Source organism: Serinus canaria, chromosome 9, assembly GCF_022539315.1.
Source record: "Serinus canaria isolate serCan28SL12 chromosome 9, serCan2020, whole genome shotgun sequence".
NCBI classification, from domain to species: Eukaryota; Metazoa; Chordata; class Aves; order Passeriformes; family Fringillidae; genus Serinus; species Serinus canaria.
This window is the reverse complement of record NC_066323.1, coordinates 21503786-21792143: the sequence shown is the minus strand read 5'-3', so window position 1 is coordinate 21792143 and position 288358 is coordinate 21503786. Positions and strand designations below refer to the sequence as shown.

Below are 288358 nucleotides of genomic sequence, written 5' to 3'. Positions count from 1 at the left end.
TTTAAATTCAGGTCAGATCCACTGGTAAACATTATGTAAATGGAAAAGTTTAGATAGCCATAAGTTGGGAACATGCAACAAGGAAGGGTTACAAGAGGTTCCATGTAGCAATTTTAAAAATTTAAAAATCCCTTTTCACTAAAGGGATTTTCTGAAAAAGGAAAAACTCGATCACATTTAAGATACAAAATAGGAAACTGATTAAAATTTGACATTTGCTTCCTTAGCCCAAGGTCACCAATTAGATTAAACAACAATGAAGAAAAGAACAAAGGGAAATTAAACCAAGCTGCGAAAGAGCAAAAAGTTATAAAATGTAGAAATATGCAAATGGGCCACTGAAAAAATGTGTTTGGATAAGATTAAATCTATGCTGCAGTACTAGAACTTCAACCAAGAACTCAGAAGTCTGAAAATAGTCACACTGAGTTACAATCACAAATTTTAGTTTGTTTTTACTCAAAATTTAGTTTGTTTGTACTCAAATTAATTTAATTAAATAATTTAATAAAGTTTAGGGGTTTTCCCCTAACTAAGAGCAGATATGAGTCCCATGTGTCCCACCCTAGTTCTCCAGCAATAACTGCACTCAGCTCCAAACCTTTCAAAACACTAGTTCTCCCTCCCTTAGCACTTCCCTAATCAGGGAGGGATGTCCTGGTTTTTTTGGTATCATTGGGCAATATTTTGCTGTACAGAGAACACAAACTGCAACCCAAATGATGCAAAAGGCAGCCAAAAATACCCCACAACTTCTGTGCTCATGATCAGCAGAAACTGAGCTCAGGATTTTCTGCTGCTGTGCTGAACAGGGAATTAAACTCCAGGCAGTGCAGGGGGGTTTCTCATTCCTTTCCAGTTAGGAATACTTTGAAGGAGGGAACATTTACCCAGTGTGTCAGGGAAGCATGAACCTTGAGGTCCATTTCAACCATCCTCCACCATTAGAAATTAGATATTCAGCATCTTCCAGAAGGAAGACTTCTGATATTAGAGAACAGAAGAGATGAACTTATTTCTGTCCATACATTGAGAGTAGAGCATTTATCAACCTAAAAGGAATAATACTGCTCTGTTTTGCTGCAAACCACCTTAAATTTCCATCTGCACTTTTAGGAAAGATTAGAACTTATGAGAAGGCTGGGGAGAGGTACAGCTGGAAATGTGATTGAGCATGGGTGGGAAGGTGCAGTTTTCACCCTGACACTGTAAGGCCTCCCAGATTTCTGCACAGTGACAATTGTCCTCTACTTAAAGAAGTTCTGCACCTAAACAAAGAGCACTCCTCCCAATTTATTTACCTTGTCCTGACAGACCTGGTTTAAACACAGCTCTTCAAAGCCAAGGCTGCAATGCTTTCCTGCAGCACTGAAATTTGAGCTGCTATTCAGCTGGAAGTCAAGGTGTTCTAGGCTAACAAGTCAATGTCTCCTGCCCTGCACAGATGGGACACCACAGTAAATCTCACTCTTATTTGCACGAGAAAGAAGGGAAACTAGAGAAATGGCAAAATTCTGGCTCATTGAAAAGATGTTGAGCAGGGAACTAATAAAACCTTGTCAGGACATTCCACAATATGGAAGTAAGAATAGTTTTAATGGCTAACAGACAGAGTGTTCAGGAAAACTGCCAGCACAGGCATTTAATCTCTTCTATAACAGTTTTACTAAATTACTGAGTGATCATGGAAGCCTTACCTCACAAATTAGGGCCATTTGTAGAAAAGGAAGAAAAAATGAAATAAAATCAGATCTGTTCTGATTCCTGCTCTATTGATTCTCCACCTCCTCGTGCCTGACAGCATCAGCAAAGCCTGGATCATGAGGCCATGGATCAGCCTCAGAGCAATGAGGGATTTACATTTCAATCCATCAGACCCCACACAGAATTTTCAGCACGGTAGGAATTTGATATGGGCTCTTTACCAGCAGCTGATTTAATCTGTATGAACCAGGGGGACCCAAAGATAAAATCCCTGATCAGCATTCTTCAGGAGGGTTAAAAGAGCTCTTAGCCAAAGTAAATTTCTTGGCAGCTGAGTCACAATCCTTCTTCCAAACAGATTGTCCAGAAAGCTTAGGGCAACACGTTCCCCAGATGAACATGTGTCACCTTGTAAGTAAATGAAAAGGAGCCACCTTCCTTCAATAAGACAGACATTTCAGTTCTCTAAGAAATGTTCATTGTATTTGATACCAAAATAATTCTGTATTTTTGCTCCTGCCACCAAAAGAACATTCCTTTTCTTCCATGCAAAGTACAGCACACACCAATAAATTGACTTTTAAGAAGCCTGCACACAGAAATAACTCCTGAAGTGCTTTCCATCTCAGCTAGGAGGCTGGAGAATTTTGGTTTGAGCTGGCAATTGTGAGGCACAGGTGTGTTCAAGAGCTGGAGTAGAAATGAGACATCTAACCCTGGTTTATATTCCAAACAGGCAGTGCTCAAGTGCCACATTTATCTCCAAGGCACTTTCTGAGCCTTGACTTGCACAGCATCAAGTGTTTTATACTCACAGGTACAGCTCCAGCCTTGATTTATAACTCAGTATCTGAGGCTCCCTGGTGCACTCCTCAAGCCTTGATTTATGGCTGGGCTGAGGGAATCAATTCAAACAAAACACTGTTCAGCCAAACCTTCACCCTTTTGGGTGAGCCAGTAGAGATTCTAACCTTTCCTATTTCACCCCAGGGAGCTGTGCCCAACTTTTTGCTCCACTTTTGTGGAAGCTATTTTGTTCACCAAAATCCCAGTTTTCCTCTAGTCTCCCCTCAAGAACCTACACAAAAGAGTTGACCCAGCTCCTCAAAGTTTCAGCAAGTTCATTGAACACAGGTGGTTTGCTTTCTTCTTCTCACAGAAAGGAGATCAGCAAATAAAGTGTCACCTCTGCAATTCCCTGTTTCTTGAGGCTGTCTTAAGAATCATAATTAATGACAATGTCTTCCAACACCAACAGTTACACCTATCTCATGGTAAGACCATCTGGGTTTGCAAGAAAAGCTCAAAGCTTTGGAACATTATGGAATTTAAATTTAAAAAAAAAATACTGAATGAAAAGGTTAATTATGCTTGCCATTATGCCTCTGAATCAGAAATTTTAATCTTAGCCAAAAGCAGAGAATCAGGTGAAAACACAAAGAGTTGTGACCCAGATTTATTGCATTTTTAACCATATAACCATTAGACCCAGAAGGAATTAATTTTGCCGACCAGGAGAGCATTGGCACAGATGCCAAACCCTCCCAGCCCCATGGCCACACACACACATTCTATATTTACTCCCAGCACAGATTCTCCCTCCCAAACTCAGGTAAGGCAGGATTCCAAGGCTGTGCTGCAGGTACCTGACAATCTAAACCTGCCAAGAATTGAGTTTCACCAGACACTGGCTCCTACTTATAGAAACTGCTCATCTGAACCCCCAAAATGTTTATTTTAAATTAGGGGGGTGGTGTTAACCAACAAGTCCAATTGCTTTGTCATTTTTTAAAGCCATTCTTCTCCAGATGGAGAACCTTATCTTAAGAGATTCTCTCTGCAGTAAGATGATCACAACATCCTGAAACCTTGACACTACATTTGCCCTTTCTTGTGGCTTTAGGTAAAAAGCAGTTCCATATCCTGAGCACAGCCTCACGTAAAGAAATGAGGACAAAGAAAACAAACTCCTGGAAAAATAAAGAGGGGCTTGGGTCTGGAAAGAGGGAGGTCTAGCACAAACTTCCCTAGCTGTAAAACACAGCATAAAGCCACCTCAGAAATCCTGAAGCAGGATTGCAGAAATGCCTCTTTGACATTTCCATTTTTCAGGAGCACTTGTCTCACACAACCATGGCATGCCAGCTCCTCTTCTTCATGCTGGCTTCAATCCCCATGGGGCAACTTCAGTTTGACAAAAGAGGAAAGGTCACCCAGAGATGATGCTCCTGCAAGCCTCAGCAGCAGCAACAGGGCAGGCATCCCTGCAGAAGGGAAACCTGCAGCCCCAGCCAGCTCTCCACTCTGCACCAAATGCCTGCTTCAGGACAAAAAACCAAGCAGGTTTTTCATTCAGCAGGATACAGTCATGAGAACAAAGGCACAGGAAAGATTTCACCAGAGCTGCTCTTCAGAGAAGTGCTGGAAACAAAAAGAAAGCAGGATTCACATGAGCTCCACAGGGCTGGGCAGTGAGGAGCAAAGGGGGGGTGCCCAGGAGGAAGCCAGGGGAATTTTCTTCCAAGTACTGCTTCCACACAAAGCGCTGAGATGACTCAACCTTGGTCCAAATGAGAGGCTAGAATCTAGAAAACACACTGAAATCCCACAATGAAATCTCTCACTAATCTACACTGAAATCTCACACTGAAATCTCACACTGATTACACAAAAATCTCACACAAAAATCTCATACTAAAATTTCACACTGAAATCTCACACTGAAATGTCACACTAATTTACACTAAAATCTCACACTGAAATCTCACATTATTTACACTGAAATCTCACACTGAAATCTCACATTATTTACACTAAAATCTCACACTAAAATCTCACACTATTTACACTAAAATCTCACACTGAAATCTCACACTGAAATCTCACACTAATCTACACTGACATTTCACACTAAAATCTCACACTAATTTACACTGAAATCTCACACTGAAATCTCACACTATTTACACTGAAATCTCACACTGAAATCTCACACTAATCTACACTGAAATTTCACACTAAAATCTCACCCTAATTTACACTGAAATCTCACATTATTTACACTAAAATCTCACACTAAATCACACTAAACCACACTGAAATCTCACACTACTTTACACTTAAATCTCACACTAACTGGCCCCTGTGCTAAAACAGACATTCTATCTCAGAGCCTTCCATCCCTGCTCTTTCCCGTGCATTAAGTATCAAAACAGAATTGCACTCTGTACCAGAAAGGGAAGAATGCCAGCAGAGCCACTGGCTGTGCTGCCTGAGTCACAAGAGATTGATAGCCTGGGACATGAGCAATGCCCTGATAAATCCCAAAATTCTACCTGTAAGGCCAGTTTATTGCTGCTCTGATTCCTCTCTGGCAGCTGAGTTCCCCAATTATAAAAGCACCTTTTGTGTTACAGCCTCCTCATCACTTTCTCCTCCAAGTGCTTCTGAATTTATTTAAGTCTATATTCCATAAAAAACCTCGGAATGAAATCCAGGTTATCACCATAGAAGAGTGCTGTTTCCTCCAAGGTAATTTTCAGACTTTAATTATCTCATTGCTTGAATCATCTTCCATAAGAAGCCCAGCTCAAAGTGGTGCCCTCAAATAAAATAGAGAATTACACAAACTGTGTTTGCAGGAGCATCCTTCACAAAATCTCACTTACACAGACCCAGAGGAAGAAAAAACCCAAAATTTTCCCCTTGTCCTTCCTGTTAGAGTCATGTTAGCTCCTTTTAGACACAAACTATTCGTAATAACACATTTGCAAGATCCCTGCAGGCCATTTTGTCTCAGTTTAAACATCTTAAAATACTTTCACTCACCAAACTTCTCAAAGTTGCACTTTGTTGGGCACAATTATTGCACAATGTGTGGCCTGTTGTGCTTGCAGATTCTTCTTCTTCTTGGAGCCTACATCAGCAGGGCCAGAGAAGGACACCACAGACTAAGAACACAAGCCAGCAGTTAGACAGTCTGCACAGAAAAATAAAAATTAAAATACTTGAAAATCTGTTTTTAAGTAGCTGACTGTCACTGGCTGAAGGCAACTTGCAGGTTGTGGGTGCAGGGCTGCAGCAGCAGATGGAAAGGAAACAATTGCATCAATTCTGATTTCCAGTCTGTTTTAACTGCCAGGTAATTAATAAGGAAAAGAAAATATAAACCTAATCCCCACTTGTCATGGGGATGGTTTATGTCCCATACACACTTTTGGTTTGTGTCCAGAATTACCAGGACAGGTGACATGGTGGTGTCACAGTCACATTCCCTAAAAAATCCCTTCACCCAGGATTTTTCTCCTGGGAAGCTGAGGAGCCTCAGAGAAAAGGAAAACAATTCTGATCTCATTTGCTTCTCCTGTGCTGTGCTGATGTGGAATGTGTTTGGAGATTGTTCACCCCCAGGTGATTGTTCCATTGCATTCTGCTGGGAGTTGTTTTCACTCTTTGGCCAGTCAGGGCCAGGCTGTGTCAGGGCTCTGGAGAGAGTCAGGAGTTTTCATTGTTATCTTTTAGCCTTCTGTAAGTGTCCTGTCTGTATTCTTTAGTATAGTATAGCATTCTTTAATATAATATAGTATCATAAAATAATAGATTTGCCTTCTGAGAGCATGGAGTCAGATCCATCATTCCTGCCTTTGTCAGGGGACCCAGCAAATCCAATAGGGTGGCTCCCAGGCCAGTACTGGGGGAGTGGAAGTGACAATCTGGGAATTCAGGAGCCTGATTTACTGCAGCATTTGCAAACACCTCACTGAGCACCACGGTGTAAAGTGGAGCTGCCAAGGTGCTCAGTGCCTGGGCTGCAGAGGGGCTTTCTGCAACCCCAACATGCCAGGTGGGGAAGTGTTACCTGCAGAGAGCTGCAAAATATTTCTAAACATTTGCTCAGCCCAGTGCTCCTCTTCCCTAGAGGCAGATGTGCAGCTGCTGGAAATGCCCAGCTGTCACTGCCACTGCCTCCAGCAGGGCTAGGACACCACAGCAGCTGCTGCACATCTGTCCCAGGGAGCAGCAGGGGACAAAGGACCAAGGTGACATCCACAGGGAGCCTGGGTGCTTCTCCCACTCACAAATCTCAAATCTCCTTGGCCATAGGGCTGTCTCCAGGAGCTTATTGAACTGCTCCAAGTAAAGGTGTCACAGTGGATCTCAGTGTTTGACAGGTAACTATGGGAATAAATCACTCAAGACTCCCTTTTCTTCATGGTGGAAAAAAGCCAATCTTTATTCACATGACTCCTTTTTACACCGTGTTACAGACCTTGTGTGGGACTCCACTTGGTCAGGAGCTTTCTTGCCAATTACTTTATGGGTTATTAACAAGTTGTTGTTCTGTATTGATTGGTTACTCAAACTCTCAGTGTGTACCTGCAGGGAAAGCTGCTTGTGAGAGACAGTTTTCATTTCTCTATTGGTGTAAAAACACTTTATCCATGTGGGTGCAAGTTGTTTTTTTACCCAAGAACAGATTATGTTCAGGAACTGCTCACACCAGGGCTGCTTTCACAGGGGAACTTGCAAAGTGCCAGCTTCCCTTGGAAGAAATGACAGGCCAGCTGCTGATCTAACAGAGCAGGCCTGATTTTATGAGGCTTTTCTTTATCATTTTTCTCCCTTTCTGCAACAGGTAACTGCAACACATTTCCCTCTGATGCTGCAGTTTGCCACCAGGCAGGACAGCCTTTACCACCAAGGGCTTCTGGCCAGCCCCTCTGACCATGGAATGCACCCAAGGGCTGGAACCTGGCAGCTTTTCATACAGAAGTATGAGCAGCAGTCGTGGTTTTATTCAGAATTGCACAGAACTCCTGGATTTTCTAAATTCTAGGTGTTTTGAGACTTTTTTTGCTACAGGCCATTTCAAAATTCCAGAGATCAGGCAGTCAGCAAGTCATAAAATGAACAGAAAGGACTGGACCTTGCTGACACCAATTTTAATGCTGGGAAATTGTCTTCAATTTCCCTGCCATAAAAGTAGAAAAAATTACCATATAGTATTCTATACAATATTTTGGGTGGAACAACTCGTTTTCTAAGCCCTCAACAGAAGAAGAGGCATGAAAGAACACACAGAAATTTATTAGGAAAATTATTAGCCTTTTTTATTTTTTTTTTTACTTTGATGTTGGCAAACAGACCATTTACACTTTGCTTTGCACACAGATCTCTGAGAACAATGATTTTCATGACAATGGATAAACACATCTGCAGAACAAACTGAAAACTGAAGATAAAACACAAAACACAGCATCAGAGAAACAAAATGCTGCAATGCATTATTTAATAGCAGGAAGCTATTCCACCCTGTGGCTTATCTTTAGGTTTTTTTCTGTATAAATTGACCAAATACTAAAAGATCAGAAAGCAAGCCCCAGGGCCAAAAACTTCCAGATCAAAGATGCAATGGAATAGTCCAGGGATCCCATCTTGCTAAGAACAATGGAATTTGAAAGGGCAGCTAATAGCATGGGTTTAGGGAGGCTGATAGCTGAATTTTTATCTATAGGAAAGCATGAAGAGAGGCAACTTTGGCTGCAACTTGTCTGTACCATGCCAGAACTGCATGGCAATAGTGAAAAATAGTGAAAACCTCTTTACAAAGCTGAGCCCCAGAAGAAGTTTAGCCTGCTTGGCATATTTAGGTTATTTACTGGACATCTGATTAAGCATGGTGCAAGTGGCAGAAGCCAAACTTGTGTGCATGGGGAAAAAACATTGTACAACCTGAAAAAACTGTGTGCATTCACATCCCTGCATTCTCCCCACCTGCACCAAACCTCACCCTGAAACTTTCTGCTCCCCTTCAAGTCTAGGGGAGAAGCCAGTGACAGCACACAGGTGCCACCACGAGGAACTCCCAGGTTTCCATTTCAATTTTCGTGTCCCTCTGCTCCCTCAGACCCGCCCCACATTTCAACAGCAGCTGTTTCTTCTCAAATATTCATTAGAGGCAAAACAATCCCCATGAACACTGTTCAAGCTATTGTTCAGTAGAACTATAATTAATTCTCAATTACAGTTGTTCATACATAAGTATATAGTTAACAAGTATATAGTTGTTAATAGCAATTATAGCAATTAATTAATTACCAATAATTAATTCTAATTAACCCTCAACCTTTATCAAGCTAAGGAGGCATTTTGTCTGGAGCAGAGCCCAGCCTCCCTGGTGTTTCTCTGCAGTTCCAAATGCCCACCTGGCTCATCTCTCTCAGCTCTCTCTAACAGCTAAAGCCACCCAACATTTCCTGTGTTTAAGGCCCCATTTAATCACTTTTGCCTGTCCCAAGTCGTTTTGGATGATGTTTCCCACAAAGACTGTCTCAGGAAGAGTTTATTTGCTCAATGCACAAACACTGTTTTGTCAACATTTTTAAACAACTGTTAAGTCTAAAAGCTTTTATATCCATCTGCTTTTGAGCACAGACTGAAAATTACCAAGCTGTCAGGAATGTTTCTTATTTAGCCCTATAAAATCTTTCAAATTTGGCAGTGTTAAGCCTCCACAAAGCTGCAGCTTGCCCATGCTCTGAGCTGACAGGTTAGAATCTGGCAGCTCAGCCTCCTGAAGTTGCCATCTGCCCTGATCATTCCACAATCCAAGACTGAGTAGCACTTCCTTCACAAAGTTGCTGCTTTCAGTGCCTATCAAGCTGGACAAAGGAAAGCAGACAGGATTCGTGTATTTTTATACTCATCTCAAAGTTCTGGCTGCTTCTGCACAGGAGAAAAAGTGCAAGTCCTTTCAAAGACTTCATGAACCATAAATCAGAGTGCAAAGCTGAATTTCTCAACTGCATCTTCCTATCCCTTTGTACCTTCAAATTGCTTGAAACTCCTCCAAGGACCAGCTGTTACTTGCAACTTTACTGTTCCTTGTTCTCCTGCCCTTGTGGAATGGACACTGACTCACAAGGCTGTAAGTCAGCAAGTAAATTCCAAAATATCTGTTTAAAGTGTCCTTGATGCACAGGCACCAGAGCTTTGAAAGCAGGAGAGAGTTCTGCATCAAAAAGAGCAATAGTCAGTCTTTTTATTTCAATGCATGCAGTAAAACCCAGTGACATGCACAGATATTTTCATGCACAGAATTACTGATGGAAACAACATACATTCCTAATTATACATTTATTTTAATTGACTTTTTCAGCTCGTGTTTGTATTGTTCAGCAAGTTTGATGGCTTAGTACCACTTTAGAATAACATTTTGTATCATTTGTAACTACCTTTACTGAGGAGAAAAGGAAGGTATAGGGCAGAAATTCAAATTCCTGTACTTAACAGGAGTTAGGAAAGTTTTACTTGCTAGTTATTCACCTGACATCCTTCCTCCCAGAGCTGTTTAGTGTCCAAGACTTATTAAACTCTGATGTGACCAGATAACTTCACTTCTAGGTTCTGTAAACTCAGTAACAGCCTGGAGATTTTTTTTTCCCCTCCAAACTTTCAACAGGGCGTTTAGGATGAATAATTTGCAAGTTCCTTCTTGTTTGATTGCACATACTGACAAAATTAGCAAGGTCTCATTGTGTAAAATGGAACACAGCACTTCAGCATTCTGCAGCAAGCCTTCAGGAAATGCAGTATTTAAAAAGAGTTCTGTTATTTTATCTTAGCTCAAGTCTCAAATGTGTCTTCTTCACACCCTCAACATGGCTAGTTACACCCTGTCCTCAGACACCTCTGAGAACATGGGTTGCAGTTTCAGAAGGAAAAAGACAGCAGAAATGAATAATAAAAATTACATCCTAATCTACTAGAAAGAAATGGCAAAACCCAAACTGAAAGCCTGGGTTTCAGGTGTAGAATATACTGATTTTTAGTGGGGATTATAAGTGAGTGCCCTCATTCCTCCTTACTGCTATAGCATCCCTCTGTAGTCAATAGTGAATCCAGGTAGAATACACAAAAAACCCCAACAAAAGTCACTTTTCCAGTCAGCTGCTCTTGTGAGTGTCCTGCTAGAACCCATGCCTTCAACTCCTTAAAAAGGGGAGCTCAGTGGTCCCACATCAGCCCCCTCCAGGCAGCAGTTATCTGCCACCATGAAAACATAATTGAGCAGAGTTTGAGGAACATCTGCTCATGAAAGAAACATCTGTCTCAGCTAATCCAAATGCTTCAATAAAACGTTTCAAGGTTATCATCCTTTGGCTCTGAATAAATTGGGTTTTCTGTCAAACATCTTCCCTCTCCCACAAGGATTCAGGAACACAAAATGCACATGAAATCCATCCAAGCTACATCAGCATCCAGAACTGAAAGGTTCTCTTTGCATCATTCCATGTCTACTATTAAATATGTATTTTTGCCTTGAAAAAAGAGCTAGAGCTTGTAACAACACTTACCCAGATCTGCTGAGAACAGGGAGGAACCCAGGGAATGTGTGAGGTTGAGCAGTCAGCATGAAACACTTTTTGCCTTTTGCTCATGACCAGACCAGGGAACAGTTTGAATTCAGTGCTGTCCACTGAAGAGAAATTCCCTGTTGTTCTTTTGAACTCAGAAGATAAACCCATGGTCCCATATCCATAATATTTAAAGTTAATCCAAGACCTCTTCTTTCCTTCCCCATGATAGTTTATCCAAAGGGGAATCAGCAAGTGCAGATTAAATGCTCCTCCATCACTAAGAGCCATGGTAAATTATTGATGTTTGTTTTGCATTGGGCCCCTCTGGGGGCTCCCCAAATGGGGGAAACCCTCCTGTAGCAGTTCTGTGCCAAGGAAAAGGAGACACAAGGGACATTTTTGGTCTCCAGCTTCTTGTTTATTGTTATCTTATCTAAAGTTTTGCACACTGTCCACACCAGGCCCAGCACACTGGAAAAGCACCACAAAACGGCCACAGATGTACAGTCTCAAGGTCTTTTAAAGTTATCCCATCCAATTAACTCTTAAAATGTACTTTTTTTCTACTTATCTGCCAATGACTCATCCCTTGACTGTCCACATAACCCCTGCACTGTGCTCCCCTCACCCACCCTGGGCCACCAACACTGCAGGAAATGGAGGAGATGAAGGAGAAGAAGAAGAAAAAAAAGAAGAAGAAGAACAAGAAGAAGACAGGAACTACACCCAAATTCCTCCATCTTGTTTCCTATCTACACCATACTAAAAATCCCAAAACCTATATTTCTCACCCAAGTGACATCCTACACTACTCTCTGTGGCATTCACATTCTCTGATAAAATCCCTTCACCCAGGATTTCTCTCCTGGGAAGCTGAGAAGCCTCAGAGAAAAGGAAAACAATTCTGATCTCATTTGCTTCTCCTGTGCTGTGCTGATGTGGAATGTGTTTGGGGATTGTTCACCCCCAGGTGATTGTTCCATTGCATTCTGCTGGGAGTTGTTTTCACTCTTTGGCCACTCAGGGCCAGGCTGTGTCAGACTCTGGAGAGAGTCAGGAGTTTTCATTGTTATCTTTTTAGCATTCTGTCTGTATCCTTGCTGCATTCTTTAGTATAGTTTAGTATTCTTTAATATAATATAGTACCATAAGGTAATAAATGAGCCTTCTGAGAACATGGAGTCAGATCCATCATTCCTGCCTTCATCAGGGCACCCCACAAAAGCAATAACTCTCTATTATCTATTTCACACTTTGATAGATTCTAGTCTATCCTAAAGTCTTGGAAGCCTTGTCCACGGGCAGAGGTTAAGGGCAGTGTTTCTCTGGGGGTCAGAACCCCCCAGAGCAGACAGAGAAATATTCCCTCTGCCCTGGGTTCCCACAGTAAATCTCCTTAGAAGCATAAACACAAATGCAAGCACAGAATCCTGCAGCATGTACTGGCACTGATGGAAGGAGCAGTTTGGTGACCCATACATATGGAGAAGCTTCACACTTCTGATTTGTCTTTTCTGAAAATAATAATTAAACAAAAAAAAAAGTGATAAAAGGCCAAACCCCTGAAATTTTCTGAAGATATCTCAGCTTGATCATTTCTGGATTGGAGCTCAAGGAATGCCAAGTTTGGCGTGGCAACTGACAAGTTCTGTGACCTCTGACAAGTCAATCCACTTTTACAGCTCTGTCTCACTCACAGCCCTTTTTTTAACTGCTGTGTTCTTCAGACAGAACTTGTCTTTCAATATGCCTGCATCCAATGTCCCAATAAAGCAAAGTCAGGCCATCATCAAGCTCTGACACAAGCTGGAGCCTTGAGGCATTCTGACACTATTTTTATTGAGACAAATTCATTTTTACTTTGAGAGTACTGGAAGACTGCTGAGACTCATTGAACTGCCAGAAAATGCAAACTTGCTTCAGTGAGAAACACCTGAAGTTTTATGAGCTGAGTACAGAGTGGTAAGAAATCCCCCAGCTACAGAGAGTTGTAAAATTAAATGTTTCTTTCATTTGTACATATGCTTAAGCGTGTTGTCTGTTGGTTGTTGCAGTTTAAATTGTTCCATAAAATAACAAATTATCTTTATCATCCCTTTGGAATGCTCCATAATTATTCCATAAAGGCAAAAGCATTTATCAATCATATGTAATTACTTTTAGTGCAAAGATGTATTGGTGAAAATCAAGACACACTTATAACTATTCAGACAACATATTTCTTTTATTCCCTTGCACTTACAGAAAAAAGCATACATAAAATAAACAAATACACTTCAAGAATGGGTACTCAGATAGGTTATCACAGGCAATTCATGTTTTCATGTCAAATATCTTTAAGCTTTTATTGAATTTCTGTCCTAAATCTTCTTGAAGAGAAAATCCTGTTTTAAAGGTCAGATTTGAGGCAAATAAACTAAATTAGCACATCCTACCCTGGCCATCCCAGCCTGGTGCCCTGGACAGTATGGGAAATCCCTTTCTTTGGCTTTTTAGCCAGTACATTTGCACAGAACACTAAGTCTGCTTGCCAAATTCCATTTGCAAATTGGTGCCTTCAGCTGACATAATGAAAAAACTACACCTATTTACAATATTTGTAAACTTATATATGTATACACACTCTTCCCTACAGTGGTAACTTCTACTCCTGGTTTGATTGAACACCCAAAGATCAAAGAATTCCATCACAGCCTTCCTCTGGGTTCTCTAATATTATTTTATTACTTCATAAGTCCAGGGTGAACCTTGAGAGCCCCCGAGACAAAGGAAGCACACAGCAAGAATATTGGGGAGAGACACCACACAAATTCCTGCTGGCATCTCTTCACCAAAAAATCTGCAGCAAGCATGGCTTTCACCAAGACACCTACTGCTGACACCACAGTGTGTCCCCAAGAGCTCCTTATGGAATTTCAAAGAGCTCCATGCCCATTAAATTCACTATTTGCAGCATAAGGGAACACATGGAGGACTGGCCCTAAGATTCCTACTCGAGGTCAAACAGGATTTCTAAGGAGTCAGCTCAGATCTCCTCTGATCCCAGGATCCCAGGTCTTGGTCTAAAGATGGCACTTCTGGAAAATTTGACTGTCAGGGAATATCTTCTCACCAGTTAGGAAGGCATCCAATGAAAACTCCTGAAGTATTTTAGAAACCCCATGGGCAAGGAGCCTTTGCCCCACCCAGACCTCGCTCAGTCAGGAGAAAACACAGACTGCAGAGAACTAACCAAGGTGTGGAAAACCATTCTCTCCCTGAGGTTCCCAGACACCCCAGGGCAGCAGTCTCATTCCAGCCATCCCTCCTGCAGCTAGGAGAATGAGGGCACAGAGAAAACCTGCCTGCAGTCTGCAGCAAATACAGGGGGAGCAAGCAGCATAATCAGTCCCACCATTGCAGGAATATTCAAGTTCATTTTGCTTACCTGGCAAAAATCAGCACTGACACAAAAGAGTAGGATTCGAGCATTAGGTTTGATTTCCACTGGAAGGGGTAAGGTGACAGAGAATGAAAAAGCTGAGATGGAAAATCAGATGGAAAACACAAATAGAGAAGTATTTTGCTCCTGTGTCTACCCACTACCTTCAAATAGCCCAGTGCAGAGCACCTCAAAGTGTCAGTCATGGTCACACAAGTGAGGAAATTCCATCAGGCACTGTTGATCTTCTTTTCCCCTGAGGCTTAGAACTCATGGACATCCTCACCATTTGCCCTGCTCCTTCCTTCTCTTCCTTTTGGGGGTATGAGCTGCAGAATTCCTGTGCCTCTCTGCCAGTGCAATGCTGTTCTTCTTGCTTTTTAGGAAAAATTAGCCAATAAATGTCAGCATAAGAGAGCAAGTCCTCAGTGAATTGGTGACTTTTAGCAAATGCTTGTGTTGCATAGATTCATGTATCTAATTTATTGGGAGAGTATTACCTGTAGAAGACAAAGCAGAAGTGTCTCACTCCCCACCTACTGATACCTTAAGTTTTAGCTTTTGGATTTTCCAGATTCTGTCCTGCACTGGTGTGTACCTCTGAACCTCATTTAAAGTGTTGGCAGTTCTCCTCACAGCTCAGTCTCACAAAGCCATCCTTCCCCAGCCCCAGAACCAGGGACACCACTGCAGCTTCAGGCCCAAAAGGTGCAAACAACAGGGAATTGTGGAGAGCAGACTGGAGGATGGGACTGCATCACCTGGAGCTGGAATTGAGCAATTAACCCCAACATGGAAATGCACCAAAACTGATAAAAGTGTGAGAACTCGTGAGCCATTAAAGTGTGATCCATCATCTGCCTTGGGTTGGCCAGGCTCTTGTTCTGCCCAAGGTGTATCTTTGAAGGCCTTGTAATAAATCCCTGCTTTATTCCTTCAGTCCTGCCCAGCCTCTGCTCTCAAGGCATCAACACTCCAACTGAGATTCCAAATAGAAAGGCAAGCTACAGCTCCTGCAGGAAGCAGAGAGCAGCACCTTGGCACCTGCACTCCAGACACCAGCCCCTGTCTGCTGGCTGGCAAACCTTCCCTGGCAAGGTCAGCACATGGCTTTGCTCACCATTTCTGTACCACTCTCCTCTGAAAAACCCTCTTTGCCCAGGATTTTCTCCTGGGAAGCTGAGAAGCCTCAGAGAGAAAGGAAAGTAATAATTATGTGATTGCTGCTCCTGTGTTTGCTGCTTTGGAATGTGGCTTGGGCATTGTTCACCGCCAGGTGAATGTTGGATTGGTTCCATGTGAATTGTTATTAATTAATGACCAATCACAGCCAGCTGGGTCAGACTCTGAGTCAATCACAAGTTTTTCATTCTCATTCTTTGTAGCCTTCTCTCTGTATCCTTTCTCTAGTCTTTAGTATAGCTTTAGTATTTAGTATTCTTTAATATAATACAATATCATCAAATAATAAAGTAGCCTTCTCAGATGATGGAGTCAGGTTCTCTAATCCTCCTTTGTCCTGGCATCCCTGAAAATGCCACAGCAGCTCAGTGGTTTTGAGCTTTTCTTTGGTCAGTTATAACAAAAGCAAAACCCCTCAGCTGCAGCAGGAGTTCCCAGACCACCTTAGAGAACAAGCCTGAGGACTTTCACTGGTTATTTTTTGATCAGCCTAGGCTATATAATTTGAAGTGTGAGAGCCTGAAGCTGTTTCAGAGCTTGACTTAGAGTTCACTAGTAAAGGTAATTCAACAAGATATCACAATCTGGTTATCATTTTGACCAGAATAGTTTCATACCTCAATTCTTTTCTCTCTATTTATTATTTCTTCTCCTCCTAGCAATAGCAGCAAGGATGATTTTTTTTTTTTTGATAAGCAATAGGCATATTTCAGTGCCTTTTATTTTCTCTTCTATTTTAGTGAATAAATGCTTTAGCACTTCGCAAATTCAAGTACTATTAGAAGCACAATTTAGTATTTAGACCAAAATCTTAAAATTTAAAAAAAAAGGCAGCTAGAATCAGTAGGCTTATAGCAAAAGTAAAGTCCCTTTCCCATGCATTTGAAAAGACTGTTCAGAAGGCACATTAAATACTTTCATTTTTCTGTAGAGTTAAAAATTGGAGGACCATTGCTACAAATTGAAAGACATTCAACCACTTTGTCCTTCATTTCCTTGTGCTTTAAGTGATGCCTTTTTTTGCCTCTGAATCTCCATGCCAACAATCACAGATCCCTTGGAGGTAGGAGGGGGTGTGAATTGTTGGGAGCAGAGCAAAGTGAGGACTAAACCTACTTGTCTCAGTAGCTCCAGCAGCTTCTGTTTTCCTGCTGAGCCAGAATCTCCAGCCCTGACTTGTCTCTCCTCAGGGTGATGTTTTATAAACAGCCTGCCCCTTACAGTGCTAGCAGCTTCCCATGTGCTGATTTTGTCTTTACCATTCTTTTCTTCAAATTTCTCCTAAATTTTAGGGTGGCAGGGGGTTCACACATCAGACATCATCCTCTTTTAAATCTTTCCTCCCCTGGTACTGTGGGATAACCTGGATGCCAGGGCTGTTGACTTGTTCTGGTGTCAAAATAAGGGGAAACTGAACAATTTAGATAATATAAATAAATCAGTGAAGACAATTTGTCTTTGGTGTTCCAAAAAGGGTTTACACCAGAATTTACCACTGCTCCCCACCGTTTTTTGTCAGAAGAAAAAAAAAAGGTGTGTGCCTGCATCACAGGCACAGTTCTGTCCTCTCAGGAAGGCTGACAACAGCTTGCCAACATTACCCTGAAATAATGCCACAGAGAGTTAAGCATTAGGGCAGGGAGCTCCCAAAGGTAAATTCCAGAACAAAGCTGTGGATCAATGGTCACATATTGCACTGGGTAGTTTTCCTTCACAGTGAAACTTTCCAGCTTATCCTTCCTTCTCAAGCTCTGCCAGATGTGATGCACCTTATCTCTGACAGCTGGAGCAGCCCTTTGTGGCCCTCGACTGAAAACACTTGTCAGGTGTTGCCCAGCCATCACTAACAAAACACTTTTCTACAGAAAGGAAACAAAGATAAGGGTAGTTTATACCCACCCACAGGAGCCATCCTGGGCCTTGCAAACCACTCACCAAAATTATTTCAAAAAACCATTTATTTCACAGGGATTTGGGATCCTGGAGCTGTTCCTGTACAATCACAACGCTGTAGAAACTGTCCCATCCAAACCTCCCCACCCCCAGACCCTCAGCATTTTGCTGCTGAGCTCTACAAGCCACAGCACCAGGCACAAACAGGAGGCTCAGATCCCTCCCTTGCTGCTCCTTCCACAGGACTGGCCACTCCAACTAGCCCTGAACCCACAAAGAGCATCCCCAGCACCAGGCTGCTGCCTGCCAAGGGCTGCCCAAGTATTGCAAACACTCCTTTTCATTCCAGGACAAAACCCTACACTTTTTGATCTCTATTCAAAAAGTCTCCTATTTGTTTCCCTTGGAACTGTCCACAAAATAAAGCAACAGGTACTGAAATCTAGCAAGAGATCAAACTCCACTTTTTAGCCCTTTGCCACCACTTTCCTAGAAAATCAGAGGGAAATCTTAAACTCCACACTAATCAAATTAGTGGAAAAGCATGGAAAAACAATTCTTTGCCTGCAAAGATCAGTTTTTAACAAGTTTTGACCCTAAATCTCATAGGAGCAGAAGGCTAAAGCCAGGATTAAGTTCAAGAATGTGTGTCACATTCCTTTGTCCCCAAAACTCTGCAATCCTACAGGTTACCCTCACAACAATTTTGTTTCCTTGGAGGAGTCAAGACCAACAGATTGAGCAGCAGCCAAATTCCACATTTAAACAACTGCTCCTCCCAGCTCCTGCCTAGCTACAGAAATAACTACTGCCTCCAGAAGATTTTTCTGTGAAGGAATAACCTGGTTTAACGCACAGGTAAATTATCCCAAAATTGGGATTACAGTGGCAGAACCATGTCAGGTTTCTGGTTTCTATTGCTGCCAGTGTAAATCAAGTTCCAGCCTCACCTGCTCAGCATGGGAGACTGGGCTCCACTCAAAATTACACCCTGATGCACAAAGATGACCTGAGAATCTGTGAGACTCTCTAGTTGCTGGGAGGGAGCTGATAAAGGTTTAATATCACAAGGATATTCTGAAGTGGTGAACTGCACTGCCTGTCACCCAGCAAATGGAAGGGGTGACTTTTCAGGGCTGTGTAAGCCCAGGGCTCCCTCCCCTTCTGAGCTGAAACAGTCTGGCAGCACACACATGAAAATGAGCAAACTTCCTCTGCAAGCACACACCAGCTGGACCAGCAATAATCACAGTTTTAATGGTAGGCACAGCAGAAAGTGGAGCTGTAAACCCCTGACTTTGGCAGCAGCAGTGGGAACCTTCAGCAGAGCTCCAAAAAGCTCCACAGGACTCTGCAAGAGCTTCCTTTAACTACCCGGGCATGGTGGCTCAGGTCAGGCCTGACAGCTGCAAAAGCCAAAAATCCCTAAGGGCTGCTATCCCAAACCATACCTGACTTCACAGAATCATCATGAAATAAAAACCTGTCAATTCCAAGAGCATATAAATTATCTTGTCAAAATACCCTATGCTTGAAATATTATATATTTTAATATTTATTATATTAATATTATATTATTATCACAGTATATTATGAATATATATATTATATATACTATTAATAGGTATAAATGGTATAAAATAATAAGTTATTATATTATAATTATAATATATATAATTATAATATTTTCTATTACATATTATATAATATATATTTTCTCTAACATATTATATGTTATATTTTCTGTTAGACAGTAGATATTTTCTATTAGGTAGTAGCTATATTAGATATTATATATTAGATAAAATATTATTATAATTAGATAATTATAAAAATTAATATAATGTATATAAATAAAATATAAATTTTAATATATATATATGTGTGTGTAATATATAATATATATTACATATATATCCTCTCTTCACTCTGTACAGCAAGACCTAACCCTACTTTCTGTAGCAGAGAATTCCTAACTCAGCACAATCACATCTCACACACATAAAGAATAACACTCTTGATGCAAGTAGGTTTCTACAAAAAAAGATTCCTCATTTTTTCAAGGCTGATTAGGTCCACTGCATCCAAAGTAGATTACCATACATAATTAGCACAGCATGCTTCTCAAATCATCACTCAAGCCACAAATACTTTCTGAAACACAAAGTTTGGCCCCAGTCCTGTGAAGCCAGCCTGATTCAGCTCATCAGGAGCAGCACTGTAAATCTGCTTTCTGATTTACCCCAGAACTGTTTCTAGTAATTTGACAGCTAATAACAGAATCATGCACATGCTTGAACACAATTTCAGCTTTGCTCCAACTGCTGCCAAAAACAAAGCTGACATATCTGAATCCAGCTGATGTAGCTGTGTTGGGGTTTTTCACAAACAGGACAAGACTGGAGGGATTCATTCCTTGAGCTTTTATTGCAGCATCAGCCTCTTTACAGGGTTGAGACAACTGGAAGATGGCACACACCTGCTGCACACAATTGTTGCTTGTTTGCCTTCTATTCACAATATACAATACAACTTTTTTAAGCTTAAAACCTCCTACTATCTTGCTAAGCATATTTTTCTGCAGTCTTAAGGTCTGTCTCAGCCAAGCCTAAAACTCAAGCTGTTGTGTGATGTCCTTGCTGTGCTATTGTAACTTTTTCTACTCTCACACTTTGCTGCAACCAGCTCTGAGTTTTCTTTCTGTTCCCAAGCCCTGCTTTTGCAGATTTCTGGAAATCCTCTTACCTTTACTATTTCCCCCAGCAGCAGCAGCACAGAGGGAGCTGGGAAGATTCACTAGCCCCTGTGCACAGCCCAGGATGCTGTGAATAACACCCTCCCTGGAAATCTGCTGCAGGTTTGATCTCAGGTCTAGGAGAGCACTAAGGGCTGGCAGCAGCAAGCATTGTACTCAGGAATCACAGCCTATTGCAAGGGGTCAGATTTTGCACAGGCTTTCACATAACCTGTGTGCAAACTGGGAAGCACACCTGGTGGCTGTGCTACAGCTCAGCTTTTCAAGAGGAAGGGTAGAAAGGGCCTGGACCTTGAAATATTTCCTGAAGTTACATAACAGTACAAAGTCTGGTGTAAAAGTGTAAATTACATCCCATTCACTTGGGGTGTAATCCTCATTCCTGGATCATTTTTTGCTGTAGTTCATGTACCATCTACTGACTGTGCCCTTCCCATCTCATCTCATTGCAGCAAAGCCACAGCAGGTTAATCAGCCTCAGAGCTCTGCAGTTTGACCCAGAACACAGGCATCATGTGCACATCATAGGAGCAGGGGCTGATTTCTGCATGTGCTACCTGCTGACTCAGAGCTAGCCCTTTAGATTTCTCCTTGCAGATGAGCTTTGCAGTCAGTGAAAGCATCTCCAGCTTTCAGCTAGAGCCATCCTGTTGTCCCCTTTCTGAAAGGGAAGAATGCAGAAATACTTGTAGGAAAAACAAAACAAAACAAAAACAAAAAAAATCAACAAACGACCAAAAAAGCCCAAAAAACAAACAAACAAAAAAAAAAACCCCTAAAAATGACAAAGAACAGAAGAACAAGCTCTTCAAAACAATAGGATGGTCTGATCAGCTTGTTGGTGAAATGAGGGGGCAGTATGAAACACAGGACAGTTCTCACCTATGCAGATTCCTAAGCACTTCTCCACATGGTCAAAATGCATAATTTTGGGGACAGACTTAAACTGTAATACACAAAAAAAAAAATGCTGACTAAAACAAAGGCTAATATTTTAATCAAGTTATTTGCATTTATATAGTAGAGATCAAAGTAGATGAGTTAATGCTTTCCCTGGCTTTGATCCAGGTAAGATCTTAATTAAGATGCTCCACTCCTTCAGTCCAATAAATCAGTGACAGACCAGTTTATCTAGAAAGCAGGTGGCAAGGCTAATAAGAGATATCATAGGATCACAATTACTAAAACCAATTGAGATCTTATTTCAATGGGCATGAAATTCTACATCTGTAGCCACCTAAACAGTCTGTGACTGAGGGCACAGGAAGGCAGAGTTATTGAAGGCTCAGTAATCATGACAGTTTAAGAATGGTGTCAGGGTATAAGCAGAGGATGTTGATGTAATCCTGAAGACAGTTTGACCTGGATGCTGGAAGAAAGCTTGTGGTGATGTGGAAATCTCAGTTCAAATGCTGAAATGTTGACCTCCTCCACAGGTGTTAGCTGCTCTGCAGCCAGCTTTGTCACAGCTATCTATCAGAGTGTACAGACTAAAAAGTTGCTTCAGAGAAATATCCTTGTTTATAGTGTAGCTGTGTTTGAAATAGCAAGGCAAATACAGTTTAACTACAGAAGTTAATGAAGGAAGAGAATCCATCAGTAAAAGGAAAAAACAAATCTGCAGGGTGTTTACAACAAATCAGTGAAATATTTCAACATGATCTGTGCAGGGGAAAAGTGGCAAAACCCCAGGAAATTCCACACAGCCTGAGTGACAAGGGAGCCCAAACCCACTAAATCATGCCCAGAGTGGGCACAGAGTGCTGTGACTCCTGGAGGGTGAGCAGTCCAACCCAGGAGGGGGTCACAGGCAAGGCTTAGCCCAGCACATCTTCCATTGCTGGGCTTCCAGCTCCTCCTGCTCACACAGGCAGATCAACACAACACCAGGAAAGTGCCCAATATTCATATCAGACCACCCTTCTCTAGTCCCTATTTCCTATACTTGTTTCTGCAGGTGGCAAGATGAATTAGACATGCTGGAGCCAGAAAAGGCCACCCACATGTTTATCTGTTATTGGGAAAGGACACTTTGAGCCCATCAGAAGGCAGTTTTAAACTTTCTAGTTAGAGTTCCAACAAATTGAGGAGGAGGAGGCAGAACACTGACTAGCATTAGCATTTGAAATACAATTTCCTAAGGAAACACAAGTTATTTACTACCTTGTGTAAGCAGCTCCTACTGGATCCAGCCTGGTTGGTAGCAAGTGTGTAGCACTTGCTAAACAGTGACAAGGGAGCCTATTCCACTTTCTGCAAGAGCATGAGAAGCAGCTACCAGCTGTTTTGTCAGTCTGGATACCAGGATTTTGATAGCCCAAAACATCCATGCATTGAATTCAAGTTAATTTTGACAGCCCACAACATCCATACATTCAGCTCAAGTTAATGCTGGAAGTAAAGGCAACTATTGAATGCAAATAAAGTAGCACCCACTTCACACAGGGAAGAATCAAAGCATGATATCTTAGAAATTAAGTAACTATCTTAGAAATTATCAGCCACTTCAGAATGTGCTTTCCCAAAAACAAGCTCCAGACAGTTTTACATGGTCATGGTCCAATCTGGGTTGGTAGGACTTCCAGGTCAAACTGGTTTAAAATCCAGGGTAATGAATTTACAGAAACGTTAAAGGTCTGTTCATATTTCACGTGCATAGGTGTAATGTCTGTAAAGAGAAAATTGCTTCATCCCTCTGAAGTTTTTATACAAGCAGCTTAGAGTAAAATATTTCTGCACAGATGTCTGTTAATCATTTGGTGAAGATCCCAGCTGGTGCAAAGCAGAGGGACACCAAACAAGCAAGCTGCAGACGCTGCTCATTTGCCACTTGGTGTGTCAAGTGAAACTCTAAAATCCCAGAATTTTACTAAACAGTTCTAAACTCTAACAGGAGGCGTGTTTCTCCTCTAAATTTGCAAGAACACTCTTTCAACAAAGCAGCAGCAAATACAGTTTAGGAGATAGAGTGAATAACTGACTTCTCACAGATTGACTAGCTGTTCACTCCTGCAAGTACAGACTCTGCTTTGGTACTGATCCAGACAGGAAGAGACCAGGATGGATTGACTTTGACAAATGTAAACTATTCAACATATGCTGGCAGGAAATATTTACTTCAGTCAACCACAATTCTGCCAGGACCACTAAACATCTTGTCAGTCTACACCACGAATGTAGTGAATGCAAGGCAAAACAGAATACTGAGGAACAAATTTGAATAGATGGCTCTAATTGGAAGAGTATTTTCAAAACCTGAGCAACAAATGCTCAGGGAGCTGACATTCCCTCAGTGCTCACACCTTCCTGTCTGTACCACCACCCTCTCCCACAGTGAGTCAGCAGTGTGGATGTCAGCCTCTAAGCAAATCTTTCTAAATACAAGTGACCTAAGCTCTGCTACCTTAAAAAACTATCCAACCACTTACATTAGCCTATGAGCCTCACACAGCAGGACATCAGGCCTCAAGGAAGACCCTGCCTGTGATGTCTTGTGAAGGCTGACCTAGAGCAGAGGCAGGACAGAGATAAAGTTGGGATTGATTAAAAAGCCTCCATGGATGCAGCTTGGGCAGCACCAGAGCCCAGCCAGGGCTGCACCCAAGATGAACCAAAATGTCACAAAATCCCCAACCACTCACAGGGTCTCTCCCTGGGATCAGCTCTGCTCCATTCCCACCTTGCAGTTCATTGTCCCAGCCCAGCTTTAGCCCAGGCAGTCCCACCCTGCTTGTTTTTCTCTCTCCAGCCCACGGGGTTTGTGCTCCTGGGCTGAGATTTGGATCATTTGTCCTTGGTGCCCAGCTGGAGCAGGAATTGTTTTGTCTCCCTGCTCTGTGCACAGAGCACACCATCCCTGATGTGAAACCAGACCCACACACTAAAGCAGCAGAGAGTCTGAAAAATAGAAAATCCAAAACCTGAGGCATCACCTAGCCTGCAGAGATGATTATGCTGTGAGAGTGGTTCCATTGCCCAGTGGCAAATCCACCACATTAGTCAGGAGCACTGTGGCCTCACTGCCAAGGGCACTCTGCCTGAGGGGTGCAAATCCACTCCCACCACCCCTTGATCCACTGCTGTCTGTACAAATCCCTTCTTCCAGGCCTTGTTCCTCAAAAAGGCAATACTGGAAACACTGACCACAGCACTGGGAACAGGAAGATCCTGTTTCACTGCAGCTGTCCTGGTCTCACTGCAGTTGCCAAGGGGGAGTAGCCTAGAGCCAGGTGAGGGTGGCTGGGTCACTATCCCACATCCCCACTGGAGGTATGGCTCCAGGGAAGGGAAAAATTGAACACACACCAGAAGTGGCACCATTCACTCCTGTGTTTCTTCAGGGATGTCGGCAGTGGCCAGTGCCATGGCCTCTGCCTCTCTCACACCACGTGGGAGTTTGTCCATCATTGTTCTTCTCTGGCTCAGGAAAGAGGAGCACCAGCTGTGGGAACATGCACATCTTGTCTTCATCCCGGGAATAACTGTGTGTCACCACCAGGCTGAGGGAACCATCTTGTCTTTATCCCAGGAATAACTGTGTGTCACCTCCAGGCTGAGGCAGCATCCATGTCTTGTATTTATCCCTGGAATTACTGCGTGTCATGGTCAGTGTGAAGGAACTATCTTGTCTTTATCCCGGGAATTATTGCGTGTTGCAGCCAGATTGTGGGAAGAGCCATGTCTTGTCTTTATCCCTGGAATTACCACGTGTCACCTCCAGGCTGAGGGAACCATCTTGTCTTTATCCCAGGAATAACTGTGTGTCACCGCCAGGCTGAGGGAGCATCCTCATCTTGTCTTTATCCTGGGAATTGCCATGTGTCACCACCAGGCTGAGGGAACCATCTTGTGTTTAACCCTGGAATATCCCTGCATGCCATTGCCAGGCTGAGGCAGCATCCATGTCTTGTCTTTATCCCTGGAATTGCTGCGTGTCATGGTCCAGTGTGAAGGAACCATCTTGTCTTTATCCTGGGAATTACTGTGTGTCACCTCCAGACTGTGGGAACATCCACGTCTTGTCTTTATCCTGGGAATTGCCGTGTGTCACCACCAGGCTGAAGGAACCATCTTGTCTTAATCCCGGAATTATTGTGTGTCACATCCAGGCTCTGGGAACAGCCATGTCTTGTCTTTATCCCAGGAATAACTGTGTGTCACCGATCCAGGGCTGAAGGAACCATCTTGTCTTTATCCTGGGAATTACTGTGTGTCACCTCCAGACTGTGGGAACATCCACGTCTTGTCTTTATCCTGGGAATTGCCATGTGTCACCACCAGGCTGAAGGAACCATCTTGTCTTAATCCCGGGAATTATTGTGTGTCACATCCAGGCTCTGGGAACAGCCATGTCTTGTCTTTATCCCAGGAATAACTGTGTGTCACCTCCAGGCTGAAGGAACCATCTTGTCTTTATCCTGGAAATTACTGTGTGTCACCTCCAGACTGTGGGAACATCCAAGTCTTGTCTTTATCCTGGGAATTGCCATGTGTCACCACCAGGCTGAGGGAACCATCTTGTCTTTATCCCGGGAATTACTGTGTGTCAGTGCCTGGCTGAGGGAATATCCACACCTTGTCTTCATCCCAGGAATAACCGCGTGTCACCTCCAGGCTGAAGGAACAGCCACATTTTGTCTTTATCCCTGGAATATCCCTGCATGCCACCACCAGGCTGAGGGAACATCCACACCTTGTCTTTATCCCAGGAATTACCCTGTGTCACCCTCAGGCTGAGGGAACCACCTTGCCTTTGTCTCATCAGCCGCGCTGAACGGGGTTGAGGTGCTGAGCCCCTCCTCTGTAAATCACCCTGTCTTCTCTACACTTCCATTTTTAACATTGTTTCTGTTGTTTTTTTAAATTTTTTCACCCGTAGTCCCTGTCCCCCTCCCATCAGAGCGGGTGGGGACAAAGGGGAGCAGTTTTTGGAGAGTTTAATTCCCTGCTGATTTTACACCAGCACCAGAGTGACCAAAGCAGATTCCAGAGTTATGGAGCTGTAATCTCCCAAACAGGACAGGATGCAAAATGCTGATGGTGCCGTTTCAGGGTCAGGTCTCTGCCATCATCAGCAAGTGACCTAAGGCCTCTGTCCCACAGAATTCAATGAACTGGCTACAGGTGCTATCTTTAAATGGGAAGCACTCGAGGTTAATGGCTGGCTGCATCTGCTGACAGCATTTTTTATAAAAAACATACATAATGCATGATAAGCAGTGTTCAGAGGAAGACAAAAATAGCTCTGTATCAAAGAGGCTGGTTCCTTATTTGCCTCCAAGGGCAAAGGAACATGCTGGTCTTGCATGTAAGCAAGTCACTTTTTCTTCTGAAAAGACGTTTCATCGGGTCTCCTAGAGATAAAACATCTGCCAACATCAATATTCACTGCAAAACAAGAAAACCTCCTTAACCAGAGGGTATAACACAACTTACTTCTGATTAAAGGTAAGTATTTCCTGGGCAGATGTGACTGTTTGCTGAGACTCCAAAAAACCCTTAAGATTGACATCCAGCTGCTCTGCATTTGATGAAGGGTACGTGACAAGGAGATGCCACAGTGTGATGTGTCCTCATGAGATAGATGGGTAAGGGAAGCCACCAGAGCTCTGGCCAGCCATAGGACTGAAAATACAGAAATACAGCAAGCAGGTAAGCTCAGCCCTCTGGCTGCTGTCTCTTAGGGAGCAATGATCAGACTCAGGATCTGAAGGTGGTGTGGAAATTAAGATAAACACCAGTAAGAATCTGACCAGAACACAAGACTTGTCCAACCCAAAGCAGACAAGGACAGAGTCAACTTTTGGAGCCTCCAGGGAAATGGTGCATTATGCCAAAATTAAAAAGACATGACCTGTGTGGCCAGTCTGATAAGGAACTTGACATACTGCTAGGCCAGTACCACCAGGAAGTGATGAACTAAGGGATAAAAATCCACAGAGCAATAAACCTGAGTTACAACCACTAGAAAAGGAGCCTCAACCACCTTGCTTTCTGCATCCAGCTGTCTTACCCAGACATTTAGACTGCGTTTAAACTTCCAGCTGAAGGCTGATGCTGCTGAGGGTCAGATCCAGTTTTAAATGACAAGCTGCAATGGTTTAGGTGCACAGCTCGGTGCTGCTTCCAGGGGGGACAAGTTTTCAGCTCTTGGGATTCTGCTGGTATAACAAACTGAGTATGTCACTCAATAAAGGGAGTGGTTTTTGTTAAGGGTTACCACTGCCCATGGCTTCTCATCCTGGTGACAGCACCCAAGACAAGACTTTCTCTGATACCCCTGGATTGACCCAGGTTATTTATTCAGTTTGCACAGCACACAGCACCATGAGAGCTGCTGTTTCTTTAGCAGTACAGTGCTCCTCAAAAGCTCCTTGGGGGCTCCCATTACAGCAAGGCAGCTGGTAGAAGACAAGAACTTGGGTAACTCTAGAGAAGCCCACCAAAAAACACCTTCCTTGAACAGCTCAGCTGCCTCACAGATGGGGGGAAAAGGCTCATGATTAGCAAGATGTCCCAAGTAAAGGGGCCAGCAGAACCAAAGCTGCAAAACATGGTGATAAGGGGTAAAAGGAAAGTGGATCAGTTGTGTTCTGGTTGCTTTTGTACTGGTTTTTAGCAGATATGTAGTTCTGAGGGTGACACTCCCCACCCTGTCCCCTGTGCCAAACGATGACAGAACACTATGAACCTTTATGTAGTAATTCTGCATGATGTCAGATATCTTGGCTAAAACAACAGTGAGAAAAAAAGGCATAACTCTGCCAAAGGGAGAAAACAAAGTTTATTGGGATGTTTTTTAGGGAGTAGGACAGCTGTGGACAGGGGTGAAAGGAAACTCAACTTTTCAAAGAGCTTTGTCAAGATATCCCAAAGGCTCTTAAAGAAGTTTAGCTGTTAGAAATAAAAGGCAGCAGCCTTCAAGCATTAATAACCCACCAAAAGATAAACAACAAAGTAGGAAGGAAAGCATCTTTCCATGATAAAAGAAGTTCACTGCTGTGGTCCCAGATGGACCAGTGTTGGAACATGCATTATTCAAAGTATTCAGAAGTGATCTGAAAAATGCTGCCAGGAATAAAGAGCTACTAAGAAGGGAGTGTTTTATTTTCTGCATAAATTCATGGAGCAAATCTTATCTTGAGCCTCTCCAGGTCTCCTTGTTACAAAAGGAGTGTAATGGAACTAAGCCAGCACAGGAAAGGCAGCAAGAATGAGAGATATGGATCAATTCCTGTATGAGGCTAGATTATAGACTAGGAACATGTCATCCAGAGAGAAAAGGATATGAGAATTTTACACCATCAACAGCTTCGACACGGCACAACTAGTTTTTTCTAATTTTACTCTATGCATTTTATCTATCATCACAGAAGGCTTAGAAATTCAGAAAGTGCTTTTTGATACTATTTATAACTTCACTCAAATGTGTTGTCAGAAAAGGTTGTGAATATCAAAGACTTACACTTTTTTTTCCCTCTTCCATGACTGCCTAAGTACCATCTCTGCACATTCAGTCCTGACAAGCAGATTAAAGAAATCAGTCTTTTACCATGGTCCTAAATAGCTTGGTCTAAATCACCAGAGTTAACATCCATGAATTGATGTTGCTGGAAGAATTCTGCATTCAACTGAGCAGGGAAAACTGAGGTTCACAAAGATCCCCCCTAAGATGACAGCTACACCAGAGCCTTCCCTTTGTGTGTTTCTGTGGGAGGTGGATGTGGATGGCTGCTGGCAAAGTCCCCTGGGCTCTGACTTGGACACTACACACAATTTCCAAAGGCTCACTGAACAACAGAGAGGCCTACATCCAACAGCTATTTCTCATTTTTCCCCTTAATCTTTAGCAAGTACTTCAGCATCTAGCTGCGAGATTATCTGGGGAGGAATTGTGGGTGATTACTACAGAAAATAAATATTAATAAACTAGGAATCAAATGTATTGTCTCTCCTTCATTCATGGAGAATGGTGGAGGTGTGATAAATGGACAGGAGGAATGGTGCTTTTATCTTTTCCAGCTGAGCAGGGTACAGTATTTCTATTCAGCCTAACAGGAAACCCATGGGATTGATGCAGATGAGGCTCTTATCTCAAGAGCTTTTCTCCAGAAGTGAGATAGTCCAAGCAGAAAAGACTCTGTTCTGTTCTCAAAGACAGAAGGAAAGAGGTAAAAAAGTCACACTGTTCCCAGGTCAACAACAAGATACTTGACTATCACCACTTGCCACTTGGATGAGGAACATGAACCATCATGATTTTTTAACTTCTTTCACTGCCCAAGTGGTTTGACAAAAATATCTAGAGATATTTCAGTCCACCTGGGGACCACCTCTGCCCTTGGCTCTTTATTGTTCAGTTTATGTCAACATTTCCTCTTTCCTCAGCAATAAATCCACTTGCTTGGTGCAATGTAGAACAAGGTAAAGGCTTGGTAAAACACTGCAGTCCAACATCTTTTTCAGCACAAAGTGTGCTGAGAAGGCTTCTCAAATTGGACATGCTGCCTTCAGAGCACTGCCAGCCAGCCTTTAGTGTATCTAGTTCCTTATCAGACTGGCCACACAGATCATATCTTCATATTTTTGGCATAAGGCACCATTTCCCTGGAGACTCCAAAAGTTGACTCTGTCCTTGTCAGCTTTGGGTTGGACAAGTCTTGGGTTCTGGTCAGATTCTTACTGGTGTTTATCTTAATTTCCACACCACCTTCAGATCCTGAGTCTGATCATTCTTCCCTAAGAGCTACCCACTATCACAACTAAATTCTGTTCATTTCTTTGGCCACCTTTCTGTGGCCTCTGAAGGGACAAAAGGAGCCCTGCAGAAAGGTGTCACAAAGGGCTGGTTCCTAATTCCTGCCACCAGCTCAGCCCAGTGAGCTCCTGGCACCTGATGGGATTCACTGCCTTGCTCTTTAAAACACCACAGTTTCAGGTTGATGCCACAAAATCAAATTTTCAAATTACAGCAGCAGTCACTCATGCTATGGAAACTATAACATTTCCACTCCATGCATGGATTATTATTTTAAAGTCATGCTCACTGTGCCCAGATTAATAACAAATGAGCTCCCTCTAATTATTATTAGAATAACTCACATGCAAATTAATGATTAGGCCATTAACACCGTGCAGCTGAATTGGCATTAATTCTCACATTTGAGCAAACCAGCTAATAAAGAGACAATAAAAAAAGGGAAAATCCTTTATGCATTACTGAATTCCTTCACTCACACCAAAGGCTTACAACAAAGGACTCTTAAACACTTTTTCCATTTATGAAATGTTAAACTGAAATTATTCATCATTATCTGGTAAAAAATTACTACAAAGAGCTGCATTTGTAAGAATTGTGTGTTTCTAGGCAGTGCTAAAGTGCAATATTTTAACCACTGCTCATAGGGTACAGAGTGACACAGGCAGTGCCCAGACATAACACAGTCAGAAAAACCCAACATTTTAGAAATTGCTGTTCTACAAGCCCCAGCACCAAACAAGAGCTGTCACCTGATAACCACTGCAGGACTTTTGACATGTGTAGGACTTCTAAATCAACACAAACTATGCTTTTCAGAGGGGTTTAAGATAACCACTCTGTATAAAAATCGAGACTGTACTACTGCACATTTATGAGCAGAGGAATTGAATTTCTAAAATTGCAGGAATACATACAATTCATACATAAAATTGTATGAATACAGACATACAAAAGTAGAGAACCTCTTCCTAGATGGCCCCCCACACCTTTCTGACACATTTCCCAATCATTTACCCGTTCTGTGGTCACCAGCCATAGCTCACAGCCACCTTATAAAGCTTTGAGCTTCTCAAACTTGCTTTGGGCTGAGCTTTCCCACCTCCCAAACCACAGGCATTCAAAAATGCACTCTTAGATAAGGGAGACCTTTCCCTCCACCCTCACCTTCAGCCCATTTTTTTTCCAATCTCATGTTTAGATCATAATTTTTGTATTCTGACTACAGTTGCTCTCACTACAGAACACACACTGTTATCTTTATATTCCTCCATTATGAAAATTGCAATTTGCTGGAAAATGCAAGTGGCACTGCAGAAACCAATATCCATTAGTTTCCCAGGCAGAATACCCATGAACAAGAACATAGAAAAGATGCATAGCTCTGGGTATGATTATGATGCTCTCTGGTGCAGAAGGAATAAAAGATCTCCCTGACTAACTTAAATGATCCTATTGCTCACAGTGGCAAAACTGCATCATTTGATATTAATACCCTTGATGCTGATATTAAAACCACCCAGCTGATGGGGCTGAAAATGTTCAGCACCTCCCTCAGGCGTGATGAGGAGCAGGGGTCAACATTTTCTACTGGTTTGCTGAGAGCTGTGTTTCTGTGTGGGTTACCCAGCACTGCAATTTCAGCTCAGCACACTCTGCAAATGCACACAGAGCTGGGGCCAGATGGGCAAATCAGGGAATTCTGTTGATGCTTTATTAGATTCAGCATTCTCAGCAGTTTGCAGGAGCAGGAATAAAACATGAACACCAGCTCCCCAACTATTCACCACACCAGCACAGTAATAGACTTGCTCTCCATCTGGGTACAAAGAAAATAGCACGAAAACTACCCCCACAACATTATAAATGTCTTATTTGTGTGACAGACTGGAATAGATTCAAACCATACAGTGGCAGCTGTGGTTAATCCATTTATCCCAGGTTTGATAAAGGCACTTCAGAAGACTGTCCAGCTTCCCTTCAGCCCTTGAGGAGTTTAGAGTGGTGCTAAATAAAAACATCCTTGTTATCTGCTTTATTTGTAATTGCCCATCTGAGGTTTTACTTCTTCCCTTTCCAGAGGGCACTGCCTGAAATACACTGCAAGAGCTACACCCTTTTAGTCACCCAGCTGCAACAGTGTCTTCTTCATCTTCTTCTTCATCTGAGACAAACTTAGGAACTCTGGCCCAAGCACAGCTTGAATGCTCAAACCTGCAAATAAATCAGAACAACAGCAGCTCTTCATCATCTTAACCTCATTTTTCCACTTGGGAAGAAGTAAGAGTCACTGACATTGTCTCCTGGGAAGAAGATGTTGTGGGGCAAAGAATTGTTCAAAGCCACTCTGAGGAAAACCTTTTGGTTTTCCATTCATTAAAAAGGAAACAGAGGAAGGTTATCTTGTCTTCTTAAACCTGAACTCTAATTTAGCACCAAGAGCTTGAGATCACTCTTTCAGAATCCCTTCTTCAACACAGGCTTGTATTTGGTATACTTGTTATATATTTGTGGTAAATTGTTCATTTCCTTCTCAGCCCTCCTAATCAAACTCAGCATCCAGTGAGAACACAGCTGAGGAAATAATCAAAACTTGTCTAAGTCAGGAAGAGTTGGGCCCCTTCTACTAAAACCTGAAACAAGAACTTTTGCAGTATTTCTTGTGGGTGTCTTGATAGAGAATTCCATAATCTGGTGGCATTTTTTCCTATCTCTTGTTGTATCACCGTGCCTCAGGTGCCCCTAAAAGAAGGAAAAATGAAAAACCCATCAGTGAGAAAGAAGACCTCAAGAAGTAAAGAAGACAGAAAGCTCCAAGAAGTAAATAGTTCTACACAAAACAGTAAATACACTTTATTTTTGGATTTATTTTGGAAATGTCAGAAATCCAGCATGGTGGGGCCATAGCAAGGAGAACTAGAGGTTTATGCCCCACCCAGAATGTTTCCCCAAAGCTTTGGAAGTCAGAGTAGAAATGCAGTGGTCCCACTGAAAGACAGGAAATTTGATGTACTCTACCCCAATGCTACTTTATCCAAAGTTTAAATTTCCACCCCTTTTGCTGATCAATGAAGTGATTCATAGGTCTGTAGGAAAAATAAAATTAATAAAACAGGAAACAACAGCAAAAAAAAAAAAACTGCTTTCATCTCTAGATAGGCAGATCCAGCTTGAAAATTCATTGCTATTGAAACATTAATTCAGGTGAAATTACAGCATTTTAGAATGAGCCAGTCTTAAGTAAAGGCTTTGCTTTGTTAAGGTATTTTTCAAAAGGAATTCTCTGGGAGTTTTTAAAAGGCTAAAAATGGGTTTGGTGAATCTATACTTAGCTGCATCTCATCTTTTTTAAAACGGTTGTCTCAGTCAAAGAACGTGTCTTTTACTGTGCTAACGTGTGCTATGATTCTTTTAAACTCAGACAAAAACTATTAGGAACAGGAGCCTGACTTCTTATCCCTAATGGGATCTGAATTTCTGAATCACTTCTCTGCAGACTGCACTTCCCCTGGTGTACAACCTCAGTGAGCATTTCACCTTCCTTGTAAAACCTCCAGGTAATGTAAAACACACCTCTTGTTTAACTTTGCTGAGTAAGAACCTTTCATGCTTGAAAAGTCATGTGTGAGGCCTTGGTTTTAACCATTTACATGGGAAAGTTCAAGGAAAAAATCCCAAATTTTACAATTTTTTCCTTTTTTTTCAAGGAAAAAATCCCAAATTTTAATGGTGATTTTTTTGGGATCAAAAAATCACCATTAAAATTGGTGATTTTTTGATCCCAAAAATCACCAATTTTAATGGTGATTTTTCCATAATAGATTCATGGGAGGAGGTATCAGTACAGCATTCTAATATGAAAAACCTGAATTAAGGACAAAAAAAAATAAAATTGTTGGTACTTGACAATTATCAATAATCAAGGCACTTTTTTACTTGATCTCCTGTGCAAATCCAATCAGCTTCACAGCCAAATGGTAGAAAAATCAAACTGATGCTGAAGCAGCCTTGTGGGTGGATGCTGCCTTCTCTGGCCATTGGCTTATAGAAACCTTGGCCAAATTTTCAGCCTTTTAATAGGGATTGTTTGGAGGTTGGGGTGTGGCAGAGCTAGGTTCAGTGCTCCCAAACTGAATGCAATAAAACCCCTTTTAAATACATTTCTTAACTGCTCATTAAATATTGGGCAAGGGTGTTTGTAGTCAGTATAAATAAGATGTAACTTGACTGGCACCTTTATTTGCAAGTATCCTATAAGTATTACCAAAAAAAACCCATTTCCTCTCAAACCACGACAAGTTCTGAATGCCAGGAATGGGATATTGATTTTCTTTTTTTTTCTATGTAAAATCATTCCTAATGTGTTCCTTCCAACCACTGACAAGGCTTGTTCTAATCACTGTCTGAAGAAAATGAATGTGAGGCTACCAAAAATCTGTAATATGGGAAAAAAAATTCTTCCTTCAGGGAAGAAAAGGTTTTGATTGTGGTTAAAAGGGCTTTTACTGACTCACTATTCAAGTAGGTGTAATTTCTAATTACTTTAATTATCTCATCAGTGTTATAAAGCTGTAGCTATTTTAATCATGTGTATAACTGATAAAATTATTTTTAAGCGTCTATCCAGAAATACAAACCTATAGTTCTTCTATAGAACCATGTATTTAGTGATCTTTTTGGCATTAAACTTCACTGACTCTGTAAGGAACACTGAAAACACAAGATCATCAGGTGAAGAAGCCTTTGGGGTTTTTCATTTTTTACTTTACATGTGTGATTTATGGTCCTTTAAGGTGATAATGAACCATTCTCATTTTGAGATCACAGTGCTGCCATTGCCCCAGTGCCTCCTGACCCAAACAAGCCCCATTTGATCTTGCAGCTATTTGGGTTATTTATTTCAAAAAGCTGCAGCCAGGATCGAGCCTTTATGGAACTGAGAATATTTCATTGATGCTGGATGTTCTCTAGGAGAGCACAGAGCATTTATGTGCCTAATTAAAGGACTGATGATGATTAATGGCACTTCCATGAAGAGCAGCCAGTTCCATGGGTTAGGCCAAGCCACTCTTGGGCTGCAAGAGTAATTATTGGGGTTTTGCCAAATCTGAGTAGGTCTGGAGTGCCCTGACAAAGAAAAACAGGAATCCCCATTCTCCTGGAAGCTGCCAGAACCCTGATGAATTCTGTTTGCAAGGAGAGGAAGCGAGTGAAATTCACTGAGCATGTTCTATTGATTCCAGGGCTGGCATATAGAATCCATACAGCTTCTCAGGAGGCAGGGAAATGCACATTGCAAATGAAGATTTAATAATTGTTATGGAGCTGTCCAAGTGAATTAAGCTGCTCCTAAAAAGCTTTTAATTCTCAATTGATTTCTGCTTTCTCCAGAGCAGGCTCAATGCTGTCTGGTACTCCAAATACCAATTTCTGTCCTCCCTTTATTACAGATGGTTCATATCCATTAGAAATTTGCCAAATATTTCTTTAATTTATTTTTCATTAATCCCTGCAGCTTTGGGAAGGAAAGAAATCTGAAATGACTAGATAAGGCAAAGGCAAATAGTTAAATATCCACTGTGAAAGGATGTTTTGAAATTACCACAAAACTTGAGCAGTCAATGCTTCTCTACATTTCTGCAGCCACACTGTGGCTTCTTGAAACCACCAGACATAGTCTTAAAAACAGAAATGGAGAAAGCATGCTCAGAAAAATGTGGAAGTGGCTGATGGAGCATAAATAGATATTGGAAGCCATCCCTTGTATGACCTTAGAGACAATGGGATTTCTCTACACCATTCTTTCTTACAAACTAAACAGAGGTAGGACCTTTCGTTGGCTTCTTGCATTCCATCTTTAGAGGTGAAATATCCTTAAATGCTGATTTTTTTTCTGCTGACAGGGTCATGGGGTTGGAACCTGAGTCACCTTGGTTCTGTAAGGTGAATGATATTAAAGGTTTAGGTGAACCAGCTTGAAGATGCCAATAAGACCCAAAAACCATTTCTTTCTAAGGGTAGCAGAGTAGAACCTTCGTAAATATGCATTTTTCTGTATCTTATTTTGGTACTAGATAAGATTTATTCCAGTAAATAGAAATACTGTGCTCAATAGTGTGCATTCTACTAACTATAATATCAGAGAATTACTAATTTGTCCCAAATCTGTTCATTTCCTCTTTCTACTTCGTCACTCTTCCACAACAGAAGCCCTCTAACTGTGCATGTTTATAGACTGCATATTTTAGTCAATAAATGTTTTTATTGAGCTGCAGGGAGTTCAATATTTGGTTAAGACTGAAAGGAATGGCTTGTGGGAGAGCTCTGAGGAGTGGCTGAACCCCATAAAATGGGCAGATGAATGTTTGCAAAGCCAGAAATGTTGAGAGAGCAGCACAGTGAGGAGTTCAGTCTGCCATGTCCTGACTCTCCTTGGGTGAGACATCTCTCTACCCTGCTCTTTTATCAAGTGGAGAAGGATTTCCAGTTCGGTCTTTTCCTGTCATTGACCCTCCTGGAGTGGCTTTAGGTGTGACAGTTTGTGTGGTTTGAGCATTGAGGTGTTAATCTGGGTCACTTTGGGAACCTGCAACACCAGCTCTCTCAAATAAGACTTCTCTAGGAACAGCAATGACCTTGGATTTAAACTCAGGGCAAACTACTGAAGCAACTGTTCAGGAGACAGCAGTGAAAATATTGTTGAGTCCTTTCTGCAGATTATGGTGTTTTCAGAAAGCACAAGAAACTAAACAAGAATTTCTAGTGCCATGGTAATACATTTTCCAGCTTAAATTTCTCAAAATAACTGACTGGTTTAAAAAAAACAGTTCAGGAAAATGTAGAGCAGATTTGGAAAATAAAATTTAAATATTTTTTTTCCTATCTTGCTTTTGTTCAGTACGGTGGCATGGCCAAAAATACCCTGTTAAATATTTGGATTTGGAGCCCATGAAGAACAAATGGTACTTCAGGGAATTCATGCCCTGGAATGCTTGAGCTGGCTTGCAACTTACAAATTCTCCTTGAACCTAACAGGTCAGGTACAGTCTCTGACTTTCTGTAAAATCCCCAAAGCATCCTGAGCCTAGGCCTCTGCCATTTGGTGCAGTATTAATAGACCAAATTCAGCATTTACCACTTTATTAAAGTACAACTAATCTGAAAACCCCTCTGCATCATTCTGAATGTTCTTAATAGGATATTTTTCCCCATGGGATTTGCAGTACTTATAAAATAGTTTCATTTGTGAGTCATGAGTTGTTGTTTGGAATTCTCTGCCAGGGTTCCTTTTTTGCTGAATCTTCAGAACAAAATAGCTGAAGAAAATTGCTTCACTTCTAGACCTCATTTTTTAAAAATGTTGAAAGTGAATCAGCAGTAGAAATGAACCCCACACGAATAATTTGAGAGAACATCTCCCATTGTGCTTAAGCCTCTGTGAACACAACAGGGCTAAAGGCCTTCAATTTTAATATTTTCTATCCATTATTCTAATTAATTGTTCCATGGGGGGTTCTTTTTTTCATGGAATGCACCACGAAGAGTGGAAGGTTTCCTACCTGACTGCTTTAGGGTTTTTGCAAAGGTTTTTCTGGATTTGGTTTTTTTGGGTTTTTTGGGTGGGTTTTTTTTGGTTTTGGTTTTTTTTTTTTTTTTTGGTTTGGTTTTTTTGCCTTTTTTTTTGTTGTTTTTTTTTTTTTAACATGGAGTGGAAGGTTTCCTACCTGGCTGCTTTAGATTTGCACTCCTCAGCTGATAAAAATGGGGATTTGCCAGCTGGAAGGACACACCTGAGATCTGCTCTCAGCAAATCCTCTTCCTGAAAGCTGGCTTGCTAGGGGAAGAAATGTCTTTAGATGTTGTAGGTTAAAGCAGCTGTTGATGGTTCTTTCTTGTTGATGTTGGGTTTTTTTGTGAGGTTTTTTTGGGGTTTTTTTGTGGGCCCCAAAGGTATAAAATTGTCATGACAGTCTGGTTGGTACTGGTGAACAAACCTTTTATTTCCATGGTTTGTAAAAGCAACATCCTTAACTTAAGATGGATTTTTCCTTGCAAAATTAAATTTGATAAAATAGGTCAAATTTGTACATAGAGCCAAGGATCTCTAACTCTTGAGGTTCAGGGGATGCCTTGGGAAGGTGAGGAACAAGTCTTCCTCCTGAGAGGTGGCTCATTGGGGAAGGAATGTCTTTAGATGCTGTAGGTTAAAGAAGTTGATGGTTATTGCAGAATCAATACTCAAACAAGGACATGGAATCATGGAATTCTCCCAGTTCCCAAAGGATAAACCTAAAGAATCTTATCTGCATGAGGGCTTCTCTTACCAAAACCCAACTTCTCTTGGGTTAAGATTGAAACGAATGGCAAAACTTTTACCAAACTCTTTCCAACTCTTTCTTTTACCAAAACCCATCTTCTCTTACCAAAACCCATCTTCTGTTCCATTACCCAGCAAACCAGCTGCCTGAGTCAGAGCAGAGAATTTTGATTTACAGGGAGCTGGGGGGGTGTCACAGACAAGGAAAGGAAAATTGCCATGCAAGAAGCCACTGTACCAAGAGTGGTCACACCGTGCTCGAAATAAGGATTTAATTTAAACTTAATGAGTTTTCTGCATGCTGGTTACAACTGAACTGATTAGAAATATGTGTTTTGGTTTTACAACTCTGCTGCAGGAGAAGCATTTATTACATAGCTGTTGAAGGGGCTGTTTTCTTGATCATTTGATATTTCATGTCCAATAATAAAAATGGATGTAATCTAAATGCAGGATCCATCCTATTTAGGGCTCATAATTAAATGCTTTCCAAAAATGTTTATCATAACTTCCCAGTGTGGCTCGTGGCTAATTTAATCAAATGGTAAGATCCTTCTCCTCTCACCTGTGTCTGCAGCAGATGAAATTGTGAGAGGGATATGTTGCTTAATTAACCCTGTAATTCTTACATTTGGGTTAATTAGCATCTAAATTAAGGTTTCTTGTGTATCATATGCTTGGTGCTGTAGCCTATTCTACACAATTTATTCCTCTGCAGCTGAGATATTTCTGCTTGCTTACGTGGTTTGATTGCTTTCATGTGAAAGTTTGGAATTTTTCTGCTGCCTCGTGTGCACCCCCTGGGATGCCAGTTACCAAACACATCACCCGCTAACTAAAATAACTGACTCTTCAAAGAATGGACAAGATCCTGGCTGGGAAAAATTTTGGAATCCTGATTTGGTTACCCCCTATGTTTGGGTGAATGTGACCACATTCAAGTGCAGTTGGTAGGATTTAAATGTGTCCAAATGTTGTAATAATTTGGATGCCTTTGCTGAGTACATTCAGCTGTTCAAACCTGCTATCTCTACATAGCCATGGGGTATCAGTTTATTTAGGATTTGCTGACTGGAGAATGGCTGAATTATTCAGGAACATCTGTAGTCATAAGAGAGATGACAAGAAACGAAGACAATCAAAAAATAAAGTTGTAGCTTTCCCATCACATTAGAGTAGGAAAGATACAGAGTGCAGTTTCTTACTCTGAGACCTTCACAAGGAGGTGTAACCTCTGTCCTCCTCCATCTGAGCTCCTGTCACCCCTCTGAGGGGCAGTCTGGGGATGTCTGAGCTCAAATGGTTGAACATACATCAGAGTGAGGTATGGAACATTGTTGTATTCTGTGGTTTGAATTTCCAAGGAAGGAATTCTTCTCTGAAGGAAAACAACTCTTTGCAAGGCTCTGCCTTGTGAATGTGGGGCCCAAGCACCTCAGGCTCTGTTGCTTGTGGGATGGCTGCAGAGAATTCAGTTGTTCATGGAAACACAGAAACTCTCTGGCTGGTCCAGAGCCAGTCTGGATAAATTGCTTTATTGAAAGAATTTATAAATCAAATGCTCATTACGACTCCAAGGAGTGCCTTTAAAAATGGCCTGCCCACACACCTTGCAATCTCTAGCTCTCCATAAGTAGATACAAAAAAAAGTAGGAATTAAAATAATTTTAATATTAAAATATTAAGCATAAGCTGAGAAATGTGAGGTTTAATCTTTTCTCATTCTGAACAATGCCTCACTTTCAGGTCAGACCTAACAGTGACGAACAGCTTGCCTGTAAAGGAAAAACCCTTATCAGAAAGGCTCCTTAAAACAGCTTATGAATTATTTCTTAGGGAAAATAGCTCTTTTCAGAGCCTGTTTCAGAACCAGGAAGGCCAAATACGTGCCCTGGGTTTGCAGCAGTAACAAGGCACAGCCGTGCTTTGCATGAGCACAAGGATTTTATCAGCTACAGGATTTCATGCACTGAGTCCATGACTTGAACCCTCCACAGCCAATTCTTAGGAGCTTCCTAGGAGTTTTCAATTCACAAACTTTTAGGCTGATTAAATTGAGCTCAGTGTATTGTCATCTTGCAACACAGATTTTTTTTATTTTGGCTTGTTCAGGCTGTAACAGCACAAAAGGAAAAAAAATCCCAGACAACCAACAATATAAAAACTTTACTCTGAAATTATATTGAAAAGTCTGAAACAGTGCTGATATGGAGTTAAAATTACTTCCTTACTTTATCTGTGAAAAATACCCTTTTTTAATGCATTATTCATTGTGGACACAAATACTCTGAATGACATCAGACCAATTGAGAAGCAATTTGAAGAAAATGTTTTCTAGGAAACTGTGTGCTATTCCCCTTAACCACTGAAATGAAATAAGCTAGCAAATAAATATTCAACACTGGTATTTTATCCACTTTTTCTTAACTTATCAAAACCAAGCTGTGAAGCATGGGAAAATTGATATTAGTCTATTGTGCAGGAAATCTGTGCACAGTATGAAAACAGAGGAGAATGTGTGCATATGCACAGCACTAATGTTGCCCTTGCTGTTACTGAGCTTGACAGAATTGCTTATTACTGCTGAAACCTCCTGTTGTGAACAATTAAAGAGAAGGTCTTTGCCAAATGTAACTGGAGTGGATTTTCCACACCTGAGAATCTGCTGGAGTCTGTGGGTTTCGTTTGGTTGGGGCTTTGTGGTGGTGTTGTTGTTTCTGAGGCTGAACTTGGTAACCTCACTGTTCTTGTGGCACTGAGGAGGGAGGAGAGATGCAGGTGAAAAAGGGACAGAAGAGGAAGGGAGAGTTAATTGAGCAGTGTCTAGATGAAGTCACTGATTGTCACATATTTTCTGAAAAATCCCTTCACCCAGGGTTTTCCTCCTGGGAAGCAGGGAAGCCTCAGAGAAAAGGAAAACAATTCTGATCTCATCTGCTTCTCCTGTGCTGTGCTGATGTGGAATGTGTTTGGAGATTGTTCACCCCCAGGTGATTGTTCCATTGCATTCTGCTGGGAGTTGTTTTCACTCTTTGGCCACTCAGGGCCAGGCTGTGTCAGGGCTCTGGAGAGAGTCAGGAGTTTTCATTGTTATCTTTTTAGCATTCTGTAAGTGTCCTTTTTCTATTCTTTAGTATGGTATAGCATTCTTTAACATAATAGAGTCTCATAAGGTAATAAATTGGCCTTCTGAGAACATGGAGTCAGATCCATCATTCCTCCCTGCCATGAGGGACCCAGCAAATCCAATAACTGATCTCCTCACCCAGACTTGGAGGAGCAAGCTGTGGATCCAAAATGTGACGGATCTGCCCTGACTTGTGCCACTCAGTTCTGTCTCAGCTCGTGTGAGTCTGCTCAGAGGGTTCAAAGCACCTGAAACACAGAGCTAAGAGCTCCTGCCAGCCAGAGGGGAGTCCCAGATGTTGAACAGCTGGCTGGGATGGTGCCCCAGGTTCCACTTCCTTTTCTGAGAGGAAAAGAGCTACACGGTTGTTCCCAGATGTTGTTACTGGGAGCAGCTGACAAAGTGTTTTTTTCAGTGCATATTTTTAGTTTTGCCTTGATTCTAGCTTGGATGCAAGGATCAGGCTGAGCACCTCTCTCAGCATTTTCCTTGTGAATGTGAATCACAAGACATTGCATTTATTACAGAGCAAGAGAGCACACACGGTTGGTTCCTGGTACAGGAGTGGCAGTGTCAGAGCCTTAGCAGGGATAAATTCCTGTGGCACCAGTGAGCCAGGCTGCATCAGCACATGCACATCACTGCTGGAGCCAGATGAGCTATCCCAAGGGAAGGACAGTGGGATGCAGGGAGCATATTGAGTGTTTCTGCACAAAGCCAGCTTTTGCACACTGTGGTCCACCACATTTTGGTGTAGCCCCAGTGCAAGGAGCCAAGATTGTTGTAAGGTACCAGCATAATTAGCTCATCTGTCTTATGCACCTGGAAATCAGAGTGTGGTGATAAATTATTCCCTTAAGCAGATTGAACCTACAGTCAATAACGATGAGCCAAAAAAAAATTATCTTGTGCCTGAAGCTTGAATTAGAAAAGCAGGTTTTTCTGCAGGGGAGCTCCTGTAAGGCTGAGCCACAGGCACTGTGTGACAATGTTTGGAAAGATAAGAATTATAATGCTTTTTAAGGTTAACTCTGGGCACTGTGGTTTCTAGGAACACAGGATTTCCTGAAGAGTCAAGGGCAATAAGGAAAAGAAGCTGAAAAAATGGTTTTAAAATGTTTAACAAACACTTGCATCCTGCAGTATTTGGTAGCCTTTATGTTTGTAATGTTATTGCAAAGTCGAATTAAATATGAAAATTCCACTGAGTGTTATAAAAAGCAAGGATCCATACAGGGGTGAAGCACAGAATAACAGAGCACAGCTGGAATGAAAATGGTCACAAAAACCTGACACTGTGCAAAGCTTGCCCAGGAGGTAATGAGAAAACTGAAATCACTCTTACCATGCAGAGTGGTGCCTTATCACATAAAGCAGCAGGTAAAACTGACTGTCAGGCTTTACAGATCTTGTTTCCAGTATGGGATTGGTCACTCAGAGCAGGCAGCATTAAATGGCAACTTAGTTTTCTCCTGAGGGAGGACATTCCCCTCAGAGCATGAGTTTAGACCTAGGACTTTCACAGGGTGCATAATCAAAGGTGGCATGCCAGGAACTGACATTTTTTGTTTTGTTTAGAGTGTCTGGGTATTGTCACAGATCATCACATGGACACAGACTTGCTCCCCACATATTCCTTATTATTACTTCTATAGAGTCCTTGGCACCCTGGGAGGATTCCCACCTGAAAATGGTTAAACCTTGTTAAAAATCTGGCTCCCACACTAAGTAGGATACATTCCCACTGTAAGTGGACACGGGGAATTTCTCCATTCCCAACTGTGTGGTACAAAAGCCACAGGTTTGGCACTGGAGTTCTCATTTTGAAATATTTGTGTGAATCCTCATCCAGTGAACAAACTGTAAAGTTCATGTTCATTCAGATTTCTAAATCCAGCTGTCAGTGGTTACAGTAACTCAGTGAGAGTGATCAACAGTGGTATTTTCTTTCTTGCAAAAACAGAACTTTCTGAATGCATTTAGTCCAATTCTTGTCCAAGAGCCATATCTGCCCTTAGTGCAAAAGCAAATTAATTCTTTTCATTCTTAGGGTTTGATTATTTGGGGGTTTTCTGGTTTTGCAGATTTGTGTGTGTGTGGTTTTGGGGATCTCTTGTCTGTGTGTCTCAGTTTACCAGACTATGGAACTGATTCTTTTATCTTTGGTCTGCTAGACTGTTCCAGACCATGCTGTGAGCAGCACTTAAATCCTCTTTCCTCTACATCCAGAGTAAAACCTGAAGAAGACTGAAGAGGATTTAAATGTTTTTACACTTGGAAGGAAGAGAACAGAGCTGCCTGGTTTATTTGAAACCCTGTCTGTTTGGAAAACACAAGTACTAGCAGGTTACAAATACTCCTGCTGTAAAATGAAAATATTTTCTGAATTAGGTGAGTCTATAAACTGAGTCACCTGGGAGTTATTCAACTGTGTATATGCCATCAGAGTGTGTACCAGAAATCCTCTGAGCAGTTTCTCCTGTAGCTCCAAGTCCTCTAAAAATAAAAATAAAAATCACTTTTACAGGTGCCCCACAACAGAGCTTCCTCCATGTACTGCAAACCAAGGCTGAATTGTGAACCTGTTTGGCATTTAATTGATTGATGGTCTTAGGATTCCTTAAATAATAATTAAACCTAAAATGCTCACATCTTTATTTGTTCTGCTGAATACAGATATCTGGAACTTGCTATTTTATTAATAACTTCAGCTTTCATTTGCTCCTGCACTATAAAGCAGAATACTAAAAATAAATATTCTTCATTTAAACTCCCATTGAGTAATTACTGTTTGAAATTGACAGAGATCTGCCCTGTAACTCCAAAATCTGTATTTTTTTCCCCCTAATTGTTAGCCTAAAATCTCTGACAGAGAAAATGTGCACCCCCAAATTGATGGGCCAGCACTCTCCAGCTGTGCATGAAGCACATTCTGAGCTGCTGCTGCCCCGTGGGAGCTGTGACAATATTCTCCTTGTGCTGGGCCCAGAGATGGAATTGCTCTGCATTCCCAGGCTCTGGGCTGCAGGGCTGAGCAGCAGAGGTGCTGCAGCTGTGGCAGGGACAGCAGCCAGCCTTCCTTCCCTCCGTGCTCACACCCAGCTCTGGGAGCTGTGGGTTCAAGTGGCTGCTCCTGAGACCTTCCAAGGACCTTCCATGGAGAAGGAGCATTCAGGAATTGATGTGTCAGAAGAGCTGGAAGCTAACCAGCTGTTGGATGAGCCTCCTTTGGTCCTGGCACTTCTCCTCCACAAGCAAAGCAAGAGGCTGCTCCTTGGTAGTCCCCAGGGAGGGCCAACACTGAGGGTTTCACAGAGGGAGGGGTAGTCTGGCAAATAACCTGGAGAAGCAGCAGCAGGTCCCACAACTATCCTAATGTTTTCTTCCATGATATTCAGCTGTGCTGGAAAACCTCCCTCTGTACAAAAAAGCTGAGCTGTCATAAAGATGCTGGTTATGTTTTTAAAAATTAAAAATTTAGGCTGTATGAGGCAGAGAGAATGAACATCTCTGTGCTGTGTGATTGCTGTTTGGCTCCAAAACATATGTCACATTTCTCTAAAGATGGTTGCAGTGGTTCCTTCTCCACATCAAGCACACAGATATTGACCTGCTAAAATAGATTGCTGTCCAGGTGGGAGGTGAAGCTGTGCAGTAAAAGCTCCTGATGAAGGGAGGAGTGATGCATCTGATCCTTTGATATCAGAAGGCTAATTAATTACTTTATTATTCTATATTATTCTATACTCTATTACATTACATCTAAACTGAATCTGCCCAAGCACTCAAGTGCCCAGAGTCTGGTGACTGTCAGCCCCCAGTCCCCACACACACACCTGGATCCAACTGGTCAGGGAATCAAAGCACTCACACCAGAATCCAATCACCAATTCCCTTCAGGTGAACAATCTTCCACAGTGCATCCCACTTGTGAGCAACACAGGAGCAGCAATTGAGATAAGGAATGGTTTTTTCTTTTCTCTGAGGCTCAGAGAATGTGAATCCCAGAAAATCCTTGGGAAGCTGTGCCTTGCTCTTTGTGCAGAGAGATGAGGCCACAAAGCTGTGTGTAAATGCAGTGAGAACTCATTGCTGAGCATTTTTCCCTACTGAGAACAGCCTGAAAAGAGGGGAAGAAGAAGCTGGTGTTGTGCCCTCCAGGTGACCTGGAGCAGACACCCAGTGATGCACCCAGATCCCACCACCACTGGGATCAAACCAAGCTGCAGCAGCTCTGTGTAGGGTCTTCTCAAAGATGCTGAATTTCTGCATGGGGGCAGTTTTAAACCTTGTCAACCCTCTGCTGATTGGAGACCTGGACTGCCAGAGCAGCTGTGGGCTGATTTGGCCCATGTGAACAAAAGTTGTGCATGCACTCTGCAATCAAGTGAGCACATGTGCACAGCTGTGTTTATCTGACACTTTGCAAATCAGGATTTTATTTCTAAATAGCATGCTGACAAGAGCAAGGTCATGGAAATCTTCCTATCAGCATTCAGAAATAAATACATATTTTTAGAATGTTACCTTAAGAGCTTAGAAATTATTTCTCACAAAAGACTATGAGGATTTTTAAGTGTTTTAACCTTCACTTAAATATACCCAGCTACAGGACCTCTAAAATATAGCTGGGAAAAAGCCTGATTTAGTTAATGAACTGGCTTTTGGTGAATAAAAACTTGCCTAACACACAGACTTTCAAAGCAAAATATTACCAGGAAAATGTATGGGATTGACTATGACATGTCCAGTTTGTTGAGGTGCACTTCCATTTCCCACTGGCTTGGCTGGAATTGAAAAGCTGCAGTTGAGAACCTCAAACCCAGGATTCCCCTCATGGCAAGGGAGGGTGTGCAAGGGTGTCTTGAGGCTTCTGTTGTGAGGGCAGCCCTTAATTGGCTTTTCTGAGTGTCCTTTGGAATGAAAGAGTGACCCTGAGGTTCCAGAAGCTGGTTTTAAAAAATGCAGCTCCTCTTGCTGACAGCACATCAGCAGTGCAGCTGCTGGGTGACAGACACCAGGACTTGGGAAAAACTGGGATATTCCTGACTGCAGAGCTGCCTCCATGGCTGTGACACACAGGACACACCCATCAATAATCAGGAAACTTTGGAAAAGCAGTGCACCATGTGCTGAATGCCACCCTTCAATGCTTTCTCACAGGATATTTAGGGATATTGGAAGGGATCTCTGCACATCTCCCAGTCCAACCACCTGCCAAGGCAGGGTCACCCAGAGCCCAGGAAGTGTCCAGGTGCTCTGGAATGTCTCCAAAGAGGGAGACTCCATTAAATCCCTGGGCAGCCTGTAGGGATTATTATGGGATTATACTAACTGAAGAAGTTGTTTGTGAAGCATTTAGGAAATGCCTGCCTAAATATTTATTATAAACTTGTGGTTTTGGGGAACTTGGCTGGGGAGACCACCCAGAAGAATGAGAACCAGGCAGGCTGATCTGAGCAGCCCAAAACCAAGGCACTGGATAATCATAACTGCTTTATATAGATCTAAAAAAGCAAAAAAGAAAAGTACTCTTAAAATGAAAACAAATTATCTGTATGGCTCTTAAATTCTTCTCCCTCCCTCACACATATTAGTCATGTTGTAGCATCATATCTGTGCTATAAAAAGTTCCATTTCTGCTCTTTTAGATGGTCACATACAGGACAGAGGAGGGGATGAAAACCATATGGAATGGCTGGTTGCCACTTCCACCACATAGCACAATCCCCAGAAGAATGAAAGATTAGCCAAGCTCATGGAGTTGCAGAGAAATGAGTTACCAAGCAGGGAAAAAAGGAGGTGATGTTCTTGAGAAAACACAGCCCATGAACACTCAGTTCTTAAAACAGCATTCTGTGAGCCTGGAGGTGCTGAAAATTATGCATTATGTAAAGATTCCAGCGTAATAAACAAATGTTTGCATCTGTCTCTCCAGGGCAACTAACTGTGAAAAAAAAATGGTTTTTATTCTGTCAAGCAGAGAATCTTTCATAGAGAACTATCCCAGGTAACTGCATTTATCTCCTGCCTATACTTGAGAAAAGGTGAACATTTGTTTCCTATTTCAATATACTGTTGTGCTACAGAATGATCTTTCCAGCCTCTCCCTTTCTGCTTCTAACTGAACTAGAATTTGAGAAAAGTGCTAAGAAAAGGTATTTTTCTGCTTTTAATCACAACTGTGAGTCCCCAGCTCGATCCTAGCTGGGTATTTGGTACATTCCCTGCATGTTAGGGATCACATCATTCAGGTCTGAGCTGAAATTGAGGTTCTGTTCTTCCTCCCAATCCCTGCCCCAGCCAGGTGAACCCAATGTCATTTCAAAGGGTGAAGCACTGAGCCAAGTCTGTCTGGGGAGGGTTTGATGGAAGTCACAGCTGCTTTGTGCTGGGAATGTTTTAACCACCCTCTTACATTTCAAGGATGTAAATATTTCAAGAAAACACTTCAAGGCCCCATACTTTAAAAGCAGGACCTTCAGTATTTGTGTTCAGTGTAAGGACTTGGCTAATTAACTGAGATAAGTTAGAGGATTTCAGAAGAAGCTTAAAAATATCCTGAATTAAAGTTGTGTTAGATTCCCCACATGAAAAGGGTTTACAGACATTTTAGAGCACTTCTTCAGCTCCTTTCTGTGTCTGCAGTGCTGCAGCTGGTGGAGGTTGGAGCCTGAGATGGTGCAATGCACCCTGCCTCAGTAGGATGGTCTGAGATCATAGAAAATGAACATTTACCTCCATCTGTCCTAGGCTTACAGGAAGAAAAGTATATTAACATAAGGACTAGAAATATGAATGATTGCACTTGCCCTTGTGAGGGGAACTGTTTGAGATTACTTTTAAAATCTCAGTTTCTCATTATTTGCAGGTTGAGTGGCCTTTTTGGCCCCTCTTTTGATGGGGAGCTGTGAGTCTTCCCACTTTTTGATAGTGAGGAGTGCAGCTCCACAGGTTGCAAACTACTGACAATTAAATTGGAATTTTAAATATCTGTCCCACACGCACATTTTCAGCTTGATTAAGTATTTCAACTTAAAATAGTAATTCTCTCAGCAACTGCATGAGAGGGCTACTCACTGTGTCAGTCTGGATTCCTGCAAGTGAAGCTGGCCCTGAAATGTCAGAGCAGTGCCAGATGGAGAGCTGAAACTCCTGGCTTTGGAGCTATTTCTGTGAAGCACAGTGATATCCTTTCACACTGAATAAAAACTTTCTGCAGGACAGGAGTGCACTGTGGCACCTCCAGCTCTGAGCCTGAGAATGATCTCTGTACCTCTTATTTCCATGTCCTTTGCCAAAATCTCATTATTTGGACCCAGCTTCTCTGCCATTTCTCCCTCCCACCCCTTTTGCAGTCCTGGTGGAGGCCAGCCACACCAAAAACTGCTCAAAGGAGCTGCAGTCAGCCTTTATCCAGCTGATTTACAGAAAATAGGGGAGGAAGATCCCCTTTGGTTCAGAGCCCCTGCCCTAAGACAAAGAAGCTCTATTGCCTTCTTGGGGAAGGATAGTTAAGTATTTAAAGCTATAAATGCTGTTATTAAATAGAATACTAGATAATATTAAATGTTACGGTTTGAAGCTAGATTTCAAGCACCAGCTTGGTCTTGAAAACAGCACAACCCCATTTTTTAAATAATTCAGCAACAATAATTGGGGGACTAGGGGGAAAAAACAGCAAGAGAACTTCCATTGTGCTGTTTGAAGTCCAGTTAAATTTTATAAGTGAGCTGATAGCTTGTCAGTGCAAACCTCAGAGCAAAATCATTTTAAGTGTCTTTTACAGAGCACAGAAATCCCTGCTGGAAAATTTAAAATCTCTTAAGTTAAAAAGGTTTTCCCACCTGGAAATTTAAAATGCTGTGGTTTGTGTCTTCTGTGCTTTACAGCTGTGCTCTAGACCTGTCAGGACTCTAATTGCAGCTACATAATTAATGCTTGAGCTAATTGCTGCTGCTTTTGGGGGTGACTGCACTAAAGCAGGAGGCAAAGAAATGTTTGGATCAGGTTGGGCAGGAGGTTCATGCCCACACAGGCAGGGGGAATCAGGCTGTTCTTGAGTGAATTTCAGCTGTAGAAACACAGGAGAATGGTTTTGTGTAGGCACCTGTATGTCAGAACCCAGGATATTCCTCTGGCTGCCCTGGAAGGCTCCAGACCCTGGCAGGGGCTCAGAGACCTTGGCACAGAGTCACAAACACCTGTGGCTGTGATTTTAGCCCATGGAAACAATTCCCAACTTTGTGTGAAGAGTTACAGACCACAAGAGGTTTGAGTAGAATGGCAGTGAATTTGTCACAGGGTGGAAAAGTAGAATTTGGGGGTTTAGAATGGGGGTTCAAGAGGCAAGGTGGAGGAATCTGGGTGTGTCCTGTCCTTCTCCTTGCCCTCCATCTCCTGCTGGGATGGTGACACTTCTGGGTTGGTTTAGAGCAGAGACAGACTGTCTGTAGAGAGCATTTTGGGCAGACAGTGGAGAGAAGCAAGCTGCACACCCCTGCATGTGTGCCTGATGGCAAAAACGAGCTGCCCTTGGGCCAACAACCCACAGAAGCTTGCCAAGGTGTGCCCAAGGGAAGGGGATGGGAAGCAGGATGCTCTGAGGATGGGAAGAAATGGGGCAAGATGTGCCCAGCTATGCCAGGTGACCAAAGATATGTGAGCTCTCTGCCTTAAACACAGGGATTTGTGACCAACCATGAGTGTTCTCACAGGGCTGAGCCCTGCTTTAGGATATAAAATGTGCCCTCAGATTTGCAATAAACTGATCCTTACCTCCATGAGGATGGATCTCTGCTGTGGTGCTGCTCACAGGGGTCCCAGGGCAAGGGGAGAGATGAGGATCTGACTCCATGCTTCAGAAGGCTTGATTTATTATTTTATGATATATGTTATATTAAAACTAAAAGAATAGAAGGAAGGACTGCATCAGAAGGCTCGAAAGGAAAGGAAAAAGAAAGGAATGATAATAAAATCTTGTGACTGACCAGACAGTCTGGACAGCTGGACTGGGATTGGCCATTAATTAAAAACAACCACACGAGACCAATCCCAGATCCCCCTGTTGCATCCCACAGCAGCAGAGAATCATTGTTCACATTTTGTTCCTGAGGCCTCTCAGCCTCTCAGGAGGAAAAAACCCTAAGGAAAGGATTTTTCACAAAATGTGTCTGTGACACTCTGACTGCAGGGGCTCCTCTCTATCCTTCTCTTTCTCCCCCCCCCCCCCCTCATATTCTCTGTCTGACACAGGTGATGAGAATTGGAAAATTATTGTCAATAAAGCACAGGGAGTTCTTGGTATAAAAAGCCAACAGCAGCCCAAGGGCAGGGACTGAGCCATAGCCCAACCTGCTGGGCAGACCTCAGCAGGGCAGAGAAATGGAACAGAGAAGAGAAAATAACCTTGAAAAGCAGAGCTGAGGAATCCTGACTTCTTCTTCAGTCTCAGGGCTGGAAAAAAAGAGACTTTCTGACACCTCAGGAGCCATTTCAGCACAGAAACCCCAGACCTGTATTCCTTTAAGCTGGCTGTGCCACACTGGGTGAGTGCTCCAGGGACTGAAAATCTGCAGCCCTGCTTTGGGTGAGACCCAGGCATTTCCATACCTCTCCCAGGAACTCTGTGCCTCCTTCCCTGACCCTACATTGCCAAGTGTAGGAGAAATGCCAGGGTGAACTTTGAAGGGACATAGTTAATAGAAAAAAGGATTACTGGAGTCCACAAAGGCCTCTCTAACATATACTGTAAAAACACTGAAAATATCACAAGTTGCCCTTATTCAATATTTAAAAAAAAAAAAAAAAATTCAAAGCTTAAATGCTTTGAGTAGCCTGCTGTGTTCCCTTGTAGCTAATTAACCAGACTGAATTTTAGTAACTCAAGTTTTTTTTGGCAAACATGTAGAAACACAGGTCAAATATAGACTAAAATATCAGCCACAAGAAAAAAAAATATTTTAAAATCCCACTTTCCCCTTTTATTTATTCTGCAGCTGTGCCTGTATTTAGCAGTAATCCAGTGCATCTTGCACGTGGTGAATGATATTTTGACCCAGGATATTTCTGATTTAGACACCACTGAGCCATTCCTGTGTACCCCATTGTGATGCTTCCAGCACCTGAAATACAGATTTTGTTTTCTGGTAATTAACCTTTGAATTTAGAACTATTTGCATTTCTGTATTTCTTAAGAGGAGCAGCAAGTATAGCAGCCTGACAGTTGAATAAGAACTTCATTTTTGTGCCTTTCCAAATATGTTTGGAGCAACAAAGTCAGGAAACTCAATGGAACTGAATCACAGATAATCCACATTTACCAAACCTATTTTGCTTCTTCAGAGCCCCACAAATTCATACTGCAAAAACTCAACCCAAAGTATTACTAAAAAAAAAAACCCCAAAAAATCATTTAAAAAATCACCCAAAAAAGCCAAAAAACAACAACAACAACAACAACAACAAAAAAAAAAAAAAAAAAAAAACCAACAAAGATATATCAAAGTCTGTATCTTTGAAGCAGGTGATTTTTAAACAATGCCCAAGAAATCAGGCATGACTGCCAAGTGAAAGTAACTTCATTTTATGGTCCACGGTCTCTTGTACTGCTTTAGAGGCTGAAGTACTCATGAGGAGCTAATTTGGGGACAATTCAGGGGAGCTCAAAGGAGGAGCCTGGAAGTTTGGGCAGATAACCGTGTGTTCTGTAATTTCTGTATATCAGCACATCATTGGTGGCTAAAAGGTCGGAAACAATTGGAGCCATGAGCTCAGCAAGAGGAGCAGGAGTTTGAGTAACCAGAGATTTAGGATGAGCTGAGAATCTTCTAGAGAAAGAACTTTGGCATTGTTTTCAGCTTTTCCTCCTACTTTCAGGAAAATAGAGTCACTTTTTGTACAAAATTAGAATAAAACTTTGGCTGACCTACACAACAAATGTGGCACAGGTCAGTGGAAGTGAGTGAATGTTGTCGTTGAGATGGAGACAATGCAAAGCAACACTCTCCATTTTCAGAAGGCTTCACACTGGTTTTATTCCAGCATGCATGCTTTTATCCATTCTTACAGAGCCCATCAGTTCACACTTCACTCATTGGGCAGGAGAGACAAACCAAGTGCTCACTGGAACAGGCAGCTCCAGGTTTCTCTTGTTTATCCTCCTTTCTTTCTTGGTTTCTGTGTCAGTGACCTTGGTAGAGAATTCTTTCAGGGTAAACATGGATCCTCTTCTCAAACTTCTCTCTGGCTCCCAGAAGTCCCTGTAAAACCTCTTCCACAAGTGAATCCTCACTGACAATTCCTGCACTGGTGAAGAGCTTTCAAAAGTGTTTCAATTCAGTTTTCCCTCCCTTTCAGTTCAGCTCCCCTGGGGCTCCCTATGCTCTGAAGAACACAACTCTCCATTTGCACAGCCACTCTGCTGGGAAGGAGAAGGATCCTGATCCTGGGGGTGCTGGGGCTCCTGTGGGATATCAGCCAGATTGGGTGGGATAAGGAACCTCAGGCACACCTATAGAGGAAACTTCAGGAATCTGCCAAATTCTGGGTTCAGGTTTTGAGCAGAGGATTTCTGTTTTGCCCTTGTTTTGGCATTAGAAGGAGCTGACTGAGGTCCAGCAGCAGCAGAACAGCTTTCAGTGAGCTTTATTCTTCACAAGGACCACAGTGGTGATAAAAACCCTGCAGTGCTTCCCTTCTCCTGCCAAAATATCCTGTGCAGTATGGGAAATTCCTGAGAGAATGGCTGTTTACATGGAGGTTCTGCATGCTAGGGATGGGATTAAGGAGAATATTTTAGATGGGTGGGATTTGCTAACAAGGCCCAACATGTCCAACTTGAAATCCATTAATAGCATTCACATCATCTTGGTATTTCTACCAAATGGCAGAGAGAATCCAATTCAGCCACTTTTATCTTGGTTTGTTGGGGTTTTTTTTAATTCATAAAAACTGGAGTCCTGCCATAAACAAGGCTGGAAAAATCAGAGTAAACTGCTGAATACCATCAAATACTTGGCTCAAATTCATTTTGGGGAGCAAACAGCTCCAACTCAACTGCCAGACTAACTAAAATTCTGCTTTGCCCTTTGCTGAAAACATGAAGTTGATCCCTCTGAACTAGTAGTCAAATTTTCCTGGTTTTCCAGTGGAAAGTTGAAAATGTGAAGGGGATTTGACTGCACCTGTGCTGAATGGGTCAAACTTCAGTACAAATAAAGTGGTAAAGATTAAATAGTTTAATGAATTACATCTTGCCAGAGTGTAATTACTATCTCAGACTAATCAATAAAGTTCTGATATTACTAAATGTTTTATTGAATAATAATAATAATTCAATAATTAATTTTATGTATTATTATTTGATATATTTATATGAATAATTAATTGGTATATTAATCGATCATATATTATATGTTATATAATATGTTTATATATTTATATTTTACTTATTATATTTATACTACATTATTACTCTATTATGTATTATTATATTATATTATTACATTATATTATACATATTAATTATTACATATTATATTGTTTTCATTATATATTATATTTACTATATTACATTACATTATATTACATTACATTACATTATATTTATTACATTATATTACATTTATTATATTACATTACATTGACATTAAATACTATTTTATAATTTCGATTGAGACAGTAATAATTTTATTTTATATATTATTAAAAAATTATTCAATAATCATTTTTGAATATAATAATAGTTTTCTATTGATATATGAATATTAATTGATATATTAATATATCAAACATTGGCATGACATATATAAATATATAATTAAATTGGTATATTGGTAATTTTCTTTTTATATATTATTATAATTATGATTATTCAATAATTATTTCAATATTATTGAAATAATTATAATCGTAATAATAGTATAATAGTCAATAAAGGATATATTAATATAATAATAGTAAATAATGGTCAATAAAGGATATATTAGTATAATTACAATTGTATCATAATAATAGTATAATAATAGTCAATAAAGGATATATTAGTATAATAATAGTAAAAAATGAAGCTGACAGGATGAGCAAATATTAATATAATATAATATAATATAATAACATATTATATTACAATATTAACACAATATAACAATATAACAATAATATTATATTATATCACAATATAACATAACAATATAACAATATATTAATATTATTATAAAAATATAATAGAATATAATGATATATTATGTTATATTATATTATATTATATTATTATTTGTAATATCGTATTTATGTTATAACTACAATTTATGAATATATTAATCTGTATACTTATTGTGAATTATTAATAATTTTATATAATTATTGTATAGCATAATATAATATAATATAATATAATATGATATGATATGATATGATATGATATGATATGATATGATATGATATAATATAATATACTATAATATAACTATAATATAATATATATATCTATTATATTATATTATATTATATTACTATTTATACTTATATTACTATTATATTATATTATATTATTATATTATCTTATATTATTCTATTATATTATAATTTGTAATATTGTATTTATGTTATAACTACAATTTATTAATATATTAATCTGTATACTTATTGTGAATTATTAATAATTTTATATAATTATTGTATAGCACTATATGATATGACATTTGTTAGGCATGGAAATGAAATGATATCACGTCTGCAATGCCACTTTCTGAACTGGGTGTGAAGGAGAGTATTGGAAAGATCAGATGAATGTTATGATGAGGCAGACTTAATTCCTTGTCCTTTATGAAGATCTCTATATTTAAATCAGGAAAATCTAAAGGCTTCTACTGCTTTAAGCACTGCAGTATTTCTTGGTGCACATTAGGTGCTGCAGGTTTGCAGCTGTGGGGGCCTGGAAGAGCCACAGGTAAATAAATGTGCTCCTCTGAGCCCTCCTCCCCTGTTTGTGCTGCCCTCAGAGTCACCGGGAGCCTTTCTGCTTTTCACCATGCTCCTGTGTGAAACTGCAAAATTTTTCTTGTAGGAAATCACCTGCCTAAGGTAAAAGTGACAGCTTAAGGGACTGATGCAAAAGAGCAGCTTTAAAAGGGAAAAACCTGCTGCAGTGATATCCCAGGCTCAGTTACTGCAGAACTGCATTTTAGGGCACTCTCCACTTTGTCAGACTCAGCCTTTCTAAAGGTGCCCTAATCCAGGAGCTGGGTTTTATCACAGGTTTTATCTGCTCTGGAGTATAAAAATGAAATAGCACTATAAAATAGCATCAAGAACATCTTCCTGAAATTGTTTTGTAAGGCAAACATCCCCTGGCCACTCTTTATCTTCAGCCACTGCTCAGTTCCTGAAGAGTTTGTGGAGGTTTTTACCACAGAGGATGCTGTTCCCAGCCCTGGAGCAGAAATCTCTCTCTTATCCAGATACTCTCTGATTCAGGCACGGCACCAGCCTGAGACTGCCAGGGAATGCCACTCACTGCCCTCTTGTCCTTCTCCTGGCCCTCTGCTCACTGCTTCCTCCTCTCCCTTCCAGCCCAATCCTAAAGGATGTTTGGATAGTTGGGAGGTGAAGTTCCCCTGCCATTCCCTTGGTTGGTGTTGTATTTTCTGAGTCCCCCAAGGAAGACAGGAATGATGGATCTGACTCCATGCTCTCAGAAGGCTCATTTATTATTTTAAGGTACTATATTATATTAAAGAATGCTATACTATACTGAAGAATAGAGAAAGGATACTTACAGAAGGCTAAAAAGATAATAATGAAAACTCCTGACTCTCTCCAGAGCCCTGACCCAGCCTGGCCCTGGTTGGCCAAAGAGTGAAAACAACTCCCAGCAGAATGCAATGGAACAATCACCTGGGGGTGAACAATCCCCAAACACATTCCACATCAGCACAGCACAGGAGAAGCAAATGAGATCAGAATTGTTTTCCTTTTCTCTGAGGCTTCTCAGCTTCCCAGGAGAAGAATCCTGGGCAAGACCATTTTTCCAAAAGATATGACAGTGACATTGGGGTGATAACTCTCCAGAAGTTCCAAAAAACCATTTGTGGCACAGCAGTAACAAAAGAGAACAGCACACAATGGAATTGAGTGCAAGTCCACAAGCAGGGGGGGAAAAAAGGAATTTGGAAGGGCATGGGCCAGTTTTCCTGCCCCAGTCTGCCAGGAGCAAGTGCAGCAGCATCAGACCTGTCAGTTCTGAAATTCTGGGCAAACAAGGGGATCACTCATCAGTGTCAGTGGTGAGAATCTGGATTGGACAGCAAAGCAGCAAGAAGAGTGAGGATGGGTTGGTAATGGAAGCACGTAAGCAGCACTTGTGGTGATGGGAAAAGCACTTGGGAATGGGAATGAGCTGCTGCCAGCCCCTCTCCTCTGTGGGGATGAGAGGGAGTTTGATAATGACAGGTCAGGAAATGTTCCAGGCTGTGAGCTGCAGAGAGGCCAACCCCCTGGAAACACAGACACCATTAAATCACCTTCGTGGCACTTGCATAGCCAAAAAAGGTTTGGAACAGCCCCCCCCATAAACAAGGACTTTCATGTGCACCAATCTTTTAAATTCCAGCAGCAAACTCACCAGCTTTTACAGGTCCTACCTTTAATATTGATCTTACCTGGCCAACGAATACATAAATGTAATAAACTCATTTTAACATCAGAGAATTTTATTAAAGCCAAGAGAAATCAATTCAAAGGTCTGCAGTTCAGTGCAATGCATTCAACTAAAAAATTCAGCAGTGCTGGTGCTGTCCCATCTAAATGAAAACCTCCTCCACACAATGTTTTTAAAAGAAATTGTGGTAGTATTTTTATGATTTGAAGAGCCTGTATTAAACCCCCAGATTTAAGAACTGCTTCAACCACAACCTAATAGACAGCAAACTCCAGTCTTGAGCAGGGACTCAAATATTTTTTCTTTTTTTTTTCCTAGGATATGGATAAAGATAACTCCCACAAAACCATACTTCCCTCTAGGTAAACCACACCACAACAACAACAAAACTCATGTTTCAAGATCAGAGCACTCAGAATGAACAAGTTCATTACAACACGGGAATCCATAGGGAAAAATTGATTTACTGATGGATTACAAATAGTTGCTGCCAACATGTTTTTCATCAGTTTGTGGAAAACCCATTTTGGAGCACAAGGCCACACCCTGTGTATAAATTTTTCTATAGGCTCAAGACTCCTGTAAATTCTTTATTTTGTAGCTGCAGACTGGAAGAAGCATGGCTTAATGTTAACTTGTTAGAGATCTTTTTATTTCTTGCCATGACAATATCCTTATACCATTTAATTGTGAGTTGTATAACATGATATTCAGTGACAGTTTTTGACAATGTGTCTGTCCAGTGTCCTGGATGTAAGAGCCAGGATTTATTACTTTATCTTTAAAGAAATAATTCAGTTATAGAAAAAAAGTGTAGATTAACAACCAGATATCCCTGAAAGCTGAGGGACAGGAGGAGCTGATGCTGCTGGGAAATGCTCAATGCAGAGGGACAAAACCCAACACTAATTCTGGCATTTAATTCAGAGGTCAAGTGAATTTGTGTGACTTCTGAGCAGCTGTGGCTTGTGGCCTTGAATGTTGAGTTTTACATGGGACAGTGCAGATGGGATAGTATAGTATATATATATATGTATATATACAGCATTCTTTGATATCATTTAGTATTATAAAGTAATAAATTGGCCTTCTGAGAACATGGAGTCAGATGCATCACTCCTGCCTTTGCAAATACAACAAACAGGCTGACAGTGACATCTTAAAAGGTGAAAATGAAGAAGGGACTGAGAGTTCACACAGGCTGTTGGAAGGGAAGGAGGAATTGCCATGAACCTTTCCAAGGTGCCATCAAACCCCATCCTTGTGGTGTGTTTGTACTAGGAATGAGCCTGAGCTCAGCTTAAGGACAAAGCTGCCACTTGTGGGATCTGTAGGGAGGAAGCAAATGTCAGGGAATTGTAATTAATGTGTGGCCAATGCCATGCAAGAGGAAGGTGAGTGAACTCAAAACAACATTTGTGCCGTGGTTTCTTGCCATTCCCTTTCCTCCCAGTGTAGGTATGGAACACCTGCTGTGGTTTCAGTGCCTGAAATGGAAAGGTTGTTTTGTGTGCATTATTTGTGTGTCTTGTTTCTGCCTTGGACACCACTGAAAAATCTGTGCTCGGATTTTGTGTGATTTCTTACAAATCAGTGCTGTTCCAAATATGACACAAACAAAAATCTTTTGCCACAAAAAGTGTTTCCCAGCAAGTGAAAGCAGCCTATAAGGGGAGCTTTGCTGGTGACAGCTCTGTGATCCAGTGGAGCTGCACAGAACAGGAGCTCTCCTGCACACACCTGAGGCACCTCTGCCTACCTCACCTCCCAAATCTTGGCTGGAGTGGGTGCTGCTTTGGCAAGGAGATCATTTTCTGTGTTTCTCAACTTCTGGTGCCTTGCTGGTTCCTCAGTTCAACTCTCTTTCAGCAGTTCATGCTTGTGCTGTTTTCAGAGCTTTGTTTCATTTCCTGGTCTTCTGTTTCCTGCTTTCCAAAGTGGAAACGAGCATTTCTTTATTTAAAGTAACTCATTAAACTCTTCTGAAGGAGATGGTAGTCGGGGTATAAAGTTAAAAAACGGTGCAAAGGGAAGTATAAAGATTAATCATCTTATTCTAAGATTCTTTCATGACTAGACTAGAAGTGTGAGCAGCAGCTGTCCCAGGTAGGATGGAGTGTCCCTCAGGAGAAGCAGGCAGCATCCAGCCCCAGATGACCAGGTGGTGCTGTCACTGCAGGCAGCACAGCCACCTTGGCAAGAGGGCTCTTTTTGGGCACAGTTCCTTCCTGTGGGACACACCTGGAGTTTTGTTCAACGCTGCAGTTCCAGCTAGAGGGGTAATTTTCATGTTTTACCGCCCAGTTAGGCTGGCCAGGCACTGCAGCCCTGCCCTGTGGCAGAGCAGGGCTGTGTCTGACCTGGTTAACCACCACTGCCTTATTGGTGATTTCCAAAAGCAGAACATTTGGTAACTCAGGGGATCTGGAAACCCTCTGGCCACTTCTACCCTTCTGTCCTGGATAAATGCTTGAGGTACAGTTACCATGAAGCACCATGGCTCACCTCTGCTGGGAAAGAAAGTTCCTGGGAGTAAGTAAATGAGCAACACACAAATTTAAATATAACCCATTTTTCCAGCACAGCTTTGTTTCAGAAAGCACATTAAGTTACTGTCAAGGGAATAACACAGGGAGAACCAGTTTTATTTAGTTAGATTAATTCCATTTTAGTATTTCCATTAGCCATTTTAAACTTGGCACTGCGAAGTAATAAAATCCTCCAAATATTGACAGATAGAAAAGTAAATGCCACCCAACCATGACAAGCCATTTTTCACCCAAACTCCTGGAGACAGAAAGGCTGCTATCATCATTTATTTATATATTAATAAGGCACATGATTTTTATCACTGGTTATTCCCTTCTAGCAATTAAGGCAAAGCTGATAAAAATCTTTGCTAAGTCAACATTTTTGACAACTCTAAAGAATTTGTAGTTAAGAATCTTTCTGGGAAGAAAAGGATGGGGCTTCTCTGGTGGAGTGTGCCACTGACTCAGCCATGAAGGAAAGTGAAGAATCTCAGGGCTTTATAGGCACGAGGACTGACACTGCAGCCCCCTGAATCTGGATCAATATTTAAATTATTTGTTATTTAACTGTTAAAATGTTTAAATAATCAATACTCAGGGGGTTTGTACCCTAAGGAAATATTTTATACCCTAAGGAAATACACATTTATCCACTAAGGAAATATTTTCTGATTTGTAAATATTGGAAAAGTAGAACACACCTGGTTTTTTTGTAGAGCACTTCCTGTTTTTCCACATCTGTCTCTCTCTTGATTCAACTTCAGCTGACAACATCACAGCTCCAAAGTGTCCACATCAGCTAAAGAGAGAATTTACTCTCTTTAGTTCTGGTGCTTGCCTCTGAAGCATGATAATTAGCATTTATTGTAAAGTCTAAGTGATTCTTAACCTATGATTACAAGGAGAAAATTAATCCTTGGAGAAATCACCCTTGGAAAAAGGATTTAAACAGCCCAAATGGGGAGAAGGAGCTCCTGGCCTTTGGACAGTGACAATCACTTCTGCAGCAATATTAGGGCAGTAGCTTCTAATGCCAGTTTTGTGAATTGTGTGCCAAGTGTGCACAGTGCCACATGTCAGTGGGCCATGTCTCTGGAAACTTCTCCTTCTGCTTAATAAGATCACCCAGGCACAAAATAAAAAACACCTGTGAATTAACAACATATTTTAGAAAATAGATTTCCTACTTTCTCACCACCCAAAGAATATAAACCTATAGATTGGAGTGTCTGTGAAGTTATGCCTTTGTCCCTTGACAACAGAACTGGTGACTCAAATAAGGTGAGGTGTTTAAAAAGAAATTAAAATTTTGGGGTAAACCTCGGGGTAAACCTAGCTGACCAAAGGCCTTTTTAAACCACTTTAACAATTGTGAAGCCTGGTCTATCAAGTTGTAACAGTGAGAGTTCTCAGCCATAATTACAGCACTGTTACCAAGATGCTTGCAATGGCATCTTCTAATTGAGCAGCAAGGCTCAACCAGGCAAAGCACGTGAAAGCTCTGATCCCATGGTGGCTGCAATCCCAAAAGGAATCCTCCTCTTGGACACTGCTTGGGTGCTGTTGGTGAAGCACATAACCCTGAGAAATCTGGCAGGAGGGGTTTAGCTGATGTTGCTAAGCAATGAAGGCAACCTTCAGGGGATGGTTTAGACTCTTGGATGAGTTTTTCCCTCTCAGTATTTCGTGGAGGCTACTGGTGTCTTTTGTAAGGCAGGTAACTCATCCTGAGGCTCCCCTCAGTCACAGAACTGCTCCAAAATCCAGAGTGAGAGCTCATTTTCTGAGCTAGAGTCTGATTTTGCAGCTGAATCTGATTTGACACTAATGGATCCAAACTGCTCCTGAAACTGCATTGACTCCTAACATTTCTTTTGCTGCAATATCTGGACTCACCCCTGTGGACAAGCCCACTGTGTCAGACACTTTGCAGACAGAATAAAAGGATTGTTTGGGCTCCCAATGGTTCACTTTGCCTCTTACTCACAAAACCCTTTGGGAAGATGCACAGACCCAACTCTGTGGCCATTTTAAACACTGAAGTGGTTTAATGCTTCATTGCTGCTGAAAGGGCCTTTCTTGGCTGGGAAACAGTGAGGAAGACCCAGGCAGAATAATGTGTTTGAACTGGAAAAATTTGGTTTTGCATACCCAACAGCAGGCAGTGGAAACACAAACACTCTGTGTGGTTTCCAGCATTTATAGGATATAAATACACCTACACAGGAAATTATTTCCTTAGTGATGAGGCCCTTGCAAGCCAAATGCCACCTACCTGCTGTTGTATTAGAGTGACTGGCATGAAACTGTATTTGCAGAGCAGGGAATTGATTTGCTTGTCACACATCCATCTCTTCACCTAGAGGTTTCCTGGTGCACTGAATTGCCCCCAGGACTGAAACTGTCACCAGGAATTCTAGCTGCAAGTAATTTTGGAAACAAGTGTTTAAGCTTTAAAAACCCAACAAAATGTGTGGTTTAGTCATTAGGGCTTCTACCAGTCACTGAAGCACCCAAACCATCTGTGGTGGGATATGCAGCACAATATCCATCAGCAATGTCTGTAACAAATTTTGTGTCAAAGCCAGCCTGGGGCACTGACCAGACTGAGGGCAATGGGGGCAGGAAAACAGAAAGCACCAGTTTGGTTTTAAAAGGAAAGAACCTGGTTCCTGAAGATGCTGGACAAAGAGCAGAGACCTAAATGAACTGGAAATTATTTCCAGCTCAAGATGACCAAGCTCTTTCTGCTCCCACTGCTCACCCCTCTGAAGTGGGATTGGTTTCCAGGGATGCTTTTGGGACCCTGGTGGTGCCTGGAGAAGGCCAACCTAGAGCAGAGGCTGGACAGAGTTAAAGAATGACAGGGATTGATTCCAAGGATCTCCTCCATGGATGCACCTTGGGTAGCACCAGAGCCCAGCCAGGGCTGCACCCAAGATGAACCAAAATGGTCACAAATGAACCCAAGATGAACCAAAATGGTCCCAAAATGCACGGCTGGGCACGGGGTCTGTCCCTGGGATCAGCTCTGCTCCATTCCCACCTTGCAGTTCATTGTCCCAGCCCAGCTTTAGCCCAGGCAGTCCCACCCTGCTTGTTTTTCTCTCTCCAGCCCACGGGGTTTGTGCTCCTGGGCTGAGATTTGGATCATTTGTCCTTGGTGCCCAGCTGGAGCAGGAATTGTTTTGTCTCCCTGCTCTGTGCACAGAGCTCACCATCCCATAATATGGAGCTCAGACCCACACACTAAAGCAGCACAGAGCCTGAAAAATAGAAAATCTAAAACCTGAGGCAGGGATGGCAGCCACAGGACACCACGTGTGCAAAGCTGCTGTGTCTGAATCTGTGCCTCTTCTGGGTAGGTGTGAGCTGAACCCTGACCTTATTTATTAGTGCTGGAATATTTTTTCCTGATATTTTCTTGCTGGTTGGCACACATCTGTGTCAGGTGTGGTTTGGAAATATCTCTGAGCAGTGTTTTGGAATATGGGCGTAGGATTTGTGTTTAAAGATTGTGAGGGTTAGGGGTTTTTATTATTTTTTTTGTTGATAATTGGATTATGTGATAGGGATTTTTTTAGTATTGTTTAGTATTGTAGTTTTGTTTGTAGTATTTTAAAGATGGATTAATTAATTAATTAATTATACATTTACTGGGTTGTTGAGTGTAACTTTTTTTGGGTTATTAAGATTTTTTAGGGAATAGGGTTTAATAGTGGTTTTTTGATTTTGGTGTTGGTTGTTTTAATTTTGATTTTTCTGCTAGTAATTGATGTTGAGGGTGTTTTTTTATTGTTAATATTGGTTATTGGTTGGTTGGTTTTGTTTGTGTGAGGTTTTTTGTGGTGATTGTTGTTTAGGGTCATTGGTTTAGTTGTAGGTTTAGGTTCATTCTTTGGTTTAGTTATAATTTGAGTAGTTGGGGTGTTGATTGTAGTTTGGGTGATTAGAGTAGTTCTTGAGTTTTTGGTGGGTTTTTTGTTGTTTTTATTTGTTATTTTACAGTATTTAGTAGCGTGTGATAAGTACAGGTTTAGTTTATTGTAATGAGAGTTGAGTTTTGTCCTTTGTTTTTAAGTTAGGGCAGGAAAGAGTATTCTAGATAAGTGCAGATTTAGTTTATTGTAATGAGAGTTGAGTTTTGTCATTTGTTTTTAAGTTAGGGGAGAAAAAAAGTATTCTAAAAGTTTTGTGTGTGGACACATTGTCCAACAGAGCCTTTCCAGAAGGGGAGGAAGCTGCACTTGAATTGTTCCCCAAACACCAGGAAAGCAGGAGGAATGAGCTGGATGTTGGCCAATCCATTCCCCATTACCAACACCCATATCCAGCCCTTTGCAAGAAGTGGGGCAGAGGCATGAAAAGCTCCTACTTCTGTTCTGCCAGGCAATTCTTCTCAGCAAACAAGGTCACTTTGCTCAGGCTGCAACCTCTTTAACATTTTGAATTCAATTGAAACTTTTTTTGAATTAAATTTTTCAGCAGATAAAATAATTTCTAACAGAACTCCTCAAATGATGAAGTCTATTTCCTTTTTTTCCAATGTCTATTCCAATGTGAAGTGTGTGGATTTGGTGCTGGGAACTCAATGGGATTTTTGTTTTTCTTTTAAAGCATGGCTTTAGAGCTGCTTGAAACAAACAGGGACCCAGGGCACTGATCTTTTAAATCAGCTAAAAATTACTTGACATTTAACTTTAAAAACAGAGCAAAACCATGATTTCTCTGATTGCTTTCTTGACATGATATGTTTGATGTAAAGCTCATTGACATGAATATGACTTTCTGCTCAAAAATGAGTTTCTGATTGGGAGTTACAAGCGTTTAAGCAGAACTAAAATGGAACTAAATGACAAAAGAAATTCAGGAAAGACGTAGATTCTGGTGTTTTATCACTTATAATGTGGGATTTTTTTAAAAAAGGAATTCAGAATCAGCCAAAACAGAATTATGAAAGCAGTCCTTTTTGTCATTTCCTTTTTATATTTTGATAGCAAAAATGTTCTGTGTAAAAAGATTCTGAGCATAAGGAACAAAAAGGATGCTACAGAGCTAGGGTAGTACTACAAGCATTGCAAACTTGCAACAAGTTTTACAAAAATCTTGTGAAAATGATTTTTGAATGTGAATTTGAAGGCAAGTCAGCAGAATCATTTGTTGTGGCACATAAATTGTTGACCAATCTCTGTGGGAAATGGGAATTACAGTGGCTGAAAAGTAATCCACACCTTTGGACACTTACCTCTCCTTTTCCAAACCAGGCTGAGGTGTAATTGTTGTGAGGAGGATCATTAGTTTTATAAAGCCTTTCAGAATTAATAGATTCTTTCATTAGAAAAGCTGAGTAGTGCTTGCTTGCAATTTGCCTTTTTTCCCCCCCCCACAAATCTATTACAATATTCAATAATCTTAACTGAGACAGAAACCCAGGAAAGAAATTTTTGCAAAGCTGCAATAAATTGTTTCCCACTTTGCTTGGCTGCAACTTCAGCTGTCACAGAGTGTGCCAGTGACAAGTCCCACTGCAGAGAGCTCAGTTCCTGCTGTGAAGTGCCATCAACCTTCCAAAACCTCCTCAGAAACCCTTTTTGGAGGAGACCAAAGCAGGCACAGCTTGGATTCTCTCTGTAGCTGCACTGTGAATATCTGCTCTGAGGTCTCAGGAGTCACTGCAGGTGTCGTGGTGGTGCTGATGCACACACATTTTTCTGTCTCTATACCTGCACTGTTTCTGGCCCTTCCCATGTTGAAATGGGAATTATTCATCCTAATTCCTACACAATTCAAGGGTAAAATGGTGAAAACCAACAATCCTCTTCAATCACAAGCTGTTTGTTCACTGGAGCATTGATGTCTGTGGCCTTAGGCTGGTCTGAGGTGCTAGTTTATAATTAAATATTCTATTTTCTTTGTCAAAAGGGCTGCTAGTAATGAATAGCATGTAGAGGCAAACCTTTAACAACCTAGATTATTTGTAACAGCACTAGTTTACAAACAGCTTTACACTGATATTCTGGTATTTTTCCAAAGGAGCACCTGCTCTGCACTGCAAAATTTGAGATGGAGCATGCAATGGCACAACCTGAAAATGCATCCATATTTTGAGCATTTGTAGAGTGCTGGTTTTGGGTTTTAACATAAAACTCCATCAGAAGAGCACACCTGTGAAGGTGTTCACAGGGGTCCCAGGGTGAGGGAAGAGATGAGAAAGTTGACTCCATGTTCAGAAGGCTGATTTATTATTTTATGATATATAACATATTAAAAATTATACTGAAAGAATAGAGGAAAGGATTTCTGCAGAAGGCTGGCTGAGAATAGAAAAGGAATGAATAACAAAGGTTTGTCTGTGACCAAGACAGCTGGACTGGGATTGGCCATTAATGAGAAACAACCACAGAGACCAATCACAGACCCACCTGGTGCATCCCACAGCAGCAGATGAGAATCGTTTGCAGTTTATTCCTGAGGCCTCTCAGCTTCTCAGGAGGGAAAAACCCTAAGGAAAGGATTTTTCATGGAACATGTGGGTGACACAGCCCTGTGGGACACCAACAGGATTTTTCCCTGTGTTCCTTCCCTGCTCACCCTGTCTGAGAGCCATGGCTCCAGCTGTGGTGCTTTAGAGTTTGGATGAAATAACTGGATCAAAGAGGGCAAATGGCATTTCCTTAGCAAAGGAGAGAAGGTGGAGATGGAATTCCCTTCCAACACTGACATAGACTGAGACATTCTGGGAAAGCATTTCCTGGGGTTTTTTTGTGCTTCTTGTGTCATCTGCCCTCACCTGAGAGAAGAATCTGGCTGCTCCAGCTTGTAGAACCATCTCAGCATGCCAGGGAAGAGACCTCAGCTCTCTGCTTCAAGGGGAGCATCACAATTTCCTCAGCACACCCTGAGGCCTCTGGAAAACTGCACCCAGCACTAGAAGAACCAAACTCCTCTCACTCCTCACCTATGCTGTATTTTCTGTCAGAATCAGGGAATGATGGATATTTTGTGATGAACCTAGATGAAATCAAACAGCTTTTCCTCATGTCATCCCTTTCTTTAAACATTATTCCAGTCAGAACTGGATGAGTGAATTGCTCTCAGTATTTCCATTGACAATTAGATATTTCATTATTCAAATTATGAGAATAATCTTTACAGCCTGCAGCATGGAATCTCATGATGGGCTTTCAAGAAAAAAAGTTTAAAAACAGAACACAGGCAGACAAGACTTAATTCATGCAGAAGGGTGAGTTACTGCCATATCAAAAAATAAATGCAAGTGTTGTGAGATGTGAAAAATTAATTTTAATTAGCATCACAAGCTGCTGATATAGCAACAATTAGAATAGATGGTCAGGTGAGTGACAGGTTCACAAAGCAGTGCTGTGGTGAGAGATGAGCTTCAAGGTGGGCAGCACAGCCCACCTAGAAAGATTTGAAAGAGGCCTTTTTTGCAGCAGCAAGAGATGAAACAAGTGCAATTTCAATTTTTGGGTAGCATGTGTTGACTGGGGAATCATTTTGGCATTTTTCCAAAAGCCATCTTTCACCTAAAGCCTTGTTGTACTTCTTGGAAAAATCTTGAGATGGCTTTAGAAGTCCAGGATTTCAACTAAGTAATTTATTTGCCTGGCTTTTAAATTATTCTGCATGTAAGGTTCAACCTCTTTTCCAAAACTACAAATACTGGGAACGTACACAAAATAAAATCAATGTGATTATGCCCTAGCTCTTGGTCTCAAGGAATATCCCCCAAATAATTCAAGAATCGTTCCAGAACTGGGGATTTCCCATTAATCTGATTAATTTTCTATCTCTATAATAACAGAAAGTTTAGGTGAAGAGGTCTGGAAGTGTGTAGTGTGGGCACAGGAAGAGCTGTGTGAGGATTCCTGCTTTTTTTGGGCCACACCTCTGATTTTGTCAGGCACAGATGAGTGAGATCACCTCTATGGACAGCTCAGGTGTGCTGTTGAATAACATGGTTTTCCTCTGTGGTGGTGAAAGACTAAAAAGATCCAGATCCAACTGGAATAATTTTGAAATAGCTGTTCACTAAATCAGTGTAATTTCTTGCTCAGGTTCTGGCTGAGCACCAATCCTTTGTTCTGGGTCACTCAATAGGAAGAAGACATCTATTATAGACAATAATTACATTATTTATAGAGTCTGCAGGCTGTGCAGGAGGAACTGGGAATGCCTACACAAAATAGGTGGGACAGGCTGGTAGGAAAAAATTGAAATTAAAGCACATACATGGTTTTGTATGTATTGTGGTTTTTGTCCTAATGGTTGCACATTATCCTGTGAATCCCAAGATATTTTATCCCGGGAAAATAATAATAATTCCAAGCAAGCCTGGAAAGAGCTTCTAGAAACCAAAGCTCGAGCTCTCTGAAGAAACACAAGAATTAAAGTGAATTTTGTGACCTGGTGCTAGGAGCACTTAAGATAGTTCAGCTCTTCATGTAATCCCTTGGAAAGTCACTCTGGAGTCACTGAGCTGGAACACAGCTCCTTAAATCCCTCTTTTCAAGGGGATCAGAACATGCAGACTGGAACTGGTGCTCCAGGCTGGTAACTGGGGATTGTCCAAGTTCACTTTCATGGCTCCTGAATGTGCTAGAGAATTTTCAGTTCTAAATCTGGTGCTGCCCTTATTACCATTAAAACTCTCTTGCAGGTATTTTTTAGCTTTCCTATCAATGCTTTTCAGAATAAATCAATTAGGGGTTTTCAGGAGGAAAGAGAGCAAGCAAAGTCCTCTTGGACAATCCTTTGGATAAGGTAGCTTGGAATGGAAACCAGATTAAAAAATTATATTTAACACCTTGACAGTTTGTGGAAGCAATTAGGACTGACAAACCCCACCCAGAAGAAACAACAAGCTAGATCAGGTGAACTACAGCACATTAAAACAGGATGTGGGAAGCTGTGAGCTGCTTCTCCAGGAGGTTTTGCTGCTCTGCTCCTTGTGCCTCTCTCAGAGATGCTCTCCTGGGTAGGAAGCATTGATTGGGTTGTGTACAAACACCCCTCAGTGGGTGTTTCCCTGCAAAATCAGGTTTGGGGGGGTTTTATAGCAATAATTTTGTGTTCCTGGCTATCTCTAAGCTTCCAGCTGTTGCTGTGTTTTGTTTTCTCAGCTTTTCCCTGTGCAGTTAGCAGGACCCCAAGGCTGCAGGGGCACTCAGTCCCTGTTGGGGCTGTGCTGGCTGCCTGGCAGAGCCACAGGAAGGAACAAATCCTATTTTGTGTCAGCAGAGCTGGGAGCACCCCCTGCCCAGCCCCAGGGTGGGACTGCTCCCCACCAGGCTGCAGTTACTGACAGAAAAATCTTTATCTCCTCTTTCACAAGAGCCTTTAAACCTCCCTTTCAATAAGAGCTTATCTGCTAATTGGTCTGACCCCCAGTTCACCTGTTCAGTGAAGGAATTCATCACTTCAGCCCAATCTGATGGTTAAAGGTATTGGTAACTCTCACCTGGGAGTGGGGATGAGGTTTGTGGTTTTTTTATTCCAGGCACCAGGAACATTTATTGGGAAACCCCTACAAAGCCATTAATAAAGACTTTTTTAAACCTCATAAATCAAAGAGTGACTTCTGTGACACTTAATGACAAGTCAAGGATATTAAAGTGTCACTGAAGAGAGTAATTAAAAAAAAAAAAAAAGGACAAAACCAGCTGTACTTGCTGAAAGAGTTGCAGAAAGGATTGATAATTATCCTGGCATTATAACAGGTTGATTTCTACAGGGTTTGCATCTCTTCACTTTATATTACTCTGCCCAGATGACTTTGAGGTATTAATTTCAGGCTAATTTTTTTACTAGACTTCAGAATCTCATCCTTGATGACAAGACTGTGCAAGCCTAAATAGGGTTGCAGTTCCCAATGGGAGACTTGTTAAAAAAGAATATATGAGGCACTATCCTAACTGGAATATTCACCTCATCTGCATCTTACAGAAACCTCTGGAGCTGTCACCACAAGCTGCACTCTGATCAACTCACAGGGATGATGCTTGACAGAATTAACCCTCTGCTGCTGGATCTTCTCAAAAGAAGAGACAATTTGTGTTGGCTGGGCCACCCTGTCAATAAATTCAGTAAACGTGGAAGGGCAGTGCCTTGCAACAGTGGGTGGTGACAGCTGGATAAAAAGAGAGAGATGGTGCCCATGCACGTGGGTGAGAGTGTGTAGGTCACAAAATGGAACCAAAATGAAAAATCACTGAAGTGGCCTGGAAACAAAATCCCAATTTTCCTTTCAGTTTTCCATTCTCCTGCAGAAGTTCAGCTCTGCAGGGGAAAGTGGCAGCTGCCTCAGTGCTTCCACTGGAGCTGTCCCTGCAGGGCTGGCAGTGGCACTGGGGTCACAAACCTGCAGGGTGGCTCCTGCCAAGCTAAGGGAGCTCCTTTCTGCCCAACAGATTTCAAGGAGTTTCTTTCTGTCCAATGGATTCCAAGGAGTTTCCTTCTGTCCAGTAGGTTTCAAGGAGCTCTTTTCTACCCAACATATTTCAAGGAGCTCCTTTCTGTCCAATAGATTGAAAGGAATTTCTTTCTGCCCAACAGATTTCTAGGAGCTCCTTTCTGTCCAAAAGATTTCAAGGAATTTCTTTCTGTCCAACAGATTTCAAGGATCTCCTTTCTGCCCAACAGATTTCTAGGAGCTCCTTTTCTGCCCAACATATTTCAAGGAGTTTCTTTCTGTCCAATGGATTCCAAGGAGTTTCTTTCTGTCCAGCAGATTTCTAGGAGCTCCTTTCTGTCCAACAGATTTCAAGGAATTTCTTTCTGTCCAACAGATTTCAAGGAATTTCTTTCTGTCCAATGGATTCCAAGGAGTTTCTTTCTGTCCAGTAGGTTTCAAGGAGCTCCCTTCTGTCCAGTAGGTTTTAAGGAATTTCTTTCTGTCCAAGAGATTTCAAGGAGTTTCTTTCTGTCCAGTGGATTCCAAGGAGTTTCTTTCTGTCCAACAAATTCCTAGGAGTTCCTTTCTGCCCAACAGATTTCAAGGAGCTCCTTTCTATCCAATAGATTGAAAGGAATTTCTTTCTGCCCAATAGATTTCAAGGAGCTCCTTTTTGTCCAGCAGATTTCTAGGAGTTTCTTTCTGTCCAGTAGATTTCTAAGAGCTCCTTTTTGCCCAACAGATTGAAAGGAATTTCTTTCTGTCCAATAGATTTCAAGGAGCTCCTTTTTGTCCAGCAGATTTCTAGGATCTCCTTTCTGCCCAACAGATTTCCAAGGAGTTTCTTTCTGCCCAGCTCCCTCTGCAGGGCCAGCTCCAGCTCTGCCAAGTGCTGGGGGCACCTGCTGGACTTGATCATCTTAGAGGTGCTCATCAACCTAAATAAACAATTCTGGGATTCCTTTCTAAGGCAACTGAACAGTTTTAAGCATGTCAAGTCCCTCTGAAATGGGCAGAATGAGGCAGGATGGCAAATGCTGTGCCTGGGAGAAGCCCAGCTTGGTGCCAGGATTCTCACTCGCTGGGGATCGACTCCTGCCACCTCCTGCCATCCCCTGCCATCCCCTGCCACCCCCTGCCATCCCCTGCCACCCCCTGTAATTTAAATTATATTTAATTTAAAATATTTTAAATGTAATTTGAATGATTTTTAATTTAAATTTTTAAATACGAATTATTTTAAAATAATAATTATTTAAATAATTAGTTAATTTTAAATAATAAATTATTTTTAATTTAAATTCTTTTAAATTGAAATGATTTAAAATTTAAATTATTCTAATTCAAATTGTTCAAAATGTAATTTAATTTATTGTCAATTTAATTTAGATTATTGTTAATTTCATTGTTATTAAATTAATATTTTTTTATTTCAAATTCCGTTTCAATATTTTAAGAATTTTTTAAGTTTAAATTCTTTTACATTATTAAATTTAAATTTTTAGATTTATTTATAAATAAATTATTTTAAATGCAATTTAATTTTTTATTTAAATTTTTAAATTTTATTGAAATCCTTTTAAATTTCATTTCCTTTAAATTTATTCTTAATTCTTCAAAATTTAGTTTATTTTTATATTTAAATTATTTTAAATATATTTTTTCTATTTAAAATTCTATTCAAACCATTAAATTTATTAATTTATTATATTGAATAATTTAAAACATTTTTTCCAGTAGCTCTTAAGTCACCCTGCTGGAAGGGTAATTTCCAGCTGTACTCGGAGCTCTGTGTAAGAGCACAGGGAGGTGATGCAGTGGCAGACAGGGGAGGAGCTGCTCTATTTCCCCAGCCTGGAGTGGCACCTTGTTCCTGATGTCCTGGGCTCAGTAACCCCCAAGAAAATGCTCAATTTAAGCTAAAACCAGAAAAAAAAAGTCAAAGATTAAATAAGAAAACTAAAATTATGAATATAGAATTTAAATAGAAGTGTATGTTATCACATAGGAGAAATCCTAAAATTTAAATTTTGAAAATATAATAATATAACACAAAATAAAAGTTTTAAGACAGAAACTATTTCTTCTTCATCTTCTTCTTAAGTAATATTTTATAATTCAATTTAAAAATCCATATTACAAACCACAAGTATTTAGTTATTAAGTTCAAAGTAAAAACAATTTAAGTGCCATTTCTTAATTAAACAGTGTATCCTTTAAAAGCCTTAAAAAAAAATACATCTCCACTTTTAATTTCTAAAAGTTCTGTAAAACTCCCAATTTGTGACAATTCAATATAAATAAAAATTGATAAACTTCTGCATCCAAACAAAAAAATCCCATCTCAGGTCTTTAATCTCAAAAAATAAATATATAAAATATCCCAAAATAAATATATAAAATATCCCCCAAAATAAATATATATATTATAAATATTAAAAATATATTTATAAATAGGCTATTTAGTGGTGTTTGTGTGGGGAGGTGCTGGAGCTGCAGGTGGGTACAGCACACCTGGGAAGGGTGGCACTGCCAGGCAGGCACAAAACAGGCAGAGGATTTTGCCAAGGACCTTGCAGGGTTCCACCAAGAGAGCACAGAAATGTTTTGTTCTCCCATTTACCCAGCTGACCCAGCACCCCCCGTGCTGTAACTCTGTAAATTCTGTTCATTTGCACCTGCAGGCTGACCCAGCAGCAGAGGCTGGCAGCGTGGCTGTGGTTACTGAACGAGGAGTTTCCTACATTATTGGGGGAAAAACCCAAAATCTTTCCCTTCTCCCTCCAGACTTTTGAGGGACTTGATCCCCTTGTTGTTTACATTGAGCACTTTTGTTGTGTTCAGGAAAAAAAGAAGTTGTGTTCCAGCTTTAGGAGGAAAATTCTTAAAAACCAAAAACCAACTCAGCAAAGCAGAGTTAAGCAGCTGGAAAACTGAGCAGCAGCAGCAAAGGAGTGCTGTGAGAAAGAGGAGAACAGCAAGGAGTGAGGAGTGTCCAGCAGCAGGAGAAAAAAGAGAGTGGGTGTGGAGTGAGAAGCAGAGAGAGGAGATGGGAGAAAAGATCAGGCAGCAAAACATAGCCTGCATATGGAGAAGGCAACAACTTTACCCTTGTCTGGTGCAGTTTTCTCTCTTTTTTCACTTTCTCTATCCTTCCTATTTCTTCTCTCTGCCTTTCCTTTCTTGCTGGCACATCAAATGCCTCCAGTGAGTCAATGGAGGGGTGTCACCCACATGTTGTATGGAAAATCCTTTCCTTAGGATTTTTCCCTCCTGAGAGGCTGAGAGGCCTCAGGAACAAACTGCAAACAAGTCTTATCTGCTGCTGTGGGATGCACCAGGTGGAGCTGGGATTGGTCTCTGTGGTTGTTTCTCATTCATGGCCAATCCCAGCCCAGCTGTCCAGACTGTCTCAGTCAGAGACAAACCTTTGTTATTCATTCCTTTTCTATTCTCAGCCAGCCTTCTGCAGAAATCCTTTCTTTTAGTATAGTTTTTAATATATTATATATCATAAAATGATAAATCAGCCTTCTGAACATGGAGTCAACTTTCTCATCTCTTCCCTCACCCTGGGACCCCTGTGAACAATACCACAAAGGGGTTCCAGGGCTACCAAACCCCTCTGCCAGGACACCAATCACTGCCATCCTCTGGGTCTGGGCACACGTTTTCAGCATCAAGTGGGAACTTGCTTCCACAAACAAGACACAGTATTGTTAGAAAGGCAGCACTAGGTACCCTTCAGTGGCTGCAGTAATGGACTTAAAATGAAAATGAGATTTGTGATGATTTATTGACTGAAGAAGTGGTGAAATAAAAGAAAAGCTGGCAAGAGCCTCAGGAAATACTCTAATGTGAAGTCTAAGGTGGGCACAGTTAGAAGGATATTTACATTTTCTTGGTAGAAAAGCCTACTCCAGCAGATGTTCAGCCACTTTGGACTGGGAGAGTGCAGAAGTTTTTTCCAAGGACATTGCACCATTGCTGTGATTTCAGCAAAGCTTCTCAAACCAAATAAGATGCAGGAAACTGCATTCCATTACTGAGGCTAGGGTTGTGTACAGAAAGATCTGAAGGAAACAACCCAACCTGTTCCCCACCCTGTTGGTGCCAGGGTGATGTTCTCACCTCTACATCCACCACCCAGCACCTCTGATGTTTTGGAAGGCTGTGGGGAAGGTGGTGTTTGTTTGCCACTGCTTCCCCAGGGTTCCCAGGGCCCCAGAGCAGACACAGAACTGTGCTCAGCTCTCCACACCTGCAGGGAAATCCCTCCCTTCTGAGCTCTCTGAGGTTGTTCCTCTGAGTTCTCTGCAGTCTTCAGTGCTTCCAGACTTCTTCTCCAAACTCCTAAAAACTCAGTTTGAAATGTGTTTTCCCCACATTCATCACCCCCCTGTGATGCCAGGAGAGCCCTGCCTGTTCTCTGCTGAGCACAGTGCTGGACAGAGCTCACACCAGCAGCAGAGAGCATGGCAAGGGGTCAGAAACAGCAGCACCTGAGGAGATGTGCTCAAACCAAACCTTCACACGACCCCTGTGCTGTCTGCAACCCCTGGCCACAGCCACAACCTCTCTTTTCCTTTTTGAAGGCATTTGGTTGGAGTAACAGTCCCCAGCTCTGGTCAGCTGGCAAGTTGGCATTTGTGCCTGTAGTGCAGAACTGTGCAGGAGGAGACAACAAAATCTACAAGTCAGAATGGAGAATCCATTCATCATCAATCCATTCATCATCAATCCATTTATCATCAATCCATTCATCATCAATCCCTTTATCATCAATCCCTTTATCATCAATCTATTCATCATCAATACAGCATCACAGTAAAAATGTCCTTCTGCCTCTTCCTCGCTTGCCTCACCTCACCCCTGTTCTCCTTTATTTTCTTTCTCCCTCTGGTCCTAACCAAGCAAGAAGAAAGGTGGGTGCAGGCCCCAAATCCTTGGTGGGCTGCTGAAATAAGCATCTCTGCCTAAAGGGATTGCTTCTTTGAAGTGCTGCAACACCAAGAGTTCCAGCAAAGCTGCCCTCACCCTCTAGGAAATAATTCATCCACGCCCCAGGATTCCAGGAAGAAGGAAAAATCAGTTCACAGACATTATTGCAGCAGACAGGAGGACAAGCAGACATTCTGCCATGTGGATTTACTGCTAATGCACTTCTTGCCTCCCCTCAGTGGTGGGGTAAGACATTTGCAAACATGGCATGGTGAGTTAACAGGAATCTTTCCAAATTCCTGTAAAGAAAACCTTCTTTCCTCTCATAAACTTTACAGCCCCACTCTAAGCTATCCTGTGTGAGAACCTGATGGCATCAATTCCTAATAAATTCAGATGCTGGGTTACAGGCAGGCCAAGGCAAAAGCAGATGGTGCTCTGGGGTTCTTTGTACTGCAGGTGGGGCTGCCAGTGAGTTTGAACCAGAACTTGAGAAATATGCTAAGAGCCTTTGGGGTTTTTTGTTGCTAATTGCAGCATCCCCCTGAAGGTCCCCTTCAGCCTCTGAGAGTGGCATTGCAAGGCTCTGGGCTGAGAATGTTCCTGGTCTGTGCTGGGAGTCCCACAGAGAAGGTTGGTGGATGCTTTTCAGCTTTGGCTGCTAAATCCATTAGCCTGGATGAAGGGATTGTTTTTGTTGTGCACCTGCCAAATGTGATAGCCAAGAGAAGTCAAAGGACACTGAATTTAGGAATATCTTTAACCACACATCCATCACTGCTCTTTTTAATTGGATTCCTGTTCTTTTCATCACAAAACCTCTCAGAAATCTCCTACCTCTTCCACAGGGTCATGGTTTCACTTTTGTGCTGCAAGCAGCATGGGGCTGAATGGTTGGCAGAAACACTGTGCTCCACAGAGATGGAAAGGATGATTTTATATAGGAAAAATGTGTGGGGCACAGTGTGGTCACTTCATTGCTGCAAAATTTGCTGGCTGCAAAGATTCTGCCCGCTGTGGAAGGATTTTCTGTCAGCAGACTTCTCAAATAAATATTCATTGCTTTGCTGGAGGACCTTCCCTGTGCATCCAGGCATTGGAAAATGAAAGAGCTATATTGCAAGTGCAGATGGTACCTTCCAGCACAGCTGCTTCCAATTTGATATTCCTTGGGCAGCACACCATCCAACACTGTTGAAGAATTCTCATTTTCCTTCTCCTGCAAGACCCTGCTAAGAGCATGCAGTGGGTGACAGAGGAGGCTGGGTGGTCTGGGGCATTCACATTCTCTGATAAAATTCCTTCTCCCAGGATTTCTCTCCTGGGAAGCTGAGGAGCCTCAGAGAAAAGGAAAACAATTCTTCTCTCATTTGCTTCTCCTGTGCTGTGCTGATGTGCAATGTGTTTGGAGATTGTTCACCCCCAGGTGATTGTTCCATTGCATTCTGCTGGGAGTTGTTTTCACTCTTTGGCCAGTCAGGGCCAGGCTGTGTCAGGGCTCTGGAGAGAGTCAGGAGTTTTCATTATTATCTTTTTAGCCTTCTGTCTGTATCCTGTCTGTATTCTTTAGTGTAGTTTAGTATTCTTTAATATAATATAGTATCATAAAATAATAAATCAGCCTTCTGAGAGCATGGAGTCAGATCCATCATTGCTCCCTGAAAATCCAGTAGTGGTCCTTTCCAGAGTGTCATACCAGAGACCACAGTGGTCAGAGCCAAAGGAGGCTGGCAGGCTGTGGTGGATTGCACAGGTATTTGAGTTTTTACAAACTTCTGTCTTGAGCATCTCCTTTGCTCTGAGGCTTCAGTCAGAAGGATGTGGGAAAGGGGCAGCTCAGGCCTTTGAGATACTGCCCAGAAGAATTCATGGAGAGTAGATTTGATGGCGTTCTCCTCAGAGGGACTGTAGGCATGGGAAGGAAGCTCTGCTGTGCTCTTCTTCCCTTTCCCCACCGGGAGGAGCTGGGAGAAGGGGATCCCCAAATGCCCCGGTGGTTGGTTTGGGATACCTGGGAAATTCAGACCCTGAGAGGCTGCAGAAGTTAATTTAAAGAGACCAGGTAAGCCCCACATCCTGACATTTAGCAGGGCATTTCACACACACTGTCTCACGTGTGTTAGCTGATGGACTGACAGGATTTGGTGAGCATCTCTCAAGCACAAACACAAGAGCTATTTGAGAGAAGCAAGGGCATGGAAGCAATTTGAATATTTTCCATCTCAGATGCTGAATTTGGGACTTTTAGCTAATCACCTAAACTGCAGAGCACCCAAAGTCCTTGAAAGCCTTTAAGATAAGGAGGAGAGGAAGAATAGGTAGCCATGAAGCATTTATTTTCTTGGCTCCTCACACACTGCCTGCTGCCAATTTTCACTGCTCTGCACACAAAAAGCCATTTGTCTCTCAGTGCTAAATCCCACCCTGGGATTCACACACACAGGTCTTCCACGAGCCTGCAGGGATCAAGCAGACCTACAGAATTGCCATCAAAGAGGCTGAGTGCTTTGGAAGGAGAGAGAATGGGACCAAATGTTGAATGTTGCTGTTTCTGAGCTCAGCTACGGAAATAATCCCAGCATTAGGAGAGAAGTAGATCTGCAGATGGAGTCTGCCCAAGAAAGCTTCAAAATTCAGCAGTGAGGAGATCTGATGGGTGAGAACACCCTGGAGAGCTTGGGAACCCAAACCACCTCCATAAGAAGGCAAGCACTGCCCCATAGCTCCTGCCACTGGAGGTCCAAGGCTGCTGAACTAGGCCAAGATAATTTGTTTTTCATATGTCAATTTAATTTTTCCAATGAGATGTCTTATAGCAGCGCTTTGTAGTAGGGCTCACACCATTTCTCATAGAGCTGATCTCACTGACAAACCAAAGGCATTTTCCCAAGAATAATTAGGAAGAGTTGTAAACTTCATCCAGGAATTCCTGACACCTGTAGTCCTGCAGTTTGGTGTCCCTGGGAGGATTTGGGATCATGACTTTTGGATCTGTTTGCACTAACTGGTATGTTTTCTATTTGGGTTTCATCCTTCATTTTGTTTTCCATAAAGGAGCTGTGTATTTCACTGTTACACACATAAAAACCTGGCCATGTGGTAAAGATTATCAATCAGTATGATTTGTAAAAAATAGATGTTCACAAACTGAAAGGAGATGTAGATACACCAAAGCAAATCTTAGTTTCTCATATATCGAGAATTCCTTGTAAATAGTTCACAATTGAATTCCTCTGTAAGGATTTAAATAAATAAATACTACTAAATACTAATTTATTTAAATAAATAAATGCTACTAAATAAAACTTAAGAAACAAACCAAATTTAGCAAAATTGCAGGACACATTTCACACACCCAATCATTTGGAAGGAAAGACATCAGATTTTGAAACTTATGGCTCCCCTTGCTCCTCCACACTCTTATAAATGTATTACCACTCCTGGATTCTGCTGCTGCTCCTACATGTCCAATAGATATCCAGAATATTAACATGGAAATCTACCAGCAAGTGTTTGAGGGGGATAATGTGCTTTTACACCAATCCATCAGAGCATCACAGGTTCCATGTGCTCCATGGAGGCTTTGCTGCAGGCACTTCCAGGCTTCTCCAGACGGGGCTGGAGGTGCAGGGCAGCAAACCCAGCCTGCCAAAGTATTCACTGTGCTCACTTCAGGCTGTGTGCTCAGCTCTGGTTAAAATCCTCCCAGCAAACACCAAATTCAGGAGGCCAGGAGGAGCAGGTGGCAGTGTGGCCAATGGAGAGATCACAAATACACATGACACCATCCTGAGAAGTGACCCAAAAAGAAAAATGATCTCATTTCAGAAATAGTGAGAGCTTGGTTTTTCATCTTACAAGCAATGAAAAAGCATCTCCTAAGTGTGCTAATTCTACTCTGCTTTTTGCCAATTCAGTGACATTTCGGGCAAAAAGTAAATTCTGGAAGAATATTAGAAGCACACTGTAATTGAGTGGTTCCTGCACCACAATTATATAAATCTGGAAAAGGTGTTAACAGTTATAACAAAATATAAATCTGGAAAAGGTGTTAACAGTTAAGATAGTGAGATTTTTCTATTTTGGCCCCTTGCTTTTATGTCCAAATATTCACAGTCACCACACCAATGGACTTGCAATTGAGGAACAAACTGTGTGACCCAGGAAGAATATTCTATACAGGTTTAAAATCAAACAAACAGGTATTTGTTATAAAGGAAGTAATGTCTCATCTGTTGCCTTTAAATTTGGACAATCCAAATTTAGGAGAAGTTTTTCATGCTCTGTGTCAGCACTTTCTGATTGTATTATATTAATTAAGAATTTTAGATTGCATATACACTTTAGATCTAGGTTAGAAGAGGACAAGTGATCTTTTCTTTCTGTTCAGTGTTTGGTGGAAGGAGGAATGAAATATCTCTGTTTAATTGGAGAATACTTTATTTATGGAATGCATTGCAGTACTGCCATTATACTAAAGTGGAAATTCATTATGTGACCGTGTTTTCTTTCAGTCAGAATAGCTTCCATTTTTCTCTGAGATCAGTGGAAAATTTAAATCTTCAAAGTAATGGCCTAATCCACCTAAACTGCAAAACTGTTAATATTTCTTGTCTCTTCCTTTTCCCACTGTGCTTCTTTTCCCCTCATTTTCTGTGAGCTCCCATCCTAAGTTATTTCCCACAGCCAGGAATGCTGCTTTTTCTTGGCCATGTTCTTTGCCTTTCTTCAGGGCTGCATGCCCTGGGAGAATCACAGCAGAATTAATTTAAAAAATGCTTGCCAACAGTGGCTTGGAGTCGTGTAACTTCAACAAATCTTGGCCTTTCTTGTCCACATACTGTTTAGTAAAGTTTGAGTTCAGTCCTCTCTCATTTTTCTGCAGCACAGGAAAAGCAGTGGTTCAGGAAATTGTGGAGTGACCAAACTTTATTCTGCAAGGGACTCTCAGTAGTGATCAGGACTCTGGCTAGGAGATGTTTGGTTCAGAAAATAAAAACTAAAGGAAAACAAAGCAGTGGCAGAGCTGGGGAGATGACCTGGAAAGCCTGAGCTGGTGGCTTTAGGAACACATTGCATGGAGGCAGAATGAATAAATGTCAGTGCAAAGTGGTGAAGGGAATAAGGACCCTTGTCTGTGCCACAAGAAAATCCTCTGTCTAAAGAACTCAAGTTTCCCAAGTGGCAGTTTTGTGTTTATATCCCTCACAAAGCTGAGGAACATGAAAGCAAAGAAACAGCCAAGGATATCACAAATCTGAGCCCCCCATGCAACAAATGCTTCTTCAGTCAAAGAGGAAGAAACACCTTTGATGGCAGCATAAATATTAATGGTACACAACAAAAATAGTCATTTTTAAGTGTTTTAAATCTTCAGCCACTTCCACTGCCAAATGTGAAGCTTGAGAGCCCTCTCCCTTGGCAGCACAGGGTGACATGTGGAGGCACAGCCTGGCCTGTCCAGCTCTCTGAGGGTGCCAGTTTGAAGTGTGAGCTGTGCAGAAAGTGCCAGCATCTGAAAGCTCTTCTGAAATTGTGGGGAAAACAGCTGATTCATGACCAGCAGAGAGTTGATGTAACAGGTATTGAGGCCTTAAATCCATAAGATATAAGATGGTGGGTTTTTTTCCCATAATCAGGGGACAAAGCAGTGGACTCTAAAACCTTTAGATTCTTGTGTCTAGTGAAGACCTCTCCTGGCATGCTAAATTTTTAAAATATTTTCAATTGTTCTGAACCAGAAAGACAGAATTACCCATCTTATTGGCCCTCTGAAGCTGTCCTTTGGTCCTTGACAGGATGAGAACCATCAGGCTCTCCTTGCAAGACAACCTGTAATGAAACAACATGGAAATTACAGCCAAGGAAGGGAAAGGATGCTGAGCTGCTGGCTTTAGCTCCTCCATGCAGCAGCCACAGGATTTCAGCTGCTCCTCCTCAGCCAAGCTGCACCTCAAGAAAAGGAAATATCAGTGCCAAACACCCAGAGCATTTGTGGCCCATCCTCTGTGCAGCTTTGTGTCTGTTTTGAGCCATACCTCAGACCAAACCACCTGTGCTACACAAGCGCCTCAAGCAGGGCTTTAACACTGTTAACCCCTTGTTAAGCTGGGTGTTCACATGTTAACTTTTTAACATTTTAACATTTTTGCCTCTGTTGCTGTCCTGTTAACTTTCAGGAATGGGCAATCTCGGGTTTCTGTGGCTGAGGTGACTTTTGAGGTATTAGAAAGTTGGGTTTTTTCCCAGCCCTGCAACTGAAGAAGAAGTCAAGATTCGTCAGTTCTGCTTTTCAAGGTTGTTTATTTTCTCTTATTTATTACATCCTTTTTGTGATTTGCTGAGATCTATCCAGCAGGTTGGGTTGTGACTCAGTCCCTGCCCTTGGGCTGGTGTTGGCTTTTTTTATACCAAGAACTACCTGTGCTTTATTTACAATAATTTTCCAATACCCATTACCTATGTCAGACAGTCTGCCTCTAAACTAATCAAAAAGTGCCACCATCACAGCAGAAGATGGAGGACAAAAAGAAGGAGAAGAAGGACAGGACATGCCCAGATTCTTCTATTTTGCTTCTTGAGTTCTTCTTCTAAATCCCCAAAATTCTTCTTTTTCACTTTGTGACAAACTATCATTTTACTCAAACTTTTGTGGTTTGTAAATTTTCACACAAAGCTGGTAATTTTTTTAAAGGACTAAAATTGAAGGCACAGGTGTTTTTGACTCCGTGCCAAGGTCTCCGAGCTCTTTGCCAGGGTCTCAAATTACCTAGGGTAGCTAGAGGAATGTCCTGGGTCCCAACAGAGCAATATTTCCAAAGGCATGACGTTCCCATGCTCTTTTTTATTGGAAAAATCCTCATGTGTATGTAGGAAAGAAACAAACTTCTGTGAGAAAGCTGGGTGGGCTGAACTTTACTCTCCCAATATATGAAGATCCTTAAATAGGGTATGGAATATTCTGATATCTGCAGTTATATAGGGATACACACACAAATCCTTATCTATTCTGATATATTTAGCAGCTGGAGATGATGAATCACCCCTGGGATAGTCTGGGTGTTGTATAACTGCATGTGGGGGAGGCAGGGAGCATTGGGAGCATGGTAAAAACAGGGGAGCTCTGCAGAGCAGGGGTGGACTCAGGAACACAGGGCACAAATCTGTACAGAGCCAGACTCTGGTGGTTTTGCTGCTCACAGTACACAAAAGCTGTTCTTTCCCCAGGGAAATTTTCATGTGGCATAAGAGCACATGCAAACTGTGAGTGGAATGGCACTGACCATTAGCTCCTGGTGGCAAATTTAAAAGCAAAAACTTCTTTTAGCCTTCGTCATTATTGGACTCTGTTTCAGGTCAGGCATTTACTGTGAGTCCATGGCAACTTTTCCTTCAGACTGTTCCATTAGTATTTAAGTGAGCAGCTAAAGGGACCAACAAGAGGCTTTATTATCAGTGCAGCTTCACCAGGACTGCACACAGGTCAGAGGTAATAAGGGAACATTTCCTTAGGAAGCCATACCTGGGTTTTGCTTTGTAAAGCCATTAAACATGGCAGAGGTTCTCAGCCTTGAGGAACAGCATGAATGAAGACTTTTATCTTCTCAGTTCAGGGTTGGATCAGCAATGATAATTTATTTTCTTGTTGCCTGCCTTTAGCCAGTCAGTGGCATAGTAAGAGTCAGATCCACATCAAGCTAGCTGGCCTGGAAGGAAGAAGAGGAAAAAAAACCCAATTCCTATAGATTTACTCCTAATTGCTTTCTAATCAGTTTACATTCCATTTGTAATCAGTGAAGCCAAATCAATATTCAGCTAGGCAGGTGTGCTATGGGGGCAATCTGCCCTGATGCCAAAAATGAAAATAATGCCAGCTTGCAGTGTGGTGACCTTCCTGATCTCACTGCAGGAACAATGCTGAATCTCCAATTTCACAACTGCCAGGTTATCACAGCACCCCTGGCTGCCAGGAGGGTTTGCTAGAAACTGACAGCACCTTACCCACCTCACTAATTCTGATAACATTTCTGCTTCCTAATGCTTGCAATGTTTTTTTTTTCTTTTCTAACTAAGCAATTCCTATTTTACTAATAGGAAAATCACTAATAGTTAAATTAGAAACTGGAACCAAGCTGCAGAATTCCAATGCCTTTGCTGTACTCAGAATTGCAGTGTGCCCTTCTCATTTTATTACATTTATGTATTGATTGTTTCAGGGACAGTGTGACTATTTATTCAGCTTATTTTTCATAAATGTGCTCATCTGAAGAAAAGCTCTGGGAAAATTTTGTTAATATTTTGGTTTTAATCATATTTATTATTATCTTTATGAATATGTCTTAAGCCAAAATACCAATAGTCACAGTATTGATACATCTATATCATATATGATATATTGAAATATATATGATATATGATTTGTAATTCTTTAAGATTCATGATGAATTAAAATATCCAAAATCTCCAAAGTTTCCCTAGTATAAGTCTGTCTAAAGTCACAGAATTTATGAGCTCCAGGTACAAAAATGTGTATTCTTCAATTGCATTTTTGATTTAATTTCTGTGTTATATCTTTGGGCCCAGAATTTGTATTATTTCAGGCATTTTTGATCACTAGTGTAATATTTGTAGATGCTAAACTTGCAAACCTATACCAAGGGAAAGTAAAACTTCTGGTATCATCATTACATCTTTATCTGAGGTCCCTGACAGGAGGACTTACAGCTTTAATGAAACACAAAACATTAAAAGTAAGCAACATATAAAAACTTGCTTCAGTGACTCAGACCAGTGTCCAAAATCCCATGAGCCTGTGAGAAAATGTAGAGAATATTCAGATATCAACTGATTCATGCATGAGATCAGCTTAATTATCAACAGGATGCACTGTTAAAAATTAGAAGTTGTGATACAAAATTCCAGATAACAAAAGAAAACTCTGTGGTTTTAAGAGATGGAATAGAAAAGAATCTAGAACAAGACCAAAGGAAGATGAAGTTTTAAGGAGTGAAACATTGTTACTTATAAAGAAAGAATAATAAAAACTAAGTCAATAAATTTGCTGGAACAATACAATTGCCAAGCAGCCTAATTTTTTTAATTTTTTTTTTTTTGGTGGCTGTAGTCACACTGATCTGTCACTTTGGGATAGCTTCATTTTCCTTTTTTAGTAAAAAAATAAAAGATGGTTGGTGATCTTGAGAACTGAAAGGGGACACAAGCTTTCTGCATCTTGAATTAGGCACAGGAAAAATAAGTTTGTACTCAAGAACACCAGCTCAAAGAGCATTTGCCCCTAATTGTTTAGCTTAGGATTCTGTAAAGATCAGGGCAATTTATAGAACACTGGTTATTGCCTAAATGTCATGTGTGTTCAGTTTAGGCTCTGGCACAGATTTAACTCCATTTTGACCAGAGTTAATCATCTTCAAAAGATGCCTGAGACTCTTCCACTGCCTCCTCCTTCAGTGAATTACATTGTTGTCAACTCAAAAGATGGGATGAACTCAACTTTGAATGCACATATTTTTACTACAATAAAAGATTTCTCTCTTCAGAGGCAGTTGTTTGCAGGGAAGCAATAAACACTAATTAACCTTTCCCTTTTTCTCTGCCATTACAGTCTCTGTGAGAAGACAAAAGTAAACTTGAGTGGAATATGGTCAAGGTTGGATATTCAAGTGCCTAAAGCTGAGCCCCATTTGTGTGTCTGCACCTTCCATCCACACAGTGCAGGGAGCACAGGAATGTGCTTTGTGCAGAGCTAGGAGGGCACAAACTCTGGGAGTTGTTTGGACTAAATATTGTGGGTAAAGTTCATGGCTCATGGCCTGAATTTCATACAATTTACCAAGTTAGTAAACTTCAGAGTACAAGGTCCAGTGGGTATCAAACCTACCACAGTGCAAAAAAAGTCACACAGGAGGTAGCAGAACACTGTGATATGGCTTAGTTCAAATGTTTTTCTGGTACTTCCTCCAGCCTCCCTGTCACTGTGATTATCAAAGTCACAAGGCACTGATGAATGGATCTCTGTGCTCAGGAACCCAGATTTTTGAGCTGGGAGATCCAAAGATCTTAGAGAGAGAGGCTGCACACCCTCCTAGCAACCCCTTCAATTTGCTCCTGGACCCACATGGCTCCAGCTGTGGATTTTTTAAAAGCATGCACTGCAGTTTACTGCTGGGAATTGTCTGCAATGTGAACCTACAGCAGGATCTTTTCTATGGTTTAATGTACAGCAGCCCTGGGCAAAGGGAAATGTGCTGCAGAGCACCCAAACCCTCATCTTGCTCTGGGGAGAGATAAAGTGGCACAGAACAGGCACAGGTTGTTCTTCTTACAGAGGGTAATGTCCAGAACCAAGACCCTGTTTCTCCTCCTCTCCAGATTATCTCAAGGGGGAGGACAGTGCTCATTTTCCTTTCCACCTCTTTCCTCCTGCATGCCACAAAAGTTGTCTGAATTCTTTTTCCTAGAGACAAATCACTGCACTTTTTGGCCTTGTTTTGGGGCTATAATTCCTAGGGGTGGCCTGCATAGGGAGGTCTGATAATTTCTACTCTCAGCTTGCCCACATTATCTTTTCTACTGTGGTGCCTGCTCCACTCCACTGCAGGAAGGCTCAGTTATCTGAAGAGCTCCCAAATCATTGTAAATTATACCTGACACAACAGGGAAAGCTAAAATCAATGCCACTTTACCATTCTGTAAGTTCTTACAGGTTCAGCCTACCCATTAAAATCTCAGGGAGCAGCGAGCCAGCTGTGCATGGAAACCAAAACTGCAACTCCTCCCTCTCTGCTCTGTGTGTTTCCTGCACCAGACCCCTTCCCTGAATGACAGTGATTTGCACAAAGAAATCTTGAGGAAGCTAGGCAGGGAGAAAATGAAAAAGTATTTTGCCTTTCCCATTTTGACCTTGCCCTGCACTGTGCAGTTCAGCAGTGCAAAACTGCACCACAGGACAGCACCTCTGTAACATTCACATTCTCTGATAAAATCCCTTCACCCAGGATTTTCCTCCTGGGAAGCTGAGGAGCCTCAGAGAAAAGGAAAACAATTCTGATCTCATTTGCTTCTCCTGTGCTGTGCTGATGTGGAATGTGTTTGGAGATTGTTCACCCCCAGGTGATTGTTCCATTGCATTCTGCTGGGAGTTGTTTTCACTCTTTGGCCACTCAGGGCCAGGCTGTGTCAGGGCTCTGGAGAGAGTCAGGAGTTTTCATTATTATCTTTTTAACATTCTGTAAGTATCGTTGCTGTATTCTTTAATATAGTTTAGTATAGCATTCTTTAATATACTATAGTGTCATAAAATGATAAATGAACCCTCTGAGAAGATGGAGTCAGGTGCATCATTCCTCCCTGCCACGGGGGACACAGAAAATACAGCACCCATCCTGCTGCCAGGGAGCACTGCTGGCAGTGTGCACACAAGCACACCCCGACTGCTGCTCAGAGCTGCCCTTCCACAGCTCTTTGCAGTGCAGCTGCCATAAAAGCTGCTCTGAGCTCAAGCCAGAGCCTCTCCAATTGTCAGGCTCCCTCTGTGCCTGCATCAATGCCACTGAAGGTGGCATTTTTGTGGGAAAACTGATTTTCTCAGCAAAGAAACCACACCCATTTTGCTGTTTTCCATTTACTGGTGCACTTTTAGCTACCTTTTCTAGAGCTGAGCATCTTTTTCAGAGGTTGTATTGGCAAAGCCACCAGGCATTGGCAGTCCAGGGTTTACAGCTGCTGTGTTAGCAGAACAACCAGAAAAAGCTGTGGGAACAAAAATTCTCCATCTCTGCAGATCACAATATCCAAACAAACACAGTCTGCTGATACATATTCATTTGATGTATTGTTTCTGCAATTTTGCACGTGGAATTTTTGACTCTCTTGAAGTTATTTAAAGGAATTCTTGCCAGTCCAGTGGCAACAAATGCTAGATAGAGGCCTGACCTTATCAGCAGGCAGCTGTTTGCTCCTTGAAGCTATGAAGAGGAAAGTGCTAACCCCATTTTACTTGAGTTTCTGCAAAATCAGCACAAAATGCTCTCCAAGACTGTCTCAAGTTGCAGGATGTGCTGGGGGAGTGTGTGTTATCTCCATCTGTCAGAGCTGGGCAGTTCTCTGCTGTCCATGGGGCAGTTTTTTCTTTATCTCTCCCACAGCCAACCCTCCCTCCAGGAGATCTCTGCTGTCCATGGCCACTGAGTGTCCCTGCAGGGCTGATCAAATCCCACCATCCCATGGGGAGATGCTCTGCCCAGGGGAGGAGCCAAGCATTCCTACCTGGGTCCAATCTGCCCTGGGAACAGCCCAGCAGCCTTTGCCCCCTGCATTCCCAGAGGAGCAGCTTTCTGCTGCCCTGCATTCCCAGAGGGAGAGCAGGCCCATCTCCAGCAGCCCTGGAGCTGCAGAGGAAAACTCCCCCCTTGTGCAGGATCCCTGCTCCAGCAGAGCCACAGCTGGCACTGCAGGAGGGCTGAGCCCCCCTGGGATGGGACTGTGCCACCACCCTGAGCCCCCCTGGGATGGGACTGTGCCACCACCCTGAGCCACCTGGGATGGGACTGTGCCACCACCCTGAGCCCCCCTGGGATGGGACTGTGCCACCACCCTGAGCCCCCTGGGATGGGACTGTGCCACCACCCTGAGCCCCCCTGGGATGGGACTGTGCCACCACCCTGACACACAAGGGGACAGGGCATGCTCTGACTCTGGCAGGGTTGGTTTTTATTTTACTATTGTGTTTGTATTTTAATTTTCCTAGTAAAGAACTGTTATTCCTATTCCCATATCTTTGCCTGAGAGCCTCTGAGTTTAAAAATCATAATAATTCAGAGGGAGGGGGTTTGCATTTTCCATTTCAGGGGAGGCTCCTGCCTCCCTCAGCAGACACCTGGCTGTTCAAACCGAGACAAGGATTTATCTCCAAGAATGGTGTGGAATTTTTTTCTAGTCTATTTGGCCAGATTGTCTGAAGAACAATAATTAAGTGCTCATAACTTTTCTTGGTTTCTGCTTTACTTGGGACATTCAGATCCTTTTCATAAGTGGGAGCAAGGGATGCTGTAGTTGCCTGTAGCAAGATCTGTGCAGTCCTCCAAGGATGCCATGGCCTTTTACTGCCTTGTTACTGCTTTTGTTCCAATATAACATACAGTCTTCCAATTTCCATTTCTCTATCACCCACAAAGTTTAAACACCTTCCTTCCTCTGAAGAAAATGCCTCCTCTTAACCTAGCAGCAATAGAGGAAACTCTGAATTAAAACTCTCCAATTACTCAGCTTGGCTTTTGCTTTTCAACAAAAAGGAAAAAGTAATTTTCCTCTTGTTCAATAATGCAAGTATCCACCTACAGGACACAACTGTCCTGAAATGATGCAAAAGTTTAGCATTGATACAAAGCCCCAAATTCTGGGCTGTATTTGCTACAACAGAAGCTGTGTGTCACTCATACAGTGAGGTTCTCCCTCAAAAGAAAGCACTTCCACAATCCCTTCCACAAGCTTACAGCACGTCTCTGTTAGGTAGGAAATGCCCACAATAAGAATTCCAGAACAGTGCTCTGTGTGGGCACCGCTCTAGAAAATCGGTTCTCTGTGTGTGTTCTGCTAAAAGAACCTACATTACATTTGGAGCAAACTTATTATTCCAAAATAAATAATTTTCATTATGGGACAGTGTCCACCCTGGGAACTATTATAATACATTTCACTACATTGTGAAGCACAAGCTAGAAAGAATAATAACTTTATTTTAAACAATACCCACCATGTGAACTCATCTTTTTTCAGACTATTTCCATTGCAAAAATAGTATTAAACAGTCTGTTTCTGTTCAGAGATTCTTATCTCAGTGTTCTCAAAAGCTGTTTTTCAAAAGGTTACCAACATGACAGATATGGGGATTTGTTTAATATTCTGGCTGGAGAGAGAAATTTTTCTTCTTCCATTTCCTAGACAGTACAGCTTTCCCTGGAGCTTGTTCAGTGAAACAAACACTCGTGTCTGAGCCAGGGAAAATGATCTCTCACCTCTGCCTTCAGGGAGCAGCCTTGCCATGAAAATTCTCATCAAACCTAGGGAACTGAGTCTGAGATAATCATTATTCTAATCAAAGATGTCCCATGCACCCACAAAATCAGCCTTTTAACTCCACTTTGAACTAAGAACACTCCTCTGACAGTTTTCCAAGCAAGAAGAAATGACAAAATATTTTTAAATTAGGGATAGCAACATTAGAGCCAGGTTTTATTCAGTACAGGCAGGCCAGCTCCACCTGAGGAGAGGGCAGAGACAAGGATTTTGTATTTTTCTCTGTGACAAAGCCTCAGCAAGGTGTCCTCTGCTATATTTCAATCCTCCCTGCAGTGTAAATAAGGTTGCTAACTGCTGATAAATAAAACTTTGCCAACTTGGAGAAAAAAAGAAGACAGAAAAAAAAAAATCTGATTAAAAGAAAAGGGCACAGCAATATTAAAACTTCAAGTGTTTTAAGTGGGTAATAAATATATCAGAGGGAGAGACTAAAATTGAGGGGAAAGGGAATAAATTATTAATTATTAACAATTATTAATTATAATTATAATATTTTATTATACATTATAATGTTTTATTATATAGTATCTATTTTATACAATAAAATATATTAATATAAATAATAATTAGCTATTAATTAATAATTATTTTTATAATTAAGGGAATTGCTGTCTATTCATTCAGCTTCTTTCATTTTCTGTGATAAACATTTTAAGGGAAATAGGCTGCTGGGCTTCCTACAGCAGTGTGTGTTCTGTGTTGTTTTTTTAGAACATGCAACATCTGTCAGTTCTGTCTGGTTTTGCTTAGGTCCTATTTTATTATCAGTGATAAAGAATTCTTGGAATTCCTCCTGTTTCCACTCAGCATCATCCCACGGTTAGAAATGTGGTACAGTGAAGAAGGTAACCCTGCATCCTCCCAGGGAATGGTGTGGAATTCTCTCTTGGAGTTGTGGCTGTGAACAGTTGTTGACCAAAACCTCTCTGACAGAAGAGAATGAGGCAGGGTTTTTTTATTGCAGCAGACATAAATGGAAGCACCAGCTGGATGAAGTGTAGTGAGAGAGAGAAGGAATCAGTTAACTGAAATTTTCAGTGCCTAGGAATGAAATCTGGGAAAAAATCAGCAAAATTCAGAGTAAGTTTTGTTGTTTTTGAACCACAGTTTTATGCTTACCTGGCTTGTGAGGCTTGGTGACAGGGTACTTGGGACTTCTGTGTTTACACTAAAATTAAATAATACATTTCAATGGGTTTTTTAAATGTTTAATTCTCTATTTCTGCTACATATGAACTAGTAGGCTCAAAATGATTTGGTTTTTCCTCTTATTACTCTTATGAGTCCTTAATCCCAACTGGCTGTAATACCAGTGTACTTCATCTGTACATATTAAGCCAATTTCTAGGACTTCATATCAAAATTGAAGAGGCAGGAAAGTCTGTGCCACCAGCCACCACTGATGCTCAGGATAGAAATCAAGAAAAAGAATTAAGAGATTCACATACTCTGGATAATGCCTTAAGTAGATCAAGCTTAAAATGCATAAGCTCTCAGAGCAGAAACTGCTGGGTCCACATTTATTTTCCCTGTGTGTCCCCATATCAGGCTTAGCTGATGATCCCCTCTGGAGCAGGTCACCCCTTCATCTGGTGCAATTTTAAGTCAGCACTAGATATTGTTTGGGTCTTATCTCTCTGCCAAGTCACCCTGTGGCAAGGGTCAAAAAGGGACAGAAGTGCCCCCTCTTGAGAGAAGAGCCCAGAAAAGGTGAAATTCAGTCTGGGAGAGCAGCCTGAATGCTCTGCACAGGCCCCTCTGCTTCCATTGTGATCAAGAACAATTGATCAAGAACAATTTTCCTTGTGGCATTTCAGCTTTTTCTCCCAGTTTTCTTGTTGCTGTGGCCTAAAATGAGCTCCTTTTGCAGCAGTTTTCCCTTACTTATAAATGTTGTGGATTTCATTTTAGCCTTGCCATCCCCACGAGATTCCTTTTCCTTGTGCTCTCAGGTGTTGATTTGGTATCACTTGTAAGGACTGTTTTGATCAGATGCTGATAATCACAACCCCTGTGATAGAACCAACTGTGGAAAATCCCTTTTGTTCACATCATCAACAGGTCTGGGGGTGCCCAGATCCATGGCTGGTGGGTGGGCAGCAGTGCAGGAAAATTCCCCTGGCAGCTCCTGCTACACAGAGGCAGCTGGAATGTGAACTTCTTCCTTGTCTTGGTTTGCAAAGCCAGGTGTCTGCTAAGGAAGGCAGGAGCCTCCCCTGAAATGGAAAATGCAAACGCCCTCCCTCCAAATCGGCAAAAATTTAAAATTAAGGGGCTCTCAGGAAAAAAATGTGGGAGCAGGAATAACAGTTCTTTATTAGGGAAGAAAAGAAAAAGATAAAATAAACAATGCAGTAAACTAGAACAGCACTGACAGAGGCAGAGCACAGCCTGACACCCTGTGGGTCAGGGGGCTGGCAGCAGTCCCATTGGAATTGTGGCTCAGCCCTCCTGCAGTGCCAGGGGTGGTTCTGCTGGAGCAGGGATCCTGGAGAAGGGTGGAGTCTTCCTCTGGAGATCCAGGGGAGGAGGCAGCTGCTGTTCCTCTGGGAAATCCAGTGGAGAAGTCATGCTGGTGTTCCAGAATCACCAGATTATATCCAGGTAGGAATGCTTGGCTCCTCCCTCTGGCCTCACATCTCCCAGTGGGATGCTGCAGTTCTTATCAGCCATGCAGGGACATTCCATGGCCTGTTATCAGCAGGTGTCCCCCGGAGGGAGGAGTGGGTGTGGGAGAGATAAGGAAAACTGCCCACTGAACAGAAGACAGCTGCCATCCAGATGGGAAATAGAATACAGTTGGCTTGGCAATCCAGGACATTCCTCTTGCTTTGCCTCTGAAATAATTTTACAGTGCTTCAAATATTGCAAAAATGAAGGGGGGAAGAGAGAAGGGGGCGTTTTTTTCACTCTAAGGGATTTTTAAACCAGTGGCTTTTATTTGGGGAGAAAGTATTCAAACTTTCAATGGTCAGCCCTACAGCTCCTCTGCTCCACTGCTCATAGAAGCAACAGAACTGAAAGAGCTGATGTTGCGCACAAAAGGCAGAGGCTGTGATAATTCACAGTTTGGCTTTGCCAGTGCACTTCTTTTTTAAAAAAATACCTTAAACAGTGCACTTCAAATTGCACTTTTCAGTTGATTGACTTCTGTCTAAAAGCCTCCAAAGAACTGAACTGTGCACATTTCCAGTTTAACTGCACATTGCTAAGCATAATTGCTATATAGCCAGTTTATTTTATAGCTTCCAGCTTATTCACTGCGTTACATAACTTCTTAATTTGAGGATTAAATGAGGAAGTGATTAGTCACTTTTTTGTGTGTAACTCCATTCTAATGAACTTTAGCATCCCTGCTCTGTCTGTCCACTATTTATCAGCAAGGAAGGATAAATGCAGGTTCTATTTTTTTTTTTCCCAGAGAATCACACAGATATGGGAAGTCAAAATTCTGTAAGCACAGATGCATTAGAATTCAATTTCCTGCAGTTCTTTACAGAAGGTTATTTTACAAAAGGGGTTTTTTTTACAAAGATCAAGTAAATTATGGTATAAAACATTAAAACACAATGCATGTGCTAACAGGACATCCATATGTTTATGGAAGTCCCAGTGGCAAAGAGACAAGGATCTTCCTTTGGCATTGCAGCATTTACTGAGAAGCATAAAGACTAAACAATTCTATTTCCAATAATATTTAGATTAATATGTTTTATTAATTAGAATTTATTCTATATATTATTAGAAGTTTTCTAATATATAGGTTATATAGAAATATAATCTATTTATAGATATATTATATACTAATTAGAAATTGTTAATTTAGATTAATACAATACAAAAAACCCATGACAGGCAGCTTGGGCACAAGCCAGTCTTAAGCTTCAAGTCACTGCTGAAAGTTCCTAAGCTGTTATACAGAAACTATTCCAGAAAAAAAGAAAAACAAATGTTGAGAATTTTTTTTCTTTTAGAAAAAGAGATGTTGAGAATTTTTTTTTTTTAATTTTAAGGTTTAAAATGATTTTTGTAGTTTGGTTTATGGCGATAGATTGATTTTTTATTTTTATGTTTTATTTTCATATTGGGTGTTAGTAGAGTAAGTTTTTTAATGTTATACGATTTATTTTTTATGTGTATTGAGATAGTAGGTTAAATTTTATTTTTATAAATGAAAAATTTTTTTTGTGGTTATTGAAAAGAGATATTACTAAATGTAGATTGAACTAAATAAGTATTGTTATACTAAAAGGTTTGATTTTTTTTGTATATAGTGAGATAATGAGAAATATTTTTAATTAAAACTTGATTTTCTGACGGTGGAGATAGAGCTTACACGTGTGGAGAGAGCCAAAAACTTTGCAGCCTGCCTTCCACAACTGGAGCACCTTGGTGTTTCCAAACACATCCCACTGGTGTCCCTGCCAGGAGCCAAGGATTTGTGTTCTGGGGGCTTTCACAGAGCCAGGCTGAAAGGGCTCCACTTGTTCCCTGCTAACAGGCATGTCCCAGAGGACAGCTGCTGCACGAGGGAGACTCAGGGGAAGTGAAACCTTGTAGGAGCCAAGCTCCCTTTACATTTATTTAATACCCATGAAGGAATGGGGAATAATGCTAATAATATGCCCCTGCCAAATAGGCCTGTCCTTTCCATCAAGCCCAGGCAGCAGCAGCATCCTGCAGCTGTTGTGGTACAAGCAGGGGAAAAAAGAGTCTGAATGGGGAACAGCTGGCACCTTGTGCCTTCTCTGTGGAGCCACAAACTCCTTCCTCACAAGGATTAGTACCTTAGAAACTATATATTCTTCAGCTGCAGTCCCAGCCTCCTGCTTGGACTTGGAGGCATTTGTGTGTCACTGTCACATTTTCTGGAAAAATCCCTTCGCCCAGGATTTTGCTCCTGGGAAGCTGAGAAGCCTCAGAGAAAAAGGAAAACAATATTATGGGATTGCTTCTCCTGTGCTTTCCTGCTTTGGAATGTGTGTTTGGACATTGTTTGCCCACAGGTGATTTTTTCATTGGTTTCTGGGAATTGTTTTGACTTAATGACCAATCAGGGCCAAGCTGTGTCAGGACTCTGGAAGGAGTCAGGAGTTTTTCATTAGTGTCTTTCTAGCCTTCAGTCTATATTCTTTCTGTACCCTATTTTTTATCTATTATAGTATCTTAAAACTGTAAATTAGCCTTCTGTGAACATGGAGTCAGATGCATCATTTCCTTCCAGCGACGGGAGACACATAAAATACAACATTTGTGCATTTGAGAGATCAGTTCAGGACTTTCCAACATCACACATGCAAGTCTGGCATCTGCAGGCACCCCATGAAACACATGTACTTCTTGTGGCTTTGAGAAGCTCTGGTGTTGCTTATCACACAGGCACTGATCTGCACATGAAGGCTTTTGCAGTGGGTCTGCTTCAATCAATTTGCAAGAGAGAAAATACATTACCTAACTGACTGTCTTAGCAGTCATGAGCTGACATCCTGCAAAGTGACTGTCTTGGTTTGAACAGCCAGGTGTCTGCTGAGGAAGGCAGGAGCCTCCCCTGAAATGGAAAATGCAAACCCCCTCCCTCTGAATTATTATGATCTTGAAATTAAGGGGCTCTCAGGCAATGATATGGGAGTGGGAATAACAGTTCTTTACTAGGGAAATTGAAATAAAAATGCAGTAGTACAAACAAACAAATAAAAAAAAAAAACCACTGATAGATTCAGAATATTCCCTGTCCCCTTGTGTGTCAGGGTGGTGGCACAGCCCCATCCCAGGGGGGCTCAGGGTGGTGGCACAGTCCCATCCCAGGGGGCTCAGGGTGGTGGCACAGTCCCATCCCAGGGTGGCTCAGGGTGGTGGCACAGTCCCATCCCAGGGGTCTCAGGATGGTGGCACAGTCCCATCCCAGGGGGGCTCAGGGTGGTGGCACAGTCCCATCCCAGGGGGGCTCAGGGTGGTGGCACAGTCCCATCCCAGGGGGGCTCAGGGTGGTGGCACAGTCCCATCCCAGGGGGGCTCAGGGTGGTGGCACAGTCCCATCCCAGGGGGGCTCAGCCCTCCTGCAGTGCCAGCTGTGGCTCTGCTGGAGCAGGGATCCTGCACAAGGGGGGAGTTTTCCTCTGCAGCTCCAGGGCTGCTGGAGATGGGCCTGCTCTCCCTCTGGGAATGCAGGGCAGCAGAAAGCTGCTCCTCTGGGAATGCAGGGGGCAAAGGCTGCTGGGCTGTTCCCAGGGCAGATTGGATCCAGGTAGGAATGCTTGGCTCCTCCCCTGGGCAGAGCATCTCCCCATGGGATGGTGGAATTTGATCAGCCCTGCAGGGACACTCAGTGGCCATGGACAGCAGAGATCTCCTGCAGGGAGGGTTGGCTGTGGGAGAGATAAAGGAAAAACTGCCCATGGACAGCAGAGAACTGCCCAGCTCTGACAGATGGGGATAGAATACACACTTATCTTACAGCCCAGGACAGTGACGTGTATAGATTCATGGCAGCCATGTGAGAGGAGGAGGCAGGATTAGGTCATAAACACTGTGAAGTTTTAGTTTGAGAACACAGATTTCATCTCTGTAGCTGATGAAGTTACACCTTCCTTTGTTTAGGACAACTCTTAGTGCCTCCACCATTTTGGTTTCTGCCAGGGTTTCTAAGGCATTCTTTGGTACCTTTCAAACAGCAAAACCTTCCAGTGGTCCCCAAAAGCAGTGCTACAGTCTGAAACCAGAACCAGGTTTGCTGAGTCTAGCAGATTTTGGCATCATTCAATACCTCCTTCCCTTAATTAAGTGGAGCCGTGCTGTACTCGGGGATCAGTGATCCCCTTGCTGGCTGTGAGGACTCACTCCATTGGGTTGTGACCAACCTACAGCATTAGCAGAGGAGCCACAGAGTATTTATACTGGAGTTTACAAACTGCTCCAGGTTTCCAACCAGGAGTACAAGTATCACAGGAAAATGATGTGTGAGTGCTGCCACTCTGTGCACACATGCAGGGCTGGTAAGTGCCACTGATGCTGCAGCAGCAGCGGACAAGAAAACCAGTTTCCATCAGAAGAACAAAAGTTTCTCTCAGAAAAACAAGAGTTCTGCACTTTGCTGTGGGTCTGAATGTTGATATTACAGGTGAAGGGCTATGGTCTGTGGTTTGTGAGCCCTCACCATTCACTCAGTATATTGTGTACATACATCAGCAAAGCAAATGGGTATCACATGCCCACTCTTCCTAAAGGAGCAGGGTTATAAACCCAAACAGCTAAACTGAGGTAACAAGTGCCTCATTGTTTCAACCTATTTTTTTTTCCTTAAGAGGGAGTTGTAGAACTTTATTTAAAGGTAATACATTTCTTGAAGTATTTCTTAGGGTTTGCAAGTGTTAAAAGAGTTTGGTTTGGTTTTTTTTTTTGCAATGTTTTGATTAACTAAGTTATACTAGTTCACAGGAAACTATTGTATCTTCTGAGTCAAGAAGCCTTTAGACTTTCCTTGCCTAGTAAAGCCACTATTTATTTATTAAGCTTTGAGATGAGTATTTCATTGAGGTTGTGGTGGCAGAGGTGGTGTGTGGTTCACACGTTTCTTACTGTTGTTTTCTCATGGCAGGTTTCCTGTGAAAAGCCATACTCTGAAAATACCCAAGTTTGTCCTCCCCTCAGTGTTAACTCACATTTAAATATTTTATTGGATTGGATTAGAATATTTTAGTAGATTTACCATAAATATTTAGGCATCCTATAGCCAGCAGCAAGCAATGATAAAATACTTTTCAGCTGCCTGTTCAAAATTTGTGTCTATTTATTGTTATCTCTAGGAAGATCTCTAATCCTTGTACCTGACTCCTAGCAAGGTCCTACCATGAATAAATCATGAGTACTGGCTTATCCAGCTAGGAAAGCCAGGAAAGGGGCTGAGTGTAGACAAAGCTTAGGTAACTTAGCTAGTTACCTAAGCCTGACCTCATTCTGAATTATTTTGTAGTGAGAATTCAAAGTTAGTTCCTTCACAAACACAGGTTAGTGTGTACAAAAACACCTTTCAAATGTACCTGAAGGAACTCAGTCATGGGAAAATCACTGAAAATCAATGCAGCTTATCCTCCAAGATCAACTGGATTCCCACAGAAGTGTCAAACATAATATTTCAGTTTGCTCGTGTAAGAGGGTTCTGCTCAGTGTGGCACAGTTCTGGAGTGGAAGGATGCAAAGGATTAGATGGACACTAAAATGACAGAGAACTTTTTCAGTGGGCCATGGGTGGGGGGGTCTTCTGTTTGCATTTTGCCTAGGAGAATGTGGAGAGAAAATCTGAAATGCAGCTCCTCTAGTCCACAGGCTAGAGATAAAAATACAACTTTCCCCCCAAAAGGCTTTTTACATAAAAATTGAGATTTTAGGCACCTCGATGACTGCAGATTGTCAGTCTCACTGCTTCACAGGAAACTGAGCTTTGCTTCAGGAGCTACTCAGACCTAAGGTGGTGAGTTCCAGAGAAGGTGTAGGAAAGCCTAGCAAGGTCTGGCCTGAGAGTGGAAAACTGAGCTTGGAAAGATGGACAAATCACTGAATTCATGGTGGAGGTAAATTCAGAGGACAAACAGGCAGTTAGAGTACTTAACTGGAGGCAGCAGGAACAACTTGCATTTGTCAGATTTCTCACCTCTTTACATTGTTGTTTTCAACGCAGGAGCCAGGGAAAGTGTCAGTCTTCTTATTCTAACTTTACTTGGATCTTCTCTAAATTCTGCTGATCTAAATTAGCACTGATCTAAACCAGCACTGACGTGGTACCTGATGTTTAACTCCTCATGCAGTGAAAAACTATTCCATCATTGTCTTCAGTGGAATTTTGAGTATGAGTAGAGATTAAGTATTTGCTTAAGAGATCATTTCAGGTGAGTCACACCTGTAAGAACCTTTAAAATGCCAACATTTCAGAGCAGCATAGAGAATTATCAGGGAAGGATTCCAAAGCACTTCATAAAACTAAAAGGATTAGTAATTGTGTAAGTATAAATCAGAAGGGTACAGACCTCCCCTGTGCTTCCAGTATGTTCCCCAACCCCTCACTTTTAGATGAAGGTGCTGCAGTAAAGAAAACAGCACATTTTCAGCCATAACTCTGTATTTTCCTTTGTGGTCTGTTTACCTTAGATAAGCTGAGTTTTAGTATGTTGTTTCACAAACTAACAGGCACTACATTTACCATAAATATAAATCTGTAACGAAATATCTCCATCTTTATAACTAATGAAAGGGACAAAATATTATATAGGTTAAGAGTTTAAAACAATTTATTAACAATTTCTCATGTCACTGGAAATTATTTAATGGCTGATTTCTCCACAGTTCTGGCATTTCTAAATACTTACATGTTTAGAACTGCAGGCAAACACACTGTAATCAAAATATCTGCTCTGTGTTTTTTATGCTGCAATGTGAAATGCAACCATGTATGTAAACATCGTGCATTTCCCAAATCACAATACAAATTTCAAACCTGTAAATTAGGTTTGTGCTCTGCTTCTCAGTGTGGCTGAACTCTGTGCACAAGAATGACATCATTGTTTTTGGAGCAACTAACCTACATGGGAAGAGGAGAATCAGAAGCAGACTTTTAAGAGGAAAATATCAAACAGAATGAATGGTTTGAACACAACATAGGATGCTTTTGGGTGCTATAAACATTTTATTGTTACTTGTTTGAGAAGAACTGCATAACTCACTGGGGCTCCATAACTTGTGAGTAATGCAGCCATCTCAAAATGTAGCAGATTTATCTGTCAGGGTGTTCAAATGAAAATGCAGGATCTCATTTCCTCCTTGGCCATTATAAATTTGACCCAGCGTTTAACAATGACCCGTCGGCATGAATTCCTTTACATTTACATAAAGCATTTGGATTAAAATGTAACCTGATTTGGATTAAAATGTAACCTAAAACTTGCATTTAAAAAATGTAACCTGATGGAATATTTCAGTGCCGGAGGACTAAAACCTAACTTCTATTTTAAAAAACCACCAGAAATTTAAGGAAACTTTCTCCAACAGCAGTAACAACAGAACAGGGCACTTCAGTCAGACTTTTTCTCTTTTTTTGGCCTGAAATTAACAATTGCCCGTATAATTTATTCTGCACGGACAATAACCCGGGTCTCTACGAGGTGGCAGCATGACTGCCACTACACTTCAACCTCACTCTTTGACACGGGGCCATGCTTCATCCTCCCTTTACCCTCAGAGAGGCCCCACATGGTGCTTTCCAGGGGTTCCCTGGACACTTGGTGGCAGTGACCCCCTTTGGGGCCGGGGGTCCTGCCTGTCCCTGTCGCTCCTGTAAGGGATGCCCGGCAGCGGGCAGACCGTGCGGGCTCTGCGGGTCCGCACCGCTCCCATCCCCGCAGCATCCTCAGCATCCTCCCCTGCCAAGCGCTGCCCTGCAGAGGGGATCGCTCCAAGACGGCTCCGTGCCGACAACTTCTGGCGTTCCCAAGGTTTTGCTGTGTTTTGGGGGACTGAAGATGGCAAACCAACCCTGCAGCAGCCCCGCTGCCGGATGGAGTCCGCCTGACCGAGCAGCACAAGGCATTTCGCTGGGAAAGTTTGCTATAAATAACACCCCCGCCGATTTTCGCCTCGGCTTCACCTAGTATTATTATTATTATTCACGCATTCTGCGGCTGATGGTGTGCCCAGGCTTCTTCCAGCTCACAGCCATCATCACCGCGTGTGTGGCCGGAGCATTTTCCTCTTCCATCCCGTCGCGACATCGCGACCAGAGCCTTGCGCTGGCCCATGTGGCGGCCGCAGTGGGGGCAGACCGGCGGCAAGCCCCACTCCCCTTCCCATGCAGAATGCCTCCAAGCGGGAGCACAAACCGAGCCCCGAGGAGCGCCGAGCTCCTCGAGATTCATTTGAAGGCGGCACATAAAGAGCCGAGTGCTTCGGGGAGGCGCAGCCGGCTCGCAGCCCACCTAGGTCCGCAGAGCTGGGGATTTCGGGGCCGGGGAGCGGTGCCCGGAGCGGGGCCGGGGAGCGGAGCGGGCTCGGGCCGGGGCCGGGGCCGGGGCTCGGGCGGGGCCGCCGCCGGTCGGAGCGTGGCCGCGGGCGCGGGGCGGCGCGGGCGGCGCTGTGCATGCCGGGCGGGGCGGCGCGGCCAGGAAGCGCTCGCTGCCGGCCCAGCCGAGCTGAGCCGAGCCGAGCCGTGCTGAGAGCAGCGGAGCCCGGGCGCAGCCGGCGGCGGGGGCGGGCACAGCCGCGCCGGTGCCGCGGGGGCTGGGGCACGGCGGAGGCAGCGCCGGAATGGGGGTGGCTTCCTGAAGCGCGGGGAAGGGAGGGCGGGAGGAGGCTGGTTCTTGCCTTTCGGTGCCTCTCCGCCCCCCTCCTGCCCCTCTCTCGCTCTCTCTCGCTCTCTGGCAAGTTTGCCGCTGTGCCGCGGCGCCTCCGGAGCGGCTGGCTGCGGGCTGCCCCTGCCCCGCTCCCGGCGCTGCCCGCGGCGGGGCGGGCGGGGACGGCGGCGAGCCGAGGCGACCCAGGGAGCGGCCCCGCCGCCCCCGGGGAAGGCTCTGCTCCGGGCAGCAGCGGGGGGAGGCGGCTGGCACAGACACCGAAGCTCCGCCGCCCACCCCCCGGCAGCGCCGCAGTCTGCCCAGCGCCGGCAGCCCCGGGAGATGGTGACACATGAAGCGTGCGGGAAGGACCATGGTTGAGAGGACCAGCAAGTTCTTGCTGATCGTGGCCGTCTCGGTGTGCTTCATGCTTATCCTGTACCAGTACGTGGGGCCGGGGCTGAGCCTGGGTTCCCCCAGCGGCCGCTCCTACTCGGAGGAGCTGGACCTCTTTCCCACGCCGGACCCGCACTACGTGAAGAAGTATTACTTCCCCGTGCGGGAGCTGGAGCGGGAGCTCGCGTTCGACATGAAGGGCGAGGACGTGATCGTCTTTCTGCACATCCAGAAGACCGGCGGCACCACCTTCGGCCGCCACCTGGTGCAGAACGTGCGGCTGGAGGTGCCGTGCGACTGCCGGCCCGGGCAGAAGAAGTGCACCTGCTACCGGCCCAACCGCAGGGAGACCTGGCTCTTCTCTCGCTTCTCCACGGGCTGGAGCTGCGGGCTGCACGCCGACTGGACCGAGCTCACCAATTGTGTGCCCGGGGTGCTGGACCGCCGGGAGAGCGCCGCAGCCAAGACGCCCAGGTAGGCACCGGCCCTGGGCCGAGCCCTGCCCGCCGCGCTGGCCCCGCTCCGGCCGCCTCAGCCGCCTCAGCCGCCCGGCCCTGCCCCTGCCGAGCCCCCTGCCCTGCGCTGCCGGCGTGCTGTGCCTCGACCTGCCCCGAGCCTTCCTTCGGCTGCTTCACCTGTCCTCCCCTCCCGTCCTCCAGGCTGTGCCCTGCTCCTTCCCCCTGCAAATTTCCTGCTCTTTGCCTCCCACGCACCTCGCACGCTGCGCCCTGGAGCCCATGGTCTGCTCCAGCAGCCTCCCCTTTGCCGAGAGCATCTTTGTGCTGGTTACTCTCTCTTTTAAGCGTTTAGCCTTTACCTCAGACATGGCTTGCCACCTTTTAACAGCCGTTTGTACCCCACCCTTAGTCTCAAGCTTGTCTCTGTAACCAGCTTTGCCCCGACCCTTTTCCTCCGGCTGAAACTGCTCTCCCGTGCAGCCGAGGAGAGGCACACGAGCCCAGCAGTGCTCATGCTTCTCTCCTCGCTTTACTGCCCCCCGGCTCCACACAGCTTTTTGCACATTGCAGAAAACACTCCTTAAACCCCCTTTTTATGTTCCTTGCTGTTGATCTCCACGGGAGACCTGAGTTGGGGGAAGCACCTAGCCTGTACTTGTTCCTTGAGTGTCCTTGCTGTGTGCCCCAGGAGGGAGCGAGAGCCATCCTAAAGCACCCTCGGTGCATCCGTGTGGAACACCCGGTCTATTTCTGCCCTGTGAGCCCATCATTCCTCTGCCTTGGTCTCTTCATGAATTATAAGCTTATAAGAGGAATTTTCTGCTTGAAGCACTGTAGTAAAGACACTGGTGTATATTGAGATATCCAAAAGATTGTGTTATTTTAGCTCAGCATACTGCTGCCTTTCATTTCACCAGACAGTTTTTAAAATTATCACTATTTTAGGAACTATGCACGTTCCTTTGACGTATTACTCATTCTATTACAGCACTTTGTAATCTGTTTGCCTTAAAGTTTCATTCAAGATCTTATGCTAATATTTGCTTATGCCATATACTTTATTTATAGGTGTGTTAATATCATACATAATCCCTTTAATGAAAAGTGGCCTTTAAGTAAGCACGTTTAGGCATCATATCTGTGTTTTCCCTGCGTTTTTAAAAAGCAATTCTTAATGATATTTCTTTCCTTGGAGCTGGGTGCAATTGCTGGGCTTCTTTATTGTCTCTGTCATGATTGCTGCTGTTTTCAGCCCGTTTCTGTGTTAGTCATCCAAGTATGCTCAGACTGCTGTCGTGCTGCCTGACCCTGCAAACTGAAGTATAGAACTGAAGGGTTGAGGCTCTCCTGTGCTCTCTTATTAATAAAGTGTTTGAGAACACCTCGGAGTAAAATACCCTCTGCCCATCGAGGTTGCTGCTGAGATTTTTGTGAAGTGTGGTTAGGAAAAATGTGCAAAGTTCAAGCCTGATTTTAAAAAAAGAAACAAAAATTACCCGTTTAGTGAACCTTGGCACTTGGCTAACAAACCATTAACCTTATATAAAGACCTGTGTGGGTTTATGAATTGTCTCAGAGCCTTGTGTGCTTCCCTTGGCAGTTTTGTATGAAAATCTGTTACGTGTTCAGTATTCAGCTTTCTTCTATTCAGCAGCTGGGTTTTTTGTACAGGTACTTGAGAAAGGGGCACATCAGGTTGTGAGGTTGCAATTGAATTCCTTACAGCAACTTGTAAGAAGTTGAGAATCAAAAGTCTGCAGCTTTATCTCACATGCTTGTAAATAAGATTTTCCTTGCCATTTGCTTTGGGACATCAGGAACTGTATGCTTCTTAATTGTCTTGAATTTTGGATGTGCAGGAAAAATCATTAATCCTGTGCCATTCCCTCATGTACTCTGCATATCAAGAAATAGTTGTGCCCAGTGTTGTTTCTTGACTTCCTTTAAATCTGAGTTAGAACTTCTTTTGCAGGAGCTCAAGGACTGTGATGTGGAAGCTTGAGATAATCTGTGGTTTATCACCTTGGTCTGTTAAACAAAACAAAATTTCCTGATCATCCTTGTATCCTGGGGATGGTTTAGTGCAGCCAGCTGGTGGCTATTTTAATTATACTGTCCTAGGATCTGCTGGCACCTTGTCCAAAATGTGGTTTATTTCATCCCTAAGAAAATTACAAATAAGAGACAGGCAGTGCTTGTTTAAAATAAAAATTTGATGGTTTTTCTTCATTAAAATCAGATAGTGTTGTGTTATGTCCACTACAGTAAGAACAATATCACTTTATTTGTCCATTGTTAGTGTTGGATCTCTTATGTTGAAATGGGACATCTTTTTAGGAAAGGTACATGCTAGAGAGGCTCCTGTTTTCTAATGGAACTGAACTATGAACATGTCTCTCTCAAAGGAAACAGAAAAAGGAGCAGCAAACAACCATTCTCTCAGATTCTAATGTTATCCAATCTGGATTTTGGAGTGTAGTCTTCAAATTCAGCTTTTAAATCTAATGTATTGGCTGCTGCATTTGTTGCTTAATACAGAGTTTAAACCTTTGCTCTTCCAAATATATGTTTGTCCCCCGAAACAAAACAGCTGACTTGTGATTACAAATAAATCTGCCTTCTAGTGAATGCTGGGAGGCATGAAGGTCACTCAGTATTGCCCACATGCACAAATCATGAGGCTCAAGCTGTTCCCTCTGTAAGGAATGCAGTTCTGTGGCTGCCCAGTGCCCTCCTGCACTACATTCCATAACCTGGGCATGGAACATAAATTTGCAATGCAATTCAACTTTCTTCATTGTTCAGTTGTTCTGTGTCTCACTTCATGATTAGGAGCCCTGGATTGCTGCATTTTTTCCTCTCTTTCTTTCTTTCTTTTTTCTGCATTGATGCAGTGTCAGGGATGGGTGTGTTAGCTCTAATGGGTCAGCACTCCAAAAAAGTGCTGCTTCTCACCCCCTTCCCACCCCCTCCTGGTGACTTGCCTGGTTTGTATTCAAAAGGCTTCTGGACTTGTTGAAGCAAATGTTATGTTTTATACACAGCCAGTGAAAGAAAGATTGATTTGTTTGAGGGTTGTAAAACTTGGGACTCCAAGGAACTCTGAAGTTGGCTGTGCTTATCAGTTAAGTCACTTAGCTGCAGTTCTCTTCGTGGCTTTAGTGGAGGGCAAATTCCAAGATTTGGGGAATGGAGGCCTAGTTATTCCTTTTGCTGTTGGGCAGAAATAACAGTTGCAAAAGGCTCTTTTTAAAAAGAAGCAAGATTAGGATGCGTGCCTTGAGTCACTGTGCTGATATTTCTGCAAGCAGAATCTGTGAGCTGCTCCCTCCTGTTTGTTTCACTGAAAACCTCAGAGATCAAATCTCTTCAGTTGATTCTGGGGAAAAAAAAAAAAAAAAAGCCAAAGTCTCATTTCTTTAATTTGACCTCTAGAATTAAAAAAATCTGTGAAGTGACCCACTAGTGCCTTGTTTGCTCCCAGCACAGGAGCCCAGCCCTGGGTGTTCTGAACTTGGACTTGGAGAACACTTCATCAGTGAACTCGACTCCAATGTGCTGCAGAAGCAATAAAACCAATATATTACACCAAAAGAATTCTGTGTGTTTCCCTTCCTTCCTATTCCCCAAAAAACCCCCTGAACAAACCCCAGCCATCCCAGGCTTTGTTGCTGTCCTGCTGGTTTCTGCTGCCTGGTGAGAACAAGAGCATCAGAGCTGGCATTCTCCTGGAGCTGCATTATTCTCATGGAAAGGATTCAAGGCACACAGCTCCTTTAAAACTGCATTTCTGGGAGCTCCCTGTTGCTGGGGAGGACCCATGGAGCTGGTGGAGTGTTGCTTGGGCATGGCTGGCTCTGTGCTCCCCCAGCTCATTTTTAAATTCATTATTTTTTTAATGAGCTGCCTCAAGACATGAGCTTAGCCTTGGCTTTTTGTATTGGTTTCTGTGCTAGTCTGTCATAGGAGTTTGGTTTCTGAGTTCATCTGTGGACAAAAATAACTAAAGTGTATGCATGCTTCTGGTTTCAGTATTTTTTCTCAATGTTTCACACGTGTAGGAAGAAAAAAAAAATTGCAATCCACAGACTTTTATGTAAGAAATCCATGGCAGGTCAGTAAAACCTGCTGTTATGCAGATCAGTCTCTGATTAGCTATTTACAGCTTATGTTTTGGGTTGGCTTTTTTTTAAAGAAACAATTAACAGGGCTCAGCAGTTTGTTTGTTAGTTTGATTTTTCTGAAGTGTGAACTTTCACAGCTTCCAACTACATATCTGTCCCAGTGCAGGGATCTGTTCTTGATGAGGTTTTTATTATATGTGTGCTTGTGAGCTGCAGAAACACCCTGTCAAGAAACCAACTGTTTGAGAGTGGAAAGCCTCACCAAATCATTTTTATAATATTAGCACTTTTTAAAAGCTTGGGCTTGTCATTCTTTTAGGATCTGTGTGTGTTGGGGGCTGAGTAATACCTGTCTGCAGGGAGCAAGGGGCATTTTTCTCCACTCACCAGTTCAACTCAGATTTGTTTAGCATAAAGACCAGTGGAGAAATATCAATATAAAGCTATTTTCAGTAGCTTGGTTCATCTCTCAAATAAATTCTACTAGACTGATAGGAAAACTTTTTGCACCTGGTTGTGCTCACTCACAAAGCCAGGCTGGTCTTTCACAGCCAAACAATTCTAAAGGGCCAGGTAGTTTTGTAGTGAAAATCTTTAAATTTGACTCAGTTACCAACAAATTAGAACTCTTCAAACAGCTGCCTTAGGTGTGAGGTATTTATTTAAGCTTGATCTAAGCTTCATTATGCCAGGTTTAATTACTCTTACTGGGTTTTTGTTGCTGTTGTTGACAAAGCAAAAGGATGTGTGTGCATTTGTACTGACCTGATTTTTTCAAACTGAGACATTTGGCTGTTTTTCATTAATCTTTAAACAAAAGTTGCATCATGACATAGTAATTTTGTTTTTTCTTGCTTAGAAGTTTGCAAACACTCTTTGTCTGGACATCAGATTTTGCCTTTTTCTGGTTATCATTTCCTGCTCTCCAAATAAAAGTTTACAGAATTTGGAGTAAACCCTTGGATAATCACCTCTTCCTTTTTTTTTTTTTTTTCCTGTTGTTTTTCTCATTTTTATCATTTGTTTATGCCTTTTTTTTTTTTAACAATTTTGAAATAATTATTTTAGAAGAGCTGGCTTGAATTTTATTAATAACTGAACTGGATGGTTTGCTAGATACTCCCATTATAAGGAGAGTAATTTAGGACTGGTCCTCTGTAGATGCACATGGGTTCCACCATGCTAGTGCAGGCATTTTTGGGGTGAATTACTTAGCTATTAGACTTTGTAACATTTTGTGTGACCCTTCTTGGCCACAGCAATGCCAAGCCCAGTTTTCAGGGCTCTGCTGAAGGCTCCTGGTTTTGCAGAGTGAGATGGAGAACACTCACCAAGGAATAAAACCCCAGTCTGATCTCCAGCAATGCCACCATGTCAGCTTTGTGCTTCACAGGAAGAAATCTGTGATGGAAGGAATTTGGATTTCATTAGTGCTGAAGAGGCTTTAGGTGAAAAACAGCATGAAAAATTTGATGTTGCTTGATGGAACAGCTGCAGAATTACCTGGTGTGACTGGGGAGGGGATTGTGGAGAGGTGTGGAGAGGACTTTTCCTGCAGGAGGCTGGGGTTGGGTAGGAGAATGTGAGCTGGACGAGGTCATGTTACCCCTGGAGAAAGCACTGCTGGAGAGGATGAAGTTACAGCTGGAGATGATTGCAATGCTGCCTCATCCTCCTCTGGTGGCCCCTTCCCTCCTGGATTTGTGGGGTTAGTCCTCATGGGCTTGTCCAGCAGTCAAGCAGAAGCTTTTGGCTGCCTGTAGTAGAAACTGGAGCAGTCTCAGCTGGGACCTGTTTACTGGAAAGTAATTCAGGATATGCAGGGCTGGAGTTAGTTAAGAAAACTTCCTCATGAGTTCATTTCAGAGGTGAGGTTGATGTGCCTTACCTGAGTCATGTTTGTGCACAGTGCCCACACTTCTGGCTGGCTCCAGAGTCCTTGGTGACTCCTTGCCAGGATGTTCCTACCCCAGATGTTACTCCCAACAAGGAACAGCAGAGCTCCAGAAAAATCAAGATAAAGCTAATCAAGAGGGGTTGTGGCTGTGCTCTTCTAGTGACTTTGACCTGGAAGCAAAGAGTAATGAGAGAACACACCTGATTTTAAATTTGCTTAGAAATACCTGTCTTATCAAACCTCTGACATCCATTCAGAGTCTCCCTGCTCTACATCCTGTTGTCTTTTACAGATTATGGCTTTTGTAAATATTGGGAACTGGGAGAGCAGTGTGGACAATTGCCTTCAGCCACTCAGAGAACCAAAATCCCTGGGTTTATGTCTCTTTTATTTTTAACTTACAATTATTTGGAAACAATTTTACCAAATTTGTGGTAGTAGCACTTTAAATAGGTAATATTTTGTGCTTGCTTTAGAAAGCCAGAGTGACACAGTCTAACTCCACAAAGGTTTGTTTATTCTTTTATTTCCACAAAGTGCTAGAACAGAAAGGAATTTTCTGTTATTGACTGAAATTGTGCTTTGTCAGGCAAAGATGAAGCATGGTCTTTAATTCCTAATATTCACAATAGTGATAGCTACCAAGTCAAGATTTTTGGATGGAATTTCACTTGATGTGGACAGAAGGGATTGATACTTCTACATGAGAAGCAAAGACCTTCATAAACTGAGATGTTACTGGGCTTGGAGAATAAAGAAAGAACTGCAGGAAGAACACGGAGCTAAGTAGCCCATTAGAAATTTGCTTGTTTCACCAGTGATGGCAGACCTTAAAAGCAAACAAACAAGCAAAAAAAACCCCACCCTCTGCTTGTTGTAAAGGAATTGAAATAGAGTGGTGAGGAAACATACCCACTTGAGGCCACACAGCTTCTGTAATCACTGTTTGATGTAGTTCTGTTCCCCCTTCTGTTTCCGTAGCAGAGCACTCTGCAGGAAATGCAGCCCTGAGAATGTCTCTGAAGAGTCCTTTGGAGAGGATTGTCACAAAGAGCCTGCAGCACCCCTGTGCTGAAGCAGTCAGGTCTGAGATGTGAGCAGGATGCTGCACACATCCCCTGTGCTGCTGCCAAAGGAGGAGCTATTTCCCTGTGCATGTCTGCTGGAGCCTGGCATCTCTTGGGGCTGGGAAAGGGGTTTTCAGCAAAGGTCCAGATGAAAAGCATAATAGGGTTTAGTTAAATTCCTACATTTAGTTAAATTTCTGCATTTATTAAATGGAATGGTCTGTGTCATTTCTGTGCTTAGTGCTACAGAAGTACAAGATAAGATTCTGGATGGTGAGAAATGGATTTGTAAAGTCACAGTAGTACTGTGTAGCAAAAGCTAATAAACTGAAAAACATAAATAATTGTAACCAAGAAATAAGGTTTTTTTATAGTTTAGACATAGTATAATATATATATAGTTTAGTATATATACTTCTTCATCTCTTCATTGAGACTGAGAATAAAATCTTTTAAAACACCTCTCAGTTACCCCATCTCTATAAAAACTAAAAAAACCAACACTGCATGTGTTTCATCCCTACAAACTGCTGAATAAGGCCAAGGATATGAGATATTCTGGGGCATCTCTTTTTCAGTGTTGTGTTCAGAAAGAGTTAAGAAGGTCCCCTTGTCCACCTTTGGCTGTAACCTGAACTTTTTAGCAGTACTAATTATATCTTAGCAGTTCTAATTATAGCATTCTTTCACCTGTGTATCTCAAAGCCTCTCAAAACTTTATAGTAAATGGCATCTGGTGTTATATTAATTTCAGACTTCAGGTCTGTGCCTTCATTTCAACCTAAAGGCTCTTCAGGGGTCTGTCCTAAAGCTGGCTTTGGCCATAAATCTCAGACTTTCCTGCCCAGTCACTTGGGGTCACTTTGGTTTCTTCACTTGTTGTTAGGTTGTTAGTGTTTGGCTCTGTTTTTTCCTTCCTTCCAGCCTTTTAATGGTGAATTTTACACTGTATCCCACCTATGTTTTTCTAGAGGAAATAGTTCAGATTTTCCTGCCAGTTTAAACAAGAAAACAGTTATTTGCAATTAACTTTTTGTGGTCTGACTCTGTGTTTTATTCCATAACTAATCTCCATCCCATTAAGCAGAGATTCTTTGATTACACCTCACTGCAGACTGAAATACTGTGATCACTTTTATGGAGCTGTTCTACATGAGGGGGAAACCTCAGAGCTTCCTGAGCAGCCTTTGCATTTTTGTTTTTAAAACAGACCAAATTTCCTTTTGCTTAACGTTAATCTTCAAGTACTAACAAGATGATTTGAGGTTTTTCTGCCAAATAGGATCACTTAGAGTTTGAAAATGCATGGTGACTTTGCAGTAATTTCAGATTTATTGAAAAGGACCTTGCTCCTGGACAAGTGCTAAAGATTGAAAAGTGCTGCTCCTTCCATATATTGGAGTTACTCTACATATCAGCCTTAGTTCTAGTTTATTTATGCACACATATTAGATTTCTGATAATGCTAAAGATTGAAAAGTGCTGCTCCTTCCATATATTGGAGTTACTCTACATGTTAGTCTTAGTTTAATTGTGCACACATAGAAGATATCTGATAACAGTGAAATATTCAGGGACTTTTGGAAGATTTTGTGAAAAGCATTGCACTGGTCATTCTTTTATTTTTTTAATAGAAAAGTGTGGCTTGTATTTTTTTCCTCTCAGCTGTCTTAGAAAATTTAAACATCCAAGCAAATACTGTAAGAGCAGAATCGACTTTTTTTTGTTTAAACTAACAGCTCTTGCTGCCATGACCCCCTTGCTCTCAGTAAAGATTTTAGTTGGGATACCTGTGACCCTGTATCAAAGCATCAGGATAAAAATCAATGCCTCACAGCTAAGACAAACAGCAGCAGCATGCTGACTCACCAATTTCCTGACAGGTTTTGCTTTCCTGCTGGAGATAGACAAAAGTACAAGCAGAACAGGAATTGCTGAGTATAACCATTATCAGTAAAGCATCCCTTCTGTTAACATGGCTTAACCACAAAAGACAGGATTACCTTCTTCTGTTCTCCTCCTCTTTCTCTTCTCTTGCCTTGTTTTAGGCCTTTGAAAGAGAAAAGACAGATGTGAAGTGGGTAGCTGTGCAGGGAGGAGGATGGAACAGACTTATTCTGGCTGCTGAAGGGAGTGCAGGAGGGGTCTTTTAGATTAAACCCCCCATTAAGGGGAATACTTCATCCCTGGTGTACTGCACAGAAAAGAGATATACAAATGCAATATGGCACAAAATTAACAATACCCATTGAGACGTTTAAGGTAAAAAAAGGTACATTTATTTTTGGACTTTGATATTTATAGAATTTTCAAAGTGACTATGAATTAGAAAATTAAATACTTCTCTAGTTACACTAGGTAAACTAACAGTTCATCAATTCTCTTTCAAAAAGAAAGACAAAACAATCATTATTTACATTTAAAAAAACGTAAAAATCTCCATTACAAAAATGTAAACATCAAAAAGCTTAAAAAAACTTTAAAAGAGCAGGGCAACAATATACAAATGCAAAAGGAGCCCTTTCAGGTAAGGAAATGCCTTGGCATCTCCTCTAGGAGGGCAAAACTGGAACTTCTTGTTCTGAGCACCTGAGAGAAAGATTCTCTCATTGGTTATGCTCCTCTGGCTGGTGTTATTATTTGTACCATATCCAAAATAAATCATCTGAAGTATTTTTTTTTCCCCACTGAAGTTTTCTTTGGTTTCTTTGGCTGTATTTAAAAATGACACCACCTTTCTGTGTGTGTGCATACCCTGACTCCAGTGGAGCCTCAGACCTGGCCAGAGGCAGTGTGCTGAGGTCCTGTATTTTTAACAACCAGATTGTCTTACACATATCATGTCTCTGGCTGCTGCTACCAGTGGCTTTGATTTTGAAATGTAATATTACACTGAATGCTAATGACTCAATATTGCCCTTCATTACTAAAGCCATTATTTAGGCCCAGCATTTAATCCTGCACTTTTTCCTGTACTTTGCAAATAGGCTTTTTCTGAGCAATGTGTTATTTCTTTATAACACCTGAGCAATTTTATTTCCCATTCCCTGAACTAATACTTTCTTTCAGTTGCCATCATCTTGTACCTTGATTGCTTCAATCTATGTTTCTCAGCTTGATAAATTAAGTTTCTTTCCCTTTAGAGGTCTCTTACTGCCTAACCCTTCTCACTCTCATAAGTTCCCAGATTTTTACTGGCAGGGCTCTTTTTGTTCTGATATTTGAAGAGCTCCTTTTGTAATAGGTCAGAAAGTTTTTGCTATGCAAAATATAACTGTGCCAACATCAGAAACAGCTGTTGGTCTGAACAGTCAAATTTAATGCAGTCAATACAGTTAAATATTTTTGGTGAGATACTGCTGCCTTCTAAAACTTCTCAGAAAGGGTTGTTTTCATGACTTTGACTAAAGTGGATGAAGCTGACACCTGTTTATGGAGGCAGTCATACATAGCAAACACATACCTTGTAGAAACTCCAGAGTAGCCAATTGCTATTTGCAGCAGTTCCACTTCACAGGTCCCAGTTTTCAGCCTTGACTCTTCAGAATTCACTCAGGCTCCAGGCAGACAGTGTGCCAGCAGTTTATATGAGCTTCATTTTCTGTTTTTGAGACAAAATGACACTCCAAATATTGAAATGGTGACACAAAAATCACTGAATGATACATGAGTTTGAATTTAAAATATGACCCTGCTGTTGGCTGTTTCTGTTAACACAGGGCTGGCTATAGGTGATCTCCTGTGTGTGCCTTGGGGGTGCCAAGAAGGGACTGAAAAACAGCTGCCACAATTGTCTGAACTCTGGTTTAATTGCATGTACAAGGACTAATGTGACTCCCACCAAAAAGGGATTTTCAGGGGGTTATTCAATGGCAGGAGGAGCTGTAGTTAAATTTTGGGTGTAAAAGGAGCAGCTGAGGTTTGCCATACAACAAAAAAAGAGGTCATAAGAGAATAAGGAGGAATTATACATAACTTGTGTGGACTAGGATTTTCAGGATGTAGATGGTTTGTTAGTTACCAGTAAAGCTTTTTTTAAAATAACTGTAAAGTCTTTGATCTTAGTGAAGACATAGTTTCAATTTATTGCCTTTCTTTCCACCTAATTTCTTTGCCTTGGGATTTGCTGCCAAAACTGTGTGCAGTTCTTTAAAGAAATAATATTGGACTACAGCATGCAAGAAAAATACTTGAAAAGTCTATTGTGAATCAATAGAGTTTGTGAGACAACTAGCTTAGAGAATTTTAAACACATTTGTCCTCCCTCGCTTCTAAAACATATTTAGTTTTTTTAGCTACTACCTGCAAAGAATGTATTTTTTTTATTATGATTTAGACAGCTCCTCAGAAGAATAATTTGGCAAGTTCTGTGTAACTTTCCAACTTTTTTTCCTTAGTGTTAGCTGCCTCCAGATGACTGAAGAGGTCGTGGATTTGCCTTCAGCTGTTCTGAAGGTTTGCCATGCTGTGACATGCTGCTTGCAGCAGCTGCTCTGAACAGCAGTGCATGAAAAAGAGAGGTGTCTTTCCCTGAAAATGCAACCAAAAATCGGGATTAGTGCCTGGAAATGGATGAACTTGTGGTGGCTGTGATATAGAAGTTTGCCACGTTCCTTTGAGAAGGAATTTTGTTTGGAACTTTTGGGAAGCAGGTTCCTGTGTGCTCAGCAGTAGCGGGGGGGCATCTTCCCTGGACATCCCTTTCTCAGAAACATTTCTGCAGCTTTTTCTGCACTATGCTTAAGCCACAGCAGTTCTATCTAGGTGTTAACCTGTCTAAAACAGCAGCTCCTGGGAAGAAATATTCCCTTGGTTGGCTGGAGTGTTTGCACAGTGCTGTAACAGGAGCTGTCAGCAGGAGCAATGCAATTGTTTTGTCTGAACGTTCGAAATGGGCTGATGGAAACAGTTGTGCTTAATAAGATTCCACTGTCTGGAAAGCAAACAGGAAATCATCCATCCCATTTCCATCCCAGCAGAAGGCCCAGCCAGGCCTGTGGAAGCTGGGCATTACAGAAGCTGGATGCCTGCCCAGGTTCATTTGTTCTTCAGGGAAGTGAGCAGAGACTGTTCTTGGCCTGGCTGGCTGTCCCAGCTTGCCCAGGCAAGTCTCAGGTTTGTTTGACAGTGCCAAGACTGGGTTCTGCACACTGTTTGCACAGCCAGCTCCCAGGTGCTGAGCTCTGAGGTGATCCTGCATGAGAAGGGCTGCTGGGCACCTTCAGCACAGGTTTTGTGCTCACAAGTGCAGGGGATGCTCCTCTTGTGGTGTCTGGGGGAGCCAGGCACTGCTCCCACCTTGTGTCCCAGGGAGCATCTCCCCTGTCACTGAGCCAGCAAAGGAAGCAGCACCACCAGCACACACATTTGTTACACAAGAGAAGATTCTTGCCATACCTGTGAGTCTTTGTTTGTGAACAGCCCAGGTATCATCCCTGAAAGGCAGCAGAGAACTGTGCCTGATTTTCATACTCAGGGAAAACTGTTCCTTGCCATCTGACCTGAAAGGCTTCAACAAGAGTTATTTTTTATTATCTGTTAACTGAGGTCACCTTGGAGCTCTTTTGAAATATGTTGCCTGTGCTGGTGTTCACAGGGGTCCCAGGATGAGGGAAGAGATGAGAATCTTGACTCTGTTTCAGAAGGCTGATTTATTATTTTATGATATATATTATATTAAAAGAAAATTATATATTAAAACTATACTAAAAGAATAGAAGAAAGGATTTCATCAGAAGGCTAGCAAGGAATAGAAAGGAATGGAATGATAATAAAATCTTGTGACTGACCAGAGAGTCTGAGACAGCTGGACTGTGATTGGCCATTAATTAAAAACAACCAGATGAGAGCAATCAAAGATGCACCTGTTGCATTCCACAGCAGCACATAATCATTGTTCACATTTCATTTCTGAGGCCTCTCAGCTTCTCAGGAGAAAAAATCCTAAGGGAAGGATTTTTCATGAAATGTGTCTGTGACAGTTGCCTGCATGAGAAATGGGGAAATGTTTGTATCCCAGTCTTACTTTAGCACAGGTGAAAAGCCATCACCTGGCAAAGGTGTGTAAGGGGTGTTGTTCTTGAGGACAGTATTGTCAGGATGGGAATGTGAGCACACTCTGCTCCTTCCAATTCCTCTGCAGTGTAACTGGTAATCCCTGTGCCATTCTGAATGAGATATTATTTGTAATTTTTAGAAATGCAGAAACAGAGGCAAAGACTCGATTGTTCACCATGGCATCTGCCAGGACACCAAATCTGTGACAATATGAGTTTGTGGAGTGCTCATCCATGTGAGCAGTGGGTTGTGCCTTGCCACAAGCTGTGTTGTACAGCATGATGCAATTGTGGGATCTCCTCAGGGAATGAGCTTGCATTGGACTGTGTAACTTGGTAATTGAGATTTTCAGTCAGACACTAGGATCTTCTAAATCAGATTTCTAAACATCTGGAAACAAATGCAGAAGTAAATCTTCCTGCAGGCTGTCCACAGGATGACTGCTTCCATTTGGAAATCACTTCCCCTTAAGGTTTTCAGTCAGAATGCCTTCTTGGGGAGAGCATTTTCTTGTTGGAGGGGGATGACTTCACACTTGAGGTGTAGCTGGCCTGTAATGACAATATAAATCACAGTAGGAGGGGTGCAGCTGCAATTTGTAAAATGTGCTGGATGATCAGCAGTCTGTCCTGCCTGCTGCATGGATTGTGGTTAGCTGTGATGAAGCCCTGCTTGTCAGGGTATCACTCAGTTGGAAACCTCACAGAAATTGAAGGATGGATTCTCTGAATGTTCTGGAGATGTGGGATGCTTGGTCTGCCAAATACTTCAGGCAGGATGCATTGACCCCTTTCCTAATTAGGATATTTCCTGATTCTTGTGAATTTCTGAAGTTATTTGGGGATTGTCATGAAAAGTCTGTTTTCTGGATTGAAGCCCAGCCAATCCCAAATCTGGAAATAACTGCTCATGAGAGCAAAAAGAACAGTTATATTTGTCAGCTCTACTGTTGTGGGTGAGATTTAGAGACTCTTGCCTAGTGCAGACAGGATCTGAGAGGAGTTTTCTCTTATGGAAATAAGTAGAAATACTTGCACACCAAGGAATTCATGTGGCCCTTCACTCCTTTTCATGGGAATCTGCACTTGTGTTGGGATGTTTGTGAAAGTTTAAACTAAACCAAGTTAAAATAGATGCATTAAATTAAAGCTGGATGCTCTACCTGTATGAACCATAACATGCTGAATTATTCTGTAATGCAGTATGTGCAAAAACCACCCAAAACAGTAGAGATAGGAAGCAGTGCTGGCAAATTCCAAAGGTGTCAAGTTATAAAGTTCTTAAATGCTTCAGGAATTACTGCTGGAATATTCCTGTCTTGAGAACAACTCTTTTTCATGTGAAGTGGTCTCTGTGGGGTCAGTGAGGGGAGAATATGTGGAGGAAAGCACTGGGCGTTTACAGCTTCCCACAGGATAAAGCACAAACAGTCCTTCCTTGCAAACATCCAGTTACTGGGTGTGAGCAGGAACTCAGAGCCTTATTCTTAATTGAGAATACTGGCCTCTTGCTCCACAAAATAGTTAAGCAGCTGTTTATAGCAGTGAGGGAGCTCAGAGGAGGAGCTGGTTATACTGATTCATTCTGGTAATTGGCTTTTCTTCCCCCTTCCTAGTTCTAAGTCATTTAGGGACTATCCTGCATGTCACAGAATCCTTTCTTATTTTCCATTCTGCTTCATGATGTAAATTGAAACAAAGGCCTGGTTGTTTAAACTCTGTAAAAAAGTTTACATGCTTCTAAGCCTGGCTTTTAAATCACACCTCCAAGCTGGATGGAAAAGCTACAGGCAAGTTTTGAGCAATTCATTCTTCACTGTGTTCTGCACACAGCTGATGGCATCACAAGAGGGGCAGGAGGAGAATTAGCATGCAGATGGTTTTTTAAAGTGCTCTGTCTGGTTAGAGGTGGAGCTGGGACCAGGAGCTTTGAGGTGAGGTAAGGAGATACCTGGAGCTGTCACCCCCAGGGTCACGGGATCAATGCTGAATGTGCTAAAAGCTCACATGCTCCTGGGCAGTATTTTCAGAGCTGCTCTTGGGTAGCAGATGTTCTCTCTAAAATGTGACTGTCCATATGGCACCAGGCATATAAATAGGGCAGACCCCTATTTCTTTTAAAGCCTTACTTGAGCTAGAAGATAGCTCAAGATCAGATAGCTCAAGCTTAAGATTCTATCTTAAGATAGAATGAAATGGAGGAACTGAGCTATGCAAGTGGCCAGGTCATTTGTGATGTTCCAACACTTCCACTGATGGTTTCTGCCTTCTCCAGGTGGCCTCTGTGGCATGCCAGAGTGCTCCTCTGCTCTTTGGAAATAGAGGAGTGCTGGTGGAGAATGGGACAGAGGTGTCACTGCTCTTGAAGCACATTTGGACCTTGCTCTCAGTGTCCAAACTGTGATCCTGACATCCCTGAATCACCTCACTGCAGCTCTGGGATTCAAGGACCATCCAAACTTACATCCCAGGGCTCCCTGGACACAAGGACCAAAAATGTTCCTCTTACTCAGGTTAGAAAAGTTGTTTTAAAGGCTACAAAATGCAATGTAGGAGAAACCTGGCCTTTAAAATGAGAGATAGTCACAGTGGCCATCATTCAGTACCTTGGGCAGGTACTGGGTGTTCTTGTTCTTCCTTTCATTTCTATGGCACTGTACAGCTCTGAAGAAGTTTTTATAGAGACAGTGAGTTGTAAGCTGGCCCAGGACACAGGAGCAGTTTTCTCACACGTGTTTGAAGGCAGAAAGAGACAGTGTTAATACCAGAAATAAACATGGATCTGGGCTTTAAATATGGAGTTCAGCTTTCTCAGCATTTGTGTAGTTTTGATTCCTCCTTTAGCTTATCAGAGTTCTCTCTGCTTGGCAGAAGGGAGGTGTCTCAAGAAGGAGCTGTTTGGGGAATTGCTCCATCCTCTGTGCATTAACTCTTCTTTCCACACAGGAGCAATTACAATTTTTCAATTTTTTTCTTTCTTTTTGCTAATTGATAGCTCCATCCCTTACCTCTTCATGTCTGTTCCTGTACATAAGGAAAAAAAAGAGCTGTAGATGATGTAGGAGGGTAGAATGTAAGAAAACAGATAGTGCAGAAGGCAATCTCACCCCTGAGGAGCTGCAGCTGTGCTAATTACCAAAGATTAGGAACAGGCCACAGCTGTGTCTAATAAGGATGGGTGCTGTAAAAGAGTGGGCTAGCTGGTGAGGAGAGAGTTTTTTGGCTGTGCTGTGAGGAGCTGCCCATGAGAAATCACTGAGAAAGGATGGGAGCTTTGTAATAAGATGGCAACATGTAGGTGCCAGCACTTAGTAACTCTCAGTGTGAGAAAGATGGAATTCATTCTGAAAGCCACAGGGTTAAGTGAAGCTGTCACAGGATTCTGAGCCACTTCTGAAAAAAGGCTGGATTTAGTTTCAACACTTTAGTAATGAAATTCAATCATGAGGAGCAGTCTCAGGAGAGGGGCACTAACTAAAGGTCTTCATTTGCAGCTGTCTCCTGAGAGCTCAGAGCTGAAATGGGGATAAGGTGTCACACTGAAGATGGTTTGTGTTATTGATCTAACCTAGAGTGGACAAAAAAGGACTGGTGTGTGACAAAAAGAAAGATTGGGCTGTCCATGCAGGATTGTGGCTCAGCACAGTTGGTTTCAGTGGCAATAAAACAGAATTTTTGGTGCTTTTGAGTCTTTTCTGGCCTTGCATGGCAGCACTGCTTGGGTTTATGGGTGTCCAGTGCATCCTGCTGGAAAAGGTAGGCATGAAGAGGGCACGGGAAGGTGCCTTAGCTCACTGGCCAACAATCTCCATTTGCCTTCAAGCCTTTTCTGGCATCAGCCTTTCTGCCATGCCTCCAGTGAGAGTGCAGTTAATCAGTTAATTTGTAGGGTGCAGCCTCAGCCAGGTTGTTTTCTGGGTTGGACTAGCCCACATCCAACTCCTGGTGTCCATGAGCAGAGAGATGTAGGAGGTTTAGGTTTTGGGAAGCTTTGGCAGGTACCACACACATGCCAGAGGTTCTGGAAAAGCAGGTTTGGATCAAAGGCTTTGAGGACAAGCATTGCCACTGCCTGACCTTTGAGGGTCACTGTGTCTGAGCAGAGTGCTGCCCAACTCTGAGCTTTTCAGCCCTGTGGTTTTTGTGGTATACAGGCAGAAGGTGTGATGTGATCAGCTTCAGCAGCTCTTACGCCTCTATGCCTGTAGGAGTCTTTAGCAAGAAGCAGCAAAGGTGTCCATCAGAATTTAGGAGTTTGGTTTTCTGTCAATTGGATTTTTGACTAAAGAAAGAGATAGTGATGCCCTCAATAGCAAGAAGGCTTCCTTCTTTTTTTTTTTTTTTTTATTTTATTTGAGAAATATAAAGGGATGGAATACAAGAGCATGGTTTATTCTTTTGTTTTATTTTCCCCTCCTTCAGAGAACAGATGTTGGAGTTATGCCTGGTCGTTCCAGTACTAAACACGTGCCTTAAGCAGCAGCATCACTGAATTAAAAAAAAAAAAAAATTAAAAATAAGAGAATGAAAAGTTGCATGCTGTGCCACAAAGCACATATGAATGTAGACTTGCATTTCTGAATTTTGGCAGGAAGCAGGGTGGGAAATGCTTTATTAGAAGCCTTGTCTGAAGAATCTATAATTGCACAATTTAATTGTGTTGGGAAGGAACTCTGGCAAAGTGCTTGAGCTTCCATCACATGTGGACATCTGTGGGCTTTGCCTGTTGTAGTCCCATGCCCTGCACACTGATGGTTTAAGAGAGCAGTGTTTGCTGACTGGGAGCAGGGAGGTGGAAGCTAAACAGAGGAACCTTTTCAATTCCATCAGTCCTACTCTGGTGTGCAGCACTGCCTTTTCCACAGGGGTTTGTGTGTCCTGTGGAGTGTACCCCTGTTACCTGTGTGGATATGTGTGTAATGATGTGATTCTGAAGATTTTCCACATGCTCTCCTTTAAACCCAGCTCAAACTGCATGCAGAAGGCATCACCAGTGCTGTGAGAAAGCTCTTGAGGCTCTGCTGAGCTCCCTTCCCATGCCAGCTGTCCTTCAGAGCCCAGGGCCATAAACTGCTTCAGGGCTACCTCAGATTAAATTGGCAGTAACCTCAGAACTTCTGAGTGTCTGTGCCCCATGGCAGGAAGGAATGAATCTGACTCCATGTTCTCAGAAGGCTCATATATTATTTTATGATACTATATTATATTAAAGAATGCTATACAATACTAAAGAATACAGCAAGGATACTTACTGAATGCTAAAAAGATAATAATGAAAACTCCTGACTCTCTCCAGAGTCCCAACACAGCTTGGCCCTGACTGGCCATTAAGTCAAAACAATTCACATGAAACCAATGAAATAATCTCCAAACACATTCCAAAGCAGCAAAACACAGGAGAAGCAAATCAGATAATACTGGTTTCCTTTTTTCTCTGAGGCTTCTCAGCTTCCCAGGAGCAAAATCCTGGGCAAAGAGATTTTTCAAAAAATATGACAGTGACAAGTGTCCTCCTGACTACTCTCAGTTATGAGCATTTCTTGCTGTTAACAAGTGCCAGACCTGGGATTGAGTTTGGTGTGGAGAATTTGAACCCTGCAGGCAAACAGGACAGAAACACCCACCAAGCTCAGCAGAAATCTCTCATGGTGCCAGATCTCTTGGTGTCACACTTGGCACAGCTCAGAGCTCAGTCCTTCCTTCCTGCCTTCTCTTGAAGGATGCTCCTCTCTTTACCTGTGTTACACAATTTCATTTTTCAGGGCTGCTGGTTGTAGATTTACTCTCCAAAATGTCATTCTGCAAGACTGGAGGGGCATTGCTCCAGCACCAGGAGGGATAATGTCACTCCTGGTTTTACTCACTATTTCAACACTCAATTTTTGATGTTTATTTTGAAAATAACTTTAATTTTTTGCAAACCTGGCCAGCCAGCACTGGTGGCTGAGGAGCTGCTCCTCTCACACGTGTTGCACTGAGATGTAGTTTGTGAGGATTGCAAAACCATTTGGCTGGCACCTGCCAAGCCACTAATTTTTCCAAAGCTTTGCCTAACAAAGTATTTTATGACATCCAGAGATCAGTACAAGTAGACAGTAAAAATCTACTATGTTTATTTCTTAATAATATAAACAGGCCCATTATATTCTGTGCATACATATATATAAAACTGGTTTTTAATGGGAAATGAGCAGCTTCCTCATCTTTTGTAGTGTGTTACAGATGTTCACTGACAGAGGCTCAGACAAATCTTTAATCTTAGAGGGATTAAGTTTGGTTTCATCTCTTTCTGAAACTTTGAATGTAATATTAAAATGTAACGTGTTTCATCTTGGTTTCTTAAGAAGTACACAAATCTAATTTCTAAAAAGAAACTGGTAGAGCTCAGAAGTACCATTTTATAATGGCAATAAAGCAAAAATTTCTTTAAAAGAAGCCTAAGAGGGATTATTGCTTACTGGCCCTTTTTTCAATACAATAATTGGGAACAGTGGGTTAAAATTCTCTTGAACTTGTCATGTGATTAATTTTCTGAGCATCCTGAACTGTGTGGAGTTTGAAAACACATACATTAGTGGTGTGTTGCAAGGAACAATTTAATTTGTATTTTTCCTACATTTTCCTTGCTGCTCATAGAATATAATGAATTATCCTCTTTAACCTGGTGGGGGTGTTTTTCTGCAGTATTACTACTGAGAATAGGTTTAGACTTAGGCCCCTAAAATCACAGTAAGCTCAGAGTTTTTCTTGCCTTGAAAAACCTGCTGAGCATCTCAGAGGGCCAAGCTCTTAATAACTGAATAGTCCAGATACATCAGTTGTTTTTTTCCTCTCTTATTCCTTGCCTTAATTTCCTTTTCATTTTTGCAATCTGAAGTTGCCATTTCTAATTTTCTGGTATCTTTTGTCATTAAAGTTTACACATGAAAGCAGAAATTACTTCTTTTTCTGCAGAATACTCAGAAGGGAACAGGTCTTTCCTGTTAACCCTTGAGGATTTTGGCAGGTGCCCTCTAAGCAGAGTCAGGCTCACCTGTGAAATGCCAGGGGAAGGAGCTCACAGGTGGTCCTTCCTTGCCTGCTGCATCTTCCCTACAGCACTTGGTTCTTAAGGTATTGGATTTTTCTGCAGCAGAAGCATCAAGGAGAGAAGTGCTCTCTGCCTTTTTCATTTGAGTTCCCAGACTGCTGGGGAAGATGGGAAGAAGACAGGTAGGCATTATTGCTGCTTTATAATTAGGTCAGTGACTTCAGTTTGTACCTAAAGGGTTGGAGCTCTAGCTGAGTCAGTGGCAGATCTGCAAAGGCAACTTTATTTTATTTTGCTTAATTTTGTTTTGCTGACAGATACATTAGCTGCTAAGGAGAGAAAAGCTTTGAAATGAAGCTGCTGTGCATTTCAGTGATCTTGGCCTTGTATGTCCCTATCAAAGTCTTTGTTTGACATTGTTGAATGTTTTGGTTTTTAAGAGTTGGGTTTTGGGTGGATTCTTACAGTTCAGCAATGGTCAGTGCAAGGCAGTGAGTACAGACTGTGAACTGTGACTGTCCTTTTGGAATAAGAGTTTTCAGAATTAAATATGAAATGAATTGGGCTAAGAAATGGGAGGATGTATAGAGAAAAGGGGTGGCAGAGAAAACAGAACCATTGACAGCAGGTGCTTTACAGCTCACACCCAAAAATTGGCATTTCTCCATCTGCCCTGGCAGCCACTGCCCTTTTACCCCTGTGTACCCTGGGGAACTCTTAGCACTGAAGGGAAGTCACCCAGGAACTCCAAAGCAAATTATTTTAAAGAAACAGATGAAGAGATCAAGTGAGAACATTCCTACCCATGGTTATTTCTAAGGGAGGTGGGGAGGAGCTGTGAGCTGAGAGAAGAAGAGGAAGTTGACAAGGGAGATGTTCTTTATTTCCCTCTGATTCACCACCTAAAAATCCTGCAAAATGTGAGCCTGCCTTATAACTGCACTGGGAAGGAAAGGCTCAGTGATTCATTTTGTTTGTTTTAATTGAAGACTCACTGGAAAAACAACTTATTATCTTAATAAGCCTGTTCAATGTTGTATAGTAAAGCCCTTTACAACTACCATTGTGTTTCCTCACCCCAGAGGTATAAAGCCTATTTGTTTGCATCTGTGAAGCATTGGCAATCACCCTTTCATGGATTTTCAGGTAGGTATGTGAAAAATAAGAAGCATTTAACAATTCTTGCTAAATTATATTCTTGGGCTAATATGTTGAAAATGTGATGTCTGCAGTTTGAGTTGCATTAATAATTGTGTGTCCAAGGTGTCACCTCAGGAGGGCAGGGAGAAGGCAGAGAAGCAGGGTGGTTTGAAGGCTTTGGAGGTTTCATTCCATCAGAAACAAATCTCATTGTTATTTTGTTGTCTGTGTCCTTTTCTATGCTGCAAGCACGTCTAGAGGAAGTGGAAATTTCATGTTTGGCTTTCCTCACTCTTCAGTCCCTGAGTGTTGAGTCAGCTTCCTTTCAAAGCCTCTGGTGGCACGAGAAGCTGTGTGATATAATTGCTGCTGCTTGGGTGGGTGTTTGAAAGGCATTCTGCTCCAGGTTATTGCTCCAGTGCTGGGTGGTTTGTATGGTTCAATTTGTTACATTTTTGAAGTGATTTTTGAGTGGATTTTTTTAGCTGGATCACTAAGAGCAGAAGTAAATGATATATTTGAGGTCAGAACTCAAGTGGGGGATAGAGCTCTGTGTTAGATGTGGATTCTTTAATGAAAAAGGAGGTCTAAAATTAAATCACCTACCAAGAAATACGAAGTTGAAATAATGTGCAGACAGCTGAAAAGCACAAGAAGATCTTTTCTTTCTGAAATGAAATAGGAGAGTTGGTGTGATTTAGTGGCAGGTCAGCACAGAAGATAGTGTTATTGCAATTGTCAGTGCCTTTTCAAAGGTGTTGGTGTTTTTCAGATCTCCTGCCTGTGAAGGGTTGGATTTTTGGTACTGCCATGAAATATATTACTACAGCACAGTAATTTCCAGTTGCTCTTGCAGCAACAGCTGTTCTATATAAAGGTTTCAGATTAAAGATGGGGGAATAGAATAGTTATATAAATATACTCTGCTTCTGTTCCTGCAGAAAAAAACAAACTGTAGTGGAGACTCATAAATCAAAGGAAAAGGGAGCATGCCTTGTGTATGTTAAGTCAGTTTTGTGGCCTGAGCTTGTCAGTCAAACATAATGAAATTCATATTTCTGCTGAAATTACTGTTTTCCGCCTCAGAAAGAACCACAGAAGATCTCACAAGTTCATGAAATGCCATGAGTTATAAATATATGGGAATTCTGTGCCTGCAGAAAGAATGTACTGAGGCAGTAGGGACTGAAGTTAATAATATTCTTTTAGTGCAAGGGGAATAGCATCATGGAACCTGGCAGACACCAGGGTGGTGTTTTTCCAACATTTCATGTGCCACACAGTAATAATCCAGTTGTGAGAGAGAACACAATGGCATGGCAGGAGATGTAATGTTTTTTTGGCATGTCATGATGATAAAAAGGATTGCTGCCAATTTTGGTGAAAGGAAGGGACAATTCTTTCTAGTCTTGTTGTTGTCTTGGGGGTGAAAAATGAAAAGCAAAGCTTGGTGGGATGAGAGGGTGATGAAGCACAGTAAAAATGGTTGAGACTTCCTACTAAAACACCTCTCTGCCAAGTTATTAATACTGACAGCTACTCTAATAAAAAAAGATTGTGATTCCAGAGGTGATGAAAGATACCTTTGTTGGTTTAGCCAAACTGCTAACAAAACACACTTGCTGTGTTATTTTTCTTGTTACCTTCAGCAGATGATGTTAAGCCAGTTTGTAGACATGTCTGAGCAAGAAAATGTTCATTCTTACTGTGTTACTCAGCATTAGAACAGTTTGCCAAGAGTCAGCCAGATTTATATCAAATTTTTATTTGTGGAATTTTCTTTTTGAGTGACCAAAAATAGGTGCCCTTTGTACCCATCAGTGTCTTTGTGGCCAAATACTTGTAACAAAACTTGGCCCTTAGCACACATGAGGTTACTCATTGAGGACCATGAGCTGCCAGCCTGGAGAGTTCACTGTGCCTCATCCTGCATAACCATCAGCTTCCTCCGTGGCATTTTCCAGCTGTGCAGGAGCAGTTACACCCTCACAGAGGGTACAGAAACACCTGGGCTAGTACATTTTTCTTCTAATTAAGGCTAGGACTTGGCCAGGGTCCAGGTCTTAACCAGAAGAGTTGCCCTAATATATTTCTTTTAAAAATCTTTCAATAACAGTAACATTAAAAAGACATTAAACCATTTATTACTAATAAGAATCATAATGTAAAATTATTACTCATTAAATCAACTTCATAAGAACTTAACCTTACTAAAAACATAATATAAAATATACTTTAAGAAAATATAAAGATAACCTTTTAAAGATTTAAGATACATTGGCAGTTAGAAAATAGAACAAGAGGTTTTAAAGTAACATGTGTCATAGATAATTAGATGAAGATATGTTAAAGTTTATGAGAAGCTAAATATAAGTAAGGTAATAATATCTCATGAACAATTCTTAGTGGATTCCTTTTATAAAAATAAATCAGTAGGGATTACCTTAAGGAAGGGAGACCTACAAAGAAGATGATGACAAAAAGATGATGACAAAATAGCAGCCAGCCAGTGGCCACTCCAGTGTTCTCCCAGCCCCAGAGGGTGGTTTGTGCTCAATAACCATGCCACAGTAACTCAGATGCTGGCCCAGGCCATGGCTCCTGCTTCTGTGTTTTCACAGCAGGAAATTCAGTGTGTTGCTTCATTGTTGGGAGTTTCTTGACCAGCCGTGTCTCTGGCATAGCATGAGTGTTATTTTTGAGGTGGAACCCTTGTGTTGTTGCTCATTTCCATTAAGCTGTGCTTTCTCTCTCTCTGCCCTGTGCTCCTGAAGTTCCTGTCTGACCAGGCAGGGGTTGGAAGGCATTCTTCTCAAAAGCACAAAGTTGTCAGTCAGGCAAAACCCATAATGCTTTTTCAGCTTGGGGTTTATAGGGACCTGCATCAAAGCATGATTTCTCATTTCAATCTGACTTGTATTTCTGGTAGACAGAGAAGAAATTGAAACTTTTTTGTAGTTACAGCAAAACCCAGTGGCCAGTGCTGAAAGCAGACCCAGAGCTCATTCTCATTGTGGTGGGCACAAGGGGAGCCAGGCTATAGGGCAGCATCCTGGGTTTGGAGATGAGAATTGGACCCTTAGACCTGTCTAAGCCATCTGCAGGGTGGCTGAAGGGCAAAAAATCATCAGCCTAAGTAGAAATGCAAACAAACCATCAGGCTTTTAATCACAGGGACAGTGTGGGAATCATAAATCAGGGAAAGGGCTAATGGAGTGCTTACAGGAAGCACAGCTGATTAGGAAAGGTTACACTTTTCTTTTAAGATACTTTAGCTGCTCACTGACCCTGCTCAAACTCAATTTTTGCATAGCAGATATGATAAATAGAAAACAGGATTTTACAGGAAGAAATCAGCATTATGTAGATTTTCTAATGCAACCTTTTAATTGCATTTTCTGGACTCTGAAATAGGTGTGCTTCTCTTTGCTACATATGGGAGCAAAACACTGCACCCTTCTGATGTACACCATAGAGTCATACAGTGTTCTTGTATTCCTTTTTCTTACCTCATGAGGGTTTTTGGGTTTTTTTTTCAGTTTCTGCCTCTCAGGATAGGAAAAAAAAAAAAAAAAAAGACCTTTATAATATGATGGGGTTCTTTTTCCAGAAGAGAAAACAAGTGAAGTCTCAAATGACAGAAGAACATTGTAAAGTAGCTTTTGTGTTCATGTAGATCTTATTTTTGTACTGGGGCCAGCAAGGACAAAACTGGGAAACCCATTGTTGTATTGCTGTGTCTTGGGCACAGCTTTGAGCCTGCAAACACAGCCATCAGAGTTTTGTAGTCAAGGAATGTATCACAACAATATTTTGTACAGAGTGAGCTGAGAGTTTAGGAGTTATAACAGAAGCATATATATGCACATGTGATAGGAGCCCATTGGATAAAGGTGTGTTCATTGCAGCAGAAGTCAGTAAAGGTGATAGCTTAGAAAAGCAAAATAAACTTTGTGCCAACTGTCCATTGGATCAGAAAGTTCTGTATTGTTCTGTAAGAAAGGACTTGTGACTACTTTGAGCTGTGGCTGAATGCTTGCTCTCTTAAACCTCCCAGCCTCTAGGACTGATGTTTACCTGAGCAATAAATTGGTTTTAGCCTGACTGTGGTGCCATCCCCTCAGTTAAAGCAGAGATAATGTCATCCTTGGTCCAGCCCAGCTGGGGAGCTCAGGGAGCAGGAGAGGTGTGTTCTGCTCACTGCCAGAGCAGTGGAGGAGAGGCCAGGGCCAGGTGTAGGCAGGAATCCTGGGCTGAATCAGCCCTGTATGCCCAGAGGGAGTAAAGAGCATCTCTGTGAGTCCTTGGGAACTGAACAGTGAATTGCACCAGGTAACAGCAGTGTTGGAGAATGGGATTCCAGCCCTGCAAACCCTACAGCATCTTCTTGAACAGCCTGGCTTGCCTTGTGATTCAGCCTCTTGCCTGCAGGCTCAGGGTTTAACTTTCGGGGGCTAACCAATACTGCAGAAACTTGTTGATTAGCAGTAGCAGCATGAGATTATACTTGGTGAAAACAAAGCTGCTGCTGCAAAGTTCCTTCAGGCTTCTCCTCTTGTATTTGCTGAGTTAGTGGTCTGCAAGTGGTACTTGGATGAAGGGCTTTTTTTTTTCCCACTGTTTAGTTTGAGGGCTCAGCCTTACAGCTGCTGGCTGATCAGCTAATGTCCTGCAAAGTGGTGGTTTTTTTAAAAAGGATTGATGCCTTCAACATTAAGAAAAAAAAATTTCTTTGCATTAGTCCATTTTAGCAGCCAAGGCAATTTTCCACACGGTGGCTTTATGGAAATGGGTTGCAGCTCTTGCCAACCATGACCAGAACATTACAGGAAATGTATTTTCATGGAAGATTTGCTGCAATTGCCAACTGGAGAAAGGGAGGGAGGCAGGGGTTTGTTCTGTTAATGGACAACTGCGTGCCATGCTAGGAATCCCTCCTGTTAAATTAAATTGGTTTGCACTTTCCACTGTTGCTTGTTCCATGCTGAGAGGAATAGTTACTGATAAAGCATTTCCCCCTGTAAGAGCTGACATGTTGGTGTACCATGACACCTCATGCTGAAATGGGGTGTACAACAAACACATTTAGGTGTCTGACTGAGATAATTGAAGTGCTACAAACAAGTGGAATATTTCCATGGGTGGCTTGGTCAGAACCAGAACTAATGGAAATTGGCTTTGCAGCCTTAGTGCTTACAGCTGGTAATATCTTACATGATTTACACAAAAGAGATTTCCAATCTGCAGATACTACTGCACATGCCTGTCTTTAAGTATGTGAATAGTATTTTGAAATTAAAAATTCAGCCTCAAAGTCTGAAGGTTTGGGTGCATTTTGATGCAGGTTTTTTTTTTTTTCCATAGCTGTTAAAGTTCAATACTTTCCAAGTAGGAGCAGGAATGATGTGTGGCTTTATTTATATGTGAAAATGTTATCCATGCTGGGAATATATGATTGCTGGCAGGAAAAAGCACTGCATGACTGATTCCCCTTTGGTAAATATTTGAATTCCAGTAGGTCCATTATCAATTCCATATGAGATATTTTCCAGTTCTTCCTGCATACACAGGAGATGAGAATAAAAGAGGAACAGAAGAGAGAGAATAGGTACAACCCCTAAACTAAACTCCTTGTTTCTGTCCAAGTGGTTTGGAGCTGTGGGTTAGGGAGACTTCTCAAATACTCCTCTGGCTTATGTTCTCATTTAATTTTTCTGCTGCTTGATTTCAGTCCTCTCTAGTAAGGAATTTAAAACTGAGTTCTCTAAGTTTTTTTGGACCCTGACATTGGACAGGTAAGTGTTGAAACAGAGCTTAATAGAAATTTTACCTGAAATCATTCTAAAGAAGAACATGAGGTAGATTTTGCTCTGTAAGGGGAGAGTCATGCCAGACTCCCAGGGTGGGAGTGCTAAGACCATCCAGACAGTAAAAATAGTGTTTGTAAAAATAGTTTTGGACTGGTTGAGGTTTTTATAGTGACGTGTGGAATTTTCAGCAGTTGTGTTGGTTTTGCTTTGAATTTACTTCAGAAAGTTTCAGTGCCTACTGTGTGATGTTTGTAATTATGAGTAGGGAAAGAGAAAACAGTGAAGTAAGAGCAATTTGAGAAAACTAACCTGCACATACAATAGATGTAACAAACTGCCAATCTGTTATAAAATTTTTATTATTAGTGCTTTAACTTCCCATTTCCTACAAGAAGAGATTGGTTTAGCTAGGTTTGCCTGCAGAAAAACTGGAATGACCAATTGAAGGTGACTCTTTTGAGGAAGAGCAGGTCCTGGATAGGTATAGTTGGTATAATTCATGTGGCATGTGATACATTTAAAGCCTGGTTTTAATTTTGATCCCATCAGTACAATTGCAATAACATTACACAGGTTATTCTGCTGTAGCTGTGCTTTAACATTTGTTACACAGAGTAAATTGGAAGAAATTTGGGATTGGGAGCATGGTGGAAAAGCTGGGGTCTTACAGGAGGTGACCCTGTGACTTTGTGACTGAATTTGGGAAATACAAGATTCTTCTTTGTAAAGCTTGGTGATCACAAGGAGAGGGTGAAAAGGGTGGATGGTCTCCAACCATTTCTTTACTATCTTGAGATGTGGAAAATATGCATGAAGCTCTTGAAACTGCAGGAGTAATTTAATCCAGAGCAGTTGTGCTGTGCTTTATTCTGCAAGGGAACGAGGCAACCTTTTCCTGCTGCTGCCCTTCTGAGCAAAGGCATGTGCCATGAGCCACCTCCCCCAAATGTGACACTTTGATACAGCCATGAAGGGCTGGAGGAAACTGAAAACAAACCCCTAAGTCCTGTCTGTGCAGTAAACACAGAGGGTGAAGCTCACTGTATGATTCCTGCTTTTTCTTTGCCTGTTTTAATTTTGTTGATGGATAGCTGTTGTTCCTTAGCCTGAACTTTAACTCTCATCTGTGAACTCCTTTCCCTTTCCATGGGGAGAGGCTTGGGGTTTGATAAAGCAGTCAAATGAGGCAAAAAGAAATACTTCTACAAATCAGCAGTGCCCCCAGTGAGTGTTTCCACCTGAGTGGAGTGGCTCTTGTGGTACACTGAGTATGACATGTCATCTCCTGTGCCAGAGATTATTAAACCAACATACCATGCATGATTTCTTAACCCAGTATCAGCAGAGAATTGTTAAGTATTCACCAGGACAGGAAGAAATGCTTTGGAAGAAAATGAAGCTTTCATGTGGCTGGTGAGAACTTGATGAAGAATGATGGTTCCTCCCAATTGTGGCCCATTGTGCTCTTGGAGAGCTCTGTGTAGCTTCTTCCCTCTCTGAATTCTGATAGCAAGGCAGCTCCTGTGGGAGAGGGAGGCTGGATGAAGGAAAAGAGTTCTTTAGATGTGTATGGTGCTTAGAAAGAAGTGGTTTAATCATTTGTGTGATCAGTGCTGAGCTGTAAGGGCAGGAGATAAATGTCACACTTGTTGGTTCATGGCAGCAAAACCAGCATGTGCCAGTGATTTACCTGCTGTGTGTGTTAGCAGGTACACAGTGCATGGTGAAAACAGCAATGCTTTCTGGGGGAAGAAACTCTATATTTTGCAGTATTTGTTTCAGGAGCAAGCTTTGGATGTTTGCACCAGAAGTGATATTAAAAGCTTGATGTCAGCTCATAAAAGCTGAGAAATGCAGAGTTATCACTTAAAGGTCCTTTTTGCCTCAGACATTAAAGCATCTGAAAATAAAATGAAAATAAAGTGAAAAAGAAATAAAAGAAATCTGCATCACTTGCTTATGAAGAAGACAATGCACACAGCAGAAGCTGTGCAAATTGCAGGGTCCATCTTTGCTTTCTTTGTTCATTTGCAGTATGTCGAATGATGGAGCAGTGTGATTCTGCTTATGCAGGAAGATTTTAGCAGCTGATTATTCCACTGATGTTTCTTGGATATTTTCTTTTTGTTGTGTTTCATAGTAAAGAATGGTGCTGGACTTGTGACTTGAGCTTTTCTGTGTTTTTTTTGTCTTGACTTTTTCTTGTCACCAGTCCTTCCCCTGGTTGGGTACCTGGCTGTGAGCACTGCACTAAAACATTTTGGTATTTCACTGCCTGCTGTAATTCTGTGATGAATCTTCCTGGCTGGACTGGACACAGATTTCCTTGGAAATATAATATGCTGAAGGCAGTTTTAAACATGGCTTCCTGGTTTTTTTTTTTAGCAGTACTTTGCAAAGAAACTCAAGTTTATAAGAGATCTACATTGATTTTAAAAAATCCCAGCTGGCTCCTTGCCACTTTAATTAATTAATTAGAACAAGTGCCACAAGCAGAGGTTTTTGTAATGAGCCATCAGTGACAGTCTGCTCTGAAAAAAATGTGGCCTCAGACACACCTGAAATGGCTGTTGTTTGTATGAGTGCCTTTGGTTCTCTTGACAGGTTACAGAATACCTGTGAGGAAGCAAAGTTCAGATCTCCTTGCAGTATAAATCAAATTCTTCCCTTTTCTTGGGTATAGGGGAAGGTCCCAGAGGTTACAGTTGGGTGGCACTAGGAAAATAGAGTCAGCTCCATCAGATACTAAATAGAATTGAAGGCACCAAAGAATTTAAACCCTTCACTCCAGTCTGAGTCATGACTTGGTCACAGATTGTCTCCTGCTGTTCATGTAAAGAGGAAAGTCTGTTTTTATGGAACAGCTGAGAGGGAGCTGGATTTACATTTTATAGATGGGTTGTTTTCTGCTTTCCCTTCCACACTCTGCCTACTGGATGTTTGTGTCTGTAGCTGAACAGCTGATGCTTCAAAAAAGAAAATGGATAAGGGAGAAAAGAGAGCAGCAGCTATTTCCTGAGCTGCTATAAATTGATGTGGATATCCCATTGTTAACCAAAGCTTCTCCTAGTGCTGAGCTGAGGAGTTACAGCTGAAGATGGTGGCAGTGAGGTCCTGCAGTCCCAAGTCTTGCATCCTCTCAGTTCTTAGGAAGCACTTTTTCCTAAAGAAAGGAGCTTTTATTGTTATCCAGCATAATAATGTAGTTTACTGCAATTTACTCTTGTGTGCTTTCATTTAGAGGCATTTAAAGCCATTTCTTTTGCCCTTGATTTCTGTGTTGCATGGGGCAGTCTGGTTGACAGTAAATAAAGGAGTTTTCATGGATGTCCAGCCAGAGCTGGGCACCTCTTCAGAATGGGGTAGGAAGATGCAAAGGGATCGTTCATTCTTTCTGCAAACAGCAAATGTAATAAAAAGCCTCATTGGGTTTTGTTTTCCTTCCTTGACACAGCAGCTGAATTGCAATTATGCTCAGATTTTTTTTTCACTGTTATTAGAAGGAGAAGAAAGCTATTATTCCAGCATTTACCAATTCAGACATGAAAATGAAAATGTTTATTTACTTTTGTTACAGAGGTTGAGTGTGTGATCCTACTTGCATTGCCATCAGTGGCAAAGCTGCTGTTAATTTCAGTGAGAACTGGGTTGTCCTCTTGTTGGGAGCAGGAGATGCTATGATCAGCTGCATTTGTGACAGCCCTAAGAGTGTTCAGAGCCAAGGAATTGAAAAACAACCCACAAAAAAGAGGAAGAGTAGATCAGAAAAACATCCAGCTATCCTATCTGTGGGCCTGGTAATAATTTTAGGGGAGGTAAACAATGGCAATGGACTGTGAAAACATGCAGTGATCAAGTAAAAAATACCAGATTGTTGGAAAATTTTTCCCTGAGGGAAGAAGTCTCTCTTTTGAAATTAGTAAGTTCAAAACAAACATAGCAGAAGTGTTCAAGTTAACATTTCTGATGCCTGAAATGGGAGGTGTGTGGATTTGGGGGAGTCCAGTTTAATTTATCTTTAGATACCAAGCTGGGACACCCACAAAGCTTAAGTCCTGTTGTCTTTATGTGTTCCCAGGCTTGCAGCAGGGTGGGGGAAAGGATGAAAAGATAAAAGGATGAAAAGATGTTCCTGCTGTTCTCTGCAGGTGTGGAGGTGCCCCAGTCTGAGCAATCCACCTGTGCTGCTCTGTGCCCCCTTTAAATGGGGTGACACAGCTCCAGGTCTGCCTGTGTGGGGCAGGAAACAGAGCAAATAGTGCATTTTACATCTGTCTTTGCTTCTTCTGCTGGCAGGAGTGAAGCAGAGCTAATTCTGTTTGAGTTTTACACTATCTGAGCCAAAATTTCTGTAGTCCATGTCTCTGCTGTTTGGTGAATAATCACCAAAACAAAAGTAATCAGTCTGTGTCTTTCTTCTTAAAAAGCAACAAAAAGTCATTATGGGAAGGCTTGAAATAGAATATGTGTTGAGAAAGGAACACAGATTTATTTATTTAATGCCTTGCTCAAAGTAGAAAGCTTTTAACTAACAGTTTTAAAGTGATGAGAAAGGAGTGAAATGTGTCCTTCACCCTACAGCTTTTGATGCATTTGCTTTCTCTTGGGAATGAATTTGAGGAGAGAAGTGCTAATTCCTCAATGGATTCAGCTTTTATTCCTTGTCTTGTATTTACATTTACCAACCCAAACCTTCAGGGCTTACTTGAGATTGGGTTCTGGGTTAATGCATTTTGTCACTCCTTATTGTCAGCAGCTTGGTAGCTGGTCACACATTCTGCCTTCTCCATGCTCATCCTGTGCAGGTAGGAATGCAATTCCTGCCTGCTTCTTGCACATTTGGAGGTGTTAAAAAAGGGCATGAAGATGATGATGGCCAGAATGGGCAGAACTGGTTAATTTGGGGTGTTTTTATTTGCTTTGGTGAGATTTATTTTGGTTGCCTGCCCTCTCCCCTGCATCCTCCCACACCCAACACTGTGCACATTCTGAAGAAATAGCATTTAACAGAGGGGGAAATGTCATTATTGCTGATTTCAGTCTGGGTAGCTTATTTGATTGCTAACCAGATGGCAAATCCCTGTCTTAAATAAATAAAGTATCCAGCTAGGATAAACATCATGTAATTTAAACTGGGTTTTTTGGGGGAAAGGGGGAATTGGTTGGCAAACACTAAAATGATGCTTTTCCTGGTCTTCCTTATCTCTAGTGCCTGTGGGAATCCAATGCTGCAATTTCAGATTCCTGCTCAGCTTTTTGGGCTTGGCAGTTTAAGTAGATTTGTGCAGCTGCACACATCCTACAGGATTGGGAATTTGGGGTCTTAAAGACAAAGATTTGCTTCTGAAACTGTGTTTCACATTTTTAAATTAATTATTGAGCTTCTGCTGACTGAACTTCCCTTTCAGTGTTGCAAGGTCCATCAACTCTTCTTTTTATTTGGTTTTGGTTTGGCCATGCCTACCCCACAGTGAAGTTCTGCTGTCTGCCAGATTTGGTTCTTCCCCTGATCACTTTTTCCCCTTCCAGGGGAAGGTGAAAGACAGGAATGTGCATCATCCTCTGCAATCTCAGTCTCAAAAAGTGGTGCCAGAAGATGAGGCAGTGAAATTCTGACTGCTGGGATGCATCATGGTGTGCTTCAGACCCCTTTGTGCCTTTCCCTAGAAATAAGGTTGTCCAAACCTGCTGAAACTGTTTGGGTTTTTTTTTTTCCCATCAAGCCCTGAATTTGTGGCATGGTGCTAGAAACCACTTTCTGTTCTGAAGCAGATCTGATCTGAGGAATTGGGAATAAACCCTTTCTGACAGGGAATTCCTAAAGGAAGGCTTTTGTCTTGCAGCCCTGTTGTTTCCCAACTGATTTAAAGCTTTGGGAGAGGAGGAGGAGCCCTGTGGTCTTTCAGCTTAGAAAACAAGTTATTTGTGTTACTTAGTTTGCTTTTTACTGGATTTTTCTCAAAAAAAGGATCTCTAAAGATCTCCAAGTTTCTGAGACATCAGAAAGAAGCCTGACATATGTAACTGATCACAGAGCTGGAGAGATTTCAGGCCCCTCAGGGTAATTAATGTTGATGTGGTTTTAAAATGTGTTGTCCTTTTTGGTCCACTGAAAATGTGTGTTTTACTTTTTAGTCCACTGAAATAATGGATTAAACCTGTAATCAGGACTAGATTCTTTTCTTCATTTGCCTACTTTTTCTGTCTAGTGATGCTCTCCCATCACTTCCAGGTAGGATGAGTTAGTACCAGGGGGTGTTGGTCTTCAGCATGCCAAGGATAAGCCATTTCTTCTGTGATAAAGGTGAGGCAGTAGAAGGTGCAGAAATGGAAGTTCTGGGCTGGCATTCAGCATTCCTCCTCCTTTTCTGTGCTCTTAGCACTGACAGCCCTCCAGGTGAGTGGGGTGAAATGAAATGCTGGGGTCAAACACAAGATGCAGGTCCCAAAAATAAGGTAGAACCCAATTTTTGTTTCTGTGATACCTCATGGTGGCTGGCACAAAGCACCTGCATCTCATCTCCTACCCTGAGTAGGTTTTACAGCTCACACTGAGGTCTCTGCTGTTGGAATTATGCTGTGACCAAGAACTTCTGCTTTCCAGTTTGCTTTAACTGCAAACCAAGCAACACTACAAATATTCATTAATTGATTGATTTACTTTCTTCTTTTACTTTGTTTTTATCCCATGCCACATTCCCAGTGTCCTGGTTGTACTTATGCAAGTTTTTTGGGACCAGGCTTTCAGACAATATCCCTGATAGCAGTTGATTCCAACAGATTTTCTTTAATCCAAATAAATTTTGATTTCTGCACAAGGTCCCACAAAGGTCTGCCTCAACACAGCTGAGAAAGACTAAAGGATAATGAAGTATGGATGAAATACAGATTTTAGGGTTTTTTCTCATCCTCTGCCCATGTTTTCAGGTGCTGTAGAGTTGGTGTGTCACAAGACCACTAACACAGCTGATTATTCAAAAACAGTATAAAGGTGTCAGTGCAAGGCCACACCAGCATTTGGCTCTGCAAGAGCAGAGTGTCCACAAGCCAAACAAACTCCTTGGATGTGCTCTTTGCTATTTTTTACTAAATAAAATTTTAGATTTTCCCAGAAAATCTATAGCATTTAAAGTTTTCTTTGCCTTTTTCACCTGCCCCCAGTTACTTTCTCCAGCAAAACTGACCCAGCAATGTCTGTAAAGCTCTGGCCTGTGTCACACTAGGTTTTATTTTATATCCAAAGCACTGATACTATATTGATTGCTGTGTTCCACAGTTTAAATTCTGCAATTTTAATTTGATAAATGGTTTAAAATATCTTTTTTGAGGTAAGGTAATTTTTCTGCTGACTCTGTCATCTTTTTGGTTTTCCACAGAGATTCTGTAGTGTGAGAGCCATTTCTTTGTAGTTTAGTGTTTAAAATTCTGTGAATTTTGACATGTAGAATTTGTCTTTTTGTGGAGTTTCTTTGTAGAATTCTGTGACTTTTGGCATGTAGAATTCTTTTTTTGATGCTTTTATGTTATTTCCCAGATTTACCTTTGTTAATCTGTATATAAACAGTCTGTTATAATGCTTAGTCTGTTGTTAGAGGAGACCTGCGAGCATCCACTGTGCTGTAAAAGAATAATTAGCTATTTTTTTTTCTTTGTTGCCATGAATTGAATTTTCACTCTGTGTCATATTGACTTTTAACAGTTTATTGAGAAGCAGATTTGAGAGAGTCTGGCTCCCACCCAGCAGGCTAATCAGTCAATCTCTAACAGACCTGTGATGCTCCACAGCCACCAGCTAATAGATTTCCCATTGTTGTCCCTTCCTTGCTGATCAGATAATCTCTTGCAGTAGCTCAGCTGTGGCATGCACAAATGGCACTCTGCAGAGCATGGAGACCCTAAAATTCCCCTTATACAAAGTTTCCATTCATTCTGAGTTCCTAATTTGCCAGCTTCTGCCTGCTTTTTGTCCCATTCCTCTCCTGATTCTGTTACAAACTGCTGCTTGTTGGATTTAGAGATCCTGGAAGGTGGGAGACCGATGGTTCTGCAACTTCTCTCTCTTCATCTCCATGGAGCTGCTGTCCTATAGAAATCAGGAGGTGAAATTTCAGAATATTTGACCTTTGGTTGAGCTTTGGTGGGATGTCAGCTCTGTGGCTGCACTCCCACCACAGCTGCTCCTTTCTGCTTGGGACACCAGGGATGTGAAACAATTCCCCCTGCTGCAGCTTTATTTGTTGTCAGGGCTCAAGGGATGGCAGGGAGTGGGTGAAACTTTGCTCTGTGAGGGAGCTGATGTTTGGGGAGCTCTTTAGAAGCCTGTAACCTGCCATGAAATTTCTGAATATAAAAATGGACCGTCGCAGATGAGCGTTATTAACGAATGAGTTCATGCCAGCGAGGCGTGAAAGGAAAGCAAAAAACATCAAGAATGATACTGTTTCTGCATTAGAATTAGACTCCAAAAATAAGATTTGGAGTTGATCTTGCATGCTGCTTGCACTGTGGGTCCAGGTGGGAAGCAAGCCTCCTTTCTTCTGCTAGAACTGCTCTTAAAATTCCATCAGTGTGAAAGGTAGAGCCCAAATCCTGCATGGAGAAGTAGTTGGACTCCAAGAAAAATATGTGGGGTCTGAAGGTCTGGAGTTCTGTCAGTAGCTCTGCACCCAGCTTTGTTGCTGCACAGAACTCTGAGAGCTGGTTTTAACCAGGACTACAAGTTAGCAGTTCCTCCTTTATTTTAGATAGAATTTTTTTCCAAATTACTCTTCTTCCCCTGCCCTGAGAATGAATAATTCAATTTGTGACTGTGCACTGGGTATTTTTTTGTGTCTGCACATCCCCACCCACCTTCCAATCCTGACAATGGTAATTTTCAGCAATTTTAGCTTAGTGAATAGTAAGTTGTGAGGATGGGGATATGGATGGACACACTTCCCTCCCAACCACCTGCAGGGAATGCAGTTTTTCATAATAGTTGGTTGATGCACGGACAAATGACTTGTTCCTAGAAGCAGCAAATATTTTTAAGGATAATTCCCAAGGGATGTATTTATTTTGTAGGCAGTTTTCACTTCTCTACTAGAACAGTAGAAGTAATTTCAAGAAAGTGTTGCACGTGGTGGTCATGGAAGTTTTGATGTAGCAACACCTTCAGCTTAGAATGCAGCAATGAAGTACTGAAGGGTGGTTGTTCACTTTTAGCAGCTCAGTAGATTCCCAGTGTAGTTTTATATTGTTCCCATGTTTTTGTGACTTTGGGCCCTGAAAGTCAGGGTCTTTTAGACCTGTTAGGCTTTGACCTGGTTTTAGTCTTAACTCTCTAGCCTTCATTACAGTATTTTTTTTCCCCTACCGTGGAGTGGTGAGCTTTTAAAATTAAAGTGAAATGAGGATGGGGCTGGTTTAAACTCTCTGTTTAAAATCAGCAGATGGAGTTCAACAGCTCAGTTCTGAGCTTCAAGCACATGGTGGGGGAAGAGCAGTTCCATAAGCCAGTGCCTTGGGTCAGAAAGAGAGAGAAAATGACCTGATCACAGGAGGCTTGCCAGGAGAAAGATGATAGATAAATGGAAAATAAGTAACAAAGGCTTCTAGGGATATTTGGGGAAATAAGTTTTCTGGTTAACAGATAACTTAGGTAAGCTCACAAATGCTTTTTCTTTCCACAAGTTCTCTGTTTCTGCTGGCTCAAGCTGTGAGTGTAAGTGAGACAAAGATCTTTAGCTGATAATGTTCATCAGAGTGTTACACAGCCAGCCAGAACCTTGAAATTATTCTGAAAGATGAAGAACTGGGCAACAGAAACCAGAAACTGCCCTGAAGGAATGACCCTGACTTCACAATTTCTTTCATAACTAATTATGCCTTTTTAAAGTCACAGTTTTCATGATGTGCACTTCTAGAAGAACTCTTGGGCCTAAATTTTCTTGAGTTTAGATTGTTATTTTGGTGCTTTGCTGGGAGGTTTAACCCTGTGAGCTCCTGCCCAGGTACACTCCATGGAGGTGAGGTGTGGTCCTCCACTTCTCCAGCCAGAAGTGTTCCCTGTGAAGTGCTTAAAGCTCTTAAAGACCTTTTGGGAAAATAGGGTTCACTGTTAGGGGCAGACACTGGAGTGTTTTCTCCCAGTCCTTATCTCAGCTCATGAACTCTTTGTTTAATTTCCTCTCCTCTGTCCACCCAGAGGAGGGTGAGTGAGCAGCTGTCATGGGTGCCTGGTGTCTGGCCAGCACCTGACCACTGCCCAGGTAAAAAACAACCAAAAGCTGGAAAGAGTCCTGTATTTTGTGATAGCTCTCACAGCAGAGAGCATATACTCTACCCATGGATTTTAAATGTTATTTTTCAGGCACTTTTCTCACCTGATTTGGTAATTTCTGAGCACCTTGGAACACCAGGATGGTTTCATTCTTAGTTCATTTTGAGAAGTAAATCAAAGCATGTTTTGTGAAACAACGGTATGGATTCTGACAATACTGAAAAAAGAATAATAAATAAATGAATATTGAAACTTAGCAAATAGATTCCAAATAGAGTATGTTTTCAACACAGGACTCACCCAAGGATGAGCTGTGCTTTATGAACACTTCTCAAAGTGCCAGGTTACATGGTTTTGTTTCATTTTTGCTGGACAATCTCTTAACACTCACCTAATTGTATATATTGTGATCTGGTTGAAGTTTCTGGCTTACTCTTAGGGAGCTTGCTGCTTCAGAAACAACAATGGATTTTAAGGAATTGCTGTTGTCAAAATCTACCTGTGGTAAACTTCCATAAGAATCAGTCAAGGTAGACTGAGGAGGGAATATTCTTGGAGATCTCCATGTATAACAGTGAAATGGGAAAGATTTATGTTCTCTAAACCACATGTAAGCAGCTTCTGCTGAAATCATCTCTCTGCCTCTGAGGTATTTAAAAGACACCTGGCTGCTGGCCAGGCACTCTGAAGGTCTCAGAGAGGGGCTGGGTGCTCCAGCTGAGAAGGGATTGGCTCTTGAGCCCTGGGTTTAGGTTTCATCTTTCAGGCTGCCAGGTGAGCAGACTATTATTTCATTAATGATCTATCCAAACATGCCTGCTTATTATATGTACTCCTTTGTTTATAAAAGGAAATTATCCATTTAATGAGAAATAGCAAAAGAAGGGGAGAAGGGAGAGAAAACCACTCCCACATCCACTGGGACAAATTTGCTTGCAGAGAAAAGCCTTCTGCTTCCCATAATGAATTCCTCTGCAAATAGAAACATATCTGAAGTGCTCCTGCTGTGCTACTGTGTATACATTATGTATATGAACATAATTGTGCAATAGGTGTGGAATATGAGGAGATGCCACTTGGATATAAATGGAAAAACGTGGGGGGAAGGTTTGCCCTGAAATATGTTAGCTGGAATTTCTTCAACCTCATTAATTAGATGAAAGACTCCACAGTTCCTAAGGAGTGTGTGACATTCTTCCTCCTGTACTGCTACCTCTGTCTTTAATGGGATTATTTCTGAAATCTGTTCCTGCAGATCTGTTTGTGAGCAAGGTGGGAAAACCCCAATCCTTGGCAAGGTTTTGTGGCACCTTCCAGGGGGAGAGAGGGTGTCAGGCTGTTGATGAGAGTGGTGGCTGCTGGTGACAGCAGGTTTCCTGATTACTGTCATAAGAAAGGACAGCAGTGCTAAGTGCACAGGCAAAAAGAAATTTGAGAGCAGAGCCCAGCACTTGAGCTCTCCCAGACAAATGAAGTGCAGAAAAGGGAGCCCACCTTCCTTAGACACAAGGTCACTAATTCAAACAGCAGTGGGACCACTGCAGTGACTCCTACACAGGCTTTGAAGATGTAAAGCCAAAGCACCCAATGAACACAGATATCTGACTGTTGGCTTGCAGCCTGCATCTCTTACAGTTCCCTTGAAAAGTCACTGGGAGCAGGATCCAAAATCCTGCTTGGAGAAAGATGGGACAGAGGGATGAAAGAAATGAGTAAACAGCCTCTCAGGGAGAGGAAAGAATGGTGTGAACACCTTTGTTTTGGCTTTTTGGCAGTCCCTGGATCAGGCTCTGTTTCATTCATTATTTGGAGGTAGAGAACAGAGCCTGGTGATGGATCTGTTTTATGTTGTATTGAAGAATTGAGGGTTCTTCCATTGTATAAATTACTTGCAATTGTTTTTTAGTTTTTCCTAATCACCTTGTAATTAAGGGGGGATGATGACACTTTTCAGTTAACTGCTGGTGGGAAAAAAATGTTAATTTAATTAGCTTGATCCATTATCAGCTAATAAATTGGAATAGGAAATGTCATTACTCTGTCCAGTGTATGCTGGTTGCTAGTTCTGGTATTTGGTTCTTGTCCAGGATTCCTAACTTGTGAGTCATGTTTTTGGTTTATTTTTCCAATGGATTTTATGCCTTTTAGTTCATTTTGCCAGTGTGGTAAATCTGTCCTTTCATACAGCAAGTCCTGTCCCTGTATTATGCATGAATCTTCCTTCTTTTCAAGGCTCCCAGGTCTCCAGGTCCATAAATATTCCATGATTAGAAAGCCCCTGATGTTTCCCCTCTGGACTGGAAGTGGTTTAGAAAGAGGAGAGGTTACAGAAGTAAGGGGGTAGGGCAAATGTTGAGAAATGATTCAGTTAATTATTTTTATTTTTAATCTAAAAATCTTTGACTTTCTCCTTCTCACCTTTATTTACAGCATGTTTGGGCTGCTTTTGACACTGGAATGGAGCAAGAAACTATTTTATTATTTAGTTCCTGCTGTTTCAAATGTCCTTGGAACAATTTCAGTGTCAAATATCAGAGAATGGGAGGAGAAGAGATAACAATGGTTTGAAGTCAACATGTTAATAGGTTGTTATTTGTGAAATTAGCCAGTGAGGATGTAATGATACAGAACAGAATGGAGCTGTGACATGCAGCATCAATAAGAATAGGGCTGAAATATTTATGGTTTTCTCCTCCATGGAACAGTTGTAGTTTTAATTGTTCATTTTTTTGCATCCACATGATGTTTCTTTGTCTTTATGTGGTGCAGTTTCTATGAAGCTTTTGTAACTCTTAACTTCCTATTGCCAGAGCAGCACCTGCTGGCTAGAATTGATAGAAATGTCATCTGAAATTCTTTGCTAATCTTCTTTCTTCCCTATTTATTCAGACCATAAGTTTTTCCTTCCTTAAGTTTGAAGAGTTATGCCAATTGTCAATGCAGAGAAGTCACTGTCAGTATTTTAAAAAATAATCTAATCTTCCCTCAGGAATTAAGAAACAGGGTGCAGAGATGGGGTTAACAGAACCTTTGTACTCCTATTTTCCCCTAATACATAAATTTTTGCTCCTGGACATGCTATTTCAGTTCCTATCACAGTTCTCTTGCCAAAACAGAGTATCTTTGAGCTCTGTCTGATAAAATGTGTGAGCCAACTTTGAAAATGACCCCATGATCTGATGTTTCAGTGTGTTCAGTAGATGCCCCTAGCAGGGAGAGCAGTGCTGCAGATGCTGGAATGGAAAGCAGTGGCTGAGTCTGTGCAGGGAATTTCTGACCTTGCTGAAACAAGGCCAATATTGTGGTACCAGAGAAATGAATATGAATCCCTTAATACATGCTAAAAAGGGGAAAAGACCATGAGGGATATGCTTCCCCTGCAGTTCTCCCACTGCTTTTTCACTTGTGTTGTGAGTCTCTGAGAAAAGTAATTTTAACTTTGAAAGTTATAAATAAATGCTCAGAATGAAATGTGTGGTGCTGTCCAATGTCCAGCTGGGATTGACACGAGGCATGAAGTGGCCTTTTGGTGACAGAGCTGAATTGGGTTTGCCTGAGGACTTGTGAATTGCTGGTGAAAGATATTCTTGGCAAGTGATGCATTCTGGTGCCTGGCAAAGAGAGAAAATGGGTCTGAGGAACATTTTATGAGGTTTTGCTTTAGCAAGTGGGATTTCATGGTACCCACAGAAAGGGAGAATGAGAAGGGAGAAATCTGCTAGAGAGTGGGAACCCTCTCAGGCCAAGAAGCAAAATCTGAAAGAGGGGAAAAACAGGAGTTGCCCAAGAGTCCTGCAGCACATCCCTCCCTCAGGCCCAGCAGCCCTGGCTGAGCTGGCTCAGGAGTTGGGGCATTCAAGTGTTTATTGTAAAGCAGGAGCTCACAAGGTGCATTTTTGGGGAGGTTGTTCCTGAGGCTGATGGGCAGTGGCAGCAGGGTCTGGCTGGATGCTGGATAAATGCTGAGCTGTGGCCCAGCTTCCCAAATGGCATGGCTTGCACAGTGCTGGGGAAGAAGCTGGTGCTGATCCAAGCCATGGTTTAGATCTGCATTTTGTCCACTTGCCCATTGTCTGTTTAAATCAAGGTACTGCTCTGAACAGCAACAGAAGCAAATCAATCAGGCCCACAAGAGCTAAATGCTCCCAACTGTAAGCAATGCTCATGGTCTTCATTTTGGTGTCTTTTGTAGAATTATACAAACAGTACCAGAAGGGTCTGAATGAGACTCCTCACATTTAGCAACTCAAACTTTTCACCTGGTGATGGATTTCAGCTGTAGGCAACCACTTCCTGTTTTCTTCATCAGTGTGAAGCCTCAGATGTGAAAAATGAACTTGGAGTATCTCTGCAGAGTGCACATCTCAGCACAGGCACCTGCTGCTCTCTGCTGTAGAAATGCACTTGCCATTTCATATCAGTTTGGTGAATGATATGTTGAACTATTTGAATATCTGATATAAAAGCAAACAGATAATTTGTTGTGATATTAAAAGAGAAAAGCAGCTCAGCAGAGAAGCAAAACCTTTCTCTTTATGCCCTTAACATATTTCTGTTGCTTTGCTTGCATTATGGGATGGCTTAACTCCACAGCATAGTCTGGGAACTGAGCTGCACAGTGTTTCTGCTCCCTGTCCCTTGTCACCCTGTGTTCCAAAAGAAGTAGGAAGGGCCAGACTGGATTTTCAAAGAGCAGTTCTCATCACTGTCCTACTTCTAATTATTCTGCTACCTCTGCTCCTGAAATGCAGAGATTTTTCAGTGCTGGGGGCTGGAAGGAGGAAGGGAAGGAGTATTCTTAGCCAGGAATGTGTAAACCTTTTTCTTCCCTGCTTTGCCTGGTGCTGCCCTGACCTCTCATAAACTCAAGGGAATTTCAGGGCTGTTGTGGAATTTACTCACATTTTTCTTTGAAAGCTTAGCATTTTGAGCTGAGAATAATTTACTGAGCCAACTTCTGCCTGCCAATGAATGACTACGGTGATGAAATTAAAAGAGGAAAAAGGAGTTGTAGAGAGAATTTATAGGAGAGCAGGGGAGAATTTTAAAACAGTTCTGACATCCCCATTTACTTGGGAAATCCTGTGTGCAGGGCACAGTCCTGATGTAGGTCTTGTGAGGAGAACAGAGTGACCTGACCTGAGTAACTAAACTGTTAATTAAGTTGTCATAGGGGTCATGTGAGTGGAAGCCCTGGCATTACAGGAGTGGTTTTACTATAATCCCCAGTTGTTCTTTGAGCAGTTGCCCAAATAGATTTCAGTTTGCAAAAATGTGAGGATGCCTGTGAGAACTCATTTCTTTCTTTGTAATAAACAGCAATCTGACAGCCTGCAGAGCCTCTGTGTGTGCTGGGCAGCTGGAGCAGAGTGCTCCCACCTGGGCAGCTCAGGAGGGTGAGCTGCAGGAGAGTTGTTTGAATTTCCAGGACAAAAGTCTGAGATCCTGATCTCAGGGTGCTGCTCCTCATCCCATCCCCATGGGCTGCACTGGGGAGAGGAGGAAAGAGCACAGTGCAGTGTTTGTCCTCCAGAGCACCAGGGAACTCTGAGATGGGAGCAATCCCTCAGCATTCATCCTGTGTTTCCAAGTTTGGCAGGGATTTTTATTACTTTAGGTCCTGGCTCCAGCAGCAGCAGCAGTGTTACTGTGGCTGTGGGAAAGGAGAAGTAGGAAGTGTCAGTAAGGATTTCATGGTATCTTTGACACGAGGCTCTTTGGTAGGAGAAGAGGGTGAAGAAAAGGGGAAGACCAAGAGCAAAACAACTTGAAGTAGACCCAGAGGATGTTTCTGCATGGAAAGAAGCAGGTTACTTTACAGTGCACCATGAATGAGGTAAAAAAATTCCAAGCAAAAGCTTGAACAAAACGCCCAAGCCCATGTGAACCAAAAGGGGTTTTACTCACATAGGTGTTTTTAAATGCCTTGTATCACAGTCTTTTCATAAACTCTTTTTCTTCAGGTTTTATTGTGTGTTTAGTTCAAAATGAGCACTTGATTTTTGTGCCCAGTGAGCACAAGTTTGGTGAGTTTATAGGTACTGGTTCCCTTTACTTTGGAAAAAGGTCAGCTGGTTTCACAAGCAGCTGCAATTCCTCATCTCACTTTTTAGGTGAACTCAAACACTTTGAAGAAACCAGAGAATCTTTCAGTCAGACATAAATGAGCAGAAACTGAAATTCATAGCTTCAGCTACAGTCTTTTCTCTGAGTCCAAGGTAGAGCTGCAGGTGCTGTTGAAGTAAACAACAAATCTGTCAGCTAGCAGTTAACATTTTAATGTGGTTTTCACAGAGGATTTATTTGAGCCAAGCTGGGTAAGTGCAGGTTAACAAGCTCTGTCTGTGCCCTGCTGTATTCCTCCTGGTCGAGCTCTGCTCAGATGCTGCCAGTTGTGCCAAAAGGTGGTGGAGTGGTTTTGCAGCAACCAAGGAGCAGGATGGGACTTGCCAAATACTTGTGTGCTTGCAGCTGATGCCAGAACTAAAAAAACCCCTGTGGCTTTGGCTGCTTTATTGGAAATGTTGCTTTTAATTTCCCCTTCCTTTTTGTCCTGCTTTCTACCAACGCTTCACAGTTGCAGTGGCAGCCTCCAGCTGTCCAAAATACCTGTGGGCTTATTTATGTGTGTGACTTGGAGCAGGAGGAAAATAAAACAACTGTGCAGAAATTCTGTCCTTTCCTGTGGGAAATGGACTTGTAGAAAATTCTCAAAATTTGACAGAAGGCTCCACACAGTGTGTGTCTGTATGCAAACCTTGAGATAGGAAATGCTGACTTAGAAATGCCCTGGAATGGGACAGACATTGGTGAGAGAGAAATGGAACCAGAAACACGTTTCAGAGGGTGGCCTTGGAAATAAGACTTGATGCTTTGGAGAAATAGAACTGTGGAAGATGCATTGTAGTGGGACCCACCAAGGGTAATTTTAGATAATTTAGCTTTTAAGGCATCTGCAGCATAGTGTGGCAAAAAGCTGACAGGCCAAGAAATACTTAGTGTTTTTCTTAATTAAGAAATAGTTGACTTCTGATTGTGATGTCATGAATTATAACATCTGTATTGTCTCACCCTTCTCATGACACTGAAAATAGAATAAAAAATTTTAAAATGCCTCTCAGTTGCCTCATCTCTGGGCCAGAAAAGGGCTCCATCCAGCACTTTCCCTACCCCCATTCCCTTTTTCAGGAAAGGCAAGCTAGGTAGAATATTTAGCAGTATTTATATCTGTAATTTTAAGCTGCAAAAAGGAAAGAACCTGCCTAAATTAGCCCAGTGGTCTCCTCTTTGTTCACCCTTTTTCTATTCCTGGTTTTGGCGCATCCTTTCCCACTGGATTGCTGTCAGGGAGCTCCTGCACAGTTCCCCTGCCTGCAGCCAGCTCTGTGCCTCCCAAGCCAGAGCCATAAATCACCCCCTGCCCTGCTCTGGATGCTTTTAGCCAGCTCGGGGCTTGTAATGCAGATGAGCATCTCAGGCTCTCCGGGGAGCAGAGCAGGAGAGGGGAGGGAGGCAGGCAGAGCTGCAGCTCCTTTCAGGGGCTGTTTGTGCCTTGCCTTTGTCGGGTCCCGCTCAGGTCACACATTTGCACTTGTTTAGAATGAGGCAGAAGAGCCCTTGAGAGGCTGCATTGGCAGAGAGGGCTGGGGGGGAGAGCAGGGAATGCTCTGGGGGCTTGGGAAAGCAAAGGGAGGGAGAACTGAAGCTCCTTGAGCACAGCAAATGAAGGTCAGAGGTCTCCTATGACCTTGCTCTGCCTTTGTGACCTTTTCAAGGCTCTTTAGGGGGATGATTCCCTGCCTGAGGGATTGCTGGCATCTGCAGGCATTCCAGCAGCAGTTAAACACCTGTGTGTTTGCTGCTGACATTTCATTAGGACGAGTAATGAGCCTGGATATTAAATGTCTGCCATTCTGGCTGGTCAGGAGGGAAAACAGGAGGGAAGCTGTGCTGTGTCTCGGGGCTTGTGAAATCCTCATTTTACAGCCAGGCTCTCTGGCCTCAGCCCTGCTGCTGAGCACAGCCAGCATCACCCAGGATGTGGCCAGGACCTGGAAATTCTTCCCATTTTTATAGCCATGGCATAGCTCCCCTGTGTCCATCTCAGGTCCTTCCTAGAAGGACAAAAAAATTCAATCAAGATTCCCTAAGAAAAATGCCCCCACCTGGGAGAAAGTTTATTCTGCAGCCTCCAGTTGCAGATAGTTTTCCTGTGCTGATGGGTTGTGTCCCAGCCTGGCATGTGGACAGGGTGTGCAGGATGTCTGGGCTGGGGAGCAAGGTCAGAACATGGGAGCTTCCTGCAGTTAAATTCAGCCAGGGAGAACCCTGGGGGTGAAATGCCTCCCTGCTCATTCCAGTTGTCAAAGAATTGTATTTGTTTTGAAGTTGGTTATACCACTGGTACACCTACACCACAACCGCATACTTTCTCAAAGCTAATAAATGTCAGGCTTAAACAAACAAACAAAACCCCAAGAGTGGGTTAATGAAAATTTATTCTTTGCACAAAGATGTCTCTGCCTACAGCATGATCCTGCAGCAAACTGCACCTCCAAATCTAATTTTTTTTTTTTTTTTGCTTGTACAGGGGAGAGTGCTTTGCCTTATCCTAACAGAACCTGAAAGGGCTGCATTGCTGAGAAGGAAATGGGTGCTGTGTACACCTGCAGTGCCTGAAACCAAGGCATCATTTTTCTCTTGGAGTGCTTTTTCACAACAGAGATGGCAGCTGTCATTTTTTGCTGCTGCTTTGAGCCCTGCTGAAATAAGATCTGGTGACTTGTACCGATGTTCAGAAAAATTGCTGTCTCTTTGTTTATGCATTAACTTAAAGATGTGCTGCTCTTTACAGACAGTTGGCAAGCTCCTGTACTGAGCAGCTGGGCTTGGGATGGTTTAGACAGGCTGCTGGAAGTGCCTTTGTAAATTTTAGGAGGTGTTAAAATTATACTCCAACAGGCAAAGATGGGCTTCCATAAGCATTGGTGTCTTGTGCTGAAAGCTGACTGAAATAAGTGGGCTGAGATACAGATGGGAACCTCTGTGTCTCCTGTTTGTCACTGTTGGCTGAAGGATGAGAGAGGTGTCCCTTAAGCTTGGAGTGAGTTTAATTGGAGGCATGTTATGTTTCACTCTATCAATATGAATCAAAATGAGTTACCATGGTGCAGAGAACAGTTAGCTGGGGTTTTTTTTTTTGTTTTTTCCCAGCCCTAGGGAAATTATTGCAAGATTGTTTTATTCCTTTTGTTGCTGATGCACAGGACAATACCTTCATGAGCTACATTTTCATTTCTGACAGTAGCTGGCCTATATATCACTTTGGCATAAAAGTATTGTTTGGACTCTGAGAACCACATGTACCTTACATAACTGTGCAGCTCCTGCCACCCAGGCAGGAATGTATTCACAGAAAGTCTGAGGGCTGCTTACACTTCTTTATATCCACATGAAAGAAACAGTGGGGTTTTTTCTTGTTCCCAGGTGTCCATGTGTTGGTTTGGTTCTGTGTCTGTTTTCTTGCCTTCACTGTACTGCAGGTGTTGGTGTCTTTGTGGGTTGTTCATGAAGGGCTGTGTGTTTGCCCTTTCCCCAGAGCTGTGGTGGTTTAACCCCAGCAGCAGCTGAGCCCCACACGGGTGCTCACTCCCTCCCCACTGATGGGAGAGAGAATCAGAAGTGAGAAACTCAGGCATGGAGGTCAGGACAGTTCAACAGGTGAGGCTAAAGCAAAACAAAGAAGAAAAAGAAGCAAAGCAAACCAAGGAATACACTGCCCCCTTCTCAGCAGGCAGGAGCTCAGCCATCTCCAGGAGAGCAGGGCTTCATCACGTGTGACAGTGACTTGGGAAGACAGATGCCATCACCCTGCATTTCTCCTCCATGCTGAGCTGGATGCCATAGGGTGTGTGCCATAGCCCCTGTGCCAGCTGTCCTGGCTGTGTCCTCTCCTGTGCACCCCCAGGCTCCTCACTGTGGGGAGCAGAAGAGGCCTTGACTCTGTGCAAGCACTGCTCAGCAATTCCCAAAACACCCCTGGACTGTCAGCACTGTCTCCTGCACAAAGGCAGAACACAGTGCCTTCCTACCACTGTGGAAAAACTGACTCAAAACCAGCACAGATCCTGAGTGGTTTCACCCTTGCTTGACGGTTCCTGTCCCTGCTGTCCCTTTGCTGTCCTTCTCCCTTGGCAGAGCTGACAGACACACCAGATTGCTTCAGGGCTGTGCTCAATCTGAGCACAAAACTTCCTTGAGACTGCAGTTCAGTCCTTTTTGCAGACAGCCCCTGTGGACTATCAGATCCTGACTCCTGAACTGTCCTCCCTGTTCCCTCAGCAGGTCTCTGCTCCCTCAAGCTCCCAGCTTCTGCTGGCTCTTCCAGCAGTGATGCTGAGTGACTCCCAAAGGATTTTGGTTCTTAACTCCCTCTCCTTTCCTGACATCCTGGTGTCTGCAGTGGAAGCAGCCATGCTCCTCACAGTGCAGATTTCTGGTGAGACACAAGAGCAGTGAGCTGCTTTGGCATCCTCCAACTTGGGATGGTGTCATTTGGCCACTAGACCCTGCTCTGCTGCAGGACCAGGGGAACAGGATAATCATGTCACAGCAGTCTTGAGGAATTTTGGTTTTGCCAGGAAAGTGTGTCCTGGGCAAAGGCTTCTCATATGTCAGGCTGGAGTAGTTTCTTGAAGGAAGGGAGCAGAGTGTTTACTTTTTCAATCCAAGGGATAAAATTCCTGGTTCTCACTCTGATAAGATACCAGGGGATTTGGGACTATCTGGTATTTCTCTAATTGCTGAGCACAAATGGGAGGGCAGCCTAGGAGAACCTGAGGAAGTTGTGTACTGACAATGTTCCCTCTCTTCTCCCTCTCTGAGTTTTAGACCTGAGTGCAAGTGCCAGGATATGGAAGTTCAGATTTCTATGTTTAGATTTCCCTACCTGCTGATCTCTAAACCTTCTGTGCTTCTTTATCTCTGATTGTCTGTGTCTGATTACAGATTTCATAACCCAGAGAGTTTGTACTTTGAAAAGACTGGGGAAAACTCAAGCAGATTTTTGAAAGGCTCTAGAAATAGAAGACTTTGGAAATATTTTTGTAATCACTTTTGAGGAGCTGACACCCCTTTGTTAATTAAGACTTTTTTTTTTGAAGTTGTCAAACAGAAAAAAAAGAGAAGTTTTACTTCATTGCAGCTCATATGGGTGAGGAAGAAACCAAGGTGGGGTTCAGGCTGCCTTGCAGCCCCAAGGAGAGTGAGAGCTGTGGGTACCTGGCCAAGGCATTGGTGGGGAACACACTCAGCACAGATTCCTTTGTTCTGACAATTGTGCCCAGGTGATTTTTAAGCCTGCAGTACCACGGAGCAGGGAAGAACAAGCAGACTCTGATGATCTTTCCTTAAGCAGATTAATTGGGGTTTTTGTCCCCCAGTGGGTTTTGTTTCAGTTGTTCATCAGAAGGTGTGGCAGAGGCAGGAAAGGGCATTTGGCTGGCAGGAGGAGTGGCCAAGTTGAAAAGTGGCCTTTTTTAAAAGTGGCCTTTTGAGCTGCTGGTGACAGCAGGTGAGGTGGTGTGAGCAGACAGCCCAGACAGGGCTGCTGAGAGCTCAGCTTCACCCACTCCCATCAGCAGCAGCACTTGGAAACTGGAAAAGAGCATGTGGAACACACAGCTTCACTTGCCCTTGAGCCAGGATTGTGATTTCATAGGCAGTGACAAATTCTCTGAAACAAGGCAGATTTGGGGTTCTGAAGTGCTTGTTCACTCTGGCTCTGCCAAATCAAGTCAGAGAGATACTCTGAGAAGAAATACTGAGGGAAAGCTGCAAAATCCCTGTAATTTGGTGGAACAAAGTGGCATAAATGAGTGAGGTTTTTTCTCTTGAGTATCCTGTGGTAACAGCCAGTCCCTGCTTTCAGATTCCTGCAATCAAGGATGAGAAGAGGCCCAGGAGGTGAAATGGTGCTGTAGCTGCACAGCAGGACAGGGGGCTGGGAACCCTTCTGCTTCATGATCCAGCACATCTCAACTTGTCAGGGGTAGATTTGCCTCTCTGTGCCACTTCCCAGTCAAAGGAAACCTTTGGGTCTCCCTTTCTCATTTAAAAAACCCTATTTCCTTAATACAAATATACACCTGAAAGGAAGAGAAACCCTTTACAGGAAGAGTTGGTAAAAATAGCACTTAATTTTTTGGTTGTTGTTTGCAAAGTAAGCATCTCTGTAATGAAGGAACCCTCTGAGAACCATGCTGTGTCCTGCTCCTCCAATCCAGAATGAAGGTGGGATCCCAAACAGGGCAGGGTGTTGATCTAATTCTGCTGTCACTGAAGTCAGAGCTGCTGGTTTCAGTAAGAGTTAAGATTTATATCCATGCTTGCTTTGTTTCAGGAAAACAAATGAAATTCCAGTGTCCCAAAACTGTCTGTTGGTTTCAAAGACTGTAAGGAATGGCTGATGTGACACTTAGTTGTGATGAATCCTTAGATTTTCTTCTCAGTTCTGAAAAATACTATTCAGTGTTTAGTAAAACAAATATTCCAGCATGAAGGTATCACTTTTACTGCCTGAAAAGCTAACTTTTCTGGAGACATCTTATCACTGTTTTTCAGTTCACTCAATAGGGGAACTCCTAAGGTGGAATACTGACTGCTTTTTAAACATGTTTTAGAGGAAAAAACTGTAGTTTCACCAATGCTCAACATAAATTCAGCCCACTTCATACAGAAACAGAAAAATATTTAGTGACAATTAAGAGGAATCAGTCTAATTTCATTCCACACAAACCTTTTTATGACTAATCTGAAAAAAAAAACCTCATAGCATTTGCCATGTGGTTTTATTTCAGTGGAATGTTAGTTTATTCTAGAGAGCAGTGGAAGTCATCAAGGCTTTTGGAAAATGTGCTTTGAGTGGAGTTGGTTTTCATCTTCTTTTCAGCTTGCACAGGGACTGCTGGGATGAAGTCTCAGGCCATGTGAGATCTCACCCAGAGCCTTTCCTGTCCTGCTCTCTTCATCCCTGCCCATGGAGCTTCCTGGGTGTCTCCAAAAAAGAGGGGACACAGCAGAAATGCCAAGTGAGGATATCATTTCAGTCTGAGCTACCAAATTATTGGAGCTGTTTTTCCCTGTCATTCTGTGCCCAAGGCTTTGAATTAAACCCTGCTTAAATGCTGATACAAGGAATTCTGCTGCCTTGTCACAGCCAGCCAAGGCCCAGGTGGGCAGAAAACATTGCATTTTTATTTATTTTCCAGAGGAAATTCCTTGTAGTGGAGGATGCTAACTGGGCTTTGTTCCCTTATGGTGCAGTTGGCTGATACCTGATCTGTGTGTGAGGACTCATTTGTCCTCTTGGAAGTGGGAATTAGCATTTTAAAAATGCAATAAGAGAGGGATTTAAATGGAGCTTAAATCACATTGTGGTAGTTTTGTGCTGTGCTGTAAATATTAGTCTGATCCTAAGCCAGGGAGAAGTTCACATTGCAGATGTTTAATTTTGTTATCTCTTCATCTTCCCTGTGCTATTTGCAGGGGTTCCCAGGATGAGGTGAGAGATGATGAATCTGACTCCATGTTCTCAGAAGGCTGATTTATTATTTCATGGTATTATATTATATTAAAGAATGCTATACTAAAACTCTACTAAAGAATAGAGAAAGGATACAGACAGAAGGTTTAACAAGAATGATCATGAAAAACTTGTGATTGCTTCCAGAGTCCTGACCCAGCTGATGGGGATTGATCATTAATTAAAAACAATTAACATGGAGCCAATCAAACAGGCACCTGTTGGATAAACAATCTCCAGCCACATCCCAAAGCAGCAAAAGAGGGAGAAGCAAATGAGATCATGTTTTTTCTGTAAGGCTTCACATCTTCCCAAGAGAAGAAATCCTGGTGAAGGGATTGTTCAGGAGATATGCCAGTGACATTACCAAGAGCTTTGTCTCCTTTTTGCTCCCTTGCTGCTCCTGGTGCATCTGTCAGCCTTGGGGAGCTGAGAGGATTTCCCTGGCAGTGCCACACCAGTCCAGTCTCAGATCCTGTTCCTGCCTGGCTGTGGGACTGTGTGTAGGTGTCTCTGACACCCTGCACAAGGCAGCCAGCACCAGTTCTTCTCTATATCCCTGCAGCTCCAATCCTGCACAGCCCTCCCTTGTAAAAATGAAGGTACATTTATCCTCATTAGGCAGGCAGTGGAGCCCTGAATCAGGGCTGAGTTGTGGCAGCAGAACCATGCAGAGACTGAAATGTTATTGCAGATAAAGACCAGGCAGTGCTGGAGGAGCAGCTGCACTTTGCCTGGCCTGGCCTGCCATGAAGAGTTGCTCGTGTTCATTTGTGAATTGTGTTAAAATTAGGAAAAATGCAAAGAAAACGCTGGTTTAGCTAACACAGAGTGACTTGGAATGATGTTTGCTGGGGATGAGGGGAGGAAGCCCTTCAGGCTGGGTCATAATTTGCTTGGTTGATTTTAAACCTGTGGCCCCAGAGGTTTGTGTTATGCAGAAATGCTGTTTTGGGAAGGCAGTGCCCTTCCCTGGCAGTGCTGGGGCTGTGGGATGGAGCCCTGAGGTTTTACAGGCTGAGCTCAGCTTGACCCATGGCTCCAGTCCTCACTGCTGTGGTGACTAAAGGAAGCTTCCTGCTTTGGGTTCTGGATTATCTCTCCTTCAAATTTCCCATATTACTGATTAAGCCAAACATGCAGAGAGTTTATTTAGTTGCTTTTGAGTGGATAGGTTGGTTGCACTTTTTTTTTCTGATGAATCTCATGGAGGAGCTCAAGGGGAGCTGTTCTACTCTCCTCCCTAATATTTTTTTCCCATTTTCTCTCCCTTTGCACCTTTTGTCCTGATGAGCCCCTGCCCTGATTTCTAGCCTGGAGAAGAGCCAGGCTTCAACCTTTGAGTGCCAGGGTGTCACTGTACTGGGTCAGATTAAAGGCTCACCTTAACCCAAAGAAAGAGAGCTACAGAAGACTGAAACAAGGCAAGGGTGGATGCTCCTTCCCCTGAGTAAAGACAAGAAATTTCCTGCCCTAACTATGCAGTTCCTACTGTATTTAGTAATTCCCAGTGGATTTTTCTTTGAATTTACCCAGGCTGCCATCAGTGTGCCCATCCAGGTAGAGCTTTCTGTTGGTGGCTGTTTCTGTACTGCAAAGGATTTATTTACTGTGTTTGTTTTGGGTTTTGCTCATAACTCCATCAGCTGCTGCCCCAGCTCTGAGGATGGGCAAAAGAGAAAACAGGGAATCCTCCTCTGCTCCCAGAGGGGGTGGAGGAATGCCCTGAGAGGTGCTGGCCATTTTTAAAATGAGGATAGATTAGTTTGATCTTACAGAAGTTTTGTATAAAAGTAGTGGCAAGCCTAAAGATAAAATCATTGTAAGCTTTGGCAGCAATCAGAAGACAAAAATGAAAGACTCTGGGAAAGAAAACATAGGGGAGCAATGGTGTGATCATTTGTTGTTGGAAATGTCCATCCATGATTGAAGGAAAGAAAGCAGGAACTGCAATTTGTTGTTAAATGTTTGTAATCAGGGTTAATAAAGCATGTCCTACTGCCTGCTGATGTCATTTGCAGCAGAAATGTAGGTTGTGAGTTATTGCAACTTGTGGAAGTCAGAGCTGACTGCTCTCATACAAAACCTTGGTTAAGAATTAAGACTTCTGTCATGCAATGGAGGGAATGAATAAAGTTGTATTGTATCAAATAAATATCATTGTAACAGGAGCCTCAATAAGAGAAAAAAACCGACAGTGCAAAAGAAAGATTGTTTTGAAAATTACTGATATTCTCCTTTTCCCCTAAAGCAGTTTTTTCCCCTGATGATTGTCTGCTCTTGCAATTTGCTCCAGACTTAGCACAGCTAAGAATTAATGGACTCCATGGGAATCAAGTTCCTAAAAGTGCTGTGGCAAAGTCAGTGAGGTGTGCAGGGAGAGCAGTGTTAGTGTGGCCAGGGCTCCTGTGTGGAGTCCCAGGCACCTGGGGGTGGGCAGCCCCTGAGAGCCTGCAGGTGGAGTTGTGTGTTGGAACCCTGATTACTGAGAATTTTAGGTTTTCTGTGCCCCCAAGAGAAACTGCATTTGACCTGAGGCCATGGAGAAGGCTTCCAAAATTGAATGATGGAACTGGGATTGTGGGTGTGGAGTTAGAATAGAAGTGTGTGATATCACAGGGTAGAAAACTTGGAGTTTAAAGACAAAATTAAAGTTTTAAGCAGAGGTTGGTCCTTCTTCTTCACCTTCTTCTTCGTAAGTTTAAGTAGTATTGTGTAATTAGATTTAAAGTCCACATTAGAAAGCATGAGTAGTTAGTTATTGAGTTAAAATTAAAAATCATTTAGGTGTCATTTCTTAATAAGTTTATCCTTAAAAACCCTTGTAGAGAGAGATATGGCTCCATTTTTAACTTGTTATATATTGTTTTATTGTGTATATATATATTATTGGTAATCTACTATAAAACTCACAATTTGTGAGACTTATAAATAAAAACAAATAAACATCAAAGTCCAAACAAAAAATACCATCTCACAATTAAATCCCAATCCTAACAAAAATCAATAACTAGAACTCAACAATTGTGTTCCATCCATAGTGCACCCAGGATTTGGTTTGAATTCTCTGCTTTTTCATCTGCATGCATCACACTGCTGCTGAACTAAAGCACAGCAAAATGCAGCACTGGAGTAGAATTATTTTGTTGCACTTTTTCACTCTAATAAAAGTTGAATCTGATTTTGTGGGGCACTCTTAGCTCCTGCCCTCAAGCCAATGGGAATTGCAATTAATGTGCTCCCTCTTTTTTCTTTTCTTTTTTCATGTTTCCTTGATGTCTCCTGACCTGCCTGTGTTTGCTGGTTTGCCATGGCTCAGGTAAGTGTGTCTGCTCTAAAGGAGTCTTGGGGTTTTGGGGGGGGATTTTTTTATCCTCTCCCCCTCTCCTTCTGGACAGGGGCCAGGGCAGTGTCCAGGTGAAACACTCGGGGTGAAATGAGTGCTGGCACACCCAGAGCTGATGGGAAAAGCTTTGTGGTGTTACCTAAGGGACTGCTGAGTGAAAGGCACCTTCTCTTACTAAAGCCCCACTTTTGTCATTAATTTTCCCCCTTTTTTGTGCCCACAAATCAAAGATGCAGTTCTTTCCTAGGGCACCTTTGTGTGTGTTCAGAGTCTGCAGCACTTCCAAGCTCAATAGGAACTGGAGATTTTTTAATTTCTCCAAAAATTTCAGTGTTAAAAACAAACAGTGGTTCACAAAGCCTTCTTTGAAGGGCTACTTGGAAAAACCTTACCTTTTGGGAAATGTATTTGTATACTTTTGAAGTGATAAATGCAGACAGAAATCATTTACCTATTGAGCAGTAGAGCTGCTACCATGTGATATTGACTCTAAACCATTATAAGATGTAGCCATTATTTTTTTAAATTCAAAATGAAGTGGGTTTTTTGATATTTCAATGCATCTAGACATAGAGACTATGCTGGGAGTGTTAGTATAGCCATGGGGCTGAGACAAGTGAAGCATTCCCATGGCTGGGGAGCTGACTTGTGTCCTTGTAATAGAAGCTTTAATTGTCATCACTGACTTTTTAATGGATTCCTTTTGTTAGAAAAATACAGAATGTAGAGATCCTGATATTCCAGGGCAGCATTTCACTCCTGCATGGTGTCATAGAGTAGCTGCTGCCTTCACTAAACCACAGTGGATTTCCACTGATAAAAATGAGGCATGATTTGAATTGCAGAATAAAGATGCATGGACTGTCTCTCCTTCATGAGTATTTATGTGTGAGAAGCATGGAGCTATACAAAGCCTGCATGCATAATGTGGGAGCCATATGCTTGACAAAGGAGAAAGTACAGAGGGCAGCCTCCCTGGTAGATTTGCTGTGTAGGAAGCAGATATTTGGTGGATTTAACATTCAGAGCTTTTGTGCACAGCAGAGCTGGTTAGTTATCCTGCTAACTTCTGTGGGGCTGCAAGGAGGGGAAACAAGGACTGGAAGAGAAAATAATCCCCAGGGGCAGGGCTCCTGAGTGTCCCCATGGGCAAAGCAGGACAGACCAGCTCAAAATTCCCATTCCAGAAATGCCAGCCCATCAGCAGGGTGGCTGCTCACAGGAGCTGGTGGTCAGGCTGCCCCAGAGCTGACAGGGTGGGACAGGGTGGGACAGGGTGGGACAGGGTGGGACAGGGTGTGACAAGGTGCTTCCTGCACCAGCTGATGTATGCTCATGTGAGCAGAACACAGGAGAAGAAAATGAGATAAGAATCGTTCTCCTTTCCTCTGAGGCTTCTCAGCTTCCCAGGAGAACAATCCTGGGTGAAGGGATTTTTCAGAGAATGTGAATTCTACAGACATTGGGGTTAGGAAGAGCAGAAGCTACTCCAGGTTATTGAAGATATTCCTTCTTAGAAGAGCTGAACCAGCCCATTGCTGCCTGTCCCTCATGTGGAGCAGTTCTGAGGAGTTGGGCACCAGGCTGGTGAGGGACCAGCACAAAGAGGGCATCAGCCACACTGCCCAGTGTCACAGCTCTTGTGCCTAAACCTGCCCTGGGCCATCCTCACCTTGCTCAAAGAGAAGCAGCATTTGGGCAGGAGACAGTTCTGAAGGGGGTTGTGCATCATTTGTGCTGAAAAGTCTTGATTATTCCAGCTCCTGTGTTGAGCTAGCTTCAACCCAAACCATGTGATTAATGACTGCCTCTGTTTAAACTTGTCATCTCATCCAAAGAGGAGACAAACAGGCTGGGATTAGGGAGGAGAGGTAGCATGCAGACCATCCCCTGACAGCAGCAGCTGTCAGCTCAGCCAGGGCAGCTTTTGCTGCTGCTCTGAGGGGCTGCTGTTGCATGTTCTGTGCTTGGGAGACATCACCTGAGAATTCAGTGTCCTCAATTTCAGCCAAGGAGGTCATGGTGATGCTAGAAAAAGTGGTGAATTTATGCACTGGACTAGGTTACTAGAGCAGGTAGGGGGAAATCTGCTCAGAGTTTGTGGACTGTCTGGGAAAATGTGTAATTCAGTGAAGTTTGGGGTGCAGTTGAATCTGTCTTGCTAGCAGGGTCTCTTCAGGCTCTTTGAGCACAGTTCTGGTGAACTTAATCAGCTGTGATTGAATGCATCTCTTTCTTTTATTTTTGTTCTTAATTTTTGAAGGTCAGGGGAAATGTCAAATGATTGCTTAGCATAAAACACCTTTCCATGGGCTCCAAGAATCCAGCTTACCTGACAGAATAGAAGCAGGATTATGATATTAGTGTGCTCCCTTCTCCTTAAAACCTTCTCACTGGATTTCCCCCCTGTTGCACGACTCCTTCTGTGGATTATCCTGACACTTCACCAAGCTGATAAGTGATGCAAAGAAAACCAAGATGTCAGGACACTGATGGACATTTTTCTTTGCAATTAGGCAGCATGCTTATGTACTATAATCTGTAGCAATTTTTGCTCTATTAATAACCTATTAGTAGCCTGCAGCATGTTCTCTGTACATTACTGCTTCACAGATTATTGAGTTTCCCCTCACAAGTTCATGTGAAAAAAAAAATAGCAAAAAAAGGAGAAAGATTGCTAAAAGAAATATAGCAAAACTAAATTGAACTAAAAAAATGTAGCAAAAAGGAGAAAGATTGCTAAAAAAGGGGGCAAAACTAAATTGAACTAAAAATGTAGCAAAAAGGAGAAAGATTGCTAAAAATAAAGCAAAACTAAATTGAATTTTTTAAAATATATAGAAAAAGGAGAAAGATTGCTAAAAGATATACAGCAAAATTAAATTGAACTAAAAATATAGCAAAAAGGAGAAATATTGCTAAAAAAATAAAACAAAACTAAACTGAACTAAAAAAGTATAGCAAAAAGGAGAAAGATTACTTTAAAAAATACAGCAAAACTAAATTGAACTAAAAAAAGAGCAAAAAGGAAAAAGATTGCTAAAAAATAGAGCAAAACTAAACTGAACTAAAAAAAGAGCAAAAAGGAGAAAGATTGCTTTCATAGAAAAGGTAAAATCTGACCCCAGGATCACAAATAATGACTCTTGGAAAATAGAGATGCTGAGTATGACCTGTTTGAGCCCTTTGTACTTCCCCCCTGCCCCTGCAGTGAAGCAAAGTGCTCCCACTCCAGTTTGGGGTCACCTGCCCAGTGCCAGCTCAGAATTCCCAGAATGACCAGTTTGGAAGAGACCCTCAAGATCATGGAGTCCAACCCAGCCCCAAGAGCTCAGCTGAACCCTGGCACCCAGAGCCACATCCAGGCTTGTTCTCAAGCAGCAGCCAGGTAAATCCCAGCCCCAGGGAGCCCTGCTTGTCATTCCAGTTTCACTTTGAGCCCAGGAGCTGTTCAGTGCCTTGCCCTGGATTTTATAAATGATGATGCTGCCTCTGCTGCTGGTTGTGCTGTGGGTGTGGGTAATTCATCTCTGCCTGGCTCTGAGCCTCCAGAGGAGCTCTCTGCCATTGCTCTGCAGCTGCCCAGCTGTGCCTGCACATCTGCACCCAGGGGTCCAGGCTGGCCCTGCAGGGCTGCTGGCAGTGATGGCATGGACAGGATCCAGGAGTGCCTGCCCAGCTGGGGACACTCAGCTGCCTGGTGACTGTCCCAAGTTTGCAGAGTGCCTGAGCATGAGGAGCTGCTGCTGTTCAGCTGGGGCAATCACCACTCATTTTTGTGCTGTAGAAGGGACAGGAATGACAGTCTGGGGCACAGGAAATTCTCCTTTGCTGGAGGCTGTGTGGTTACATCAGCTCTGCCAGAGCTGCTGTGGGCAGCAGTTTGCTCCTAGAAGCCCATGGTCCCTGGATTGTGCTTCTCACCCTTCTCACTTTCTGTGCAGGAACTCTCATTTTTCCTGCTTTCTCTTTAGAGCTTTCATTTTTCCTGTTTTCTCTTTGGAACTTTCTTTTTTCCTCATTTCTTTTTGGTGGGCAAGGAGCAATCCTCATCCTCCTCCTCTTCACACCTAGAGATGGATTGCACTGGGGATTCCTGCACACAGCTGATCCCAGAGCCTGCTCATCATTTGAGGAACACTTAGATGTTAGTTTGAATGCTTCTAGGTCTCATGGACGTTGCAAAATATTTTTCTGCAAGCTGGCTCTTTCTGCTCCATCCATGGATGGGTTATCCCACAGTCTGGGCATGTTGAAGGCACAGATTCCATGAGCTGAGGGCATTGCAGCCTGTGGCTGTTCCTTGGGCAGTGACACTCCCAGGATGTGTGACCTGAGCAGGGAGCAGTGGAGGCTTTCCCTGCAGGTTCTCTTTGGAGACAGCCCCAGAGGGAGCTTTGTGCAGTCCCCACTTCTCCAGCACACCTGGAGAGCCCTTGGTGGGTGCTGCCTCTCCCACAGGGCTGCCAGTGTGCCAGGATGCTCCCAGGATGGATTTCCCATGCTGGCTGAGCTGGGTGTTCCCATGGGAAACAGCCAGGGCAGGGCTGTGAGTGCATCCCCAGCAGAACTGACTGTGGACACAGTGATTGTCTCTTGGAACAGATTCAATTGAAATTTTGAGCCAATGTGTCTTTTCAGTAGCTCCTTCTCTGTTTCAGTATCAATTCTTTCTTTTAATTCTGAGTATTTTGCTTTTTTTTATAGTTTTTTCCCTGTTTTTAGATAAAGACCTCCATTTCTTTGGAAGATTTGAAACACTGTTCACTTACATCTAGCACCAGATTTGTCCTTCCTACATTCCCACATATATTTTTTTCCCCTGTAGAGTGATGGCCTGAGTGTTTGAGGCAGGTCCAAATGCAAAATCAATAAAAGCTCATTGCTGTACATGTCATGGTGTTAGAGCTCAGCAAGTGAGACTCTGCTGGCCAGGATCTTCCCTCCCCAGACACTCCCCATGCTCTGGGCTGTGCAGCACAGCACAAAGGGAGGAGTGATGTCCTGCTGGTCCTGAGCAGCACTGAAATGAACACTGCTCTGTCATCTGGGTGTTTTACCAGCAAGGGACAATATTCATCTTCCTCTTTTCCTTCTGAAAATTAAACAAACCAGACTTGGGGAAACCTTTTCTGTCAGGAGGTGCTCATTGACTATGAGACAGGATACCTAACAAGATTATTCATTATTTATTATTATACATGTATGTTGCTTCTTGACAGCTCCTCAGTACTGAGTGCCTGAGGTTTGTAGGGTTTTTATCCCTCTCTTCAGTTTTTTGCTTTCTTTTGGAAAATTAATGTAAGAGAGAGAGTTCCTCGTGTTTGGATTGTTCTTCTCCACTCCTTAAGTCTGCAGGCTTCATTTTTGAGTATAAGAGGTGGATTTTGAAGGTTTTGAACTTTGCAGCTTAGTAGGAAATCCTCTTCTGTAGCCAGCAGAGTCATGATTCACTGTCTTTCCTGCAGTTCTTTCAGGAAGGGGAAAATACATATATTAGATTGGGAAACTGGATCTAGGCAATGAGAATAGGAACTGTAAAAATTTAATACAGACACAGGCACTGTGTATCAAGATGAAACACTTCCTGTCTTTTACTTCATTTTGAATTCCCCAAATATTAGTGGAGTTTTTACATATTCAGAGAGGCTTTTGCACTTGGAGTGTGGTTTTTGACTTTTGGGACATTCTTCCCAAGAAATGGGCCAGCAGCAGCAGCTTCAAAAAAACACTCAGTGACCAAGGCACTCCCCATGGCCAGGATTTCAGGTACCCCCAGCCCCAGGTCTGTGGGGATGCAGAAAATGCTGCATAAAGAATGAATGTCAGCTATAGAACAGAAGTTGGATCAATAGGGTAGGGGGAGGTGGGATTTTATGGCACCATCTGGAGCCTCAGTGTAAAACCATGGCTTGAGCTCTGTACTAAAGGTTGACAAAAGCCTTTAAAAAGGGTAACTAATGGGTCAGACATATCTTCACTTGTTAGGTTAAGACCCACAAGTCATCATTTGTAAGAAGGTGGGGGGTGGATTGGTCACTGGAGAGGAAAGACATTAAATTAAATGTGCTGGAGCAGCCACATGGGACCCCTTAATAGTTTCTGAGTATTTTCTTAATGAAATGTAGCTTAATGCAATCCCACCCTCCCAGCCTGACAATTCAGCCCTGGCCTGCTGAAGGCTCTCATGTCACTGCTACCTTTTAAATGATTCTGTGCACTCTCCATTCTCTGCTGCTTTCTGTCACTTACAGCCCCTGGTTTTTGACATAAGCAAGGGAATATGTCAGTGGGAAGCTGGGACTGTCAGGCCTTTCAGTTTTGCTTCTCACCTTGTTGCTTGCTTACAGCAAAAAGTGAGATATATTTAACTGGGGGTTGTACAGAGAGCAGTGGTGCATTAAAACCAGGCAGCAAAACGGGGGGAAAAAAACATCTGCAGAATATGAAATATGAATGGGGATGTGAGCTCTGGAGGTCATGCTTGAGTAGAGACAGTGTTGTTCAGGGTGGATCCATGGAGCCTCAGCACTGGGTTCATCCTCTGGTCAGGACTCAGGGACAGCCCTGCTCTGTTGGGAGCACTGGGTAGAACTGGGTCACATGCAGGCACCTGGTGCTTTTTAAGAGCCATTTTAGAAAAAATGTGGATCTTCAGCATGTCTTTTTAGCAAGGTCAAAGGGCACAAACCCTGCTAATGGGTTTTATGAGTGTGTGTTAAAACATGGCTAAAGCAGCATTGCAATGACCACTCCTCATCAGGAGCATCCTCACTGGTGAAATGCTGGACTCTCCTCCAACAGCTCAGGCCTGGTTTTTGTTAGGAAGGGGCTTTAGTAGGTACTTCTGAAACCTCTCCCAGGAGAGTCTGTCCTTCAACCTTCCTCACTTTCTGTGCAGGAACTCTCATTTTTCCTGCTTTCTTTTTGGAGCTGTCATTTTTCCTGCTTTCTGTTTGGAACTTTGCTCCTTCCCCACCAAACTGAAAGCAGGAAAAAACAATCCTCCTCCTCTTCACACCTAGAGATGGATTGCACTGGGGATTCCTGCACACAGCTGATCCCAGAGCCTGCTCATCATTTGGGGAACACTTAGATGTTAGTTTGAATGCTTCTAGGTCTCATGGACGTTGCAAAATATTTTTCTGCAAGCTGGCTCTTTCTGCTGGTGCCTTCAGCTCCTGTTAACTTTGTGCTCAGGGGATGCTGCTCCTGTTACTTGGGCTATATGCTGCAAGATCCAAACATTCAGATCTCCTCCTTTTCTCCCTTCTCACCAGTGCAGCACCCATGCTTCTGGAGTCTCTGTGATATTTCTGGTCCCCAAGGCAGTGTTGGATGGAAGCATTGCTCTGCTTTGTGGGGCTGCCCATCAGGGCAGAGGAGTTGCAGAGTTCTTTGGGCAGAGCAGTCTGCTGTGGGTAGCACAGAGTGAGCTCCCTGTTCACCAGGCAGGGAGCAGGGTGTGTTATCACCATGCTTTGTTTCTGGGTGCTAAGAAGCAGAATTTCAGTGGCTGCAGCACTGAGGTGCTGAGGGTCCCCAGGATGAGGTGAGAGATGAGACTCTGACTCCATGTTCTCAGAAGGCTGATTTATCATTATATGATAAATATATCATTATATGATGATATGATATTAGATTAAAGAATACCATACTAAAACTATACTAAAAAGTAGAGAAAGGACACAGACAGAAGGCTTAATAAGACTGAGAATGAAAAACTGGTGACTGACTCCTCAGAGTCTGACACAGCTGATGGTGATTGGTCATTAATTAAAAACAATTCACATGAAACCAATTAAACAATCTCCAAACCACATTCCAAAGCAGCAAAACCAGGAGAAGCAAATGAGATAATATTGGTTTTTTTTTCTCTGAGGCTTCTCATCTTCCTAGGAGAAGAAATCCTGGTGAAGGGAATTTTCAGGAAACATGACAGTGACATTGAGGTAGTAGATGTTCTGCCTTTCTCTGAAGTCAGTCTTTTCTTTCACTGAATTCTAGCTGTTTTGGGGTAAAGGTGCTTTTAGTTCTGGCCAACAGGTTTTTAGGAATGAGAAGCTTTTGACTTTCTCTTGGAAGTGTTTGAGAAGGGGACAGAATCTGGCAGTGTGACTGAGGTGGGAGCTGGGCTCAGCAGGAATGCAGGGGAAGCTGGTTGGAACTGAGATGTGACAGGAAAAGTGGAGGTGACAAACAGAGCCTCTAGTAGTTCTCATTATCACACAAATATATGTGGAAGAAGGTAAAAAAAAATCATATTTGTCTGGAAGGGAATCTAACAGATGTGTCCCACTACATCAGTCTCCACAGTTCCCCTCATGCTATTGCTTTCCTGATCTACTTTGGTTTTATGTTAATTGTGCATGTGCAAAATGAATGCATTTACCTAGGTGAGTTCCTTTCTGTAAGCTAATCCTTGCTAGCACTGAGAAGGATTGCCCAGCAAAGCCTGCTGAGTCCTCTGACAATAACAGAGAGCACTTGCAAACCTATGAAATGGATGGGGAGATTTAAAATAACTCTCCTGCCCTCCTGTGTGCTTCAGCTATTGTCTGACTTCAATTCTGGAGAGAACTGCTCAAAACCATCCCTTAAGGGCTCTGCTAATCAACATAATCTGCTTTATGAAACAGGACTGCTAGTCTAAAAGATGTGTCTGGATAAAGGAAAACTCTGGAAGTGGCAGAGAATTCCCTAGCCTGGTTGGAATCTCAGCAAAGAGTTGTGAGAGTGACTTGGTGTGGAATCAAATGTTGCCTTCTGTGCCCTGTGATGGTGGTTCTGTCCTGGCATGGTGGGGATGCTCACAGTGCCCAATTTACAGCAGAGCTGTCCAAGCTGGCACCATTTCAGGCTAAAAGCACTCTGTGCAGACACAGAGGATGCTGTGGTCCAGAAGAATTCCTGTGAATACTTCTCAGAATGCTAAATGTCACTTGTTGAAAGACTTGGGATCCACTGCAATCAATGTGTGTGTCCATGGGATGCCCTGTGTAGGCTGAGCTGGAACAGAGGCAGGACAGAGCTAAAGAATAAAGCAGGGATTTATTCAAAGGATCTCCTCCATGGATGCACCTTGGGCAGCACCAGAGCCCAGCCAGGGCTGCACCCAAGATGAACCAAAATGGTCACAAAATGGATAACAGGTCATGGGGTCTCTCACTTTTATAAGTTCTGCTCCATTTGCATCTTGCAGTTCATTGTCCAATTCCAGCTTTAGGTTATGAAGTCTCATCCTTCTTGTTTTTCTCTCTCCAGCCCACGGGGTTTGTGCTCCTGGGCTGAGATTTGGATCATTTGTCCTTGGTGCCCAGCTGGAGCAGGAATTGTTTTGTCTCCCTGCTCTGTGCACAGAGCTCACCATCCCTGATGTGAAGCCCAGACCCACACACTAAAGCAGCACAGAACCTGAAAAATAGAAAAGCTCAAACCTGAGGCATCAGTGCCTGGGCCCTTGGACAGCCATGGTGTGTGTGCAGCACACAGGCTGAAGATGCAACACAATCCTGTGCCCAGGAGCAAAGAGGAGCAGAATTGGTTCAGTTCCTTGTCAAGGCAGTTCCCAAGGTGGAACTTCCCCCTGTGCTGTTGCTTTAAGGCTTTTGTCTCTTCTCCCACCTGTGAGAGTCCCTGCAGCAGCTGCAGGATGTGGATTTCCATATCCCACCATCAGACTCAGCTGTGTCCTGGTCAGATCCATCTCTGTGCTTGCCCTCAAGGGAGGCTGGTTCTGTGATTGCATGTGCTGTGCCCCCCAGCTGGGAACAGCAGTGATAAATAATGTCTCTAGAGGGGCCTTTCAAGCTGGGACCCCTCTGCTTGGTCCTGCTTGGGTAATGGAAAGGTGAAAGGCCAGGGAATTCATCCATTGAAGGGTTATCATAGGAAAGATAATATGTCAGGTAATTAAATAACTGCCCCCACAAGGTTTTCATGGGTGACAGGCAGTGCTCAAAGCTGATGGTTCAGTAAAAAATTTTTTCAGGTGTGCTGCCCTCAGAACCTGCCTGGGGCAGGTGAAAGCCCTTTAGGTGATGATATTGCAATTCTGGCTTCTTCTCTTCCTGAGTGTGGGTGGAAGCCATAGGTTGTGCAGTCATAACTGGGTGCATGTGCAAACCCCATGCTAAACCCTTGAGCTTGTTTGCAAGCTAATCCATTTGTGCTTAATTTACAAACAGCTGGTTGATTTAAAGGGATTTTCCTTCTGGAGTAAACAAGAAGAACATTTACACAGGGAGTAAACCATCCCACTGTAAATTCTCTTTGCAATTGTTGGAGCTATTTGTTTGTATTAGATCTTAACTTCCTCAGTGCAGAGCTAATCCTTCTTGATCCCGTAGTGAAGTCATGATCCTGTGTTTGATGTCACCATCTGTTGCCATAGAAGCAACTGTGATGGTGCAAATGAAACTTTGTGACTTCATGGCAAAAATAAAAGCACATCTTCAGCTGCTTGCAGAAGTGGTTAGGAATAATATTTCCATGAGGTGTATGGAAAATGTGCCAGTTTAGATTTTGTCTAAATACTTTTCTTGTAAAGTTTATGAACAGGGAGAGGTTGGAATTACATACTGTATGAAAGCAGGAGAAAAAGAATCCAGGGTATCAGATTTGATCTTTTGGAAAAAAAAAATTAATAATTCTGGCAAGTAATTCATCCCTGGCAGGAGCCCTGCTGTTAAAAGGTTAGTATGGTTACAGAGAGGATTGAAATAGAAACAGTTTAAAACTCAAAGCACTGTACAAATATCTCCTGTCTGCAGAGAAAAGCTCTCATGATCTCACCTGGCTGTGTGCAACACTGAAGTCATTGTCACAGAAATATCCAGTCAAGGGTTACAAAAGCTTGAACAAGAACATGATGTTCTTGTTTAGGAAGTTAAACCTTGATCACTTTTAGGATCTGACTCAATTTGAGGAAAACCTTCCTTTTCCTAAATGAGAAGAATGGGTTTTTTTTCCTTAATGGCAGAAGGGGGAGGATAAAAAAGGGGGGGTTCATTGCTGCAGGGACAGCAACAGTGGCACAAGGAGCAGGCAAAGGGCCACAGGCTCCTCAGAGCCCTGCTCAGCTCTTCTGCCAGCAACAGGCTTCAGAGAATGCAAGGCTAAATGTAGAAGTTTTTGTTTTCCTTTTTATGTACAGAAAAGAGGGGGATAGTATAATTTTTGTTTTTTTCACTTTCTGCTGAGGGAAGAGAGCTGCCAAGTCCTGAATTAGGAACATATTTATTTTTAATTGGAGCTTCCTCTTCCCTGCCATCAGTCATTTTCTTTAAATTAACCAGCTAGTTCTCTCTTTAAAATGGACAGCCAGCTTCAGTAGCTTTCAATTCTATATCTTTGAGTGATACAGGATTCACTATATATTCACTATATCCATATGCAGTGGTGGATTACTATTGCTTGAATAATTTCTTTAGGGGAAGGCAAAAATTTTGGGTTCTCCTGCTGTGTCTCTCTCCATCTCTGAATATCTCCAAGGGACATGAAAGTAAAAAGTAACATCCAGGGACTCCCAGAAGAATTAGGTTCCCTTTAAACATGACACATGCTCTATATCCCTGGGGCAGGCACTTCATTTTGTCGTGTTTCAGACTTTTCTGACACGATGATTGATTTTGTAGAGGTGAAGTTGCTTAAGTCATTAGTTAAAAAGCCTGATAAAGCTGCACAAAGATATTAAGTTGTTATCAATCATCAGCCTCTCTTTGTTCTCCCCCAGCTTTACCCACATTTCAAAGTGAGGGAGGAGACAGGCAGGAGGCTGCCTCACTTTGAGTCTGTCAGGGTTTTATGAGATCCTGGCTCTCCTGTCAGGCTCTCTGCTGAAGGCCAGGTCTGCACCAGATGATGGATGGGGAGCAGCTCCAGCTGCCAGCTCCTGCTCCCCAGCTGGCAGCCTGGCCTTGCTGGAGCCCTCCTGTCCCCTGTGCCTGCCCTGTCCCCTCACCCAGCCCTTGCCCTGTCCCCTTCCCTTGATTCTCTGTTTGAACAGCCAGGTGTCTGCTGAGGAAGGCAGGAGCCTCCCCTGAAATGGAAAATGCAAACCCCCTCCCTGTGAATTGTTGATTTTGAAACTAAGGGGCTCTCAGGCAAAGATATGGGAGCAGGAATGACAGTTCTTTACTAGAAATGGTGCCTCAGGTTGAGCTTTTCTATTTTTCAGACTCTGTGCTGCTTTAGTGTGTGGGTCTGGTTTCACATCAGGGATGGTGTGCTCTGTGCACAGAGCAGGGAGACAAAACAATTCCTGCTCCAGCTGAGCACCAAGGACAAATGATCCAAATCTCAGCCCAGGAGCACAAACCCCGTGGGCTGGAGAGAGAAAAACAAGAAGGATGAGACTTCATAACCTAAAGCTGGAATTGGACAATGAACTCCAGTATGCAAATGGAGCAGAACTGATAAAAGTGAGAGACCCCGTGCCCAGCCGTGCAATTTGGGGCCATTTTGGTTCATCTTGGGTGCAGCCCTGGCTGGGCTCTGGTGCTGCCCAAGGTGGATCCATGGAGGAGATCCTTGGAATAAATCCCTGCTTTATTCTTTATCTCCATCTAGTTTCTAAGTCAGCCTTTAAATTTAAAAAAAATAAAATGCAGTAATAGAAAACAACCCTGCCAGAGTCAGAGCATGCCCTGTCCCCAGTGTGTCAGGGTGGTGGCACAGTCCCATCCCAGGGGGGCTCAGGGTGGTGGCACAGTCCCATCCCAGGGTGGCTCAGGGTGGTGGCACAGTCCCATCCCAGGGGGGCTCAGGGTGGTGGCACAGTCCCATCCCAGGCGGGCTCAGGGTGGTGGCACAGTCCCATCCCAGGGGGGCTCAGGGTGGTGGCACAGTCCTATCCCAGGATGGCTTAGGGTGGTGGCACAGTCCCATCCCAGGGGGGCTCAGGGTGGTGGCACAGTCCCATCCCAGGGGGGCTCAGGATGGTGGCACAGTCCCATCCCAGGGGGGCTCAGGGTGGTGGCACAGTCCCATCCCAGGGGGGCTCAGGGTGGTGGCACAGTCCCATCCCAGGGGGGCTCAGCCCTCCTGCAGTGCCAGCTGTGGCTCTGCTGGAGCAGGGATCCTGCCCAAGGGGGGAGTTTTCCTCTGCAGCTCCAGGGCTGCTGGAGATGGGCCTGCTCTCCCTCTGGGAATGCAGGGCAGCAGAAAGCTGCTCCTCTGGGAATGCAGGGGGCAAAGGCTGCTGGGCTGTTCCCAGGGCAGATTGGATCCAGGTAGGAATGCTTGGCTCCTCCCCTGGGCAGAGCATCTCCCCATGGGATGGTGGGATTTGATCAGCCCTGCAGGGACACTCAGTGGCCATGGACAGCAGAGATCTCCTGGAGGGAGGGTTGGCTGTGGGAGAGATAAAGAAAAAACTGCCCAATGAACAGAGAGAACTGCCCAGCTCTGACAGATGGGGATAGAACACACAGCCCCACCACATCTTGCATTTCCAACCTAAGACATCTGCCCTGTCCTCTTTCCTTACCCTGTCCCTGGCATTGGAAACTGGAAGAGTTTCAGGGTATTCCTTTCATTTTCTCCCTCTCTGTGTTCCACTCCCTCCAGTGGGGTTTAAGTGGTTCTTGGAAATCTCTTCAGGGTCTGAATTGCAGCTCAAACCCTCTGGGAAATTCAGAGCTGCCCAGTGCACACACAGTTGGTTCTTGCTCTTGATTGTATGAGGTTCTCCCAGATTTTTTTTCATCATGTATTTTCTCTGAATCACAGAGGTATTTATCCTGATTTCTAGTACTTGATTTCCTCTGTCATTTCTAGCACCAGTGTCCCAGGGGTTGGCCTTTCATTCTGAATTCCCTTTTCACCATTGCCATTTGCACTTGCAGACTAGGGCAAATCCTTTCATTACAGGCTTCATGCTGGATTGTGCTTGGGACTATTGTTCAGGTTATCATCATAAGGACAGAAGGATGTTGTGTGGACAGGATTTTCCAGCCCAAATAAGCTTGTGTCCTGATGGTATGGCCAGTGAAGGGATAGTGCAAGGTACAGGTGGATAACAGCTTTTGGAAAATTATCATCAGCTCACAGAGCTGAGGACAGTAAAACTGTGCTTGATGTCTCCTACATGTATTAAGATTCCTGATTTTCAGCCAGCCAACCAAAGCTGCTAAATGCTTCAGACAGCTTACTCTGGCAATACTGCTGTAGTAGACTTAATTTAGAGTGTGGGGGATACACTTTTTTTCTCTAGGTTTATGTTGTGACTTTTCTTACTTTTCATAATGCAAAAGCATTCTGAAAGCAATGTCCTTTCTGTACACGACACAACAGATGTAGAAGTGTGTTGGAAGGACCTGTCATCATTTTTTCTTCTAGAGGCTTTTTCCTACACCAGCTCCACTGAATGGATTCCTCAGTGGTGCACAGATACTGTACTAAAGCCCAATTTAAATCTGTTTGGACTAAGTTCTGTTTGGTTTGTTGGGGTGGTTATTTTTTATTTTAAAGAATGTTGTATCATGTCAAACCACAAGAGTCCACCTAGCCCCTGTATCCAACAGCAGCTAGACTGAAATTCTGTAAAATAGCAACAGGAGAGGGCAAGAGTATATCACAGTGATATCTCAGTTTATTATCAGAGTGATGTTCCATCCTGAAGGACATCCCTGAGTCAGAGGTGACACCTTCAGCTGTTACTTCCATTCATTTTTCCAGTTTCTTTCTGAACTGTGTTCCTCCCAGCATTTCCAGCATTCTGTGAAGATGGGTTTCACAGTCTGAACTAAACCCTGAGTGAAGAACCTTTTCCTTGGCTATTGTGGATTGGCCACTGCCAGTTTCATGTGTTGCCCCCAGTCCTGTCCCAGAAGGCACAGTGGACTCCTGGTCTCCAGGAATGTGCTCTGTGTCACAGCATTCCATAGCCCTTGGCCATGGATCTGCCTAATAATTTCTATTTCAGGCTGAAGGTTCTTTCCTAGTTCAGCTGCAACCTTTTTCACATGGTAGGAAAACACAATCTTGTTCTGTCTGTACATCCATCTTACATATCAATCTCATATTTGCTGTTCTGTTCTTAGTTCTTGTCATTCTCTTTGCTTTTAGCTGGGGAGCAGTGAGCTGGCATTTTTATCCAGCAATCCCCTTAACTCCCAAAGCTGGATTCTGAAATGACCAATGTACAGCCCATCACTGCATGTGTGCAGTTAGGATTACACTCTGGGTGCCTGATCTAATATTTTTCTGCCTAGGTTTCATCTGCCTCACAGCTGTAGCAAGGCCTTTCTTCAGCTCTTTGAAATACTCTATTTTTCCTGTCTTGATACACTGGTACCTTTGATTTTGGTGTTCACCAATCATTTCATTTTCACATTGGCCTGGGAGAGACCCCAGGAGCTCTGTGCAGTTTCCTTGTGCCTCTGTGCTCCTAAGAAAAGCAGCCATTTGTTACCTGTGTGTAAAGCAGTTTTCCTTCCTCTTCTCCACCCACTGAAGCCTCTTTTTGAGACAGATTTTCTTCTGGATTTGCACTTTTTTGCTTAGAAAATAGAGTTGCCCAACGACACAGGTGAGACTCTTAGAATTCACTGAATGGTTTGGCTTGGAAGGGACCTTAAAAATTATTTTATTCCACTCCCTGCCATGGGCAGGAACACCTCCCACTGTCCCAGGTTGTTCCAAGCCCCTCCAGCCTGGCCTTGGACACTTCCAGGGATCCAGGGGCAGCCACAGCTGCTCTGGGCACCCTGTGCCAGGACCTCACCTCCCTCCCAACAGAGAATCTCTTCCCTATCCACCTCTTTTCAGCTCCAGATGAGTTATAAGATTACTTTCTGGACATGGAGGCAGAGAAAGGATTAACTTTGTTGCTCAAATGCCATTTTCAAGTAGGGAAGTTTTTAGTTTATTTAAGCATAAATGCAAGTCTGAAGAAGAGGTTAAAAATATCTGTTTCTCCTACTGAAGCTTTACAGGTTGCCTGTGCTTTATCTGCTGTCTGAACATCACATAAATCCATTTGCCAAATAAGTAGATTGGAGAATGCCAACTTGGATGAAAATACTCCACAAAATTTAATTTAAGCTCCCTAAGATGGATAATGTTCACTAAAGGTGCAGTAAAAAGGCAAATGCTTAGAGCTAGAAGGGTTGAGATTTTCTCAGGCTCCTCAAGGAGTTTCTGATCCCCTTGATTTCACCCCCAGGACCCACACACAGGCAGGCTGGTTCTGCAGAGCTGCTCAGAAATAAAGCTGATCAGTAGCTTCTGGCCAAAAAATAATGCCAGTGTTCACTGTGGACAGAGCTGCTTTCCAGGCCATTTTACTTCTGATTTCAGCCAACATGACATTGATTCACAGGGTAGTTTGGATAAACAGTTCTTTAAAAATAGCCTATTTGAATTATTTTCTCTTTGGAACTGGGAGAGAGTGTCTTATAAGTCAGGTGGTGGTGGTGCTCTGTTCTGATTGCATGATTTCAATTTCTAAAGGGAGGAAATGAACAACTGAGAATAATGGCCATCAAGGTAATAATGGGGATTCTTGTTCTTACACAAACACCCTTTCAGCTCTGGAGAAAGGAGCCATTTCCCTAACATTTGTGGAAACAAAAAAAAATGGTTCAGTTGAACATTCATGAATAATAATAAGGCTGAATATTGTCTGTAACAGCTGTTGGGTGAGCCCTGACATGGAAAGCAGCGTTTGGAAGAGTTCACTTCTTTGTTCAAGAGCATGAAGTTTTATTTTAAAAATACAGCCAGTGAAATAATAAAGCTGGAGTGTCCAGCAGCAAAGACCAAAAGCTTGGGAGCCTTGGAGGGTTTGGATATTTCCTTCACTTCTGCACTGCTGGGACACACCTGCACACGTGCATGGCTGATGGCTGCAGCACACAGAGCTCTGCACGGATTCCTGGTGAGAAAAACACATTTGCTCTCCTGTGCAAATGTAAAAAGTTTAATAAAGGGCAATGGGAGACAAGGAGCATGAAACAAAGGTTATTACAGGTGCATCTTGGCACTCTGCCAAGGGCACCCTGTTAGCTTTGGGGATCCCCCTGAAATACCTTTTAATTCCATCAGCCTGCTGCATATTCATAGACCCCGATGCACAGTAAACTTTTCCCCAAACTAGTTTACATATTCCAAGAACTGTTTAGCACGGCTCCTCCCCGGGTCTGCCTTTTTAGAGCATGCAGATTCCTTGGCTGTGGTTTTAGTCCTTTTTTACCACCTCCAGTTTTGGGCCTTGGTCCTCACTACCCTCAGGCTGTGAGTGCTGATGGCTGGCAGATCTGTCCAGGTGAGCTCATCCTGTGTGCACTGGGTGTTGTCCCATCCCAGCAGGCATTTAACACAAGAGCTATTTCTCTGAGCTTAATTACCAACAGAAATAAAATCTATATCTTTATAACAAAGTGTGAGAAACTCCTGCTCACTTTGAACATTTAAAGAGGTTTATTAAACCTTAACAAAAATACAACAAAGGACTGCATAAGGAAAAAGCAGCAGCACTGGGAACTGCCCCTCGTGCACACCACGTGGCCAGTTCATCTTCAGGATGGATGCTCAGGCTTTTCTAGCCCTGGGGGTTCATCAGCCAGCCCTGGCCCCTGCCAAAGTCTGTCAGTCAGCTCTGCTTTGCCATTTATCAGTGCAGACTGCTTTCCTGTACCTGCATTGGGGGTCAGGTGTTGCCATGCCTCACCCCCTGAGCACCCCCTGAGCTTTTCCATCCCCAACTGCCCCAGGTAAGGGACACCTGTGCAGCTCCTTGTACCTGTCCTGGACAGCCCAGGCTGTCTGATGGCAGCAATACAGGGGAAAAGGGAACTGTGGGAGAACAGAGGGCATCTAAACTGCAATAACATAACCATACATCACTAAAGCTTTTCTTAATATTCACACAATAGTTATCTTGTGATTGCAAGAGCCAATCATCTCATTGTCCATCTATAACAAAAGTTACTTTAACATCACACACATAAAATCCATTTTAATATTTGCCAAAAGCCAATATTGTAATATGCATCTGCAGCAGTGTCAGTGAAGCTCTGACAGCAAGGAGGAAGCTCTGTAAAGTGTTTGCAGTTCCCAGCTGGGGGCTCATTCTCAGAAAACTCCCAGGACAGCAGAGACTGCTCTGGTTGTGGTGCTGGTAAAGCCACAGGGTGAGGAAATTCTTAAGCACTTCTGGATGGGGTGTGAGGAATTACACAAATCTGTGAATCATCAGTGGTCATTTCCTTGTTGGATTTTGGGTTAGTTTCACAGGAGTGAGTAGCAGAGGGCAAACAAATGGGGCTTAGTGCCAGTTTCATTTAAGAACACCTCGCACATGGCAAGCTGTGCTGAGTAATCAGGTTGATTGCATGTGCATTTCAGTGCCCATCTACTCCCCTGGAATTCTGTTTTCTGGATGGCCAAGTGAGAGCCCAGAGGATGCTCAAGAGCCTCTTGGGCAGAGGAAGCAGCAGAACCCAGCTGTATGGTTCCACCTGGGCTCCATTTCCTGATTTTGTGAAGTTGAGGGAAGCTGAGAACTTTGAAATGGTTTCTTTTCTGTTGGACAAGGCACAAGAGTTCACCTCTTACAGCCAGCACCTTAATTTCAGAGTAATGTGTGCAGGGAGAACTTCTCTTGCCAGAATATTTACTCCAAGGATTGGTACAAAACAAATAATTTGGGAGCCCAACAGGAGGCTGATTTCTCCCCTCCACCCCACCATTCATGACTTGGTGCAGTTCAAGCTTGTTACCTCCCCATGTAATCTGCTCATTTTCCCTTGTCAGGGAGGCTCTCAGCACTGTATTTACAGCCAGAGGATTAGGCTGGCAGCTCTCCAGGAATGCTGCAAACTGCTCCATGAGCCCTGATTGGGCTGAGGTTGTCAGCACTGATTGATTTTCATGGTTGACAGCCTTTGAAATGCTTTCAGATTGGGATTTCTCACCGGGCCTGATGTGGGGGAGGGATTTTTATTATCAGTATCAATAGTAGAAATAGTATTATCTGGATATTTGTGCAAGTAGAGATTTGGGGCTCAGGCTGGCATGAGCAGTTGGTGTCAGGCTTCATGTTGGCAAGGAATAATCTCATCAGGACTTGCAAAATAGCTCGTGGTCTTTCCAAGGTAAATGGAAATTCACCATAAATGTTCATATTTTGACTATTTTTTGCCATTTTGGCTTAATAATAAGCACACTGGGATTTGGGCTGTCTGGAACAATCCCCTGGGGTTTGTAACATTTAAAATTGTATGTCTTTAGTTTGATGTGTCACTGGAAGCTGCAGGAAAAACAAAAACTCTCCAGCATCTTTCCAGTGTTAGAGAATTAAGGCATTGCTTTATTCTGGCCAGGATGTGCAACAGAAATCATTTAATCCACACATTGCCTGGGTTGTGCAGTGAAAATCCTTCCATCACATGTGGCTTTTTACTAGATATTTCTACAGAAAAATTATCCCCAATGAATTTCTCAAGGTCATTGGTCCTAAATTACACAATTCTTACTATTTGATCTCCTACTGATCCCTTCACCTTAGATGCTCATTTATTCATTTAGATTCATTTTATTTCAATTAATGTCATTTATTTAGATTAATTTTATTTAGAGTCATTCTTCAGTTCTCTTATCAGTCTTTTCTCAGACCAGGCAAACCAGGGGATGATGTTTGAGATCTGGATTTTTCCCATGTTTATACACAAACCCCAAAGTTCATTGGTCTTAAATTGCACAATTCTTACTATTTGATCTCCTATTGATCCCTTCACCTTAGATGCTCATTTAATTATTTAGTTCATTTTATTTAGATTCAGATTTTTGGTATTAATTTTATTTTATTTAGATTCATTTTATTTCAATTAATTTCATTTATTTAGATTAATTTTATTTAGATTCATTCTTCACTTCTCTTTTCAGTCTTTTCTCAGACCAGGCAAACCAGGGGATGATGTTTGGGGTTGATGTCCATTAATGTTTGTTAATGTCTCTTTTCTGCTGTGTTTCTTCTGGCTACTCCCACCCTGTTGGTGTTGAGGTCATCAGGCCTTGACTGGTGAAGCAGAAACTTTTGGAGAGAAACTTTAATTCCTTTGACCAAAGTGAGTTAAAAACATGTTAGAAGCTATATCATTTCCAGCAGATGGAACAAAATTCCATAGGTTTCAAAGGTGAGTGGTTTAGGTTTTGGAAGAGCAGTTTTTGAAGTGTTTCAGCTGAACAAAGGATTTGCAGGCTGACAAAACCTGCAGGGTGGCTGTTGTTGGGAGGCACGGCATTTTTGTGCCCATGAGCATCACAGAACCACAGACTGGCCTGGGTTGGAAGGGATCTTGAAGAAAGCCATTCCCACCCTCCTGCCATCTGGGACACCTTCCACCCATCACCCATCACAGGTGCAGCTTTTTCATCTGCCTGGGTTTTGCTCAGCTTTCAGAGCAAGCAGGTGTTTGTCACTCTGGATGTCACTCTGTGTGACACCTGCCTGTCCAGCTCCTTTTTCAGTCACTTGCAGCAGTCCCAGCTCAGGAGCACTCAGATTGTCATGGACATATTTTCTAAAAAATCCCTTTGCCAGGATTTTTCTCCTGAGAAGCCTCAGAGGAAAAGAAAAACAATAATTATCTGCTGCTCTGGAATGCAACAGGTGCAGCTTTGATTGTTCCATGTGGATTGTTTCTACTGGATGGCCAGTCACTGGTCCAGCTGTGTTGGGACTCTGGGCAGTCACAAGAATGGACTTAGGTGCAGGGAGGAAGGGAAGGGCGGGGAAGGGAAGGGGGAGGGAGGGCAGGGAAGGGAAGGGAGGAGGGAAGGGAAGGGGAAGGGAAGGGAAGGGAGGGAAGGGAAGGGCAGGGAAGGGCGCTGCCAGCAGTGTAGACGGGAGGAAGAGGCGAAGAGGGAAGAGAAGCGAAGGAGAGTGAAAAGAAAGGGAGACAGGAGGAAGAGAAGAGAAGAGAGAGAAGAGAAGGAGCGAGAGAGAGCGAAGAAGAAGCAGAGAAGAGAAGAGAAGAGGAAGAGAAGAGAGGAAGGAAGAGAGAGAGGACAAGAGAAGAGCGAGAAGAGAAGCGAAGAGAAGAGAAGCAAGAGAAGACGAAGTGAGAAGAGAAGAGAAGAGAAGAAAAGAGAAGATAGCAGAAGAAGCGCAGAAGAGAGAAGAGAAGAGAAGCAGGGAAGAGAGGACGAGAAGAGAAGCAGACGAACGCAGAGAAGCGAAGAGCGGAAGAGAAGAGAAGAGAAGACGAAGAGGAAGAGAGAGAAGAGAAGAGGCAGAGAAGAGAGCGAAGAGAGTAGAGCGAGACGAGAAGAGAGAGGAGAAGGAGGAGAAGAGAAGAGAAGAGAAGAAGGACGAGATCAGAGGCGAGACGAGCAAACGAAAGATGCAGAAGCTCCTATACCTTCCTGCTCTCCTCCTACCCCTTTCCCTTCCCTTCCCGTCTTTCCTTTCCCTTCCCTTCCCATGGAAATCCTTTCTTCTATTGCTTTATATAGTTTTAATATATTCATTTTCTTTAATATAATATATATCATACAATAATAAATCATTCTTCTGAAACATGGAGTGAAGATTCTCATCTCCTCCCTCATCCTGGGACCCCTGGCAACTCCAGCACATCAGATAAACTTTGTAGAGACTGCACAAAATGCACAACTCTGCAGAACCCTCCAAACCTGCACCTCAACCCTGAAGTTTCCCCTGCTATGAAAAAAAAAAGCCAAAACTGATTGAAGGCAGCACAGGAATATCACTGGGCTTTATTTCTAACACATGAAACATCTGTCAGTTTTGTGCTATGAAGACAGCATCCCCTAATGCTTTCAAATGAGCTTTTTTACTGTTAAGGATAGCAAAATAAATAAAAGCACCCACACAAACAAAAGCCAAGCAAAAGGATATCTGTTAATAGCATTGCTCTGAAAAACACTCTCATCTTTGTGGGAACTGCATTACTCATGAAAATAGGAAATTTCAGAGTTGGATCAGTCTGCTCATCTTTGAAGGGCATCCCCTGTAGCCAGAGAAAAAGGTCTTTTTGAGTTCAGGCTCCTGTTCATGCAATGTTTCTTTTTTCCTACAGTAAAAACATCAAGGGAAAACAATTCCAGCTGACCATTGTAGTTTAGAGCTCTAGTCCTGAGGATTTACATGTCATGTGTGCCCTGGATCACCCCCTGAGGCACACTAGTGCTAAACCTATGACCTTGCTTCAATAGATGTTTCCCAGAGAGCCTGTGGACCAAAAATCCCTCTGTAAATATGTGTAAATACATCCCAAAGACCAGCAGCCCCTTCCTCCAAGTTTTTACTGCTCTCTGGGCACTGAACTTGGCAGCAAGATCCTGCCCCTGGCTCTCAGAGGTGGTGAAAAACCTTGAACAGGGCAAGGCAGGCAGAGCCCTTGGCAGCTGCTGACTCCTTTTCAAGGAGATGAGCTTTTCCTTTTCAAGGAATTCCTTTTCAAGGAATTTCTTCCTTTTTCCCATGCTGTCAGGAAGCATATTTAGTCATAATTTGGCTACCTTCATGCAGCCAGTATTTCTGTTGACATCACAGTGCTTTTCCAGGAGGTTTCTTGCATGTAGAGAATCACATTTTGGCTGCAGGTAGTTCCTTAATTTATATACTAATCAGTTATAGTTATAATATTATAATTATACTAATTTATTTATTTATTTACTAATAGAATGTATTGTATATTTTTATATATATATTATATAATAGGTAATATATAATATTATATGATACATAATATAATATATAATATAATAATATATAATATAATAATATAATATAATAATATATACTATCTAATATATTCTAATAATGTATATTATTTTATTATACTAAAATATATATTAGTAAAATTTTACTATTAGTTATAATACAAATAATAAATATCAAGTCCATCTTCCTCCACCTGATGGTTTTGAGTGGCAACCCAGTGGCAGAGCAAGGTGCTGTCACCATCAGTGCCTGCCTGTCAAGGACCAGTATTAGCTACAATCTCCAGACTGTGAATTTCTTTTAAAAAGAAAAGTGCTTGTCTGTGGTGAGACATATGGTTAGAATCTGGTCACTTCTTCTAAATATCTGTGATTACAGATGCTCAGTCAAATCAGCTGGGCCAGGTTCTGCTCTTGCCCAATGAGAAACATCCCTGTACCAGGTACAGAACTTGGTAAAAATATTGTTTTGACAAATTGTGGTCGTGTCTGTGAAGGTGTCATTCATTTACTGACCTGTGATTTTATGGGGTAGTTCATTTCTTGAGAAGATTTCAGAGAGGAAGCCTGTCACTTCTCTGAACTGGATTTTCTTCTTTGTAGAAGCAGTACTGCTTAAATAGTCAAATCCCTCCTCTGCCCTACTATTCTGAGACAGTAAATTAATTATTACTCTTTGTGTCTTTTATTAATTGAAATAAATGCTTCCTTCAAAAAAAACCCTTTTCAGCACATAATTTTTGTAAGAACTCCACACAAAGCTGATCCCTTTTACCCTGCCTGTGCAGTAGATAACAGAGAGGGTGTGCCTGGGGTGAACTCTTCTTAATCCCTGTGTAATGTCTCCTCCTTTTCCCTGAACTGTGTGCTTGTGCATGCAAAGGCACAGCCTGCTCTGCTTTGCTGCTGTGGAATCACAGAACCATTAGGTTGGAAAACACTGCCAAGATCATCCAGTGCCAAGGCCACCTCTCAGCCATGTCCCCAAGTGTCACATCCACACAGCTTTTAAATCCTGCAGGGGTGGGGACTCCTCCACTGCCCTGGGGGGCTGAGCCCTGCTGGGACAGCCCTCTTGGGGAGGAGATTTTGTGCTGTGTTGTTTGTATAGCTTGTAGGACTTCACTAAAATCTACTTTGTCTTTCTCATTGGTCTTTTCTAGACATGTTGAGTTTTTAGATGAGAAGATGCCATCAGGAATCAATCAGAGGACTGACTTAGCCAGAGGAGCACTTTCAGTTTCCATTGCTCTCAGCTGGAGTTGTGTTCACTCTGTGTTCACCCTCCCATCCTGATGTCCAGATCTTGTTTCTGGAAGGCTGCTCCATCACAGCAGAACTCAGGGGTCTCAGCTCCTTGTAGGCATTTCAGTGCTTGGTGTGCTCCTGTGCTTTTGTGCCCAGGTCTTGGGCAGTTCTGTTTTGCCAGCTCTTTTCCTGGAGCTCCCTCTTTAATTTTTCAGCTGGGAGCTTTCTGTGTTGCTTGGTTGAAAGTAAAGGTGTGCAGTTGTATTTCCCCTCACTTCCAGATCCTCAAATGCCAGGCAGAGTGCTCTTGAAGCCCATGGGAGTGACTTACCCAGGAGAACACAGGGGTTGAGCCCAGTATCATTTCTGTGCTGTGGAAAGATAATTTTAAGGGTTTTTTTTCTCTTCTGTTTATGCTTTTCATTGCTTACTTGAGTACCTCCTCATTTGTAGTTCTGTTATTTTCATGGCCTAATACCAGGGACTTCATGAACCTTTCATTGAAAATGTAGATAAATTTTCTCTTCTTGTGTTTATTTATCTGCCATACTACTAATATTGTTTAAAGTAAAATATTGTGGGTTAAAGCCCAAAGAATCTGTATGACTTGCAGCTGTAAAATAGATTCAGATGGTGATATACACATTTATCTACTATCTAAAATCTGTCATACAGTTTGTTTGGTAAGATTATCACAAAAATACTCTGTATTCTCCAGTTTTAAGTATCAGGAACAGGAAGCAAGAAAAAAAGAGAGAATTTTATCTTTGGACTCCACCTAAACTCCCTCACAAATACAGAAGTGTCAAGGTCAGTTGGACTGACATGAAAAAAGTGCTTGAAATCTAAGGCTTCCAATGAAAACCAAATGAAATTGAGTTTGTCTGCTTTGTCCTTGTGTGAGTGGCTAATAAAGCATATGTGTGCATTTCTGATTCCTCCAAAGAACACTCCTGCAGCAGTTATGCCTGTCAAGAGCCATTTGTGTTTCCCTGCTGGCTCAAAGGGTATAAAGGGGAATGGTGAGAAATCAGCTCCTGCAGTGATCTTCACTGTCAGACCCCTGTGAGTTCCAGGGGCAGTGCCAGATCTTCTGCAGGTGAGATTCCTGCCACTGGTGTATCTGCCCCAGTCAGGGAACACATCCTGAGCTGGGGGTGGTGCAGTGGAGTTTGTCCCTGGAACAAGATCTGCTGTCTGCTGCCCTGCTGCAGGTCTCCATCCTGGAATATCTTTTATTAATTTAACCAGCTCTACCTTCTGCAGAAAACCCTCTCTGATACAGTCACACTTCACAGGTTGCCACAGAGCTCAAATGGTTCTGCATGTTAGGAGTATCCATCCCACAGAGGACTGACATTTTGGTTGTTTTATTCAACAATCCAAAGATTATTTCACCTGGATGGTGAAGAATGTTGCAGAAGAATTTCTTTGTGCAATTTCTTTGTGCAGGTTGCTGGATCTCCACAGGTTTGACCTCTGGTTAGTCACACAAAGGATATATTTTTTGGTTTGAGGAACCTGGAAGATGCCACAGCTCTGATTTTTAGGGGAAGAACACATAGAGCTGAATGTGCTGCAGTCTGGTCCTGAATGAGCAGAAGAACCACAAACAGTCAGCAGCCAGGGTTTATGCAGAGTAACTCTTGCCAGAGAAATCCTATGGTTTATCCAGGGTTTATGCAGAGTAACTCTTGCCAGAGAAATCCTATGGTTTTACTGCCAATTTAAAAATTAGTGGCTGAGAGGAATGCAGTTTCAAGGCAAACACAGATATAGAAGAAGGAGAGTGATTTATAGAGCTAGAACAGGAACTGAAGGAAGATGTAAGCTTGAGAGGACAGGAGGAGGAAGGAAGTGAAACAGCCTGGCAATGAAATGGATTAATTTCTTCATAGTTCTCCCACTGCATGCACAAAGCCAGCTGATACAGATAATATTTCTGTACTGTGGGGACATGTTTGTAATGGGAGAGACACAATATAAACTCAGTTAGCCTGTTTAAAGTGTAACCTTGTTTTTTGCACAGGTTTGGGAGTGTTTTTCCCAAAAACATTTTGCTGGCTAACTGTTAAGCTGTGCAAGCCCAGTTACTGATCAGAAATTGGGAGGTGTTTTTCTTTTATTTTACCATAGCCAGTTCAGTCTGCCCTGCCAAAACAAGCACCCACTTCACTTTGATGGGGTGACAGTTTTCACATCTTACATTCTGCATTGCTCTGTCTGTCCAGCTGCAGAAGAGCATGAACAACTCAGGATGGTTCCCCAGAGCTGTAAGCACATTTTTAATGCAGGATGATGCTCTGGTCATGGCCATGCATCACTCCTGATTGAATCTTAGAAGGAATTGCTTACAAAAGGAAAAAAACCAGCAGGTGCCTGGCCTAACTTGGAACTTAAAAGTCCAAACCTTTCATTCCCAACATTCAGCCAGGTGCTCTGCTGAGCTGCCTCGGGGTGCTCTCTGTTACAACATGAGAACAGGGCTGCAAGGGCTGTGCTGAGAAGTGCATCTTTATTTCTTTCATGCCAGGGCATGCCCTTTGAGAGGAGCACTTGTTTTATTGGATAGGCAGGATGGATGTTGTATTTTAAAACTTGCTAATATGCCCTTTTCTTTTGGAAAGCAGCTCTTCAGTTTCTAAGTAGACAGGTATGTAAAGTACACTGCTTCACTGCTCTGCTGCTTTGTGGGGTTATTTTGCTTCATGTTTTCCAAAAACTGAAACTTTTCAAAATCATAAGCTTTGTTATATTAGGGGTTTTTTTTACTTCTTTTTCCCAGAATAAATAATGTCAGCTATAACAGTAAGTTAATAATCAAATGCAAGTTTGGGTTCTGTATGAAAACCATGACTGTATAAAACATGAGGTAATGAACTTCACATAAAGTGCCATAAATTGTCTTAGGGTAAAGGTCAATTTTATATGTGAGGGAGAGGACAAAGAAGATGATCAGAAGCAAGGTATATTAAAGCTACACTTGGATTTAGTTAGAAAAACAAAATTTCATCTCTTAGAACTGTCCAAGAGCTTTCAGCTACTGTCTTGGTTGGAAGACCTAGCCCAGAGAGGTTCTGGCTTGGTTTGTTTTTTTAAATCACCCATTTCCTATGTTCTAAGTAGTTAAAAGCTCCCTCTTTTCTGACAATTAGATGAACTGGTGTTTGTGAGGAGGCTGGAGCATATTCTCCATTCCTGCTCCTTGGTCAGGGCACAATCAATAGCCACACAGACTTGGTCACTCACTTCTAAGCTAATGTTGCAGTGAATTTTTTTTACAACTGAGAAGCAGACAGATGACATATTAGATTAGTCAGCATTCCCTCAAATGCCTTTTTTTAGGCAACTGGAAGACAATCTATTGAACCAGCAGCAGTGATGAAAGTCTAGGGGTCTAATAGTTTCCCAGACAGATGATACCTGACTGATCTGCATGGGAAAGCAGGACAAGCTTTTGATGACTGTTATTTAATCAGCTGAAATATCAAAGCACATTCTCTTATCTGTACATTGTGGGGATCATGTTTTCTAAGATTTTCGTGGTGATTCAGTAGTTCTTTAAATGCTCATGTTTAAATCAGCCAGTGGGAATGGAGAATTACCTTTCCTGCTGCAGAGAGGTGAGTGTTAAAAACAGACTCACCAAGTCTGCTTGGGAGATGTCTGAAAGGTTTCTTTGGTGTGGTTTTTTGAGCATTCCCAGAGGAACTGGTTGAAATTCAGCCACTCTTCATAGGCTGGGCACTGCAGTGAGGTGCTCATTTGAAGTTGATGAATGGATTCAATGAGAGCAAACTAATTCTGGCATCATGAACAGGGGGAAAAAATTGCTCCCTCCAGGAAGAGCTCTCCTGCCTGCTCTTGGATGTTTGGCCTTCCTTTTAATGGCAAGCTGTAGCAGTCAGCTGCCAAATGCATTTTCCTGGTGTGGCAAGAGGATATATAGTGTATTCCCATCTCAGAAGTGCAGTCAGGCTGTATTTTTGTATTATTTCAAGAGCTCCCTGCTGCTAGATCTATGGCAAAGAAGAGGCAGTGTCCAGGCAGAAGTGCTTAGCTTTTGATAAAATGATGGCACAATTAGCAGCCATTTGTAATGTGTTTTTTCTTGTTTTCAAATTTAGTTGAATGTTTAAGATCTCTGAAGTATATATATATATGTGTGTGTATATATATTAAAACATATAATATTTTAGTTGTCCTGTATTTCACTGCATGCATTAATTTTTCTTTTAGTTCCTGTGTTTGAAGGGTATAGAATCCCATAAAGTGCTGTTTTAGCTAAGAAATTGAGTTGACTTATTGTCACTGAGAGGAGAATTACCACAGGAAATTTTTTATTAGCTCAGAGCAGGACAGTCCAACTTTGCTCAAATCCCAAAGCTCCTGATCCTTCCCACCAATATTGGAAAGGAACAACAGCCACTTGGAACAGGTCTGTCTCAAATCTCTTGCACACCTTCTGTCTGTTAGTGTTTATAGTTTTGTCCCTGTTTCCCCATCTTAAACCCTGTTTCCCTGGTGCATAAACTCCTGGACAAGCAGCAAAGGGGACAGGCTGTAAAAAGCAGAAACTGCACAGTACCCAGAATGAACAGGTGTGTAATGAGCCAGCCTCTGGGTAAGCTCCTTTTCCAGTCTCTGACTGCTGCTGCAGTGGGGCTTTGCTGCTTCTCAGCTACATCTCTGCATTTTTACTTCATTTAGTGAGTAGGGGAGGAATATATGAGTTTTCCCCTTACCTTTCATTCACAATAATCCAAAGGAGATGGAGTGACTTTTTAAATAAATGAAAATACCATCATTCTATCCATATTAACACGTGCTTTCATCTACCTGCTGTATCACCCGATGGTTGCATTGTTGTGGTCCCTCTTTGTCCTTTCTCCTCAATGTTATTTTACATCCTTCCCCTCCAAAAAAAGTAGGATCTGTGTCCATCCCTGCTTGCTTGCCTGTAGTAGGGACAGAAAGGCAGGAGAAGGGCTTGCCATGAAACCAAACTGGGAAAAACAGAGGCTGGAGGGAACTGCTGAGCTGTTCCCAGTCTGTGATAGCAGTGATGGTCCTGTCAAACAAAACCTAAAATGCTCCAGTGAGCACTTTTCATCTCACTCACACAGAACTCACTTTGGCCTGGTGAAGTGGATTTTGGAAACTGAAGTGAAAAAGAAACCCCCAAAGGGTTTTTCTCAAGACCTTCCTCTCATGGTTCTGGCAGATGAGGCTTTGGAGGGGACTTTAAATGAAGCCTCTGGCTTTGAGACTGGGCTGTAACAGGAGCTCTTGCAGCAGCTGGGCACATCAGCCAGCTCTGAAACAGGGGCTCTGAGGGGATGTCTGGAAAAACATCAGGAAAAATATCAATAACTCTCATCTAGACAGAGCTGCATTTCCTAAACCAAACCAGCATATGCAAAATGGATTGCATCAGATAAAAATCCTTGAGCTGGGATGCCTGAGCCAGACTTACCAGAAGCTGATGGAGTGTGATTTCCTGGACAGAATCCATCTTCTCCAGCCTGGTGTCAAAGTAGTTCCTCTTCTTTCTCAGTTCTTTTAAATCTTGGATGTGGCAGCTTTTACTGTCTCCTTCAAAGTGTGCTCTTTCAGTTAAATTGCCTCATTTCATTCCTGGTGTGCTGGTCAGGAAGCTTTTTGCAAAATACCATTTATTTCTTAGCCTTCCAATGTGGAAAAGGAGTTTCATAAAGCTTGGAAGAATGAGGCATATGAAAGAATCATTAAAAAACGGGCCTATCAAACATTCTCTGGATTTCCTATCAGCATTAATCATGCCTAAAGACTTTTCTAATATTGTCACAGCAAGCAGAACTGATAGAATTGGATTTCTGTCATACAAGTGGTAGGAAATTAGTTGGAGTAGTTGAGTGCTGGGTGAGAGAACCAAAATCAAGTTTTGTAGTCACCTTTGTGGCCAGGTGCTGCAGTGTCCTGTCTGTGCAGTGGCTGCTCCAGGGCCCTGAGCTCCATCCAGCTGAACTGGAGAACTTTGTCCTGCCTGTCCTTGGCAGGAGGTGTTCACTGGGCAGGCTCTGAGTGCAGTCCTCAGAACCAGAATGATGCCTCCAGAATGGGCTTCAGGTATCCACCAAGTGTCCAAGTCAGTCATCTCAGGTAAATGTCTAAAACTTGAGTAAAACAATTCTGGACTCTTTTCTCTCTCTCTGTGAGAAATGTTCTTTTATATATTTGTTTTGGTTTGCTCATCCAGGGAATTTAATTACATACTTTGTTTTTCTTTCAGTAAAAAAAATAAATGTCGAAATAAGAAAGCATTTAAAGGGCACAGTTCTGATGTAAACAGCACTTTTAGATTAGGAAACTGTCCCAGATTCATCTCAGTTTCCAAAAAGTGGACCTGCCATATGAAAAACTCCCCTGTTTGCCTTCCCTTTGCCCTTCTGTTTGGTTATTCTTCTCCCAATTGTTCCCTGCTTTCCTGGAATAAGAGTAATAATTTTGATGTCAGCAAAAATTATGTTATTTCCCTTTTTTAATGCAATGAATGACCCTATCTATCACATTCACAGTTTCCACAAAAAAGAATACGGAATTGGAACCAGTTTGTGTTATAGAGTGGGGAGGGAGATTTTCCCTTGGGCAACTCCTATGCTTTTTCTAAATTAAATTTAATCCTATCCAATTAATTAAGGACAGTTTCTCTTAAACATGAGCTGATCCAGCTGCATAATGGAAAGGCAAGTTAGTTTTGTTAGACTGAAGGAAAGCAAACCATTCTTTCCTGGCCCTGTGCCATGAAATGAGCACCAGCACTGGCCTGGCTTGTGAGACATGGGAAGGGGGACACTGAACCTTCTGTACCACAGTGCTCAGAAATAAAATCTGTGACATCTTGTAGATGTTAGACATTCAGGACATGAACAAGGGAGGCTAAGTGTCAGATATGTTGCCATTTACAGCCAGGTAGAGCAGGGACAGTCACTGGTGGATGGATGGGCACCAGTGCAGAGGTGGGGGCTCAGCAGTCTCTGTGAAAGAAGGATTTCCACAGCACAAAATTCATCCTGGCACTTGGGACAGACAGATCTTCTCAGGCATTAAATATGGTTGGGTTTCAGGATTGCTTTGGGAGGTAGTGGTGGCTCTCTTGTGAAATGAAGCCCTGGTTTAGGGCACTGCAGTTCAATTTTGGTGCTTCTGTGCTATGGCATTCTCTTCCTTCTTATTCTTCTATTCCTCCTTCCTTACAAGGTGGGGAAAGGTTTTTCCCCTTGCCTTACTGACAGGGTAAGGAGCAAAGCAGGAGTAGGACAGCTATCAGACTGTTCTGTGAAATCATCCTTTCATCTCCTGGCTGTTAGCCCTTCAGGTTTAAAAGGAAGTTTGATCTGATAGACTTTAGGCAGGATTTCACATGTGATTCATCCATGCCCCTGGAACACCCTCCTGCCCAGACCTGCCAGAAAGGCAGAATTGTTAGCAGAGGTATCCAAAATCTCCTTGTGGTCCCCCATGGCTGGACAGTGTTGTTATCCTGAGCTGTAAGTGATTCCCCCAGTGCTGTTTTTAACTGATTTTCCAAGCTAGCAAGATTTAAGTCAGTGTGCTGTATTCCTGTTGAATCCCTGACCAAAAGTATCTGCAGCAGAGAAATCTGGCAAATTCCAGCCAAAGAGGAACAGTCATTTAAAGAGAGGAAGGTCTACAAAGGTTATTGAAAGCAGGCAACAGTGTTAAAACAGGGGCAATAATCTTACTAGGATAAAGGCTGTGATGTGTTACTCTATAATAAAAAAATCAACACCACATTTACTTATAGAAATAAATATAGAAAATTATATTTAATAATATAAACTATATTTAATAATATATGTGTTATTATATGTTATTTAAATTAATATTTAATAGTATAAATTTTATATTATTTAGAAATTTACCATTTCCAAGAGGAGGAGTAACTTTTGATCAGTGCAACTTATGGTCAATGAAATAATGCACAAAAGTTGAATTGTGTAGATTATTTTATCAAGAAAAATTACCTGCAGTCTTTTTGCAGCCTTACCATTGGACTTAATGGAAGTCACACAAGAAGCTTAGTCCTAGACCATCATGGCTTGCACTGTTATTTAATTCACCATTCTCCTTTTTGCTCTGCATTTCTCCCCTGCTTTAAAATACAGAGAAGATGGAAAAGTGCTGTGGGCTTTCTCATGGATTTATTTGGGTTTTTTTACAACTCTTCTCAGTTTTAGAAGCACTATCTGAATTAGCTGTCTCGTTAAAATCATTGCTGATGATTTTTAAATAGGGGTGGGATCTTGCTGGAGAGGGGAGAAAGGAAGACACTGGCATCTGCTGCCTGTTAAGTCCATTAATTGAAAAGAAAATACTGCTGGTGCCAGAATGTAGAGCCCTGCTTCTAATTAAGCCTAGGGAAAAGCATTGGGCTGGTTTTAATTGAGAACAGCATCTCCCCTAATGGTGCCAGCAGCTAAAACACACCAATGGATTCCAAGCATGCAGCACATGCAAGGCAGTGCTGACTCTTCATTTGTAGGGTCAGTCCTTGTGCCACACTTGGAAACCTTCAGCACAGGACCTGGAGGAATAATTGGGTCCCAGTTAGGGGCAGAGTCATGCAGACTTCCCTAGGTCTGGAGAGGCTGTTTGCAATACAAATTAGCAGGAGTCATTAGTAGTGTCCTTTTGGATTTCCTGGTGGCTTTGGTGGCAGGGGGAGGAGTTGCCATGCCTGGCTTTGCTCATGGCAGTGTGGGTCCACTTAGTGTGGTTTTCATCCTTCAAATGGTTTGTGCCTGGGTCAGCCACAGGCATCCACTGCCTGCACCCCATTTCAGTCCCTGCTCCCTTAGGTATTCCTAGTTAGCATCACAGTGCAGAATAACATCATAAAAATCTTCTTCCTGAAGTGGTCAGCCATTAGGGGTTCTGTGCTGAGAAATGTCCTAAATTACTTTTAACCTGCTGTCTGAAGGGAATGAGGTGTGCATGATTGTATCATCTAATTTCATGCTTGTCACTCCTGTTGTAAAAGCTTTTGAATTCACTAGGCAATTTCAGCTGGGAAGTTCAGTGAAAATAGGTGGCCAGGCAAAGCAGAGAGACACACACAAATTAATTCCCTGCTTGAGGGGAGGTTTAGGGGTAAGCTCAGCTGCATTATTAGACATTAATGAACCCACACGGGACACATGCCTCTGCTTCTAGAGAAGCTCTGAGTAGAGCTCCCACTTTTGTTAGACATGGGATAATCAAACCCCAAGCCCTGGGAAATCAGCCTTTGCAAGTTCCACTGCTCACTTCTTTCTTTGATAGATAAATTTTGCCTGATCAGCTCTGGAAAATCTCTCTTCCTTTCTCCAGAGCAGGAGGCTCATCCTTTCCCCAGCCACCTCTTCCCCCCATGCCATGGAAAAACTGCAAGAGGCTTTTCAAAGCAGCTTTTTGATCCAAATTCACTGCCTTCAAGCCCAGATGCCTGTGTCCCTTGCAGTGAATGTATCAGATGTATTTTGAGCCCTTTTTTTCAGAATCTGGGTCTTTATCTCCAGCTGCTGACAAACCCAAGGTTCATGGCTCCAGAAGCAGCTGCTTTTGTCCATTTTGTCAGCTAAAATGTTCCTCCATCACATCAAACCTTGTGACAGGAGCAAGGCTGGGGACACAGAAATACCTCAGGTCCATCTGTTGCTTCATGGATGCTGGGCTAGTTAAAATATTGAGTAACACAGAAATCTGAGCTGCTTCTGGAGCTCCAGATCTGATGAGAATGTTTCCCTTGAGTGATGGGTGGCACTCTGAAGGGAAAACCACTGACCTCTCAATCCTGCATGGCATAAATGTTCTCTCAGGCTGCCAGCTGCTAACACCTGAGTGCTTGAAACCAGTGTTTTAGTAACAAAATTAGGTAAAATTTAGTAAATTCCCAGCCAACACCAAAGTACCTTTCAGCAGAAGGGGTTTTGGGTAGGACTTGCATCACTGTAGTTTCTAAAGTGCAGTCTGGAAGGGGGCTGAATCATTTCTACTTGATCTGGAAGGCAGGAAAAAGTCAAGAGAGACTTTACTGTCAGTCTGGGACTTCTGTCTGTTAAGCTTAAGAACTCATTTTGCTTTGGCATCAGTCCAGATCATGTAGTGCCCTGGCTCATCTGATTCAGGCTATAATGACCTGGTTATGTTTTTAAGCCTAATTGTGGATTTAAAAACATAAACACATGGTTTATGTTTTCATGGTAAGTCCTATGTGCATGTTGTAGGTCTTTTGTCACTGGACCTGCTGGATTTTTCTCTTGATTGAACTGCTCAGTTGTATTTCTTCTTATTTCTTGTTTTTCCTGTAGAATTCCAGCCTGTGATTTGTTTTGAGGTGTATCTTTTCACTTTGATATCTGCCACAGAGTGAGCTTCTCCATTCTGTTCATACACAGATGGCAGCAAAATAATCAGTGACCAGTAAATTGGCCAAGAAATATGATAAAGGGTGGGGGGAATCAATATTACTTACAAATGGGTTGCATGTTGCAAAAAGTGACAGTCAAAAAAATTAAAGGGTTTTTTTTTTTTAATGTATCTGGGGGAAAGGTCTAAGACCCAGAAAATGAAATTGGTTTGGTATAAGCAAAAATGAGACTTCTAAATTGACTTGGTCACTGCCCAAATTTAGTCACTGACCTCTCTGAGCTGGGGATTTTTCAGCCTGGAGAAGAGAAAGCTCCAGGGAGACCTCAGAGCCCCTTTCAGTGCCTAAAGGGGGTCCAAGAGCAGGAGAGAGACTTGGGACAGGGGTCTGGAGTGACAGGACAAGGGGGAATGGCTTTTAACTTCCAGAGGGCAGGGTTAGATTGGGTATTGGGAAGGAATTGTTCCCTGTGAGGGTGCTGAGGCCCTGGCACAGAGTGCCCAGAGCAGCTGTGACTGCCCCATCTGTCGGAGCATCCAAGGCCAGAATGGACAGGGCTTGGAGTAACCTGGGATAGTGGGAGCTTGGATGAGCTTCAAGGTCCCTTCCAAGCCAAACCCTCCTAGGATTCCAGGAGGCTCCCAGATACACACTCTCAGTGCCCAAGGCCAGGATGGACAGTGGAAGGTGTCCCTGCCCATGGCAGGGGATGGAACAAGATTACACTGAAGTCTCTTCCCACCCAAACCATTTGATGATTATCTGACTTAAAATACTTTGTGTAGCTCAGAGTTTAAGTGTTCTTTGAGTTCAGGCTGCTCTCTGAGATGAGGGATACTCTCCACAGCCAAGACCTAGGCTGCCTCAGGGTTTCTGTATTTCTCAAGGTCCAGGCTGAAGTGTTCTCTGACCCTTTGACTTCCCCAGCAATGTCTCTTGAGATTTTGTGGTTTCTGTGGTTGTGCTGTTGCAATTTGTGTTTGGGCAATGACCTCGAAGCACAGTTTCAGTTTTGAAGTAATGTCTTTGACCTTCCAGGCAGAACAGTAGATTGAACTTTATAAACTGACCTGTGTTCATGACTCAGTCATTCTTAACTCTTCTGGGACCACCACTTGGGAGGCTGGACACAGTCTGGGTCCTGCTGACCTGTGCCACTCTTTGTAAGGACAGTCAGGAGGCAGAGTGGCATTCAAAAAGTGTGTGCCAGAGGATGCAGCTCCCACAGCTGAACCCTTGCAGAGCCTGAGCAAGGCCCTGCCTCATGCTTTATTTGCCCTTCACAGAATGGCAGTCACCTGCCATGTGACATTTGGTGGGTCAGACACTGAGCTGAGGTCAGGACAGCTTGGGGCTCTCACACAAGTTCTGCCCCTGGCCTGCTTTTGAGCCTCTGAGCAGCTCCTGTGGCTCAGTTTGCCATTCATCCTTGGTCTCAGACATTTCAATTGGAAGCTCTCAAATTGCCTCTCCCCCTGTGAGTGTGTCCTACCTGCTGTCACCCACAGTGACAGCCTGGAGCTGATGAATACCTTTTGTTCCTCTAGAGTGAGGTTTGGCCCCATGCCATGTGCCCCGGCACATGTTGGAACTTTCCTGTGCTCTGTGACCCTGGCTGGAAGATCAGCCTGCTGCTTTGAAGGGTCATTCTTGAATAAAAATGCCCCAATTTTTTTTTTTTTTCACTCATTTGGAATATTCTTACCAAAGTGATTTGGAATTTCTAATGGAATTGTCTTGACATTAAAAAATAAAATGAGGGAGAAATCACAAGCTTCCATTAGAATCCAAGTAATTGGTTAAATAGTTAAACAATTCAAAATTAAATTCATACCCCCAGTGATACTGACTTCTCATTTTCACTGCTGTTCCCTAAACACACACATTCAGACAGTCAGAGGGAGAAAACAAGTGTGGTCAGCAGTTGGTGGAGAAACTTCTCCTCAGTGATGTTCCTTTAGAAGTGAAAGAATTTTGGAACTGGGAGAACAAGTGGGCAGCACTGAGGGGAATGTCTGCCTTGGTTCTTCCCAGGTTACTGTCAGGCTTGTTTCTAATTGCTGCTTTCTCCCCCATTTCTGTCCTGCCAACTTCTCTTGGTTTTTTGGGGGCCCCTCACCTTTGCTGTGGGGTGCCTGGCAGGTAGCACAGTGCTTTGGGGAGCTTTCAGCTCTGCTGAAATAGTTTCAGAAGGTGGCCTGAATTCATTTTGGGTTGTGATTTGGGTCTGAAAAACAAGCATGGCTAGCAGCGCCTCCATTTGTGGTGTGTTAGACTGGACAACATCATCCCTTTCAATTGCTTCCCACTGTGAAAAACAAGGCTCACTCTTTAGAATATTTTTTATAAAAGTTTAATAAAGGATAAAATCCAGCACTGGAGTGCTTGGCTATCTGGCATAAGCACACCCTTAACTTAAAACCATGTTTTTAATGTACTGTTACATTACAGGGGGTACATGCATATTCATAAGAGTTTACGCATTATTCCTTTCAGTTTAGATGTTCTTTTGCTTAGTTTTAACTTTTGACTTGTCATCATGCCATCTTGTAGATTAAACCAATATATTTTATTTCTTTTTGTGGTTCCATCCTGTTGTTTTTACACTCCCTTATAACAAGGAGTGAGTAAATTGGGTTCTGGGTTTTATGATATTATCTTATCACTCAGTCTACAAATGCAAGGAACCACCTAATTATCCTACACCATTCTCTGAGTTGGTTACATAAAGCATTTTAACATTACATAGTTCCTATTTTAATATTAAGCTATGGCTTAAGATATATAAATAGCAAACAGTAATTTGGTAAATATAAGTGTTGTCTTAGATGACAAAGGTTCTATCATCATCATAGTATGAGGATTTCATATTATCAGAGCTTCATACCTTCTTGATACAGGCAGCTCCTCTGCACACTGACTTCTCCAGGTCCTCACAGCAATCTGACTCTCCTCACTCCTCTTTCCTTACTCTTATCTAGCATTAGTTCTTATTGATTGCAGGTGTGGCCTGTTAAGATCAGGCCCACCTCCAATCTTCAGCAACTGAAACAGCTGCAACTCATTGGGGGACAAGATCACCCTCTACAATTCCCCCTTTTTCTTTTAACCACAGAGTTGCAGCATTTCCAGAAGTACATATTCAAATAAATCAACATTATTACATATTTGTATATTTCATTTAGAATTAAGAGTTATACAAATGTTCAAAACAGCATGTTACAGGACAAACCTATATATATATGTTTCTAAGTATTAGTTTAGTTCTACAGCTTTTCCCAATTTACAAAAGCACTTATCTTCAAGGTCTTTTACACTCACATTTAGCAAACACCAAATGCTGTAACTGATATATTTTGCCAATAGTTTAGTGTTCAAGTCCTGTTCCCAAATCCTAGGGGTTATTTGGTCAAATCCAGTTCTCCCAAATCCATGGGGTATTGGTCAAATCCAGTTCTCCCAAATCCACGGGTATTGGTCAAATCCAGTTCTCCCAAATCCATAGGGCAACATAGTTTAGTCCTGAATCACGTTGGGGTCACCATTTGTTGTCTTTGATAGCAAAGGTTCTATCATCATCATAGTACAATGATTTTGTATTATCAGAGCTTCATACCTTCGTGATGTTGCTCACAGGCAGCTCCTCTACACACTGACTGTTCCAGGTCCTCACAGCAATCTGACTCTCCTCACTCCTCCTTCCTTACTCTTATCTAGCACTGGTTCTTATTGATTGCAGTTGTGGCCTGTTAAGATCAGGCCCACCTCCGACCTTCACCAACTGACCCAGCTGCAACTCATTGGGGAACAAGATCACCCTCTACACCACCTTATTATCCTACACCATTCTCTGAGTTAGTTACATAAAGCATTTTAACATTACATAGTCTCTATTTTAATATTAAGCTATGGCCTAAGATATATTTACCAAATTACTGTTTGCTATTTATATCAGCTATACAGTGCATAAACTGACAGATTATACTATACTAAAAAGCAGATTAAAAGGAATAACAAATTGTAATTGTGCTATATCAGGATCTTTGTGATCAATACTAACTTGCAAAATAACAGCTAATATATCAATGAAAAAGCCAATAGCTGTATTTGTTATTTATAACACCATGTATTCCTGGCTGATTCCAGCAGTGCTCTCTCTCAGGACAGGCCATGATGCTGAACTGAAAATCTGCTGCCCTGAATCGCTGAGTGTTACAGATCCATATTATAATATTGGCTTTTGGCAAATATTAAAATGGATTTTATATGTGTAGTGTTAAAGTAACTTTGTTATAAAGATATAGTTTTTATTTCTGTTGGTAATTAGGCTCAGAGAAATAGCTCTTGTGTTAAATGCCTGCTGGGATGGGATAACACCCAGTGCACACAGGATGAGCTCACCTGGACAGATCTGCCAGCCATCAGCACTCACAGCCTGAGGGTAGTGAGGACCAAGGCCCAAAACTGGAGGTGATAAAAAAGGACTAAAACCACAGCCAAGGAATCTGCATGCTCTAAAAAGGCAGACCCGGGGAGGAGCCGTGCTAAACAGTTCTTGGAATATGTAAACTAGTTTGGGGAAAAGTTTACTGTGCATAATTGTTTATGAATATGCAACAGGCTGATGTGATAGCAATGGGATCTAAAGGGTGTTTCTAAAATAGCAAGTGTGCCTTTGAGTGCCAAAATCCACCCAGCTATAATCTTTGCTCTGTGGTCCTTGTCTCCCATTGTCCTTTATTAAATTTTTTACATTTGCACAGGAGAGTGAATGTGTTTTTCACACTGTGGATTGCAGGGAGAGTCAGGCAGCAGGTTCCTCATCTGTTCTGCTTCTCCTGCTGTTGCCCAGGGCTGAGCCACACCTGTGCCCCTCCTTGCCCTCCCCAGCGAGCACACCTGAGCCCTTGGCTGGCACGGCTGTTAGCCCATTAACAGAATGCCAAATCTCCCAGGCCTCCACTGGCCTTTTTAATGGAGCCCTGTGAAAGCAAAAGCTTTATTTTGGGGGCTCTGCTAGACAATGGGCTCTCTGGATTCTCCTCCAGGGGACAGGCTTGTCAATCAAATTGTCACCGACAATAATTACCCCCTGCTTTATTTGCTCTGTCTGTCTTCAGAGCAGTCAATTAGAGCTATTGATACAGACAAGCCATTCTCACCAAGTTCGTTTTCAGGCTAATTAAAAGGAACCTGTCAGTGCCTTTCCCTGTAAGCCCGGGGCTCCTGATGGCTTCTCTTTGTGTGCAGGGCAGGAGCTGAAGCTCAGCCTCCCTCCTGCACACAGAGGCTTCCTAAAGGTGCAGCCTTTCATCTCAGCCTTTGCCTCCCTTCTGGGAAGAGGGAGGGAAAGGAGGCTTTTCTAGAAAAGTCACTCCTGTCTGCCTGGTTTTGTTCAGTGTTTTTCAAATTCATCATGTGGGAAGAGAAGAAACGCTGTGAACTTGAGAATCCTTGAAAGAACTCTGGTGGTAAATGAGTGTTAATTCTCTCTGATCATAGAGACCTTTAAACAGAGGAGTAAGGGCCCTCTTCAGGGATGAAAAACGGTGCTTTTTCCTGCCTAAGTGTTTTGTTCTGCCCTTTTTTCCCCTCTTAAAATGACTAGAACACACAAAAAGACACGCCAAAAATCTCATCATCTTCAGGACGCTGCTGATCTGAAGTGTATTCAGGAAAGTAAATACTTAGACCAGGCTTTCATTGTGCTGTAAGAAAGAAACTGCCACACTCCACAATTTCAGTTTGTTTCAACAAATTGTGTCCTCAGCCATAAAATAAACTCGCTGTTCCAACCCTGAAGGGGGATTCTGCCATGAATTTATCCCTTCTAAGACACAGTGTGTGTGATCTGGCTTGTGGAGAAACAAGGGCAAGATCTTCAGGCCTCTGCTCTTACAGCACCAAGCTGACTGTGTTATATAAACCTCATTTTCTGAATTAACAGTGTATCCTTTTTTTTTTTTCTCTTCCATATTTTCACTGCTGTTGGATCTTCTGTTCTTCCTCTCTTCATTTATGAACTGGAAAATACAGGTAAGTGTAAAATCTTTTTTTTTATAAAGAAGATGAGTATTTGTTTCTTCTTTGCCTCTCTCCCCCATTTTATGGTCTATTAGAAGTGTTGTACAGAGGAGAAACAATCATGCTATGACCCCCAATGCTCCATAAATACATGTCCTAAAAAATGAGCCATCTCACAAAAAGAAAAGAATTTCCCAACCCAAGTTTCCCATTTAACCCAGAAGCAGTGTGAAGTGAGGCAACACAAGCCCTTGCCAGTGAAATTGCTAACCTCCCACTTTGTGCCAGTGTTGCAATGAAAAGCCCTGGAATTCAGAGCTCTGTGTGAGGAAACTCTTTGCTTTCCCTCAGCAAGGCAGATCTCCTCAGGAAGCCACAAAATAATTTCAAAATGAGAGTGGGATTATAAATGGCAGAAAACCTACCAATACATTTAATCAGTGTAGCTTTGAGCTCAAAAACTCTCTGCTCACTCCCACAAAGTGTTTGCTGAGCAGTTTGCTATAATGTGTTAAGTCTGTTGAAAGACAAAACCTGTCCCAAATCCTTTTCCCCAACCCTCCTCTATCAACTAAATAACAGAGAATAAGAAATATTTAATTTCTGGAGTCTTGGAAGATTTCATCCCATCTCTGAAGATGTGTGGAGAGTCAAAAGGGTTTGTGAGATGTGAAAAAGGAGCTTTTAGAGAGGTGCCTGAAGCCTGCACTGTTGCCTCTGAGGTCAGTAGCACAGGACAGCCCAAACTTCTCCTACCCTCTGTGCGCCCTGAGATCCTCATGGAGCTTTGGAACTTGCTCTGGAGCTCCCTGCTGCTGACTGCATTGTCTGGAGGGTGTTGCAGGTATCTCCCACACACTGCTCTAGCCAGTGCTAGAATTTATTTTCATAGCAATTTGTAGGAAACTGCTGAAAATTCAGTCCTGTTTCCTGCCTCTTTCCTCCCCATAGTATCTGTGACTCTGCTACTGCTGAGGCAGAGTAGCTGTCTTTGTGCTGCTACTCATTCACCAGTCTTTTTTTTTTTTTTAATAGGATTAAATCTTGTTTTAAAAGTGTTTGGTTAATGCAGTACAGTGAAATGATGCTGCAATACCCAAAACACCAGAAATTGCCATTTTTTGAGAAGCTGTTTTGCTGTGTAGGAACTCTAAGGCAAAGGGCAATTGCAACTGTAAAAGCACTCATGTAAACTGCATGCTTTAAAAGCTGTGTGTTACAGCTTTAACATTTGAAATGGAACAAAATACCATCAATATTGCATGTAGCACAACGTGGAGCTGTGGGTCTGAGCTGTGTCTGTGTAAGCAGAGTGTGAAGCCATGCAGCTTTGGAAGCTGTGTGCACACATGCATGTGTAATCTTGATATCCACAAGTATATATTGACCTTAAATTGTGATCATATGGGATGTTACCCTTTCTGAAAGAAAAGAGAATAAGAACAGCTGGACTGGAGCAGGAGAAAAATCCATCTAGTCTGATAGCCCCAGGAAGGCTAAAACAGAGCAAGCATATGTGATACTTCCCCCTTAATAGTTCTCCAGCTTCCAATTATTTTCAGTTTAGTGATTTCCTGAGCATTGCAGAAGTAGGACACAGAGGGTGAAAATTAAACTTACCAGAGAAATATGGGACAGAATATGTTTCTGACCTAAGTATTTGAACACTGCTCACAGCAATGGATTTATTACTTTCTTCCCCAGTTCCTACATTCCTTAAAGTTCCCAGCACTGCACTGCCTGTGCTCACCCACCAATGCTGGCTTTCTCCCAGAGGGCAAATAAATATTGTGCACTGGTGCACAGGTTCCTTTGATGTAGCTCTCTTAAAACTATTTCAGTGTAAGTGATAGTTACCCAGGGAAATTGTAGTTGGTGCTGGAAAATTCAAAGCAGTGGTGCTTCCTCTTCAGGGGAAGAGGGAGATTTGTCTCCTTCTCCTCCCAAAGGCACCACTCAGGGCTGTGTGAGATAACTTTCCATTCCTTCTCTGTGGTTTTCACATGCTCTTTTCCAGGCTTGCCAGCAATAAATGGTCTTTCTGGGTTTGTTTAGTTACATGGAACAGTTGGAATCTGTGTCCATGCCAAAGTCTTTGTGACTGTGAGTGGCTTACACAGCATTAGAATTAAATCTCTTAGGAGCATCTACCTGCTGTCCTCTCCACTACATAAAGGATATTGTGAGCCCTTGAGTTTAATCCTCCAGTGCCAGGGATTTTCTTGAGCACAAATAGCTGGCCTTTACTTTCCTTGCAGAAAAATCATCATTGGTCATCATTTTGAAATTATTTATTTCCAAAAGAATGCCTGTCCTTCACTGAGAATGTTGATTTTGGTTGCAAAAAGTGGTATTTTGAAATGTAGCTGGAGATAAGTACTGTGCACTTGTTGGAGGAGTGGCTCTGGATGTGTTTGTGGTATTACAGAAAAACTGGGAAATGAAACCACTGGATTTGCACTCAAAAAAAAAAAAAAAAAATTTACACTCTCACATGCAGCTTTGCCTGTTGTGTACCAAGTCACAATGGCAATATGGTAGGTTTTTGTTGTGGGTTTTGGTTTTTCTCCAAATTCTTCTTGCAAATAAAAGACCAGGCTTTGAATGCTGTAGTTGAGAGGTGTATCCTTGAAAAAACTGTGTTCTGTAAAGGCTTCTTCAGAGACACTTCTTTAAGTGCTGGAAAGAGAAAGTAGCAGAATTATTAACCATGCCATTATTCTTTTTACAAAATGTGTGTTTGCACAGGAATTTAGGAAAGTAGCATATTTGAAAGGAAGAACACTTTTGGTTGATATCAGAGTAAGAATTCATTGCTGGGGGTTGAATGAGACATGAACTGTCAATTTGCCAGCTGTACATGTGGAAGATTTCCAGACATTTTGTCTACCATTTTTGACAAACTGTGCCCTTGGGGTGTTGTAGCTGTGATGGGGAGGTTTAAACACATATAATTCCTGTTTAGAAGGAACAGTCCTTATTCACAACAAACTTTTCCAGTAAAAAAAATCCAAACAGGTTCTCTTTATGCCTCACTAGGAATCCACTGGCTCTCAAATAGATTAATGGCCTTGAAATTTTCCCTGTCCTCCTTTTCTTCAGTTCCTGAACCCTCCTCTGGAGTTGTAGCACACCTTATATTGAAACAAGACAAACCAAAGCAAACTTCTCCCAGCTTAGCAGTGAGTAAGGAGCTGGAGATCCTGAGATAAGCAGAAATCTCATGGGGGACAAAAACAATTCATATTTTAGCAGGATGAAGACAGCATATGTGAATCCTACAGATTTGAGTGAAATTTAGAACAAAAGAATGAAAATGTGTCAAAGGTGTTCTCTACATCATAAATTTAAGGAGTTTTTTTTGTTTGTTTGTGGTTTTTTGTTTGTTTGTTTGTTTTTGTGTGTGAGCATCCCAGCTTTCCCAGCCTGATGTGTCACCTTGCTGAGGCTCACCCTGCAGTGCCCACAGTGTCACCAGCTGGGGTTACCAACACCTCTTTGAAGTGAAATACTAGCCTTGCTGCTGCAGACACTAAACTTTGATATACTCCTGGTGACTGAGTGTGAGGGCTCACATAAATGTCAAATAGTCCTGCAGAGCTACTCCACAGCCTTTCCTAGGAAAACTCAGCCAGAATTTGTAGTTTACTAAACCTGGATAGGTCTGAAAGCTCAGCTGAAGGTTGCATGTATTCACCAGTGAATTAAGTGTAGTTGGCTTAAGTTTCTGGAATGATGTGAGTGAAGAGAAAGGATACAGCCAGTACAAAGAATGCTGGATTTTCTTGTGTGTGCTTCAGTGTGGCATGTGAATGAATCCCTGCCTTTGCTGCAGGTGGTACAGCTGTATCAGCAGCCAGTCCTCTTGGTGAAAGTTGTTTTATTTTGCATTATTATTATTTTTAAATTATTTTTTGCATTATTTTCCGTTGTTGTTGCTTGTAGTATTCTGAAAGTATCCCTGAGGTTAAGGCATTCCTGCTCAAGCTGGCCTGTGTGGGAGGGAGGGCTGCTGTTCATCAGTTTGGGTGCAAGTCTGAGGTGGAAGGGAATTGACATTCTGTTGAGATAACTGGAAAACAATTCTTGCAATTTCTGTTGATATATTACCATGTTGTTCAGCCCAATAATACACATGCATCATGTCTAGAGGAAGATAGGTTGTAATAGATGTTTGAGAAATGCAAGCATGTAATTAAATATTGTACCATAACATACTCAAGTGGGAATGCAGTTAATGTCATCCCTAGCATCAATATTTTTCTTCTTTGGAACATTAATTATACAACAGTAACTCTTTCCTAATATGTTTTGGTTTATAGCTTTGTACTCAAAATACCAACATAACCAAAAAGATTTACTTCTGTAAATTGAATTGCCTTATCCTTAACATGAAATTGTCTGAAAATTTATTGGCAGAGTTACTCCTGGGTTTTTTTTTCATGTCTTGTGGCACTGTTGCAAACAGATACAGAGCTATGATTTTGATCACAAGGAGATAAGAATGACTAAACTGGCTTCATGCTGTTGTATCCCCTCTGCAGTTACTGTTCCCTGCTTTTATTTTGGCATTTAACTTGACTGCACACAGCAGAAATAAAAGAACTCTTAGGAGGTAGAAGCATGGGGGTTTTTAAAGCTTGTGATGATACAGGGTAAAGGGACAAAGGAATGGGATGTTAAGATGCTATAGTTGAGACAGAGACAATACAGAGCAACACTCTCCATTCTCAGAAGGCTTCACACTGGTTTTATTCCAGCATGCATGCTTTTTATCCATTCTTACAGAGCCCATCAGTTCACACTTCACTCATTGGGCAGGAGAGACAAACCAAGTGCTCACTGGAACAGGCAGCTCCAGGTTCCTCTTGTTTGTCCTTCTTTCTTTCTTGGTTTCTATGTCAACGACCTTGGTAGGAAATTCTTTCAGGGGTAAACATGGATCCTCTTCTCAAACTTCTCTCTGGCTCACAGAAGTCACTGTAAAACCTCTTCCACATTAAGATGCCTGAAAGTCAGAGGAGCCTTTTTTGCTTCCCTGGAGACCCCTGTGGCTTGGTGTGTGCCTGTAGAGGAGCATGCCTTGCTCCCAGTTTGCTTTGGTCCTTTTATCCTCCCAGCATCACCATTGATTTTCATGTTGGTCAATGGCACCTGTAAATCATTATGTGAACCTAGGATATTTCTGTAGGACCCAGAAAATGCTGTATCTCTACATTTTTGGAGATGCTGGGAGGGAAATGAACTGCAAACAGGTCTTCCCTGGGCAAGTGACCAATGCACTGCTCAGGTACAGCTTGCACATTTCAGTCACAGCACATTTTGGTACCCTAGGGATCAAGCTGATGTCAAATGGCTGTCCCTTTGGGAAGGATACAGATGTCACAGTTGATTTCTTTATAGGTATTTGCTTATACAGGTGAACAACCCAAAATGAGTCTCAGTGAAGCTGAGCCTGATGATGAGAAGTTTTTCTGTATCTAATCCCGTTGTTTCTCGGTTCTTCTGAATTAAAACTAGGTGGAGATACATTTTCACCTCTTTTATCCCTGCCATTTTTGTTTTGAGTCCAAAATGATTTATGGTTTTAATTATATTTTGGAGAGACTTGAGCTGGCATTGGGTGTAGAGGGACTGAAGTTTTTAAGAGAATAAAGCAAGAATTCTTCAGATTTGCAGCAGTGAATGGGGCACAGACATATGTGTGTCTCTCAGAAATGCACAATGTAATTTCTCCTTCATCCTGTGGGCTTTGTTGTCCTGAAGATAGTTACTGAGGTTGGGAAGTGCCTGGCAGTTCATTGGCTAAAAGAAGGCATTCACATCTGGCATTGTTTAAATCTCCTACATCCCTCCTGAGTGCATTTTTGCAAGTCATTATTTCCCTAGCAAAACCATGGCAATTATTCTGATTGAAATTTAAAAAAAAAATCATTAGCCAGGCTCAGAAAAGTATTTGTGGCTTTCCCTTCCAAATATCAGTGGCTGACAGCATCATACTGAGAACAGGCTAAACAAATTCAGCTGGGTTCCCAAGCAAAATTATTACATGAATATATAAAGTTTATTAATATCAACACATGTCCTCCTGCAATATCAGCAGATGGTCCAGTCAGACAGGCAAAAAAGTAATCCATCTTTCCAAAGATCAAAGAAAAGGAAGAAAAAAACAACTCCAAATGTAGAGTTTCTTAGTAGATGTGTTGAGAATTCAAATGTCCAGAGAGAACAAGTGAGCAATGTGAGCCCTCAGAATAAAACAGAGTACTCAGCATCTCACCCTTTCTCACCAGAATAACTCCCCTGACAGCAGCTGAGATAAACTGTACTAACTTACAGAAAATAACACCCATTACTTTAAATTCTCAGAGGCTTAAATAATTCTGAGAGTGCATCTCCAGCCCTTGTATTCTTCCCCTGGAGAGAGTGTCTCTGGAGAGATGCCAGACAAGTCAGGAGATGAGAGACCCCTCTGGCCCTGGGGTGTTAGAGGGGTGGAAGGCTCTCAAAAGGTTAAACCATGGCCATGCCAAGGACTGACCCACTCTCAAAATCAGTGCACAGAGCTGATTTTACCAATCTACACCTACACCTCATTTTATTTCCCAGTTCCCTGTAAAACCTCTCTTTCTTTTCTTGTTACAACCATCATTATCAGGAAATTTGTCCTCAGCTACAGTGCTGCAATTTTCCCAGGCTCTGATAGCCAGAGGTGACAGGAATGTGACTGGTTTGTCTTGCTCCAGTCCCAGATACATTTTTCTCTTATTTTCCTGCTTCTCCCCTATAGGATCTTACAAGTATTTTCTGCCTTGGAGAGTTATCTCATGTTTCTAACCCAATGCAAGTAAGTAATTTGATGAAGAAAGGAAGTGGATAAGTAAATATAAACTAGCAAACATTTGATGTCTTTAAGGATGGTGAAACCAATCTCACTATGATTCTTAGAAGGAAATGTGACTGTCAGTGCAGCTGAGTCTCTATTACTTAGCTTAATTGATTTTGCAATGTTTGAATCCATTGATGAAGAATGAAAATTATTTAAAAAAAAAATTAAAGCTACCCAGGGAGTTACCTTGTCGAATTTTGCTGTATGGTTGTTCTGTAAAGACTGATAATTACACATTTTTCAAGATTAAAAAAGTAAAGATACAGCATGTCTGGGTACTACAGAAATATCTTGGCTTGACATAATGATTTATGGGTGCCATTGACAAACACGAAAATTAATGTTGGACTTTCTGATTTTCAGTTTCATTTCTTTCCTGAGAAGTATCTTAACTGGTAAAAAATATGGGGGTGTGAGTTAATTTTTTTTTTTTTTTAAGTTTTTAGGAAACATGGAATTTGGTGGTCCTACTTGACAGGGAGTTTTTTGCCCAAGAGTTTCTCTGGTTTGATCATGGGCACAGAAGCCTTTGCCTGAACCTGTTAGACCTGTTGTTTTTTTGTGATCTTTCAGTGAACCCATGACCTTATTGATAAGGTCACATCCTTTCTTGTGTAGGGCCAGTTCAGTTCTTTAAGGGACTCCTGACTTAAGCTTCTTACAGAAATGTTCTAACCAAGCACAAGCTGCATCTGTTTCTCTCAGCACTTACCTGCTAGAGGGCAATACCAAAGGCACCTCGTGGAATATTTAGGTGGGTTTTTGTTGCAAAGGCTAAATAAAATTACTTTCATGAAGTATTTGCAACAGAATTGTAATTAACTCAAGCAACTTTAAGGAAAATTTTGCTGCTGGTAGCAGGAGGAAGTCCCATGGAAGGCTTTATATGTGTATTTCCAATCATATCAAAAAGAAAGTGTGATACAAAATCAAATTAGTGGCAAATAATGTAAGCCATCCTGCATGGGGAATTACCTGTAACTGTTAAAGCTGAGTATAAAATCACAGTGTAATGTCAGCTTACATTGTCTGATTTGGTATTTCTAATACATGTCATGAGGAACCTGCATTCCACAGCCTTTATTGCCATGAGGAGGGGACAAACTAATAGTCAGTTTCATGTATAGTAAGGAAAGACAAGATTCTAGTCACAGGTTTCAATTAATGGGATGAAAATCCACTTAGGGAGGGGAAAAAAGTGAATTTGAGAGCAAGCACCTCACTTTGGGGTTCTGAGCCATACCCTTAGCCTTAGCTTTGAGCTACATTGGATTGTGAGCCTCTGCTTGCAAGTCACTGTGGCTTTGGGATGTGTCTGTGCACGAATGGTCTTTTGGGGCTTTGTCCTGTGGATTCCATATTTATTGCTGGGACTAAAAGGATTAACAAACTGGGGTTTGAAAATACCACAGCATTTCCTCTGTGGCCATCCTAAGAGAGTTGGCAACCTTGTCTTTAATAATGTATGCTTGATTGGGGAAGGGTATATGGAATTGCTTCTGGCTCCTTGATTTATTTATTTTTTAATCATATTGGCCTGACAGCCATTTCTGAGAGAGGCTTTGTGCCAGCTTCACAGCCTTGCCAGCTGCATCAATCACACAGCTCACCCCAGGTCACAGCAGCCAGCATTAAAATCAAGAACTTTCCACAATAAGCACATTCACCTGTTTTTGAGAGCAGATGGCAGGATTAACCCAGTGGAGTTGATGGCAGTGAGTGTGCTGAGTCACCTCAGCAGGCTCTGTGCTCTCTGCCATCACTGCAGCACAGGTACAGTACAGCCAGCCCCACCCCAGGCTGCCAGGGACACAGCTCCTGGCTTCCTTGAGAGGAAATCAGGAACTCACTCCTATGAACAAGTTGATTCCATCAAATGGATTTTTGAGCTTTTTTCCCAGCTTTCCCTGCCTTTGACATGCTGCTGAAGTCAGTGCATTAAAGGCAGAGGATAAGCAGCATGGTGCTCTGGTGGGAGGGAAAATGGTGTATTGATCTGCTTGTAAACTGCACAGCAGAGTAAACTTTCAGTGCTAATAGTATTGGTGATAGCATATGGGAAGAGCTGTCTGCAAGGAAGCAAAAGGTGCACTGTGAAGGGCCCTACTATGGAGTGGTAGCTTCAGTGGGGAAGACACCCCAAACTGTTTTGATATTATTGTGGACTCAGTGCACCTGCTGATCTTGGAAACCAAACTGTCTCAGACTTATCCAACACAGGGGTGAGAGGCTGCTGTAGGCAAGCTTAGGTATTGTAGGCAAGAAGTCCAGACTGAAGAGCTGCTGCATGTTAAACACCAGAAATCAAGTGAACTCCAGTCATTAATTCAGTCCTTTCCCCACTGCTAAGCTGCAACTTGTGCAAAAGAAGATATTTCAGAGTCCTTTGTCTTGCTACCTTGTGAAGTTTTTTAATAACTTTCCATTTGTCAGCTGGTGCCCACATTACTGTCTAGGAGAGCTGACAGAATTTGCTCCATAATGCTGCACCTTCTGCCTGGAGTTCCTGCTGTTACACTGAGACTGGCAGGAGCAACCACAGTCCAGGTGAGAGGTGGTCCTGGTGGGGAGATTTCTCTGCAGAACCAACCTCCAGTGCAAACCAAAAATAATAGACCAGAGGCAGAAGGAGAAATACAGAGCTGGAGAGGGAGGGGTGTGCTTTGCACATAGCAGGTCAGTAAAGCATTTGGGAAAATCTGATAGTCTGATTCCAGCTTCCAAGGAAGCAATAAACCATTGGAGCTGGTTTATTGCTTTACTGCTGCTGGAGCTCCTGACTGGCTGTTGGATTTGAATCCAACATCTTAATTTCGAGTCCAGCAGGCAGAGCACTGGCTTTTTTACAGGTTTTGAAGCAGAGGAGAACTGCTGGAACGTGCAGTAATTTGCTTAAGGTGACAGACATGCCTGGGTCCTGAAGGACAGTAGTAGTTGAAAACTGGCAACCACAGACCTGTACTTGTTATGTAGAGGCATCTCCCTGGGGTGATGGAACCAAGAAAAGCTGTGTGAGGGTTTGGAATAGAGCCTGTCCTCTCTGCCAGCACCTCTCTCCACGATGCTGCTGATGTAGCATCTTGTGGCTGTTCCAAACAGCAACACTAGCTGGTGGTCTTGGAGCTTGATAACAGAACTGGTGGAGGCAGATGTGCTTTGGTCTCCTCTCTAGCAGTTAAAAATATTGAGGACAGGATTGCTGAATTTTTATCCACATCTGCTTAGGCAGAAGTTCAGTGGTTCTAGTTTTCCTTGGCCAGTGACACTTTTGGAGCTGGTTTCTGAGACAGCTTTTCTCTTTACAGGATATTTTCTTTTCAAAATTACAAGTGGTAATAGGTAATCTTCTGCAGGAGCACAGGCAATGCCGTATGTGATGGAAACTGCTGAACCTCTGATAACCTTGCAGTCTGATTTGATTACTCAGTTCACCTTTAGAATAAAGTCTGATTCAGAGATAGGAACTGATCTAGTTTTTCGTAAACTAGATTCATTTTCTACACAATTTTCTTGTATCTTTATGAGCTAATCTATCTAACCTTTTTCATGTGGTTCTTTAAGTTATTACAGAGTGCTGTAGCTGCCCTTTTATTTTTCTGTTTCTCTAAACCAAAAGTGCTGCTCTGCTGATCTTTCTGATTTCCTAAAAGTAGTCAAAACCCTAAAATCTAACAGATCTAACTTTTTTGAAGTAGTGGAAGTCTGTGTACATTCTCCCTCCTCTGCCCCATCTCTCTGTCTTTTACTATGCTTTTCCCACTGCTTTAGCCCCTTCCTTTTTGGTTGTCATGTAGTAAATTCAGCATCAAGAGTCTCTGGGATGTACAGAATTGACCACTGCTGGCATGGAAGGGGTCAGACAGCCTGCTCTTGACCCCCTTGCAGCATCCTCCAGGTAGCAGTGAGGGCAGAAGGGATGGAAATTATGCACAGGGGAGCTGCAGCACCTTCTCCAACAGAACTCTGAATCCTTGATGTACTCAGGGAAGGTGTGTGTATTGTGCCAGTGCCCCAGGCAAAATGTTTACCTGTCCTCTCTTCACCAAAATGCTGATTTCTAAATAAAAACTCCAGTCTGCTTTTCCCTGTGCTGTGCATCTTACTCCTGCTTTGGCACTTAGGTGTCTACAGGTAGGTAAAGTGATCATGGGATAAAGGAAGAGTGATGTGTGCTGGGTACTGCCCTGTGCTAACAAATTCTGAATAAATGCCTCTTGTTTCTAATGTTTTGTGAGAACAAGAAGAAAAAACTACAGGGAAAATTGCATGTGATTTGGGTTGTAAATGATTTGGCTGTAAGTCTTAAGTCCTTTAAACAGTCTGTAAGAACAAGATAAAGGAGGTACCCGAGGTTTATAAAGTCTTGCTTGATGCATTGCCACTTGGAAATGTAGCATGCCATCTCCTTCCTTTCCTGGTGGTTACAGCCATGAAGTGGGACCACTCAAAGACTCTGAAATCATACATTCTTTGTACACATGTGCTTTCCTGAGTGTCACTTATTTGGGATGCTGCGTAAAACATTTTGATTTAACTTAATTTCATCTGATTTTATTGGATTGTGAAGAGCTGTTAGTTTCTCATTTAAACTGCCACATAGCATTTAAATTCATTAATTGACAATTATCTAACAAGCAACAGGAATAGCTCTCTTGCTGGGCTGAAGCCTGAGAAGCCCATTTGAACCTTTACAAATGCTAGCACATTTAATGAGCTAACAGTGAATTTGAGTTTCTGCAGGTTCAGTGGGAACTCTTCCTAATTGATGGCCAATTGGATTTTTCCCTTCAATCTGGGAGAGGTAATGAGACAGGGACAGTGTTCAGAGCAGTCCACAGAGAGTCTGCCTTCAGAAGTTGTTCCTTCTGTCTCCATCCTGAGGCTGGACTGAAGACTGCCTCCCATTTCAAAGGGTTAGCAGCTGATATACATTAGGTAGAGTTCCTGTAATTTTATGTACAAGGAAATTGGGCGGTTATTATATTACATTTCAGTGTCAACTGTAATACATTCTGTCACCTAAACTGCCTTCTTTTAGGGTGGGGAACTAGAAGTGTGATTATAATTAGCACTGGCCAAGGCAGCACAGTGGTAGAGTCCAGAAACTCTCATCTGGAAAGGAGGTTTGATATCTTGATAGCAGTCCATTTTTTGTCCCATTTATTTGCCTTTGCACATAGGTGGTACAGATACTCATGGGTTTAGGTTTTAGTTTGTCACTTTGTGTGTGTGAATATTGATGCTAATTTCATCACACAGCTGCTGAACATCAGTGTCACACATCGAAGGCAGAATTGGCTGAGGTGGTTTGGTTCAAAGGAGCTTTTTCTACCTTACAAATTCAAGTTCAAAGTGCTGAGTGAAAGCTGCAGTCACTGCTGAGGTTAAGCTAAGAATTGCTGGGAGAACTACACTGGAAGTGCTTTTTCAGGGGAGAAGCCACCATACGGATGAAGTGCTTTTGCTGTGGAATCAGCTGTGCTGGCAGAGCTGCTCACTGAGCTGGTTTAGTGACATTTCTCCCTGGAGTGGAGCACACACATGAAATGAGCTTTCCAGCCAAAAGCATGTGCTGCCAGTACAAACATGTCTGCACAGAGGGGCTTCAGCTGGCACAGCTGTCCTGTCCTGCAGAGCCCCACCTTCTCCCACCTCTGCCAGCAGATGCCTGGCACACGTGCATGGCCTGATTTTGGGCTGAATTGCTTATTCATCCACATCTCTGGAGGTCCTTGTGACATTGAGAGTAGGGTGGCACAGTGCTGTTCACAAACCCCAGCCTCTCAATGTCAGTCTGTCTATTAATCCTTGCTAAACCTATTAATTCCTGCCTCTTAGTGCACTTCCCACCTGCTTCACTCCACAGTGCACGTTCTTATGGGCACTGTGAGCACATAGATATCAGTGGATCAAATTTTCACAAGTGTCTGAAGTGAACTCTGTGCCTTAGGCTCTTGAGAGCCTTACTCTGTGTTGCTTTTAGCCTCATTTAAGGTCTGCAGTTCTGTATTTATATTGACTGATCACTCATACAGGTAAGTAATCCTCCTGAGATTGCAGACAGAATAAAGCCAGATCATCACTGATGTGAATCAACATCACCCCTTAAATTTTGCTGAAAGAAGCTCATTTACAGCACAGTGAGGATTTGGTGCTTTAGGACTGTGCTCATCATGGAAAAGGTTTCTGTGGGGCATCTGAGCCCCTAAATGCTGTTCAGAGAATCTGCCACACTGCCCCATACCAGAAACTGCAGCCTCAGAAAGCTTCCCCTCTTATACCTTATGTGTATGTCATATATTTGCAATACCAAATATGTGTGGACCATGAAGAGCAGCCTAATTTTATGTGTTTTTAAAGCAGCTGTAACACTGCTTGTAATTTGTTATTGGGAGTTACTTGCTTTTCAGTCAGCTCCAAAGTGTGAGACAGAAAATAGATTGTTGTTATTGCATGTTCTGACAGGGAGTATAAGATTCTCACACAGGTTCCCTCTTCCACCTCCATAACAGCACAAAATAAATTTTCCCAATTCTCTCAGAGTGGTTATGGATCTTCCCATTTTTTTGTCAGTCTTGTTCTGTGTGCAAAGAAATGTTACAAATGGCTGTATGTTCAGAATAACATCCTTTTGCTCATCTCTGTCCTGAATACAGAGAGGTCTTAGGACTTAAGCATCAGGTCTATTGAGCAAATCCAGTGCATTTCCAGCAGAGCTTCTCCTGTGCATCAAACAGAACTGTCAGTCAGTCCAAAGAAAGCTGCTCTGTGCCAGTGCAGAGTCATTCTCTCTGATCTGCATATTACATTTTTCATTTGTGTAGAGGAATTTGCTGTGCTGAGGTTTCTGCAAATGTGTCTTGCTGGTGCCATGGGAACTTTGTCAAAACAGTAGTGCTGAGGAAGTAGAGAAATCCAGTCTGGGATTTGCTTAGGACTTGTCAGAGTTGCTGGTGCTTTGTGTCAGTGTCAGGCAGGCAGCTGGGCAGCAGGAGGGAAGGAGACAAATAACTTGGTTTCTTTTCCTGCTTGTTAGGAGTGACTTGTTAGCTAAAGCAAATCCTAAGGTGAGATTGTGAGCATCTTTTCTGCTCTGCTGTGCTCTCCAACTTTGGAAAGTGATGTGTAGTTAGGGAATCTACTGCCATCATTAATTCCATGCTCAAGGCCACTGTCACTTAGGAGGTCATGAAATCAGAGGTCTGACCCCATGTGAGAGGGGGAAGATCAGGTCAGATCTGATCTTGGCGCTCTCCAGCTTTCAGAATTAAGTGGATCTGCCATTCGTGTAAAAACTCAAATTATTTTCATGCCTTGGAAAAAGGTCTTTTCCTTCACATATTTCTAATGTTAAGAAATACTGCTTTTCCACATAGGATGGAGCTTTTGCCCTTGAAGGATGTGATGCCTTTGTGCTCGAGCCCTCCCAGTCTCTCTCCATTGAAACTGAGGGGATCTGATTGGAGAGAAAATCTTCAAAAACAGAACTGGGACTTTTATTCCCTGCCCTACCCCTGCTCTGCAATGACTTTCAGGAAGACTCTACATCCTTAACATGCTGATTTTCTTCCTGCCTTGCCTGTTTAGGAACCTAGAACTGAAAGTTCTCTTTTCAGCTGCAGCTGCAGGCAGCCATACCCTGCAGAGTGGGGCAGAGGCTGTAACACACCTGTCTCAGGTGTAGAGATATCCACAGGCTGCCAGTGCCTTCCAGTTCTCTGAGGAGCTGAACCTGGAAGTGTGGGGATCACTGATGGTTTAGGTCCTGGAGCAAGCACAGGTTTGTCCAGGAAAACCTGGGGTCACTGGTAAAAGGACACTGTGCCCTGCTCTAGACAGGACAAAGGAACAAGCCTCATCTCAGCCACAGAGCAGCTTTGTCCCTGCCCCCATCAGGGACCAGTGGGATGGGCATTATATATTCCATTTCTGGCAGGGTTTTGTCTGTCTTGGTGCTAGTCTGATACAAAAAATGCTAATAGTTGCAGACAAAGGGAATATAGGACTTTTCTTCATGATGAAAAGCACCTCTTCAGAGGTGCTGAGCCCAGACAGCAGCTCTCACTAGTTTCACGTATTTGGTGCTTTTAAAAAATATTGGACTTTCAATATTCCCTAGCCAGCATTGGCGTGAAAAAAAAAAGTAAAGTTAATAATCCTCAAGAAAATTTCTTTTTCAACTTCCTTACCATTCAGTGCAGCATGAGGTGAGAGAATAAAAGAAGAACTGAATTTTGAAGGTGTTCAAATGCATTGATAACGTTAAGGTGTTGGTTTTGTGAGCATTGCCACGCTGTCCCAAGGCAGCCTGACACTCTGAGGGCTCAACACGAAATGTAAGGGAGAGCTTTTAAATAAATAATGTGTGAAAAGAGCTCCTCCAGCCCAGTTTTTATTCAGCAGGAGGGTGGATGTGAAGGAGAGGGGGGAGGGCCTGTTTCTAAGCTGAGTGATGGTGAAAATACAGTCATTCAAATGTGAAGAATTTTTAACTGGGGGAAAGGGAGGCTGGGACTGGAGCAGGGGAGGGAGCACGGAGGCGGCAGAGCAGGGGAGTGATAGAATGACAATTCTTAAAGATGCATTAAACTGCAGGGAGCCTAAAGCAGGCTTAGAGATGAGCCTAAGTAACTGGGACAAAGTCTGCTCAGAAGCCACAGATGGGCCTTGGCTTTCACTATTATCTGCTTGAACTCACAAAGGGAAGGAGAGCTAGAGGAGGGGGTGAGGCTAAGGTGCTGCCTCGCATTTACACCGAGAGAAATATATCGTTCATTTCCACTTGTGGAGAGCCGGGCAGAGAGGACAGACAGAGGGGGGAGAGAGCAGCAGCTCCGGGGAGCTCGGGGATCAGGCAGGCCGGGTTCTTCCATGGTGCTCCCGGCAGGCCGGGTGCCAATGCGGCGTGAGGGCGGTGTGAGGGCCGGGCCTTCCTCCCTCAGGCCGCGGGCCCCAGTGCCTGGGTGGCTGTCAGGGGCAGCTCGGTCCATTAGGCAGGAATTTATTATTGTTATATTTCCCTCCGTTTTTTTGCACGGTGCTCCCGACAGGCCGGGTGTTAATGCGGTGTGAGGGCCGGGCCTCCGTCCCTCCCTCCCTCCCTCAGGCAGCGGGGGCGTCCCGCAGGCTGCCGGCCCCGGTGGGTGGCTGGGGGCTGTCAGGGGCAGCTCGGTCCGCTAGGCAGAAATTTATTACTATTATATTTCCGCGCGTGTTTTTTGTTAGAGCGGTGGGGAGAAAGTGACAGCTGTATTAGGGGCTGAAATACCTCCAGAGGGATCAGAAGACATCTGCGGGGAGGGCTTCTGACAAAAACCCTTTTCAGTATGCCTTAGAAGCAGCTTCCAAAGATACCAGAGAAAAGAAAAGAAGGGAAGGTTTAGTGCTTCTGGAGGGCTCGAGCTCCTGCTTTTTCATTTCTCTGTTTGTTTCTCTGTTTCTTGATTCCTTTCCAGCCTTTCACAAGGCAGGCATCCTTCCCTGGGAGAATAAATGCTCGGTGCCCTCCGCTGGCACGCTGCTCTCTTCTCTTTGTCTCATTCCCAAATAATGAAAAGTGGAGGCTTTGAGGGAGAAGCTTGTCTGGAAGTCACATCTGAAGCAGGTGCTCCCCCCTGGAGGCTGCTCCTCCCTCAACCGGTGCTCCCAGGCTTGCCAGAAATATTTTTAAGCGGTCAAAATGGCTTTGTACTTTTTAATTTCTCTGTCCCTAACTGTCCTTCCCCCTCTCGCATCCCATCCTGCTCAGCTGCTGAGCTTGGGAGGGAAGGGAAAAAAAAAAATTTAAAAAGCCAGCAATGGCTTTTATCATTAACCCATTCATCTGCAAATCCCCCTCCCCAAAGAAAATGCACATGCTGATTTGCGTATGCAATCAGCTGTATTCTTCATTTCTATAGCGCCTTTCTCATTAACCACCTCTCTCAAAGGAACTCTTCAGGAAATAAAATCGGTTGGAGATTAAACACAAAAAGTCAGCCTTCCATGTTAAAATAGTGCCATTTTTGTGAGGGAGGCAGCATTAGCTGGTCTTATCATTCCACTTTTCCATCTGCTGCCCCTTGGAGATGGCATTGACACAGCAGAGTGGGGCTGTGCCAAGGAGCTGGGGGCAGCCTGCCTGTATTAGTGGGCTTAATCCTTCATTACCTTAACAGGTTTTACTGCCTGGGATTCTAGTTTATTTTTATTTTCTTCCCCAGGCTTTGAAATACTCTAGAGACTAAAACACAGCTCTGTTTTTTATTGACATTCCAGAAGGTTTCATTCAAACCTTCCCGAGTTCTGTTTGTTTCAGCTTATCTCACCTTTCCTGGGAGTGGAAAGAGCTGCAGCAGGAGGAGCAGGACCCTCCTGCTGGGGGTCAGGAACCTGCAACAGCTACTGGGGCTGCCAAGTTTGGCAGCTCTCCTGGCTTTTATCCCCCCAGCTTTGGCTAAATTTCCTATTACAGTGATTGCTGGCAGTACAAATGTGACTTCTGGTTTTTGGTTTTTTTTCCTTCCCATGTAAAATAATACAGAACGTTTTGGGGATTAAAGGACTAAATTTAAAGAATGGTATCTTGAAATTTAAGAAAAGGCGAAGGTTAATATTACTTTGTAACATGTAGAAAATACAGATATAAAATGTAGAGGAAGGTGTAGCGTCATCTATAGCACGTTTCTTTCTGATTGCAAATAAGCTACTGCTGAGCATCAAAAGAAATTCAACAAGGAAGCATTTTCATTAATCCTGTATGTTGTTGTTTTGAATATGTTTCTTCATTTCTGAGTTCCTGTTTTAAATCCTTGCTTATTAAAGCAGTGTTTGAAGCTGGAAGTGAAAATTTGTATTATAGGATTTCCCAGCTGGAGGCTTCTGTGTCAGTTACAGCTGGACTGACGCTGAGTGCTTTACTGAGTACAAGCACAAAAGGCCAATTTTCCCATAAGGAGTCATGAAAGTAGAAGAAATTACTTTTCAGATTCTATCATCTGTAAGGAGTAGTACCAAATACTGTCATTTGGTTAAAAAAAGCCCCAAACAGGTAATTTTGAGTAGTCTCATTTACTGTAAGAAAGATAAGAAATTCCAAAGTGCTTGCCAGGGGGTTACTGAAAAACATTTTTGTATTGTTTAACAATTTTGCATTCAAACTCCAAAACAAAACTCAAATGGATGTCATTGTGTGCATAATCAGTATCCAGGGACATCTCATTCCTTCATGATAGTTTGTTTTCTGTTAACTGTCATGACAAGAAGAAATTTTGCACTAGTGATTGTTCAGTCTTGTTTATAAATGGTGAATAAATCCACATTATAGTAACAGCAGTTCTCCCCAAGGCAAAGTGTTCACACTCCAGAAGCTGCTGGAGTTTTAATGGTGAGTCTCGCCTGCCTCTTTCTGTGCTTTCTTTAGTTATGCTTTAATAATTGAAAACTCTTAAAAACACAAAAGTTTGTGGTAATTTAGAAATCTGAGGTAAAGCAAAGCTGAAGATGGGTGGAAAAAGACACTGAGAGCTGGTCTACTTGGCATTTGGCAAGTTTCCTTTTAATAATGCATAACTCACCTGGCAGGTCTTGGTGGTCCCTATCCTAAGAACAAACTGAGGCTGCAGCTGGAGCTCATGTGGAAGGTGCCACCACCTCATTTCTGCTGTTTACAGTGAAACTTGGTGTTCCTGGATTTGACTTACTTAACAAAAGTACCAGACTGGGAGTGGAGCTTTAAGAGAAAAGCACATACCTCCCTGCATCAGAGAAAGTTGAAACATCATGTGTTTGAAATATTTGTAAGGGGTATTGTTTGCATTTTAATTCATGCAGAAAATTATGAAAATCCCAATTGAGTTGAAATAGTACAGTGAAAATTAAATCAGGAGGGATACATAAGTAGTGAAGCTGTTCCCTTGTTTATCCCAATGCCCTGGTGCTTTCCATGCCTTTAAAATCCCTCATTCATTCACTGTTCTCACAAAGGCTCCTGGTTCTTGGGTCGCCCTTTGGCTGACCAAGGTCCTGCTCCCTCACTGCTCAGGTTGGGTTTGCTTTGCCCCGGGCTTGTGGTGCTGTTTGTGATGATTTCTAAAGTCCCTGGAAGTACTGGGAAGCTGGGGACAGCACTCATCCAGGATGGAATGATTAGAGGAAGCAGCTTCTAAAGATGTTTGGATGCAGCTGCTTTTGTTGGAGTGCTAAAGCTGGAGCTGCACCCAGTAAACTAAAAGCTTAGCAACCTGTGAGTGTCAGCAGAATCTTTGTTCAGAAGTGTAAATTCCCCAGAGCAAAATAATGAGTGTTCTGCTTCCAGTTTTTCTCACCCAGCAATTGAATAACTCGTGCCTAAGGGTCAGAACCACAACAATGGTGTCCCTGCCCTGGTTTTCTCTGTAATCCTCAAATGCAGGCAGTCCTGGCCCAGAAACTCAAACCACATATGGAGAATATGACTGCAAGGAAGAATCTTTGATTTTGAAAATATGAGAATAAAGAGAGGAAACGCAGAGAATCTCACTGCACACAGCCAGCCTCGCTCCTGGATGATTCATTAAAAAGCCAGTGATGGAGAAGTGTTCCATTTTGTAACAAATGGGGGAATGACATGCAACTCCCCTGCCACCTGCCACGCTCCTGACTGCTGCTCTCCTTCAGAGATCAAGGAGTGAATAAATAAAGAGCACCAACCACTTTTCCCTTGGTGAGACAGGAGCTCTAATGTTGCAGGATCAGTTGTAACAGTGAGAATATTATGGCCATAATGATCAAAAGACTTAAAGGAAAAAAGGATTGTAGGGATAGTTAGCATGTTTTGTTGGATTAATACAGCTGCAAAGAACGAGCAGGCTCTCAGCAGCTCAAGTGGAGTTGGGGGATGATCCTGTGCTGCTGTTGTCTTTGCTGTTCCTGTTCCTGCATGAAAGAGGAGCACACACTGCAATTGTCAGTCAGGGGTGTGGAATGAGTCCCTCAAAAAGCCTCTGCCTTAAAACACACCTGAACACAGACTCGTGCCATGACAGGCACCTGCACCTTCTCCCCAGAGTGTGACAAGCAGCCATGGGGCTGGTTCTGCTCCAGGAGGGATATAACCACAAGAGGAAAGGGGGACAAAGCCAAAAAAATCATGCATGTGAACTGATCTGACACAAGATAAGCATGAATATCACTAGTTTAGCATGTTTTTGTTGGTCCTTCTGTGCAATACCTACCATTTCTTAAAGCAGGGAAACACAAGCTTCACCTGTGTTTTAATGCCTTCCAAGAGAGATAATGATTGTGATTGTTGACAAGGGGTAGGAAGGAGAAGAAGAAGGGAATTGCCACAAGGATTTCTATAAATAGGACTTTGCTATAGCAGTGCATTTAGTGGAGAGTGTTTCTTGCAGACAGGCTTGTAATGAAGAAGGAGCAGATTTATTGTGCAGGACTGTCAGGCTTTCTCTGAAAGATTTGTTGATGCTGTGCCAGTATGTTCAGTCTAATTCCGTGCTTCTGTCTCAGAATTCCCTCTCTATGCTTTTTGCCTAAGATATTTTTTATTTTGTTCTGTAGTCTGAACAAAGACAAAGAAACAACAATATTCTATTTTTATAGAGTTTTGATATAATTATTTAATGTATAATTATTTAATGAGACAATTATTTCAGTCAATGTAATTGACTGAAACAATAATGAATCCTTCATTATTGTGTGTAATTTCAGGCTTATTTCTGAGAGGCTTCTTTTCCTCTCCTTCCCCACAAACACTCATTTTTAATTTCTATGGATATGTTCTTTTCCTGGGAGGCAGCTGGACAATGCTCCTTGCTGCCAGTCAGTGGAAATGTTCATGCAAGGCAGCCTCATCAGCTTTTGGCACTCACTCAAAAGCAGATAGCAAACAGAAGTAGAGAATTTAATTTTATTTGGTTTATTCTTTCCTAAATTGTATCTACATCAGTCCCTGAATCTTTCTGAATTTAATGATCATATTTTAATCTTCCTTTATCAGAAAGAACTCAAGCCTGGACATACTCGTGCTGCTGTTTCTTTCTCTTTTTTTCCAGTGGAAGGAAAGGTGGAAGGTCTGCTCTGGACAGTGGGAAGCTGGGCAGAATGTGCCTGCTGACCCTCCCATCAGCCTCATCCCAGCAGCCAGAGCTGAGGAGAGCTAAAAGAGCAGAATCTCACTGCACCTGACAGATTCATTCCAGAATCATCCCTGAGGGGCAACTCCTTTCCCCATTTTAATCATAAAATGGTTCATTACTGTGCCCACTATGTTAGCAGCAATTGGTGAGGCCATTTGTGTTCAGAAGAGTTTCCTATCACAAGCTGTCTCAAGTCACCAGGCATATCAAGACAATTGCATTTAGAAATTGGGATGGATGGCAGCTGTTCAAATATTCCTTGAAAAAATGTTATCTTATGGCTCAACTATAAATCTCCCAAACATCCTAATACACCCTGTTAAGGAGATAGAGATATCCTGAACTTGATGGCTAGAACTCAGGGGTAACAGTTGCTGCCTTTCCTCTAGTGGAAGGAAAACATGATGGAATGGGCAGGCTTACTGGTGGTAAACCAGTAAACTGGTGGTTTACTGGTGCTGGTGATTCTTTTGCTGAGGGCCAGAGCAAGGTGTCCTCCAATGGCAGCACCAAGCCCTGTATGAGAAGTGACACTAGAGTGTCAAATTCAGAGATGCCCATAAATAGGAAAATGGATGCACAGGGCACTACCCTTTTTAGCAGAGTATTTTTATATGTTCAGGAGTAGCAACTTCATTTCCTTATTTATTTTTCTTTTTTCCATTTAGCTTGTTTCTAAATGCAAAAGCCTGAAGAGCTGTGAGTGGCTGCAATGCTGGCTGCATTAGGCTGATTGTCGTGGGAGGAGGCAGCTGTGTGCAATCTCAGGCTGTAGGGGAGGAAATCCAAAGTTCACCCCAGAGCAGACAGTGCTGTCAGTCAGAATGCATCACTGAGCAGGATGAACCTTCCCTCCTCCCTCCTGCTGGCAGACACCACAGAGGGGCCCATTGTTGCAAAAGCTGTGAGCAGGGCAGACATGCTGCAGTGGCACATTTAATCCACAGGAACTGCGTGTATTGATCACAGCAGCTTCACTGAGGAGTGGCTGATGAATGAACATATGGGTAACATGGAGAAGGAGGCTGCTGGTTAGAACTGGAAGTGTATTTGGATCAGGTTTGTAGGTCTGAGCTCATTACAGTTTCTCAGGCCTATGAAAAGATGTCACAAATATAATTGTATTTGACAGCTCATCAAAAGGGACAGAGGCTGCTCCTTGCCCTAATGTTGACTTGCCTTGACAGTCCAGTGGCCCAGAACATCTGACCTGTAATCTCTGCAGAGTTACAACATTAAGTGGGATCAAATCAAGTCAAACCTTCTCAAGGCTGCTCCAGGAATGTACAGGAGTGTCTCAAGAGAGGACAGTCTGTCTGTCCTTGAATTCCCAATGCAGGAAGATGCTGACAGCAGCACTGTGTGGTGCTTTGCAATTAGAAGCTCCTTTAGTTAGAGCCATGTCTCAGCTCTAAGCACTCCTGACTTTGAAAGACTTTGACTTTTCTACTGTAGTCTGTCAAAACCAAAGAGTGGGTGTATTTAGAGCTGGAAAACATGGTTGTAAAACCATTTTTGGCTGCCTGTTGGGGGCTGTAGTAGGAGACTTCTTAAATAAAATTGTCTTCCACCTGCAGGAAGGAGGGATAAGGTGCCTTAATCCAGGTAAGCCCCTTTTTCAGGTTGTTCTGTGTTGCAGTTGAGGCAAAGAGCACTCCTTTTCTCAGAGCTTTCAGTGCTCTGCAAGAGACAGCATTAGAGTTGCCATCTACACTACAGCAGGTCCATTATCACAGCTACATTTCCTCTCCCTCGCCTTTTTTTAGGAATACCATCTGTTTAGTCATTAGCCCCATCAGCTCTCATTAATTGAGTCATGTCTCATTTAGGTTTCTCTATTAGCTCCTCATTGTTCCCCAGACAAGGCTTTTTTTCCATATGCCTTGCTTCCTGTTGAGCTCTGTCCAAAGTCAGGTGTCAGCTGGAGAGCAAGGACAGGATCCAAAGCCAGGCTGTCTTTCCAAACCTCGTGCCAAACTGCCAGCCTGTTTCTTGAGGGCACCAAGTGCCAACTTGTCTGTGCTGGCCCAGCTTTGGAGACTCATGGGGGATATGGAACAGCCCTGGCTAAGGAAAGAAAGCCTTCTGTCTCCTTTCCCCTTTGATTTCTCTGCTTTTCATCATCTCTGCTACAGCTAATAGGGTTTTTTTCCTCCCTCCCAATGGCACAGTGGGTGCATCTAAGTATCAAAACCCTGATGCACAACAGATATTAAGAACAAATCACCTAGAAGGAAATGATGGGTTGCATTTCAATGAGCACACTCTGGTTACACAGAATTAGTCCTGTCACAGAACTTTATCAAGAAAGCCTTCAGAAAAGCAAGGAGGAAAAAGGAGCCCTCCTGTGTAGTGGGATTTCAGTACTGGAGGGCTGAGGGTTTATTATAAAATCTTCTGTTTAACTCAGCTGTCCCAGGCTTATGGTTTTTTACCATCAGTTTTATCGAGCTTGCTGATTTTTATTGTTTGAAGGGTAGAAGGATTAGTTACAGCAAAGCCCTTTGAATGATTCTTTATCCTTAAAAAAGCCCAACTGGAGTGGGATAATGTGTTGGAAACTACCCAGTTCACTGTGGAATGGATTACTGTTGAAACTGCAAAATGTAGGTGTGAGTTTGCAAAAGATGCCTGAGAGCATGATTTAGGAAGGTGTTGAAGTAACCAAGGCTTCTCAGAATGATGTACAAAGAAATAAATTAGAAAAAATTGTGAGTTCACAGTTTTCTTGAATGACCTACCTGGCTTGTATGCTCTGGGACCTTCAGACCATACACAATCAATCCCTAAACATTTTAAGCACTTTGCCAAAGGAACAAGAACAAAACATGAAGCTGCTGAAAGAAAAGTGTTTATTCTGGCAGACATGTAGATGAAGGTCTGATATGTCTGTGTGGCTTTCCCAACCTGCTCAACTATCAGATAATTAAACATTAACAGCAAATTCTTCTCCTGCTCCCGTTGCTCCCATGTACATCCACTTTCATTTTCATTTTGCTGCAGTGAGGTGCCTGCAGTTTTCTCCTAGGGCTTCTCTTTACACCTGTCAAATGGAGGAGACAGCTTCCTCCAAAACTGTGGCTCTGTGTAGGTGTCATAAGTGCCAAATCTCCTAGAAACAGTGTCATGATGAACCAAATCTCCTAGAAACAGTGTCATGATGAACCTTCCTCAGTGGGCAAAAATCTAGAAAACTCTTGACTCTGGAACTAAATGGCAAAAAGACTCCAAGTGGGGTGTTAGATAGAGGTGATGCTGAGCCAAACTGTAACTTTCCACAGCAGACCTAAGTTACCTGTGCCTTTTAATTTCACCTTCCCTCCCAGAAATGCAGGGTTTGCTTTGACCTGTTTTACCATGCATTTGAAGCCAAAGCTGGAGGAAGATTTACTAAGACTTAAGAGGACATAACTCCTTGGCCATCTGTTCTAGCTGTACAGCCTTGGGGCCTGGTGAGTGCATGGCAAGGCTGGACAAGTTACTTCTCCCTTCTACATGACTATTTGTATTTGCCAGTTTCCACTGGCACCTCCTTTATATTGCTGCTCTAATTACCCTCTTCTTAATGTGAAGCAGCCTTAGACTGTCACAAACTGTGCATTGCAGATATTTTATTACCTGTCTTGTTTTTTCCAGCCCTTTTGATTCCAAGGGAAAATGAAATACTGAAAGACAATTTCTTCCCTCCAGAAATTGTGCATATTATCCACATATGAAAGTATACTACTTTTACTAGCTCCCTGGAACAGCTTGAATATTTTATTATAAATATCCAAAAAATGATCATGATTGAAATTGTTTTAACTCTAAATAAGAACAAAAAAGGTGAAGTTTGTAGGATAAAGCATAATTGGCTCAAAATGAAAAAAGGAAAGGAAAGGAAAGGAAAGGAAAGGAAAGGAAAGGAAAGGAAAGGAAAGGAAAGGAAAGGAAAGGAAAGGAAAGGAAAGGAAAGGAAAGGAAAGGAAAGGAAAGGAAAGGAAAGGAACGGAAAGGACAGGAAAGGAAAGGAAGGAAAGGAAAGGAACCGGACAGGACACGGCAAGGACCGGAACGGACAAGGAAAGGAAAGGACAGGACACTGAACGGCAAGGACAGGGAAAGGAAAGGCCAAGGCAACGGAAAGGACTACTGGTAGCCAGTTCTTTCTTAAGTGCTGTGACTACTATGTTTCCTATCTTTATTCATTCCTTTTCTTATCCTTGCAAAGACTAAACAAAAGACTCAAGGTGTGGCAAGATAAAGCTTCAAAGGTATTGATTTCTTTATAGGGGAAGCTTTAGCTGGTTTCTGACAAGCCATCTAGCTTCAGACTTCAGTGTAAATATGGATTCTGGTTCACCAAGGCGCCAGGACATCCATAAACTCTGCAGATCCACTTGTCATTTTGCAGCTCAGAAGAATGCATTAAGAGGATGGAACCACTGAAGTCAGGTGGAACAGCACCTGTGATTGTCTGGGAGAAGGAAAGAGCTGAGTGATCACTGGCCCTTCCATGGAGGCACCTGCCCTGCTGGGTTGTGCAGTGATCAGGGTTTGTGTGACCAGCTTGATTAACCCTTCCCCAGACCACAGAAACACAGCTGTTAAAGTTGGAAAAGACCTCTGGGGCTGCCTTGGTCTTCTCCAGGCTGCCAGGCTAAAGCACAGGGACAAGCAGGGTTATCCCAGAGCCAACAAGCTTGTGCTCCTTAGGAGGTTTCAAATCAGCTTGTCATAGTGAGCCAAATACAGACATTTTTCTGATTATCATCTGAGTGAGAGAATGAGTGGGGATAGATGTTTGCCTGTAAGTATCGTTTCTAGGAGCTCAGAGGCTTAGTGGATTAATCTTGCTTCTGGGATGTGGATCAGGCTGAAGTGCAGGGCAGGATGATTATTAAGACTGAAATTCTCTGTCAATTTGTTGGCAGAGATAGTTTCTCTGCATCAGGGTGATGGTGGCAGAAATGTCTCATCTCAGAGGCAGCACAGGGAAGGGCATATCTGAGCTGAGCCTGAGAACAGCAGGCAGCATTCTGCAGGGGAGGGAGGCTGGGTTTGCCACACTGCATTTCTCTAAGTCTTTGTGCTGTAAGAATTACTTTGTTTTTCCTGCAGAGGTTTTTGTAAGAGCTAGGAGCATTGCAGAGAGCAGCACTCCTCAGTGGCCTGTCTCTGCTGTTGTTTTGGGGGCTGAACAGTCCTTTCTCTGTCCCACCAAGGCTGGAGGTATTTCTTTGTTTTCCCCTCAAAGACCAGAAGGTTTTTCTCTGTCCCATTCAGAGTCAGAGTGGTGGTTGCACTCAAGCTGTGCTGAATGCTGCCTTGGTGCCATGCAGTTTCCCAGCAAGGAAACTTTGGGGGCTTCCTTCTTTTTCAGTCATTGCCTCCAGCTCCTCCTTCTCATTGAGGAATAATGGTTTGGTCTGGAGCATTCATTGTGCATTCCTAATGTCACAAATGCAGAGAGCACATGCCTTTTTTTTTTCCTTTTCTCTCTTTTTTTTTCTCTTTTGCATTTTAATTTTGCACTGTGGGAGGTTCTGGAGCAGGAGCTGAGGTGTGAGTGTACATCAGCTGTGTGTTTTCAGCCCTGGCTTCAGTTCTGCTGCCAGTGTTCTCATTGCAGTGCTGCACAGGAGCCCAGGGAGCAGAATGCTCTCAGTGTGCTGGGAGCTGGACAGCCACAGCAGAAAGACAAAGACAATCCAGTACTTTTGGTCTGTCAGAGTTTCTGCTGTAAGTGTAAGATCAGCTGCTGCAGTTGGAAGCTGACATGCAGAGATACAAGGAGCCAATAGCAGTCAGTACTGTATTCTTGTAGTGATTTTTCAATTTCTGAAGGCTGGTAAAAATAGAAGACAGGTAAAACTGGTACCTCTTTTGTTCTGTAACATTTAAACAAAAGAGGTACCTTTTGATTTTTTTTATTTTGTATTGTAGTTCATATTAATTTGGTTTTGAAGTAAGCAGTATGTTGCATTCTCATTTAGAAATGAGCCTGTATCTGAAATACTCTGAAGTAATGTGAATTTGCACTGGACTCTACAGTGGAAAGCGTGGCAGGTTCCAGCTTTGATAGTCACAGGAGCTTGCAGGCAGGTGTGTTTGCAGCCTGAGGCAGAAAACAGCTTTGTGAATGCAAGTTTTTGTCATTAGATTGGTGTTAAATGTAGCTCCAGGAACTAGCTTCTGGAAAGGTCTTCTCCAAATGGGGCCTGTCTGAGCATGTTTGTCTTCTCTCTTAGGGTGTTTTGTACTCAGGCTTCTCCTTTGAGCCAGTCTGAATTTAGATATTGAAGCACGTGGTCAGTTGGTTCCAAATGTCCAGAGACATTCCTTTCCTGCTTGCATACTTTATTTTAATTTTAGTGCAAGTTTTGTTTTTAAAAGATTGAGAAAAGATAACAACAGCCATGTTGTTGGCCATTCTCTTAATCTGCAGTTCATTTTTTTTTTCCATTGGGCATTGTGGGAAAGAGATGTGTGTGCCTGACCTTGGATCAGTCCTTCCTACAAAGCTTTCGAGTCAGGAGACTTAATCCTCCTTTTCATGCCTCACCTCTGCACAATCGGGGCCAACCTTTGAGCAGAGCATAATTATGGAGTGTGGTAGGCTGGGCAGATGGCAGGGGAAAATGCATGTGAGGTACTTGGGGACTTCTGGGGAACAGCCCCCATCAGTTAAAAGATGATTGTTATAATTTGAGCCGTGCCTTCAGAGCTTAGAAGTGACACTAGCTGGGTTTGTGTCCATGCCTCAAGGCTTTCCACGGTCTCTGCTGCCTTTTAAAAGGCACTTTTTGAAAAGTTTCTGCCACCAGAGCTTGGAAATGGCCAGATGGCACTGAAAGGGTCAAGTCAGGGCCTTGCTTGCAGCTCTGGGGCATCCTGCTCAGGCTGTGGCTTGTGTTTCTGGCTGAGCTGACAGGTTTTTAATCCAAGCTACTTCTATTTTAATGTCTTATTAATACTGGAGACACGTGCAGAGTCACCTAGGTGAGTAACTCTCAGAAACACATCCCCCTGCCAGAGCTGAGGGTGGCTGTGCCTCGTTCCCCATCACCCCCTGCTCCTCTCAGAGCTCACACTCTGCTCAAGGACAGCTCCATCCCTGCCACACCAGCCCTGCCAGAGCTGAGGGTGGCTGTGCCTCGTTCCCCATCACCCCCTGCTCCTCTCAGAGCTCACACTCTGCTCAAGGACAGCTCCATCCCTGCCACACCAGCCCTGCCAGAGCTGAGGGTGGCTGTGCCTCGTTCCCCATCACCCTCTGCTCTTCTCACACTAGGATACTTTCAGAGCTCACACTCTGCTCAAGGACAGCTCCATCCCTGCCACACCAGCTGCAAGCAGATTAGAAAACACTCTTTAATAGGGAGTGCTGGGAATGGGAGTCAGCTCTTGAACTACTGCTCACCCAGGTGTATTAACTGTTTCCATGCAGGAAAAGCCAGCTCCAAGCAGGATGATGCAGCTCAAGCTGCAAGACTCATGCCTGCTCATGTCCTTGAACAGAATGCACTGCCCCACTATAAATTTTGATTAAGCTCTCCTGAGGCAAAGAGTTGTTGAAGCATATATCAGTGTGCTGTAACCTGACAATCCCCTGAGGGCAAAGTGTTGTACCTGAAGCACAGCATGATTAAAATATTAGGCTGACACATGTGTGATATCTGAAAAGTTTCCTGCCACAGCCATTAAGCCCCTTAATGCTGAGCTTTGGAATGTGGCCATGAGCCATAAAAATGTCTGAACAGACAAGAGGGTTGGTAATGTCATAAATAATGGTGGCACAGCTCTCCAAACATGCATGAGCACAGAGAGAAAAGGAGGAGCAAGGAGCAAACCGGGATGATGCAGTGAGATTTATTAACCTTAGCAGATGTAAGATTTAAGATTGGAAGTTTTCTGACAAAAAGCAAACAAAATGCTGTAAGTTCTCCTGAAGTAAAAAAGGGCTTGGTATGTCAATATCTGACATTTATTTTTAGCTGCAACTATTGTAAAAGATAGAAAAAGAATTGAGCTGTGCTAGTTTAGTTTACTTTAGTTTGACACACCATACTGTCACTCTGGTTAATCTGCAGTGTGTGCTAGGCAAAGGAAATTCAGATTCCAGGAACAGTGACTTCAGTGGAAGTTAATGTTTTTTCCTGTGTGATGGAGATGCAATGAAACAGTGCCGTTTTCAGCAGAAGCTGCCAGTGGCAGCATTTAGGGGATGTGTGTGAGAAAAAAAGCCTTGTCCCAGACTATTGCCTTTGCACAGAATTCAGCAGAATTGATGAACCCCAGTTTCTTTAAGAGCTGTGGCCTGTGGATTGAGTTTTTTAGTGTGGCAAGATTTGGAAAACTGATGTTCCCCAAGAGCTGAGATGAGATCATCACCTCACCTCCTCTGGGTCGCACTGAGGGCTGTGTCCAGCTTCCCAAGTTTCAGGTGGTTCTTTCATAGCTGCTTCAGTTTGCAGGGTTGGAAACAGCCATCCACTGACACAGAGAAGTTTGGGCTTTGTGTTATTCTTGTTTATTCAATGTGACCTCAATCTCTCTGTATCTTCCTGTGCTCTGTTACACATATGGATGCAGCTCGGAGACCAATATCTCACAACAGAGTCAGCTTGCACTAATTTAATCCATTTATATAAAACAATGTGACAGGATAATTCATGAAATCCCTTGCCCCAATACTGCTACTTCACATACTTGAAAATACTTTGACTGCCCTGCATGATATGAAAAATAATGTTGGCATTTAGCAACAAATTGTTACCTTCTCTTTTGCACACAGGGATGGAGCCAGAGCCAACCTGCAGAGCCAGGAGGGCTGGTACAAAATCCAGGGAGAGCTTTTAGCAAATGCCACTAAAGGTTGTAGAGCCTTTAGTAGGGTTTTGGATGCTTTATAAGGAAGTTACTTTTATACATTATAAATTGAACCCTTTAGGAGAAGTAGGTCAGAGAGAGTTGGAAGTGGTCACAGGAGAGAAGTTTTAGAAATGGTGAACTCTTCACCTCCAGATAAACTGGTTTAACCACATGGTACACAGTAAGGAGGGTGAACTTAGCCACAGAACCACAACAGCAGGCTGAGGGGAGGGCTGATCCTTCTGAGGACAAGGTCATAACGTTAGGAATGTCCCTTTGTTGTACCTCATGCAGCAGTTCTTCAGTCTTTCAGATGGCAAGAGAGGATGTTTCTCTGAAACAGAAATCTTTTTGGGGAAGGATGTTCTCAACTGTGCACCCATAATAATGAGATTCTTTCTGGCTGACTGACTTATTTTCCTAAACTTAGCCTTTAGTTATTTGTAACAGGCAAACCAATGGTTAATGTTTCTTAAATTTTGAGAATTTCAACATTTTTGATCTTAAATTTCCTTTCTTTCTGCAAAGTTTACAAATACAGTTCTGAATATATTGCTCAATGTAGAGTTCCAAATACATTATTAATGATTCAATTGCTGTACTTTCCGCAGAGATAATTTTGTTCTTCTTCAAAATATTTGTTGTCACTGGGCCTGGTTCCTTGCACTTTCCTTGGGCTCAAGTCAAGGTGCAGCTTTAGAGGCTGAATAACAGGACTCAGTGTCAGATTAAAGTGTACATTGGAAACCATTTTGGAATTTGTAGATTTGAAATACCAGCAGACAAAGGCCAAGTGACAAAGAGAAGCAAGGCTGGACTTTAGAGAGATTACGAACTTTTTTTGGCATGGCAACATTGATAAAAGCCTCCTCCCCGCATCCCCACTGCCGAGGGGCAGCAAACAAAGCCGAGCTTTTTAGCTCTGTCTCCGCAATAGAAATGGACATCAGAAGCTGCATGTAAAATAAGCAAAGCAATATACAATTGCAAACTTGGATAATCTCTTTAGGCTGCTTTCCTGCAGTAAGCGTCGGCTCTGTGAATCGCCATTGAGAGGCTCAGAAAGCACCCCCGGGGCTGGGCTGCGGGAACTCGCTCCTCCTGACTTCCAGGCTGCTCCGCTTGTTTTGTTTTTATTCTTTTCTCCCCATGCCTCCCGTCTTTGCCTCTTTCTCTATTTTTGTCCATGCAAACATTATAAAAGGCCTAAAAGTGGATAAGTGTCTGCTTCTAGTGTGTTTAAGAGGGAGTACCATGCAGAGAATCCCCCGAGACAGCTGCTTTGGTTCCAGGCCAAGCCAGCATTAGTGCTACAGGGATTTAATTATCATACATTAATATACAAACATGGAATATATGATGCATTTATCTGTTGAAACAGACTTTAACTTTGTTTATAATCATTATTCTTTGCATTTTTACACTTTCACCTGAGAATCTCAGTATATTTTCTCTGCCTTTAGGTATCTTCAAGATGCTGTGTGAGGACAGGGACCTTTAGAAAGCTCTGCTGTGAATTTAAAACTTTGGGAACAGGCTGGTTGGTGCATGCACACAGTGTGCAGATGTGAGCCTGGGACACAGTTCTGGGGTATGGAATTACATTGCCAGAGCGAGGGAAGCTCTGGTGCTATGCAGGAGCAGCATCTTTTAATTTCAGAATGCAAGATAGAAGAGATACTGAGTTGTCATCAGAGAAACAGTTTATGGAATGTCCTCATTCTTAATTGCAGATTTCCTCTTGGATTTACTACATTATCTGGGTGTTCTCCTAGCATGCACTCAGAGAGTTCCTGTCTCTTTGTTTTCTCCTTATTGTTCTCTAATTATGAACATTGATTTTAATGCAGGAGCTAGACACTAAGTGTATTCAGTGAATGCAAGCCACAGGAACAGTTTCTTACTCCCAGTACAAACTACTAGTGACCAGTTCTCTGAACTGCAGGCAGTTAGAAGAATCCTAGTTTTCCTTGTTTTCTGCTGAGAATTTGCAGGATTTATTCCCTACAGGCAGCAGTGTGTACAGACCTCTCCCAGCCCAAGGGTGTATTAAAGGCCCATGAATCTCACAGATGCTCACATATGGTAAGTGCTCTGCTGTCACCTCCCCTGTGGCAGCACATGGCTCTTTCCCTGTGCTGTCAGCAGCCTCTCCAGAGTGCTGCCCTACAGCCATGAGGGGGAAGAAGGGGAAGGCTCCCTCAAGCCCTCCCTCCTCGAGCACTGTTCCTCTGCTGCACCATTTCCACATAGATCCTTAGGGAAAATTCAGGTTTCAACCACGGATTCAAAGACAAAATAATTTCTTGGGGCAAGGTGTGGGTGAGGTGGCTTGCCCCCTTCCAGCAGGGCTAGCAAAGTTCCTCTTCTTTTGGGAAAGAGAAACAAATTTTTAGCAATCAGATTTCACAGCAGCAGCCAAAAAAGGCAAGGGATGCAAACTCCCTCATGTCCTCACTTCTTCCCTGCTCTGGCCCTGCTCAGGGCTGCAAGCACAGGGCAGGAGCAGTGTGTCCTGACTGCTGGAAGGATGGGGAGCCGGGGGAGCCAGGGTCCACACAGGCCAGCCTCAGTCATTTTATAAATGCATATTCTCACCTGCAGTTCCTGAGACTACATTTAGGGCAAAGATTTGGATGAGTCTGCTGTGGGCCAGCTGCTTGGGACCACGTTCTGGGGGATTTGGTCACTTCAGAAAGTGACAATTAATGACTTGCTGTCCAAGGGGCAGACATGGCTTTGTGTCTTCCATTCCCCACTCTGTCCCTTTGCACTGACTTCGGGGTGGGATTGGCATCTCTGGGAGTGGCTGTGCCTCACCATACTTGGGAAAAAACCCACTTCTGGAAAAACAGTGGGGATGCAAATTGCTCCCTGACTTGATGTGGGTTTGCACATAAAATTGATGTGCTGCTGTGGCTCAGGGGGACACCAGGTGTGTGCTGGTGCAGGATGAGAGGGCAAGAGCTCATGTGCCAGGGTGAGGAGGAGAGGAGAGGGCAGTGTGGGTCCTGCTGGCAGCCAGGGGCTCTTCAGGTGGCTCAGCCCCTCCCATCAGACCATGCTCGGGGTCCATGCTGCCATCCAGTGCTGCTCTGGAAAAATGTACTGAATCCCAGGCTCCTTTGGCAGAATCCTTGCATCTCCCCAAGGCATTAGTAAGGGCAGTGCTGCCGTGGCTTGGGGCTGAGAGCTCTTGTGTTCACACCTGTGGCTCTGTGAGCATTCAGTGCACTCAGCTCAGGCACCTTCAGCTGTAGTTTAGGATTTGAGGGGGCTTTCAGCAATAGCTGACTCTTCTCAAACTTCCTTAAGTGAACTTTGTGTCAAACTTCAAAAGATGCAGCCATGCCTGCAGCTGAGCAAGACTGACTTTTTTTGAAAGTTTTGGTGTTTGCAAAGTCCAGCTTCAGCATTCAAGTTCCATCTTCTGAATGCTGTATTTTTGCAGTGTTAGGGAAACAAAAGCCAAAGTAGTTGAGAATTCAGCCCTGTGTTTTTCCCAGCTCCCACTGGGAGGAAAACAGTTGTCCACACAGTATCTTCTAGGGGGTCATGGTTGCAAATGGATGGCATTATTATGGGATTCTTTTCATTAAAAGCCAAAAGGATGGGATCTCTCTCCATCACCACCCCAAAGCTCTGCTTTCCCTAAAGAAGAAAACCCAAGACCCCAGGCAAGTCAATTAAGCATTGTATAGACCTGTCAGACAGATAAGAAAGGGACTCTTTGGCCACAGTGAGGCCAGAAGAGGGGAATGGATCCCAGAGAGTCTCTGGAGCAGATAATAAATAGCCTTTATCTGGGAGGTGTGTCTGTGTGTGTTTTTTGAGGAGATGAGATGTCAACCTCCCAGACTGGCCTGCTTTGTTGGGCAGACATTGGCTTTAATTAAAAACCTCCAAGGGAATGTTAATTGGCCTGGGTTGAGGGTGGGAATCATTACTTCATCCTGTCTCTCTGTCTCCAAGCCCATGCACACACACATGCAGGAACACACATGCTTTCTTTTACAGCACAGAGAAGCAGCAGCAGCTGGTTCCTGGCAAGGCCCCCTTCCCCAAAGTGCCCTTTGCATGTCATGGATTGGGAAAGGAGCAACAAACACATGTGGGGCTTGGATTCCTTCTTCATGAGAAGTGAGGGGAAGATCTGCCAGCTCCTTGTGTCCACCTGAGAGCCCTGTGCAGCTGGTTTGCCCAGGATATGGCATTGTGTAAAGTGGAGCTGGACACACTTGGCTAATGAACATTCCTTGTTCCTTTGGGCATTGTTTTCCATTGGTTTCTTTTTTTTAATTAGGTCATTTTGTCCCATAGTTCAGAGTGGAATGCCTCAAGTGAGCTTGCAGAGACATGACAGGGTTCTCTATCCCATAAAACCTTTGCTAGGTTTTCATTCTTTTCAGCTTTTCCAAGATGAGCAAAACAGCCTTACCCAGTTTATGTGCTGGATCTATACGTTATCACAGCGTAGAATGACTTCTCCCCATCATTTGTTTTTTTCCTTTCCTGCTGTCACTCAGAGCAGTAAGGGCAGGTTCTTGGGAGTATCCTTTGGAAGCAGAAGTGGTAGATGGTCCTGCTGTCTGAAGTCTTGGACTGATGTGAATCACAGTTTCAAAGTCCTGTGCTTTTTTCTTCCCAAGCTGTCATCTCATTAGTACCAGTTATCCTTGTGACTACAGCTTTCCCTAAAGCTGTTTAGTTTCAGAATACTGGGATTATTTTTTTTCCTCTGTGTCTCAAATATCTGCTGTGACAGTGTCACCCTGTTCTTCTAAGTTCTTCTAAGCCTTCTGGTGTTTACATTCTTGTAATGAACTTTCTCACACAGTTTTATGTAAATAATTATTGCTTTACATTCTTCTCTGGAGGAGGAGAAATTTGATGGGCTGTTGGTTTGTCCAGTGTCATTGGAGAGGTGGAACTTTCATCCTCCAATCCACTGTTACTTTTGAAAGTCTATAAATGTTGGAGTCAGAAATTAAACTGCCCTTCTTTTACCTTGGAGGTTGCAGTGTCTGCATCATTTTATTTTGTGTCCTATTGCAACATGACAGTTTGTAGAAATAAATTCCAAAATACAGATAATAACTGAAATTAAAAAAAAAAAACAAATGCAGCTCTTCCCAAACTCACTGTCCTCTGCTTCCAACAAAAGATGTTTTTCTTTCCTTGCCCTGAGTGTAAATCCAGAGGAGTAGAAAGTGCAGCTGAGAGTTGATCCCTCCCCATCAGCTCCCTGCCCCCATGGTGCCTTGAAAAGTCCCATCCAACCTTTGGTTACACTCAGGAGCAAATGAAAGGGAGAAAACTTCCAAAACCACACACATACAGAGGCTGTACCTACGTACATAATGTACAAGAATGTACAGTTTGTCAATCATAACTGAATTTTATCTGGCATTTTCCTGAATGGCCTTGGGTTTGAAGGTGCTTAAGCACAGGGATGTATATTCATACTAATTCACTCTAAATCTGAGCTAATGTGCAACTTCAGTCCATCACAGCTATAGCAGCAGCTCAGTATTGAACTTTAGACTTTTTATATTGTTAACAGAGAGAGAGGCTTTTATCACCTTCCAGGGGAGGCTTTCTCTCCTTTGACTGGCCAGGAAGGCTGTATCTGTACTCCCAGCACAGATAATTAGAATAAATGTCAAAATTTGGATGCCATAAAACAGGAGTACCTGTGTTCCAAGGGCTAAGGTCTCTGCAAAGCCGAGGAGAAAAATGAAGCCTGTTCATTTCCCCAGAATTATATTTAAAAGGACTGAAAACATGTCAGGCTCTTGGGGGAGGTAACACAGCTGCCTTGTATTGCATTCTGGAATGTCTTTTAAAAGTGACCTTTTCAAAGGATGTTCTTGTGCTTGTGGCTTGTACCCATTTTTGCTCCTAGGTATTCAAGCATGAGTGTGATTTTACTTGATAATTGAAAGAGTAGAGCTATTGAATTCCTAACAAGGACATCCCTTCTCAAAATTTGCTCATTAACTGTTGGAATTTTAAACTAAATACTAGAGCTTTTAAGGAGCCTAAATTGAAAGGTCTTCTCTGTTACACAGCTTTCATTCACTTGATTCACGTGCTGTGGTAGTTTTTGGCATTAGCACGACCTTTCAAAGTAAGCAAGGCATAAATCTGTGTTACACATAAGAAGCAGGGGAAAAAAACTTAGCAAAACAAGAAAATCTCAGAACTCCAAAGCATTTAAGCTTTGTTTATTCATCCTACAAAGCACAAGCCCCAGGTGGTCTCTTTGGAAAGTCTCAAGGTAAGGAAGAGAACACTTTGGTAAATTGTGCAAGATTCCTTCATGTTACTGGCTGATCTCAAAAGATGGGTGGCAAGGCTGAAAACCTTTCCAGTCTCTAGAAGAGCTGCAGGTGTGAGCACAGCAGATTGCACAGATGTGCTCCTCAGCCCATCACTGCTGAATGCATCTGCCCTACTGCCAAATCTCTTCCTGGGCCACCTTTTGTCCCATCCCTTCTTTTACTTATGGTTTAGTCACTATCAGCAGCTGATGTAAATTATAAAGCAAGGAGAAGTGTCAGTACACAGGTAATTTTCAGCAGACACTGGAATTAAGTGGCCACATGGCTGTGGCTGAGGCTCATGACAAATACATTTTGTTTGACACAGGATTTTAGCCAGTTCTCTTGTAGTGCCTGTATGAGCTGCAATAAACAGTGCAGTGATAATGCAGCTGGGCCAACACCAGAGGATTTAACATCTTTCTGTTTGCAGGAGAACTTTAAAATCTGTGATCCTTCACCCTCATCAGGACATACAAAACGTTCAGATTCTTTTAAAAAATTTGGAGGAAAAAAAAAAAGGATAAATCCTTTCAATGGGCACAACAATTCAAACCATTTTTCAGGCTGACCAGCAGATAAGGGGAAAGGAAAAACACTGTGAGAAACTCAACTTGGGCCCAGTTTCCTGGAATAATCTGTGACCCCAGTCTCAGAGTCAGTCCCATATGTGCTGAAGCAGGTGGCTCAAAATCAGGTTTTGCAGGATGAGACACTTTGATTCTGGTTATTTCTCAAGCTGTCTTTGTCAGTATTCTAGTGCAGAAGCAGCACTGAAGGCAAGTTAAAGGACATTTTTAAAGTATAAAACATAGGAGGTCTGCATAAATGTAATTTTGAAACCTAATTACCTCAAAAATCACAAACTACTGCTTTGTCTACTCTGGGTATGTATTTTTCTTGTAGAACTGCCTTAGAAATTGCTGGGTTTCTTTTTTGGACTACAAGGTCAACACAAGCATTTCTTTCCACAAACCTCACAAATCACTTCAGTCAATCAACAAATTGCTCCTGCTGATGCAGAGTTAATGAAATGGGCTGGGGTGCTAATCTCCTGCCCAATAAAAACCTGAGATTAGGTCCTGGCTTGTGAATCATGCTGCCTGGAATGTTTGTGGCTCTTTCCTAGGAGCAGCATCATCCAAACAAGGGATGTGTGGGGTGAGAAGAGCAGGGAAGATCTGCTGCTTGCTTTGGAGCTGCTGTGCTGACAGATGCTCGTGGGGAGGCTTTGCAGGCAGCCAGGAGAGCTGTCCTGCATCTTGACTGAAGTCAGCCCACTTGGAGTACTGAGAAGAAGAAGGGAGCCAGCTTGGTGGTCTAAAATAGCTGATTTGCAGCTATGGAGGAGTTGCTGAGTGTTCACGTGGCAGCAGAGAACAAAGTTGTCTGTAAAATGGATCTTTCAGCCTATGGGATGTGTCAACAGGAGTGGGGAGGAACACTTGTGGAGTGCAGGTGGTTTGCCTGGAAAAATGTGCTCACAGAGAGTGCAGATGGCCAGGAATCCTGCTAAGGTGATAGGCAATTTGTCATCTATTTATGCTTTTTTAAGTATATTTTTGTAAAATACAGGAGTTAGCAGAAGATGATCCTAATGACTCCAGTCTGTGGTTTTCTCCCTCTGTTCCTTTTAGGAGAGCCCATCAAACACCAATAATTCTAATCTTTTACAAGTACCTAATGGCTCCCTGCCAAGAAAGGTTTTAAGAAATAAATAGGAGCTCTTAATGCAGTGAATTTCAGTTTTGCCTAATCTGTGCAAATTGATGAATTAAATCCCTTTGCATCTCAAACCCACTTTGGTGATTTGCATGGTGATTATTTCAGTTTTCATAAATTTTCCCCAGTCATTTCCTGTCATTTCTCGAGAACAGACATCTAATCTCTGCAGAAATGTGCTTGTGCAGTGTGTGCTGTTCAAAACTTGTCTGTAGGTATTCAGCTCTTGCCTGGCCACAGATAATATATGTAGACGCATGCAGGACACCAGAAAGCTCAGCTGGCCCCCATGAATGTGCCTGCAAAGTCTGTGTGTGCATGCTCTGCAAAGAGCAGAGGCAGATTTTGAGCTACAATCAGTGTGATTCAACAAGCAGCAGCTCCCTTTGGCTGCCCTGTGTTTGTAGGAGTGGAGGCTGGTTGGTGTGGATGAATCCTGTGCTGTGTTCCTGGAGAATGGATTCAGTAAACTGCATTTGATGGCTAGGATCAAGGCTGGGCAGTATAGTCCAGCTGCTGGCTCACTGAAGTGACAGCTGAACAGATAAGCCAAGAAAGATTCTTCTGTCTTCTGTTCCTGCTCCTTGGAGTGCTCTAATGAAGTTTAAATGCCTGCTCTGCTCAGGCATTAATTAAAAAGGGTCCCTTAAAATGCAGCTTCTTTGCCTTCTGGGGCCTTCACACAGAAGTTTTGTCCCTAAGTCTGTGCCTCTCCCCCAGCCTCTCAGCATGGTGAGCTGGAGGATATTCCTGCATCTCAGAGCCTGTCTTCTCCTCATTTTGGCACATTCTGGCACAAAAGGGAGTGTTCCTGATGTGTGATGTGTTGAAACACACAGGTTCCAGTGTACCACGGCACTGGGTTATTTGTTTTGCTCTCAGGAGTTCTAATAACTCACCTGTATCATCAGAAAACTTCTGCTACTCCGAGGTGGAGTTTCTCTGCTGTAAAAATAGCAGTTGTGAGTACCAGCTATGGAATTATTGTTATTGTATCCTTGGCCTCAGTGCTTTTCCATTTTCTTTCTCACCTGCTGTTTTCCTGCTCCTCTGGGATGACATTAGAGAAGCAGAGCATTTTATGTTTTGTAGGTAAATGGTTGTAGGTACAAATGGAGCTAGAGACACACATGTATGTGTTTCTGTCTGTGTGCCTGTGCACTTCACATGTTCATATGAGCTAGGGAGTGCTTTAATCCCAGTTGTATGGCAAGGACAGCATTCTGAGCAACTCATGGTGTAGCTGCAAGGAGGAATGAAAAGCCAGTGTCAGAGACAGGATCAGGATCAGGCTTCCACTCTCTCTGCTTTCATCAGAATTCCAGAAGATCAACCTAGGAAGGACAGGAGAACTGCTCCATTCTGATGCCGCCAGGCAGGAGCCATTCAAAATAAACTGCTCATGACACATCTTCAGCTAACTTCTTCTTAGAGCCTCTGACAGGGGAGGTTCCCAGGGTCCTGCCAGTGCTCACCTTGGCTGCTAGCTGGATATTTGCCCACAGTAGACTGCCCTGTCACTGGCTCTTGCCTTGCCAGGGTTGCACAGCAAAAACACAGGGCCAAGTGGGAGCATGGTTTGGGTAATGACTGCCTTTGGTAACCCTGGAAGTTTAACAGAGTCTTTCTGTGTTGAGATGCACTGTGGTGCTCCATGTTGTGGTATTTCTGTTTAACAGAATCTTTTGGGTATCTGGCTAAGAATTCTGAGCCTGTTTCTCAATCTAGAAAAGGGATTTTAATACTGTAGCAGGTTGAGAGTGGTCCTGCTGGACATTCTGCATTTTCTTGGTAAATGCTTAGAATGTGATTGTCCCACATATTTGGTTGAACCCATGGAAAAAATACGTGTAGGGGAGGTACAGCTGAACTGCAAGGAGGAGAGAGACCCAGTTTGTTTGACTCTGAAAACCCCAAAACCCAGTGGTAAGGAGGCTGGAGTTTGATATGATGTTTTTGGAGTTAGTAACTAACTCATTCTTTTCTTAAAACATAAAATGAGGTAAAAACCAGTGAGATTCCACGAGGTCAGAGGATCAAATTAGGGCACAGTTTGAAAATCTAATTCTTGGTGGCTTTGAGGGCTAGCAGTTCCTTTGCTGGCCTCTCCTCTGTGCCTGCCTCCCACAGCTGCTGGCTCCAGGCTGCATGCTGCACTGGGCTGGGAGAGCACTCAGGGCTCCCTTCCTTCTTCCTTGCTGGGTGGTTTTTAACTTGCTTCAGTCACTTGATCAACCCCACTTGTTCTGACACTGCAGCACTGAATGCTTTGGGGGTGGAAGAGAGCTGTGCAGGGCAGGGATGGATGGCAGGAGCTGCTTCAGTTGACCTTGCTGCCAAAATAAATGTGGATCATTCTTGCCCTGGAATGCAGCGCAGCAGAGAAGTGCTGCCTGGAGAAGGTTGGTGCAGGGGATCCCTCTTCACCATTTAGACTTAGGGTGGAGGGAAGAACAGTTTTCCCTGCAGTCCCCAAGCAGAGAGTTTCCTCTTTAGCCTGAAGAAACCCTTTCAAGAACATCAGCTGAGCTATTACAGTGCTGAGGATGCATGTAGGTCAGAGTGGTCATTAATTCACATGTCCCCATTCCTCTGCCTCTGTCCTGCCTTTGGCAGTCACTGCCCACCAAGTAGTCAGGCTTTGTTTTTTAACATAGATATCTGTTGCCTAGGCACTGGATTAGGAGTGCCCCAGCTGATGTCAGGCCCTGATCAGTCTCTAGGTAGGGAGATCCATCCAGGCTGAATGTGGGGCTGTAACCTTGGGAGCAGAGTGTGGCTGCTCATTATCTTGCCCCTGAGCTGAGTCTCTCTCCCCATGTGTGTAATCCTAGAGTTTGTGTAGTTTCCATACAAGAGATTCCAGCTGGCCTTTGATGTCACCTCAAAAACATTTACAGAGGACAAGCCAGCTCTTTTCTAAAGGTAGTGTTGCATGTACTGGGAATCAGAGTGTAAATTATATCTTTCTAAATGTGTGCACCCACTCCTGACTATCAGAGCTGCTCTTAAAATACATCCTGCTCATGAAGCTCTTTATTGCCATCATGAAGGAGCTAAATGTCAATTGAGAGTGAGATCTTGGTAAGCCTTACATATGAAAAGGCTTTTTGCACCTGTGATGTCCTTGCCAATGTTTATAATACCACAGTATCCAGCAATTATCCTGGATGATTGGAGCCTACCCTTCATTAATTTGCAATGCTGAGTGCTGTTACACCAGTTGGTGAGTGTTCCTAGCAAGGAGAATATTATGTACAGGGGCATTTTAAACTGGACTTCTCAATTTGCAAGAAAGAAATGCAGTTACTATAGCACAGTAAATACAGTTAACTAAGGTGACTGCACCTTTCCACTGCAAATCTTTGCAGTATTTTAAAGCTCACCCCTGCTCATGGCTGCTACCCACCAGTCCAAGACAAAGACAAGTTACAAAAATGTGATTTTGGCAGTCTTGGTAAAGAATTTTATGTCTGTGTGGATGAGATCCATCAGTGCTATGCATCCACCACGTGTTGTGCATTCCCAGCAAAGCAGGAAACTTGTGCTCTGAACATGAGCAGTATTTACCTTTCAATTATGTAAAGGTGGCTTTTGAGGTGTCCCTTTTATTGGGACAGGCTGAATTCCCACCCTCATCCTGCTTTTGGAGGTGGAAGCTGGTACCCCTGAGCAGTGATTTGAGAGGGCACAAGTTAGGGGTGAGCAGGCCAGCAGAGGAGCACTGGCCCCAGAGCTGGGAATGAGGCTGTTTGTGTGCAGCTCTGGGTGCCTGCAGAGCTGCAGGAGGGCTGTTGTGCAGGGTAAATGCATTTTACAGCTCTTGGGGAACATTCTCTCCCACTTTCTCTTATTATTATCTGGATTCATAATTAGCCTAGCACACTTTACTTGATAGCAGAGTGGATTTTCTTGTGGCTGAAACAGAGCTCTGTCCTTCTGTCAGAGCATCTTGACTGCCAGCTCTTGCTTAGTTTCATCTGAGAGATTTCCCCAGTTTAGCTGCTTAAAAGCATTTCTTAGGAGGCTGCAGGACTTCAGAGCCATTTGTCTGGCATTTCTCAAACAGTTTGCTTCCTGTTGATAGTAAACTGATGTAAAAATGCCTCAGTTGTAATAAACTGTTCCCCTCCTGCACTGCAGACCAGCTCTAGATTTGCTTAAAAAGTCACTGGAGCTGTGCACCAAGTACATCTTTTTTCTTACTCTTTTTTATGGTTTTACAGAGCAAAGGGCAAAGCCAGGCTGAAAGTCAGTTTACTTCTTCCTGCAGAAAGGTGCTGTGTCCTTTTTGTGTTTGCCAGTGTTTAGTTAAGGGATAAACAGAGCAGAGAAGTGACTTGCCCCAGGGCCCTGTGCAGCTGACCCAAAGGCATTCAGAGCCTGCAGAACTATTTTGGCAAGAGGCTGGCCAGTAGGGACTGAAGCAGCAGCTGGCTTCTCCTGCTGGCATTTACCTGGGACATGGGAAGTAATAAACTTATCTCAGGTCCACATGCCAGTGCATCATGCTGGAAAATGCAAAAGGAACACGTGTGTGCATAGGTTAGAACTGTTCTGACTTCTCTGGCCAGCAAGAAAGCCACAGAAAAAATTGGCCTGGGAGAGCAGAGAGCACAGCCATGTGTGGTGCTGTGCCTGGGGGTAAGGGAGTGATGCTCCTCATATAAAAGTTTATCTCCACCCATTTCCTGTTAATTTCACAGATAGGGATGCAAAAGAGAAGGAGAATATAGAATTAAAGTAAGTTTGTTCCAAGGGTGTATAACCACAGGGCACCCAAACAATCTTTCCATGAAGGAAAGAGGGTGAAATACCAACAGTGAATAGACAGGTGAATATTTAGGCCCTTCTGGTAAAGTTTTGGCCACTAGAATTGTGCACCTTGAGGAGCTGTGAGGTGGAAGCTGCCCTTTAATTAGAAGGAAAATAAAACTCACTGATGAAGGGCTTCCTGGAGGGGCAGCAGGCACCAGCTGGTCTGGGGACAGAAGCTTCTTTTTGACACCTGAAATGCTCTTGCTGTGCTGTGTTTTGTGTTAAGGTGAGATGTTCTCCAAGCAGAACCACCTAGGCATGGAGGAAGCCATGCAGAATTCTGCAATATTAGTGTGTATATATATATAAAATATTAGTGGATGTATTATTTTGCAATATTAGTACTAAAATGTTCCACAGGGACGTGGGGTTACACTGCTGCATTCCCTTTTTTCCTGTGGAAAAACATATATATTGCAGTGGTGGAAGATAAAATTAGCCCTCAGCCACAGACCTGGCAAGCATATATATATATATATGGTAAACATTCTATGTTGAGAGTAAACAGTGAAGCCATTGAAATGCTCTTTTCTTGGTAATGATTTAATCCCAGAAGGTGCTGCCAACATTGCAGTCTGGCAAGGAAGGCCAGAGCCAAAGCTAAGTCCCAAATGTTTTCTGTGGATGTTCCTTAGCTGGGCAGGGTCACTGTGTCTGAGATTCTCAGTTCTCCTGAGCTCCTTCTGGGAAAGCAGCCACGAAGGACAGGGAGGGAGGAAACAGGAGAAGTTTGCTCCTGAGGAACAGCAAGGCAGGGCTGCCTGGGGTAGAGCTGGAGAAAGGGGAGTGTGGAGAAGGTGGAAGGCAGCTTGCATCAGGCCACATCCATCTTTTCCCAGCTAGAGATGGTGCTCAGGGGTGGCCAGGAGGATTTCAGGTGTGTAGGATGCCTGCCCCTACCACCCTCCCAGCCTCCAAGTCCTTTGTTTCACCCCTTGTGAGTTCAGAGGGGGTAAAAACTTACTTTTTGTAGATTCTTGTGCAGTCCTCCCTTATTTACAGAATGAATATTGGAGCCATACCTATTTTTCACAGCTTTGAATTTTGCATACTGGTTGGGCTAAAAGGGCAACAATAAGATGCATTTTTATACATGCATTTTGAGTTTCTTTTAGTGAAAAATATCAAGGAAGCAAGATAAAAGGATGCCAGGGCTACTTCTGAAGCTTGCAACATAGTTAAAAGCAAATAATCTAAAACATTTCATTAAAAATGAACCCAGAAGTTTTTTGAAGCTCAACATTTTGTTCTGCAAGCTCAGCACATTCATTAACCTCGCAGTGAAGACTGCTGAACAGCTGGATCCAATTTTTGGAGAGATAATCATAAAGAAATTAGATTAATAGTCTGCAAGTGAAACAGTTGGTGATGATCTGTTTTCTGTGGAGCATGTTGTTAGCTGGTTTCCATGTGAAGATGGTTCCTGCAGTCCCAAGGGGAAGGGGGTGCAGGTATCAGTTCTCCTGGGCTGGGAGCACAGCAAGGCACAGATAAGCAAGATTGCTGCTGTCTCCCTTTTCTCCTTTCCTATCTCCCTGTTCTGGACACTTGACCTCCATGAAATATTTGCTGCAAAGGAATCACTGCCCTGTCAGCATCAAAGGCAGGATGGTTCTGACATTCCAGGTAGTGCCAAGGGCTCCTGCCTGCCCAAGTGAAGATGAAGTGCTTCTGTCAGGTGCTTTGTTGTAATACAGAGAGGTAAATGTAAAGGATGGCCTGTCCCTCCCAGGGCACAGCCAGAAGTGAATCCCATTTAGTTAATGAGCTTTGCTCTCCTTGATTTAGCTGATAAAACTCAGTTCAGCAGAGGCTGAACTGGGCCAAGGCAGAGTCCCCCATCAGGCTGTCCCAGCACCACTCTCATTTTTCACTTGTTTTCACTTTTCCACACAAAAAGCTGAACAGTTCCTTGTGTTTTGTGGAAACCCAGAAACCTCCCTGGCCCTATAAGCTCCCACAGCATGTCCTTCCAACAAACTGCTCCAGCAGGGAAATTCCTGCAGGATTTCCCTGCACAGCCTCTGTTGTCTTAGATAGCAAAGGTTCTATCATCATCATAGTACGAGGATTTCATATTATCAGAGCTTCATACCTTCTTGATACAGGCAGCCCCTCTACACACTGACTTCTCCAGGTCCTCACAGCAATCTGACTCTCCTCACTCCTCTTTCCTTACTCTTATCTAGCACTAGTTCTTATTGATTGCAGCTGTGGCCTGTTAAGATCAGGCCCACCTCCAATCTTCAGCAACTGACCCAGCTGCAACTCACTGGGGGACAAGATCACCCTCTACAGCTGCCCTCCCATCCCTGTGTTCAGTCCAAACAAGTGTCAGACAGCTCTGCCTCGTGCTCTCAGTCTCCAACTATTGCATCCTCACTGGAAATGATTGGTTTTGCTTGCATGCAGCAGCTTCATTCAAAGGAAACAAAGAACTGCTTTGAATGCAAATGTAGAGCTCCTGTCAGTGAGGTCCCCACTCTGTTCATGTTCTAGGAGCTTGCTCTCAGGTGTGGCACAACAAAAATGGAACAGAAAGGCAGGAATTAAAGCACATTTCACTTTTGCACATCCTGCAGCCACCTGGCTGCTCTGTGCTTTGCTTCTTAGCTCATTCTCTGACCTAGGAGTTTACTCCCATTCAAGCAAAGAGGTGCAGAATAACCTGGCAAACCTTAGGGCTTGATTTCCCTGACGAGGTGACCAGGAACAGCTTGCAGTTGTTTGCAGTGTGGTTCCCAGGCATTTACCAAATTCTCTCATCTCTCTGTGTTCTGCAACCACCAAAATGATACACTGGTTCTTACCCACTGACATCCTTTTTTTTGTTGTGTCCCCCACTGGTCCCAGTACAGAAGATCCCTCATTTCAAAGGAAATGTGGAGCAGAATAGGCCATGTCTGACTTCTGTCATGCTGGAAGGCAGCCAGATCTCTGAAAGTGTCAGTCTTTTTCTTTATGGCCTGAAAGGAGTATTTGAATTAAGTGACAGAGCTAGGTAAAGGGGCAGAAGGGTTTTTTGTTTCCCTTTTTACTCAGACTTTCAGTACATGCTTCAGATGTGACATTCTTGTCTGGCATTTTCAGTTTAGACAGAAAGTAGTTGTTTCTTGGGTTGAAAAACTGAATTCCAGAAAGAAATAATGCTTCTGGCAGAGCAGCCTGCATTCCAGGGCATGATTTCCTCTGGTAACTAGTCCAAGAGAGTCAATACTGGCTGATATGACCATGACTGCATGTATTTCTCATTACTTTTCATCAAAACTTGCCAGAAAATTCATGTTTTGGTGCCAGCAGATCGCTCTTCCTTTCCATATATTTTTGCTGTCATCATTCACTAACCCCAAAAGTGTCTCTAAGGAAAAGATGTAATGCAGCACACTCCTCTCCTCTCACTGCCCAGGGCAGAGGGACAAATGGAAACAAACCCTACAGCAAAAAACTGGGAGGTTCTTCAGGACTGTGGCTGTGGGAGTCCCTTGCAGGATCAGTATTTTCTGGTGCATAAGAAAACATGATTCTAAATGAGGTCATAAAGTACAGGGCAGCTTTGACCTTTTCTTGCTGTTATTTCTTTCTGCTTCATCTCTGAGCAGAGCCTCACTCAGACATGGTCTGATTTTTGTATTTATGCCCTAAATTACCTGAAAATGTCTTTTGCAAATCCTCAGGCCTTTCTCTGTCTTCTCCTGAGGTGTATTGACCACTTCTGCTGCACTGCATGCCACAGCAGGACAGGTCCCACAGCACATGGAGAGTGGGGTCTCTCTGTGCCTCTTTTGCCTGGAAGAGTCCTGAACTGGAATAAAGTTAAGCACTTTTCAGCACATCCCATCAAGCAGCTAAATGATTTCTGTCTCCTCTGTCTCTAAAAATGACTTAATTTTATCTTTCTGCATGAACTAGTTAGTTGTCATAGTTGAAGCAGAGACAATACAGAGCAACACTCTCCATTTTCAGAAGGCTTCACACTGGTTTTATTCCAGCATGCATGCTTTGTATCCATTCTTACAGAGCCCATCAGTTCACACTTCACTCATTGGGCAGGAGAGACAAACCAAGTGCTCACTGGAACAGGCAGCTCCAGGTTCCTCTTGTTTATCCTCCTTTCTTTCTTGGTTGCTATGTCAGTGACCTTGGTAGGAAATTCTTTCAGGGTAAACATGGATCCTCTTCTCAAACTTCTCTCTGGCTCCCAGAAGTTGCTGTAACTCTTCCACAGTTAGTGATGCAAGTGACAAAAAATTGACCCAGAAGGGTTTTTTTAAATTCCACCTGGGTGTTTGTCACTCCATTCAGGTGTCATTCCCAAGCACTTTGTCAGGACATACTCCAAAATTTGTTTTGTTGCCTCAACAAACTTTGTTTGTTTTGCCTTTTTTTGTTGCCTTTGTTTTGTTCCCTGCCTTTTGGATTTATCTGAAATCTTCAGCACAGAGTTTTTCTTTCTGAGGAAGCTCCTGCCCTCTTTGGGGAGAAGAGAAGAAGCCCTGGGAGTGTAGGCTGAGGCTGGGCTGGAACTCAGGAGATAGGCAAGAGTTTCAGCACTGGCAGCTGAACTGACTGAAGAAAGAACTTGAAGAAACTCTGTACTGCAGGTCACAGCTCTGTCACCTTGTCCTGCCAGGGTATTTCTTCTGTCTCCTTTCTTTTTCTGTGAATAAAACAGCTGGGAGTGATAAACCCAAATTACATTCACAAGTATTTTACAAATGAGGGATGGGAGATAGATATATGAAGATAAAAATGTATATAAATACAAAAATTTTAAATATAGAAATGCATTTATTAAGTTAATTATTGGCTACACTGAACTCACCTGTAGGAAGTAGTGCTTCTATCATTATATATTGTACAGAGAGGGAGTTACATTGAGTTTCAGTAAACTAAGTTGGATTAGTTGAAATACACACAAGAATCAGCAGTTAGTATGTGTGTTTATAGCAGCATTTCTAATTGGAGGGTTTTTAAGTAGCACCAGTGTAGAATTCTTCCTTAGATCTCAGCTGCTGAAATTGCACTTTCACCTTGGACTCCCCTTATGGAGCAGAAGGAGCCTTTACAAAATGTGGGGTTTTCAGTACAATAAAAGCTGGGGCTGTGTGCAGGTGTGTCTGTAGGGGGAGGCTCCCAACTCACTCCATGCTTGGCCTGGCACTGTTGTACATGAATGAGCAAGGGGGGACAGTGGGGGAATGTGATCTGCCCAAATCCCCAGTGAAATCTCTGCAGCTGAGTAATCTGAGGGAAAAAACTCCAGTCCCTGCTCATGCACCACTGTCCCCAGTGGGATGGGTAGACCCATCCAGCTGATCAGATTTTATCTGTTCTGTCTGTTAAATGAAGAGGTTTTGGAGCTAAGTGACAAAGCTCCTTAAGTGCAGATCTGTTAGTGCAGTCATCACCTGCAGTGTGAGCCCAGCTCTGCCCTCTGTGATGCCCATGGGCAGCAGCAGCAGCAGGGCAGGCAGTGGGGGGATGCTCTTCTGCCCCTCTCCCCTCCAGCTGCACACTTGGCTCTGCCTTTTGTAGCTTCCTCTCCTCTAACCAGGATTTCAGAGGCAGGGACATGGGAGGGGGGCAGTGCCTTTGGGAACCACAGAGCTGCAGGTGTTGAAGGAAGACTCCCAGAGAGAAGGCTGCCTGCCACCCTGCAGACCTAGGCAGTTTGGACAGTGTTAGCAAAACCACTCTTCTTTCTCCCCCATTTTCTCCCTTACATTTGCACTCAGGAAGAGAAGAGCAAGTGAAGTGATTGGTTTGATTTATATTTCACCTGGATGGACTAGGTGCTTGCTTTCCAAGGGATGTAAAGTACCAGTTCCAGCTCTGCCAGCCTGGGGACATGCAGGAGATGTGACAAGCTCTGCTGGCCCAGAGGATGTGCTGCAGGGACATTCCAGGTGGGGGAAGGAGGATAGCTGGAAAGTAGCTCAGTGCTGAATTCCTGCCTGCCAGAAATTATTCCCTTGAGTGGGTGCTCACTGCAGCTGTCTGCAGGAGCTTTAGCTTGCAGGGGAGAAGAACAAAAGTAGGTGGAAGGCAGCTTCTTTTTCTCTCACTCAGGTGTGGGGCAGGATGGTTTGGCCTGCTCTCAGCAGTGATGCTGAACCCAGAACATTACCCAGCTCTCAAACCCCCATCTTTTTTTTTTTTTTCAAAATGCAGTTTTTTACTCTACTCCACATTGGCAAAGCCACATCAATCCCACCATGCTCCAGCCCCAAATTCTTGTCAGAAACCTCCTTATTTATTTCAGCTTTCCTTGAAACTCTGTTGTGAAGCAGAAGTGCCTGTGGTGGTGGCTGCTGGCTGAGTCCTGACAGCAGGCAAAGGGCAGACACTGCAGTGAGTGAGCTTTGTGTTGGATCTTTGCTGCACTGCTGCTACCTTGGGCTGAAAGCTGCAGAATTCTCTGTAAGACCATGTCTGTCTCTCTGTTTCCCAAAATGCAGGGGGTTTGTAGTGTCAGGTTTGCTGTGTGTAGATTGCTCCAGCTTTCATTTGGCTCACAGAATGATGAGTTCTGCTGAAACACCAGAATTCCATGAGATCCTGAGTGAGCAGCCCAGGAAGGGGCCAGAGCACGTGTGGAAGCCCTGCCAGAGTCAGAGCACAGGAGGCTCACACTGAGCATTAGCCCTGTCAGCTCCCTATCTGGTGGTGCTCCTTTCTATCCCATTTATTCATCCTCATTCTGAAACCAGTTTGGAAGGGAATGATTTAATACTGTCAGAAAGCATACAGGAGGGGAGGAAAGGCCTCCCTAATTGTGTTTTGACATTTTTTGACATCAGCGATTTTTTTGAAAGAAAGAGGAAAAAGAAACAAAACAAAATCTGTTCAGTCAAGATCTTTCTGCTTTTTGTTTGCTTTGGCTAAGAAAAATCAGGTTGCTGAGAAGCTGGTGCTGCAGAACCAAGCTTGCCTCCCAGAGAGTAGTTTTTCAGAACACTGTTTTCATCTGAAGGCAATTTTACAGAAATTTGCTCTCCTGTAAAGTGAGTGTTCACTTTGTAAGTGATGCAGCACTTCAGCTTCCCCAGCACCTCAGAGCTTTGTCTCAGTGACTTCATGGATGTGTTTCTGAGGTTTGCTTAACACATGGGCCTGTCTAAGCACAGCAGGATGTCAGCTCTGTGCCCAGGGTGGATCATTTAGCAGTGGAATAGCACAGTTGCTAGGGCTAAAACCCTGCCCGAAAGAGGCTGCAGGGTTGGCTCTTGAGGGGAGCTGCACCACAACTCACGTGGCATCTTCAGCATGGAAGGCTTGCTAGGAGCTGTTTCTTTTATTAGCATTTCAGGTAGGTTGAATCCATACTTTCTGGCCAAGCTGTAACAATAAGATCCCAGCTGATAACAGAATTTATCAGGTGTGTGGTCTCCCAGGCTTTGCAAGCATTCCCTGGAGTTTAACAGTGACTTCACACAGGAGACATGGAAGGCCAACACCTAAAGCAGGATTCATTCTTAAATCCCCCTTTCTTGGTCTTTTTGTTGTTTCTTTTTTAATTTTGAAAAGAAACTAGAGCATCCCCAACATTTAATTACAGTTATGTACCAAACCTGTATCCGTGCCCTATAACAGAGGAAATCCCATTTTGCTAGCATGAGACAAAAAGTGACAGAAACAGTTAAATCCCAAATCTTTGTGAGGAGAACAGCTTGTTCTCCTTCCTGCTGCCTTGCTGGAGTTGGTGGCCCAGTGTTGGAAGGATCCAAAGGCACAATCTCTCCTCTCTCTGTGCCAGTGGACACCTCTGAGCTCATTACAGGGGAGCATTACAGAAACCTCTGAGTCTGTCATGGGGGCTCTTGACAGATGCCACTACAAAGCCCATTTTATCATCTGCCTGTAGCATGCCTGAAAGGCTCTCACCACAGATTCCTCTCCTCTGGGTGTTCAGGATATTTTTTTTTCAGCTGCCCTGGTAAGCTTTAGCACTACTTCTTTGTTGGGTTTGACAGGTAAATGAGAGCACAAGCATCCAAAGTGTTTCTCAGGAATTACATTGAAATATCTAAATTTTATAAAGATCAGTAAAACCTGAAATCTCCTGAGAGACCATGGGCTTCTTCCTGGGATTAGCCCCCAATGAAAAGGCCATTACTGTTTGAATATTTCCTGAGTGTGTTCTAGATGTCTTTTAAAATTTTGATTGAAAGTTCAGTGTACAAGTTGTTTTGAAGGGCCTTTCTGATCAGTTGTCAAGAAAGTGAGTTGAAAGGAATTACTTTGAGCAAAACTGAAGACTTGTGGGATTTCCCACAAGTGGGTTCTGAAAGAAACCTGAACTCCTCCTCACCTGTTCCTCGTGGGATGTGGTTCTGGAAGTGACTCACAAAATGATGCACAGATTGCACTGCTTTTTGTAACACCCAGAGCCAAGCATCCTTCCAGAGGGGAATCAGAAGAAAAACACAGAGTTTTCTAATAAGCTGCCAGTAGCTTTCTGAACCCCAGGAAATACAGTCACACCCTATTTCCCCCCATGTCTATGGCAAGACACCCAGCCCAGCCAGTCCCAGTGAAGGAGCTCACTTTGCAGCATGAGCTTGCCAGTGAGTCACATGCTGTGGGTGAAGTTATTCAACCCCATGGCTCTTCTCAGAGCACTGTCTGCATCTAGAACTCCCCAGTTGCCACATGTCCACAAAATGAAGTGCACAAATTATTCAAGTGGCTCAGATTTGTCCCTGCAACTGAGTTAAGAGTCCACCATCTGAAAACCTGGATTAAATATGCAACACGACACCATTTCTTAATAATTTTGTGGTTGCTTAAAAACAAAAAGCATGAAGTACAGACAATACACTCTCAAGTCATTGCTTTGCTCTGGTTAAGGCAGAGCTTTAAAGCTGGATCCTGTCTTACTGTCATGAAACATACTGGGAACTCTGTCACTCGTGGGAAAACTTCCTTCAGAAATCTGGATGTCTTTGTTGTTTGGGGGTTGCTTTCTTGTTGCTGTCTTTTAATGGTAGTCCTTGCATTTCCCATATGTTTAAGAAGCTGCACATCCCTGGTACCTTGCTGGCAGTCCCACCAGTCTGTGAGGAGCTCACTTCAGCCATGTGCAGCTTGCTCCTTGCTGAATCCAAACAAGCAGTGCCTCAGTGCACTGATGATGGAGGGGTGTTCAGGAGAAGGGGCTGGGGCAGCCTTCTGGCCTGCTGGTCAAGCAGGGAGCTGCTCTTGCTTTACTCTCCTCTTCAGACCTTAAAAACAGTTTGTCATTTGGAAGATTCCAGAAGTTATTCTCCTGGGAGAGAGACAAAACTCTGGCTTGTTCAGCTGGCGTGCCAGGGCACATTTGGAGCAGTTCTGTCCTGCAGGCACATTCTTGAGCATTCTCCTCTCCCTGCCCAAAGCCAAGAACCAGCATCCATCCTGCTGGAATTTCCAAGACCATTCTTTCATGCTTTTGACTGCAGCCCTGAATGAGATGTCTTGTGGAGCAATCCAGCCTTTGTAAGCTGGCATGCAGAAGCTTAGGAAGTGGTTCAGTTCTGCTTCCGTGCATGTCTTCACAAAATTAGGGGCTGCAAAAGGCATTGTGAGTCAGAGCTGTGTTAACAGCCAGATGTGGGAACTTTAAAGAAAGGCATTCTGCAGATTGATCACAGCAATGCTATTACCATCAGTGGTGTGTAAAGTGTCAACTGCAGCTGTGTTGAATTATTCATTATTTCATAAATACAGTGAGGCTTCCAAGGACAAGGTTTTTAAGATCCATTTGGAAAGTGAAATGAAAGTCCCTGTAATTAAAAATCATTACTAAACTTCATTTATTTAACTTCAACTGTTTCCTATGTGATTATTAGTAAAGTTATTATATTTATTGATTTTCCTACTCCCTTCCCTTTCTCTGCCAGCTAATGAGAAAAAAGTGGTTTTGAATTAAGCAAATAATCTTGCTGTCCCTAGACAACTGTTCTGTGTGCTCGTGTTGACCTCCAGAAAGAGATTTACTGGGTGATGCTCTTATTTTTGCTGATAGGAGACACTGTGCCCATCAGCAGGAGATAAAAGGAAATAAATTAAAAGGAAATCTGAGTTTTGATGTGCTTGCATCTTAGACCCTTAAAACTGTCTGGAGCTTTGGAATGACTGGAATCTGCCCTGGGCTCAGCAGGGAGTGAAGTGCAGCAGACAGAGAGCAACACTTCCTTGTTTCAGAGCAAGGGCTGGGGACAGAGTGCATGTCCAATTCCATACAAACCACATTATCTTCAGCTCATCTCCAGTAACAGAACATATTTCCATCAGTACCGTGCCATTTGAGATAAAATAAAGTTACAAATCCCTCTGATACCTCTGTGGTCTTTATGGCCATGCTGCAGAGCTCTTGGGATCAAGGCTGGGGTATAAATAGCTCTGCTGGCTCGTGTGGCAGCACCAGAGGAGCAGTGATGGTGCTTAAAATACAGCCTGAGCTGAGCCCCCCATCATTATTGTAAAGGCAGGGCAACCCCAACAAAGGGGAGGGGAGTGATGCATCTGACTCCATTGATATCAGACAGCTAATTAATTACTTTATTATACTGTATTACACTATATTACACTACATCTAAACTGAATCTGCACAAGCACTCAAGTGCCCAGAGTCTGGTGACTGTCAGCCCACAGTCCCCACACACACACCTGGATTCAATTGGTCAGGGAATCAAAACACTCACACCAGAATCCAGTCAAACAAATTCCTTCAGGTAAACAATCTTCCTCGATGCATTCCAAAACACAGGAGCAGTAAATGAGATAAGAATGGTTTTTTCTTTCTCTGAGGTTCAGAGAATGTGAATCCCAGAAAATCCTTGGGAAGCTGTGCCTTGTTTTTCTCTGTGGAGAGAAATGCAGCCACACATCATGGCAAGGATTGTTGTTTGCCACTCCTCTGCAGCTGGTAGGGGGTGATGCCACACGCCTGTCCCAAGGGCTCCTGGCTCCCCAGGTTCTGCTGGCCATGGCCACAGAGGTGGGAGCAGCCAGAGGAAGCTGGATGTGCTGGGGACACAGGAAGCAGGGTGCTCACAGTGCCAGCTCTCACTGCCACCACGTGTCCCCCTTCCCTCCTTCCCGAGCCCCCTGCCACAGCCTGGCTGCCCTTCCCTGCCTGGCACGTGGCATCAGCAGCAGCTGGCCCAGGAGCTGCTGAGGGCTTTGCTGCTGGATGTGCAGCCACCTCCTGGGTGTCTTTAATTGCAGCTCTCCCAGGCTTCAGCTTCCTGCCTGCCTTCTGGAGCCCTTGGTTATTGTAAATGCACAGGGGCCCTGATGAAGGAAGGAAATGGCCAGGAGGACTCCATGCTCTCAGAGGGCTCATTTATTACTTTATGATACTATATTATATTAAAGAGTACTAAGCTGTACTAAAGGATACTTACAGAATGCTAAAAAGATAATAATAAAAACTCCTGACTCTCTCCAGAGTCTGACACAGCCTGGCCCTGAGTGGCCAAAGAGTGAAAACAACTCCCAGCAGAATGCAATGGAACAATCACCTGGGGGTGAACAATCTCCAAACACATTCCACATGGGCACAGCACAGGAGAAGCAAATGAGATCAGAATTGTTTTCCTTTTCTCTGAGGCCTCTCAGCTTCCCAGGAGAGAAACCCTGGGTGAAGGGATTTTATCAGAAAATGTGAATGCCACATGTAGTCTTTGCCAGTTTCTCAGGGATGCTGCTGGGTGTTTTTATGGATGTTCTATCAAGGTTCCTCTGACCCTGCAGCAGGACATGCTCTGAAGTGTCAGAGTGTTATCACAAATGTTGTTTCCTTTATAAGCATCCATGTTCACTGAGCTCATTCCAGGCTTGGCCCGGGAATAAAGATGAATAATTCCATTTTGCCTTTATGTGTGACCTTTCAATATTAGTGCAGCATTTTCCACAGATGGAAGCAAAACTGGAGAGACACAAAGCATTGCATGTTCACCTAGAAAATGGGATCTTTTTGGGGTTGGTTGGGTAGGACCCTTCTTCTGCCAGCTGTGTAGTACAGCCTCAATATTGTACCTCCAAGCATCAGAGTGTCTTAGAGAGAGGGAATTTCCTTGATCCCTGTGCTCTGTTCCAAGCCCCACAGCAGAGCACACGTGCTCCATAGTTTGTCCCAGCTCCTCATGGGGAAGTTGAGCACAGGGCTCTGCTGAGACAGAAGGAAAGATAAATAATCTTGTGAGATAAGTTCTTATATCAAACTCCCCATCCCATTCAGACTGGTTTTACCCCAGCCCAGAGACAAGAAATCCCTTGGAGACAGATCTCAGTGGGAGGGGGGAGCTCTCAAACCAACTCTCTGCCCAAACTCCAGACCCTTTGGGTCCTCCTGCCTTACAGGGCTCACTCTAACAATTGCTGTGGGTTTTTTGAGCCACTTTCCTCCATTCTCACTACATCTTTGTCAAGGATTGAATTCCCTGAGTGAATTCAGTGCATGGATGAGTGTCAGGGCAGTACCAGACAGCCTGTGAAGGTTTTGGGGTGGAAGTCAGACACAGTTCATGTTCCCCTCCTTTCTGTGACCATATGCAATGTGTCTCATTGCTCGTGCCCTTGCTCGTTTCTCGTTCATCTTTGCTCAGTGGTTACTGAGGGTGAGATCATAACTGGAACTCATTTAGAGCTCTGTTCTCTCCACCCCGTTGGGTCCTTCAGCACAGGGACTTTAGCCAAGATTTCATTTCCTCCTGTCTTTTTTCATGAACAGAAAAAAGGTGGATGGAAGAATACTCTGGCAGCATTGCTTTGGCAGAGGGCCCTGGTTCTCCTGACAGCCTCACACTGGGTGAGAGGGAGCACCAGCCCTGGAACTCATCTGCTCCTCCCCACACGTGTGCATGGCTGCAGGGTGCTCCCAGCAGGGAGCACCTAAAATAAATAATATTTACTTATTTATTTATTATTTTAAACTGCAGCCAGGCTCAGCATGTTGGGCTGGGACAGAGTCAGCAGCCTGACCCAGCTGCACCAAGGGTCTCCTTAATCCTGCCTTGGTTTGAACAGCCAGGTGTCTGCTGAGGGAGGCAGGAGCCTCCTCTGAAATGGAAAATGCAAACCCCTCCCTCTGAATTATTAGGATTTTGAAATTAAGGGGCTCTCAGGCAAAGATATGGGAATAGGAAAATCAGTTATTTATTAGGGAAGAAAATAAAAAAATAAAATAAAAATTCAGCAATACAAACCAACACTGGCAGAGTCAGACCATGCCCTGAGCCCCTGTGTGTCAGGGTGGTGGCACAGTCCCATCCCAGGGGGCTCAGGGTGGTGGCACAGTCCCATCCCAGGGGGGCTCAGCCCTCCTGCAGTGCCAGCTGTGGTTCTGCTGGAGCAGGGATCCTGCACAAGGGGGGAGTTTTCCTCTGCAGCTCCAGGGCTGCTGGAGATGGGCCTGCTCTCCCTCTGGGAATGCAGGGCAGCAGAAAGCTGCTCCTCTGGGAATGCAGGGGGCAAAGGCTGCTGGGCTGTTCCCAGGGCAGATTGGATCCAGGTAGGAATGCTTGGCTCCTCCCCTGGGCAGAGCATCTCCCCATGGGATGGTGGGATTTGATCAGCCCTGCAGGGACACTCAGTGGCCATGGACAGCAGAGACCTCCTGCAGGGAGGGTTGGCTGTGGGAAAGATAAAAGAAAAACTGCCCATGGACAGCAGAGAACTGCCTTTCCCATAACAGACAGGAACAGAATATTCCTATTTCCAACCTGAGACACCTCCCTTCAAGGCTGGCATGACCAGGGAGGGCATGTCTTCCTCCAGCCACCGTGGCAGACACATTTGCACCTTTACAGTTGTTTTCTGTATTTGTCTGTGATCTTTTTTTCTTATATTATGGCCTTAATTTCTCTGGAGGAGCAGCTCTTTAATTGTGTGCCATTTAGGGTCAAGCATTGCAGCTCAAGTAGAAAAAAATAAAAACAATTAAAGTTTTTAATATTCAAGCCAGCTTGATTTTGCTTCCCCAGAAAAGGTTCCTTTTATGATTTTAAATATCATCACTGAAAATGGAAAAAAAATTATAAAAATAATTCAAACATGCTATGCCAAATTCATTACAGGCATTATGGGGAGGACACAGGTGTTGTGAGAAAGAATTTCCCATTTGCTTGAGTTTTTTTCCTTTATTCACAGACACTCATGTCAAACCTTTTACCACAGTGTTGTAGCACAGATGATGAGGCTGTTAAAGGACTTGAGCTTCCTTCAGTAATACTGGAAACCTTTCAGCCTGATGAATTCCCCAGGAAATTCACAGATTTTCTGGCTTAAAAACAATCTTTGTTTCTTTTCTTGCATGTAATCCTTCCCCTCCCTTTCCTGCACCTTCATTGCACCAAACTCATGTTGTTTTATGGATTTTTGTTTTAGTGTGAACAGGTCTCCAAAGCCTTTGCCTTTATTTCTGCTGGAAGCTAATAGAGGGAGAAGGGGCTGGATGTTAGAGCCCTGCCTGGGGCTCTGGGAGAGCTGCAAATGCAGAGGGCTGGGCTGGTACCACTGGGAGCTGGAGCTTGGCCAAGGGCTGGTGCTGCTGAGTGTGTGCAGACAGATCTATTGATACACCCCCTTCCTTCTCCCTCTCTCTGCTCCCAGCACTTCTGCTGCAATGCTGTGTGTGCCTGGGCTCAATTTCATAGCACACAAAATATCTGCCTGTTACTCCTTTGATGATTTGGTGGTGTCACGAAGGATGATTTGCATAAATCTTTATCCACAGACAAGAGCATTTTGTGTCACCCTATTTCATTTGCCCTGTTGTTTTTTACTTTATCAGGGAAAGCAAACTAATATGAATTAAAATGTCTCTTTTTTTCCTGCTTAGCTGATGTGCTCATAGTGAAATACAAATGTAACTGTGTATTTTTCTCTCTCTTTTCCTTTTCCCATTTGACCTGGATTTGTCTTTTGGTGGCTTTGATATCTCTGTGTGATCCTGTCTGCTTCATTACTTTAAAGGTAAGATTATGATTTCCTCAGTCAGCATTATACATGTTTCAGAGGTACAGAAATTAAACTTGAAAGCTCTTTGGGGAGGAGGTTGGTAAGGAGGCTGTTTGGAGTGCCAGAACTCCAGTTAAGAAGAACATTTTCTATTTTGTCTTCACTAACCATTGTCTGAAGTGGGGATGCTCCCAGCAGAGGAGGCTGGGATTTCCTGGGCATCCCCCAGCACCTGGACAGGGTGTCACTGTGCCAGCTGGGCTTTGTGTCCTGCTGCCACCCAGCTCTGCCAGCTCAGAGGGGGCACCAGAAGCAGCACATCTGCCCAGCAGTGCCTGCAGGAGCAGGACACAGCCACCTGGTGTTTCCCTTTGTGGTATTTTCTGGGGTCCCCTGTGGCAGGAAGGAATGAATCTGACTCCTTGTTCTCAAAAGGCTGATTTATTGTGATATGAAATATTTTATTATGTTATGCTATACTAAAACTATACTAAAGGATAGAGAAAGGATACAGACAGAAGGTTAAAAGATAATAATGAAAAACTCATGACTCTCCTCAGAGTCTGACCCAGCTGGCTGTGTTTGGTCATTAAGTTAAAACAATTCCCATGAAACCAATCAGACAATGACCAGTTGGTAAACAATGTCCAAACCACATTCCAAAGCAGCAAAACCCAGGAGAAGCAAATGAGATGATTTTTGTTTTCATTTTTCTATGAGGTTTCTCAGCTTCCCAGGAGAAGAAATCCTGGCAAAGGGATTTTTCAGGGAATGTGAAGGTGACACCTTTTGCAGGAGATCCAGAGTGCTGGAGCTGTCAGAGGTGGCTCAGTAATTTAAAGATCACATCTCTCAGCCTGTTTAAATGACAAAAGAGAGAGAGATGCCAGTCAGGAACAGAATAGAGACAGAGAGGTGTCCAGAGACAGGCAGGGACATTGTCTGGCCCTGAAAGCTGGCTGTGTTTTCTGTCCATTGCTCTGTTACAAGTATGTCTTTGGTTCACTCTGCATTTTCTGCCACCTGGGAGTCTGCCACAGTCTGAGGTGAAATATCTCCAAGCCTGTCCTTCCTTTTTATGCCTTTTCAGTGTTCCTCCAGAACCAGGGCACTTAGGAAAAAGAATGTTTTGCAGGAGAAATTTAGCAATGTGCAGATGCTGGGAGGCAGGACCCAGTATTTTCTGACAACTTCCAAGCACAGAATTCCACTGAAGACAAGCAACAGAAACTGCAGTAAGAAATTGTATTTTAAAGAGCACTTTTATATGCAACCAGAAAATGACAAATGCTGAAGTCCTGATGCTTCTCAGCTTGTGCAGAGACAGCCTGGTCTCTGACAGATCTGGAAAAGACTATTATTTTTCCAAACTTTATAATTCCCCCACTTCCCAGAGGTCCAGAAGTAGGTGCTGTTGTGTGTGGGCCATGTCCACAACCCTGCAAAAGCCTGGCAGTGTTCCAGAGCCTGACTGACAGAGGGTTGGACCCAGCAGCCTTGTGCCTCTCTCAACAATGTCAGGTTGCCTTCATTTGCATAGTGACAGTGGAGTCACAGAAGACTCAATGCATTTAATTAGTAGGAACTGGAAAATGTGTGTACTCATTATGTAAAACATGTAAATTTAACCCTTGAAATGGAATTTTGAGTGACTCACCACTGTGGCTGGATGCCAGTGCCAGAGGCAAAATGACAGAAACTGCAAGTGTGTCACAAGAAATTCAATTAACTACATGAAGGTTCCTGGGTTTTGTTGAGGAGGTGGTTCTTCGTGCCCAGTAGAGACTAAATCTTGTTAGGAATGTTGGGGTTTCTCCACTAAAATGGGCTTTGAGGTGGGATATGTGTTTATAAGAAAGTTAATTGATAGAAGACCAGAAAAATATGGTTTGGAGTAGAGGGATCATGTGCTGGATCTTTCCCAAAGCCTGTGCACAGAATAAAAGGCCACAGAAAACATTACCCAGTGGTGCTACTGGAGACATGCTCCAGGCTCTGATGAGTGCTGCAGTGCCAAAAAATGGCTGAGAGGAAACTTTTTCCTTCCCCAGCCACTGCAAATGTTAATTGACAGGCCCTCAGACAATTTGCATGTGGCTGGATTATCACTGTGGGATGCCCTGGGATCTCTCTGGGCTCCATTGTAGAGGGCAGGGAACAGAGAATTTCCTGGGGAGCTTTAGGCTATTGTTGGCAGCAAGAAGGGAAGGGACTTAACCCTGGGAGTGTTGCTGACACTTCTAGCTGCCATCCAGGAATGGGGGTGCATTCTTGCAGCTCTTAGGAGTGAGCACAAAAAGGGCTTTGTGAGGCTCTCCTTGATCTGGAAAGCAGAAGGAAGGTCTCTGAGCAGCTCTGAATGTCACATGCTAAATGACCCTCAAGGGCTCCAGTATTTCTGTGCTGTCCTGGACTCAGCATGAGGATGAGGATGGATGAAGGCACAAGGGGCTGTCCTGGAGTTTCTCTCTCTCTGGGGGTCCCTGGGGCTGTGCCCTGGGCTTGGTCTTGCCCAGCTTTCCCACTCAGTCCCTGTCTGACAGCAAGGCACATCCTCCCCAGGCTGGCAGGCTGGGGGTGCTCTCAAAGGGTGTTTTCATTGCTGATCCTGTGTTTTCAAGGGGAAGAGTGCAATCAGGGAAATGCTGCCAAGAGGAGGTAGGGCCAGTTGTCATGAGTTCTTGTCTGTCCTTGAGCATGGCCTCAGTTTATTTATTAACTTACTCCAAAACCCTCTTTTTCATTGTTTATTTCTGAGCTGCTGCTCTGAGGTTTTGCTCTGCTCTCTGGGACCATGTGATGTGTGGCATCACTCTGCTTTGGAGGCTCTTGCTTTCCTGCACTTGTCTCCACAAGCATGCTGCCTTCCAGAAAGGGCTGTGAGCTCCAAGACCTGCAGAGAACAGCCTTTCCTGACCCACTCCCAATGCTCCACATTTTCCTCAGAACCTGGCTGTAGATGTGAATGCCAGCAGAGCCCAGCTCACAGGGCAGGTGTGAAACAAGAGCAGGAATTGTTTTCATTCAGAGACAAGCTGCACCCTGGTTTGTCTGTTGCTGGCCTGCCTATCCATACCCCCAGCCCTTCAGCCCTGCCTGTCTGACCCAGCAGCTCAAGGTGAGCAGGTTCTCAGCCAAGAATGACACAAATAAGGGGTTTTTTTTTTGTGTTGTGATGCTGCTTTATTTTCCAAGGTTTGCAGCCTGACAGCCTGAGGCAGTTATTAGATAAGGATGCTTGACTAGATCAGAGTCCAGGATTATTCCAGTCTGGGGTTACCATGTCAAGTGCTGCTGCTTGCAACAGTAGTTTGAAGGATTTAACTTCTTAATATCCCCAGTTACCTAGGGAGTGAGCTGTACTGTGCTTGCTCATGCAGAACTCTGGGTGATTTTATGTCTGTGAGTTACACCACGCTCCAGACAGAGTGGAGGAGGTCATCAAGAGAAGTTTAACTAATGGCTATAGAGAAAAGGTTATGAGGATATTCTTAAAATATTTTTGATACCTAGAAAAAGTTCTGCTCCTCTTCCCAAGCCTGTCCCAGTGCAGAGGGTATGTGTGGGAGTTGGGGAATTCTGCCTGTAAACCCACAAGGCTTCTCCATAGCAGCAGTCTGCTCTGGCATGCAGGGGTTTGAGGTGTCTGGCTGTGACTCTGAGCCCAAAGAGCCTCTCTTAGCCAGGATGAGACATCTGAAAGTGAACTCAAACTGTGTGAAAAGCACCACAGCTGACAGCAGTGGAGATCAGGGACAAGGAAAATAATTTCATCAGCATTTTCGCTGACTTGAACACTCTAGGTCTGACAGTTGTCATCTTCTTCAGTATTATGGGTTTGCATTTCATGTGGAAGAGAAAAAACAGCCAAAGAGGAAAACACATTTAGGAAAAAAGAGTGGAAACCTCTCAGGCAGTAAAACAGTGAGGGGGGGGCTTGGCCTGTGTCACAGCACTGCCAGGGCAGTCCACGCTTGGAGGGACAATGGGACACTCATTTGTGTCACAGAGCTCTGAGAAAAACATTTGTTTATGGAGTGAAAGTCCTCTCTAAAAGTGAGAGTGCAATTATCTTTATGAGATTGTGGCTTGGGGGACAGCTGCAGACTGACCTCCCCTCCTCCCAGCCAGCCAAATGAAAATCATCAAAGCTGATCTTTGCAGATGCCTGTGGGCTGCTGAGCTCTCTGACTTGGAGCAGGAGCTGTGGTGGCCCAGGTTTCCTCAGAAGGTACCTCCCAGGGGACTCAGTGTGCCAGCTGGGCACATCTACCCCTCCATGGCTTCTGGGGAGATGCTGCTTATGGTCTCCAGGCTGGGTTTGCCCTCTGGGCTGGAGTGATTTACACCCAGACAACTGAGCATTAACTCCTTCCCTGTACTGGTTTTTTCTAGTCTGGTTTATAAACAAGTGACCTAAAAATAAAGTCACTGCCCCACACTTGCCATCTTGCAAGAATTTTGTACCCAAGGAATGCTTGGTTACAGAATTTTGGCTCATTTTTCCAGACCTTCTCACAAACACAGCTTTGCTAAAATAGGAGCTGCCACTGCTAGTCAGCAAAGTCCTGGATTCATCTCGTTCCTGACACATTAGTGGCTGCTAGATGATAATGAGGTTTTGTTCATTACCCTCCTCCATCTGATTAGAATGCCTGATCCAGAAGCCAAATGCTGCAACATCTCATTTTCAGCCCTGAGCAATTTCAGGTCCTTGTTTCTCTGCAGTGCAGAATGTGAAATTTGTCCAGAATATCCCTGTCAGTACTTCCACCATTATGGTTGCTTCATTTGTACTCTTTTTGAGAAGGTCAACCTGTTTGCTGAGATGGGATCAGTTTATGAGCACTTTTTCTACCCAAGCAGCAGCAATGACACTCATCCTAACAGCATTTGAAGGGGGGCCAGGGGATATTAATGGGGTCTGGGGTCATGGGTCTCCTCTTGAGAGGTGCTACAGGTACACAACAAGTGTCCACCAGAATTGTGACTGCATCCCCTGCAGCTCTGAGTGCAGCATTCACTCACCCTCTTCAGCTCTGGCACCCACAGCTGGAGAAAACAAACTGGGGAGGATTCCTTGGGAAATTATGTGAAAGAAAAAGACTGGAAGCCAGGCCTGCAGAAGAGAGCACAATTGGTTGGGTTCAACCCAAAGTCTAAAGGGCCATTGATTGGCAGTCTGGAAAGAGAACAGCAGGCTGGCAGTGGGCTAACAGATAAAGACAGATGAAGCTGGACAAACGTGGGCTGAGGATTGCAGAAAACTCACTGATTGTACTGGGCTGAGCACTGCTGGCAGTTGTTCAATTGAAGTAAGATTATTTCAAGAACACATGCTGAATTCAAGGAAAAGCAAAGCCTTAGGAACCCAATGGCCCCTGAAGTTCAGAAGTCAAATTTGCAATAATCTTTTGTGGTTTTACTTTCTGTGAATGACAGTGAGATGGACAGGTTCCTGCTTTCACAGTGATTTGGTCAGAAAATGAAAATCAGTGTGTCACTTGATGCTGAAGGGCTTTCTCCCCTGATTTTCCATGGCAGAAGGACCTTTTTGCTTTGATTGGTCAGTTCTCTTCCCTGCCACACACATGGTATGAAAATATAAAATAAATGAAAATATAAACCCAAAGCTTTTCATTGGAGCTCTCCCCAAGCTGCTGGTGTTCGCTGGGTTTAGCAGTCAGGAGGATATGAGAGATTGGACATGCATTTACTGATTTAGTGTCAGTGAGCTCTCAAAGAGAAAAATAAACTAGTTGACAGGGTAAACATTAGCACTGAAGTACAAGTAGGCCAGTTAACATAAGAAAATTGCCCAAATCTTGATAGCTCCTCATTTACCTGGTGAAAAAAGTGATGGGGCAGCTGATCATTTCAGCAGGGCAGGTCTTGGCAAGGAAGGCAAAGAGATGAAAAGGCAAATAAATGACTCAGTGTTCTGGAACCCCAGAGGGGCAGCATTCAGCACAGGTTTGAGTCCTCTTGATTCACCACAACTCCTGCTGTTGACTCTTGTGACCAGCAGAAAGTGGAAAGGAACCCCAGCAGGAAGGGGAAAGGGAAGGAAAATCTAGGAATTCCACAGTGGCAGCATTTCAAGAAGCAGACAAGTAATTTGGGAGACCAAGCTGGTGTGAGGAACGTTTTTCCCATAGATGGTTTTATGGTGTTGCCATCTTTCTGTTCAAAAAATTGCCTTTTGTTCAGCCTGGTGCTCTCACTGTAACACCCCCTCCTTCAGCTGCCAAATTGGCACCAAGAAGGGGATTGAAAGCCCCAAGCAGGCCCTCAGTTTATCAGTGGGAGATTCTGCTGCTTTTTCTGAGCCAAAAAATAGTTACTAGAGCGTTACACCAGCAATCCAAGGCTGTTCTTCATGTGCACCATATCAAGGGTTAAATGAACTGGAAAGCTCATAGAAAAAGGCTCATACAGTGCAGGTTTTGTTTATACTGAAATGCTCCCATATGTTTCAGTTAATGCAGGACATAATTGGGTCTGCTTTGGGATGGAGACATTTTTCTTACACAATTTATCCATTAACCATGTGTGTGGGAGAGTCCACTTCACCAGAAATAGCTGCCTTTCCATTTTAGCCCAAAACCCACAGTGGAAATCTCCTCCCTTCTCTCTTCTCCTTGTTGCACTCATCCTCCTCTCCCAAATGTTCTGCCTTGCTTCAGAGAAATAACCTTGTGGAACAGTTTCAAATGTGAGGTAAAATAGGTCTGCCCTGAATTAGCTCTCAGTTAATGTATTTCCTGGCTCAATTTGCTGAGCAGCTCACATAGCACATGGACATTCCTAAATTGGAAAATCATACACATAAAAGTGTTCTTGTGTTCTTGTGTGTATGTTGTTTCAAGGTCAGGATTTCTGGTTTTGATTTTAGTACCTCAAAGTCACAGGAAAGAATTGTGCTTGACATTAATTACATCCTTCTGCCTGCTTTGTTATTATTTGGATAAACAAGCTACTGATTTGAGGGAGAGAAAAGTCTAGAAGGTGTTTGAGGTCTTTATTTCCTTTTCCTTTGGTAAACTTCCAGTAATTTAGCTTGTCTAATTTGCTGCTGGAAACCTGCTTCTGGGAGTGCTCATACCTGAGAGAGAACAAAATTAGTGAGCTGCAAGGAAAATTTCAGTAATGAGATGAGAAGCAGGGAAAATTTGGCTTTGTTTGCTTTTTGTGTGTGAGAATGTGAAAAGAGAAGCAGAAGGAATATTGATAGTCTGAAAGCAAGGAGTGAATGGAGCTCAGAGCTGTCTGTGGTGTGGTCAGTGTGGTCTCCATCATGCCATGGTGGGCTCTAGGGTGTTTTCCCCTCCAGTGCCATTCCAGGTGCAGACACCCTGTGGCTCTCACTGGTGCTGGGGCAGGGATTTACAGCAGAGCAGATCCCAGAATTGCCATCCCAGCAGAGGGGAGCCCTGCTCTGTCCTGGACTGGTGGTGTGGTGGTTGGAGGGAGCTGGAGTTGGTTCCCCTGAAGCCCCTGACAGCCTGTAAACCTAAGCCAGGCTTTGACCACTGCTAATTTCTACTGGCAGAAGGCAGATTTGGGTTCAGAGGCATTCAGGAGCTTCTCTAGCCCTTCTGGACCTGTACCACACATTGCTTGGGGGCAGAGCAGGCTGGTGATGACTGAGTTTCAGGCATACAAATGTTCTATACCAAATGGAAATGCTCAATCCCCTGAGCAGTTGTTTCTGTGACGCTTTGAGCCACTGGGTTATCAGGGAATGAAGACTCGTGCTGGTGGTGAGAAAAAGCCCCTGTTTGATTTGGAGGGAGATCAGTTTTCTTCCCTGGAATCCAACTGAGAAAGCAGCTGCACTGGAAGAGGCTCTCTGAGTCCCTCCTGGTGCTCATGCACACAGGTAAATAGGTTTTTTTGGGTTGAGCTGTTTATGGAAGAGCTCAGTCACTTCAGCTGACATGTAGAAATAACCTAGCCTCATTAGTTCCATGGTTTTGGAAAGGTTCCTTCAGTCCTGTGCTAACTTTTCCTTCAGTCCTGTACTAACTCCCTCTCCAGGTGCCTGTTCTTAGTTCCACATCACACTTGCAGTTAGCTCTTGCTTATCTTTAAAAATACCATGAGACCCATCTGAAGTCAGCAGACATGACAGTGAGTACTCTGGGAGTGAATTTATCACTAAATTGCTGCATTTTCAACTCTGTTTAAAGGGTCAGGGACCACAGGGAGCTCTGCTACTGCTGGGTGTGTGGGGGGGGTTTCTCCTGGAGAATCTCTGCATTTTTGTTTGTAGCTATTTACTGTCCCTTTTCCTTGTAATTTGCACAATTTCCCACTGCCTGGCAGTCCCAGTTCTTTCCCTCCACTGTGTGGTCTGGTCCACTGCACCCATGTGCTCCCAAGCCCTTAGAGTCATCCAGAATTCATCCTTCAGGAGAGAAATTGCCAGCTAAGAGACACAGAACTGTAGCTGTGCAGGAGGCAGAGTGATAAATGAGTTTCTAGAAGGAGGCAGTGAGAGGATATTAGTTTTTAACAGCTTCTGGAAGTCCTAAAATAGAGCAGAAGTGGGCCACAACTAACAGGAAAGGAGAGTGCTCTCTGAGGAACAGAGGCATGGCTGTTGGAGGGAAGGAGCTTTGGCAGAGGACTCCTCCCACAGCTTTCCTGGAGGGAATGACTTGGATTTTGGGCTTCTTGGAAGGATCCTGGCCTCCCCTGCCAGAGTACTTGGAGTTAAGCAGAATGAGGTCAGCTCAATCTGCTGGGGTTTTTCAGCCAGTCCAGTGGTTTTCCAAGATTCAAATTTTCTGAATGCATGACTCTGGCAATTCATGGATTTTTTTTGCCCTTTATAACCATCAGCCACACAGAGTGTAGAACCCACTCTGCATGTGGACAGGTGAGGATGCCAGCCAGGGAATGCCACAAGAGTGGACTGACAGACTGGTGCTTGCATGGGAGGGCACAGACTGAACTGAGAGGAGTTTCTGCTCAGGCTTTATTTCCTACCTTCCAGCTTCTCAGTGAGTTAGCAAGGGAGAAGTTTGGTTTTCCTGGTGCTGCTGAACAGCTGGGAGACCCCAGTGCTTCTGCCCAAGGCAGTGAGATCAGCAGAGTCCCTGATGAGATCATCAGCAGTGCCAAACTGGGCACAGAAGGTTGACTTTGTGATAAAGGCAAACAAGACATCATTCTGGGGAGAAAACAGTGCTTGGCTCCCTAAACAAGGCTTGACAGTATTTTTTTTTCCCCCTCAAATTGTCCTTCCAAAGGGTGTGTGATGCTGCTTCTGTCCAGGGGATGAGATATGTGTGTTTTGTGGCACTTCTTTATATCCTGGTCCCTTTGCCTGGAGCAGCCCACAACTCTCCTCCAGCCCACTGAAAACACAGCCCAGGGTGGCTGGGGCACCTCTGGACAAACTGGTTATCCCACCTGGGCTGGAGTTCTGCATCTGCTGGTCCCTTGGATCTGCTGACCCCTTAGACTCAGCCTCAAGAGCTCATGGGGATACAGAAGGCAAAGCAGCTCCTGCTGATTTTCAGAAGATTTCTTTCAGCATGGGTAGGGAAGGGTCCACATGTCCTCAGTGGTTGGTTTTCAACCTATTCAACTATTTTCAACCTATTTCAACCTATCTCCTGGTTACAATACCTTATAAATGTTTTTCAGCCCATTAGCTGCTGCCACACAATACTGCTGTTATTTCTAACACAAATCACTTAGATTTTTTCCCCACACAGTCCTACTACAATGCATCTTTCACAATTCTAATTCACTAAAATATCTATAAGTCTTTTTACAAGACCACATTTTAAAACTTGTTGAGACTTCTTTCTAGTTCATCTCTCTCTCAACATCATCTCTATCCCAGGGCCTTCCTAAATCAGCTCACCTGATCTCAGTGTTTACATTCACCTGTACAAGACTGTGTGATCTTTCTGTCAGGTTTTAAGAATTCTTTACAAATCCATTTCTCACCCTCACTTAAACATATTTTTGCAGGAAGGTGGATCCTGCTGGGGTCCTAGCTGGCCCTTTCTGAGAAAGGCACTAAAACAACCTGGAGATCCAAATTCCTCCTTTACCTGGAGATTGTTCATCTAAATAAGGGTTTGGGCAGACAAGGCAGGATCAAGTGTTACAATTGTAGGATCAATTTAGAATGTGTAGTGGTGAAATCATTTTTGTCTGCCCCTCTCCCACAGATTTTACTGGTGTTCATTTTTACCCTGCCCTGGTCACTGATGCTCCCCAGCAAGGGTCAGCAGCAGCTGCATTTCCTCACAGGCTTCTCCCCCACCTGTGTCCCCCCCCCAGCATTGTCACCCTGCCCTAGGGGTGACAATGCCCAGCATTTGCTTTGTCTTCAGGGAGAGCCTTTGGCAGACAGGCAGGTGAGGTGTGATCCAAAATCCCTGAGAGCCAGGGCAGATCTTTCCTCTGAGTTCAGTGAGCTTTGGGTTGTGCCCTGATGGAATGAAAACCTGGCAGAGGAATGAACAGACTAGCTGTGACTTTAGTCAGGGAAAAAGATTCCAGCAAACCAGTGGTGTGACTGGGAAAGCTTGAGCTGGGTGCAGGAGGCCAAGCACAGGAAGGAGCAGAGAGGGCAGCTCTGGTGCCCAGAAAAACACAGGTAATGGCAGGAGTTCTCTGTCAGAGCTCTGGGCTGGTTCAGCCAAAGAAAAGTGCCAATCCATCTCTGAGGTGTTCAGCTCTCAGCCTGCAGCAAGGCTGGGGGTGTTTGTAGTTCACCTCTGCTCATGGGGATTGTTTGAAAAGTTCATCCCCACATTCTCACCTTGGAATCAATGCAGCTTTTAAGTAAGGCCCGTGAAAACCTTATCCACAGAAAGAAAAGAAAAGGTCAGATGATGGTAAATACATTTTTACAAATCAAGCTTTTGGATGATGATGTAGGTAGCTAACCTCACCCAAATATTCACCCCCAAAAGAAGCAATCATGTCATTTGCAGCCCAGCCTATCCCCTCCTGCACAAACCAGTGCTCAAAGAGAAAATATATGTATTTTAATATAGACATCTTAATATATCTAATATTAATATATTACACATATTAATATGTCTATATTAAATTACATACATTTTTAATTTTCCTTCTTCAAAAGTGAAGCCCTTTGTTTTACCACCAGATGCTGTACTCCAGGCTGATATGTCTTCAGTAATTTTACAAATTTAATCTAACAAATCCAATCAAATTTAAACTTAACAAATGTAATCACAATTCATCTCTAGCTCCTCTTTTCTTGTCTTCCTTCCTTGTCCTCCCTATCCTGTCATCTGGATCGTTCTGAGCTTTTTTTCTCCCATTTTGCTGCTCCTAAAGGCTCAGACAGAGGAGAGATTGTGGTTAGAGAAATTCCATGTATTCACTGGGGATAGATGAAAGCTCATATGGAGCTCTCAGTTGTCAAGGATAACTGGTAACATTCTTGGGAGGGGAAAGGGTAGCAAAAGGTATTAAGGACTCTTTAGGTTAAAAAAATTGGAATGTGATTCATAAATCTACCATCCATCATCTTCAGTTCCCTCTCTCAAGGCTCCCAGCAGCCTTCAGAGGCTCCTTGGTGATGAGGTCAGGACTCAGGGCTGGATATGGGGCTTTGGCACCCAAATTCTGTCAGTGCCATCAGAAGCCTCATCTGTAAAGTTCTGTGTGTTCATGGTGATAAGGGGCACTTTGGAAATCATCTCCATTTTCTCTGAGACCAAATGCTCTAGAAAGAGGAGAAAACACTCATGATTTCATGTAAACTCCTCACAAAATAAATATTATTTTCAAGGTTCCATGCCCAGCACAGGTATTGCATGAAATATGTTGGAGTTTTGCTGTAAGTCACTTCAGTTCCTGGCTGAATTCCAGGAAAGTGATCTCACATTGTAATGGACTTGAGCCTGTGTTTTTTGGACTTGTGGAGCAGTATGAAGAATTGTCCCAAAAATACAGCAATAAGGGGAATCTTCCTTTGCATTTGAAACACAGTGTAATATATGAGATGCATGTTCCCAGAAATAACAAGAAAAAATGGAATTCTTCTGAGTTAGAACAAAGATATGAGACTTAAGAGATAGAAACACATCCAGAATCACATGCCTGGGGTTGAATTACTAGAAAGAGTTGTAGAATTCAAAGTTGAGTGTGAGTGTCTGCAGTTTCCATGCTTTTCTCTATTTTTTCCCCACTATTTTCTTGCTTTTGGTTACAGTTAAACTTTCTTTGGTCAATGTGCTTGTTCACCAGAGGGGTGGGATCAGCCTTGCAGGAGAGTCTTTCTCCAGCCCCTCAGGAGCTTCCCCTCCATGCTCCACCTGTGAGCTATTCCCAGGCTAGTGCTCCAAAAGGGAACATTCTGAAGCTCTGATTTTGAAGCCTGAATCATCCTTGGGTTCCAAACTTTTTTCAGCTGCCTTCTATTGGCTTTTGAAGCAAAACAAAACAGACCCCTCCAGTCCTTCAGTGGCAAAGGAGGACTAAAAGTTGAGAGGGACATTGCAGTGCTGGTGCAGCCACATCTCCACATCCTTTATTGGCATGAAGAGACACAGGCAGCAGGGAAGTGTTCCTGCTCCTGTGCACATGGCCAGGGCTGCCTTGGCCACGTGGGAAGATGCTGGGCACTTCAGGTGTGTTTGCAGCCAGTGAGGAACTGACTTCCACATGACATCAAAGGCTGCAGTCTGAATCTGCTGGTTTCAAGCTGAATTACAGCAGGTTCAAATTGAATTACAGGCAGGTTCAAGCTGAGTTACAGCAGGTTTTGAGCTGAATTACAGCAGTTGCAGTGCTGCAGCTTCCCAGGGGCACTCCCTGCTTCCCAGAGGAAGGGGAGCAGGCCCTTCCATAGTGCAGAGGTCTCTGCCATGGATCAGAACTAACTGCCAGGAGGAAAATCCTGAAGTGGGTCCTGAAGATGTCTGAGCTCCCAGCTGAGTCAGGCGTCGCTATCTTGTCTGAAAGAGCAGATCTGTCCTTTGATGTTGCTGGGCTTGATTACAGAGCACTGTGCAGGAAGGAGAGCACAGGCTCCAGCTGGCAGGAATATTTAAAGGTCTCCTGAGAAGGAAGGGTCATTTTCCAGAGGTGAGCTTTGCAGGATGGAGGAGACCAAAAGCAGGCATAGCACCTGGAGGGAGACTGGAGGAGGGCAGATACCTGTCGGATGCAGCCCTAAAGAGAAATTCCCAGTTGTCTTTAATTAAGCTCTTCCTGTCCCATCAGAGGGAAATGGGTCCCATGGCAGTAACAGAAGGGAAGTAAGGCAGTGCCTGTGCTGTTAATTTATTGTTCTCCTGGGACAGAGAGAGAATATCACTGTGCATGGTTTGATAACAGGCATCATCCCACGAGGAGGTTCTGGCTCTTCACAGGATCTCTGAAAATGCCCTGAGCCTCATCCTGAGGCCCTGGAGCATCCCCTGAGCAGAGAGACCAGAACTTGAGAGGGCAGGAACTGGGAGAAGTCCCTGCTCAGCTCCAGCTGGTACCTGCTACCAAAGGTCTGTCAAGCAGTGATGGAAAATCCTTGCAACATCTGCTTTCCAGAGGAGAGCTGAACTTGTGAGCCACAGTGTGCAAGGGCTGGAATCTCTTGGTTAAAACATATGTGGCAAGAAATGAGCCAAACCTAAAGTAAACAGTTTACAGAGAGGTAAAGCATCTGCTGATTGCTGCTGTACACAGGCAAAATGAGGCTCTGTTTGAAAATGGCCTCATTTTGCCCTTGGTGCCTTGCTTTGTGCTCTGCAGTAACTGATGCCTCAGCAGGCAGCAGGCTCCATTACTTCTGTTTCCACTGTGCATTTTCTCTCCCAAACAATGTTTGCTGCCCCAAGAGCCTAATTATCACCTAAGAGATGTTAACAGCCAGATCATTGGAACTTGGAAAAGGTTTTGATCAAATACAAGCAAGATGTAGTTTGTGTTTTGGTGCCCTGTGTTCCAGGAGCAGCTGGTCTCCTGAGGTAGGAAAGTGTGGACTAAGTTAATGAATTTAAATATGCTTCTGTTAGATCTTTTAATCATGAATGTAATTGCATCGGGTAGTCCTTTTAATTTTTAAATATAGAGGATGTGACTGGATTTCTTTTTCCTTTTTTTTTTTTTTTAATAATTTTCAATTCTGTCACTGCTGTTCCTCCCTTCGTGGAATTGTGCAGAAGGAGCACCTTGTCTACCCAGAGCACTGTGAATCTTTGCTGTATTAATTATTTCACTATTCATTTTCTGTCCCTCTCCACAGTTGCTTCTGCCTTTTTTGTGTCTGGCAGAAGGAGCACACACATGTAGTGACAGGTACACCAAGCCTGAGCATGGAGTGGGAGGGATTTCCCTCTGGAATTCACCTCTGATGCATACATACCTTTCATGCCAGCTCTGCCACTTGTCTCCAGGCTGACTGGAATAACAGGATGCACAAGCACCAGCCCAGCTTTCAGAAAGATTAACAAGGGAACTTTGAAGCCCAATATTCGTGTCCCACTGGTGACTGAGAGTGTTTCTAGTGTTTGAGCTAACTGGTAATAAAAAACATCACCAGGTTAAATGGAGCAGACAAAGGAAGCAGTGCTGGCAGCTCTGTGATGCTGAAAGCTTTCCAGATCTCTTGCTTTTGCACACATCCTCTCTTTAGGATGAAGAAAAAAATGCAATACACCAAGCTGAGATCCCCCAGAGTATTGAAAGAAACGGATTGCAATGGCCCTGCTACCTTCCAGCTCCCTTGGCAAAATATTCAAAGAGAAGATAAATTATTATGTGAAGAGACAGGCAGGGGATGGGATGACTCAAAGCTGTGGGACATGGAGCCTCATAGAACAAGATCACCAGCTCTTATTCACCCCAGGTTGGTGGTGCCTGAAAGCCTCTCCAAACTCAGCAGTTTGCCAGAGTATCTGAAAGAGCTAATGGCCCCAGCCCAGCAGATCCCAGTGGGCAGAGACTTAGCACAGCATGCTCCAGGGATGTGGACTGCCACACACCTACTGCAAAATTTACCAAACACAAGAAGGTTTTTCCCCATGATAATTGTTTTTACTGGGAGACCGAGCTCATGCCTGCACTCAAACTGTGTTCTTTCAGTGGAGCTGTGCTGATAAACACCTTTGGGAAGGAACTCACACTGCAAGGATCCTCTGCTCCAGAATTTAACCCATTCCTGGCACTCACACTGTGTTCTTTCAGTGGAGCTGTGCTGATAAACCCTTTTGGGAAGGAACTCACACTGCAAGGATCCTCTGCTCCAGAATTTAACCCATTTCCCCAGACAGAATAAGCCATACCCACCACCACATATATATTGCTACCCACAACTTTTTGCTGGCCTTGCTATAATTCTTTTATCATTTACTTCTCACAGCACAGCTCTGCCAGTAAAACTCTTCCATGCTACCTAAGCTTGAAGGAGAAAACACCTGTGTACATCTTTTAAAGGGGATGTTTCTCAGTCAAGCCTGAAGCAAAAGGCTCAGTAGGTGCAGAATTCCAACCTCCCGAGGCAAAGCCCGGTGCTGTGTGCTCTGGTGCAGCATCCCCGCAGGCAGAGGGCAATGGCTGTGACACTCAGAGTGCAAACACCTGCCCGGGGCAGGGCTGTCAGAGCCTCGGGAGGAAGGCTGGGCCAGCAGAGGGCTGCCGTGGGAGGATGCCATGGGAGGATGCTCTGGGAGGATGCTTTGGGAGGATGCTTTGGGAGGATGCTCTGGGAGGATGCTTTAGGAGGATGCCGTGGGAGGATGCTCTGGGAGGATGCTCTGGGAGGATGCTCTGGAGGATGCTTTGGGAGGATGCCTGGGAGGATGCTTTGGGAGGATGCTCTGGGAGGATGCTCTGGGAGGATGCTCTGGGAGGATGCTTTGGGAGGATGCCTCTGGGAGGATGCTCTGGGAGGATGCTCTGGGAGGATGCTTTGAGAGGATGCTCTGGGAGGATGCTTTGGGAGGATGCTCTGGGAGGATGCTTTAGGAGGATGCCGTGGGAGGATGCCGTGGGAGGATGCCGTGGGAGGATGCTCTGGGAGGATGCTCTGGGAGGATGCTCCGTGCCGGCTCATCCCGCACAGGTGCGGGTGGTACCCGGCCGGTGACTTCACGGGACTCCAGGGTGGCATCGCTGCCTCCAGTGGAGAGGGAAACAGCCCCAATTACCCATTCCCGGCAATTAAACGGGATTTACAGTGTAAGACGCGGGAAATCCCGGCAGAAGGGAGGAGATGCTGGCGGGAGCAGCTGTCCCTCCCTGCCGGAGCCGGACCGTGGCAGGCAGGTGCCATCTAGTGGTAACGGGACACCCTTGTCCCCTGTGCTGGGCATTCCCAGGGGCATTCCCAGGCTGCAGCAGGAGCTGCACAGCCCCACTGAGCACTTTCTGTGGGCAGGAGGCTTTTCCAAGTAGAAAGCAGCACTTTGGGAGATGCTTTTAAGCACATAATTAGGGCTACCTGCAGAGGAATTTGGCAGCCTTGCTGCCAGCTGGAACACCTCTGGAGTCCTTCAGGTGGGAGGTGAGGGAATAATGTTGGCCTGTATTTAAATTTTAAAAAGTCTTTCAAGGATCTGTGAATGAAAAATCAGATTTTTGAGATCACATTCAACACATTGCTGCTTTTCTGGTATTCACAAATGCTCCTGCTAACCACAGGGCAGAGAATCCCATTAGGCACACTTAGAAGAATCCAAGGTTTGTCAGGGCAAACTATCCCTTCTTCACAGTGCAGGGGTGCTGTTTGTTAAATACCCACCTGATATTTCATAATTTGTGCTTCTTGTGGGTGCAGCTGAGGGGAAACAAGAGGGTTCCTGTGCTTGGAAATAGCTTTGCTGCTCCTTGCAGCTCTCTGGGCAGAGGCAGGGACAGTCAGTGTCAGAGACAGGATGCTGGCTGGCCAGGACACATCAGTGATGGATTTGGAGCAGCCCTTTCCAGCACTGCTCAGTTAATGAATTTTGCAGGCTTTGTTAGCTTCCTCAGCACGGTGATTCACTTAGGAGAGGAATTGTGTCTGTGAGCTGGAGCATCACTGACAGCTCCTGTTGGGTCTGTCTGTGTGCCTGCTCCAAAGGAGCAGTGGCTGCTGAGGCTGGCAGGGAGCACTCGAGCTGTTTGGGGTAAAACACCCACACTTTGTGCTGTGCTTGTTGCAGATTCTCCTTTTCTCTAAAGGAGGAATTAACCAAAGTGTTCATTGCAGGCCAGCTAACGCTGCATTGTTGCCAGGCTCAGGCAAAATGAGTTCAAACCCAGAATCAAGCCACTGCTTTCAGATCAATAATTTGTGCCAAATGAATGATGATGGCCCTGCTGCCCTCTCTCTCTTGGTGGGGCTGAGCCCTCCTGCCCAGCCTGGCTCTGGGGGTGATTTAAGAGCAAAATCCCAGCAATTGTTGTCCTTGGAGGCATTGCCACCTGCAGAATTTGGGCTTCTTGATGCTGGCAAGGCCTGAGATTGCACTGCACACCCTTTGATGGGTTTGTTGCTTAGAGCTTTCAGTAATGTCTTGATTTCCCAGGAAATGATGTGTTTCAGACAGAAGCCAGGCAGCTTGTTACTCCTGCCAGCTGGCAGGGGGGTGGGTGTGTGCATATAGATATTTGCTGGTTAATAATTGAAAGTGCATGTATCGAGGTTGGCAGCATGTCTTTCAGCTTTAAAGTCAGGGTATTGTTAGAGGGAAATGGAATGTTTTCTTGTGCCCAAGACAAATTTTTCTTCCCAGCTAATCTTGGTGCCTGCAGCTGCTGTGTCAGTATCTCCTGAAAGGCAGGGAATGAACTTCTGAACATCTGTAACAGCTACATTAAGTGGTGTGGTTTATTGTAGAATTATGGATGATGATGGCTGGGTTACTAAACTGTAAATCAGTCAAATCACTCGGATGATATTCTAGATCATGAGAAAGAGACTCCTGCAGCAAGAGACAGTGATTTATTGCACCAACTGGTAACACATTCAGCCCCAGTCATTTTTATTTATCATTACTTGGAAAAGATTTCAACCCTTCATTAAAGCACATTTAAAATAATCTGTAATGATGATAAAGTTTTGCTGTAATGAAAATTGACACTCCTGAACTGTGATTTCTGGTGATAAGAAAGTGAAGAATAAGGAACTTTAGATACACAAACTTCACACTAAATTAGTTGAACAATAGTCTTTGTTTAATTGTCTTTTAGCAGCAAATGAAGTCTTTTCCCTTTTCATCCTCAAATCTGTTCCTTTGAAAGCATCTCACACTATCTGTGGTTTTGAGCCATGGAACCCAGGATTTTGGATGCTTAGCAAGTCATCCATTTCCGAGGCATTAGCAACACAGACAGGATTTATTTCAATCTCTGCATATGATTCTTTGATCTGGGGCTTACTTAAGTGCATTCCAGTGCAATTAATTAGGAAAACAGTGTAAGACAGTGGCAACTCCAAGTGATCTTAAATGTAAAAGTGACTGATTAGTAGCTCTGCTTTCTTGAGGATTATCTTTTGCTGCTGAACAACATCTGCTGTTCCTGAGCAAGGGAGAGTCAGTTAATTGAGGAGAGGGAGCTTTGGTGCTCTTTGTGTGACTATTCACAAGAAAATCCATGTGGAACCTCCCCCAGCAGTGCTGTGAAGAAGGAGCTGGGTGAATGGGATCAGGAGCAGCCCCAGGTGATGCTGTGAGCTGTGTGGCAGGATGCAGCTCACGCTGGCTGCTTTGCAGGGCAGCACTTGTTCCCTTTTCCTGGCAGCCCTGTGTGGCTTGCAGGGCTCCTTGGAATGCAGTCCTTGCACTGGGCCTGCTTCCAGGGGTGGGTTCTGCTGCTCTTTGGGTTTCCTTCCCTGGAATGTCTCGGTTCTGGATGTTCACTGGCTGGCTGAAAGTCACAGTGTTTGCTTCTATGTTCAGGCTGTGTCAGCCCAGTTTAAAAATGCTCTGCATCTCCATTCCAGAGTGTTCCTACTCAGGTCAATAAGAGTGGCTGTCCATCAGTTTTTGATTGGAGCAGGATTGATCAGTGAGCAGCTCAGGGGTGCAGTGTTGCTGCTGCCTGACACAGATACTGCCTCCCTTTGCCAAGGAATCCATTGTCCTGCACAAGCAATCAATAGCTGCTCCTCTGACTACTCTTGCTCCCTTCATCTTCCTCTGCAGTTTCTTTATCATTTCATCTTCCTCAAGGAGCCATATTTCCTGTCTGTCATGCTGGTGCATTTTCCTTGAATCTCTTTTGAATCTCACAGCCAGTGGAGCTCTGTGATTCACAGAAGAGAAGCTGACTTGCAGTTCAAAAGAAAATGCAAATTCTAGCCTATCTGCTTTATTTACAGCTGCTCCAAATAAATATCTTTCCATGGTGCATAGCTACTTCAGCTTTGTCTTTGCTGTAGATCATCTTGCTTCTGGTTTTCTTTTTTCTCTTTGGCAATATCCTGGTCATTCTTTCTTCTGCATCCTGAAGTGTGCAGGCATCAGATGCAGAAATAATGCTTTATTAGCTAAAGTGTTCACTTTTTTTTATTGATTGCATCCATCTTGACACCTGGGGAGGCTAAATCCCTGGCATTCTCTCTCTTCCCAGGACAAAGCATGAAGCTCCAGAGATTTCTGTGCAGAACCAGTGCAGCTCAGCCCCAGTGACACAGACTTGGCAGGTGCACTGGCACTGTGTTAGGGGACAGCACTTATTCCCTGGAGCTGGAATGAGGCCCCAAGTGCTTTCCACTTACCTCGTGGTGGGGTGAAAACTGCTGTCCTGTGCTGCATGTGCAGTGGGCATTGATCTCTGGCACAGAGATGAAAAGTTCAGTGTCTCATTGCAAATGCATCATTACTCTTCAGGGATTGATTTGTTGCTTGCTTGGTTCTAATGTGGCCACACAGAGGAAGATATTTTAAAAAAAAGGGGCTGTAGAACCCTTCTAGCAAACATTTTATGGTTAATATGAGTGCTATGTATCACTGACTTCTCTGTGTTTTGTAATGCCAAAATCAATGTAACTGAAAGCCTCTGTGACAGAACCACTAAGTGAAGGCAGAGAAAATCTTTGTTTCATGTTTTTCCCTCCTGAAACTTCCTGCCTTGCTGACAGCAGGGGCAATAATAGAAGCAGAGGAATGCAAAGAATTAAGCACAGGTTGCAGTCCACCTTTCTGCCATCTGTTCCCTGGCAGCACTGCTGTAATCCCTCTGGCACTGAAACTTCCCTGTGCCATCTGTCACCATTCCAACCTGCTCTCCATTGGGGGGGTTCCTGGGGTCACTCAGGAATCACAGCAACCAAACTCAGAAAGCTGCTAAAGCAAAGGAATTTGATTTGTAGCTTGCTGTCATTTTTGGTGCCTTGCTGCAGTAGAAGACAGCAGTCACCACCTCCTAAACTGCTCCTCACATGAGGAAAGTTATGGCAAAAGAAAGCTCTTGTTTATAAACGGTGCAAGTAACATAAGCTTTTAATGGGTCCTAGAGGAGTCCAAGGCTCCAGAGAGCTCTGGAATGCCTTTCTCTCCACCCCCATTTGCTCCCCTCACCCTGACCCCCACAGTTTTTTTCCAAGCCTTTGTCCAATTTTCATCATATCTGTCATTTTGAAAAATGAGCTGGCGGTTTGCTCCTAAGGTTCATAGCATGCCATGTATCTTTTTTTAGATTAACTTGTTTGCAGAGAGACAGTTCAACAGGAAATTCTTGTGCTTATACAGCAGTGCAATTTTTATGAAAAGCAGAGATGTTGTTAAAACTCATTATCTGTGTCTATTCTGCTAATTGGATATAAAAAAGTCGTGAGACACGAGGGTGACAGGAGCACACTTGCTTCCTGGGAAAAGCCTGTTAGTACATTGCTAACAAATCTGACCTGGGGCTGAGTGTAACAGTGTGGTGTGAACACAGTGAGCACTGAGAGCTGAGGAAAAAGTGCACTTTGTTTCACTCATGGAGATAAATGGAGGTGGTCATCCTGAAAGTGTTCATTTCTGGGGGTTTCAGAGAAATGAATGCCCAGCCACAGCTACCTTGATGCTCCTTTTGATCCCAGACATAAACTGCTCCCTTGTGTTACCACACATATCAGCCAGGATGGAACAGCCTGTGTCTTTCTGCCACTCCCAGCATGGGTGTCAAGGCTCCCAACTTTGTGACAAACCAGATCTCAAACAAACCCTGTGCCCTTGGGGCTGACTTACATCCTTTGTGCCTCCACTCCAGCTCTGCTGCCTTTGCCAGTGTATTCCAGGAGGAACACCTGAGTTACAGGAGCACAGCACTGTTCTAACTCTTGCTTTGCAGACCTGCCTTTCACTGTAGGTCAGCTTTGAACAGAGACACCTCACCCTGTGTGCAGCACAGGGCATCACTGCTCCTGCAGATCCCAAAATTCTGCTCTGTGGTGCTGCATGTGGCTGGATCAAGCACACAGACTGACCTTCTCCTGGGTCTCAAGTCTCCAGCTCTCTTCCCCACCAGTCTGGAGAAGCCTTGCAGTTGTTTTTGGCTGTCTCTGGTGTTTTCAAGCCAGCCCATGCATGGCTTGGGACAGCAAAAGGGAGATTTTGTTTAAGATTGTATGGAGGGATGGAGGGGTGGGTGTTTCTCCTGGGAAATGCCTGAGCTGCTGCTTGCTCTTCTGTCTCCTTTCTTGCTGTCAGACTCTGTTCTGCTGGCACACAGCCATGGTGTTGGGTGCACACAGGAGCTCTGCAGGGGGATCATCACAGGCTGCATCACCAGGACTGCAACCATCCCAAATTGCCCATATTTTATAAAATGCATGGGTGCAAAGAGAGTGGTGTGGCTCTTCTCATCTGCCTCAGCCTCCTGGAGCAGCCTGAGCATTGCTTTGGGCTGGCTCTGAGTTGGCCCATGGTGAAACCAGCCCCCAGGATGATTTCAGCCCCCAGGATGATCCTCCCTGAGCGAGGATCTGGAGGGTGAGCAGAGCATTGATTGTTGTTACATTTCCAAATGTCCTGTCTTTTAATACAGCCAAGTCCCAAGAGCAGAGACCATCAGGCAAAACAAACACAATTATGCAAAACAAACCTGGTTCCCAAAGCAAGCCCTGACAGCCCCTCCTTTCCTGGCAAAGGAAATCACTGCTGGAGGTGTTTACCCAAACTGAGAGCTGGAGGATTGGGTTTGCTGTTCAGCCTCTTGGCTTTTGGGGTTTTGTGTTGCAATCTTTATTTAAACATAGAGGACAGAAAAGACAGTTTGGTTTGTTTGTTTGTTTGGGGTTTTTCTTTCTGTTCCTATGACTTTTAAAGGAATGAAGAGTTTATTGTGTGTGAAATGCAGGAAGAGCCTAAATGAACAACAGATGAGAGGAAATAGACTGAGAAAAATTAGGGCTATTTGCAACCAAAGGAAGTAATCATTGTACATATATTAAATTCCAATCTCTAACTGAGAATGTGCTTGTTATGCAAGAGGAAAAACAGGGTAGAGGAAAACAGGGAAATAGGTGGAGTCTTTGCAAGGCTGGGCTGTAAAAGTGCTGACTATGGGTTGGGTAAATAAGGCAGGAGGCAGCTTTTACTGGAGTAAGAGGTGGCTGGAGAGTCACCCAGAGTTTCCCACTGTAGCAGAAGGTTATTTTCTGTGCACAAGGGGGAAACTGTTCCTCATACACCTGCTCTTTGGAGGTACCATTTAGTGTGACTTTATAATGGCAATATCAACTCTTTATGGACTTTCACCTGCCACATTCTCAGCTCATCCATCATCAGAGACACCTGGCTCACTTATGACTCACCTGTTCCTTAAGGATGCTCTGCTCATTTCCAGGGGAGATAACCCTTACCTGGCAATGCCCTTGGCTGCTCCAGCCAAGGCAGGGTTTAGGTGATGGCAGGGAGGGTGCTGAGTGCTCTGCTTCTTCTTCTTCCCTTGGTCCCTGCAGACCAACAGCAGGGCAGCTGCACCAGTGCATTTCACTGCTGGGAGGCAAAATCAGTGGTGGTTTCAGTGAAAAAACTGCTTACAGTGAGAGCCAGTGGAAATGGAATAAGGACTCTCACCAGGGATTTGTGGGGTGTGCAATACTGACAGGGATGCCTTAAATCAGCCCCAAATTTGACATTACTGCATCTTTAAACAAAACACAGTGTCCCTCATTACTGCAGGATGCCAGACCCCCTGCTCAGTTAATTCAGCAAAGATACAGAATGATGTTTTAATTTTTTTTTTTCTTTTAGCTGTAGAAAAATTGTAGCCTGGGGGAATGTTGCTTTGACAGATTGGGGTTATATGGCTGAAGCTGACCCATGCAGCTTCCTTCCCCTTCCCCCTCCTGGCAGGCAGATGAAGCATTTGTGATTGCAAGTGGCTATAGCTGTATTTTGTTCTTTATCTGATGGAAGGCCACCACAGTAATCAAAAAGGACTTGTTACATACTTTGCTTTTCCTGGGAGGAATGCTTGAAAGCTCAGTAAAGAACCTGTAAAAATTGAAAATTAAAAAAAAAAAATAAGAGAGAGAAATGGCCAAGTGGGAAGGAAGCATTTAAGCACAGGAAAGAATAGGGAATTGCACAGTCAAATAAGCAGTTCTTGGCAGAATTTAGAGACCAGCAGCAGTAAGAAGGATGCATTGGCATGAAAAAAAGAGTGGAAATTAACTGAGGAGAAATGGTAGCATCATATTTAGAATCTGTCACTTTATCAGAATTATCTTGACTGGTTATTAGCAAAAGAGAAGGAATTGAGTTTTTAGAGGAAGAAAGGTTTCATTTCCCCTTCATTAGCTGAGGAACCTGCTGACAGGAATGAAGACAGAATATTGCTAGATGGCAGTTTCAGCCACACAACAAAGGGTTATTTTTAACCCCAAGCTGCTCAGTGACTGCATTTGCAGCATGGCCCTGCTTAAAAAAACCCCAAAACTCTGCTGGCAAGACTAAGGCTGCTTTGTGCTGCTATGTGAGAATGGGAAGGAGAGGTCTGGGTGGGAATCCTGTAGGGCAGTGGTGCCCCTGACACCCGTGTCATGAAAATATGCCTGCAGTTAACCATTGTCCTCTGACCTCAATCCATGCTGAAACAGGGGCTTTGCATAATCCTGCAAGGAGACAGCTCCTGCTCCAAAAGATGTTATGTTTTGAATTTCCAAAACAGACAAAGGAGACATTGTCAGCCCTTCACACATGGGAGAGAGGCAGGGAGAGAGAGCTTTGTCTGGGGCTAATTTTGGCAGAATGGGCACTTGAAGTGAAGTTTCCTGAATTCATTTGTGTATTATGACCACAAGGTTGGCCTTCCTTTCTAATGCAGGATTTTCTTCTTCCTGAAACTTCAGTTCAGGTGCAGGGTTGTTGATCAAAACCATTCTTTTTGTTGTGTTCTGTTTAATAAATACTCCAGGGATTCTTGCCTTGGGCACTGTGCAACTTGCATGCAGGTCTGAGGTGAGCTCTGCAAATCCCTCAGAGGTGGATTTGCAGCTGGATTTCCATGTTGGGACTGCCAGGAGCAGCAATGCAAGGAAAGGCAGAGGTGTGACTGTGCTTGTCCCTGTGCCCCAGGGGATCCCAGCCCCATGGGTTGGAGAAGGGGAGCTCCAAGAGCGCTAGTGCTGCTCTGCTCAGCTTCGTGTGGGAGGACAAATCTCACTAACTCCAGTGTCCATTTGTCTTGCTCAAGCTTGTAAGTCCAGAAAGGCCAGTGAGATATGACACTGCATGGCCAAACTGGGGCTTTTTTATGAGGCACAGTTGAGTGGAACCATCTGGGCTAGGAGAAAACCACGCTTCTGAAATGAGCCTTCAGGAGCACTGAAGTGAAGTGGCTGTCTGGGACACCATGCTGAATGAAGGGCACTCACAGCTGCACGGGGTTTATGGGTTTATTTTATCTCTGATGACAAAAAAAAGCACTTGTCATGTGGTTCCTCATGAAAAGTGGCATTGCCTGTGCTCTCAGCCATGCTGGAACAGAGTTCCCCCAGCTTGCTCATGGACAATGATTTACAGTTACCTAATTTTTCTCTGAACTTAAAGGCAATCCCAAGTTATACTTCAAGAACAGAAATTTCATTATCCTAAGTTCCTTGAGTGAACACTTGCACTGTCATCCCTCTAATTCCCAAGTGGCTGAGGGCTGAGGGAATCTGCTCCTCAGAAACCAATACCTTTTCTAGAAAGCTAAATACAAAATTGGGAGCATAACTTTCTATGTCAATGGTGCATCTCCACTTAGGCAGTTAAAACTATTGTTTTAAAGTGTCTGTTTAGTTTTGTGTATTACGGTTGTTGGTTGGTTGGTTTGGGTTGTTTTTATTTTGTTAGGGGGATTTTTGTTGTTGGGAATCTTTTGTTTGTTTGGGGTTGGTTTTTTTGGTTTTTGGGTTTTGTTTTTTGGGGGTTTGTTTGTTTGTTTGTTTGTTTTTTGGGGTTTTTTTGTGGTTTTTTTGTTTTATTTTATTTTATTTATGCCCCACTGGGGCAGCTTCCTTAAGTTACTTCCAGGAGCCTGGTTCCAGTTTCCAAAGATAAATCTGATTTCTGTGTTAGGAGGCAAGCTCTTTCCTTCAAGCACTTTTCTATGTGACAGACCTAGAAAGGGGCAAATTGAATTCAAAGTAGAATTTCTGAAATTGTAACCTATTTCCTGTGCTTTTCATTCATTGAGATGAATCTTTGAGAAAGGTCCCTCATGGTAAAATATTTACCAGGGTACTACATTGACTAAGGCTATAGCTCTTATAGTACAGGTGTGAAGAAAGAATTTCCTGCTCCTTAAACTTTCTCCAGTCCAGGTGCTGTTCAGTGTCTCTGTTTCAGTGGACTCCAGAAGCTTTGCATGATATTTATTCATCTGATTTACTCACAGTCTCCTAAAGTTTAAGCAGAGACACAGAGAGAAGATAAGCTGGACTCAGCCTTGCAGGAATCAGATTCATGCCAACTCTGCCACTTCTATTTGACTTCATGCACATCATTTAATGTTTGTGGTTCCCCTGTCTGCCAAATGCAGATACCAGTTCCTCTTTTTTTTCCCTATCCACACTTGTACAGGTGGCATGTTGGGACAGGAATCAGCTCCTCCTTTGTCTGTGGTTACCTCACACACAAATGAGTCCCTGATCTTGGGGATCAGGGAGAAGCAACCCTTCCAGTTGCTTCTGTAGCCACAAAATAATAAATGGCTTCGACCTGCTCAGTGAAAAATGCAACCTTTGGATTACATCAGTGAAAATAAAAATCCACTGCAGTTCACAAGTCAAAAACTGCTGATAGTGTTTAGCACCACTGTCTGTCATTGAACATCTGGCATTCATCACTGCTCTCCTTTTCTTCCCACTGCTGTACTTTATCCCATCTATTGGAGGTTTCTTGGCTCAGTCTGTGTGAATTATGGCTGCCTCTCAGGCAGGGCAGTGGAATCACTGCAGGCTGCAAGGTAAAGGAAGGAAAAAGATGAAGGCTTTTTAAAGTCTTTATAAGAAAATACCTGCTCCCCTTTTTCTCCCTGTCCCTGTACACAAACAGTACTGGACAGAATTACTGTGAGATACTCTTGCTATTGAAGAGAGATGGAATGGCTTCCAAAATTAACAAATCTCTGTGCCAGCCCTCGTTATGAGGGCAGAAAGCAGGAGAGGAATTGAAGCTGGGGTGGACACTCACTGCCATTGTTGGAAAGACCAAAACTGACTGCTTTGGCCTTCAGCAGGTTTATAATGAATTAGTAAAGCCAACATTACTTAAGATGAGATTTCCTGGGCAATGGCTCTGAGGTATTATTTTAAAACTAAATTGCTCTTATTGCAGAAATTTAAGTTACTACTAGGAAGAATAATACTGAAGGTGCTAGGAAAACATGGGTCTGTTAAAACTGGATAGAACAGAATACTTTTGTATTTTTTTCCTCAAAAAACTGTCCACTGCCATCTCAGTGGCCATTCCATTTGGTGTTCCTGAACAGTGCTGGCAAGGCAGTGCATTCTGAAGATGCATTTCTGATGGGGACATGGATCCTCCACCACCCTTGTGTGAAACACTTCCAGCTGCATGTGTGTGTGTTCCTGCCAAAGCCAGGTGCTTCCCTGTGTGCTCAGTGTCACAGCCCCGTGCCCTGCAAGCACGTGCCAGCTTTAGGAGCTAGAGAAGGCATTTCCTCCTCCTGGAAACACAAAGACACCTCAGTCCCACGCTGCTGGCAGTTAGGGAAGAAAAGCCCTTTTCCTTCTCTGTTGCAGACTGCCATCTCTGTCAATCCCAGAACTTGATGGGCTGAAGCCAGAGGGTCTCTGCTAGAGACAGCTGTCATGTTTTCAGTTCTAGGGACAGCTTCTATTGTTGAGGACTTCATTGTACTTGGAACAGCAAGAACGCCCCATGTCATTATGTGGGCTCTTCCTGGTTGTCTTGCTTTTCCCTTCTATTTAGTCTCGTGTCAAAAGTGTGTCTGAAGTTTGTTTGATTTAATATCGGGTTGACTGAAATGGGAATAAATTATTGCTGCTGTTGCTGGTTGTCAGCTCAGCCTTCTCTTTCTGCAGAGCATATTGCATTGCTGATTTCCCATTGTTTTTCATTTATGTTCCTGTGGTTTTATCCTGCTACTCCCTGCAGACTCCCAGATTTCAGCTCGGCAGCCAGATCAGTCAAGCAGTGGGTGTCCTGGTCAGCATCTGCATGGAGTGGAGGTGATGGGCCCAGCTCACAGACAGAGGGGCTGCTGGGCTGTCCTTTGGAGCAGGTCCTGGTGCCACAGCAGGCACCCAGTGCTTGGAGGGAAAGGCCAGGCAGTGCCAGGAGCCACAGTCGCTCTCAGAAGTCAGGGAGCTGGTTCAGTGCTGGTGATTTCTTCTGACTTTGTAGTCTGGCAATGGACATCCTGGAGAAGGTGCTACTACTTGGCAAGGCTAAAATGAGAAACACGGGTTTAATGTTGCACAAAGTGCTTTGCATGAGATACTGCAGGAAAAAAACAACCCACAAGTTCAGTGGGATGGATGATGTGATGTTGACTTACTCTCAGTGGGGTTTTTTTGCTGTCTGCACTAGCAGAGTATTTATTCTGTTTTCTCTTCCCCTTGTAGAAAGTTTTACTACATCACTCTGCTGAGAGACCCCGTGTCCCGTTACCTCAGCGAGTGGCGCCACGTCCAGCGAGGAGCTACCTGGAAAACCTCCTTGCACATGTGTGATGGCAGGACACCCACTCCTGAGGAGCTGCCCTCGTGCTACGAGGGCACAGACTGGTCGGGCTGCACGCTGCAGGAGTTCATGGACTGCCCCTACAACCTGGCCAACAACCGCCAGGTGAGGATGTTGGCCGACTTGAGCCTGGTGGGCTGCTACAACATGTCCTTCATCCCGGAGAACAAGCGAGCGCAGATCCTGCTGGAGAGCGCCAAAAAAAACCTCAAAGACATGGCCTTCTTTGGCCTGACAGAGTTCCAGAGAAAGACTCAGTACCTGTTTGAGAGGACTTTCAACCTGAAGTTCATCCGGCCCTTCATGCAGTACAACAGCACGCGGGCGGGCGGGGTGGAGGTGGACAACGACACCATCCGCAGGATCGAGGAGCTCAACGACCTGGACATGCAGCTCTATGACTATGCAAAGGACCTCTTCCAGCAGCGCTACCAGTACAAGAGACAGCTGGAGAGGATGGAGCAGAGGATCAGGAACAGGGAGGAGAGGCTCCTGCACCGCTCCAACGAAGCGCTTCCCAAGGAAGAGACCGAGGAGCAAGGACGTTTGCCCACTGAGGACTACATGAGCCATATTATAGAGAAGTGGTAGCCTAGGCAGACTTTTATATTAATGATATTCTAGGGTTTCCATATAAGAGATGGTGGAAGTAAAAATGACAAAAAAAAAAAAAAACAAAAACAAAAACAACAAAAAAATATTTTATTTAAAAACAAGTCTGTAAAACAGAAGGTAGATTGCTTCCTTAAGCATAGGGTCTTTTTACTGTTTCTTACAAGACCGATGAGATTCTTAAAAAAATCAATAAATACATAAAAATAAAAAAAGGGTCAACATTCTAATGCAGAGATAAAAAATGCACAAATGCAGTTACCCACGCAGAAGGCCAAATACAGAAGAATGTTTCTTATCCTCATGATTTTAACACAAATGGCAGAAGTAGGATTTTTTTTAAATCTGTTTATCCCCTAATGATCTAAAGATACATAATTAAAAACCAAGGAAACAGGTTTTCTTTGGTGGGGGAGGTGGGATGGGAATTGCACTGTTTGTCAGTAGCTGACAGTGGTGACTGAGCTGAGGATGGGCCATCCTGTCAGGCTGGGATCTGAGAACACAGGCACTCACAGCATTTCAGCTGGCAGCCACTGCCAGAAAGTAGAGCACCATAAAAAAAAAAAAAAAAGAAGAAGAAAACCAGTCAGAGGATAAGAAACATTAAAGCAAATTGACTATGGCCTGGGAAATGTACTTAGCACAGTGGTTCTGATTCATTGCACTGGTATCACATATACATACACAGCTTCATCACATAATAATGGGGAATTCATACCCAAAACTCCCAGATTTGTTTCCCAGACAGATCCCAAAACAAGTTAAAAGTCAGCCATAGACTCAAACCTGCATTCATGTGTTGTCCTGTCAGCTTACACCACTAGCACTCAAGCCACTATCAGTATTGTGTGTTAACAGCACACAAAAACCCTATCCTACATACTACAAAAAAAAAAAGGAAGAAAAATTTAACAACTCCTTCATAAATCCGCACAAAATTCAGACCCTGCAGATGATAAGTCACTAATGGGAACGTGACCAGGGGGTGATTTTGTTTTGTTTGTTGCTATGTGAAATACTGACCCAGAATAAGCATACAGACCTTGCCTAGCTGTATTATTTCAGTTATTTTTACTTGCTTTTATCAAGAGGTAATGGGCATCAGCCTGCTTCCAGTGAAGTCACTAGAAGTGATTTAAGTGGGGACAGGATGGGGCTCTCTTCCAGAGCTGTGAAAATTTCTGACTGTGGGTCTAAATTAATTATGAGACAGTGCACATTGTCTTTTGGCAGGGTGCCTGTTCTGCAGCCCTTACTTTAAAAGAACAAGCTGTGTTCATAAAGCTGGAAAGGGGAATCATGGAGAGTGTTTTTTTAGTCTCAGACCACTCTCAAAGCAGAACTCTTTCAATGCTGTTTTTTAGGGCCTCATGGAAGTTTAATCCTCCAGTGTGGGGACAGTCTATCCAGGTTCTGCTTACTGACTTTGGAGTCATAGAACAACAATGACTTCTCTAATTCCTCTTTCCACTCACCAAATTAAAATATGGCTTATTTTTTTTTGCTGTTGCAAGCACTTCTTTGTTTGGCTGGAAGCATGGAAATGAAGCAGTTTCTGCCTGGTTCATGTCTCACTCTGTTATTATTCAGCCTGCAAGACCTGAACCAGCCATTGTTTGGGGTAAACTCTGAACCAAATGGAATAGGATTTGATGTTCAAAGGCCACGTTAACTGCAATATCAAATCAAATATGGCATTGAAACCACTGGAGGAGAGGCAGAGAGCTGATGCACTCAACTTTAGCATGTCATTTTCACAGCATCCCTTCCCCATCACACAGACCCACTGATGTGCTGCTTGGTTTGGATTTTAATTCTTTCTCTGCCTCTGTGCACTGTGTCCCACAGTTTCAAGTTCAGACTGAATTTGCAAAGGAGGGGTTTCTGGGGGGGATACACCTTGCTTTGGGAGACATTTTTCTCCTGAAGAGCAAAGACAGCTAAAAACTTGGGAAAACACAAAGAGCACTTAGGGCTCAGAGACAATTCTGTTACAGCCAGAGTCAGAGGATGTCTTTCCTGCTGATTTCAGGTGGATTTTGGTCAGGTCTGACCCTGCTGCTGCAGAGTGCACAAGCACACACTCACCTGCCTGCAGGCACAGCAGGACATTGCCAGCCACACATTTGGCTGGTACCAGTAGGTGCTGGTGCTGTCCATGTCTTTAAGGCTGTGCCAGTGCTTCTGCCACAGGATGGCTCCTGTTCCCAGAAATGTGCAGCCTGCCCAAAAGCATTTCCTCCTGGGTGAAAACTGGGGAGAAAAATGAAGCAGTATTTGGTGGTTGGCTTGGGGGAAGAGGAGGTATTACAAGAGAAGGCGTTACAAGAGAAGGCATCACAAGAGAAGGCATTACAAGTCCATTTGCTCCTCTCTGAATCCCAAGACTGGCAGAAGCTATGTCTGCTAGTTGCCATCACTTTTACATTTTGCTGTAACTACAGAGAACATTTGTATTTTAAAAATGCAGCTTTGCAGGCTGTTTACCCCCAAAAGCAGCACATGAGATATAAAAAGCAGCTGTTGCACATGCACAGTTCCCACCTTTCCCCAAAAGCTTTTCAGGCGTGTCCTGGGTGGTGGATCCATAAGGCACAAGGGGTTCCTGCAGTTAATCCTTGTTAGTGTCTCACTGCTGGGGCTGTGTGGGGTTCAGAGCAGGACTGTGATTAGGCTGTGTCTGCCTGAGCTGTTCCTGGGTTCCAGGCTCTGAGGAACCAGCTGGATGTTAATGAATCTGTCTGCAGGGCTGTCTAAATCAGGAGCAGCCTCTGACCTTAGAAGCATGTCAGTAGAAGACCTTGCTCCAACATTTTTAATTTTTTTTTGTAATGTATTGCAGGAACAAGCAAAAGAAATGAAATTATATTGAAAATTCTCTTTGGTTAACAGTTTCATTTCAACCACAAAAGGAGGGCTGACCTCAGTACTGAGGCAGAAGTTTCTAGATTTAAATCCTGCACCCATGCCAATGCCTCAGGTTTTCCACCTCTACACTGGGACTAACAAATTTAGGGACTCTAAAAGAGTGCTCCAAGGTATGAAAAGTAGAGGGCACTTTGAAACAGATTCTGAGCCATGGGAATGAAAAGAATCATCCAAAAGCCATCCCTCACCCTGGCTGCTGTGCTGCTCTGCTTCTGGCTGTTAATTGATTTTAAGTGCTGTGTACCAGAACATGGCTGCAGGACATACCTGGCACTGTCTTCTTCCTTTAGTGGGTGCAAGGGAACTTCTTTAACATAATGTGAATGTAGTTTTTTGTGATTTATATGTACCACACTTTGAAGTGGTACTGTTTCTTTTCTTTGTAGGACTGATGTTTTGATGCTACAATAACATGAAAAGTGTGTGTGTGTAGTTTTAAAATGAATGGAGAGCAACAGCTTTAAGGCACTCTGGCAGAAGTAGTGGCCAGATAGTAGAGTCTTGTTCAATGTCTGCCCCTTTCTTCCAAAATGTTTTTCCTCTGACTTCCAGACACACCAAAAGCTTCTTCAGGGCGTGAAGGGTTTCTTCAGGGGGTTTGTCAGTGCATCATGATCCAGGTCAGCTCAGGAGAGTGCTGGGAGCAGTGCAGGCAGGTGCAGGATTGCACTTGTCCCTTAGGGACTTTGTGACTTCTTGGGGCTAAGAAATCAATTTGCTTTTAGTCCCCTAAACAGTGTAAACATCACTGCTTGGTGGGTGTTCTTGCTGAAGAGAACATTTGCTTGCTGGTTTGTCTCATCCTAGTTAGCTCTGCTGAAGGAGTTTGCCTCATTCAAGCTTTTCCAGACAGTCAGGTGCCACCTTGTACCCTGTCCAGGTCACAAAATGCAGGATTGACTGGTCAGGTTGCCAGCCCAGGCTGTCACAGGGGTCAAAGTCAAAAAATAAATTAAAAAAAAAAAAGTCAGAAAAGGGTCAGTGTGAATTTCTGGCTTGTCTGAATTTCTCCCTTTATGCCCAACGTTTTGGAATAAATGAGGAGCACTTCAGTTGATGTTTTTGCAGCCCTCAGTCCCTTACTTGCTCACAGAAGTGGGATGACAATGAAAGCAGCATAAGAAAGATCCCAGTAAGGTATGGAATCCTCTGCAGGAGTTCATCCCCAGCCTGTGACTTCTGCAGTCCTCACAAAAAAGGGGTGGCACTGCAGGAATCCATCCCCAACCTGTGCTGAGTGCTCAGAGCTGTATCCTGGCATGCAGCAGACACTGTCTGCTGAACTCAAACCCCAGGGCTGGCTGTGTTCTCTTTTCATTCCTCTTTTCACTTCCACTAATGGTAGCAGCTCATGTTCCAGAGGCAGAGGGAGCCTGGCATTCACTGCCTGGTCTGGAGAGTTCCAAGCCTTTGCAGCACAGGTCAGTGAGCAGCAGCTCAGGGGAGCAGGGCATACAACCCCAGCTATCCATGGCTGCTTGTTCTACCCCATCCACAGGAATTCTGCCAAGCTGAATGCAGCCCTGATGAGCTCACGGGTGTTAAAGCCTGTGTTGTCCCAGCTCTGTAATTCTTAGCCATGCAAGCTGAAAAAAAACTTCATTTGCAAATGAGTCTGTCTCCTCAGAGCCCTACAATTCCCCCTCCCTGTTCACTTCCCCCACGTGTCAGTTCTGGAGATTGGATTGAGAGAGTTGTACTATAATGAATAATTTTATATTCAAAAGGTTTACTGAGCATGATTTGTTTTGTACATATTGGAATATGATTTAACTTATTTTTATTGCCCCTTTTAATCTTTTTTTTTCCCCATAAGGAGAAGACAAAAATCCCCATCCTCTCTCAATGTGAAGTTCCTGTGTGTTTATGTGCAGTCTGCCAGTCAAACACACTAGAGGCAGAGGATTTCTCACCATCCCTACAGCTATCTGATTTTGGTTTGCATTGTCATTTCCATTCATCTGGGACCTTGCTTAGATTGTCTCTTCTTTCCTCTCTGCTGCACAGTCTGCACAGAGCAGGGAAAGGTCAATGCAGGCAGCATTTTCTTCTTCTTCCTCTCCCCTTTCTTGTGTGCTTTACTTACCAAGGAACTCAGTTCCTCTTGGAGCTGTGTGACTGAGGGTAGAAAAATACAACTGTCCCCCACCTGCCTTCCATCCTCCATGTTGTAGATCAAACAGATTCAGCTTCTCTGAAAGTGACTGTGGCTGGACTCATTCCTTTGGGCTGAATGTGTATGGTTTGCACTTTCCCCCCCACTTCAGGAACTTAAAACCAACAAAAAAAAAAAATAAAAGGCAACTGTTTTAACTTGAGCCGAGTAACACTTAAAGCTTTATATATTTATTTATAGCATCTTACAAAAAGTGTTAAAAGGTTTTTTCTTCCACAAGAAAAATAAAGTTTTAAAAAATCATCTAATTGTTTTTGTCTAGATCAAGGATGAATGTTAGCAGATGAAATAAACCCTAAAATTGAGCATCTGTGGTGTGTGTTGTCCTTACACTGGCCTTTGCTGCTGTTTCAGTGTAATATATCTTGCCTGTGTATTACAAAGAGATAAAGCTGCCAGTGCAGTTGATGGAGAATATTTGTTTTCTGCTACAAAAACAGACTCCTGAACAAGAAACATTCAAGCAGAAACTGCAGTCTGTTGGTTCCTATTGCTACATTTGAGCCAACATTGCAAAAAACCCTTAAACCTCATGATACCTGTCATCTCTTAAAACTTACCCTTGATATTGTAGAGGAGGATTTTTCAGAGGCTCTGCAATGAACACGTTTGCAGGCAGTAAATAGAGGTTGCTACACCAAATACTGTGGAATAATTAACAGAATGTTTTGTTTGTTTGTTTCATGCTCAGAAGTCCTTTGTTGTGTGAAAACATTTCTGCAGCTACTGGGCTGAGCCATGTCCTGTTTTGCACAGTGGAAGTGAGTTGGGGGTAAGAGGGTGGTGATAAAAGTGTTTCACAGCATCCCAAGTGAG

The 288358-nt window shown here is 43.2% G+C and overlaps 1 protein-coding gene across 1 annotated transcript; it reads left to right on the top strand.

The window, feature by feature from the left end:
* Nucleotides 1-100492: 100492 nt before the first annotated feature.
* On the top strand, nucleotides 100493-287847 carry HS6ST1 (heparan sulfate 6-O-sulfotransferase 1). The gene is made up of 2 exons (XM_050978076.1): nucleotides 100493-101344; nucleotides 281706-287847. The coding sequence occupies exons 1-2, from the start codon at nucleotides 100827-100829 to the stop codon at nucleotides 282412-282414; spliced, it is 1227 nt and encodes a 408-aa protein (XP_050834033.1). The 5' UTR covers nucleotides 100493-100826; the 3' UTR covers nucleotides 282415-287847.
* The last annotated feature ends 511 nt before the right edge of the window (nucleotides 287848-288358 follow it).

Coding starts and splice junctions, on each gene's coding strand:
- HS6ST1 (XM_050978076.1), top strand. CDS start 100,827: ATGAAGCGTGCGGGAAGGACCATGGTTGAGAGGACCAGCAAGTTCTTG. Junction 101,345..281,705: donor GCCGCAGCCAAGACGCCCAG/GTAGGCACCGGC, acceptor TTCCCCTTGTAG/AAAGTTTTACTACATCACTC.